Raw genomic sequence first — 288,358 nt, 5'->3', positions numbered from 1 at the left:
AATGTGGGTGGGAGAGGGTGTGCAGGGTGGAGGGGAGTGAAGGGAGGGGAAAATGGAACAATTGTAATAGCATAATCAATAAAACAGATTAAAAAATAAAAGGGAAGAAAACTTAAGTAATTATCTTAAGCTGAAGGAGGGTGTGTTTGCTCTTTTGCTTTAGCTAGGACATCCATCTTTTCCTGCTCTCAGACATCGGAGCTCCTGGTTCTCAGGCCTCCAGTCTCAGATTGGGACTTACACATACCATTGGCTCTCCTGGTGCCCAGGCCTTTGGTTCCCCAGAGTCCCTGGGCCTCCAGCTTACAGACTGTGGGACTTGTCAGCCTCCATGATCACTTGAATCAATCCCTTATAATTTTTTTCCTATATATCTTATTGGTTCTGTTTCTCTGGAGAACCTTGAATAATACAATTGGTATTCTGTGAGATCGTTTATCTCTAAAAGAGCATAACATGGTTCAGGTGTGAATTCCATGCCAGCTACTGAATACCTGGGGCAATTCTTTTGTTTGTTTTCCCTCTGAGCAGTGCATCACTCTGAACTTTGGAAGTCTACTGTTCCCTTCTGACATACCAAGGAGCTATACTTAGAAAGATGTATAGTCTTTCCATTAGAGGTACTCTTCATTGGTACAGGGCATACATTGTGTAGCATCTGACTGTTGCTCAGTCAGAAATGGAGGCTAGTTGCCATATCTCTGGCCACTCTAGAAATGGCAGTGATGACTTTTGAAGGCCATTGTATTGAAAATGTTAATTGCTTGCGTGCATGCACAGAGACAGCGGCAATTTTATAACACTAAGTTCAGAAAAGTTCGATGAGATACCAAAATTCCTAGAAAGAATAGATAAGGCCTTGCTTGTGGTATTTTCCAGAAAAGGCAATGTTTCCAGAATTAGATGTTACATGAATTGCTTCATATTGTTATAAGTGCACAATGAAACTCTATATCATTAGACCATGTTTCCTCTCACTGGTTAATTTGCTTTTTATAAGAGAAGTTTCTGGGAAGGTCATTTGAAGATGCTGGAAAATATCTTTGCTAATCTCTGAAACCCTGAAAACACAGCGGTAGTCTGGCTTTCAGGGATATTTCACAGAGGTCTGAGAGTGTCTCCTCCTTACTTGTACACTCTGATTTAAGAGTGCTATATTTTCTCACATTAGTCTTTTCCATTAAATCAAACAAATGTAATGATATCAAATTTACTCTTTCAGTACCTAAGCTAACAATTTGTTTTTGAGTTTTCTGAAGCATGTGAGAGGTACTTGAGTATCATGCATTGCAAGAAGCTTTAATTAAGATTTGTTAACAATTTACAATAACAAAATTTTACTTTATCCAACACAAAAAAACTCAGAATTAAAATTAAGGTATCATGCTATTTCCTTTTCACTCTGAATTTTGATGTAATAAATTATTTTAATCTCCAAAAAATCTCTGAAAATCAATTTCCAGAGTCTTTCAGTGTTGGGAACTGCCCTGCCTGGTTTCAGAAGCTGTAACCCCTGCCAAAGCTAAGGCTGAGGGAGTGACCTTGGACCGTAAGCCACCAAGGAGACAAAAGCTTATTTCCCTGGCAAGAGCACCGCCTCTGCTCCTTTTACTTCATCTATAACTGGCCCCCAATGCTTGGTCAGTTAGCCAGTGATGGGTAAGATTCCCCAAGGGGGGAATGACCTAAGACAGGCACGGTCACGTGGGAGGCCCCCAAGGAAAGACTTTGGGGGCTACAACAAAAGGGGGTGATGGACCATCACCCCTCGGCTTTGACGTAGCCTGAGTCCTCATTGTCTGCGAGAAAATCTCCTAATCTCCTGGCTGCCTTACTTCCCTTGCTTCACCTAAGCCTGAAACAATGACAGAGGGTGGTGCAGCCCTGTGCTGGAAAGGGCAGGTTCCCCAGGGAATCAGGCCTAAGAAAGAATATGTAAAATCCTGTGAAACCTGCTTTGTTTAGAATGCCCTCAATGAAATGATAAGGGTCCAAACAAGAAGTAAGTTTGTTCCTCAAAGTTTTCCAGCTCTTTAGTTATCTGACCCTGACTCAAAATAGGCCCTCAGAGTTCTTTGTTATCTATTGTTTGATCCTTACTGCCTGGCAATGATTAATGAGCTTTACCTGAATTCTTGTGTAAATGAACCCAATAAAAGCCCATGAGGAAAAGGCTCTTGGCCCTTCTCCTTTGAGAGATCGGCCACCTTTCCTCCCCAAGCAGATCACGTCTTGGTAGGCTTATTTTCATCTGTGGCAGCTGGGGGAGGGGGCCCTGTGGGCAGAGCCCCACCCCCAACATTTCAGAAAGACTTATCTTTTAATAAACTTGAGAACCTAAGAGTTAAAAGTAGGGTATCAAGATTTCTAACCAGTGGTTGGCAGCCTCTGGACACTTAATCATGGAATTCCCCAAGAATTCTTAATTGTCCATGCCAACACCAATGTTTCTCTTTGCAGAATGGCATGTACACTATAACCTGTGTTCTATATGTGCTTCTGTTTAACTACCCAGGGTTGAAGTTTTCTTTGATAAAATGTGTAATCTTATAGACACAGAAACCCACATTAGAAGCCAATCTTTTGACCTGGTGGATGTATCAGAGAACATTAGCAACAGCACTCTTTAAGGCCACTTTTTGCAGAGAGGGACTCAGAGAAGTACCAAGATGTCATCCAAGAGAACCTGGGACATTGACAACCTTAGTGCCAGAGCAGCATGAAGCTGTCAAAACTGGAGGAAATACAGGGTTCTACAAGCCATGCCAGGAACAAATCAAAAAGCCTGAGAGTACAAATGTCAGTTTCCCCTGGCTGGCATAGCTCAGTGGATTGAGCGCGGGCTGAGAACCAAAGTGTCGCAGGTTCGATTCCCAGTCAGGGTACATGCCTGGGTTGCAGGCCATGACCTCCAGCAACCACACATTGATGTTTCTCTCTATCTCTCTATCTCCCTCCCTTCCCTCTCTAAAAATAAATAAATAAAATCTTTTAAAAAAATGTCAGTTTCCACCGTGGGTCATTGTACTGAGGTTACTAGTGTGCCCAAAACACCAGCCTGGAGTAACAGAGAAGTCAGCTGACCTATACCAAATACTGCAGATGGTCTGAAAAGGAGGAGGAGAAAGGGGAAAGGGGAAGGAGAGGAAGGGAGGGGAGGGGAGGGGAGGAAACAGAATAAGAATAGTTTTCCCAGTAGCTAGAATACCTCCATGCTGAAGGATATAAGTATAAGAGGAGCATCTAACCCACATCTTGTTTTTGTAAACAAAGTTTTATTGGAGCCTAGTTGTGCCCATTTGTTTTCATTTTGTCTTTGGCTACAATGGAAGAGTTGAGTGTCTGTGACAGAGACTATACCCACATACCCCCACCCAGCTCCCAGTGCTTAAAAATATACTTTGTAGCCCTTTACAGAAAATGATTGCTGATCTCTGCATCTTGAGATCAGCTCAGGACAGCCTGAAGCCCAGGGAGAAATCTTCAAGGACCTGATTTACTTAACGGAAAATTGCATAATGCTCAGCCACCCCCAACCAGCTCTATCCTTATAGAGATTACAGTATGGCAGGAAAGACAGATAACACATAAGAAGTTACAAGCAAAATGACTAAGGATAAAGGGGAAGTTCATGCATCTCCTAGACCCCTAAGCAGAAGCACTGCCTTTGTCTAGAGAGTTAAGGAAGGCTCTGGAACCAGTGCATTTAGGTGAGACCTTGAAGAGGAAAGGAAGTTAGGCAAGGCAAGAGGAGGAAGAAGAGTTCCAGGCAGGGGAGAGCACATGCAAAGGCCCATACCCAAGAGACAGTTGGTATAAGTACTGAAAAAGATCCAGTGAGTCTGGGGACATGGATGAGGCCACCTTGGAGGATGAGGCTGGTTAATTCCTTGGGACCAGGTAATCCTTAACATTGAGGACTTGGGCCCTTATTCCTAGGGCAATGGGAACTAATAAAGGTTTTCAGGCAAAAGAAGGATATGATCACATTCATATACTTTCTAAAAACACAACACTCTGATAAGGCTTGAGACTTGGAAGCCCGCACCTAGAGAGAGAGACTAGGAAAGTCAGAAATCCCCCCAGATCAAGCAGCAGCTCACCCTTGTTTACCAAGTTCAGGAGCATATGTAATTCAAATCACTGCAGGCAGATGCACCTGAGGTGACAGGGGAACCAAGGGAAACAGACTGTGTGACATGACACAGCCAAGCCTGCAGTGACCTGGCTCTTGTTACTTTAGAAGTCGGCTCCTTGACTCTGTAACGGTTCAGGGTTTTGAATTTTGTGGGCAGGGAGAGATTTATTCAGCTTCCCATTTTATTTTCTCCCAAATACTATTTTTAAACATGGTGGTCTTGCCTAGACTGAATTCAGGAGGAAGAGGCTGAGGTTTCTCCACATCCAGACCAAGATGGTAGGGAGGAGCCCCTTGCAGCCACTGAGGAGCCAGGCTCACGAGTGGGGTGGCCCTTACCCGCACCCCACCTCACATTGTGAACCTTTCCTTTGCTCACTCTTACGCAGTCGTCTCCTCTGTAAAACCTTTTGAGGCTGCCAGCTCCACAAACTCCCCTTCCCTGAGCCGCTGAGAGAGAAAAGCAGAACCGTTCTTGCTCCTCTTGAATCTGGAAGTCATTTTCCAAGCCACCAATTTTTCTAAAAACTCTTAAAATGTCTTACACTGCTGACATTTGGGAATGATCGTAAGGCCCCTTTGTTATCATCAAAGCTAGCAAATGATTTCTCTCTCCCAAGGATCATTAGAGGAGAAAAGAAATATTAACTTCATTGTCCAGGGAAAGGATTAAAAATGGGCCCTTTTAGCCCCAAGGGGAAAGAAATTCACAGGGATCCTCATGGAACATAACAATTATTTTCTCCACAGACTCACAGTTGAGATGAAGGACTAGGGAATAGCTTCTCAAAGAAAGTAGAATTTAACACCAAAGTTACTCCCATCCCTCCTCTCTCTCTCCACGCATAGCTCTTTCATCCTCACAAAGCAACACATAATTCTAACGCTTTATTCCTGGGATGGAACTCAGGCTTTTTTTTTTTAAGCAATTTCAGTGTTTTTTAAAACCAGAGTGGTCAATTTCCCCCTCTAAATTACTTCTAATTCACTCCCAGCATTCATCAGCAAATATTCGTCACCATTACTCTTAGTAGTAGGACACACAAATGACTCAAGGGGCTTATAACCAAGTGCGGGGACGGACGTGTAAACAGTTTCTCTCTGCAGGGAAATGGAGGTCTCAGAGCAGGGCACCAGGTTAACTGAGTCTGGAGCAGTGGGGAGTATGTGGGGTGGGGGTGGGTAGCAGCACACAGGAAGAACCTCTACTAAACAAGAGCCTCAAAATAAGTCAATACTTTAAAAGTTTAATAAGAACCACTATTAGATCCCAGTATTAAGAGTACTAGGTACAATCATTACACTGTGTCTCTAAAAGGCCTAGAAGGCCGTTCCCCCTCAGAACATTTAGAAACACCACACTTTATCCCCAGTCCTGAATGTGTGTGATGTCTGATCTATGCATTCAACTCACCCGCAACATGTGATTCTACCAGCTAAGGAAACCTAAAACCTGAAATTGGATTACAGAAGCCAACTTTTCCCCCTCTAGCCAGGCATCCAGAGCTCGTATTTCCTAGCATCCAGATTATTAAAAACTGGGAGAATGAGGAAATGAACATGAGTCTGGAGAAAAGTAAGTCAGTATAGTTTATGAAAGCAGCACCGGCTTTCCAGGGTAGGATTTGTGGTTATCCGTGCAAACAGAATTATGCTTCATAAAGCCAAGTTAAGAAACTTTACTGGCATTTTTACTTTTGGCAGGTTATTCAATCTGTTCACACATTTGCACAACACATCTCCATGCACCGCAGACTCTCAAAGGCACTGTTGCAGAAAATAGCGCCGCAATGAGTAAGATAGCAACGGAGAGCATCTGCATTGTATATAATATTATGAAATCATTCATGTGTTCTGCATGTTTCTACCCAAGCATTGTTGTATTATTTGTCACATGACAAGAGGCCACCCAGGTAAATCAGAAACACTATGGCCCACAATGTGACCATTAGAGGAAACAGAGGTGCAGAACACAGCCCTCAAATGCTGTAGACAGTATAACTCACTTACCTGTGACAGTGAACTTGAGGAAGCCAGAAGAAACAATGAACTCCACTGCCTTTTCTGACTTTGGTGTTCACCATTATAAAGCACTGAGTGGAATTCAAGCTTTTCTGAGAACATTCTCTATTTGTTTAAGGGTCAATGCCCTGAAGGCCAGCCTAAGCACAGTTCAGTGACATCTGAGAAAAGATTGAACACATTCAAAGTAATGACCCCAAACACAGTGTGCTGCGGAAACCCTCTGAGGGGTCACCAGGCTGTGGAAAGTGCTGATTTGTTGTGGAAAGAGGGGTGAGTCCCAGGCAAGAGGGATTGGGGCAGGAGTATTGTGATTCTGGCTATGTCCTACTCTTCTTTCTACAGGCCCTTATGTTTGAAAAGTTACTTAAAAACATAACAAGGCAGAACAAAACAAACAAAAACCCTTTAAATATCCCCCCTCAGTTTGAAAGCTTACTCTTGGAAAATCCTTACATCACAGGTCCCCAGAGTCCCCTGGAGACAGATAACCCGAAAAAACACCTGAAGCAGCCTTTTGCTCCGAAGGCCCTTGCACCCTAGCCTGGACAGTCAACAACCTCAAGCTCGACTTACCAGACGCAGCCTTGTGTAAGGGCAGAGTAATGATTTTTTTTTTAAGGTTCAAATTAACAGAGATCTTAGCCAACCACATATAGCTTCTCCAGTGGTTTTTGTGTTGGCCATATCTATTCCTCTTCCTTTTTGTTAATCCTTTCACTTTCTCAAAATGTTCTTATTTTTTTTTATTTCGCTCCCTGCCTGGGCTAACCCTGGCCTAAACATGCCTTACGATGGCCCTGTGTGGAGTAACAGCCAACATCGGTCGATCCCTTGTTGGGTGCCTGGCTTGGCCAAAGAGTTTTGTTTGTACTGCCTTATTCGGGTTTCTCAATAACCCTAGAAGTTAGGCACTATCACTTTTAACGAGGAAACCCTAGCAGGAGCCAAGCTCCTCTATGCCAGCCTCCTTCCACCCGTGCTCTGAAATGCAGGCAGGGGCCGGTGTTTCTCAGTTTGCAGAGTAAGGTCAAATTAAACAGTAAGGATGCATGTTCTCAGTTAAAAAACTCTTTTTTAAAATCCAGCATCCACTACTTTTTGTCTCTACTGGAAGCCAGATATAAGATGGTTTATGATTTAGCCCCCAATTCTTTATATTATTACTATATTTATATTTTAAAATCTCAAAACATCAAGGTCAGCAAAAAAAAAGAAACATTTCTAGATGTGCCCCTACCTGACCTGATTCGAGAAGTCCTGGAATGGGATGACTTGTGACGTGACACAAATGTAATAGTATTCTGTTTGACACCAGCTAGGACCCAGAAAAAAAGAACTTTGCTTTACATGAAAGCAAAAAGACAGCACAGCTATGGGGTTGTAGCTCTGGTTGGGAGAAAATTCTCTACAGAATTTTGCTACCTTTGTTGTGGCAAAGTTACTGACAACAGCTGAAGGGAGAAAATGCCAGGGGAGAAAACTGTCACCTCGGGACCAGAGCGGAGCTGCCCACTGGCCCCTGTGTCCTGAGACTTCCCTTTGTGTTCCGTGTGGACTTGGAGGAGGAAAAACACATAGAGTTTTCGAGCTGCAAACACTGCAGATACAGTACATTCTCACTTACCACTGTAGGCAGGTTCTTGAAAACCACAACTCGAAGTGAACCAATGTGTTACGAAACCAATCTTACCTAGACTAACTGATACAAACCAAAATTAAGTTCCTAGGCATATTTCTGGTCACAAAAAACATCACCAAACTTCTAAATAAAGACCCAAAGCATTTCTAATATTAAGCATTGAAATGAATGTGAGCTCCACATATATTTAAGAATGATTAATAAAAAGAGGTAAGATTATTATTTTCCAGCCCACTCATCCGCAGGTCAGTATTGCAGGGGGCTGGAGTCTGTCCCTACAGCTCAGGGCACTGGGCAGGGACTCCCTTGGACAGGATGCTTTTCCCTCACAGGTGCACTCACACACTCACTCAGTTGGGACAACGTGGACACACCCATTCACCTCATATGCACATCTTTGGGATGTGGGAGGAAACCGGAGTCCCCAGAGAGAATGCAGACCTGGAAGAACATGCAAACCCCACATAGACAGTGGCCCAAGCTGGGAATATATATATTTTTTCTCATCAACTTTTGTAATGAAATGACATTGGATGGAATGACATTATTCAAGGACCTGCTGTGTTTCATCTCCAGCCACCTCATGTTGTACGTGAGAGACGTAAGGACAAAGCAGCAACCTGTCCTGAGCCCCTCAGGGGGTTAATGGTGCCTTCCTTTTTCTCTTCAGCCTGCCCCTTGAACAGGCCTGGGCACAGAGAGTATTGAGTCAATCACTTCTAATTTGTTTCAGTAGTGGGCAAGTTTTCTTTATGGTTTGTGGTCTGTGGCTGTCCTCCTGCTGAAACAATTACTTTTGGAGTGCTTACTCTGTGCCCAAACTACTCTAACCTCTGGGATGCAGGAAAGAGCAAACCAGGTGAGAATCCCTGCCCTCAGAAATGTGCAGTTTAGTGGGGCAAGAGGTAAACAATAAGCAGATAAGTAAAACATGTGATATGTCAAATGGTGGTAAATGCTGTGGAGAAAAACATTCCAGCAAAGGGATATGTTAGAGAGTCTGTTTTGGTACAAATGTGTGGGAGTGTGAGTTGCTATTTTAGATCAGGTGGTTAGAGAAGAATTCAGTGAGAAGGTGACATATGAGGAACCACCTGAAGGAGATGAGGGAGCAGGTGCGTGAGAATCTGGGGGACCAGCAATGCAAAGGTCCTGGGTGGAGCCGGGGTATGTTTAAGGAACCACAAGGAGGTCGGTGTCACTGAAATAGAGTAAGACAGCAATAGTAGCAGACAGCATCAGTGCCATAGGAGTGGGACAGTGGCTCCCCAGGTGTGATTAGTAAACCAGCAGCATCAGCTTTACCTGTTAGAAATGTAAACTCTGGGGCCTACCTAGACCTACTGACCCAGAAACTCTAAGGGTGGCACCTAGCATGCTTAAGCTTGAAAACCACTATTGCAGAGCCTTGGAGGTCACTGTAGAGCATTTTGGCCCATGTTTTAAAATCATAGCCAAAAATATGTCCAGGAGGGCCCAACCCATGAAAATAGACTTGAGCCTGCAACTGTGTTTGGAATTGTACTGATGATCATTCCAGGTACTGTGGAAGGGAAAAAAGAGCCACCATTACTTCATTCCCTGCATTATTCAATAGCAAATTATTGAGGATCTTCTATCTGTAAGACACTGTGGCCCCTATTATGCTGGTTGCCAACTGGTACACATTACAACTAGTACCCTTAACAAAGTCTCAATTTTAAAGGGAAAATAAAGCTTAATATACAAAGCAATTAAGAAAAAATAAAACAGAGCAACATCAAATGTTAAAATGTTCAAGGTAGACCTTAGGTATTAAAAAAGTGACAGAGCAGTGTGGGCAAGAATCATCAGCAAAAGATTCTTGGAGGAAGGGGGATTTATGTCCCCAAGCACGAGAAGGACCAGGTGAGAATGACAGTGTGGGCAAGGTCATCAAACACACCCAGGCAGCATTGAGAAGAACCAAATGCCTACTGAGAGGAGAAGCTGAACACAGTATTTTGTTTGCTGGCAAACAGTGGCATCTAAGTTTGTTTAAGTACGTGAAGACAGAAAAGGGAGGGTTTTCAATGCCAGTAGAATGAGTCCCACACAGTCTAAAACTGGAACTTCAGTCCGGGACAGGTCTTGCACAGGTGCACCAATGACAGACTCTTTTGCTTGGTCATTACCACCCTGAAAATCAATATAAGTTGTGAAAAGCCAGATTGACATAGTATAATTGGGTGTGTTTTGTGGCAGAAACAAAATGTCTAAATTCAAGCTCCCTTGGGTAGTTTTGTGTTTTTAAGGCAAGATGTGTGCAAGGATACAATTTCTGTAGTTCAGTTCACTTCAGAGGGAGGTAGAATGGTGCAATGAGAAGAGCCCAAAACCCCATTTGCTCACTATACAGACTTCCCCAGCACTATGCCATGTGTGGCCTTGGCCCCTGGAACTCCGCCAAGCCCCACTTGCTTAGCTGTTTAGAGTAAAACACGTGACACATACAACACTTCACTGCAATCTTCAAAGCGTGCTGTCTTTAAGATGATCTTGGAAACAAAAGTTAAGAGCAGTGAGTTGAGTACCCTCAATGTATATTTTAGATGTTTATACTCCCTCTAGAGAATTGACAACACCAAATAAGGCTATATAATCACACTCTCATCACATTGTAATTTACAATTATCTAAATGAAATACATACATTCATCTTCACAGTTATTTATCTTCTTCAGCACTCAATACTTGGTGGGAATTTCTGGTTTTGTTTACCTCTTTAGTGAGGGAAATTGTCACAAAATACAGGCTTTGCTCATAAGCAAATGTCTTCTCATATTTTTTAATGTAGTAGTTCTTGTCTGTTTCTAAAGGCTCATTCCAGTGCACATATCATGTCAAATACTAAAAATAAATATGACGGAACATCAGTAATTGGAGAAGGGAGAGAAATAAGTGCAATAAATAAAGAAGAACAACAAAATAAAGTTCATTAAGAAGTGGTGGTACCTATAGTGTCAAACAGACACTTGAACTGTCAAATGAACTCATTTCTCACTGAAGAGGGGGCAAGGCTGCCTGAACCTTTGGGTGGATTGGGTTTTCATGTCTCAGCTTCACTCAGGACACCTCCCTTCTTAAAGGGATGCATTAGTCTTGGAAACCATTTTTTTGTTGGGGTGGAAGGGGTGGAAGAGTAAGAAGTGGGTGTTGGTTAACAGTCAAGCATAGGTCATGGTGATCTATGCCAAGTGGTTATACTTATGAGGTGTGAGTGGTACCTATTACTCCCTAGCCTAAAGCAAGACAATTTATTCTTAATACAACAAACTTTTGCAACAAGGAACCAGTTTTACCAAATCAGTCAATCATGTTTTTGAACAACAATTTGATAGGCCCATAAATCCAAAGTCCAGTTCTCTATGTAAGCCTTTCAATCCAGGTGGATGTTGATAAACTCATTTTTAGCTTTGAGGGAAAGAAGGAAGGCAGTCACATTATTTGTATTGCTATGTTGCCAATGGCTGTTCAGAACACTCCACTACAACTCTTGTTGGCTTTGGGTGAGTCCTTACTACATCAGGATACATAGCTTGTGAAACACAACAGCAGTCAGCTATCTAGACCTGACTCACTAATTCATTGCTTCTCAATGACACGTGACTAGGCACACACTTGAGAATGTCACAATTTTTAATAGAAATGATTAAGAGTGATTAACTAGGGTGTCCTAGTCTTGTGTATCAAACCTCAAACTGAGGTAGAGTAAAATAAAAGACCGTCATCCAGGTTCAACTTGCATCTGACTCTGATAAAGATGCCCAGGTGGTTGCCATTACACCAGAGACTCTTTCCCAGGCCAGGCCACACTTACCACACCCAGGATGCGGTCAGGCATCTGCACCCTTGCACCACAGCCCATCTCACATGAGCTGATCTGCCACATACTTATTTCCTTATTGAGTGTGGAAGTTGCCAGCATTCTCAGGAATTCACTCCAGACCTAATTTACAGACATATATACTAGTGATAGCCACTAGTTTTCTGTTTGTTTGTTTTTTTTTAAATTCAGGGCTGTTCTCTATGTCTTTATTTTTAGTAGAAATGAATGTGTGTGGGTGGTGTGTGTGTGTGTGTGCCATGCACAAGCAAATGCACCATGTTCCATATTCTAAGTTATAGTATTTCCCTCTCAGTCAGGATTTAAGGAATTATGTTTGGTGACTATGAGGTGATATACTAATAACCTAAGAGCCACATGCTGAGGACAGCAGGGTAGAGTGACAGAAAGAGCCTCTGGCTTTGATGATATGATTGAGCCACTGAACCAACCCTGAAACTAAGTGCTTCCAGATTTCTGCCCTGGCCAGTGTGGCTCAACTAGTTGGGCATCATTCAGCAAATCACAAGGTCACTGGTTCAATTGCCAATCAGGGCACATGCCTGGGTTGCAGGCCTAGTCAGTCGAGGTGTGTGTGAGAGGCAGCCAATTGATGTTGCTCGCATTGATGTTTCTCTCCCTCTCTTTCTCCCTTCCTTCCCCTCTCTCTAAAAATAAATAATAAATATTTAAATGTTTCCACATTCCATAGAATATGAAATAAGTGCCTTTGTTACTTAAGCCACTTTACCAGGATATTCTTTCATATGCAACTAGATACATGATAACTAGATATCGCTTAAGCTTCCTAAGTAGCTCCAGAAACTAAATTGCATCTTTTCTTTTTGAGGAGGTATAGGAGAATAAATACACATACATGCACACATAATTTTATATGTGTGTGCAATTTTAAAGATAGATAAAGATTTTAAAGATAGTTCATATCTTTAATTATGAAGGTATGATTGTAAAGAATGCAGAAAATAACAGTAAGAAAAATAAAGAGGAAGAAACAGTTTAACTAAGCAATTCTTTAATGATTCATCTCAAATATTTATTGCAATGACTTCTCACGGCCTCTCTGAATGTCCCCCAACTAAGTGGCTATTGAGTTCCCTCTTCTCCCTCATCCCGATTCCTGATGTGTCACTGCCCATTCAAATCTACCATCAAACATGAAGTTTTTCTTTTCTCCACATCTCTACTTCCCAGAACCCTTTCTTATAAAATATCCATAGTTAATTCAGTTGGCCATTCTGAGTAACAACTTTCTTTTTCTTTTTTTAAGATTTTATTTATTTTTAGAGAGGGGGAAAGGACGGAGAAAGAGAGAGAAACATCAATGTGTGGCTGCCTCTCACTCATCCCCTACTGGAGACCTGACCCACATCCCAGGTATGTACCCTGACCAGGAATCGAACAAGCAACCCTTTGGTTTGCAGGCTGGCACTCAATCCATTGAGCCACACCAGCCAGGTGAATAACGAACTTTCCATCCTGAAACCGTGGTCAATCACTGAGAAGGCGCTGGTGTGATAAACATTGTTGTGACTTACTCAAAGCCTGCATTAGCCATATTTTGGCATGACCTTGAGGTTGAGCAGGTTTCTCCAACCCCTGCCGAGATTCTTATAGCTGCTTAAAGCCTGCAAAAAAAATTAATCAAGAGTGCTCAAACCAGTAGCTGCAAACAACTCACAGTTGAGGAAGCTGTGCTGAATGGTTTGGTGGCAACTGAGGTTTGGGTGAGATAATAGACAAGTGTGGCATCATTGGCTGTCATGCTTGAGGACCAGTCTTTAAACCTATTATATTGGCTTATTATGTGAGTGTTCTTGGACCTTGTGTAATCAGACTTGTATCTGAACAAGAGAAGATAATATATAATAAAAAAATACCTGCACTTTCTTCATTCATGAACCCTATTTATTACTTTTTTTAAAAAAGATTTTATTTCTTTTTAGAAAGAGGGGAAGAGAAGGAGAAAGAGAGGGAGAGAAGCATCAATGTGTGGTTACCTCTTGAGCGCCTACTACTGGGGACCTGGCCTACAACCCAGGCATGTGCCCTGACTGGGAACCGATCCAATGACTCTTTGGTTCCCAAGCTAGCACTCAATCCACTGAGCCACACCAGCCAGGGCTATTTATTACTTCTGATATCTTCTACCATATCCTAAACTCCAAAACATTGGCATTTAAATTTTATAATAGGGATAACGCTTACAGCAAATGTTAAGTGTGCATACCCTCATAATTTCCAATATTGCTTCTCAAATGTCACCTTCAAATCTCTAGCCTCAAACTACTTACAACTCCCAGCTCTGAGAAACCACTTCCTCTTTTCTTTATACTTCCACTGGATTCACATTTGTCCTCTTGTGAAGGCATAGCTATAGTTTCTGATACAGCTGTTGGATTTTATTTTAGCTACAATGTCCTTTGCTCTCATTTTTATTTCATTCACATCCTCATAACACTTCTGGTAAATCCCTCTCATAAACCTCTCATGGCCTTTTGAACTTATCAAACAATCCAGTGGGGCTAGCTTCTCTCCTTCTTCTTTGGTAATTCCTGATTCATTGTGAACACAAAGAAGTCTCCTCTCTTTCCCTTGGGTCATCTTGGCTTTCAGTTTCTCCATTCCAGAGAAGTGTTTGAACGAAGCAAACCACATTCCTGACCCATGTAAGGGGGAGAAGAACAAGCAAAAGTAGGGGTTTGTTCTCATTGCTGGAATGTAGGCAGATGCTCAGGAACCATTTCATGCTTGTTACTCCTCAGAAAGAACCAGAATAAAACTGTTTCTGACACCTAATTCACTGCTTTTTTCATTTATTCACTTCATAAATGTTTATTTATCAAGGGCTATTAGCTTGGCATCTTGATAGACACTATGGGTAGAGAAGGTGAGCAAAACAGACAGGGTTTCATGAAGCATATTGTCTGATAGAGAACCAATAAGAAATAAGTAATCATAAAAATAGTCATAAAAATGATGATAAAGATCATAAGGTGTATTAAGGAAAAATTCCAGATGCTATGGGAGAGTTCAGCAGAGAAATTTAACATAGATTGAAGATTTGGAGAAGGCTGGCCCTGAGGAAGGTATGCTGAACGGATCATCCAAGAAAAAGGTTGGAGGAAGAGAACGATAGCTAAGGGAAAACAGGCCATACAAAGCCCTAAAGCAGGAGACCACTCACATCAGAGTACCTAAAAAAGGCCAGCATGGCTGGAGAATGGTGAGCAAGGGAGTGAGCGGTGTGACCTGTCACTGGACAAGATGGGGAAGGCTGGTCGTGCAGGACTGTGAGCCACATTAATGAGCTATGACTCAGTAGACAAATGTTGTGATTTTATTTGCATTTTTAAACATGCATTCTAAGCAAGGGGTGACTTGAGGGAAGTCACCCTTGGAAGTCAATCTTGAAAGCAGAAAAACAGGTAAAAGAGTACTGGAGTGCCACAGTCAAAATATGGTATGGCAGCTTATCTTATGGTGCTGGTAATAGAGTTGCCCAGAACTGGCTAGTTTTAAGAAATATAAGTAAGATTAATTATTATTTCTTAATTATTACAATTATTAGATTTGTGAGTCAGCAGGAATGGAGAGATAGTGATGACTCCAACATTCTTAGGATAAATGATTAGACAAAAGTGTCATTTAGTAAAATGGATAAGAATTGGGAAGAAAAAAAATTACAAGTGTAAGAACTAAGTGTTCAGTTTTTTTTTTATTTTAATCATTGTTCAAGTACAGTTTTCTCCCTTTTACTCCCAATCCAGCCCACCCACCCAACCCTCCCCACTTCCCTCCCAGTTTTTAATATGTTTATTTTGAGATATTGTGAGATAGTAAGGAGAAATATCAAGTAGCAGTTGGGTCTGGAATTCAGCAAGTAACTCTAAACAGGAGATATTAACTTTGGAGTCATTGTAGTTTCTGGTATTTATGATATTAGAAGAATATAAAATCACATAGGAGATTAAAAAATGAAAAGAAAGGCTACGATTGATTCCTAAAGGACTCTATCATTTAGGATTGGGTCAAAGATCTGGGTTTTAAAATTTAGGATTAAAAACCAGAAGAGTTTCTAGTAGTGGATTCTGGAAACTAAGTTTTTCAGATAGTCTATCTTTTCAGCATTTCAGAGAGTCAGGTATTAAGCTGGAAAAAATAATGTTGTCATTATCTTCTATAATCATCAAAAAAAGTATGGTAGGCTATAGAAGTTGTTAGTAGTATTTGGATCAATCTGTTGTCCAACTGGAGATCTACAAAAGGGTTTCAAACATTATTCAAGTTGATTGGTGACATCAGTGAAGATGGCAGAATAGGAACCTCAGGGGGCTTCTTCCTCCTCGGGAACACCCCAAAATATGGCAAAACTGTAAGGATCAACATTATTGGAACTCTTGAAGATAGACAAAGGTTTACAGCAACTAAGTGAATGTTTAACCAAGAGAAAACCCACTGGAACATAGTAAGAACTCTGACATTTTAACCCCATCTCCATCTTCCTCCCCAGCACAATGTAGGTCTTCAGGAGGGCAGCTTGAATCCACAGTATAAACACAAAATACTGGAGGGAGTGGAGAACACCTTGTTTCTAATTCTTTATTATCACATTTGTTTTGACCAGTCCATGGGTTCCCAGAACTAACACAGGCTGCCTTTGTTTCACCTGACTTGAAATTCTCTCATGGTAGACAATGTTCTGTAAGAATACTGACAGCTAAATCAGCAAGTGTCTGCCCGCTGGGGCAAAGATCAACAGTTGAAGCAAACACTAGTCATGACAAAAGCCAGGAAGAAAAAGCTGGGGAATGAGACTCTGGGGAATCAGGGCTTCGAAAATCTCCTGAGTATACCAGGTAATCCAGAAAGCCATCACATGTTCACGGCATCACACCTGCTCAGAAAATAGCACAGAATACTGAAGGTTGATCTATAGGCTCAGCATAAGAAGGAAGTGAAGGCTAATTCAGAGTTGTAAATGACCTGGCTTAGCATTGAGGAGTAGCCCAACATAGAGCCAATCTTCCAAGACCTGGAGACAATTTTCTTCTCCTTTTTTCCTTTTTCTTGGCTCTTGCCATTTAAAAGAATATATCTATCAAACAACTGGCTTACTACAAAGCTAAAGAAATAGAGACTTAGGGGAGCAACAAAAAAATACATTCTCTTAGAAAAGTCATTCAGCAAACAACTACAACCCACAGCAAGGAGCAACAGACTCCAGAAAGAGTAGAATTTGATTTTCAGAGTTTTCAGTGGAGAAGGAATAGTCTTTTCAACAAAGGGTGCTGGAAAAACTGAACATCCACCTAGTTCTTCTACTTAAACTTCTGCTTGATTTTCAGAGCTTCTCCTATGTCTGCTGTCTCTTAAAAATAACCAGCCTATAGTAATCCTATGCCAGAGAGACACATTTTGGGATGGCAAATCCCCCTACACTCACATGCTTGATGGTTTGGTACTAGCAGGTAGCTGTGCCACAGGATTTAGCAACCTAGCCCAGACTATATATGGTGGCAACATTATAGGAGGGCAGGTACCCATGCACTGTTTTCTAGATTTTTTATTTATTAATTTTTTGGGGAGAGGGGAAGGGAGGAAGAAAGAGAGGGAGAGAAACATCAATTGGTTGCCTCTCACATGCCCCTCAACTGGCAACCCGACCCACAATCCAGGCATGGACCTTGACCAGCAATTGAGCTGGTGACCTTTCGGTTTTGTGGGACAACGCACAACTATGGAGCCACACCAGTCAGGGCTGCACTCTTTTTGAAAGCCTGCCCTTGCCTCACTTCTGCTGATGTCCCATTGTCTAAAACAAGCCATGTGGCCAAACCCAGACTCAGGGTGGGCAGTGACCACCCACAAGGGAGCAGTTAGGAAGGAGGCTCACCCATTCCTGAAACAGTCTACCACAAATACCAGCCATGCAAAGGGGCTTAAATAGTATAGATTTTGGGGATTTACTCTACATAAATGATCAGGCATATATGCAAAGATTGTCATTTAAACATATTCTTTGAAATATTACTCATGATAATAAAAAATTAGAAGCAGTCTAAATGATCAATTATTGGAAGTTAGCCAAGCAAACACATATGGAATATAAGGTTTTTTTTAAAAAAATCACTGAGCAAAAGTTTATTTATTAATATCAGAAAATGTTTGTAATAAGTTTATGGTAAACTTTTTAGAAAGCTGCAAGCCAGAAAGTACTCTGGTACATTGTAAGTATAAAGCACAAAGTGCATTTGGGACATTTCCCTAACAAATGTTGGGCTCTGCATTGGACAGCCACTGAGAACTGGGAAGTGAACCTGCATTGGGCCAGATCTACTTCACTATGAGACGTCACCTCTGCCTACAGCCAGCCACTACCAACAGAGTTACAACAACGTGTCCCTTACTTTTGGTAGGTTTCATTAACAACATGGCCTTTCCCAGAGTGTGATGTTTTGTACTCAAATTATTGGGTTGGCAAAAAATTCCTTTTTTTTTTTCATAAAAAGAAAAGACATGTTTTTCATTTTCACCAATAAATTTATTGATGTGGATATTTTGAGTATGTTGGCATCTCCCACATGGTATACCATTGATTGTTTTCATTTAATATCTTCATTTGACCACTATCAACTCCAACTGGTCTGCCTGACCATGGACCATTGTCCAGCAAGAAATCTCCAGCATGAAACTTCACAAACCACTTTTGACATGTTCAATCAGTTACAGCACCTTCTCCATACACTGCACAAATCTTTTTTTGCATTTCAGTTGGGTTTTTACCTTTATTAAAATAATAAAGCATAATATGCCAGAAATGTTGCATATTTTTTTCTATTTTCAACATTAAAATAGCTACACAAAAATTCACCAATTTTGATTTTTCTTTTAATGCATGCTGATATGACAGTTGTGACAATACAATCTAACAGAACTGTTTTGAATGAAGTTCAAGACAACTAAACACCATCTTATGGAAAAACACCAAATGAACTTTTTGGGCAACCCAATGGCTTATAGGCAATTTGCTTTTGAACTAATAATTCACAAGTTACATATAAATAACAAAGTATATTTATATCATGTTTTAAATTTTTTATAATAGAATATTTCTTTTTTAATATATTTTATTGATTATGCTATTACAGTTGTCTCATTTTCCCCCTTCACTCCCCTCCACCCTGTACACCCTCCCCCACCCACATTCCCCCCTTTAGTCATGTCCATATGTCATACTTATAAGTTCTTTAGCTTCTACATTTCCCATACTATTCTTACCCTCCCCCTATCTATTTTCAACCTACAATCTATGCTACTTATTCTCTGTACCTTTTCCCCCTCTCTCCTCTTCCCACTCCCCTGTTGCTAACCCTCCATGTGATCTCCATTTCTGTGGTTCTGTTCCTGTTCTAGTTGTTTGCTTAGTTTCTTTTGGTTTTGCTTTAGGTGTGGTTGTTAATAATTGTGAGTTTGCTGTCCTTTTACTATATATGTTTTTTTTTATCTTCTTTTCTTAGATAAGTCCCTTTAACATTTCATAAAATAAGGGCTTGGTGAAAATGAACTCTTTTAACTTGACCTTATCCGAGAAGCACTTTATCTGCCCTTCCATTCTAAATGATAGCTTTGCTGGATAGAGTAATCTTGGATGCAGGTCCTTGTCTTTCATGACTTGGAATACTTCTTTCCAGCCCCTTCTTGCCTATAAGGTCTTTTTTGAGAAATCAGCTGACAGTCTGATGGGAACTCCTTTGTAGGTAACTGTCCCCTTATCTCTTGCTGCTTCTAGGATTCTCTCCTTCATTTTTACCTTGGCTAATGTAATTATGATGTGCCTTGGTGTGTTTCTTCTTGGGTCCAACTTCTTTGGGGCTCTCGGAGATTCCTGGATTTCCTGGAAGTCTATTTCCTTTGCCAGAATGGGGAAGTTCTCTCTTATTATTTGTTCAAATACGTGCTCAATCTGTTGCTTTTCCTCTTCTCCTTCTGGTACCCCTATAATTTGGATGTTGGAACGTTTAAAGATGTCCTGGAGGTTCCTAAGCTTCTCCTCATTTTTTTTGAATTCTTATTTCTCCATTCTTTCCTGTTTGGTTGTCTTTTTCTTCCTTCTGGTCCACTCCATTGACTTGAGTCCCAGTTTCCTTCCCATCACTATTGGTTCTCCGTGCATCTTCCTTCATCTCTTTTATGGTAACCTGCATTTGTTCATCTAATTTGCGCCCAAAATCAACCAATTCTGTGAGCTTCCTGATCACCAGTGTTTTGAACTGTGCATCTGATAGATTGGCTATCTCTTGGTCGCTCAAAAGGATGAGTCCTGGAGCATTGATCTGTTCTTCTGTTTGAGACATATGTCTCTCTCTCTCTCTTTTTTTTTTTCTTCAGTCTGGTCGCTCCTGTTACGGTGAGGGCGGAGCCTTAGGTGTTCAGCAGGGCTGGGCACCCCAGTCGTTAGATTGTGACGTTGTATGTAGGGGTGGGAGTGAACAATAGCAGTAGCTCCATTTTCCTGGGACCTCAGTCCCTTCTCTGGGATCCTGGGTTGCGCGCTCTGCCCTGGTCCAAAATCGCCACCTCACTGGGTCCGCCAGCTGCCGCTTGCATACTCGGGGTCCACCCACTGCGATCTTGCACACCCCAGATGCCTTATGCACTCCCGGTTGCCTTATGTGCCCAGTTCTCCTTGTTCACGCGCCGCGACCCGCGCCAGGCTGCTCCTCTCCTCCCCTCCTACCGGTCTGGATGAACGGGTCTACTTCAACTTCTTGGCTGTCCAACTTCCATTCAGATAAATACTCTGTCAGTTCTGGGTGTTATTCTGCCTCTAAATTGTTGTTCTAATCTTGGTTGTGCGTGGAGGTACGGTGCATCCACCTATGCCTCCATCTTGCCGGAAGTCCCCTATAATAGAATATTTCAAACATATATAAAAGTAGATTTGTGTCTTGAATTTCATGTACCTTTCACCAGCCCCACCATAAGACCACAACCATTCCCGGCCCAGCCACATCTGCATTTGCTCCTCCCACACCTGCATATTTTAAAACAATTCCCAGCTATCACATTATGTCATACATTAGTATTTCAGTAATTAGTCTAAACAATAAGGACTCTTATAATAATCATAATACTGTCCTCAGATCTGAAAAATAATAACTGATATAATCATCTATCCATTATTTAAATTTCTAATTGTCTCAGAAATTGCAGTATATGAATTAATTGTTATTTTAAAGTATGTTCCTTTGAATCAGGATTCAAATAAGTTTTGTTTATTGAACTTGATTATTATATCTTTTAAGTCTCCTTTAGTCAAATAGATTCCCTCTGAATTTTTTTGTGTGTGATTTGTTTTTATTAAATAAATCAAGTTGTTTGTCCTTAGAATTCCCCTTTGGTTTATTAATTAAACTCCTAGGATATAGGTTAACCTATTTCCTCTATTCTCTGTATTTCCTATAAACTGGTATTGGATGTAAAAAGCCTATTTAAATTCATGATTTTTCTTTGTGAAGTTTCTTAGTGGGGAGAGGGAGGGAGTGGGACTTGTTTCTAGCTGGCATTGTGTTGGATCATCATGTTCAGTGCAGTTTTAAAAAAATATCCATTCTTTTTTCTCTTGTTTCATCCTCTTCTTGTTTTACCTACAGCACCTGTCTATAAGTCCCGTATTAACAATCCAGTGCATAGCCCTCCATATTTTCTCCATGTCCACTTAAATATCATCACACACATGCACACAATGTTGCTCTGCTTTACCAAAATGAGGTCATGGATAGCCTTCCAAGCCAAGTCATAGAGCTCAAATTTGTTTTATTTAATGGCTGCAAAATAATATTCATTTGTACATCTACCACAATTTACTCAGACATCCCACTTCTAAGAGCAATAACTCTGTTCCTGGTTCTTGTTGACACATCTTGTTCATATATACATACACACTGGCTTTTGTCTCTATAAGATGGATTCACAGGGGTAGAATTGCTGGATGAAAAAGTAGTATGTATTTTTTATTTTCATAGATGCTTCCAATAGCTTTCAAAAAAGGCTGTAGAAGTTCACAGTGAAGGATGAGCCATGTTTTCCCACATAATCTAACACAGTCTCAAGGGACAGAAAAAGAGTTACATTGACAATCACATGCTGGAAGCCAGCTAGGAGAGGGAGTTATTCAAGGAGAGGAACAACTCCATGAGGTTCCTTAGTGAGTGATTTCTCAACAGAAATGTCCCTGTCTATTAACCTTTGTACCTCATGAGCCTAACACAGGCCTGGCACAGAACAACAATTCAGAGTACCCACAAACAGGGTCTGAAGACAGTTATTCAAAGTGCTGAGTTATCTCTAACTGCTCTTTATTTTATGGGCCCCAGTGAGTTCTTTTCCTGTGGGGCTGTACTCACATATCACACAAAAGGAGATATCTAGCATCTTCCCTTGATTTCCTTCGATTCTTTATTTTTCTCAGCTAAGAATCATTGGAAAAAGTTGTTTTGGATTAGAAGAAACCAGGAAATTTAGCAAAAGAATCATCCTTAATCCAGAGTAGTTTTTTTTTTTTTAAATGCTGTACATATGATGGCCACATCAAAAAGACTATCCACTTCCTCTTCTCTGTGAGAGTCACATTTTTCTTATTGGGTCTCTAGTCTTATGTCTTGCAAGTCCCCCTGTTGCCAGGAGTCCCTAGTGTTTCTGGCCCTTTACCTCCATTCTTACCCATCTTCCTTCTTGCTCCATTTGCCTTTTCAGGACAGTGCTCCCCAATGTAATATGCCCCACACCACCTTCCAAACTAAGACCTCTTGTTTGAGTAAGCTGAAAGGATATGTGTTCTGCAAATTATAAAACTCTTTTGTCAAAGAATCTTCCAAAGGTTCCCATGACTCAGTCTCTAATGGTATACCCAAGGATCTTACAGTGTAGAGGAACAAAAGATTAGAGCAGCTTCATTTTACACCTGGGAGACTCGGGAAATACCAAATGAGTAACAAAACTCCTAGCTTTGACCAAGCCTAGCTATGCAATCATGGGCATCATTTATAATTAAACTGCTCGAATGTCAAAGGCATTGTTTGTGCCGCAAGGGAGACCTTTATAGTGGAAATGAGAGAATTGTCTGTTGTCAAAGGAAGGAGGTATAAATTACAAATATAGTTTTAAAAACATATAGTCAAATACCACATGATTTCACTTATATGTAGAATCTAAAGAATAATATATATGAAAAAAAAACAGAAAGACTTACAGATACAGAGAACAGAATGATGATTGCCAGAGAGGAGGCAGGGTGGAGGACTGGGTGAAAAAAGTGAAGGGATTGAGAAATGCAGATTGGAAATTACAAAATAGTAGTGGGGATATAAAGTACAGCCTATGAAATACAGTCATTAATATGGTAATAATTATGTGTGGTGCCAGTTGGGTATTGGAACTACCAGGGGACACACTTTGTAAAGCACACGAGTGGCTAGCCACTGCACTGTACAACTGAAACTAACCAAAATAATACTGAATGTAAACTGCAATTTAAAATTTTTTAACTAAAAATATTTTAAAGTGAAATATAAGATAATAAAATATATGGTCACATTACCAATTCATAGTCATTAAGAGAAATGCCCTCCACTTGTTACAGAACCCCAGCCTATGCTGTTCTGGAACAGCTGTGGTGTCCAATTGCCCTCCACCAAGAAGTGCAACTCCCAGCGTAAGACTTTGGTGAAAAGGAAAGGGATTATTTATTTAAAAGTTATACAGATTTAGAATTATGGTGAAATTCTGCCATTAAGTCTCACTCCCTTCAAAAACACCCCAAACCATACAGTCCTTCCATCCTTTGCCAAACCAGGCCAGTTTCAGGATATGCGAGTCAGAGTTACCATCTTTCAGAAGTCTATGGCTTGGCATTCCTGGTCACAGTTCAGCATTCCAGGCATCTCCTGTGAATCTGTGCTGGGTCAGGCAGGTCCCCACAATTCCAGCCTTATCACCTATGCTGCTGGGTTCTCCGGGAAGGTTTCCCAGTGGGTCCACTCTTTTTTACTTCAGTTCTTAATCCAAAATCACGTGGTACCTTCTCACACACCAAACCTCATGGTAGGCTGGTGGTGGCCCTACTATGCCCCTTCAAACCCCATGACCACCCCATCCTGGCTGGTGGCCCTAATTTTAAATGCTGACCCAGGGCTTCCTATGTGACCTCCTAGTTGGCACTATATGTCCTGAAGGTCAGGTAGACCTTCACTCAGGTAAAGGGCAAAGGTGCTTTATGGTTCTTCTGAGCTATCTTTCAGGAAAGCAATCTTCATTCCTTCCCTGGAATGACTGCCATGAACCACACAACAAACCAGGGTACCAGTTTTTTTCTTGTTGTCTTTGCCTAGCTTCAAAAGCTAACCCCAATTCCTCTAGGCTTTCTGGTAACAACCAGAGCCCAGGCATGCCTCCTTTAGGCATAACATTCCAGTCAAAGTCTTGTTTGACAGAACCACCATTAGCAACTGGTCTTATTAGTTTTATGCAAAGAAACCTTATGTCATCACTCACTCCTTCAGAATGCCATTTCCAGAGGGATCAGATAGGGAAAAAAATACAAAGTATGAAGGAAAATCCTTGTTCTTCTAAAGTTCACAAAATTGTGTCTCCATGCCTTATACCTTCTATTACTAAAACCATACAACTTCTTCCCAAAGCTTTCATAAACTTCCAAAACTTTCTATATACCTTATACAAACCTTCTTCATGTCTATGCCTTATCCTTTAAGTTCAAAACTTTCACAGACTTTCCATTTATCTTTACAACTTTCGACAGACCTTCTACAACATTCACAAACTTTCTATATACATTTAGCCCTTCACATTTAACCACGATCCACTTTCAATGCTTATTCTTTTCCACACTAGGAAGGACCATACTCAAACTAGGTATCTGGAAGCTAAAAGTCCCTAGATTTACGAGCACATGAATAAAGTAAAAGAAATATTGTCACCCTGTGTTGGGGTTCACTGTCCTTTTCTGGAAGAGGAATTTCAAATCTTCTTCTGGAGAGCAGGTCCGGCTTTCCTTTTCAGCATCAACTACGGCAGCAGGGTCTGCGTCCTCCTCAGGTGCCCATTTTACCCATGTGTGGTGGATCCAGGGCTTGATTCCCATCAACTTCAAGGAAGAAAGCACGTTGTCAACAGGACATTATAGAGACCAGTCCACTGTTCAGCCAGCTGCTCTTCAGGGTCTTGAGTCTCCAAGACTTGGTGTCTCCAGGTCTCCAGTAAGACTTGGTCCCCTGGCCCAAATGGGTGCAGGAACTCAACAGATGGATAGACAAACCTGCAATGAGCAAATTTGTGCAAAATGTTTAGAGTTTGCCCTAAATATTGTACATATTGCTTAATTCTTGCCTTGTGTCCCAAATCTAGAGGGGGCATTCCTAAACCAGAGATTTGGAGGGGCTTCCCATTAAATATTTCAAAAGGGCTCCATTTAAGCCCACTTCTGGGTGCCACTCTCATTTGGAGCAAAGCAATGGGCAGTGCCTGACCCCGTTTTAAATGTGTTTCCTGGAATATTTTCACCAACATCTTCTTTATCGTGTGATTCATTTTCCTAGTCTTTCTCATAGATTAAGGTCTCCAAAGTGCATGCAATTTTTATAGTATTTGCAGTGCCTTCCCAACCTTCTGAAAGATCTCCAAAGTGAACGATAGTGCATTGTCACTTTGAATGCTTCAAGGAAGTCCAAACCTAAGAACTTTCTTTTTTTCTTAAAATGGTAGTGATTTCTTTTGTCATTTTAAAGATTTTATTTATTTATTCTTAGAGAGGGAAAATGGAGGGAGAAAGAGAGGGAGAGAAACATCACTGTGTGGTTGTCTCTTATGCGCCCCGCATTGAGGACCTGGCCTGCAACTCAGGCATGTGCCCTGACTGGGAATCAAGCCAGCAACCTTTCGCTTCACAGACTGGCATTCAGTCCACTGAGCCACACCAGCCAGGGAAGAATTATTTCTTTAAGTAACATTTTTCCCACCTCAGTTGCCTTTTCAGTTCTAATGGGATATGCCTCTACCCATCCACAAAGACCAACAAAAATTTGAAATTCTCCTTGGTTTTAGATAGTAGTGTGAAGTCCACTTGCCAGTCCTCAAATGGACACAACCCTTTATATTGTATTCCCTTTTCCATTGAGATACACTCACTCTTAGGATTGTTCTTAGCACATATTTTACAGGCTTCAGTAATCCTCTGAACAGTCCTTTGCAAATAAGGGCCTTTCAAACGTGGCCTAATGAAGTCCATTAAAGCATCCCTTCTATAGTGGGTCCCTTCATGTAGGTGTTTGAGGACAGATACACTAGAGCCTCAGGGAGTAAAATCATACCACGGGCATTGATTTTCCACATAGCATTGGGATCAGTGTTAGTGAATCCCCATTTACAGGCTCATTCCTCATTCTGTTCTATGTAATGAGGTTTAAACTCTGACAAATCCAAACAGGGAACTAGATCGCCTAGGTGTGGTGGCTCTCTGGCTGCCTATCTTGCTGCTTTATCACCCGTTTGGTTTCCCTGACTTGTTTGGGAGCCATCCCTCTGGTGATCTGGGCAGTACATTATGGCAACTGGGCCCAGTAGATTCACCACCTCTAGCAATTGTAAAATCTCCTCTGTATGTTTAACATCCTTGTTCCCTGAGGTTAAGAGTCCTCTCTCCCTCCATATTGCTCCATGGTCATTGACCACCATGAAGTCATATTTGGAGTCTGTATATATGTCAACCACCTTTCCTTGGGGCAGCATTAAGGCTCTCCTGAGGGCTATCAGTTCAGCCTTTTGTGCTGAGGTTCCTGGCTTGGGTTTCTATTACCTTGTCTGTGGTAACTACCACATACCCAGCTCATCACTGGTCATCATCCATGAAGCTGCTCCTGTCTGTGTACAGCTCCCAGTCTGGTGCTGCCAGAGGCTGGTCCAGGAGATCTGGCCTGCTAGAATAAACTTGGTCAACAATTTTCAAGCACTTATGCTCAAGGGCCGAGTCCCGCTCCATCTCTGGGAGTAGGGTGGCTGGGTTCAGGGTTGTGGTGGTCTGCAAGGTAACATTTGGGTTGTCCAGCAGAATGGCCTGGTATTTCCCCATAGACCCTGCTGTCAGCCAATACCCTTGTTTTGGTTCTAAAAAAGTCAGGACCTGGTATGGTACCAACACTAGTGGACTGTCCCAAAGTGAACTTCTCAGATTCTGGTAAGATGTCACAGGTGGCTGCTACTGTTTGGAGGTATGGTGGCTATCCATCTGTTGTATGATCCAGCTTCCTTGAGAGATAGGCTATGGGTTGGGGTATATTTCCCAGAACCTGAGTCAGTACACCCAGTCCAATCCCCTGCCTTTCATGAACATACAATTTGAAAGGCCCTGTAAATCAGGCAGTCCTAGTGCAGGAGCCAAAACCATCTTTTCCTTCAAGATATGGAATGCTACCTGACAATCCTCTGTTCATTGGAAGGGTTCAGAGTCCAGTCCTTTTAAGGAATTGAACACTGGTTTTGCTATGAGTCCAAAGTTTGGAATCCAAATTTGACAAAATCCTGTAAGTCCTGAGAACCCATGAAGCTGCCTTCAGTTTTCTGGGATTTTTAACATAGCAGTGGCTTGCTTTCTATCTGCCATGAAGCTCCAGGTACCCTGTTTCAGTTGAAATGCCAGGTACACAACTTCCTGTTTGCAAATTTGAGCCTAATGAGGTGACGTTTTATATCCCCTTTTTGCCGAATGATTTAAGACTGTGATAGTGTTGTACAAACAGTCCTCCCAGTTGTTACTGGCTGTCAATATGTCAACTACATATTGCAAAAGAACTCCCAATTTCAACTGAACATCCCTTAAGTCTTTTGCCAGCACTTCCCCAAATATACCTGGGGAGTTCTTCAATCCTTGTGGCAGCACCGTCCAGCAGTATTGGAGCATGGCTTCAGTTTCCGGGTCCTGCCATTCAAAGACAAAGAGTTGCTGAGCCTGTTGCAGAAAAAGGCATCCTTCAAGACTAGGACTGAAAACCATTTACTATCCCAATGCACTACAGTCAACAGGGTGTAGGGATTGAGCACTATAGGATTAATGTCTTGAACAATGTCATTTATGGCCCTGAGATCCTGTATGAACTGATATTCATTAGCGTGAGGCTTTTTTACTGGCAGAATAGGAGTGTTGTAGAGAGACTGGCATGAATGAATTAATCCTGATTTTAAAAACTTTTGCAACACTAGCTGGACCCCATCTAAAGCCTCCTTGAGGGGGTAATGCTTCTTTCATGGGACCCATGCCTCTTCTTTTAATTTAACCTTTATGGGTTGCACATTAACTGCCGTACCTGGAGTTCCATCAGCCCAAAGAGTTGAAATGACCTGTTCATAGATCTCAGGTGGGAAGGGCTCAGCAGCAGTATTGTCTGAACAGGTCAGGAATGCCTGTGGCTGGAGGGCATGTTCCAGCAGGACTTCCACACATAATGGCCATTTCTCAAGAGAAATAGTTATTGTGCATGCCCTTTACAAAGTAAATCTTGGCCCAGCAATGGACTGGGACAATCTGGCAGATAGAGAGAACTATCTGCCAGATAGTTCTCTCTATCTGCCAGTTCTTCCCATATATCCAAGGAAATCAATTGGCTTGTTCTTCACAGTCAACTGTACCCAGGTCTCCCATGGGGAAATAGGTAATAGGTAATAGGTTGGGAGATGTCCAATGGAGCCCCTGGGTCTTTTCATTCATTATCAGCCTCCCTTCTCCTTTTCAGCACTGCTCAGCGAGGACTCTCATGTCTGTATTCCCATTTGTGTTTTGGGCACTCATCCCTCCAGTGGTCCTCCTCCCTGCAGCAGGCACATTGACTGATGCCTAATAAGCCTCTCCTCCTCTCTTTAGGGTCCTGCCTCTTCCTTTGGCCCCCTAGCCTGTTTCTAAAAACACTGAGGACTGTTTTGTCTTCCCTGCTTCCCGGGCATTACTTTAAATGCTGTGTCCACCAGCTGAGAGGGACTCATTCCTAGTATCCCATCTACATGCTGGAGTTTCCTTCTAATATCCAGGGCACTCTGCCCAATAAAAGTCATGTTCACCATCCACACATTCTCCAGTGGCTGCAGTTCAGCATCAGTGTGCTTTCTACAGGCCTGATAGATCCTCTCTAAGAATTCAGAAGGCTCCTCATTTGGCTTTTGCTGAAGGGCCTGTATCAAATTCAGGCTCTTCTGCCTGGGTACCCCTTTCTAAGCCCTTCTAGTATGCACCTTCTGTAATGTTTCAAGAAGGCTAGGCCCCCACCATTTGGGTTCCAGTTTGGCCCTGTCAGGGGAATTGTCTCAGCTGGGTTGGGGGTCCCATTGGGATCCTCATGGTGAAGGTGCTGGGCCTCTTCATTAGCCCTGTTCATAACCAGCCATTTCTCATCTGCAGTTAGCAATTTATCTAGGGGAGCCTGTGTATCTGCCCAGTTTGGATGATGAGTAGCAAAAACGGAGGTGACGAGATCTGCCATTTTCTGAGGATTGTCCCTACGTAAGGGGTTGGAATTCTCCCAACCCAGTAAGTATGAAGTAGAGAATAGAGTATGGGCCCAGTAGCAGCCAACCTACAGGCAGGCCTTCTTGATTTACTCTGCCTATAAGACTTTGCCTTAAAGGGCATTGGCTTGCTCCAAACTGGGAGGTCCTTTGGCCACATTGGATGCCCTAATGGGTCTTTGTGGAGGAGACCTATTTCTCATCATATAGGGGTGGAGCCATTGGCTTTATGGTCTCTACTTCAGGGGCAGTTTGTGAGAGGGGAGGTGGCACTGAAGCCCCTAACACTTCCCTGCCTCTGTCCCCTGGGTTCAGAGCATTAATGAGATTTATCTTGTTACTTTCCCTTTCTTCCTGTGTCTTACTATCAGGAAGAGGTTTTGAGACCACTTCCCTTCTCTATACCATCAAATAATTCTCTGTCCCTAACAAAACCCTATTATACAACGATGTGAATGCACTGACATAATGGATCTCCTCCCATTTGCTCAACCATTGGCAATACTGTTCCAACTGCTTAATGATACAATAACTCAGGAACCATCCACAGTCCACCTTTCCTCACAATCTAAAACATAGATAGGCCAAACAGTGTCACAGTAGTAAATCAATACCTCCTCAGACATAGGATACAGCAGTACACATTCCAGTCCTCCAAAATTCTACTCAGTGTGCTCCCCCTAGTGGTTAACCCAGAATTGTCCTTATTGTACCAGTAGTACATGCAAAGGCTGCAAGTAGAAAAGTACAGTCAACCTGGAAGCAGCATATAAACAAAACTATTGTCCACAATTCCATTTTCCAAACAGTGTTCACAAATTTTCAGCCAAACAATCTCACTTCCCTGATCGCTTCCCAAACTCATTTCCTTTTACCTTCCAGGTGGGTTTAGGGGACCGATGCCCTCAAGAGGTGTGCAGAGAAGTTCTCAGAGATTAGGAAATTCCACAGTCCCATATGCCCACTCCTGAGGGGGTTGACATGCCACAGGTAATTATTAAGGCGCCACATTGCGCACCAAGGCTGTTGTTACAGAGCCACAGCCTATACTGTTCTGAAACAGCTGTGGGGTCCAATTGCCTGGGGCCAAGAAGCATGACTCCCAATGTAAGAGTTTGGTGAAAAGGAAAGGGATTGTTTATTTAAAAGTTATACAGACTTAGAATAATGGTGGCATCCTGCCGTTTAGTCCCACTCCCTTCCAAAACACACAATCCTGCTTTCCTTTGCCAAACCAGGTCAGCTGAGAAAACACCAGTCAGAGGAACCGTTTCAGAAAAACAGGAGTCCATGACTCAGCATCCCCAGTCACAGTTTAGCCTCCTGGGCATCCCCCATTAATCCATGCTTGGTTGGGCAGGTGCCCACAATTTCTAGTTCTATCAGCTGTGCTGCCTTATTCTCCCAGGCAGGTTTCCCAGCGGGTCTCCTCTTTCTTCCTCTAGCTCTTAATCCAAAACTGTGTAGCGCCTCTTTACACACCAGACCTCATGGGGTGGGGACCCCACTACACCCTTTCAAACCGCATGGCCACCCCATCATGGCTGGCCACCCTAATTTTAAATGCTGACACAGGGCTTCCTCTGTGACCTCATATTTAGTACTCTACGTCCTGAAGGTCACGCAGACCTTTACCTGGGTGGCAGCACTGCTTCCCTTCAGAAAGGACAAGGCTTTTGCCTTGCTATCATTATGAAAAGTATCAAGCCATATCATCCACTTCTCTCCTTCCCTCAACCATGGGCTGTGAGGGACGATGTTCTGTATCAGGGTCCTTTTGCTTTGCACTCCATTTCACACTGAGGGTGACCTTAGAGAGAGGATTATTTTATTATACCAGTAAGAAGGAGGTCAGTATGCACATGCCACAAACAACCTTGCCCATCCCCTTCCCCTGGCCACCCTTGCAAGTGTGACAGCAGCTTGCTCCAGGAGCCGGATCCAGCACTGCCTCCAGTGCTGGAGGTGCTTTCTCCATTTGGCTCCCAGTTCAGGACTGTCTGTGACTTGGCCCACCTCCCACACTGCACAGTTACTAAGAAGACCAATGGATGTCATCTGAGACAGCTGTGAAGCTGTATATTCTTCTTGCGTCTGGAAAAGAGTGGAGAAGCCACCCTCAGGCAGAAATTGGAAGGAAACATGGGAACCTGTGAATTTAGAAGACAAAGGAGAGTCATATGTTTAGCACTTTGTCTGTGGCAGTATCTAGCCTTGCCCCTATATAATTACAGTCTAATTGTCAACATTGCCATTTACATTTGAATGAAATCCACAGTGCAATCTTCTGTCTTTAAAAGGAATTAAAAAAATAGAATGGCAGTTTGGTTCTGGATTTTTTACATCACCTTGGATGACCAGAAGCCTAATGTAAGGAGAGTTCTGAACAGAGTAGCACTTTCACAGGTTGCCTTATTAAGGAATGGAATGAAAGAAAATTTAGCACTTAAGATGTGCATTCGAATGCAGATATGATTCCAGTCTGGATAAAGTGCTGCTGAGAAGCGACGCCATTAACCGAACACCTAAATGGAACTGTTGGACGAGGGGAGCCAGTGTTCCAACCCTGGTGCCAGGGCCACCGAAACTAAACTCTTAACAACCGGGTCCCCTGGAACTGAGAGATCCAGACACTGCAAGAATTCTAGTTCTCAATATATGAATCGGTCAAAACATCTGATTTTTTCAAAAAGTCTACTTAGTGTCAACATAAGAAATGTCCAAGACTGTACAGAATTTTTTTTTAAACCTCATGTGTTTTCATTGCTCTTAGAGAGGAAGGGAAAGAGGAAGAGAGAGAAACCTCATTCTGGAGAGAAGCATTGATTGGTTGCCTCCTATACTCACCCAGACTTGGGACTGAAATTGCAACCTAGGTACATGCCCTGACTAGGAATCAAACACGCAACCTTTTGGTTACAGGACGACTCTCAACCAACTGAACCACACAGGCCAGGGAAAAGCCTAAAGTTTTATGAGTTTATCTGAGGCAATATGATGATAATTTCCAGGAAGCAAAATCTCAATGGATTGAGAAAATGCTCCAGGGAATGGCAGTTTTGCAGCTTATTTTATATGTTAGACTCAAAGGAGGAAGTGTAAAGAGGGTTACATGAAATCCATTGATGGCAGATTTAGGGGGCAGGAGAAACAAAATTGGGGGAAATCTCTGGAATTGCATAAAAAAAAATTAAACAAAGAGACACACACTTCTTTCACATTGGTCAGTAGCAGATAGTTAATTGACCCTTATCAGATGGTGTGCATGGAACAGGGTAACAGTAAGGGGTGCTACAGGCCGGTGTGCCTGTGGGCCAGCTGTGTCCTGAGGGGACTGGAAAAGGCAATTGCTCTGACAAGTCATAGTTGTGTTGTCTTAGATGCAAAAGGATAACAGACAGGCTCACTCAAGGCAGAGATAAGCCTTTGTTAAGCAAGCATTGGGCCTCAGATGTGACTACACACCATGACCTGCCTGTAGCTAAGAATTCTTATGTTCAGGGGATCCTATGGGGTTACTTTTGGTCTCAGAACTTGTAGGGCTCCCCACCGCGCTGACCTGCCCTGAGCTTGTCAGGTTTAGTATGTGGCCCCTTTTTCATCCATATTGGGAAGTGTTTAAACCTGGGCTGCACTAGACAAGAATAATGAATCAACAAAACTTACTAATATTGTGGGCTTTTCTTTGTCCTCTTCCCTTCTCTATTCCATGACCAACCAGGTGCCAGCAACTCTCTCCGCCTCTCAGTAATAATGACTTGCCCACAAAAGGACCCAATATTTATCCTTTATACCTTTCTTCATATGGATTTAAATCAATCTATTATTTCTCTAAGAGGTTTTCTCTTTAAGCTTTACTTTAACTTGTAGGATATTAAAGGGGGAAAAGTATGTCTGGCACATTTTTTGTGCCCTAAATCTTTACCTTAAAAAAATTCACTTTTGTGTTATTCTTTTGAAGTCCCCAGTTATTTTATAGGGTGACAGCATTGTCTGGACTCAGCCAAGACAGACATGTTCATTTATCCACTCACCCCAACAAAACCATAAAACACTGCATTTTTAAAAGAAGGAACACAGAAGAAGCCTGGGAAATCTGAGATGTATAACAATAAATTGGTATGTAAGAAAAGTGAAACTAAACAGTCAGACAGTGGAGTTTGTACCTCTCCATCAGCCTTTGTGCCTAAGGAGATGATAGTTGGGGAGACGGTGACTTTTACCGCCATGTCTTCCCCCTCATCACCATGGCCTCAGGACTTCCCACCACCATCCCAGGATATGCCAGGTCAATTGTGATACAGTCAGAAACAGACCAACTCTTGGAAGGGAGGGTCCATCTTTTCCTATTCTCAGTGATCTCACCTCCAGTAACCACATCAGGAAGATCTTGCCATACCTTAAAACACTTGTAAATTAAGACTCTTAAATAAGTCCAAAACCTTGTTTCATTAAACTGGTTTGATCTTCTTGCTCACCAATGGTTTTTTTAAAAAAGTGGTCAAAAGTATCATCAGAGACTCACTTCCAGTACCGACTCTCTTAGGACTGAAGGAGTACTAAATCAGTAAAGGGATATTAATAGGAAGAAAGAAAAAACAACAACCTAGAGATCATGAAGAGTAATCACAATTTAACCCTGCTGCCAGGCAGTTTACAAAATGCTTCCATGCTCTAGTATTTCACCTGCTGAATTTGGTTAAGAGATTGTACTCACAGTTACAGGAATGTAAAATTGACAATTTTTAAGTCCCTTCTGAATGTTACTGAATTTAATTTACTAAAGATACTGTTTTTTGGAAACATATAACCCACAACTTCTTGGCTTCCTTCATTCAGAAGAAAGATTTAGTCACCGCCCCGTGTCACAATAAGGGTGACTCAGAGTGAGGAGGGAACCTGAGGCTTCCTTATATGTACAGGCACTCAGAGCTTGCGAGGAGCCCATGCACCTGCATCTCAAGAGGATCAGCAAGGTCAGAGAGAGACACAGTGCCTCCTTCCCAGCACAGAGGACAGTTCACAGTCAGCCCAGAAAGTCCACAGCAGTGTCTAGGTCCCAATTCATCTGTAAAAAGATAACAGGTAACTGAGTTTGTCATTTATTTCTATTTTTCTGATTCTCTTTTAATATATTTTATTGATTATGCTATTACAGTTGTCCCATTTTCACCCTTTCATTCCCATCCACCCTATTCACCCTCTCCCACCCACATTCTCCCCCTTTAGTTCATGTCCATGTGTCATACTTGTAAGTTCTTGGCTTCTACATTTCCCATACTATTCTTACCCTATTTTCTACCTACCATCTATGCAACTTATTCTTTGTACCTTTTCCACCTCTCTCCCCCTCCCACTCCCCTGTTGATAACCCTCCATGTGATCTCCATTTCTGTGGTTCTGTTCCTGTTCTAGTTGTTTGCTTAGTTTCTTTTTGTTTTTGTTTTAGGTGTGGTTGTTAATAATTGTGAGTTTGCTGTCACTTTACTGTACATGTTTTTATCTTCTGTTTCTTACATAAGTCCCTTTAACATTTCATATAATAAGGGCTTGGTGATGATGAACTCCTTTAACTTGACCTTATCTGGGAAGCACTTTATCTGCCCTTCCATGCTAAATGAAAGTTTTGCTGGATAGAGCAATCTGGGATCTAGGTCCTTGCCTTTCATGACTTGGAATACTCCTTTCCAGCCCCTTCTTGCCTGTAAGGTCTCTTTTGAGAAATCATCTGACAAAGTCTTCTGGGAACTCCTTTGTAGGTAACTGTCTCCTTTTCTCTTGCTGCTTCTAGGATTCTCTCCTTAATTTTAACCCTGGATAATGTAATTATGATGTGCCTTGGTGTGTTTCTCCTTGGGTCCAACTTCTTTGGGGCTCTCTGAGCTTCCTGGACTTCCTGGAGGTCTATGTCCTTTGCCAGAGTGGGGAAGTTCTCCTTTATTATTTGTTCAAATAAGTTTTCCACTTATTGCTCTTCCTCTTCTCCTTCTGGTACCCCTATAATTCAAATATTGGAACGTTTAAAGATGTCCTGGAGGTTCCTAAGCCTTCCCTTTATTTGAATTCTTGTTTCTTCATTCTTTTCTGTTTGGGTGCTTCTTTCTTCCTTCTGTTCTACTCCATTATTTGAATCTCAGTTTCCCTCCCATCACTATTGGCTCCCTGTGAATTTTCCTTTATTTCATTTAGTGTAGCCTTTATTTTTCATCTAATTTGCAACCAAATTCAACCAATTCTGTGAGCATCCTGATTACCAGTGTTTTGAACTATGCATCCAATAGGTTGGCTATCTCTTCGTTGTTTAGTTGTATTTTTTCTGGAGCTTTGGCCTGTTCTTTCATTTCAGCCTTTTTTTTTTTTTGTCTTGTTGAGCCTGTTATGTATGAAGGGCAGAGCCTTAGGTGTTCAGCAGGGGCAACCCAGTTGCTGGGGTTGTAACTCTATACGCGGTGCAGGGGTTCGAGAGGGAACAGTACAGCTTGCTTCACTGTCTGCCAGATTTCAGTAACTTCCCCTGCTTCCCCCAAGCAAATAGGGCTCTTCTGGTGCTGATTCTTGTGTGGGTGGGTCTGTGTACATTCTAGGACCCTGTGGGTCTCTCCAACGAACTCTCCTATGAGGCTGGGAGTTTCTCCTGGCACCTCAGCCCCCACAGGTGTTTTCAATCGGTGTTTTGAGGCTTTATTTCTCTGAGCTGGGATCCTGGGTTGCGCGGTCTGTCTCACTCCTCAGTTTCGCCTGGTTTATCTGCACGCAAATGTGGGACCTGATGCTCCATGCCCCTCCACAATCTGCCACCTTGCTGGGTCTGCCTGCTGCTGCTTTGTGAGCCCAGGGTCCACCAGCTGCCCTGCCTCAAACTCTCTCTACCCAGCCACCCAACTCCGCCCCTCCTACCAGTCTAGATGAATGTGTCTACTTTAACTCCTTGGTTGTCAGACTTCCATACAGTTCAATTTTCTGTCACTACTGGTTGTTTTTTTGGTTTTAAATTGTTGTCCTTATTTTTGTTGTGTAAGAAGGCACAGTGTGTCCACCTACATCTCCATCTTGCTGGAAGTGTCATTTATTTCTTCATTGCTCTTGTCAGTCTTGTCTTTGATTTTCTTCATTCTTACAGAATTAATCAAGTAGTCTTTCATGCTGTGGTCCACTGTGGCTACTAAAAAAATTGGATGTTAGAAGGTTGTGATGGGCAGAGTCCATCTCCCAATAGAAGTGCTCTCAGAGTAACTGGGGACTTTGCCTTGAGCTGCCCAGGTATTTTTTTGCCCAGCTTGCTTCACTGTCTGCCAGATTTCAGTAACTTCCCCTGCTTCCCCCAAGCAAATAGGGCTCTTCTGGTGCTGATTCTTGTGTGGGTGGGTTTGTGCACATTCTAGGACCCTGTGGGTCTCTCCAACGAACTTTGTGACTATTCAACACCATCTGTGAATCTTATAATTATTGGTCATTGGCAACTGGAGTGAGAGAAGCTCTTAAAAGAGCAGGACTCTCTGCTGGGTTTCTTACTGGAACATCACATTCGCTTCTAACTGCACGGCTGATCTGTGTCCCCCTGCTTTACCAATATTATCAGATGTCGCCTTAGACAGATGCACACCTGCACACTAAACTGGGTGGGAAGGCCTGCTGTGTCAGAAGCACACAAGGACCTTCCTCACAGTGCACATTTGACTTCTGGACTACCAGGATGACAGCAATAAACCTGCTTCAGATTTTACTCTCCATTCTGCGACCCAATGGTTGGCATTTTACCTGCAATACACTGGCTTGAGGTCCCACTCAAAGTCTGTTTTCACTTGGACTTCTTGTAAGGGAGAAAGCCAGTTTGCTGGTTTTGTTGCCACATAATCCTGGCAGCCCTTGTTTCAGACTTTATGATTCAGATGGTGTTGTGATCCCTTCTCTCAATGGGCTGACCTTTAGCAGTTGGGGAGAAAGTTTAAATGAAATGTAATTTTAAATTGAAAATCAATTTAGGTTGTAGAAATAGTTCTGAAATGCCCCGCTACACTATTCGCTCAAGGGTAAGGATTGTCCTTTATTTATCTTAGTATCCTTTGGCACATCTTAGGTGCTTGAAAAATACCCTTGGCTCGATAAGGCATAAAATGATTGAAATGTTGTGTCATCTTTGCACTGTATTTTTGAGATTTGAAAACTGTGTCTAGTGATTAGAACAGCCCTCAGTGTTTAAATAGAAGAAAAAATCATAGCATACATTTCAAATGGGAATTGCTCTTAAAACTCTCATAACAAATTTCACTACCTTAAGGCACCATCTTTAAAAGCTCAGATCTTTTCTTCTGCTCAAAGATAGCTATAATTTTTAAAAAGATGCTGAATATTTGAATATACTTTCTGCATCTATATATAGCATTCTCTCTGTATTCTAAGCTTTCTTTGAAGCCTTGTAACTATAAGCTACAATAAAATACAACATTTAATCTCTTCCAGTTAGCAATTTTTATTTAGTGACCATAAATAAAGTAAATGTGGCTTTGACAATAATTCTTAACCTGCCAATACTGTCAGGAGGCATATGGGCAAAGTAATAAACCCAAGAAGGACTGGGACTAATTAAATAATAATTATGGATGTCATGGTGAATTATAATTTAAAAATTTTCAGAAGAGGCAAAAGAAAATCAGAGACACTTTTATCTTAGGACAAAAATGCCAACCATAACTCTACCAGGTCTCCCCTACACTAAGAGCAGTGGCACACCTCCGCGAGGAGACTGAATGGATCTGCAGAGGAAGCGCACACCTCTCCACACCTCACTTCTGTACACCTCACTGTCCACCTGCACAGAGGGCACTCTGGGCACCTCGAGCCTCCTCTCTCCTGCAGGAAGCAGGGTTCAAGGGAAATGCGCTTGGTGAAGGAGCTTCTCCATCCCATTCAGTGAGGGAGCTTAATGTTCCATGATGATGAGCAGCATTTTAACTCTACCATAAGCAGCATCCTAATTACTATTACTGTTATTTTGATCAGACCCTCAAAGTAGTGTTTGTTGCTTAATGCAAGCATATTCCATGCAGAATCCCTTTGGCTCTATCTTAAAATTTCTTTAGATTTCTGGGTGCCTAACTTAAACTTTTTTTTTTACAAAAGTATAACTCATTAGTCATTATTTAGTTTGTGTCATTAGGCCCAAATGTTTGTTTTTATTAAATAAAAGTACAGCAGAAATCTATGAAAGGTCACTTGGGTTGGAAAAAAAACAGAGTTTCTACCTCAATGAAAAGATCAACATAAAAATGAATTCAGTGTAAGTTAACCAGGTTTCCAATACTGAGATGTTCAAGCAATTTACATGTCTAGAATGCTGTCAGTACTAAGAGAGCTTGTGCAAGAAAAGCTCAAAGAAAGAATAGTTTAGAAAGCTGTTGCTAAATGCACTCTACTTAATGTAGGTAAATAACTTAGTGGTTAGTTCACCTTAGGCCACAATTACTACGAATTAAAAGTAGAAAAAGATTCTACAAATTCCTACCAGTGTTGACTAATTTTAGTATTGCTTTCTAAAACAAAGCCCTTCGTGGAGTTATAAGGGAATAAAATCAAGTGGTATAGAAAGAACTCTATGTTTGCTTTAAAAAAGTATACTTCATCATGACATTGAGATGTTAGTTTTTTATTTTCTTTCCTTTTTTGTGAGACATTATAGTCTTTTTTTAAAACTGTGTCATTTATTTTTATAGGGCAGAGGAAGATGACTAAAAGAAGTGAAATCAAAGTATCTTATTTTAGATTTTTTACTAGGGAAAGAAAACCACAAAGAGAAAGTTAAAAGAAGCAGAAGTTAGTAAGGACAGCAATGTAGTTGCAATATTTTCCTGTAGCTGAAGTCATGTGGTTACTCTTAGGGGCAGAGGAGATACAAAATTAGTTCTCCTTTCCTTGTTTCTTTTGAATCTTTGTGGCATGGCAGAGAATTTTGATAGAGTATTTTTATTCCTCTTACTGAGCGATGTGTCCAGCTCTTTGCAGTTTCCCCTCCTCATTTTACAGTTTGAGAGTTCAGAGACCAAAGTTGTAGTTCTAGCCATTCTCTGACAATGACCTTATGTGTGCTACCTAACCTACTTTGCTCACAGAAGCAGTTTAATCCTTAAATGAGATCAATATTACTTAAACACTTTTCAAAAATTTTTGAAATTGTGTAATTGGAAGTGTGATGATGATGATGATTTTGCCCTGGTATTCGAAAGGGCCCAAAGACTAATTCAATTATCACCCAAAATCTGGGGCCGGAGTGGAAACTTCTCTCTCCTGGGGCAGAGGACTAAAGCAGCATGGTGGAATAGGGTGGTCAAGGCATCATTTCCAGAAGCGGTACTAACTCTACCTTGAGCCACTTACCCTGCATTTCTGAATTTGTTTCCTCATCTATTACATGGAGATAATTATATCATAAGATTTAAAAGAGATAAATATTTACAGATCTGAACAGAGGGCTTAGGACATGATGAGCACTCAATAAATCATAGCCATTACTGTTATTCCTATCTGACTTGGTCACCTGGAAATCCCAAGGACCGTGGGTTTTCTAGGTCATATTCTGAATTTTGTGGAGTCAACAGGCTACCTACCTGCAGGGCACCCTAGAGGAGTCCACAATGGTCCAAACGCAAAAGACACAGCCAGAATTCAGGCCTCTTACAGCAGCAGGATATGAGTAATATTTATAAGTAACAAAATTTTTCTGGTAAGGCCATAAAAAAATAAACTCTCATCAGTATGTCATTTCCAAGGAATTGATGACTGAATTTCCAGAAAAGTAGTTCTGGGGGCTGTGACATCCTAGACCCCCTAGACAAGGAAGTCCTAGACCAGTGGTTCTCAACTGGGGATGATTTTGGCCCCAAGGGACACTTGGCAGTGTCTGGAGACATTTTTGGTTGTCACAGCTGGGGAGAGAGTGATACTGGCATCTCGTGAGTAGAGGCCAAGGGTGCTGCTAAGCACCCTGCCATACACAGGACAGATAATTTCCTGGCCACAGTGTCAAAAGTGCTGAGGTCGAGAAACTGATGCCTAGAGACTGGCAGTGCATCCAGCCCACAGCCCCTCACAAGGTGGAAACCACCGATGCTGCCATCATGATGCAGCTCTTCCTGTGTAGAGGGCATTTAGCCTCTTTATCAGGTGCTCTCCAAGGTAGTTATTTTCTCTTTTACAGATAGGAAACTAGAGGCTAAGAAATAATACGTAATTTGCCCAGTGACATTCTGATGATAGAGGAACTGGGGCTGGGTCTCTGCTGCCTGATTCTGAGGCCTGAGTTCCTAACCCTGCTCTACACTGTGTGTGTGCATGCGTGTGTGTGTGGTCTCAGCCCTTGTGCCAAGATTTTTACTAGCAAATTGGCTAGTGTTTATTCTGGTTTAAGAAAAATTTCTATGGCCAGTTCATCAGAGGCTGTACATTGAGTACTGCACCCGTCCTCCCACACAGCGGCCTTGGGGCTACAGATCTGCTCGCCTATACTTTGTTCTCAGCCCAAGCAACTGAGATCAGTGCCCCGAGTCTCTGAATTGCTGGGATTAGGGAGCCATGTGGAAGTGACCATAGGAACAGAATATGCCCGAGGCAGCCCTCTTAGTTGCTATTACTCATTTACTTGTCAGCGATCAATGAACCAATGGGCTATCATTCGGCTTCTGTGTACATAAGTCGTGTTCCCAATAACTCTGACGAGGGCTCTGATCATAGCTAAAATACTATTAAAGGTCAAAGGTATGTGTTGGTTTGTGGCTGACTTGGTCCAATGACCTAGAGGAAAGTGAACCTTAGGGACTGAGGAAGAACCAGAATTTTCAAACAATATTTGAGGTAAGAACGGGTTTTGCAAAACTGTAGGTCAAGGGTGGCAGTCCCTTGGCTTCAGGCTTCAGGCTGGAACACCTGCATCTGAAATGACTCTTAGTTCAGAGGTAAAACTCATGAAGACAGCACAATTTAATGAGTCCATCCCTAACAACTAAACAGCTCCTCTCTGTTAGCTTGTGAGCAGGTAAAAAATAGGTTTTGCTAGAGGAGTAGATTGACAGGGAGAGGGAAGGGAAGGGAATGGAAGGGGAGGGGAGAGGAGGGGAGGGGAGGGGAGGGAGCATCTGACCGCTTTGGTTTGAGCTTGTGTTTTTGTCCAGTCGTTGTGGAGATGAATTTACCAAAAAGTAGAACGCAGAAAACTTGGTGCCCAAAGTCACTAGATTCTTACCTATTTTGTGCATGGGACTCAAAGCAATCCAATGAAGCTTTTCTTAGGAAAAAGTTTTTATTTTCACTTGCCAAATTTTCAACACTTTGCTTTGAAATCATTTAGAACTTATGGAAAAGTTCAAAGAGTAATACAACCTAGATTTCCTAAATATTACCATTTAACCATATTTCTATTTTCACTATCTTTCATATATATGTGTGTGTTAATATGTTTATTTATTTATATACATATTCATAATATTTTCTGAACAAATTGAGTGTAAGTTAAAGACATGGTGCTACTTAATTTTTGAATATTTCAGTGCGTATTTCTTAAAAAGCAGGACATTTCAACATAATCAGAGTAAATTATCAAACTTGAAAAACTAATATTAGCCCTGGCTGGCATAGCTCAGTAGATTGAGCGCAGGCTGTGAACCAAAGCATCATAGGTTTGATTCCTAGTCAGGGCACATGCCTGGGTTGCAGGCCACGGCCCCCAGCAACAACCGCACATTGATGTTTCTCTCCCTCTCTCTCTCTCTCCCCTCACTTCCCTCTCTAAAATAAATAAATAAATAAAATCTTTTTAAAAATCTTTTAAAAACAACAAAAAAGAAAAACTAATATTAATGCAACATTTTTTTTTGGATCTGAATCAAGTTTCACTAGTTGACCTAATAATGTTCTTTCTGGCAAATGAAAAAAATGATTTTCCGGTCCAAGATCACATATTACATTAGGTTATCACATCTCTTTAGTCTCCATTTATCTGGAATAGTCCTCAGTCCTTCTTTTCCTTCATGACTTTGACATTTTTGAAGACAACAGGCCAGGTGTTGTGTAGAATGGGAAGATGTGTTCCACACACGATTAGCTTCTGCTTGTGCCCAGGAGCTCTCTGCGTCCTCCCCAGTGTGGCACCTGGAAGATCCTCAGTGTTTCTTTTCCTCCATGACCTTCAGATTCATGAAAAGTGTGCCATACCAGGAGCCACGTGACCTTGGTTTGTCCCATAACTACTGGTATTAATTTTCATTCCATATGTAGATATTTTAAAGAAATTTTATATTTATAAATTCTACTCATGCAGTGTTTTGCTCGAGTCTGGCCTTGATAAATAATGATTTTTTTAAATGTTCTTAAAATTGTGTTTTGATGTGTATATGCAAGGCTACTAACATCATCCAAACCACCTAGCAGTGATTAATTAAGAGCTCTCTCAGTGAAAAACAACCTACATTATATTTAATGTAAGACATATTATATATGTCTGTCTTGCCTATCTCCCTTGTACTTTTGTCATCTGTGGTGTTTGGATGCACTTTTTCATTGCTCCAGCACTTTCAATGCATTCTTAAGTTTGATACCCTTTACTCATTGGCTCAATTGACAAAAAACAAACCCTCACTTCCAGTGACACCTCTCTCTGAAGCTCTCTAGTAGAACATAGACTAACTACGGCATGCATCCCCTGTATAGAGTCAGTAGGCTTCATTTCGACTCAAATCCCACGGAAGTTATTTTAAAAAGCCAAATACCCACAGGCTTCAGTGTGTCCTAGAGCAGGGAATGGAAACTTTCTGTGTCGTCCTGTTTTGACAGGGGTGAGCAGGAGGGGTGTGACAGGAAAACACTGGCTTGCCTTTGTGAAGCCTTCACAGGTAAGTTGAATCAGGTGGTTATCTGCTGGATTTCTCCACAGTGAAATTACTGTTGCTTTTTTTTAAGTTAGTATGCCTCTTATGGGGAGATTGTTCGAGATTCTATAATTATTGTTTCTCCTCTGAGTTTCACCCACTAGTATTAGTACCCGTTGATCACTCTTGACTGAAAATATTGATTCTATGTCAGATGCCAAGTGGTGGTTTTCTAATTCCTCATCATTCCTTTTACATTTATTAGTTGGAATATTAGTTTTTCTGTAAAATGAGGCAGATAATGTGCCCTGTCTAATTCACAAGGTCATTGAGAGGATCAAATGTGCCCCAAGATGCATTAAATTCCTTAAGTATTTGCCTTTTTCAAGTAATGTTCATGGGATTTGAATTGCAATGAAGCCTACAGAATCCATTCTGGGAATATATTCAATATATAGTTATTCAGTAATAATTTATCAAGGCCAGGCTTAAGCAAACACTACACTAGTTGAATTTATAAATATAAAATTTCCTTAGAATGTCTACATATGTAATTTTGTAAGTTAGTTACATCCTCCCAAAATTATACATTTTAATGTATTTACATATTTGCGAAGGGGAAATCTTGCTGCAAGGACATTGATTTTCAACAAATCAGTCACCCGCCACAGGAAAGGTCTGGGGAAACTGTACCCAGTTGTGAAGCCAGGAGAGTCTAAAAAGCTTGACTGCTTTAGAAGTAACCCTGGCCATACCACAAGAATCAACTAGTGTGCCCAAACCTACTGTATTCTAGCATTTATCTCTGACTCATTTTTATTAATCAACAAGTCTTTTACTCTTTGTTTCTTTAGCTATAGATCTTTTATCAGGAAAAAAATGAAAGCAGAACCTAAATTTTCCTTGAGAACTAAAGAAATGTATTACATAGAGTTATTTTTCATCTTAAATGACCTATTCTTTATGAAGCAGTTGAAATAAAATTGTGTGTATGTGGACACATGTGTGTATGTGTAATTCTGTCTGTGTGTGCTTATGTTCCTTATTAGGAGAAAAATATTTACATGCACAAGAAAAAAGCTAGAAAAAATTCCTAAAATACTAAGAAACAAATGTGATAATCATTACTTTCTTTTAATTCTTTTCTCTATTTGCTAAATATTTTTTTACCATGAGCACAAGTCACTTTTACAAGCAGGAAAAAAAAAGTGATTTTTATAAATGATGCAAAAGAAAAGCCAGAAAATCATAAAAAAAAAAAAAGAAAGTCCAAACAAAGTTTGTAAAATTTCTTGGCCTTGCAAGTATTTTTTGAACACAGGGTCTGTAAACAGCCACAATTCCAGAAGCATCCATGGGCCTATCTATCCATTGTTCTCTATCTATGAAATACTCAGGGCCTCTCTTGGTTCTAAGTGTGCGTCTAGATCAAGAGTAAAGATTTGTAAACCCAGAACAACGCGAGGAAACTTTCTGAGGTGTGGGGGAAGGAAATGAGGTATTTCCCATACATGTTGTTCTCTGTGGCCTCTCTTCCTTCCACGGGCACAGAAAGCCAACACAGGCCCAGCAGAGGCAGCTGCTCTGTGGGGTGGGCCCTGATAATCTCCCACCCCACCCCCCCAGCTGTCCTGCAGCTGTGACTCAGGGGGCCCGGGCTGCCTTGATGCTCAGACCTGAGGCAGTACACAAATGCCCTACAGTTCTTGCTCACTTCCTCCTGTGGATTAAAATATCTCAAGGTCATCCGCCCTGGTTTATAATTAATGCTTTGATGGTTCTAATTTGAATTTCCTTTCTAATTGTGCACACTCAGGACAACATCTTATTCTATTGTTCGAGAAAGAAGTGACCTTGTCATATACAGGAAAACAATGCTCCTTTGGGTGTTAGCCCTCCTGATCTTCTGTGGTTTCCTATGGAATTATAAAAGACAACTAAAAATTTCAGACATCACTGATAAGTATATTTTCATTACTGGGTGTGACAAGGGCTTTGGAAACTTGGCAGCCAGAACTTTTGATCAAAAAGGATTTCGTGTAATTGCTGCCTGTCTGACTGAATCAGGAGCAACAGCCTTAAAGGCAGAAACCTCCAAGAGGCTTCACACGGTACTTCTGGATGTCACTGACCCGGAGAATGTCAAGCGGACTGCCCAGTGGGTGAAATGCCAAGTTGGGGAAAAAGGTAAAGGACATGGGATGAGGGTAATGGAAGGGGTGTTGTGAAGGAACTAAAGCTAAGTAAAATGCATTCGGGTATTAAATAGCCTTTCAAGAAAATGCCTCTTACTAAATACCAGCTACACACTAGAGAAGACTGGAGAAATCTAAGGATAGTCATGAGTAGTTCTTGGCTGCAAACACTTCATGTGCATGAGAGACACAGCCCAAGTCATCCTCAGTCTCAAGTCCCAGTGGGTGAGTTTAGAAGGCAGGTGGAGGTTTGACTTTTCCTGGTCTTCTCTGATGAAGCACTACTCTGGCCCCACACCCCGCAAAGGAACTCGGGACTAAAATGTACAGGAGAATATGGGAACAATCCCTAAATTGCTATCTGGATACCCAAGACCTCTTTCTCCCTGCAAAATGGTTCTAGAGCTTATACATTTTCAGTGGGAAAGATAGAAAATGGCGTGAGAATTTGAGTATAGGCATCTTAGATAGTCATGATAGGGCAGTGAGCCACTGGACCCCATTCTGCATGAGATTCTGCTAAGATGGCAGCATTCTGGACTACAGGGCTTTTATAAGCCAAGCAAATGATGGGACTTTTTACCAAAAATGAAATGTGAAGTATATTGATGTTACTCTTTGTCCATATAGAACAGTTTGTCAATATTCTTTGGCCTTGCCATCTAGCAATGTAAGAAAAACAGACTAATTTACTTTACATCTGAGATTCAAAAGCAAAAGCAAGAAGTCTCACTGAATTCAGCATTTGACACTCAGAACCAGAAAACAGAATAATTCAATTACTTCAGTTGTACCTCCCATCCTTTCTGCTATCACTTCCCAAAACTGCAGAGTATTTCAATGCAGGAGTATGACTAGGGGAGGAAATGGCACCATTGCATAAAGCTGTATTTACACAAAGGTTAAAAGCTTTGCTCTCTGTCCTAGGTCTCTGGGGTCTGATCAATAATGCTGGCGTCCTCGGTGTGCTGGCTCCCACAGACTGGCTAACAGTGGAGCACTACAGAGAACCGGTAGAAGTGAACCTGTTTGGACTCATCAATGTGACATTAAATATGCTTTCCTTGGTCAAAAAAGCTCGAGGGAGGATTATCAATGTTTCCAGCATCGGGGGTCGCCTTGCATTTGGTGGAGGAGGCTATACCCCATCCAAATATGCAGTAGAAGGCTTCAATGACTGCTTAAGGTAAAGCACACATTGATATATTAGGGTGTAATACCTGCTAACATTTACTGAATATTTACTGTGCACCAAACACTCTATTTAGTGCTTTAAATTATTCCCAATTTATAGATGATCACATCATTTTGCTCTGTGCTATCAGAGAACCTCAGAACTCAAAACAAAGAACCAGTTTAGCAAATAAACACTTTGTCTCAGTGCTCCCAAGCATGGATTTCTTTGGGTTTATAATGTTTCAGGTTTACTGGGCTTCTTGAATCTATATGTTTATGTCTTTTGCCAGATTTGGGGAGTTTTCAGCCATTATTTCTTTAAATTTTATTTTTTGGTATTTTTTTGTTTGTTTTGTTTTGCAATCCATTCTCTTCTCCTTCTGAGATTCTATAACACGAATGTTAGAACTTTTGGGTTTGTCCCACATATCCCTAAGGTTCTTTTTACTTATCTAAGTATTTTTCTCTCCACTGTTCAGATTATATAATTCCTACTGATCTATCTTCAAATGCATTGATTTTCCTTCATTTTATTCACTATGGAGTCCAACCAATGCATATTTTATTTTGAGTATTGTATTTTTCTAGTGGTTCAGTGGTACTTCAAAATAAGGGACTTCTTCCCTACCTTACCTACTAACATCTGCATTGTAGAGTTCTTAAATAGCTGTCCCATGCATTCAGTCCAGGTTCGGTAGCTGTGTTCAATGGGAGAGGCAGGGGAAGGAGGGATGGTTAATCTATCATACTTGGAACCAGAAGATGACACTATCAGTAAAAATCCGCTAAATTGCAACAGGTTATATCAATCAAAATTCTGGTAAGAGATGGTGGCACATTAAAGTTGGGTAAATGGAGTAGAGATCACATAAAGGACTATGGCAAACATGGGAGTCAAGTAGGGCAATCCCAAAGGACAGTGTAATATCTGGGGACAGTGGGGGCATCTCCATCCACAGGACTGAAGGGAGAAGACTGGGCACTTTCCAGAACCTAGATACATAGAGGCTGTCATCCTCAGTTGAGGAATGAAATTCACTAGTGTCAACATTACAGGAGGAATAACTAGTCCAACCCCTCCTATCACTCCCTCCAGGACTCCCAACTGACTATACCCAACAAAAGCCAAAATATAGTTAACATAGGCAGACCTCCCAGGATGGAGGTCAGGCAGAAGGGTAGAGGAAACTAGAAGACCAAATGGAAAGGGTCCAGATGAGTATGCTATGATAGGCAAGAGAAAAGATGAAATTACACATAGTCTTTTCATTAATTCATCCATTTATTTATTCAACTAGTATTTGTTGAAGGTACATACATGTTAGAGTTCTGACTTATACCAGGGATCTAGGTTTAGCTTACTAATAAAAGGTTAGATTATTCTACTGTGATTAATAGAGACAGAGCAAATCCATTTTGCCATTTGATCATGTTGCCAGGTTTGATTCTTCCAGAAAATAAACATGATAATGTCAGAATAATGCTTCTTCAATGTTAACGTGCCTATGAATCACCTTGATCTTTTCAAAACACAGACTGACTCAATGGGCCTGGGGTGGGTCCTGCACTTGTGCATGTATAACAAGCACCCAAGTGCTGCCCATGGTTAAGGGATTACACTTTGAGTTGCAAGATCATGGAGAACTGCCGTTAGTCTCCCAGGTTGCCCTTTGCTTCCACTGTTGCAGCAACAGCATCCTAACAAAAGTTTAGATGTAGGATTGCAGTGCAGCTGTGCCACACCTGAAATTAGCCCGTAGGGAGTGCTTACATATTTCTAAATCACAGAACTAGCATTGGAAATCGTGCTGTGATGCAGGCTGTGGTGCAGTGGCAGCTCCGAGAGGGATGCTGCAGGGTAGTAGTCCTGTTGGGAGAGGGTTTGGGCTCTTTAAAGCTGTATTTGCCCAGCAAGCATACTGGTTTCATCCTGGTTTTACTCAACTGGTAAGATTAGTTGAGTGACTAAAAGCCATTTGTCCATACAGTATGTTATTTTCATGAGTGGGTGGGGGTGGGGGGGAAGCCTATTGCTTTCCAAATCCAAAGGAGATCAGAAGATAGGTGAGTAAAATACAATTAAGTTAAAAAATAACATTTTTTATTTGAATGCAAGCAACATACTTTTCAAAATATTTCAGAGTCAAGCTAATTTGTACTTATGTAAAATATACTACAAACTAAACAATAGGTAAGTTGCTAGAAAGTGGAACCTATGATAAATTAAATCACATTTTAAGGTTACCGGTAGAGTTCTTAAAAGGTCTTATGGTAGAGTCTTCTGTAAAATGAATAATGTCTTCCTTATATATTCCTGGTAGAAATATAAATTAAATATAGGAAATAATTATTCATATAATGGTTTGCCATACACTGGGTTATTTTAAAGAAAGGGAACCATGATTTCTCCAAAACCCTGTTGCCCATAAATGCACAGATGTTTGGTTTTCTGCAGGGACATGATGAAAGAGCCTGCTGACCCACATAGAGAACAAGTTAGTCAAGTCAGGGACTGTCACATTATGTCCCTCAGGATATCCTCATTAGTGCTGTAATCTCCTCACGTTCCTGGAATGGAGGCAAACTTGTCCACCCAGGCCAGTCATCAGCCCTTTTCACCATAGGATACCCTAAGTGCTGAAAAGAAGCCTGTCCTCAGTCCTAATGCTTGTCAATTCAATGAAACGGGGAGCCCTGGGCTGGGGGTGGGTCTACCCAGATCTCTTTCCTGTTCTGTCACTAAGCCAGCCCTCACTTTACCACCCTGACTTTCAGATCTGCAAACCGAGAGGGTAGAACAAAATGCTACTTTCCAATGCACCCAATTCTGTGATTCCCAGAAAAGATTTACAATAGTCAGCAAATGTTCTCCAAATAGACCTCAGCTAAACACCATCAGTGGTTTTTATATTTTTGTTTTTTTCCACAGACGCGACATGAAAGCTTTTGGTGTACATGTCTCTTGCATCGAACCAGGATGGTTCAAAACAGAATTAGCAGATCCAGTCAAGACGGCTGAAAAAAAACTTGCCCTTTGGAAGCATCTGTCTCCAGATGTCAAACGACAATATGGAGAAGGTTACATTGAAAAAAGTGAGTTCTGGGGTAGACCCAGGGTCCTCTGGGATTCATTGTCCTAGGCAGCACAAAGGAGACCCAAAATACAAGTGAAAAAATAAGGTTCCCATAATAACAGGGATCTTAAATGTGGTTCAGCTATTCCTATTAATTCCAGTGTTATCTGTTGCTCCTCCAAGCATTTACTCAGCACCACGTTCTATGCTAAGCACCTTATAAATTACACATATATATCATTTACTCCTAAAAATACACTATAGGAACAGTGAGCAGAGGCTTGGGAAGGTGAAATGCCCTACCCAAGGCAATGCAACTCTTCCTGGTCATGCTGGACTGGAGCCCTTGGTCTTCCCCTCTACACTAAACTCCTCTTTTCTATAAATGCCAACCAATCACTTAGAGTTCACGGAGGTTACAAAATATAAAGCCTCTGACCCTTAACTACCTTATAATCTAGTTGACAACAAAAAATAATCAAGTGAGACTGCAAAACAGTGAGACTGTACAGCATGAAGAAAATTAACCTTTACTTCTTAGACATAACCCGGCAGCCCAGAAGGGTGCTAGATGGTGTGGTCTCTAATTGTCCAAGGAATGCAGACCAGGAAAAAAAGTTACTGGTTAAGAAGCCTTTCTGGGACAGGCCAGGTGTGAACAAAGCCTAAAGGACAGGAAGGAATTATTTGGGTAAATACTTTCTGGGGCAGGAATGCATGGGGGAGTGGAGACGGAAGAAGTAACATAAGTCCAGAGATTGAGTCGGGGATGGAGGAGTAATAATAAAGATTAGACTATGATGACTAATATATAGTGAACATTTACTATGTACCTGTCACCACTATAAGAGCTTTACATGAACTTTCATTTAAAATGCTTAAATAAGAAAATAAATACAATGCCCAAATAAACCCTATGAAGTAGATACCACCTTAGCTTTATAGAAACTTGCCCAAAGTTGCACAGCTGGTAAGGGGAAGCTCCAGATTTGAACCCAGGTAGCCTGACTTCGCCATTTATTCTTGGGCATCCCATTAATGTCAACAGGCATTAAAGAGTCAGTCAGCTTCCTGTATCAGGGCTCCACCTGCACCTCAAACTTCCTGGCCCTGTTCAAGTTGACTTGACATTCCTCAACCATTTACTGAGCTCCTGCTAAGAGCTGAACAGGGCCCCACCTAACTTGTGTCACTCCTTTCCCTCCAAACCCTCACCTTGCCTCTTCATCAGTGGGCTTGGTAAGATAGCCAGTCACCTGTGGCTAAGGTTCAAGGCCAGGAGTTCACAAGGTGGAGCCAAGACCAAGTCAGACCCACCTGGGGAAGTTTTTAGAAGACTGACTCCACCAACCACGCCATCCACTACACACAGAGAAAGACAGAGACAGAGACAAACATGTGCATCAGCTAGAACACCTGGTCTGACACACTTCCCCAGTGCTGATGTGTCACTACAGGTTTACAAACCAGTGCCGTTAAATGCTGCCCCTCACCCACCAACTCTAAAGGTTCCAAGTAGATTCAGGAAACAAAAAGCTCATTTAAAAGAACTTCCTCTGATATCGACATTGATACTTTCTAAATGTCTATAAATTCATCATCAACTTCCATGTCAAAATAAGTTTTGCATTGGCTGCTGATTCAAATGCCCTGTCTCAGATGTACCGTGCCACCTGGCTCTGAGCCCAATTTTACACTGGTTGTTTTTTTTAGAGTTTTCCAAGTCAGGATTTGGAGATCGGCCAGACTCACTGTTCTGAAGCAGACCACAAAGTTAAGCTCATCTTCCCTCGTTTCCCTGGCTAGAGTAATAGGGGTTTAATATAACCACCCAGATTTATTACATAACCTTCTTTAGGCTCTTTGAACAACTTGTGGCTACTGGGGCCTGAAGTTGAAAGGAAAATTTAAAATAATAGATTTCCCTTGAAAAACACTCAGGTGTGTTTTAAGAGTGCAGGAGTAATGCTCCAAGTCATTTCCAATCCCTCAATAACACTCCTGCCTCTTCAAAAGTATCTTAGCTCATTGCTCAAACATTTCATTTACCTGAGAACTAGGATATCTTTAACTTTCTGAGCCAGGGCTTTTTGGTGATGCTTCTCTCTTTCTTCACTGGATTATGGAGGTGCAAGCACAGGTGCACCCCCACATTTCCTATCAACATTGTCCTCCTTCAAAACAGATTTGAAATCAAACCCCTAACTCTCCAGGCTCAGGAGCCTAACAGACTTTATGAAGCATCTTTCCCTCATTGCTTTCAAGCATTTCAAGCAATGCTTCTCAAAGTTTGGTCTCTGGGCTAGTGCCATCAACATTGCCTGGAAACTTGATAGAAATGCAAATTCTTGGGTTCTGCTTTACACCAACTGCAGGAGGGACCCAGCAATCTGGGCTTTAACTAGCCCACTGGGAAATTCCACTGCCCACTCAAGTTTAAGAACCAGCATCGCCCCATCCTTTTCTAAGAAATAGAAACTCATCACAACAGGCCTCAGTTGTAATGGCAGATTCAAAATTCCCACATGTACATCTTCCCCTTTGTACCCCAACCTTCACATACTCCCCTTCCCCTTCTGCCAAAGAGTAAGTATACTTTTTTCTGCTTTTACAGGTCTAGACAAAATGAAGGGTACATCCTTTGAGAACACGGACCTCTCACCTGTGGTGGAGTGCATGGACCACGCCCTCACCAGTCTCTTCCCTAAGACCCGTTATACTGCTGGAAAAGATGCCAAGACTTTCTGGATACCTCTGTCTCATATGCCAGCAGTTTTGCAAGACTTTTTGTTGTTGAAACAGAAAGTAGAGCTGGCTAATCCCATGGCGGTATGACTCAGCTGACCACAACTGTCTGCTGTGGGCTATCCGTGTGGCTGATATCAAGGACATATTTCCTTCTTGATCTCATTCCTTACCTGATCCAACCTGGACTCATTTAGATCATGCTTCTTTTGGTGAAGGAATGGATCCCACCCTCCCTGGCAATATCCCAGGGAAGGGCAGGGATGACATATCACAAAGAAGGGCAGGTGTGGTACCTGCCCCATATTTAGGCTTTGCATGCCTAGCATGATATAAGGGAAATTGAAAGGTTTTCCCTTCCAAAATGACCTTCTCTACAGCTTGTCCCGTGCTTCTACCCATTCCTGAATGTTAAATATTTGTCCCTTATTAAAATGTTCAGAGATGAGTAGAATACTTTCATAAGTGGATTAGACATGCTCTGTTACCTTGTTGAGAACCTGACTCTGAAGGACTGAACTTGGTTCTGTAAGCTTGGATGGGGGCAGGAGAAGGAAAGGTAATGAAGCATTATGCATGGGTGCTGTAAGCTGAGGGACAGCAGAAAAACACTAGGGAGGAGGGAAGAAAAAGCACTAGAGGACTGAAAAAAGGAAATGGGTATAAAAGTGGAGGTAGGGAAGCTCCAAGACAAGCCTGCCTGTCCTAGAGGGAGCGAGGGGGAATGAAGAGCCCATTCAAGGCCACTGGGAACTCTGATGCACACAAGGCCATCTGGTAGAAAAGTGGGAGCGACAGGGTAGCCAACCATTCCAGAAGGGGAAACACGTAGGGACTATTTACATTTATTCTGGTGATTGTAAATATAACAGGACTAAAAATATCTGATACAACTTACACCTGAGATGGTTGAAAATCCTGTGTTTCAGGTGTCTCTGAAGCCCTATGGAGAGATAGAACTCAATAAAAGGCTCTCATTAGCCTATAGCTACAGTGTTTGCAGCTCTGCTCCTTGTTCGTATTCATGGTTCCAAATTGGATTGACCCTGGACCCTCACACACCATCCAAGGGATAGTTCTCTAAAAGGATGCTTCCCCACATCCCAGGAACCAGTATCACTCATAACGTTCTGTTGAATATTTACATGGGGAAGCCCAAACTGTCAGAATTCAACATTTGTTCTGGAATCATATAGGGTTAAAGAGCCAGAGAAATTATCTAGTGCCCATGCACCCCCCCACCCACACACCATGCTTATTGTGAAGAAAATATTTAAATCTGCTGCTTAAAACCATGTCCATTTAAATATAGCAGTAATTCTATCTATTCTCATTCACCTTTATGGAAACATCTGTTTATAAAGGAGTTTCCTCCTTTAAAATGTACAACATATTGATAGCTTTGAAAAATCAAAATACCAATGCTGTCAGTCCACCTGGACTCACATGTCGTGACTTGAGGAAAGATGCACGCATCCTTTCTACATGGAAATGAAGGAAATGGCCGCAAGAGTCAGGTAGAGGAATTCCCAGGCAAAGTTAGCTCAATCATTGTCACCACCTCTATGAAGCCATCCCCAGCTTGGCCCCTGGACCTCCAGACAGTTCATCTGTTCACCTCTGATTTCTTCTGGTTACAATTAACCACCTATGGGTTAGGTGACCCTCCTCAGCTTGTCCTTAGAGCTGAGGTTCATCAACCTTGTTTTCTGGGGCTCCTTCTCAACCTAAATTCCCAGAGCTTGGCTTCATTTTACTGCTTCAAAAATGTCTGGCCTGCTGCTTCCTGACCTTCCAGCCTTCAGAGCTGTTGTAGAGTCTGCAGGAACCTCCTTTGCTGAACTTCAACTGTTCCAATCCTGTTTAGAGGCCTACCTAATAGTGTTATTTCCTCCATTTTGCCTAGACCTGCGTTCTTTGCTCATTTCTCCTAGTAGTTGCAATAGGTAACTTCCTGTTTCATCTAACCAAATAAAAGCTGTATTTAAATGAAAGCTTCCAAATATGGTAGCACCTCAAAAATAAAACCAAATATACTCACCCAGCAACTTTTAAGGCTTCTGAAACTAAATAAAAAGGTGGGGTATTTGGAGTATAAAGGCATAAGTCACAATAAAAGCCCAAGAGCAAGGGCAAGGTGGACAGGACATCAGAAGGTCACTGCACCAGGAGTCTGAGGTGCGAGTTCCTAAACTTTGCTCCATCTTGACATCACTTGTGTTCCTCTTTGTGTTCTTGGGATAATTATTCTTATCTATAATATTTAGGAACACACACATGCTGGGAACTTTGCTAAGTACCGGCCTATAATATGAGCAGAATGAGTATGGTCCCTACTTTCACAGAGCTTAGTATAATCCAAAGACTGAGGCCACTACTCAGGATGCCTAGGGGAGGTTCTGCAGGAATCTGTGAAATTGAGATGTTGTCTTCTCCTGCTTCTAGCTTGGGGGATCCTTCCTCATTTAGTTCAGAAGGACCAAGAGAATCTCCCCGACTTTCCCTCTGATCTCGTCTCAAAATCCAGCTGTGTCCTAAGTAGCCGTATCTGGACATCCATGATAAATTCAGATCTGGAGTTTCTATCTCCCTCGCCCCACATGTCCTTTGCCATCTCAGCACCAGCTACTATTAATCTGGTCTCCTAAGGAGGTCTCACATCCCTCTACTTTTCTTCACCTTCAGTGCAATCATCTGTTCACGCTGCCATCGCCTCCTACCTCAGCTACCACATGTTTACCCCTGTGCCCCTTCAGTGATTTCCCCTCATAGTCAGAATGGCTCTAAATTTAAATCAGATCATTCCACTCCTCTCCCCGCCACCACTTTCTCAAGCCCTTCAGTGTGCTCCTGCTGTACTTTGGATAAAGACTAACATGTGTAACATAGACTACACCACCCCAGCACTCCTCATCAGCCTCATTCTAGTCTTCAATCTTCCTCGTTTTGCCACCTCATGGTCTTTGCCCACCCTGCTCCATGGAAGGTTCCCATTTTACCTGCTGTCTAGTTTCCTCATCCTACAGCTCTCATCCTCTTTTTCTGAAAAGCCCATGCAATTCCAAATTCTGACCACTACCTTTTCATCTCAATTGTTGTAGGTTCCCATCTTATACATTCTTACCATGCCCTGTAATTTATATCAGAACATTTATCACATTCTTTAATTATATATTTGTGTGGTAAGTTAGTTAATATCGGTCTCCCCTACCAGATTTTAAGTTCTATGAAATCAGGAATCATGATGCTTTGCTTATATTTGTATTCCTTTGACTACTGCATTGGCAGCACATAGACCAGTGTTCAATAAATATTTGTTTAATGAACTCAGAAATCAGTGTATATCAACCTTTCTGATCAAGGGGCAACCTATCACTTAAGATCAGGCTTGCAGCATCAGTGTGTCAGTTCATTTCAAATCCTGTGACTTCCTTAAACATGTGGGTGCTTCTACAGGGGCTCCACACCTCCGATTCCACTGTCACCCTCCCTCAGAGACTAGTCAGTGTTGCCATAGTGATTTTTGGTGAACTCATAGTCCAGAAACAGTGAAGGAGCCTCCCTCCACGTGGAGCCATCTTGGGCCCAATGGTCACAGAACAAGACCATCGGGGATCATTTTCTCCACTTCTCTGCCTGTAGATGACATGTCTATGCCATCCAGGCTGAAGAAAACCTCTTCAATTTAAAATCTTTCCAGAAACTCCATAATTTCTGTGGGCAACCAAGTCCATATTTAATGAGGAAAACTTCTAGGAGCTTCTAAGAAAAAGGATTAATTTAGGCTCTTCCCCATACTATGAATCCCAATAATTCTCAAGGACATGAAAGATTATGGTCCCATCAGTGCAGGAAATGGCTAAACATACTCAAAATGAAAAGCTTTTTAATATCTAGAAATTATCTGTGACAACATAACCTCAGCTGCAGCTTATAATGACAATGCTGGTCAACAACATGAATTTTCACATGTTGAAAATAAGATAATTCTGTTGATATTCATAATGTTGACATTATTGCTCAAGTCCATGATTCTTTTTTAAAAAATATGAGTAATTTCCTTTCTAGTATATGAAGCACTAAAATAGCCAGGGCAGTACTACAGATTCTACCTGAGTGGAGCTTCCAAGTCCTTTTAGCACCCAGTACCTGCCCAAGAAAGAACTAGGTCATGGCTCTTGCTGGTAAGTTCCTGGAAGCACACAGCACCCCAGCCTGCAATAGGTTGGGCAAGGCGACATCGCATTCTGTCACAGCCTGCAACCATCAGGCACCCCAAACAGTTCCATTTCAGTGTCTTTTGAGGAACTGAGATGGAAGGGATCCTACTATAGATACATACCATAAACCCTGGATACAAACCACTCAGTGCTTTGCCTAAGTGACATATTTACTCTCTGCCCTCTGGGTCTGTTTTTTCCTTCTAGATATGACAGCTAGAATTGAAAGGATATCACATAAGGAATGGTGGTGCTCAGGTTATGGAACAGTTAATCCAGGCAACCTGGCTTCCCACAGGTATAATAAGAAAAAATAATAATGGTTATTTAATACTTAGTACACATCATATTCATTTGTACATTCCATAAGTGGTTTCACCACCCTAACCATATATCAGGCATTTTAGTTTAGTTTAGTTTGGTTTTGTTTTTTGGTTTGTGGTGTAAACACTTATCATGAGATCCACCCTCTTGAGTTAAGTGTGCATTATAGTATTGTCAGTTAGAGGCATGATGTTGTACAGCAGGTCTCTAAAACTTAATCAGCTTGCGTGAGTGAAATGTTATACGCCATCCTTGGTAACCTTCACTCCACTCTCTGCTTGTATGGGTTTGACTGTTTTACATATTTTATATAAGTGGTTATTCAGTGTTTGTCCTTCTGTGACTGGCTTATTTTACACAGCATAATGTCCTCCAGGTCCATCCATATTATTGCATATGAAAAATCTGCTTTTTTTAAAGTTAAATAATATTCCATTGCATGTGTATACCATACTTTCTTTATGCATTCATCAGTTGATGGACATTTGAATTGCTTCCATATCTATTACATATGATGCTACAGTAAACATGGGAGTGCAAATACTTCTTTGAGATCCTGGTGTCAATTCTTCTGTATATGTACCCAGAAGTGGAGCTGCTGGATCACATGGCACTTCTATTTTTAATTTTCTGAGGAGCCTCAATGATGTTTTTTAAAGCATCTTCACCATTTTACATTCCCACTAACAGTTCATGGGGTTTCTGTTATGAAGAATAGCAATTCTTCATAATTGCTATTATGAAGAATTGACAATAGCAATTCAAATGTCCATCAACTGATGAATGCATAAAGAAAGTGTGGTATACACATGCAATGGAATATTATTTAACTTTTAAAAAAACTAACAATAGCCAGGGCAGTAATACAGATTCTACCTGAGTGGAGCTTCCAAGTCCTTTTAGTACCCAGTACCTGCCTAAGAAAGAACTAGATCATGGCTTTTGCTGGTAAGTTCCTGGAACTTACAATAGCAATAGCAATTCTTGACAATAGCAATTCTAACAGGGGTAGGGTGATAACTCACTGTGGTTTTGATTTGCATGGTTTTATGATTAATAATTAGTGCTGTGAAGGATCTTTTCATATATCCGTTGGCCATTTGTATGTCTTCTTTGAAGAAATGTCTACTCAAGTCCTTTGCCCATTTTTAAATTGAGTTATTTGTGTTTTTTTGTTTTGTTTTGCTATTGAGTTAAAGGAGTTCCTCATATATTTTGGATAATAGGTATGTTTTTTAGAGATGGGGAAATGAAGTCACAGAGAAGTGAACAATTTGTCAAAGCTCATACTGCTAATAAGCATGGGCCAGGGTCCAAACCCAAACAGTCTGAGGTCAGTGTGCTTAGAACGACCGAGTGGTACCATGTGGAAACCGAGTCTCACAGAGCACTTCTCTAAACTGCAACACTGGGTCTGTAAAAACAAGACCTTTATTAAATTCATCTAACATGAACCTTGCCTAGGCAATAATAATTAAGCACTAGGGTGATGTATAATTTTGACCATATATAATTTTCATTGTATTTTTTTGTTTTTCTGTATTCCATTTTTACATTTTTCTCACTTATGATAAAATAACAAAAGCACTTATACAGCCTTCCTCAGGTCCTTGAAGTTTTCTAACTAGATTTCTAGATTTTCCTCCTGTCTTTTTTCTTTTGTTGTTGTTGTTGTTGACTTTATTTATTTGTTGTTAATATGGTTGTTAGTTGTTTCAGGAATTTGTATGTAATTATGTCATGCTAATCTCAGTAAAGGCCATAGATCACCTGTCATGACCCAAGTTCAACTCTTTGAATCTCCTGACTTTCAAGATCGGAGAGAGGAAAAACAACAGAAGACCACAATCCTATAAATGCTGTATCCCCATAGTTGCATCTTTTCCAGTGTAGAGAAATAACGTTGTAAGGACCCCTGGGAGGTCAGGGGGAAGACCATCCCAGTGACTGTGGCCCACTAGCCCTGGCAACACTAACGAGAGAAATGAGGGTGTCTCAGCTGGTCCCAGGTCAGGGCCTCCTGGTGCTAATGTATTGCAGTCGGGGACCATGCTAGTAGATAGCTAGACACTCTGACTTGGCTGGCAGAGCACATGTAGCCCATTATGTCTCACAGAGATGTTTTCCAGTGACAACACTCCCAGTGTGACAAGCTTCTGCTCCAATATCACTGAAGAAGGGGAAGGTCACCACCTTCTAACTGATTAGCTCTAGCTAATAGAATGTTCTTTAATTGTTTTTAAGTCAAAATCTCTCTGTAGCTGAGAAGAAAGGGCAACTGTTTCTGCAAACATCATAATACTAGTTTGTGTTCACTGGACCTTTAAAATGAGCCAGGGTCCACCCAGGGAACAGCTTGTGTGTTTTCCTGTGTCAACATTTGCACAACAGGTACTTTTATTGTCCCATTTACAAATGAGGAGACTCATATGCAAGATTCTTTCATCTCTAATAATCTATGATTCCTAAATTCCTTCTGAATAAAAATGCAGGTTCTAGGAAGAAAGGAAGGAAAAAATTAGACAGTGAGTTTTAAAACCAGAATGTTTTCTTAAAGTTCATTCTGGGATTGTGGGCCCATCCTAAATAAATAAATAAAATTTTTAAAAAAGAAAAAACCCTCTAGAATTCTAAGCATTGAAAGCATAAAACAAGCCTCCAGCCTGTGACCCTGTCCCTTCCCTGTGCCCTTGGGCCCTCAGAGAAGTGACGACAAGGGCATGCAGGCACTTCTCGGTTTCCTGCTCACTTTCTACCCGCTGCTGCTAACAGTCTTCTAAGAAACAGGACTTTTCTTCATGAGCATAAACGCAAACAGGCATCTTCACACTTTACAAATTCCAATGCATGTTCTGAATTAAATAAATAAAGTGTCTGGACAGGAAACTCTCTGAGTGCTCAAGTCTTCCTTGGCACCTCTGCCTCCACCAGCCATTTCTCCTCCAAAGTGGGCTGGAATGGGACCTGAGTTCTGTCCTTGAGAGGAGCCCTTCTATCATTGAGTTAAATGAAGACACAGAGGCAGGTCTGGAAACCCACCAGGGGAACACATGAGAAGACAGAATCTGTGAGTTCTAACCATGGATTAGCAACATGAAATTACACAGGGGAAGACCCAGGGCCTTGCTGTGGTTCCCAGAGAAGCAAGCATGGGACTCAGAGCCACGTAGCAGAAACGACTGAGGATATTGTGCAATAGCCAGTCGAAGGGAGTCAACAGTGTGATGCAATGGTCTGGTGTAACAGCCTACCCCTGACCCTGTCCCTGCTCGGGAAAGAAAAGAAGGTAAATGATTCTTTGATGTTGGTTTAAATCTTAAGCTAACAACATATAGAGCAAGGTTGGAAGTGGTTATGTGTCCTTGTAGCTGCCCAGAGCATGGGTAAAATTTTGCCATCACCACTGGGAACCTCACTCTCACATAGCCACAGACATTTTGCACAGGCTGGCCAGGAGACCAGAGTTATCTGAAGACCATGTTAGCAGGAAGAGAGCTGAAGACTTTGGAGTCATTTTCTTAGAAGAAGAGCCGGATGGGAGACAGGGCAGCCCGCTCGAAGGGGCCTCCCTGTGAAACAGGGATAAACTCATCCAGGTGGCATAGAATGGTTGGGCCAGGGTCATGGGTGGAAGTTACACAGGGTTCGAGTTTAGCACCATTTAAGAGGAGTTCTTTGGCCAGTAAGAACTTTACTCAATCGAGCTGGCAAGCACAGCTGGTGGGTGGGCACAGATAGGACGGCCCTTGGGGTAGAGATGCTGGGAAGGGATTCAAGCAATATGGGGTCAGGATGGCTGGCTTGAGTGACATTTGAAGATTCTCCCAAACCTAAGATTCTATGATTGGGACAAGAGACTTTCCTCAAATATGGCTTGTACCAGTATAGAGATAGCTAAGAATTTCCCATCTCTAAAGCCTGGAAGAGATAAGCCAAATGTCCCTCACCCACTTCTCACAAGGCCTAAAATTTTATTTCCTCAAGTCTTGAAAGCTTACCAGTGCCTATGACAAGGAGAAAGGAGAGATTGAATGGTCAAAGGGTAGCTAGTAGACTTCAAGATGAACTTTAGTTGAACTTCTGTCTGTGCTCAGAGGGAGCCCCAGGGTCAGCACAGGGAAGGAGAAGCTAGTAGGGTTCTTCAAGCTTCTGAGGATCTTGCAACCTGTGTATCTGGCCAATTTAGTTGTATCTGTGCAGTTATTCAAAGCATGTGCTTACTTTTTTTAAAATGGTTATGGTTTAAATAAATAAAACTATGCAAAGTGTTTACAGTGAAAACCTAGTTTTCTTCCAGTCCCTACTGAGGAGGTTTTGTGTGTCCTTCCTGAGGTGTGTAGACAGATGTTGGTGAATAGATATCCTCCTCACATCTGTTTTCATACAAATGGTAGCAGTACTAGACTCTACACGCTTTTCTCCATAACATGAGCAAATTTGGTGAACAAAAGAATAGAAACCTTTAAAACAAATGTTCACAACTGCCTTTGTAAATCTGGCCTAGCCTTAGGCAATAGACGGCTCCGAGTCCATCCTTTTACTTCTTCAGTGCCTGAATGGAACAAACACACAAAGTCATTAAACCACAGTGCTGCTGCTCTTTCATTGAACACAAATCACAGTGTGCCTTCCCCAGGCCCTGGCTCCTCCCTGATGCGGTGCAGCAGGGGTCCTTCCCCTGGATGAAATGACAAAGATGGCTGTACTGGTTGTAAGCAGTTCTTCAGGCTGTAATGCTATTCATCAGTTACAAGTGAATCACCAGAGCATTAATGCATGGTCATGAAAATAAGTTATTCTTCCATGAGAGAAGTTAGTCAACCATTTTTAGGAAATCAGTTAGAAAACACTGCATTCTCTTTTTGGGAATCTAATTCCTGAACAGGGTCTGATTCACTGAGGGTCCATTACATGTCATTACCAGTCAAGGATTTCTGGAAGTTAGACACTGACTAAACCTTCCTTTCCTTTCTTTATTTCTTAAACTGGCTCTTTCTACTTTTGGAGATGAATTCCCAGAGAGCTGCCTACTTGCCATGAGTAGCAAATGAGGCATTAACAAAGTCGCCCTGTTTGATTCCAGAAGCTAACCCTCTTAGACAATTCCCTGTAAGTAAACCACTCCCCCACTGTGGGGAATGGAGTCACCGTGCTGATTGTTACTTTGAAGTGAGAGAAGGGAGCTGTTATGGGATAAAGTGCGTGTTCCCCCACCTCCTGCAAAAGAAGGATGCATTGGATTCCTAACCCTCAGTAACTCAACATGTGATCTTATTTGGGGACAGGGTCTTGACAGAGAAATCAAGTTAAAGTAAGGTCATTAGGGAAGGCCCTAATCCAGTACGACCGGCACCCTCATGGAAATGGAAAGTCGGACACAGACAAATACTCACAGAGGGAAGAGATGTGAATGTGAAGCGAAGGGAGGGGACAACCGTCTATAGGCCAAGGAGGGGAGCCGGGGACCCACCCTCCCCTCACAGCCTTAGGAGGAGCCAACCCTACCGACAGCTTGATTTCTGATTTCTGGCCTCTGACGACACATTGCTGTGTTTAAGCCACCCAGTTTGTGGTACCTCATTACAGAGTTGTGTGCTGGTGCTAATGTGGCATTAATCATGGAGTAAAAGCAAGCCTTAGGAGCGTGTCTAGTCCATCTTCTTACCTCTAAGCATCTTTCCCAGATAACTACCATTTAAATTTTGTGACAAATCTTTCTAGAACTGCCTCAGTGACTGGTTAAGAACAAAGACTCTTGAATCAGACTGCTGGAGTCAAAACCCACCTCTCCCTCCCTTAGCCTTGGCTTCCCCATTGGCAGGTTACTTAATTCCCGTAAATCTTAGTTTCCTCATCGGGGATAAGAGCACCCACCTGAGACAGTTATAAGAACTACATCAATGAGTTCACATCAAATCGTAGCATAGTGCTCAATAAATGTTGCTATTGTTATTTTCATTTTGTTTGCACCTTTTTAAATTACCTTAGGTTCATGGCAGAATGTAGCCATCGATCAGCCCTGGGACTTGGATGGATTGGCCAAGGACAAGAACAAGAGCAAGTTTAGTTCTTATTATTTTGTAAGTTAAGTGTGATAAGAAGCGATTGGACCTACAAGAGAGCACTCAGTGATGAAAAGGAGGACAGCCACACAAAACACCTGCTGGTCACCATTTCCACATTCTCCACTCTGTGGAGGGTCCCACTCAATGTGCTGTCCCTACGCAGGACTGGGTCTGAGGGTGGAGGGCTGGTTTGACAGGCCCTTCAGCCACCTGAAGGGTTTTAGAGTTGGAAGTGTCAGAGCTGCAAGGCCCTTCAGATCTTTGACGCATTTCTCATTTTAAAGAGAAGGAAATAGAGGCCCTGAAAGGTGGGGGAACTTGAACAAGATTATCTGTCAGATTACAACAGAGCAAGGAAATAGGCTTCCTCTGTTGTGAGAAACACATTTGTTATGTAGATGGAAGACTGACCCCAGAGAGGGACTAAATACAAATCTAAGGTCCCAATATTACTATCCTGGAAGAACTGCAGAAAAGATGATGATGACAATGATGACGACAATGATGATGTTGATACTCACGAATACTGAGCCACTGTCACATGTATGGCACTGTGCTCATTGTTTTCTACACATGATTACCTCATTTAATTTTAAATTTGCAACCTTGCAAAGTGGTTACAAAGAAGATTAGAGGAGCAGTAGGGCACTCAGCTTGCCCTGCACCCAGAGCTGGGGGGTAGCAGTGAGGACCAGCAGTGCCTACTGGGGACAGCCTCCTAGAGGTAGCCTCCAGCAACAGAGACTGCCCAGGGCCCTCCTGGCCCTGTGAGTGTTTTAGAACACCTGAGTCTCAGCAATGAGCAGTTATATATGGTATCAGTGAAGCAGATCCACTTGGTCTTCCACACAGAGTCTTAAACTGTGAAAACTATCATTATCAAAAATAACCACCACAACCACCTTGATGTAAGAGCAGGTTCCTCATACAAAATCTTTAGTGACATTTGTGTGCAGTGTTGCTTGCTTTTGTGCCTCCATAAACTTGTGGAAATCTTTACTTTTCACCAAGATAGTGACATAGCAGTATTTATTTCCTCTTGTACTTTTTTTGTATGATGCAATGGAGTGTGGTAGAAACCACAGGAAATATTGTGGTTGGGTGTTGATCTTGAGCCATCCCATGCACTTGAACACTGTGGAATAAATAAAAGGAGTAACATAATTAGAGGCCCTGGTTTTTTGTTAAGTGACAAGGCAGCACCTGGGGATGTTAAGAGAAGCATCACTTGGAGGACCTGACTTATGGCTGTTAGTGCAAATGTCTCCACTTGAACCCACACTAAGAGTAAATGAGGGGGACCCCACATGGGATACCCCTCGGCTCCCAGAAGCAGTGTGCTGGCAGGAGCAGACACAGGAGGACACCTGCATGTCGGAGTGCTGGCGTGTTGCCTGACAGCATCGTATTTGGCTGCAAGTGAGATGACAAGCATTTCCTCAGCACCTTCTGTTTTCAGAGTCAAGCAGAGGGCTGGCCGAGTGCCCTGCTGCAAGATTGCACAAGGTCTCCCTCTGCTCCTCATCCCTAGATGGTTAAAGTAGCAACTGCTCTTCAATTTCAGCAGGAAGTGAAGTAAGACCACCTGTACTTCTGTAAAGTGCAAGGAAGCTTGCAAAAGGTACACTAGGAACCCAAAATAAGTTAACACAGAAAGTGTGAATGAATAACGGTAGCCACTATTTCTTGAATACTTTTAATGTGATGCGTGCCCTCATGCATTATAAAATACAACTTTCTCAACAACTTTATGGTGGATGCTATCATGATGACTCATTTTATAGAAAACTGGGGATTTGGGACAGGTTGAGTGTCACACCCAAAGAAACACATACACACGCACGCACACACACCTGACTGATCTGGAGCTCAGTCCTGGTGCATCGGACACTAGTGGGTGCCCTGCCGCCCCTTCTCCCACACACAAGGCAAGCTCTCTAAGTGATCTATACACATGCTCTAATTTGTTCCCCTTTTCTTTTAAATAGTTAAGGCTATAAAAAGAGAAGTCAGTAAAATATTCCCATGTTTACTTTACCACCGAGGCTACCACTGATTCCACTTTTCTCCCTCTGTACAGTAAAAATGGAAGGCAGGAGAGTACTTTTTAATCAACCTGAACTCTTCTGTGATAGAAAACTCCCCCAAATAAAAATAAGAGAAACATGGAAACTAAAAAGATTTGAAATTTGTTGGCAAAATATGTTATTACATTGACATGGGTCACTAGGAAAAATCCATTCATGATGTTCAATGAAGCCAGAAGCACTATTTCAGCAAGAAGAACGATGTCACGTGTGGGGCGGGGGGTGTGCTCACAACTCCGGGCAGCCCAGCAGTGAGGGTGAGGTGACACTCAACCTGTCCCAAAGCAATGAGGGGTTCACCTCATTTGACCGCAGACAGCGCAGGTTTGAAAGCTCAGCAGTTTCTCATCATTGTCAAAGAGCCAATGGCCATATCTCAGCTGGAAATGGTTGCATGAGCTATTTTCAGGTCAAGCGTAAGAGAGATTTGCTTTTTAAAGTCAATTAAACCAGCAAAAGAAAAATCCCACAAAAATCCACAAAGCTTTCTAGTAATTTTATAAACAGAAACAGCACATCTGTGAAGCCAGCCCATGTAGTTGCGTGTCAAGTGAATTGAATCAAGGAAGCTGTTTCAAATTTGGGAAGAGGGGTAGGCAAGAGCCAAAGGGAGCTAGGATTCACTGAGAGGCACTTCCCTGTGGTATCTCATTGTCATGGTAACCTGGAAATACACCTACTCTGGCCACCGCTGTGAAGGGGCTGCTGTCAAAAAGATTGTTTAGTGCAAGGTCACACTGTCTGTCAGCGCTAGTATTTTTAATTGCCAAATCCAGCCTCTTCACACTGTGTGGACCTGGCCTCCTTGTGGTGACACGCAGTGAGTAAAACAGCCCTGGACACTCCTGGCTTTTACTCCTCGTGGTCTGGGGGCAGACCACTGAGGCTTTCACGGGACTGGACAAGCTGTATCCTGACACCGGCCGCCTCCCTACCTCTATAACTCCCCCAACATCCCTGGCTCCAAGGAACAAATGAAATTAAGGGAGATCTCCCCCACCTCCACACGCGGCTGCTCCTAACTCCTGCACCCCTGTTCTGTTTTGGTCAGAATTAAGGCATGCAAGCCCCCATGCAGCCACTTGGACACAAGGGGGCGCCTGACGATCACAGAATCCCTGGATTCCCGGGAAGGGTCCTGCAGTTCCTGCTTATTTTATTGGGAAGGAACAAAATCAGTCCCTCTACCTCTTAGAAGTATCACTGGATCAAAAGCAACCACGTTTTGCAACGAACTCATTTCTCTGTTTAGTGGCTTTTCCTAACGGAGAATTCTTCCTTTTAGTTTAGCACTAGCTTAGTGCTGTGAGAACACGGTGAAAGAACAGGTCCCTCCGTCTCCTGAAAACCACCGTCTCCCAGCCCCACTACTTCTAGTCCCTAGGATAACCCAGCACAACACAGAACAGAAGCAACCAACGATAAATGCAATTTTTAAAAAAGGTGATCAAAGATACTCCAAGGCATAAAAGAAAAATAACCCCTATCTCCAAAGTCTTGCCCAAATCCTGCACCCACAGCTCACTGTGCTTACAAGTCTTCATGGAGAAAGGAGCGTGGAGGGGTGAAGGCAGCCACTTGGAGAAGCTGTTGTGCATTCTACCCAGGGGAGCCCGGACAGCCGAGGCAAGAGGGGCGTGGCAGGGCGCTCTCATCTCGCTCAGACCCCGCAGAGGGAGCAGGTGCCCCCTACATGCTGGGGACTTTCCACTCGGGGGTCTTGGCAACACCCTTTGAAATAACTGAGTGCTGGCAACACAGATTCAACATGAATATGCAAATGAATGCTCCAGTCTCCCACTTCATGCTTGTGGATCTTTTTAAAAATTCAGCCACTAACCATGACTAACAAAAAATAGAGAAGAAAGAAAAAGTGGTCTGACCTTCACTTAGTTTCTCCCACTGACCTTCTTGTGCTGGAGCCAAGGCCCTTTTCAGAAGGGAGAGAAAGATGGCTGGGGTCTCTACGAGGAGCTGGGCCACGGAGTGCTCAAGGCATTTCCACCTCTCCTCTCTCACAAAAGCTTTGGAGTGGATTAATGGGCACTACTCAGCTCTGTCAATCAAATGCTGCAGCTCTATTTTCATTGCTACTAAGATGCATAAAAGCAAAAGTTTGCTACAAAGCCTCCATCAACGTATTCAGGGAAATCTGGGGGAGGCTTAGTGAGTAATGTCTGTAAACTTGCCAGGCCGCTAATTGTGCGTGTCATTTCCTTACAGTCTCCCCATCCTGTCACCCTGGCCCCCGTAATCAGTGTGGCTTCCATACTGTGTGCTTTGTCGGCCTGCTCCCTGGAGATGGCTTTGGAGGGAGGCACCTCAGGGGCAGGCACGTCTCTATAACAAGATGTGACAATGAGTTAGGGGAATCTGCTGGCTAAACATAATTATAAAAAAGAACTTTGGGTCATTATTCATCGCTTTTCCAAGGCAGGAACCAGGAGTAAGTTTCCCCTGTCCCTACCGTTCTGAGGACAGGGCAGGCACCCAGCAGGCCCTGACTGACTGACCCACCCTGCCCTTGGGGAAAGGGATCAACTTAAATAAAGCTGAGATCAACAGTCAAAACAAACCTAACACAAACATCTGAATGGCAAAGAAACAAAAATCTTGTTTAGAAATGAATTACACCCATATTCAAAATTCCTGGCACCCTTTGAAGGGAATCAGTACTTTGGACATTTCTTTGCCTCACGATATCAGTGAGCAGATTTCAAGCTTTTGCCCCGAGCAAGAGTCGAGCAAGAGCCGGGAAGTGTAGAGTGGGAGGTGGGGCAAAGGCTGCAGGTTCTCTGCCAGAGCAGATCTGGGAAGAGGCGGCCGCACTGTTGGAAGAAGCATGACTATCATACCAACACGGATAAGGTAGAAACCCAAGTCCCGCCTCTACAGGCTACGAGAAAATCACCCCTGTGCCCAACCCACACGCACCCTTCCAGCAACGTTCTCCAGCTCCTGGCACCGAATTCGCCTCCTGCGTCTCACACCTGACCTTGCCTTTGTTATAAAACACAAACAGTATGCACCTGCTGCATCGTAGGCACTACCCTTCCTGAAAACATTCTCTGAGCCTTCATCACCTTTTAATGTTTCTTGGATTTTATCTCCTTATCGAGATCAGGGCTGGTATTAGGAGTCACATTTTTTGGATGAGAAAAGTGAGCCCACAGACCACAAATGATCTTCTCAGGAACACAGGGTCACAGCCACACTGGGGCATTAATGTCTCCTTCTGCCAGCTGGTAGGACACAGTGAACTCCTGATCGAGGGGAGGTTCCCTTGGCTTCGTCCTTTTGTCTCTCCCTGAAGACCCATTGAGTCACCTTGGGGCCTCAGAGCTCCACTGGGCAGTGGACACAAGACATGTCTTTTTTCTGGCGACTCCCCTTGATGGGGTGGGGCCATGCGTGTGGGGGGGGGTAGGAACCACTTGTAAATTTTAGGGTTAGGACCAATCTTTTAACTTCTGCTATGTAGTTTTTCCCTTCAGTGTTTGTTGTTGGGGTTAACTGGGATATGCTGGCATGCTTTTCAAAGATAATTTAAGATTTTGTAATCTGCACAAGGAACTGCAGTTCTAGAGAAACACAAGGTCCACATAGCACGTTGGGAGCTGTGCTGCTTCGGCCAACCCCCAAGGCCCCATTTCTTTTTTCCAATTTGTCAACAATTCCTAGCGTTCTCCCTACAGGCAGGAGGGGGAAGGAGGCAGTGGGAAGTGGATGAAACTCTGTCAAGTTGGTTTGCAGCAGCTGACAAGGGGAGGCAGGGAACCACCTGGTTCCATTAACATTTTCACCGTCTGACTTGTTCTTGGTGTTCTTCCTTTTGCTTCCTCGTGAGAGGGAAGGTGGGAGGAGAACCCAAGCTGAAATCCATGGGTAAATCCCCACATTTCAAAAGTTGTGTATTCCGGAAGTCACTTTGTAAGAGTAGCTCTAGTTCTGACAGGAGCCAAGAAGGTTATATTCAAGTGGAGCAAGGTGAGGCTCGGGGTCATTCCTGCAGCCAGGAGGCTATAAGCACCCCTGGTCCTGCCCACTGCCCCAGGCTCCCCTCCCAGCAGCCCCGTGCCTTCGGGCGACCAGATCAGTGCTGCACTGCTGAGAAATGAGTGGGTCACCATCCCCCCTTCCCAGCCCTGGAGTGGCCCCAGTATCTGCTCTCCCAGGAGAAAGGGCCCCTCCCACCAGCACAGCACATCTCTGCTGGGATACCTAGGAGAGCACTTCCTTCCCTGGGTTTCTTTAACAGACCTACTGCTGCACATCTTTCCTGGGCCTTCCCTGCCTATTCAGTAGATGTCTCCCCCAGGCCCGTGCCAGGGAGCCTGGCTGGGGAGAGAATGTGACCTTTAGACGGCTGCTCTCAAGGAGGTCCTTGCTGCTGAAACTCAGCCGGCCTCCAGACAAGCTGGTGCATCCTCACTCTCTTCAAGCTGAGCTCTCCTCCTGCTGGAGCACGTCTTCGAGTGTGAAGGAGCTGTTGAGTCTTTGGACTCCAGTTTGCACCCCTCCAATTTACAAACAATTCCTGCCCCTGGACGGGCAGTCAGGTCCGCCTGAACTCTCTCTGGGGGCCTGCCAGGTGGTAATTATGCAAACAGAACTCCCCAGTGCCTCCCCCCCCCCCCCGACCCCCACCCCCACACACACAAAAGCTCCGATTTGTCTGGACAAATCCAGGAAAGGGCACAGAATGGGTTGTATTCTGAGACCCATCCCATTAATCATATGTTTGGAATCGAGAATAAATTTCTCATGGAAACAATGTGTCCACTGGTCGTTGGGGTCCCTTTCCAGCTAGCAAGAGCCCATTGGACCAAACGTGGCTCCACTGCACAGCCGAACATAGTAGGCTCTGTTCTGCGATTTGGCTGCAGAAGTCACACAATCAAGAAGGAGGGGAATATAGAAAAAAAGGAAAAGAAGCCATCTTTCTCCTTTCCTGGGTACAGGGGTGGTCCTGAGAAAGTTCCTCAAACAAGCCAAGCACGTTGTTGTCTTTGGCGTCCTGCCATCTGGCTCCCCGAGACCTAGTGGCCCCGCACAAGGATGCCAGGACTCCCGCTGTTCGCAGTCCCACAGCCAGTCACCGGCCTGCTCCCGAGCCGAGCCGGCTCCAGGCGCCAGCACCGGACTTCGCCCCATCCCGCAGACCCTCTGCATAGACCTGCCCTCTCACTGGGTCCTAGAAAGAAGGCAGCAAAAGCAACTCATGACCAGGTGCATGGGCTGACTGTCCTCCCAGGGGTGCGCGAGTGGGCGCTCAGGTGGGCAAGCAACGCTGGCGGAGCGCCAGGCCCTGTGCTGAGTGGTTTACCTACCTCGTTTGTTCCGCGGTATTGGCGCACCGAGAACAATGAGCTCTAGGACTATGGCACAAATGGAAACGTGGCGCTGTCCTCACGGAGCTTACATTCCTGCTCATCGTCTCATTTCATTTTCATCATCACCTAGAAGCCGGCTACTACCACATCCCCATTTTACTCAGTGAAAAACCTGCGGTGCCTAGAGGTTAAATAACACAGCCCAAGAATGTGCTGGTTAAGCAGTGAACCTGGATTCAGCCGGGCTGTCCGTGATGCCTGAGCCCAAGCGCACCACCAGGTCTGGACGTCTGGGAGCCAGAGCCTCCAACTGCCGGGCCCCACTGCAGAGGGGTCCAAAACCTGGTTTCATCCGCCCCAAGCTGTTCTTGCTCTTGTCAGCCTCTTCTCTTTCCTGTCCCTGAACCCCCCGACTCTCAGGAGACCCTACATTTCCCCCAAACTGACAGAAGGTAGAGGAGACAGTCTGGGGGAAAGGCCAGGAGCCAGGGTCATGTGTGAGATGGGGACTGTCTCTGACTGTGGCCTCCCTGGGTCTGAGCAGAGGCTCCGAGAAGCCCCCTTAAAGCCTCGAGAACCAGTCACTGTCAGAAGGGTGAGTCCTTGTGTAGATAGTTCCATCTTGAAATAAAATATTTAGAGTAATAGATTCAGTCAAAAGCTATTACCTGAAAACTGGTTTATTTTACACAAAAAAAATAGAAAATATAAACTCCTTTTGAAACCCTGCGTGAGACATACTCACTCACTAGTCACTGAGTTTGGGAAGCAAGAAGAGACACTTAAAAAGGGACCGAGATAGGAAAGCAGGTGCGCCTAGTCAAGGCCCGCACACGCTCGCCCAGCCCTGGCCTGACTAGAATTGAGCACCTGTTTAGCTCTTTAGCTGTTTAGCTCATTGTTCTTCGGAGACAAAACGAGACAATCAGAGACCTGCTTCCTCCACTAATGTTTGACCTCAGAGAAATGCCCTTCACATCTGCGGGTCAGAATGCCTCCCTCCTATAAAGTGGAACTTCGAGCGGCCCCAGCTCTGCTTCCAGTTCTGTATTCGCAGAAGACTGCTAGCCGCCTGCTCCGTGTAGAATAGCTCTCGCCTGTGTTGTCCTGATCAGAAAAAGTGTTCTGACCCAGAAAGAGGACCCCCACCCCCTACCCCCATCCCTCTCACACCCCATTCCCCCACTGGGAAGTGTGCACATACCCCTTCCCTCCTGGCCCCCTCACCCCCCCCCCAAATGCTTTCAGAGGACAGACCTCCCACGGCTCAGCGGCTGCCTCTGACAGCTTAGCCTCGGAGTAAAACTCACAGGGAAAGGAAGGAGAAGCAGGAAGGGAAAGGGCGACAGACGTTTAAAGGTCAGAAATGGAGCTCTTTGAGTTATTTCCAAGATTTTTAAAAATTGTAACTTTTAAATACAGTTTCTTTGGATAAATGATACTTTTCACAGCATGGGCCCCATGGAATTGATAAAAGGTGATCTTTCTTTATTAAAGAGTTTAAAACACAGATCGTCAGAGCCCTGTTTAAGAAATACAAAAGTAGGTAAGGTGCTGAGATTGCATCGCTCATCTTTGGCCAACCAGGAATTGGACTTCGTGGGTCCTTCTCCCCAGAACAAGGCTCATTCTGTTGCGTTGTTCCTCAGATCACAGAGGTGGCCCGGAAAGCAGTGAGGGTGGGGGCTGGACATGTGGCTCTGGAGGGAAGCCTCCGGCTTCAAAGGCTGGCTCTGCCACTTACAGGCTGTGTAAAGTTGGGCAGACTGTTTTTATCTCCATGCCTCCATGCCTCCTCCATCACATGGGAATGCTGATAACAGTGCCTCCCTCAGCTTGTGTGTGCTCTGAATGGGATGCAGCAGGTCCTCAAACAATGTCCTTCCATTATGACATTGATGAGAAAATGAAGTCAATTCCCATGGCTGTACAGACTGTGTGGAGTTTGCACGTCCTCGTGTGTGCGTGGGTTTTCTCTGGGGATCTGGTTCCCTCCCACATCCCAAAGATGTGCATGTGAGGTGAATCGGCATGTCTACATTGTCCCATCTGAGTGAGTGTGTGTGTGTGTGTGTGTGTGTGTGTGTGAGTGAGTGCACCTGCGATGGAAGGGCGACCAGTCCAGGGTGGGGTCCCAGCTGGCACTCTGAGCAGCAGGAGAGGATCCCACCATTACTTGTGTTTATGAATCTTTCTTAAATATAAATATATATATACACATACACATATATACATATGCACACACACACATTATGGCACACCTTTTAATGTCTAATATTAGAGGTGTATAGAACCTTTACTTAGAAGAAGCCTGATGATGTTTCTGTGATCAAAAATATACCATAGGAACTTAACTGTTCTTTATAGCAATGAGCTGGGGTGTCACTGGTTTTGCTTCAAGTCGCCCTTTCCAAGATCTCCCTGTGATGTTCGGTGAGCACTTCCTGCACGAGGTGCAGACAGCACGTGCTGGCTGCTCGGGAGAGTGGCGCTCCGCAGCCCTGCGCTGGATGTGATCACTGGTGGTACGTCTTAGGGATTAAGTGACACGGGAGGCATGGAGCTTCTCTATCTACACGGGGTGGGCGGGCGGGGGAGGGATGTTCAGCAATGCCTCTTTTCCCCTCAGTAGTCCTTCTGGGATGGCATGATGTTAACTCTTCCAATGTCTTTTAAACAACATTTGACAATTCTACTCAATTAAAAGCCTGTAAGTCCCAGGAACTTAGAAGAAAGAAGTCAAGATATAAATTTCAATGGTACCTTCTAGTGACCCAAATGGCATCACATGCTTTAACTCCTGTGAGCCACTCCGGGAGGTAAGCGGGGTAAATACATGCCTGGGATGTCACTCGTCTTTCCCGGAGGCTCCAGATCCATAGAGAGGATTTCCTCCTTGCCTTGGCCTTTAACTACTTTTCATAGTCATGCACCACTTAATGACGTGGTCCCATAAGATCGTACTAAAGCTGAAAAATTCCTATTGCCTGTTAACAGCATAGCCATCCTAAAGTCGTGGCACAACACAGGACTCACAGGTTTGTTTTGACGCAGGTGTGAACAAGCTGACTGTGCTGTCAGCCTATGAAGTGTAGCATATTCGACCGCAGGCAGTACATAATAGCTGGAGATAATAATAAAAAACTATGTTACCGATTTATGTATTCACCATACTATACTTTTTAGCATTATTTTAGAGTGCACTCTTTCTCTTTACACCACTGTACTCCAGCAGCCACCTCAACCATTCCACTGTGTCTCCTTACTGCATCACTTTCTCCTGTGCTCGATTCTTCCTTGTGTGTGTACAGTAACAGGCTGCACAGGCCTGCAGCCCGGGAGCACCAGCCCGTACCTTCTAGGTTTCGGTAAGTTTGTTTGGTGATGTTTCCACAATGACAGAACTGTCTGCCAGTGAGTTTCTCAGAACACATCTCCACCATTGATTGTTACATGACTGTATTTATTTACTTAGCTGATGTGTATTCGGCATCAATTTAGTGGCAGGTGCAATGTCAGGGGCTATGGATTTAAGGGTGAAAGCTAGCCATTGCCCCCAAGATTCTCACACAGGGTGGGAGAGAGAGCTAAGAAGAAGGGTGATTAATATGTGTGCCAAGACCAGAATGGAGGGGAGCCTAAAAGGCCTGAGAGAGTGCAGAAAGAGGACATGCATCCACTTGGTTAAAGAGAGATCTGCTCAGGAAATGACAAATAACAGTTAGAACAGGTTAGCTAACTGAGCTGTTCGACCCCACCCCCTATGTTGAAGTAGAGCTCAGGAATAATCTTTGGAGCTCCCTTTCACATTTTCTGCCTCTTTTGTTTCCCAGGAACAAGCATCTTGCCTGATCAGACACAGCAGGAGGCATACCACTAATATTCAACCTGTCCTGGCAGATTTATTTTTCCAGAGAACAAACCAAGGCATTGGTTTGTCATATGTTTAAATGTAAAGAACAAGTTACTGCTCGTGGCTAGTCAGGGCTGGCTTGGCCCCTCACAGCTATCAAAGCCAGCACCCAGCTGGGGAAAGAGCAGCCCAAATCCAGTTTAGAACAAGGAGGTCCCTCATGCGACTGAAACCCCCTCTTCCAAGGGCTTCTATTAAATTGCACTAGTGGTAACTGAAGGCGAGACAGTAACGCACTTGGGCCAGAACTGCTTTCTCTGCCCTTAATGGAATACCAGTCACTGAAGGCTTCCTTTGGACAGAAAGTTTTGACAGGAGTTAAGAATGGTTTTAGGCAGCTGTTGGGCAGTAAGAGCAGAACGGGACAGGGATGCTGAGGGAGTCAGGTCTGTGTGGGTTAGGGTGGGGTATTTTCTTGCCTGCCTGTGTTAGAGATCAGAGTGGCAGAAGGACACCCAGGGACCAGACTGACTAAGGCCGGGTCCTGATCCAATACTTAACATCTGTAAGACCCTGTGCAAGTGACTTATCCTTTTACTTCAACGGCCTCATCTATAAATGGGGATGATGATGGTGATGATGATAATCTATTTCACAGGGCTGTTGGGTGGATTCAATGCATTAATACTTAGAAAGTGCTTAGAAGAGGCTGTGGCATATATGAAACATTCAATAAATACCTGCCATTATTATTGTTGTCACTAGGCAGTCTGGGTCACTAGAAATGCAGAAAATTAAAATGAGGAAAGAAAAGTCCTTCCTAGGTAACAATCTCGAGCTATAAAGCATGTTGCATTGTGCTTTGTAATTCACAAAGAATCTTTCCCTTTGTTATCTCTGCTTTCTGATCTGTAAAAAGGTAAAAATGGTACTTCTTGTATGAGGCTTCCAGAAGGATTGAGACACTTCATATAAAGTACTCAGTAAACGTTGGCTGTTACTGTTCAATAGTATTCCCTGGTATCTAGTAGATACTCAGTATTTATTGAGTGAATGAATAAATATTACCTTCATGAGAGCCCTACAGAGATTATTCTCTCCAGTTTTGTTTTTGTTTTTGTTTTTGTTTTTTTGAGGTAAAAAAGAACAAGTTTAGAAAAGCTCAACAGCTTGTGCTAGGTCAGCCAGCTATTTAGGGAAAGAGTCACGGCCCCACCTCTAAGTCACTTTCCAAGATACCAAAGCTGACTCCTAAACCAAGGTTTGGTGGCCGTCCAGATAAGGTAAGGTCACTGGTAGGCTTGAGTCCAGGATCTTTCTAGGACACCCGGAAGGCTTGTGCACCTCCAACGAGCTCCTACAGAGCTGTCTCACCCCTCTCCCCAGGCCTGACTAGCTCTTATTATTATCTTTGAGTCAGCCTGAGATAGTCTCTCTCCAAAATTAAACAATCACGGTTCCATCCCAATTCAGAGAGAAAAAAGAAACAAGTTAATGGATGGAATTCTCAATTGAAAGTTCTCCTCTCACATATTTTCCTTAAACCCATGGTCTTGGCCTCTGTTTCTCTCTGCAACTGAGGGCTGGGGCAATGCAGAGTGGGCGTAGGAGGGAGGGAGGGAGGGAGGGGGAAAAAGATCAATAGGAAACCCTGGAAGCAGGCGGCTGGTGAGACCTGACAGCTTTCTGTGGTCACATCCGCTGTGGCTGTATATTGTGATTGTATATTGTGCTGTACAGTCTGCTAGGGAAAGTGCTCCTGCTTCATATGATGAAGTGATGAGCAACATCAGCCCTTCAATCCCCTGAATAGCCCCTGTCCTCCATGGGCACAGCTGGACAGCTGCTGTGGCCAGAATGAGTGAGGCAGGGGCGCACCCCTCACTGGGAGAACCAAGCAGGAGGGGGATCGTGATTCTCACTCTCCAATATCCAAGTGCCAGAGGATGGGATCACAGCAGCAGGCTTTCTGATTTTTCCCCAGGGAAGACATGAATGTAAGCTAGAAACTCACTCTCATAAAAGAAATTCTCCGGAATAATATCTTAGTGAACTTAAAGTCCCAGACAAATATCAAAGCTGGGAATTGCAAGCATCTTCAAGCACAGGTTCTCCTTGCTCCCTTTTACACTTGGCATTCACAGTTGCTGATACAGCCCTCACATCCCAGAGTTAAGACATCAAAATACACCCACTGAAGCTGAGTCCCAGTTCTGAACAAAGCGACATCCAGCTGTGACCATCTCCATGGTCTCTCAGCGGCGGGTGCCTAATGGTAAGCTCTGGAACACAATTAGGTCCAAAATGGGGAACCTGGCTGGGGCCTAGGGTGTAAGGAAGGAAACGGGGAGCTGGAACTTGGCTTTGAAAGGCAGTCAAGGGAGCTGCTCACACAGAGAGTTCAAGTGGAAATCTAAAGGAAGGCTCTTTTAGATTGGGTTACTCTTCTTTCTGAGATCACCCTGCCAGGGTGATCTGTTAGGACTGAGTGCTCTAGAAATTCCCCCGTTTCTGCCTGAACCCTGGGCACCCTGGTTTCCAGGTTCCCTAGCACTCAAAGCCTCAAGCTATCTGCACAGCAAAATATAAGATTCATGGCCCAGGCTTAAGAAACACACAAAAGAAGTCTGATAAAATACACATTTATTAGAAATTTTTCAGCAGCATCATTTCCATTTGCTTTTCTAATCAAAATACATTTCAAAGTAATTACAATGAGCACTCAAAATGTGAGCAGCAAATAGTTTGAGAACTCAGGAATAAAATAATCAGTAGTACATGTTTCATTCATTCATCCATCCATCCATTCACTCATTGTTTTAAAAATGTGCAATATTAGCACAGAGAGCCAGGAATGCTACTTAGTATGAAAATTGAATATTCCTGCCATTGTTCTGGTTGTAGAGACTTTACCCATATTCCAGAGAAGAGCTGGACTCTACAGTGCATTCTCATATAAATGTATGATTTAGCCAAAGGACCTAAAAATAAAAACCAATAAGAACAGTTTCCCTTTCTATTCATGTCTGTTTGACTTAGGAAATAAATAGTCATTATAATGATATTTCCACACACAGAAACCCAGTTGAGGCTTTGCTTAACCAGTATTTTTTTCACATCCTACTTTATAAAGACATAGATTTGGTTTTAATAACTCGGCTCCTGGGTTCCAGTTTCTGGGGCAGGTGACCACCAGCAGTGCCAGGCAAGGACGGGAACCGCCCTGTGGTCCATCAAGTGAGGCAGGTCATTCGATTAGATACAAACACTTTGCAAACTAACTTGTACTTAATGACATGGGATTTTTTCACAGACATTAGAAAAAAAAATGTTGCCTTGGCAACTAGTGAGATACACATGAAACAGTGTTCTGGTGAGACAATGCAAATATGCAGAAGGGTGAAACTGAATCATTTTTTTCTAACTTCTGCATTGTCTGAGGTGTCGACAGTCAAATCGAGATGCCTGTACAATACACAGTGCCCTCTACTAATATACCTATTAATCAGGTTACCTGTGTATTGAACATTAATGAACTGCTAATATGTAAAAATGGACCCAAGAGTGGGTGGGGCCTGGATTCCCTTCCTGGATAATTCTACAGGGAATAGAAGTGGGGCCCCTTCTTTAGACACAGCCAAGGGCCCCAAGTCAATTCCTTCCTTCATGGGATCATTTCCTGTGATGACCACCAACCAATTCAGCAGGTAGTTTTATTATTAGCAAATTTAATGATGTGATAATCTTTCCCAAATTTACAAATGTACACGGTATTTGTACCATTACCTTTAGATAGCTTCAGCGCAAAGATATACATATAGTACACTGTGATAATTATTTGTAAAAATATGAGATAGCATTAAGTAAAAAAACACACAAGACAGTTTCCACAGGCACTTCCAACTACAGGTGAACAGAGAAAAATATAGCTTTATAATAAAGTACTGAACGTTAACTTTTTTTCATCTGTAAAAAATATCTGTGCAAAAGTGTGTTTCTCATTATTCCCTAAGTAACCGTAGCACTGCTACATCTCAGAGTCTTCTTTAACAAGGTTCGCTGTGTCTTTAAAAGTGTCTTCCGTGGCAGTATAGGCTGGAGCAGGGTTCCTTTTCGGAGGGACTTGAGCAGGCGGGGGAGGTGCCGGGGGTGAGGCCTCAGCAGCGCTCTCCTTCTGCTCGTTCTCCATCTGGGAGCACACGGAAACAGGCGTTAGCCACTCACTCCCCCAACGTGACTGCAGAGGGTTTGTGCAAAGAAGACGAATCTTGGCCAGTTTGCCCAGAATATTCCGACTGTGTGTCCAAGTGAGACTCGCAAGTTACTGCAAGTTACTGCCTGTGCTAAGAAAAAGTGTTAACACTTACCTCTGCATAGACGGGATTTTCAAAGTTGGTAGTTTGTTTGAGTTTTCGTTTGAAGATATTCCATTTTGTTGTCTAAATGAAAAAGGGAAATCAGAGAGCCTTCAGTAATTTTGTATGGGTTTCTTCCCGCACCTAGGTTTTAAAATTTCTTCTTAATAAAGGAATATGCAATTTGGAACCTAGGACCAGATGACCTGGCCCAAGTGGTAAATTATTCGATTTTTCTTTCAAGGGTCCCTGAACAGTAACTGAAACTCTCTGGGCTCTTTTCATTTAATAATTTAAAAATACTACCTTGGTTTGAAATTTATAATTTATAGAATCTATGTCCATAATATCTAGAAGCTGGCTTTTTTTGTGTTTTTTTTTTCTGGGGGGCGGGGAGGAAGGTTCCTTCTTATATGTGCCCTGAGCAGGGACCAAACCTGCAACCCAGGCATGTGCCCTGAGTGGGCATTGAACCCACAACCTTTTGCTTTGCAGGATGATGCCCAACCAACTGTGCCACACTGGCCAGGGCTATCTGGAAGCTTTGACAGAGACAGGCAAGTCTCTTCAGGGGCTGCCTGACATTTTAAGGAAAAAGCCAGATTACAACTCTCATTTCATAAAATGGTATCTTGATCCTTGATCAATTCAAGCACATCCCTTCTCCCCTCATCATTCCCTCCTGGAACCATAGTAACAAGAGCAATAACAAACACAGCTAACATTTATTGAGAGCTTGCTGTGTGTCAAGGACTATTCTAAGAGTTTTGCACCTTTCTGATTAATCTTCCTAATAATTCTGTGAGCCAAGTGCTCTTATTATCTTTATTTTACAGTCAAGAAAATGGAATCACAGCAAGATCAGATAACTAAATTGTAGGTGGGAAAGTGGGCAATGACTACAGAACCCAGGAGCCCATAAATGAAGGGACCCAAAGAGAAATCATCCTAGACTGTGAGGGGTGGCCCATCTTGCTGAAAAGCTGCTGGTGGTGGCAATGCTGGCACAGCTGTGGCTGGAAAATGAAAGGGGACAAGGGAACTGGGACAGGAAACAGACAGCCTTCTGCACTGGGTAGCTCAGGTATCCCATGTTTTATGGGGTGCCTCTGGCACTGTGAAAGCATGGGGCCAATATCTGAAGGAGTGGGGAGCACGTGACGACAGGAGAAGTAGAAGAGACCGGTCCCTTTAACCCATATCTAAGTGTGCACCTTCCTTACACGTGGCCACCACCAAGGGGAAGATGAAGACATTCATAGCAGAGCCCGGCCTCTGGAGGCTTATGCTTAAATGGGAAAGGTCAAAGCTCTTAAAAGTCACTGCTTCAATATGGAATGGCTACTAGGAATTAAGCAATTACTAATCAAAGAAACGGTGGTGATTTTCATTTCTATCTCCTTGGGAAATCCAGTGCATGTCAACGTGACTTTTAGAAAATGACAGAACTGAGTTACAGGATTTCATGTTCTGAACTTTCAGTACTTTGAGAAGATGTACTCAAAGGTGAAAGATACATTTGTGGGGACGTTGGCAAGTTAGTGTCAACCTAACTTGATCCTAACCAGGTGCCCCTAGTACTCTGAGCCACACTGGCTGTTATCTCAGTGCCCAGGAGGCAGCAGACACAGGAAGACCCCCGGACATGCCATGGAGGACAGACCTTAGAACAGGGGGGTCAAGCTCAATTTCATCAGGGGCCATATCAGCCTCGTAGTTGCTTTCAGAGGGCCGAATGTAAGTTTAGGACTGTGTAGATGTAACTAGTCCTTAACAGTGAAGTGAGAGCTCAGCACTGCCACCAGGTAGAAACAAGGTGCCGGCCGGCTAAAACAAGGTGGAGGGCTGAGGGCCCTGTGTTTGCCACCTGTGCTTTAGAGAGTCTCAGAACAGGAACCTAATCAACAAAACAAACAAACAAGCAAAATATAACCAAAGACACTGAAATTGAGAACCAGCTGACAGTGACCAGAGGGGAGAGGGGAGGGAATTTTGGGGGAAAAGGGTGAAGGGTTTGCAGGAACAATTATAAATGACATATGACAATAATGGTGTGGGGGCGGGGGGTGGAAAAGGGAAGGAGGTAGGGAGCACTGGAGGGTTGTGCTGGGGTGGAAAAGGCAGAAAACTGTAATTGAACAACATTAAGAGAGAGAGAGAGAGAGAGAGAGAGGAAGAAGTAATATACTGCAGAGATGGAAATGAGAAAGGAAAGGACTACTCTTGGTGAAGATCCACTACTCTTATTTGAAAGAGTCTCTCCATGTTCATTTGTTTTCGATGACTCATGAGTATGTAGGTTAGAGGTCACAGCACCTGCACCACTCCCCTTCCTGCTCAGGCTGACAGAGGGCTGTCTCGGCAAGTGGCTCTTGCCACTCAAAATAGGCTGAGAGGAAAAATTGCACTGCCTTAGGGTTGAGTCAGACTTGGGGAACCACATGCATGACATGCAAGTATTCTCATGTCCATGGAAAATTAATCTTCAAAATCTACTTTTTAAATGTAGTTTGAAGAAAAAAATTCAGCTCCTTGAAAAATATAAAACTGGAAATTCCTTTCTAAGACAACATCTGTGTGTGTGTGTCAAGAAAAGAAAGAATTAGCAAATACAACCTGAAAAGGTGAACAGAGACCTTTGTTATAAGCTCTTCTCATTAGCGTTGTTTAGTTCAACTTTTATTTTAACCTGAACAAGCAGAACAGGAGCCAATGTCTAAAGTGCCTGAAAATCCAAAATGACCTCCAAGTTAACTTTGCAAATGCCAATTCTGTTTATAGATTACGCAGTTTGAGAAATAAGGATTTTATAAAATGCTAAGATTTCTACCTATCCTTAGACTTGTGTTTCTTTATATTATTTCACAGAAGACATAGCACCTTAAAACTGAGACATCCTAGGTCCTGTGTTCTCGACTGAGATCACAATGCCCTGGGAGACGCCCTATATAGAATGGTTTTGTACCCAAAGAGCCACCCCAACCAATATGCCAATAGTGCCCTCAAGGAGAAACGTTGAGGACTCCAGTGCTCAGGGGCAAAATAGCTTGCCCAGAATCAAACAGCTAGACCTTAGGTAGCATCACCGTGTCCATTAAAACTAGTAATATTACCCATTAGTATAAAATTTTATATAATTTTATTTATTGAATTTCTCTCTATAGACTAAATAATGTAAACCTTTCAAGAGACCTGCAGGAATGGTAGAGAAGCTTTATCTACTGGTTTTTTTTCTTTTAATCTCCACATTGAGGGCAATAATGTTGGTGGAGAGTTAGGCCAATAGACAGATAGATGAAGAAGGTATCGATTAGCGCCATCTAGTGGTGATTATAGGTGACAGCTGTAAAACTAAGAACAGCATACATTATTAAGGGACAAAGATGTACACTGTAGTAAAACTGAATTACACACTAAAAGAAAGGGTCTTCTATATGTATCCTTGATGCAGTGAGCTGTTCATTCATACTAAGTCACTTTCTCAGATTAAACACCTCTGGTCTGAAGAGGCTGGATCCAGATGCCCTTTTCTCTGCATGATCTCCCATGCCACAAGGAACATCATTTCCATCTCAGTGTTGGAATACAGATTTATTTTGTGGGAAGTTTTCAACTTATGATTTTTAAAACTTATCTTTATTAACTGCCTACACATCTTAGGATCTGTGAGCCTATTGGGGTCTCCCTAGTTTGCCCTGGATTAAATAAACCCAGCAAGTCCAAATCCCTCTCCAAATTCTGTACCATGCCAGTGGTGAGTCCATTACCTGAGTTCCATCAGCACTTGGGGAAGTTGGCTTCGTGTCTGGAGCTAGCTCAGACGGGTTTATGGGGCTCCCATAGTTCTTGTTCTCCACATTTTCAGATGCAGGCAACTGTGCAAATATTAGAGGCCATTAACCAGTGCTGACAGAATTTGTGCTGTAAAGTTTCTTAACAAATCTTTGGTTCTGTTTTTCCCACAGACATGGTCAGGCACCGATTTTACTATGAGACTGAGCCCAGGGCCCAGGAATAAGTACCACCCCCATTTCACCACCAACCACTGAGTCATCTATCTCCTGCCTTAATCATGGATGGCAAATGCATCCACCAGTAGTAATAGCAATTTCTATTATTTTCTCTACATCCCCTCACTCCTGCTATTGACAGTATTTTTGGATAATAGTTACTCTGGTTGTACAATGACAGCCAAAATCCCAGGAGAAAAGCATGACTTATTCCCAAACTCATTGGTGAACTGAAAATCTTTATCTTTGGATATTCAGAATAAAATTAATAATTTCAGGGGACTGCTTAGTGGGTTAAATTTTTATATATAACTTTTATATATTTTACTTTTCAATATGATTCTGTATTAGTTTCAGAAGTATAGCATAGTGGTTAGAAAATCCTGTACTTTACAGAGTGGTCTCCCTGATGTGTCAAGTACCCGCCTGCCCCACACATAGTTACTTTGATGCGATTCACCGTATTCCCCGTGCTGTCACTTGTGTCTCTGTGCCTGCCTGTAACTTCCAGAGGCTGAATTTTTTAAATGAGGCATAATGAAATTAACACTCCTCTAGACATTCCCTCTTAAGCTCAAATTACCATGGATATATAATCAATAAATTACAGGATAGAAATGAACTCCTTTTCCTGTATTTTTACACTCACCGCTTCATTTCTTCTCAAACTTGGGTATCTGTTTGTAAACATGGCCTCATTTTATTTCAAGTGAAAATGCCAAATAAGACGTCATATCTGTTTATCATGTGACTAAAGTTTTGCCATCTGGATATTTAAGGATTCAGCAAAATGCTTTCAAGATTCAAATATTTCTGAGCTTAAGAAAGTTATTCATAAAATAAACATTTGTGTCTTGTGTTAAAATGTGCCATTATCTTGTGAACACAAAAGAAGTTTAGGTGTTAACAATAAAACTATATTTCACTGAGGCTGGAGTTGTTTTGACGGAGGAATTCAGGCTAACAGTTGGCCGGCACTGGATGTTGGAGCTATTGATCCCGACCTAATGAAGTTTTCTCCGGCACGCGTGCTCCTGCCTCATCCCCCTGCCTCATCCCCCTGCCCTTCTTAAGGATGAGTAAGTAAGTAGTGGGGATGCACTGGAGGAAATTTAGATATCTGCCTCTCAACTTTGGAGATGTTTGTACTTTTCAGAAAAGTATGAGAAAGGCGGGCAGGGGGAGGTCACCTGAAAATCACACATTTGTGATACCAGTAAGAACACAGAGAGTATAGTCAGCCCTGCATGTCTCTGCATAGTGACCCGGCAATCACCCACTCATTCATTTCACTGACATTTACAGGTTGCCTGTGTGTGTCAGGCACTGTGTTTGCCATGCCTCTCAACAGGCTCAGAACGAGTCCTCTTGGTCTGACCACTCAGAATGAAAAGGTTCTTGGTCAGCACCCCCAGAATGGTCACCAAACCTCAACAACTATGCTGCAAAACGGGCTTCTGATTGTATTCAGGACTCGTGTCCTTGGATCAGTCCTGTTACTACAGACAGTGAAGCTGAGGATTGGGGATAAGGCTGCCCCTAAAAGAGTGTTCATTATTCAATAGAGCAAGATCCAGCAGTAGTAACACCTGAAAGAAAGGACCATGTGACTTCTCACCTGGGTTGGTTGAGCCACTTTAACAGCACTGTCCCCGGTTGCATACATTGGGTTCTCAAATACTATGGGTTGTTTCCCCATCTCCATGGTAAAGTGATCACTCTGATAAAGGGGTAAAAAATCATACCATACTGAGCTGGTTCACACACAGAGGGAGGTGTTCTCCTCATGCCTAGACACATGCTAGATGCTATGCCGAATTTACCCCCCGAAAGTTGCAAAAATTAATAAATACACAGCAGAAGCACAAGACCTCCATACGGGAATTTTCAACCCCTTTCATCTCATGGAACACATAAACTAATTGCTAAAATTTTTTACACACCAAAAAATACATGTTTTTGCTGATCTGACAAAGAAAATAGGTATAATTTTGATTTAGTCACACCATACAGCTATTGTTGTGTTGGCTGTTGTCACTTTTCATTTGACAATCTATGGGAAAAGAGGTCAGTGCCCCAGACTAAGTAGGTATTACATGTTTTAAAAATTCTTTCAGCACACCAGTGGAAAACCACTAATGTAAAGTTAAAAATAGAAACACTCTTCCTATACCTATGGCACCTCAATGCAAACAACTCACTTGGGGATTAGGTTTAGACAACAGAGAAAAGGGTGGGCAGAGGAAGAAGAGCAAAGTGGAAAACAGAAAGGGTGGGGAGAAAAAAGAATGGGTAGTATTGTGCTTTTACGCAGGAGCAAAAATGAAAGCTTTGGGGCAAAGGCAGAATGCTGAAAATAATTTCCCTACACTGATTTTACTGTACCAGTCCACTGATGAAATAATCCATTTGGTCCTCACAGAAGGTATTATTGTATCCATTCAACAGATGGGGCACAGGGGGTCAGCAAGCTCCATGTCTATCATTACATACTTAGAAGGCAGCAGAGTTGTAATTTGAAGCAACCCACTGACTCTAAATCACCATTTATTCCATCATTATATAACAGTGAGAAAATAAGCAACACTGGAAAATGCATATTCCCTACTCCTTTCTCTACTCCTTCCTTCAAAAATACAAAAAGTCATCAAATAAAAAGAGAATATCTTAGTCTGTCTCCTTCACCAAAAATTATAAGACCATTTAAGATTCCAATTAAACTTAATTAAGACTGTTTAGAGGAAATCCAAGATGGCAGAGAAGTAAGTGGAAGCTATACTAACCCCCTCCCAAGACCAAACTGGAATTATCACTAAATTAAAGAAAACTCATCCTGAATAACCAACTGAACACTAGCTGAAGAGAAGGCTTACAGCCAGGGACTTACAGAAGAAACCACTTCACCACAAGACTGGTAGGGAATGTTGGGGTGCAAAGGGCTGGCTGGGCTCCCATGGGCAGCAGCTGAAGTTCTGGAGAGATATTTCAGTGTCTGGGGGGAGGGGTCTCCAAGAAGTGTGGGGTCTAAACCCCAAGCTGGGCTCCCAAGCCTCGAGCACCAGAACCAGAAAAGGAACCCAAATAACATCTGGCTATGAAAAGCAGTGGGGTTTCTGTCTGCAGAGAGCCCCTTAAAGGACCAATGCACAAAAGTTAATTTGCAGCCACTGACCCTGGACTCTGACAGAGCAGACTAGAGACGCACAAGGAGAGTCTTGGGTTGGTGGAGAGAGAGGGCTGCAGGGCCAGCTACCGGGATCCCTGTGCTAAGTTAATTCCCACACTACAGAGGCCACCTTTCTCCAGCAGAGCACTCCCCTCCAAGCCTGAGGGGAAGCAACAGCCCCACCCATAGGAATCCCTCTTGCCACATCCCGTGGAGCTTAAGGCTGGCTGCTCAAGAGTATAGCTGGAGGCTATTTCAGAAACAACCTAACAGAAACCTTCAGGCCAACAAGGATTGCTGGGAGCTCTGAGACTTTAGCTGACCCTCCCGCAGGTATGGCGCTGGTAAAAGCCGGCCTTTGTGCATAGCCAGGTTCTTTCTGCACACCAACAGGACCAGGAGAGAGGGAGCTAAATATTATAGATCTCTGATAGCTCCAAACAGGTTGACCAGGGCCAGTTACAAGCAGTATCTGACAAATGCCTACAACAGACTCTTTGCAGATCCACCTGATACATAGAAACAGATACAAAGAAGCAGCCAAAATGTGAAGACAAAGAAACAGGTCCCAAATGAAAGAACAAGAGAATACTACAGAAGAAGAACTAAATGAAATGAAGGCAAGTAATTTCCCAGATATAGAGTTTAGAGTAATGATTGTAAGGATACTCAACAGCATGGAAAATGGCATAGAAACCATAAAAGAGGACCAAGAAGAAATAATGAATGCAATATATGATATAAATAATACACTGGAAGGAATAAATAGTAGGTTAAATGAAGCAAAGGACAGAACCAGCAATTTGGAGGAGAAGGTAGAAAAAACACCCAAACAGAGCAACAAAAAGAAAAAATAATTTTAAAAAAATGAGAATTTAAGAAACCTTTGGGACAACATGAAGCACAACAACATCCATGTCATGGGAATACCAGAAAAAGAAGAGAGTGAGCAAGGGATCAAGAACCTATTTGAAGAAACAATGACAGAAAACTTCCCTAATCTGGTGAAGGAAAAAGACACACAAGTCCAGGAAGCTCAGAGGGTCCCAAACAAGATGGACCAAAAGAGATCTACACCAAGACACATCATAAATAAAAATGGTAAAGGTTAAAGACAAGGAGGGAATCCTAAAAGCCTCAAAAAAAAAAAAAAAAAGGCAGTTAGTTACCTACAAGGGAGCTCCAATTAATCTGTTACCTGATTTCTCAACAGAAACATTTCAGACCAGAAGAGAGTGGCATTAAATATTTAAGGTGATGAGAAGCAAGGACCTACAATCAAGAGTACTTTACCCAGCAAGGCTATCATTTAAACTGAAGGAGAAATAAACAGCTTCCCAGAGAAGAAAAAGCTAAAGGAGTTTGTTAACACCAAACCAGTACTGCAAAATATGCCAAAGGGCTTACTTTAACAAGAAGAGGAAAAAGAAAAAGAGAGGAATACCATTTAACAATAAAATGGCAATAAATATATATCTGTCAATAATCACCTTAAATGTAAATGGCTTACAGGCTCCAACCAAAAAACATAGGGTAGCTCAATGGATAAGAAAACAACCCATACATACATTGCCTTCAAGCAATCCACTTCAGATCAAAAGAGACTCAGAGACTAAGAGTAAAGGAATGGAAAAAGATACTTCATGCAATTGAAAAGGGGGAAAAAAAGCTGAGGTAACAACACTTATATCTGACAAAATATACTGTAAAACCAAGACTATAGTAAAAGACAAAGAAAGGCACTACATAATGATAAAAGGAACAATCCAACAAGAGGATATAACTTTAGTAAACATTTACTCACCCAACATAGGAGCACCTAAATAGGTAAAGCAAATCTTCATGGGCATCAAGGAGGAGATCAACAGAAATACAGTCATACTAGATTTTAACACCCCACTGACTTCAAAGGATAGGTCTTCCAGATAGAAAGACAAGGAAAAAGTAGCCTTACCACACTAAATCAAATGGATTTAATTGATATCTTCAGAGTATTTCACCCCAAAACAGCAGATTATATATACTTTTAAAATGCACATGGAATGTTTTCTAGGACAGGCCACATATTGAGATACAAAACAAGTCTCAATAAATTAAACAAGACAAAATCATATCAAGCATCTTCTATGACTGCAATGCTATGAAAGTAGAAATCAATCGCAAGAACAATCCTGAAAAACACACAAAGACATGGAAGCTAAATAACACGTTACTAAACAATGAATGGGTCAACAACAAGATCAAGGAAGAAATCAAAAGATACCTTGAAACAAATGAAAATAAGGACACAGCAACCCAAAATCTGTGGGACACAGAGAAAGCAGTCCTAAGAGGGAAATTCATAGTATTACAAGCCTATCTTGAAAAGAGAGAGAGAAAGAGAGAAGAAAGAAAAGAAAAAGCTCAAACAAACAGTCTAACTTTACACTTAAAGAAAATTGAGAAAGAACAACAAAAAAAGCCTACAGTGAGTAGAAGGAAGAAAATAATTAAGGTCAGAGCAGAAATAAACAAAATAGAGTCTAAAAAATGATACAAAAGAGCAATGAATACCAGAGCTGCTTCTTTGAAGAAATAAACAAGATTGACACACCTTTAACCACACTCATCAAGAAAAAAAGAGAGAGGGCCCAAATAAATAATCATAAATGAAAGAGAAATCACAACTGACACCAAAGAAATACAAAGGATTGTAAGAAAACATTATGAACACCTATATGCCAACACATTGTACAACCTGGATGAAATGGATAAATTCCTAAAAACGTACAATCTCCCAAAACTAAATCAGGAAGAATCAAAGAATCTGGATAGACAGATTACACCTAGTGAAATTGAAACAGTAATCAAAAAACTCCCAACAAACAAAAGCCCTGGACCATACGGCTTCACAAGTGAATTTTACCAAACATTCTAAGAAGAACTAACATCTCTCCTTCTCAAACTATTTCAAAATATTTAAGAGTAGAGAAGACTCCCAAGCTCATTTTATAAGGTTAGCATTATGCTAATTGCAAAACCAGATAAAGACACTACAAAAAAAGAAAATTATAGGCCAATATGCCTGATGAACATAGATGCTAAAATCCTCAACAAAATATTAGCAAACCAAATACAGAAATACATCAAAAAGTTCATACACCATAATCAAGTGGGATTCATTCTGGGAATTCAAGGTTGGCACAACATTTGCAAATAAATGTGATTCACCACATAAACAAAATGAAGGATAAAAACACATGATCATATCAATACATGCAGAAAAATCATTTTGTAAAATCCAGCACCCATTATGAGAAAACCTCTCAGCAAAGTGGGAATAGAAACACCATACATAAACATAACAAAGGCCACAAAAACCCACAGCCAATTACCATACTCAATGGACAAAAATTACAAGCATTCCCCTTAAGATTAGGAACAAGACAGGGAAGTCTGCTTTCACCTCTCTTATTTAACACAGTACTAGAAGTCCTAGCCACTGTAATCAGACAAGAAGAAGAAATAAAAGGTATCCAAATTGTAAAGGGAAAAGTAAAACCATCTCTGTTTGCAGATGACATGATACTGTACATGGAGGACCCTAAAGGTTCCACCAAGAAACTATTAGAAATGATAAATGAATTCGGCAAAGTAGCAGGATACAAAATTAATATCCAGAAATCAGCTGCATTTTTATATGCCAATAATGAACTAACAGAAAGGAAAATTAATAAAAACAACCCCATTCACAATTGCTTCAAAAAGAATAAAATACCTAGGAGTAAATCTAACCAAAGATGTAAAAGACCTGTTCTTGGAAAATTATGACACTAAAGAAAGAAACTGAAGAAGGTACAAATAAGTGGAAATACATACACTGTTCATGGATAGTAAGAATTGACATCTCTATAATGTCCATGCTACTCAAAGCAATCCACAGATTCAACTTATCAAGATTCCAGTGGCATATTTCACAGAATTGAAACAAATATTTCAAAAATTTATATGAAACCACAAAAGGCCTCCAGAACAACAGTGATCTTGAGAAAGAAAAACAAATTGGAGGAATCACATTACTTAATATAAAACTATACTATAATACCACATGAATCAAAACAACATGGTTCTGGTAGTGTGCTATGTGTGTTTTTAAATCAAAAACAGACACATAGATTAATGGAACCGAATAGAAAGCCCAGAAATAAACCCACATCTTTATAGTCAATTAATATTTGACAGAGGAAGCAAGCATATGCAATGGGGTAAAGATAGTTTATTAAGTAAATGATGTTGGGAGAATTGGACAGAGAAAAATAAAACTAAACCACCTCCTTACACCACACAGAAGAATAAATCCAAAATGGATTAAAGACTTAAATGTTAGACCTGAAATGATAAAAATCCTGGAAGAAAACATAGGTAGTAAAACCTCAAACGTAGCTCAAAGTTATATTTTATCTGATCTATTTCCTCAGACAAGGGAAACAAGAAAAAATGTAAACAAACAGGACTACATCAAACTAAAATTTTTACACAGCAAAAGAAACCATCAACAAAATAAAGATACAAACCATGGAATGAAAGAACATATTCACCAACATATCTGATAAGGGGTTAATATCCAAAATTTATAAAGAACCTTTAAAACTCAACACTAAAAAACAAACAATCCAATTAAAAATTGGGCAAAGGACCTAAATAGACTCTTATCCAAAGAGGACATACAGATGGCCAACAGACATATGAAAAGATGCTCAACATCACTAATCATCAGAGAAACACAAATTAAAACTACAACGAGATATCACTTCATACCTGTCAGAATGGCTATCATCAATAAACCAGCAAAAAACAAGTGTTGATGAGGATGTGGAGAAAAGGGGACTCTTTTACACTGTTGGGGGAATGCAGACTGATGCAGCGAAAGCGATACAGAGATACCTGAAAAAATTAAAAATGGATCTGCCTTTTGACCCAGTGATCCCAGTTGTGCAAATATATCTGAAGAAATCCAAAACATTAATTTAAAAGAATATAAGCACCACTATGTTGATTGCAGCGTTATTTACAATCGCCAAGATATGGAAGCAGCCCAAGTATCTATCAATAGAAGAGAGGATAAAACAACTATGGGACATTTATATAATGGAATTCTACTCGACCATAAAAAAGAAGAAAATTTTACCCTTTGCAACAGTATGGATGGACCTGGAGAACATTATGCTAAGTGAAATAAGTCAATCAGAGAAAGACAAATACCATATGATTTCACTCATATGTGGAATCTAATGAACAAACTGAACTAACAAGCAAAACAGAGACAGACCCATGGAGAGAGAGCAGATGACAGCTATGGGGGAGAGGGCAGGTTAGGGGGTAAAGTGATCAAGCAAAACCAGAAAAGGACTATGGACATGTACAACAAGGTGGTGATTGCAGGAGGGGAGAGAGTGTAAGGAGGATGAATGGTGATGAAAAAAATATAACAGTGTTTAGAATTCCAATTCAAAATTGGAATTCGTGGCATATAGAACAAGGGTAAGTTTCAGTTTTATTACTGTTTTTGGACACATTTCTGCAAAAAACCTAATGTTTCCTAACTTTGTTGTTAAGGTGAAGAGTTTATTCTGAGAGGCCTCCCATCTTTTTTTTCCGAGGATAACTTCATTCTCTATAAAAAGTGTTTCTGACTTCCAGCCAAGATAGAAGCATAGGTAGGTAGACACACTGTGCCTCCTCGCACAACCAAAATAAGGACGACAAAACTTTAGAAACAAAAAAACAACCAGTACTGACAGAAAATTGAACTGTATGGAAGTCCGACAACCAATGAGTTAAAGAAGAAACATTCATCCAGACCGGTAGGAGGGGCAAAGTCGGGCGGCCAGGCAGAGAGGGCTTGCGGCAAAGCAGTGGCTGGCAGACCCAGTGAGGCAGCGACTGTGGAGGGGTGCAGCGCGTCCAGTCCCACATTCGTGCACAGATAAACCAGGCGAAACTGGGGAGCAAGACAGACCACACAAACCAGGGTTCCAGTGTGGGGAAATAAAGCCTCAAAACACTGATTGAAACCACCTGTGAAACCACCTGTGGGGGGGTTGAGGCGCAGGGAGAGACTCCCAGCCTCACTGGAGAGTTCATCAGAGAGACTCACTCACAGGGTCCTAGAATGCACACATATCCACCCACATGGGAATCAACACCAGAAGGGCCCAGTTTGCTTGGGGAAAGTGGGGGAAGTGACTGAAATCCGGCAGACAGTGGAGCAAGTGCCATTGTTCCCTCTTGGACCCCTCCCCCACATACAGCGTCACAACCCAGCAACTGGGATGCCCCACCCTGGTGAACACCTAAGGCTCCACCCCTGATACAAAACAGGTGTGTCAAGACAAAAAAAAATGACTCAAACAAAAGAACAGATCAATGCTCCAGAGCAAATACAACTAAGTGACAAAGAGATCATCAACCTATCAGATGCACAGTTCAAAGCACTGTGATCAGGATGCTCACAGAACTGGTTGAATTTGGTCACAAATTAGATGGAAAAATGAAGGCTACACTAAGGGAAATAAAAGAAAATGTACAGTGAACTAATAGTGATCAGAAGGAAACTGGTACTCAAGTCAATGGAGTACACCTGAAGGAAGAAAGAAACATCCAAAGAGAAAAGAATGAAGAAACAAGAATTCAAAAAAATGAGGAGACATTTAGGAACCTCCAGGACATCTTTAAACATTCCAACATCCACGAATTATAGGGGTACCAGAAGGAGAAGAGGAAGAGCAACAAGTACAAGAGTTATTTGAACAAATAATGAAGGAGAACTTCCCCAATCTGGCAAGGGAAATAGACTTCCGGGAAGTCTCAGAGAGTCCCAAAGTTGAACCCAAGGAGGAACACATAAAGGTACATCATAATTACATTACTCAAGATTAAAATTAAGGAGAGAATCCTAAAAGCAGCAAGAGATTTAAGGAGACAGTTACCTACAAAGGAGTTCCCATCAGACTGTCAGCTGATTTCTCAAAAGAGATCTTACAGGCAAGAAGGGGCTAGAAAGAAATATTCCAAGTCATGAAAGGCAAGGACCTGCATCCAAGATTATTCTACCCAGCAAAGCCTTCATTTAGAATGGAAGGGCAGATAAAATGCTTCCCAGAAAAGGTCAAGGAGTTCATCATCACCAAGCCATTATTATATGAACTGTTAAAGGGACTTATCTGGACTTCCAGCAAGATGGAGGCATAGGTGGATGCACCGTACCTCCACGCACAACCAAGATTAGAATAACAACAATTTAGAGGCAGAATAACACCCAGAACTGATAGAGAATTTATCTGAATGGAAGTCGGACAGCCAAGAAGTTGAAGTAGACCTGTTCATCCAGACCAGTAGGAGGGGAGGAGAGGAGCAGCCGGGTGCGGGTCGAGGTGCATGGAGAACAGGGAGAACTGGGCACATAAGGCAACGGGGAGCGCATAAGGCATCTGGGGCGCGCAAGATCACAGCGGATGGACCCTGAGTACACAAGCAGCAGCTAGTGGACCCAGTGAGGTGGCGATTGTGGACCAGGGCAGAGCGCGCAACCCAGGATCCCAGAGAAAAGACTGAGATCCCAGGAGAATGGAGCTACCGCCATTGTTCGCCCCCACCCCCACATACAATGTCACAATCTAGCGACTGGGGTGCCCAGCCCTGGTGAACACCTAAGGCTCCACTCTTCAACATAACAGGAGCAACCAGACCAAAAAAAAAAAGAGAGAGAGAGATGGCTCAAACAGAAGAACAAATCAGTGCCCCAGAACTCATCTTTTTAAGTGACCGAAAGATAGCTAACCTATCAGATGCATAGTTCAAAACACTGGTGATCAGGAAGTTCACAGAATTGGTTGATTTTGGGTGCAAATTAGATGAACAAATGCAGGTTACGATTAAAGAAATGAAGGAAAATGCACAGGGAACCAATAGTGATGGGAAGGAAACTGGGACTCAAAACAACAGAGTGGACCAGAAGGAAGAAAGAAACAACCAAACAGGAAGGAATGGAGAAATAAGAATTCAAAAAAATGAGGAGAAGCTTAGGAACCTCCAGGACATCTTTAAACGTTCCAACATCTGAATTATAGGGGTGCCAGAAGGAGAAGAGGAAGAGCAACAAGTGGAAAACTTATTTGAACAAATAATAAAGGAGAACTTCCCCATTCTGGCAAAGGAAACAGACTTCCAGGAAGTCCAGGAAGCTCAGAGAGTCCCAAAGAAGTTGGACCCAAGAAGAAACACACCAAGGCACATCATAATTACATTAGCCAAGGTAAAAATGAAGGAGAGAATCCTAGAAGCAGCAAGAAATAAGGGGTCAGTAACCTACAAAGGAGTTCCCATCAGATTGCCAGCTGATTTCTCAAAAGAGATCTTACAGGCAAGAAGGGGCTGGAAAGAAGTATTCCAAGTCATGAAAGACAAGGACCTCCATCCAATATTGCTCTATCCAGCAAAGCTTTCATTTAGGATGGAAGGGCAGATAAAGTGCTTCTCGGATAAGGTCAAGTTAAAGGAGTTCATCATCACCAAGCCCTTATTTTATGAAATGTTAAAGGGACTTATCTAAGAAAAGAAGATAAAAAAACATGTATAGTAAAAGGACAGCAAACTCACAATTATTAACAACCACACTTAAACAAAAACAATAACAAACTAAGCAAACAACTAGAATAGGACCAGAACCACAGAAATGGAGATCACATGGAGGGTTATCAACAGGGTAGTGGGAGGAGGAGAGAGGGGAAAAGGTACAGAGAATAAGTAGCATAGATGGTGGGTAGAAAATGGACTGGGGGAGGATAAGAATAGTATGGGAAATGTAGAAACTAAAGAACTTATAAGTATGACACATGGACATGAACTAAAGGGGGGAACTGTGAATGGGAGAGGGTATGCAGGGTGGAGGGGAGTGAAGGGGGGAAAATGGTAAAACTGTAATGGCATAATCAATAAACTATATTTATAAAAAATTTTAAGTGTTTCTTTTATAAAATAGTAAAAACGACAACCTTCAAACAGTCATTGTGAAACCCCACTCACCATCACCACCGCTCTGTCAATAGCCGATTCAGGTCCAAACCCAGATATTCCGATATCCATATTAACATCAGCCCCTGATCTGAAGGTCACCCCATTTCCATTTTCAGAGGATTTGACAAGACTGCTTAAACTGAAAAGAAGTCATGAAGACAGTGTTATTGTTTTTTGTAACAATGATTTGTAATAATAATATCCTTTTCTCCATATTGCTAAGTCTCACACAAAGGAAATGCTCAACGTCCACTCTGAATTTACTCATCATACGCTAGTGAGTTCCCTTCGCTCCCTGGAAGTGCTAAGCTTTGGATCTGAGAGGGGGCCAACTTGACCCTTACAAGAATGGAGCCTTTTTTCCAGCCCCACCTGAGAGCCCACCAGCAGACACCACCATTGGACTTTAAAATGTGATTTGCATTCAGGCTTCTAAGAAGCACTTGATCGAGAATTTGTGATTTTCAGTAACTGCTTCGAATTCACTATTTTTTTGTTTCTGAAGAATAGATGAACTGTGTATTTTGCTCTTTTAACTAAAAAAAATTGTTTCCCCATGGTTGCATCTCCCAGGCTTCCAAAATCAATATTCCACATAATGAAACTGACCTTGGCAGTTTGGGCAGAGAGGGCAAAAGGGAGCCCGTTTTCCGATAGTGGAAAAATCCCAGCGTTGCCAGAGCTCCGATTATGATGATCAGGATGATGGTCAACAGCACGGCCGTGGCTGCCATCAAGGAGGGAAGAAGCGAACAAGTTACCACACGAAGGAGAAGAGCCAGTCTTCGCTGAAGAAGCGGGGGACTGGAACCCTCATCCTTCAAAGACCAGGCTAAGCAGGCTGTACACAGCATTCAATTCAGGCTCTGTGCAGTGTTTCCAGATTGCTCTTTTTCTTAAAACTTACTTGTTCCTGGAGAAATGCCTCTCGAAAGCCCTATTTCACAGTAACTTCCCATGTAGCCACTGGGACACCTGAAAGTGAAAGAATTGTTCATAAGATATTGCCTTCTTAGGCGTCTACTGCAATTGTATAAGTGCATCTTGAGGTAGAGCAAGGTTTGATTGAGTAAATTATACACTGAACAGACAATGTGTCCTGCATGACTTTCATTTATTCTGCCTGAGATGAGGAGCAGAGGGAAGAGTAATCTGACATTGGAAATTCACTCTCAGTGTAACAGCTGCGGCATCTACAAGGTCAACCTCATCAGGTAAACTTACTGGTGTCTTCTCTAACCCATGGAATTTTTCCTTATAAGGAAAAAAACAGAAAGCATGATTGTATTTTTCCTTTGCTATGCTTTCATTAAATGCTTTTTAAAGATCTCCACTTCTCTTATTATATGTTAGCGCTTCCTCAATGATTCTCCTCTTCCCAAGTCTTGAGCTGAGTCTCTGCTCACCATGTGTGCCTTGTCCTGAAGCAGCTTTGCTGGCAGCTGCTTTCCCACAGTCCAGTTATAACTGACCATACCCAGTGGGCGGGAAAACGCGGTAGTTGTCATTTCTCTAAATCCTTGCTCTCCCAAAGGGTGGCCCACAATTGTGTGGCACCTCCTGGGAGCTTGTTAGAAATGCTGAATTTCTCTGAATAAGATGGGCATTTGATCCAGGCCCTGAGTGGTTCTTAAGCGAAATACAGTTTGAGAAGCACTGCCTTAGTTCTCTCTGGACTTCCCAAGGGAGGGCAAACTGGTTAAGACGGGACAATTAGTGAACTGCCAAGGCTTCTGTACTTGTTTTTCTGGCTAGTTTAAGGTCTTGAATTCCCCCAGGAGAGGCAAATCCTATAGCTTGGACCTCAACATTCAGACTTACTTGCATTTGGGGAGGTCACTTTCATCAAAATAGCAATGTCCTCCGTGCATACACCTGCATGGGAGGGGCATGATGATGGGATTTTCGATGGCTGCAGAAAGGGAAGGCCATGCACGTGTTAGTGAGCATACTTAGCAGAGCGCCTACACCATGCAAACTGCTTCCAGCCCAGGGTCGAGGGTGGGGATGGGGCGGTTGGGGACAGGGCAGCTAGTGAGTCTCCCTATCAAAAAACATTACCTTCCCCTTAAGTCAGATGAATTTCCTTATCAATAATAAGGTCTTGAAGAGTAACATACATTTGGTAGAAAGAAAAGGGCAATGTATAACATTTCCCTCCCAGAAACAGTGGAAAGATGCCAGACTCTAGGACAGACATTAATAGTTCAAAGAAACTGGTAAAGAAATCTCTTAGGACATTCACCTTCGCATTTGAAGTGTCCATCTCCTCTGTGAACCCCATTAAAATCAAGAGTTCAATTTAGGCATACCTCCAAACTCCAACTAAAGGCTCCAAAGCATCATCGAACCATCCATCAATAGACAGACACACAGATACAGATATGTAGAAGCTTGATAGACAGCTGGTTAGAGATGTCATTTTTTGAGTGTTCCAAAACTGCCCTTACTCTGGGTCCCTGCTCCAGCTCAGGCCCTAAGTATTCCCTGGACATGGCTGATGAGTCACTAGAGTTTGTCTTATACCCAGAAGATACTCAGTAAGTATTGATCAACTGTGTATCTATTTAAGGAGCTCTAATACTCTTCTGGCAAAGTCCCTCATTTTAAATCTCTACTCAAAATCCCTTTTGTCAGAGAGGCTTTCCTGGAGCTTGCTAGACACTCTCGCCCCACCCCATCCCTCTTAGCCTGCTTTAGTTTCCTTCTTTCACTTTTTTCCACCTGACATCATATATTTATTGGGTTATTGTCCTATTAGAATACAAGCTCAACAAGACCAGGATTGTTGTCTGTTTGCACTATCTCTAGCCTTTAGAACAGCACTTAGCACATAGTAGGCACTCAATAAATTCTTTTAAAGGAGAATCATAATATAATCCACTTGGTAAAACATGTAAATGAGCAAAGTAGTAGATCAGGTGACAACCTGGACTACATTTCTCCTTCAGTGTGAGGTTGTAATAAATGTCAGGATGATTCATCTACAGCATAGAACAAAACTCAAAAGCTTTAAATTGTCATTTTGTCAAAATAATGCTAAATATTGTAATCTTACCAGTATTTCCCGTAGCACTGGGATGAGAGTGGGGATGGGGAAGGGAGGTGGGGGTGGGGGTGGGGAAGCAGTTTCTTTCCTGGGTTCATTCTACAAACCTGTCAAACTTTTCAGCCTGGTTGGGACATCAAAAGGCAGTACCCTGTTAGCTGCTCCCTCCCCCTGGTGGTAGAAGGTGGTTAAGCCCCTGTATTCCCCATTAGCTAAAACTGGGGGACGTGAGCCATAAAATGGGACGATAGTGAAATGCAGGATGATTTTTTACACATACTTATCAAGCATTGAATACTAGTTATGGACACTAATTATTCTCCTTAATTTAAAAATTATTGAAAAAATGCCTTGCCACGCACAGATGATCCGAAAGATTTCTCATTCTAGCCTCCATCTCCCAACAGCACCAGGTACATTGTAAAACGTGGTCCTTTTGCACTTGTCAAAGCTTTGGAATGGGCATGTGAGGAACACAGCCGACCTCCTCTAGCCCTCCCCTCCGTACCACACAAGGCCCCCCACGCAGCAACCTGGGCCTCCACCTGAAGGAATCCAGTTATGGCTAAATGGATTTGGGGGTGATAGCCATCCAGTACGGGGTGGAGGAGGGAAAAAAGGGCCTTATAGAAAATTCTGTTTTCAAAATGTCTTTTCAAAATAACACAACTGTAAATTTATGGACACTGAACCTATCTCTGCAGATCTTGGCAAATAATTCTCAGAAACCACCGGAGCACAGTTCGGTTTGGCCCCTCAGGTCCCACACTGTCCATATTTCCCACATCTCTCATCCGGCCTTCTAGCCATCATCGCTCCAGTCTGCAAAGGACTCAGTACACAGAATTCCCCAGGCTCCCGAAGCAGGTGACACACGAATAGAGAGCCTACAGAAGAGGGCAGAGCAGCTCTTTCCCAGGCCCCTGTGGCTGTCCAGGCAGTGCCCCTACCTGCATTACACTCGGTGATGCTGCCCTCTACAAAGGTGGAGCCTTGGGGACAGGCGCAGCTGTATCCTGCGGGTCTCAGGAGGCAGAGATGGCTGCAGACATTTTTACAGCGGTTGGGCACTGGAAAGCAGATGAGAACAGCAGTTAGGTTCTGAGGAGGAAGTGAATCCCCAAGAACATGCCCATCAACTGAGTGGTAGCCCTGACAGGTGACATCCCAGCACCTCCAGGCCACGTGCCACCTGGCTGGTGCTCACCCTCACTACACTATCACCCCTGCCACCCACCAGAGCGGCACAGTCCCGCCCTGTGCCTCCATCCCACTTCTGCACCACTCACATTTCCTCTTGGCGTCAGTATTTCCTCTACTGCCCTGGCAGGTTTGAAAGGCAGGTGTCTGGTCGCTGCACAACCTCAAACACTGGTCAGTGCTAAGCAAGTGGAGATGATTCAAAAGGCCACTAAGACCCCATGATTATATCAAGATTTGTCATTACCCAGATTTGGGCAGGTCATTGTGTGTGGTCCACCCAAAGCACACACTGGTTGTGATTTCCACCCTTACCTTCCAAAAACTTCCTTCTGTGCTTCAGGTTTGGAGGCTTTTTTATTTGTGAGACAAGGGAATTTAGAGCTGTGACTATCAGAATCGACTGGGAGCCATTCACACCGATGGATGTCCATCACAGGAATTCACACTGAAATTGGTCTGGGAAAGGGCTCCATCACTACCGTTAGAAGTCCCTCCAGTAATTACAGAGCCTTCTGAATTCTACCTTAGCATATATTATGACTTGTGCAAGGGTTAGATGATCTCTAAATTCCTTCTCAGGTTAACATTCTGTGATCCTGATTCTCTGTCACCCTAATTGTAACCACAGACAAGGCATGGCAATAAAATAAAAAGGTGTATTCCAAAAGCCTCGCTGAGAATCTATCCCATTACTGTTTCTTCAGCTCTCTAGAGCAGGGCTTTTCACACTTTAGTGTGACACAAAACACCTGGGGAATCTATTCCAAAGGGCTGGGTAGGGCCTGAGAGTCTGCATTTTTAATCAGCTGCCATATGATACCAAAGCTACTGGTCCTCAGCTCACACTTGGAATAGGGCCTGGAGCAGGGATCCTCAAAATGTGGTCCCCAAACCAGCAACAGTAGCATCAGTCACAAACTTTTGAGAAACGCAAAACTCTTAGGCCACCTAAGTCATTTTAAGTCAGAAACCCCACAGGTGAGGCACCACAACGTGTGGAACAAGCCTTCCAGATGGTTCTGATGCATGCCACAATGTGAGAACTATTGGTTCAGAGTGAATCTAATCTAGCACAGCTGGGCGGGGTCTCAGGCTTACACAGGACTGGGCACTTTCCCAGGGGGGCCCAGAGCATCAGCTGACTGCCATGCTTTTCCCTCAGGAGTGGTCTCCAGATTTTCCTCTGCCTGACTTCTAGGCAGCCTTCTCCACAGGGGCCACAGGGGGCTCACCATGTATTATACTGTGCTCTCCCTGTCTGCCTTTAAAACTGCCAAGCATGAGAGCCGCAGGAGCATTTAGGACACAGAGCCAGAGCCGCAGCTATTTGGAGAGGGGCTGGAAAACGGGCAGTCGCAACCGGCAACATAAGGCAGCTTTAGAAAGGGCATTTGCCACCAGTGTCATCTCCTGGGAGGCTCATCTCTGAGTTGCAGTTTGCAAAGGCTGATTCAGAATCTCAGAGTATTGGTGAATTTCAGGGGACCTCGGGCTCCAGCTTTGTTTCACATACAGGGATGGGGAGGGAGGCAGCTTATCAAGGGCCACAGAGCCACAGAATTCACCCTGGATCTCAGCACGCTGGTTACAACTTGAATGGAAAGATGCTGAGGTTTGGGTTCAATGGAAATGAATTTAAAAATGATTTCTGAGTTTAAAAGTCATCAGTCAGTTGTGTCACTTGGGCATAGAGAACAAAACCTCTTTATACAGTTCTGGAGAAGACTCACTGAAGTAACATGTCTGGGTTACCACTGAAGAGAGAATTGGACATTTAGAACTTAAAAGCCTATTTCCTTTCCTCACTTCAAAATTTTCCCTTCCCTTTCAGCTTACTCCTTACAGTGAATTAGAACACAGGTAAACTTATGAAACAGGGCCCAGAATCGTTTCATAATGAAAAAAGGGGAGAGAGTAGAAATGCATCTGACAATTTTAGAAGGAGGCTCAAATAGCTCAGGATGACTTACTAGCCAGGGTGCACGAGTGGGTAAAACTGATGATATTCAGGAAACCCACTGTGTGACCTGCTACCCCAGCTCACACTCAGCAGGGGTGTGGTACCCGCTGGATTCTGCGGCCTGGCAGTACATACTTATAACCCCAAATAGTGAGGACTGAAACATTTTTCCTTGTATCTGCTGGTGGTGTACATAATTTCATTCAACTGCCAATTCACACACACATACACACACACACACACACACCCCTTTCACAAAGCGAGAGATCAGCCCATTATAATCCACCTCCATTTTCCAACAATCTAGTCATTAATCTGAAATAACGAGGAACATTGTCTTCCAAGTTAGTGATTACCTGACTGGTTGTATCGATGCTGATGAAAGATTCGAACTTGAGTAAGCCAAGGGCTCACTGTCATCATTTTCTCTTTCTCGTCTTGCCCAAATTTGTCTTGCGTCCATACTTCTCCCTTATCCTTGGAAACCCAGTACAACTGGTCTTCGAAGATGTCAAGACTATAAGGGCTCATTGCTGCTCACCCACCGGGGAAAACAAAAGAAAACAAGGTTACTGAAAGGAAAACACCCTAACCCCACCTCTATCTCACTCTGCTTGGATCAATCACTAATACAACGCCTTGAACATTCAGGAACATTCAGGCAGACTTTCTGTACACGAGACTGCAAAAGTTTGCTGCTCTGGGAGATCAAGATAAAAAAATTAAACTAGATTCGTGCTCACTAGCAAAAACAAATTATAGGGGACCTTCTCACTTTCAAGTTGCTGATTTTATCTTACTTTTGGAAAATAATTTGTGTGGCAGAGATATTTTTTTTCTTTGAACATACAATACCACTCATCAGGAAGACCTGAATTGTGTTGGATTGCTGCCATTCTGCAGAGTCTGGATAAGAAAACAAAATGCTTGTCTCCTTCCAGATGGTTCCAGTTGTGCATAATAAACAGCCCAGCAGATTGAAAACATGAGTCTAGGAGTGGTTAGACTGGGTTACCACTGATACACAGGAGCACCACCTCTATCAGGGCAATCTAACAGGAAACTCAGTTGTTTCAATATCTGCTGCTGAGAGCATTTTTTAAAATTACATAAAAAGAACAAAAAGGGCATAATTACTGCTAATGAGTTTGTTCACATTTAAAACCGCAGCTGTGAGCTGGACGGAGTGGTAATTAAGAAAATATAAACCATTTCCTAAAATCAGCATTCCTTTCTAAGAAACTGGGCAAAGAGACTGGAAACATATTCATTGATTATTTCACAAATTAAATTCTAATTCATTTCTAACCTGCACTGGCAACGATTCTCCTATCAGTGCCATCGTATTTTATGGTTTCAATAGTTTTCTCTTTGAAGTCACTCCAGTAGATGCGATCATTGTTCAGATAATCAATAGAAAGGCCGGTCGGCCAACCGAGGTCCTCATGAACCAGGACGTTCCGATGCTGCCCATCCATCCAGGCTGACTCGATCTTCGGTTCTGTGCCCCAGTCAGTCCAGTACATAATCCTGTAACAGAAGGTTTCCTCCCTGTAGCATTTTACCTAGTGAGGCTTCTCCGCTGAAGGGAAGCACAGACTTCCCACAGGGGAACCAACCAATTTTCTTAGTGGCAGGGGTGCTAAGTGATGCAGTTTTTATACTTTATAAGACAGAGAGAGGAAAGGGTGAGCTGGTACATCTGTATTTCTCCTTCCTGAAAACTTCACTACCTCAATAGAAACTGGCCAGTCTCACCCAAGGATACACACCCAAACCCTTTAAAATATACCTGTAATTACAAAAGCTGTTCCTTCTTCAGAAAATATTTATTGACTGCCTACTGGGTGAGAGGGGCAGTTCTGTGTTTGGGATGCCTCAGAGATCATAACAAGGATTCCGACTGTCGTGGAGCTTACTTATATTCTAACTCTTTTTAAAGGTATTAGTTTGCATCCAATTAAGACTTAATTATACAAGAACTGAGTAAACCAGGGCTTGCACAACTTCAAATACCTAGAAAGGATCAGTCAGGCCAGGTAAGTGAGGGGCACAGAGCAGCTCTAAATGACAAGGGAAGGGCAGAACTAGGCTCCGTCCACAGGTCCCAGGCAACATGGTGACAAGGAAGGCACACCTCCCTCAGATACTGCTGTTATCAGTTCTTCTCACTTCAAGCCCCAAATACAGATGTTAAAACAAAATTTTTTATGTGATCCACTAAGGAAAAAAGTTTTGTAGCTCTGTTAGTTCAAGTCAAAGATGCCTATGGGCCACATTAGCCCACCAGCCACCACTTTGCAGCCTCCAATCTAAACCAGTGGTCAGGTATAGACCAATACTTAAATTCTACTGAGGAACGTGTGGATTTTAGATACACTGGGCTCTGGGAAAACTGTGGCCAGAGGCCTTCCCCTTATACAGCATCAGTCTGAGGCCTGGTTGTCCTAAATGATCTTTAGGGCCTATCCTAATTCTTGAAAATACTCATAGATGCCACTCCAAAAATGTCCAAAGACCATTTCAGTACAATTAAGAAAATTAATCAAATACATGTAATTTTTTGAGAATTCAAGTAGAAATTATCTAGATCATGAAAGACTCCTCCTTCAAATACTTACCCCAGTTTGGGATTCACCACTACGGCAGCCGGTTGATCCAGCTGGGTGGTAATCAGCCACTTTCTGTACCTTCCATCAAGTTCAGCCACCTCAATTCGTTGAGTCCTGGCATCTGACCAGTAGATGTGCCTGAATGTAGAAGGACACAGTGAAACTACAGAAAGCTCTAGACTGGTCACTTCTGAGGAGCAGGTGTGAAGATGAGAGAAAGCATTTAGTCTGGAAGTTCCAGCTGGCAAGACAGCTACTCAGATACTAGAGACTTAGGCATTGTCTCCCTCCCTGGGGATTGCTGAGGAAGGTTGCAGGGGAAGAAGGTGGGAAGGATGAAAATCCAGCCTGATCGGCCAAAGCAGCTGAATCAGCCAGGATCAGAAAGATGACCGACCTTATGTCTGGCATTATTATGAAACATGTCCTTCCACATAAAAGTCTTAAGCACTTTGGGGCTGTCCCTTTAATTCTGATTGCCTGTAAGTCAGCTTCCTCCTCAGCCCAAGAACCCCACTGGAATCAATAGGAATCTGGCATTAGTTCCAAGGGTGAGTGGAAGCAGCCTTCCAAAATAACTCGGCCAGGCCATCCTGCCCTTCTTCCACCCCTAAGACTACAGGTCTCGGCCTCTCACAAACAGGAAGATTTCCATCCATTTCTTAATTCATTCTTTCCTTAAGTCTGAGAAAGGGGTAAAGCTTCAAACATGAAGATAAATCTGGCATTGCCCACTTGGTTTTTAGGAGGAAGTGTTAAAGTCAAGAGTTTCAAGTTCCAGATTCTCTGAGGCCTTATTTCTTGGCAGAAAATGCTAAAATGAGTCTCTCCTGTTAGCCTGCAGGCACAGTAGGGACCTAATTAACCTTTTCAGAGATGTTCACGTCTTCCAGGAACACCAGACAAGTGTATTTAAAGGTGAAAATTAACTAACACAGCAAGTGACTTTGTATTCTCGCAGAGGGCAGGAAGCCCCTGAGCCTTTCCTATCAAACATTTTTCCACTGTTAGTTCATTTTCAAGGACATAGGGGATTCTGTGAATGCTTGAGCTCTGTTTCTAATGTCGCCACTTTTCCACCAAGGTCACTGCAGTACAAGGCTCTTCAGTGGAGAAGGAGCTTACTGACATTTCCCACATGAGTTTGCAGCCCATGCATCTATCTTATGAGAAGCCTGCTTAGAGGTCTTATGTAGAAACCATCCAAAATGTGTGGCTCTGCTCCCTGGGGATCTTGAAAACCTAAAAGAGGACTGTGGAGCTGACACTTCTACTAAGAAAAAGCCCCAGCGATTAAACAGGGAAGTCAAATTTCCCATCTGTTCAGACAACACAGCCCGCTAAAATCACAAGGTATAGATTGCTCCTCCCCAAAATAATTACCACAGGGGGAAATGGTTCAACTCAGTGGCTTTCCTGGGAGAACTGTGAAGCTGTCCCATTTCTTCACAAAATGAACAGTGCCACTGCACTAAAAGGGAATTTTGGAATCCAGAACTCTGCCGGCAAGAATACTCTCCTAGATATAAATATAGGATCTTGACCATTGTCCTTTGCCAAACTGTTTCATGGCACATATAGAATAAAGAAAACGGGGATATTTATAGGACACACTGGGGAAAGCAAGGTGGTTGCTGGGACTAGAGCAAGCCCAGCCGTAACCCCACTGCACCAGTGGCCGAGTGTGCCCATATCCGGAGTCCAGCCTAACTCATGTGCCCAGGAAAACAGGAAGGGGCTATGGCCAAGTAAGTAGAATAGGCAAGAGGGGAATGTATGCTAGGCTTACCTTCCAACCCAGTCCACTGCTAATCCATCCGGCTGCATTATATATTTCAGGCCTAGGTCAAGCACCTGCACGTGGTTATTGCTACCAGATTCAAAGTTGGGGATGTAGGCACGTTTGATAGCACCGAAATTGGAGCCATGCCCTAGCACAGTGTAATATAGGACGCCTGCAGAGGTGAGACACACATGTCAGTTTCAGGTTAAGAACATCAGGTAAGAGAGAAATGGGGGTGCAACTAGGTGAAGTACTGCTCCTTTATAGACATCTATACCTCCTCATTGTTCCTATAATACTAATAATTCAATTACACCAATATGATCAAAACCTCAAAGCTTCTCATACTTGAAGAGCGATTAGCTACAAATGCTTCAACTGATAACACTGATACATACTTAGTCATCTTTACCTAAAGTTAATTTATTAAAATATATCCCAGCTATTTACTCTCATTAGGATCAAGTTCTAGTTTCCAAAATGGAATATATAGATAAACCATGGGCAGGCTATTAAGAGTTTGACACCCTACTCAGTGACAGAGACAATAAAGGAGCCATGCAGACGAGAAGCCTTATTTTATGTACAGGCTGAACAACAGTGGACAGCAGGCATTATAAAGAGCATGGGAAGATTGTGACTTTTAAGGTGTGTACTTTCCTAGGTATATAGTATTCTTTAAAAGCTTACTGTCTTACACAACTGTGTGAAAACGCAATAACAAATCTCCATTGCATAGTTTTCAATATATTGTTTGCAGAGCATTTTCACATTTATGATCTCATTTGACCTTCAAAACAACTCTCAGAGGTAGAAAGGCAGAACAAAATTTCTTATCTTACAGTTAACAAGTTATCTTATAGATAACAAGTGGCAATCCAGAGAATGGGTACAATTATTCAAGGTCATGAGGCTAGTAGATGAGGGAGACAGGCACAGAAAGTAAGTTTTCTGACTCCTGCCCTGTGGCCACCTCCCACACACTGTACAGAGCCACGAGAGACTTAACAATAAGCATTATTCAAGCTTTTATTCATTAAACTAGATTTTTTGAGCAGCCAGCACATACACTGTCCTGGAGGTTGGGTCAGGTGCTAGGCATGTAGACATGAATTAGATTCAGTCTCTGGCTCCAAAGAGCACATGGTTAAGAGGTTAGGAGAAGAATACGTGGACAAATAACTCTAACTCAGTGCAACGTGTGCTCTAGGAAAAGCATGTATAAAATGCTACAGGCTCATGGCTGAGCAGTCACAGCACTGTGCCGGGAAGAATTACAGAGGATGTCACGGAGAAGGTGACATCTGCACTGGGTCTTTGAAGTTTCTGTAGAAACCTGCCAGGTGTGCAACAATGAGGAAGAACAAGATCTGTGCGAGCAAAGACAAGGAGGCATTAAACAGAAGGACGTGAAGTGGTCCTGAAAGCATAAGCCCCAGGGATGGCAAGAGGTTTGGTAAGAAGCTGGGAAAGGTTGGCTGGGACCCATGACCACGCTAAGGTGTCTGGAGCATGCTGGGTAGAAGGATCGTCCATTTCCACTCATGCAACAAAATTCACTCATTAAAAAATAAATCCCCCAAAGCTCAACACCTTATAAGTCAGTTAATTCAATCAACATCAAAGACAGATGCCAAAGTTCACACTCACTGAGAGCTGTGCCCTCGGGATCCCAGTCATAATCGACAGCCTGAATGTGTTCCTGTTCCTCGAGGTAGTCTGCATACTTCTCGGATGAAAGATTGTATTTCCGAATTCGCACATTTTCAGGAAGTAGCAACAAAGGAGGGTCACCTATAAACAAATAAGGGGTTGCTTTATCTGTTTGATTTCTGCCTGAATTTTTCTAAAGTAGGATATAAAATAGCAGGTATCCTCCCCCCTTTAACAACAACAGCAACAAAAATAAAAGAGAAGAAAAAAAACACATGAGTTTTTATAGGAGTCTGACTATCTCTGCTAACCAAGTTGGACAGAGCTGACCATCCAACTGGAGCTGCAAAATCCAGGATTGTGGACATTCTCATCTCCAGTCCAGGGGGCAGGGGACATTGTCGGTTGCTTAATCTCTGTCCTCAGTGGAAAACAGTTTGCAGGGGTGTTCAACCTGCAGCCCACAGGCTGCATGCAGCCCAAGATGGCTGTGAATGTGGCCCAATACAAAATCATAAATTTACTTAAAACATTATGAGATTTCTTTTTATTATGTGTCACAATGCATTTAATGTGTGGCCCAAGACAACTCTTGTTCTTCCAGGGTGGCGCTGAGATACCAAAAGGTTGAATGCCCCTGGTTTAGAGCAAGACAAGACCAAGACCCCCATCCTCTATTCCACTGATTTTTTCCCTTTATTTGCTGACCATAAAACAGGGAAGATTACTGACATTCAGTCTCAGAAGAAATGCAGTGTGTGTAGCCTCACTAAAAGTTTACCCAGAAGTCCTCATTCCTCACTCTTTACTGACAGATTTTATGATTCCTTTAGCAGGTAATTGGCTCCGTGACCCAATTTAGCTTCCAGCTAATGACTAAAAACAGCTTGCTCTTGATTTTTTTTAAAAACTATTTTTTACCTAAAGCAGATATTTTAATGGTGTCTAATCCTGAGTTGCATTGTCTAAATGTTTTTATTTAACATACTTGCCTAATGGCAATTGAATCTAATTTAAGTAACTTTGAAAGTTTATTTTATAAATTTCCTGTCTTCACTTTATGTTTTATATGAATATTCTAATTTATTTCAGTCATCTTCTTAGTTAAAAGATTTAACCACTTTATAATTTGCTGCTTAATTGCCAGCCCAACTGTTTGAATGCTTTTGCCCTAGTTTTCCTTCAGCATAAAAAATGCTTGGAGGGTAAAATATTTAAGTATGCTAGTCAAATGTATTTGTTAAAAGCCCAATTGGTATGAAAAATTAAATAGCTATTTTACTCTTGGTTTTCAAAATAAAAGGCTATTTTCTTATCAAGTTCCTTAAACATTACAGGGGTGTCCAACCCATGGCCCGAAGGCTGCATGCAGCCCAGGATGGCTGTGAATGTGGCCCAACACAAAATCCTAAGCTTGCTTAAAACATCAGGTGATTTTTTTGTGATTACAGGTCACAATGTATTTAGTGTGTGGCTCGAGATAACTCTTCTTTTTCCGGTGTGGCCCAGAGATGCCGAAAGTCTGGACACCCTGCTAGTCCAAACTTTAAACTCAAATCTGTAAGATCATAAAGTCCTACACCCCTCAGCTATTAATATGCTGATTCAAATCAGACCCCTGGAAATGGGGACTACAACCTCCTGATTTAACAGTCTCACCACTGCTTTTCACAGGCCTGCTTCTCAAACATGGGCGTGAACCTAAACTGCAGAACTAATGTTTGAACTCATGAATGTGCCAGGCTTTCTGGCACATTCTGTCTGTGAACAATAAAAAGGGAAATATTAACAAGGTGTCTTTGATATGTTCCAGTCGAATGTAACTGTTTTTTTTTTTTGTGATCCATCTTAGATTACAGGGCCTCAAACCTTGATCCCAGTGGAGAGCCCCATTAATTTCATTCTACTGAGGAGCATCCTATAAGCAAGCTTCCATTTTTTAATCTTCTGGAGGGTGGCATCTTGTCCACCTTCTGAAGTTTTTGTAAAGGTGGACAAGAGGCTAATTCCAGCATAAAAATAACACCTGACTCCTGTTTGAATTCCTAAATATTTGTTAGGGGACTGTAGTTATTATTTTAATCTGGCAAGGGAGGGAAGAGGAGAAGAGACAGGATGGGTGTTGGACATAACTGATGAATTAAAAATAAGACCTTAAGTCTAAAGTTTATGTTCTGGTACGTCATACTCATCAGCATTTATTTCTCCGAGAGTTAGTTAATCCCAACGTGAACCCGTCATACCATCAGCTTCACACCGATTTCCATAGACACCACTCAAGGACCTGAAGCCTTCGGCACAGTAACACTCATAACTTCCTTTAGTGTTTTGGCAGTTCTGGGGGCACGTGGCAAATTGCTCGCACTCATTGATGTCTGCAGGCAAAGTAAAACCAAATATGAAACATCTGCTCCCGTCCACTCTTTAGAACCCTGCTTCTGCTTAAAGCCATATTCACAAACAGTGAGGACGGAAAAGACTGCAGATGGAAAGAAGCAGATACCAACATTTGTAGAATACTCTGGTGTTTCAGATGCTATTTCACATGCTTTCCATGTTTTTCCTCCTTACTTAATCTTCTAGAAAGACTCTATAAGGTATGGGCTGTATTTAAACCCAAAGTCCCAAAGCTGGTAAGCAATGAAGACAGGGCTTAAACAGAAGCAGGTTGACTCTGTACAATAGCAGAACAAACTCTTCCCTCTCTGGAAGCAGATGTTGTTTGTTACCACCTTCCCTTCTGCTAACCGGCTTTGGGAATGGGAGTAACTGATTTGGTTTTTCAATGGAGTTCTTAAGCTTTAGCTTTCAAAAGAACTCTTCCAATCATCTGAGTATGGCACTTCACGAGTTAGAAACAATAAATTCAAATAGGAAAAGACATTTAAAATCATCCTCATCACTTACCATCTTGAAAAGCTATCTTCCAACTCTACACATTAGAACATTTATGTCTGACAGAAGTAGGTTTTTAATATGTTGTTTGACTCAAGATAAAATATTTGACTTGTGTTTGTTAAAAAAAAATTGATCTCACACAGTGAAACAACGAACAGCTGTCATCACTGAGGCCTTCATAAATCATGTCAGTTTCAGAGCTGTCACTGTGGATGAGCGGCCTGCCCAGCCCCTGCGAGGCACTGGTAAGACAGCACAGAAAAAAAGCACTTGGCATCCCTGGGTTTGGGGCAGGGAGTTGGGGGGTGGTTCAGAGCCCATGGTTTTAATGAAGAAAACAGATCTTGACACTTGTCATCATTGGTTATATATGTCATGAATTTACAACTTACAACCATATTCAGACCCAATCGTCACCCTCTAATAGTCAAGTTATTGGTGCACCCAAGTGTTTTAATGAGATGGAATCATGAGTTTAGCCCCATTAAGAGAATTAAACAGTGGTTTAACAAAAGGGAATGAGTGGAGAACATAAAACGTGCAAGTTTCTCCTGACAGAAATTGTAGGAAATATACTCTACCATCACAGGAGTTTCTGTCCAAAATGCCGGCTTTGAACCCAGGTCTACAGGAGCAGATAAATCCTCCCTCACTTAACTGGGTGCAGTTATGTTCACATACATTCTCAGCACATGATCTTTCTTTTCCTTTATCTGAAAAACAAAATCCCAGCATTGCAAATGGAAGGTATAAATCAGATCATACAACCATGCTTTGCTAAGTAAGTGTTAGCTAGTGCACAACAAAATGCACCTATTAGTCATAAGTCATACAACTGCTGTTAGAACCATAAATTGGTACATATGGAAAGGAATTTTACAATATGTAAATATCAAGGACTTCAAAAATACTCATACTCTTTCATCCAGCTATTTCACACTAACAAATTTTCCCTTAAGAAGGAATAAATGTATGCACTGTAATTTATGTTTAAGGATTATAATGAAAAATTTTTGAGAGCAACTTGAATGTACATTCTGCAACAGGGGCTAAATTAAGGTGTACTGCATTTTATCAAATCTAAGGTACCACTAATGCACCATTGTTGTATTTCACACTAAAATAGGAAAGGTCTGGGACGTACACTGTGGCATGTTATTAAGTTTAAAATATATCCTGGTTTCAGAGATACTAAAAGTGAGAATAAACATGCTCAAGGATATGTTTTTTAATCCTCACTCAAGGATATGTTTATTGATTTAGAGAGAGAGGAAGAGAAGGGAAACATTGATGTAAGAAATAAACATCAATTGGTTGCCTCACATACATGCCCCAAATGGGGATCGAACCCACAAGCTAGGTATGTGGCCTGACTCAGAATTGAACCTGCAACACTTTGGTGTATGGGACGACACTCCAACCAACTGAGTAATCTTGCCAGGGCTAAACATGCATCTTAGAATCAATGTTTATGATTTATGATGATCTACACAATGGACTGCCATGCAATCTTTAAAATTCATGATTCCAAATGACACTTTCACATGGGAAATGGTAAAAATGGAGTAAAAGATTATAACACTATTTAGTATAGAATATCTTTAAAATTGTTTTAAATATCAAAAAATACCAAACTGAGATTAGTTCTCTCTTAATGATAGGATTCAAATGATTTTAACTTTTGATTGTTATTTTCTGGATTTTATAACTTTCATAACAAAAATTTCAACTACTAGTTTATCTTTGTAGGGCCCACGTGGATGACTCCCGTTACCCCTGCTGTTTTGGGGTCCAGACCCTCCAGGACAGCCTTTTAATAGTTCAGACTCCACTTAGAACACTTTGTTACTCAGCATTGCCCCCAGTTCTTTTCTCTGCCAAGTATCTGTTCAAGCTCTCTGCCTTTCACTCCTGTCATTATGATCAGTTTGCTTCTTTTATCCTGAGTCTTCATACACCTCCAGACCCAGGTCTCACAGTTAAGCTGACAAGGATAAACACAGATAGTAAGAGCTAATGGGAGGGAAGGTGGGGTGTGAAAGGGGGTTATCTCCAAAAAGAACCTCAAACCTGTTTAAACCTCTTTAGAAGTCTCTTGGAAACAGGCTTCTAAATTTTTAGTCAAAGAGACTGTGACATCTCCTGGCTCAGTTCTTTCAAATCCAAATAGATTTTTTTCTATCTGTCTTCTACACTAGGCAATAAGGTGAACCTAACAGTTCTTGGAGCCCCTTAGGGTACAGTGACTGTATAAGTATATGTGGTATGAATAAACTAAAAACATTTGAGTTTCAAAGAAAACAAAAAATAACCACTAAATAAAGTACAATGTCATTCAATGGAATGCTGCCCTTGGAGTTCATATGTCAAAGCTATACACATAAAAGCCTTATAATAAAGCCTGAGCTCTTAACAACTACACATTGATGAAGCAAGAATCCTTGACAAGAGCAGAAGCTACACAAGGACCTTCTTATAACTACTTTCATTTGAAAATAGTCACCTTTTAAATCCATATAATAGCAGATTTACCCAAGCCAGACACACACAAAAATTTTAATAAAATTTGCTTTAATTAAATGTCATTTGAGTAAAATCTACTATAGTCCATTTTAAGCCTTTTAATTGGCTCAGGCAACTAGGAGAGAAACCATGTTTGACCCAAGCCCAACTTGGAAAACTCCAAGACCCTGGAACTATTCACATGCCAGTCTTTGGATGCAAACTCAAATCTACCACCCAGTTTTGCAAATTCTGTCATGTCCATACTTTCTAAAAATACTTGAAGTAATCAAGTATTTAATTATGTCAAAAAACCCAAACCCCACTAAGAAATTATATGAGATAAAGGACAAATCAACATGTATGGTATGGCCGGTCATTTATCCCCTTTTGAAACTAACCCAGAAAACGAGTTTCCATGGAATTTTTGGGATGCCTCAGAAAAAACTGTTTAAAGCCCAAGAAGCTGAAAGCATGTGGCGCTAACTGAGGTGACTACGTCACAGGTCCCCAGTATTTGAAGAACTCCCTCCTTCTTCCTATAAAGAAACCGAAGCCTGGAGAAATCAGTAGCTGCCCGGAGAGGCACAGCTAACAGCAGAGGAACTAGAGGGCCACTCTCTTGGCCCAGGGTTACAGGACTGTTCGGGTGCTGCTTCTGCCACTCTGTGTGACTTCAAGCAAGTTACTTAAGCTCTCTGAGCTTCATTATACAGATAGACATAACAGCAGTGGCCCAATGGGACTAACTTGAGTGACAAATTAGATAATATATGTGAAAACCTTTCATAGGAACTAAAAAGGACTACAAAGGTATGAATTACTAACATATCATTCTAACAGTTCCATCACAATACTGGGACAGAACATCCCTTGGTTGTGTTCACCATCTTTTCCCCACACAAACTCCTCTAAAAATAAATGACTCCTCCTGTGTCATTCCCATCTTTCTTTACCAACTACCCTCAGAAGCTTTCCCCCTAAATGCCAAGGATACTGCATTTGAGTTAAAGTGGAAAAATGTGAGGCCTGACAAACAAAATATGTAGCTGAGAGGCACTTAGTGAAATGGGAGGGGGATGCGCCCTGCAGTGAAGTGGATCAGACCCCAACTCCTGACTCAACATCTTACTGAGAGAAAGGCGTGGCCACTTTATTTAACCTGTAAGCTGGTTTGCTCATTTGTGATGGGGGGAGGGTGGAGAGAGAGAGAGAGAGAGAGAGAGAGAGAGAGAGAGAGAGAGAGAGAGAGAGGGAGGGAAACCTCACTCTCCGGACTGCTGAAAGGGTGGAATGAGATAACACATGCGGTGTTTAGCACAATGCCTGGTAGAGAGTAAGTGCTCAACACCAGGCAATGGTGGGCTTGATCGCTCAGCACACAGAGTAAATTAAAGAGAAATACTCGGTATCATTTACTTTACGTTATTGAATGCTTTCATCAGATAGCCCTGACTTATCACAATGAAGTATAGAAACAAGTACTTACTGCAACCCGTTTCATCAGACTGGTCACCACAGTCATTGATATCATCACATACAAGGTGCTGTGAAATGCAATGCTTGTTGCTGCACTTAAATTCATCTTCTGTACAAGGTCTAGGGGTCGGGCCTACACCTATAATGTAAAACAAATTAAAGTCAAAATGTTTTCTTCTGCAAAACAAGATGCTTCCCTCTGTGGCAGGGACAGTTACCACTCACCAAAAACCCTGTGCTTCCCAACATTTCCCAGTCTCCCCGGCAATTATGTGGGGACCATGTGACTAGTTCTGGTTAACAGACTATGAGTTGGAAGTGACGTGTCGCTCCCAGACTGAAGCAGTTAGAAGCTCATGTGCCCCTGTGCAGTGGCAACCTTGAAAGCCAAGTATGTCAGGTGGCCTCATGACAAAAACATCAGCCACTTGACACTGGCCTCACAGTCAGGAGGCAAATCATGAGGACACTGGCACTGGGGGCAGGAGAGATGGAAAGCAGCGTTACATAATGCTAAAGCATTCAGGAAAGCTTCAGAAAAACTGGAAGGCCGACCAGGTGCTTGCTAAAGTCAGTCTGAGGAAAAAGGTTAGAAAACAGAGGGTTAATGATGTACGTTGTTTGCCGTTACCTGAGTTTGGCAAGGTAGCATAACAAAGAAATAAACTCAGGAAAGCACTGATTGACTTACAAGCAGAAATGAAAGAAAGAAGTCCGGAAATCTGCAGGGTGGAAAAAGCTGACTGCATTTAGATCCCAAGCAGTAAGAGTATGAAGCAGAAACGGCTTTGAGACACAAAGGCCCAGTAAAACCTTAGCTGGATGAAATGACTGCCCATCTATTTTCAAGATGGCCTGAATGAAACTGATGAACAGTTGAGGCGAAAGTGCATGAGAAAAACCAGGTAAAGAAATACAAAAGGTTCAAGAACTCTGTCCCATAAGGAACACTGAGGTTATTGACTTTCAGAAATGATTGGAAGCAAACAGATCCAAAGTAAGTGGGGAGAAGCTGCACCTGAGTACTGCCTGTGTATATTCGTGTCTGGTAAACAATTATGTCAGCAGAGATCTGCAGTCTTCGGGCAAACTGAAATCCTAGACGTACATTTTGCAAACCACAATTTGGGGCCCTTAGTTTTTCCTCCTCCCTTTTGACTTTTGCTTACAGTTTTCCGCTTTCTCATCACTTCCATCTCCACAGTCATCTATGTGATTGCACACCTCATGACTATAAATACAGCGATTATTGTCACACCGGAAACGGTATTGCGCCTCACAGGGAACACTCACTAAAACAAAAGATGGGGGAAAAAAAGCACATTTTATGAGTAGAACATAACGTCAATATCTAAAGTGCTCCTATGTCAGCACCAAGCTTGCTTGATTCATCCATTCATTTGCTCATTCAATTAACCAGTCAATGAATACATCTTGAGCACCTGGTATACAGCACAGCACTGGGCTAGACATCAGAGCCAATGGGGAACAAGAAACCCCAGACCTCATCTTTATGGAACATTCATTCTGGCAGAGAAATGGACTTTACCAATTAACCATCCAGCTACCACTGTGGTAAGAGCGAGCCACAAAGTACATGTGCTATGAAAGCATCTACGGTGGGCGTTGGGTAGATCTTGGGTACAGGGGAGGCTGCGTATGGGAAGATTCTGAGTCATGGTAGGTTTCTGGACCTGAATAAAAGGCTCTGTGGCTGGAGCACAGAGGGAGGACAACAATGGGGCCACAAGGCTAGAGGGCCAGCAGGACCATACACGTGTGAGCTCTTATTCTAATAGTCAGGAGGCCATTGTTTGTGTCTCTGACATCATTTGTCATCGAGCCTCCAGAGCATGAAGTCTTCTTAATAGTTTTACACAATGATGGACTCTCTTTCCCAAATTCCTTCATCTGTTACATTTTAAATTGATATCTCAAAATCAAACCCTGACTCATTTTGTTATCCAGAGTTACACCACTAGCTGCTGTGGTGCACCTATGAGGAACCCCAGGGTAGGACCTAGGTCCCTTACTTATTTTGTACAGGAGCATGGTTCTTTGTGGGTACTAGGAATTCGGTGAGCTCAACACTTGTGTGGGTTCTTCTTTTATTACACATGGGGGACTTGGACTGTTTGATTTCCTTCTGTCTTTGTGCTACAACAGGGAGCTAGAGGAGAGACTTGTAGTGATGTCAGTTGGGGGAAAGACTCAGATCTAAGAGCTGGTTCTTGGAAGTATGGCTAACAGAATTATTTGCTATGAAGTGCAAGCGCAACACAATAAAACAGTGTTGTCACTTTTTAATGTGACTGTGTCTCTGCCTCTCCAAAGTTTAATGTTAATAGCTATGGACACTTTACCTTACAGAGGGAAGCAACTTCCTAAGAACTTCTTTGAAAGTTACATATGCTTAAGACATTTTTCAAGATTCATCAAGTTAAAAGCAAAACAAAACATGGTTAGTTTCTAACAGGAAAAGAGGTGGCAAGAAAAATGTTGGGATGCCACTGTGAAAATGTGATGTACACTAATTACAGTTCTCTGAAGGAAAGGAAATATTCTGGTGTATCTTTTTCTAGAGCCAAATCTCATAGTGAAAAAGAATAGTGATGAGTCTAGGAAACCAAATGGAAGGGACCGTGTGAACTCCAGAAGCAAACTGCAGTGGAGCCAGACTAGGAGCTAGTCAAGAGTGCCAGCGAGAATGTTTCTGGGCCGTCTTCTGTTGTGCTAAGGCCTTTTACTTACACAAAATTTTTAACCTTAAGTTTGCATCGTAATTATTTGTGGGGCCTATTAAGTGGGGAGACTGGTGGGCTCCGCTGTCAGAGATTTGGATGGGGTGGGCCCATGAAACTGCATTTCTAATATGTTCCCAAGTGACTCAATGGAGCCTCCTAGCACAGGGGTGGCACTTTGGGGACAACTGCCCTAGAGTCTTTCCAGTGACTCCGGACATGAAGCAAACAGATCAAAACAAATTCTATTTTCATTCACTTTGTTAAAATCAGTAGTTCTCAACCAGGGCACTAAACTAAAAGCTATGGAGCTTTTAAAATAGACATTTGCCCAGGCCCTATCCTTGGAGATTATGGTTCATTGGATCTAAGCCGGGGGTGGGGCCAGGGCATGTGATTTTGAAACATTTCTCCCCGAGTGGTTCTGAAGTGCACCCAAACTGACACTCACTAGTTTAAAAAATATGTATCATACAACAGAAGGGAATTAGATGGCCTTGAATTTCCTAAGTTGTTCTGTGAAGCTCTAGAGCAGGGGTGTCCAGCCTATCAGCGTTTCTGCGCCACACTGGAAGAACAAGAGTTGTCTTGGGCCACACATTAAATACATTGCAACACATAATCACAAAATATCTCAGGATGTTTTAAGCAAATTTATGATTTTGTGCTGGGCTGCATTCACAGCCATCCTGGGCTGCACGCAGCCCACAGGCTGCAGGTTGGACACCCCTGCAGTCTAGAGGCTCGGGAGAGATGTTTTGAAGGGCACCAAAAGTAGGAGGACGCAGGAGAGGTTCAACACCCTCACTCAGACTCCAGCCACCCACATCTGTCTCTGTTTACCCACATTCAGCTTCCAACACAATTTCTTTTGAAGTTATTGTATTCTAAGACCATAAGATGCTTAAAACCATAAAGGTTTGGCCAACTTTCTCATGTCCCAAATAGAGAACTAAGCACGAAGGCTAAGAGAAATCACAGGGAAGCAGATCATGTGTCCAGTACTCAAAAATTGTACAACTGCCACCAGGACCACATTCTCCACATAAAAAACACTGTGGCTTTGCCAGACAACACTGCTCGAGTTCACTCCATCCCTGTCCCTCTTACAGCACAGATGCAGTTCTTCATCAGAACCATCGCCACAGTCGTTATCACCATCACATATCCAAGATGACTGCACACAGACGTGATTTTTACATTCAAACTTGAGAGCTGGGCAGTAGGTACCATTGGGAAAGCGAGTGGCTGTTGGTGGAGAAGACACATGTTCAAATGATTAGAAGTTACTGGTTTTGGAAAGCGAACCTGCTATTTCTCCCTTAGCACTCTCCTTTCCAGCCTGCTCTTTCTTACTCATCCACATGTGTTGTGGCCTTAAACTGTCTGAAATGCTGATGGAATATTTCTTAAGGTCAGTTGTCCCAGTTCACTGTCCAACGACATGAGTCATTCTGTGGATGGTGATGGACTTTTTCTTCAGAGGCGAGGGTAGCTCCTGAGCTGCGTCAGCCCTGGCTTTACCCATGATGCATTTGTATACTTAGTCTCTTTGAAAGTAGACTTAAGATGTGGCAACCTGACCATCAACAATATCTATCATGGATATTCAACAGTTATTATTTATTCAGTGATTTATAAAGAACAAAATATGAATGGTCATATTGACATTATGTTTTTAAATAATTTTTATATACCATCATGCAATTCAGAAACATTTTAATACTGTAAATTCAGTATGGTCTAATACCCAGTCCAAGTTCTCTGTACCATTTATTTATTGCTTGAATATTCTTTTTACCTACAATGTTGTCTTACCCAATTAATTATTTATATAGTAGATGTATATAAATACTTTGATAGCACAGATGCTTAATATATTCTTTATTTAAAGTATTTTTAAATGAAAAACCCTTGGATGACTACTGTGAAATATATGGATATGGTAACTTAGACCCCAGGTGAACCGATAATTATCAATGAGTGCTGCATAGAAAATACCCATGCCCTTTTAATCTAAGAAGTGGTGGCTAATGAAGAGGTGGGTTCTGACTGCCATACCCATACAATTCAAATAAACAGTGCACAGGAGTCTAGGAACTTACGACAAACTGTTTCATCAGAGGCATCGGAACAGTCCATGACTCCATCACATTTCATATCGTCAGGCACGCAGTGTCCACTGTCACACTGGAAGTATTCGGGATTGCAAGTCCTCATCTCTGAAGAGAAAAGACTGTCATTCCCAGAATGCCTTGGGATTCTCAGATGGATATCAGCTCCAGGGGCTGTAGTAACTAACTACTCAGTCACATTCCAATCCACATCCTGTCACTGGCTGACCGCAAACCCACAACTTATGGTTAGACTAAATAATGAATAAACTCCCAAAACTCACACCTTCCCCAAGCAAGGGAGGTAAAGTATCTACCTCTCCTATGTTTAAGCTTTTCCTTATAAATCTGTATTCCTCAGCTTTTAATGTCTGCTGATTTTCCACAGACCCAACCCTTCCCCAGTAAAGAGCTATAAAAATTACTTGGGCTTTATGATTCCTTTTCCAATGCTCTGACCTCTACACTGGAAAGCTACAGTACTATAAAGCCACTTTCTGGGAAGTAATAGGAAGACTAATGGTTTTTATTTGTTAACAAGGCTGATGCAAATTAAATTCTACTCTTAGGAAATATTTAAGTTAAAATGAAATTTTTAAAAAATTTCTTGCTTCGCCCTCTCACATTATTGATTAGACTGCTATAAGTAAAAAGTAAAGCATAGAAAATACAGAGCAGAAGGTACTGTGCAATGCTAAGATTTACATAGCCCCTAGATTTCACAAAAATCATTTACTCTAAAAATCTTACAAACACTCATTTGCAGACTCTACTTTTGTCCAATAAGCTGCCTTTACTACAAGACTCTATGGAAAGCCTCTCAGAGAATTGTGACAGTTACCACAGTCCCGCTCATCTGAGTTGTCTCCACAATCATTGTTAAAGTCACATATCCATCGAGAGGGAATGCATCTCTGATCATCACACCGGAACTCGCTCTCTGTGCAGTCCCGAGGGACTAGAAAGGAAGAACCACGTGGCCATCAGTGGATATCAGGAATCACACACAAGACAGGTTAGTGCCCGAGGCCTTCTGGGGCCCCAAGTCACAGAGGTCTGCTTGGGCAGACTGTCCACCCTCTAAAAACAGACTTTCTACCTCCATTTTAAGTCTGTAAGAGGTAAGTGAATCTTAAGAGAAATTTCAATTTCATGAAACTTTAGGTAGCCTCCTATAGGATTCAATGTGAACTTTTGTATAAATAATAAGATGCCAGTTAGATTGTTTTTTTATATAAGAATAATCAGTATACTGATTTTCTCCATTGACGGTGGCAAATAATGATCACTTCTTACTTCCAAAACATGACTAAAGTTAGAATGTATTTCATATCAATCTGAAATTGACATATACCATGAGTCAGTGGTGTATGTATGGGGAAGGTCCTTATTAACTGTCTTCAAAACACATATAATTATTCTATGTAGTTTGGTGTGATCAGATCTCTGTTTTCCATTCCTTACCCTCCCTGTCCAATCTCTCATAGTCAGCACCTTTCCTGGGAGAGAGGAACTAAAACTTTGACCTGTATTTAGCCATCAGACCTCCTAATACAGCCACTATTCCAGGTGGGACGACAAACCTAAAATGCAAGTTCTCTTTCCTCTACTGTTTAGGCCATTTTAGGGCAAGATCTTAAGAAGTAATATCTTTGGATTAGCACCTTTCCTTCTTGTATTTCTCTTGGTCCTGATTTTTTATTTCTACTCTATTGATCATATTATATTTGTCCTTTATGATGTCACCTCAAGTTCTTTATGGAAAAAAGTTGTGTATAAACAAATAAATTCAACAAACTAAAGGTATACGCAGATAAACATCCTCATCCCAGAGTGTGCTTATGTCCTTAGTTAAAGAAAAAGTAGAAGTGTACCACTTAGCAGAAGGTAAGAGATTAGGTAGTTGTCTTTCTGCCCTTTACGATGAATGGCACAGACAGTTGAATTATGGGCAAAAAGCAGACATCACAGCTCTGGCTGCACCTACAGATGACAGAACCCTGAACTCACCACAGTTTTCCTCATCTGAGTGATCTCCGCAGTCATTGTGCCCATCACATTTCCAGCGAAGAGGGATGCATCGGTGATTATTACAGCGGAAAACCCCCTCAGGTTTGCACGTCATCTCCTCTGCAAAGCACAGTCATTGCAAAGACTTCAAAAGCCAGTCATTAAGAAATGCCAGAGGAGCCATGGCTTTCTTGTGAGAATCTGAAAATTTGCTACCGTATTCCCAAAGCTCCCAGAGAAGGGAATGTCAGCAGCACTCACTGTCAGTGACCCTCTTTGGCTAACCTGAACCTGTCCTACTACATGAAACTAGATCCAGTCTCATTTGTAGAAACTGTTCAGACAATGAATTGGTATCTGGTTTGCAATTTGCGACAATGGCCTGGAAAGGAAGAATAAGTGATACCACCAGCAAATAGAACATTTCCATTACATTGTCTTTAATTCATTAGATTCCATTTTATTAAAACAACCCATCCTTCCAACTAATCCTAACACATACATCCATAGTCATTTTGGTTTCAAGTTAGAATATATGCCTAATCTCAACAAATCCCATGAATTCACTTGACCTTTCATCCATAGTTATTTCCATGTTGCCAGAGTGAGTACAGCTGACAGACAGATGATATGGGAAGTAGGAGAGACATTCAGAATACAAAAATCTTCAAATAAGAAATACTGACTTTGAAATATACTTTTCCATAATAGACATCAAATTTTTTCCTCTAGCCTCCTTAATTTCAGTAATTCTATAAGAGTAGACAATTTAAACTTACTGAGTGTAAAAAAGGATTCTATACTTAGCAAAAATTTTACAAGTTCCTAATATCTTAATAATGTTTTCCCCAATTTCATCTAAGATGCTAGAAATTAACCCTGTAAAATGCTACAAAAATGTAGCATGCTAGTAGAAGAATCAATAGATAGTCTTTTTTTTCAGGGGTAAACCAAGGAAAGATGATGAGGGAAATCCACCCTCATCTCCTAATGGCAGCCCTGGACTCTCAAATGTCCTTGCCCCTCCCGACCGCACGGCAGCCCCTACCACAGCCTTGCTCGTCACTGTTGTCCCGGCAGTCATCGGCACCGTTGCACACCGCCCATTTGGGGATACAGCGGTAGTTCGTTTTACAGCTGAATTCCGTGTGGTTGTCACAGCGATAGGCTGGGCCCACTGGGAAGAGAAAGTAACAAAGTCAGGTCTGAAGTCTCAGTCCGGCCAGGAACTGACACCAAAGGACACCTGCCATTGTCACATTTAGGAAATGCTGCTGACAAGTAACAATTACCACATCACCAACTAAACTGACTCCAGCAACACATGTCTGTCTCAGGTGTGATCTGAGTTCTGTTCTTGGTGTGTTCACCAAGAAGAGAAAGGAAGTTTTCTCATTATCTTAGTAGCACTCATTTTTGCTGCAGTATAACTTAGTGGGAAGAAAAAGGGCTGGGTTTGAAATTTAAAAACCAGGGTTGACCTGTCAGCTCTGCCACTAAAGACAAAGATGACCATCCACTGAATGTGAACCTCAGTTTCCTCATCTGTAAAATGGGAATTGGTAGCACCCCCTTTCCTAACCTCATCTGTTTCTCTGAGGCTCAAAGGAGAAAGTGCTAGACGTACAAAATGTAAGTTCTCATTATCACATTCTGGATAGGTAGACACCCAGTGTATCAAGAGGAGACATCCTCCATTTCAGAGGAGTCTGGCTGAAGCTGCAGCCATATGGCTAGCTATACTTTGTTTTGCAGTGCCAGGAATAGGCCAGAAATCTGCGATGGGTGTCCCAGCAGGATGCAACAGGGGACTCCACATCTTCTCTCACTCCATACACAGGTTCTCCTCACTCTGTGCTCCTGGTCAGGCCACGCCCCTCCCATGGGAACTTACTGCATTCCTGGACAGGCTCATCTGAGTAGTCTCCACAGTCATTGTCTACGTCACACTTCCAGGACTGAGGGATGCAGTGACCATTGGCACACTTAAAATAGCCAGGCCGGCAGACCCTGCTGGCACAGTGCGAACTGTCCTCATCTGAGCCATCCCCGCAGTCATCGATCGAGTCACACTGCCAGGCTTCTGGGATGCACTGCTTGTTGGCACACTGCCACTCATTAGACTCACACCGGTGGTGCTCTACAAGCAAGGGAACTTGGTTATCGGCTTGGAAGGCATGAGGAACAGAAGCTACTAATTCACACTGATAGAGCCTAGAGAACTCAATCACACTCTGTCTAGAAAAATTATATCCTAATATACTTATTGCCAACCAGTACCACTATGGGCAGTTATTTCTTTGACTATTACTATCTCCTAAATTTTAAAATTGTTTTTTGGCATGCAGAATTAGGAGATAAGGACTGAGTCACTGATGCCCTACCAACTTCACCTTTTCTGATCCCTGTAACCCTAATGGACAATGTTTTTTACACTTTGTGTTTAAAAAAATGCTTTGTGTTTGTTGCCATTGTTAACATGTTGTTTGTAGGTTGGAAGATTTTTGGGTTTTTTTAGAGGGTTTTTTTTGTCTTTTTATAAAATGGAAACAAATAAACACTACAACAGAGAGTCTGTGATTAATATTGGGGTGGGAAACCCTCGTTTCATCCTCAATGTTAACTCTCAAGGAGGATTCTATGCATAGCACATGATAAAGAACCACCAATAGCCAGCTTACTACCTATCTTAACCATTTGCCTTGCAGAGACCTTAGGAATTCTAAAAAATTTTATAAAAATAGATATAGGATAGGGTTTTTTCCTAGGACTTTGGACCAGGTCTTGGTTTATGACATTCAGAAAATCCCCACAGAATCAGAATGGTAAAAAAATCAACTATGGAAATGGGCAAAGAAGGCATAAAGCAATTCAACACACCACAAAGAGTAAGGTCTTCATCGGACCCATCAGGGCAATCGTGGTGAGTGTCGCACAGGAAGTGTGGGCTGGTGCAGTTGCCATCCTTGCACTGGAACTGTCCCAACCGGCAGTAGCGCTGCGGGCAGATGAGGGGCTCATCGGAACCATCCAAGCAGTCTTTCTGCCCATCACATTTCCACCAGATAGGAATACACCTGCATGGAGACAACACACCACTTCTCTCAGCAAAGCACCAGGGGGTGGGGGGAGAGTAGGGGAATGGGTGATGCTTCTTTGGAGAGAAGAAGGCAAAATGAATTCCAGGTGATGACACACATGAGTTCTCTCAGAGCCTGAGAAGAGGACAATTAACTCTGGTTACCATAGTGTATTTTTTGAGAAAACATAACTAGATAAAATAGACTGTTCTAGTCTATTTAGTTAAGACTCAAGATACATGATGAAAAAGTGCTTGGAGCAAGATGATTAAATTTCTGCCACAATCAATAGTGCAGTGCATGTGTGGAGCTGTGGGTCTGGTAGCAGAGATCATCTGGGATTGTCTGACAGGGAGATATAAAAGGCATTGGGATGTTGGCTGGAAAGCTGGAGGGAGTTAAGATTTGTCAAGAGGTTATGTGTATGCTAGATTCTTTTTTGTTGAGATTTCTTGATTGTTAGAGAGAGGGGAAGGGAGGGAGAAAGAGAGGGAGAATAACATTGATGTGCTAGAGAAACATCAGTTGGTTGCCTCTCACATGCCCCCAACCAGGACCTGGCCCACAACCCAGGCATGTGCCCTGACCAGGAATCGAAACAGTCACCTTCCAGTTTGCAGGATGATACCCAACTGACTGAGTTATACCAGTCCAGGTTGTGTGCTAGATTCTTAATATAAGATTTCTGATTTAATCATCAAAATGACCTGCCATCAGACCCTATGATTTGCTTTAAACCTCCCCTCACTCCACTCTCTGACTCAGTCCCCCCCAGTCACCCATGGCCTGTGGCCATTGTTAGGAAAGTAATCTGTGGCCCTGTTTCACAGAAAACTGAAAGGGTCAAAAAATGACATAGTTAACTAGGAAGCTAGGCCAGTACACATATAAAAAGGTAAAGAAATTCTATCACTCTTGAGAGCTATACTTCAGTGTACACATATAAGGGGGGACGCAAAAAAACCTAAAACTTATAAAGTTTATAAATTTATTTACAAAAAATTGTGTATTTTTTCTTATATGTTTAAACTTCAGTCACCTTCAAAGTATTCTCCATTTGACGCAATACACCTACTGAGACTTTTTTCCACTGCTCAAAACAGTTTTTGAACTTGTGAATTTTGACGCCTTTTATGCTTCTACCATTTTTTGTTTCATCTCTTCCACATTGGCAAAACATTTCCCTTTGAGGACTTTTCCAACCCAGGAAACAAAAAACAGTAGCTCAGGATGAGATCAGGTGAATAGGGAGGGTGGGACACCCGGGTCATGCTGTTTTTTGGTCAAAAACTCCTGAACACTCAGTGTGATGTGGGCAGGTGTGCTCATAAATCACCCATCATGAAGTGGGCAAACACGTTGAGTCTTCCAAAAATAATTTTGCTGAGGCTGAATTCAGCCTCTCACAACAATACCAGTTGGTATACTGATACAAGTGGGCTCCTAGAACACTCAGTGGGGGAGGCCTATACTACAAGGGGCCCACCCTCCAGAAGATAATTCTGTTATTTTTGGGTCCCCTTCTTGTTTATACAGAAGTTGGAAAAAGTAAGTTTATAGTTGTCTGTGTAGAAAATACAATGATTAGTAAATAAATAATAATAAAAGACTAAAATTGTTTGTATACTCATGACTATAACCTACTTTTGCCAACCCCTGTACACTCTGGCCCTGACACTTAGGACAATTTATTAGAAATAAAAAACATAGTTTGCTTCCTCTCTACAGATATAAAATTTGTATACACAGGCACAACCATTTATGAATAAGTTCGTTTCTTCCATAGAAGAAATTATCTGAAGTTGGAGAATGCAAGTCTTAGTGCACCTAAATGAACCACATTAATTAGCCAATCTTAATTCATTTGAAAACCCCCATCCCCTGGAGACTTGAGTTCAATGTGCATCTAAGAAATGGAGAGGCAGTGGGGAGAGCAGAGAAGAGAGCCTTACTTTTCATGGTTAGCACACAGGAATTGGGTGCTGGAGCACATGGGCAAGCAGTGGGTACTGTCCCCCAGCTGGATGGTTTTGAAGTCGTCTGGACACTCGCAGGTGAAGCCTTTTCCTCCTGCTGCGATGAGGCAGAGATGAGAACAGCCACCATTGTTGGTACCACAGGGATTATTCACTAGTGAAAGAAGAAAGAAAACATATGTTCATGCACTTAAAGAGAATACCAAGCACAGATGAGATGATTCCCCACCTCATCAAACTCATCATCTCTTAGTAAGAAAAATTATTGGCCTAGTATCATGCTTTTTCCAGAGGTTTGTAAGTAGGACAGATGAGAGAGCTGCATAAGCAAGTAATCCTGTTTGGAGAAACTGATTTTTGTACTATCGGAAGTGAGACATACCCACTGGTGTTTTGGGCTAGAAAAGATGTATTTCTCAAAGGGGAGGAGGTGGGAAACTTAGCTTCCATTCATGTGTCTAGAGCTGAAGTTAAAGTTGTATCTTCCAGCAGATGCTGTGTTCTCTCATTCTAAGGACACCAGTAACAGAAGTACGGCCAAGGGCAAGGCAGGTGGATAAACTGAGCAGCATCTGCACTAATTTTCTGGGCTGCCATTGGAAATAAAGATGACTTTGAACTTCTGCTAAAGTAATATGAAGAATATTAACTTACAAAAAATATTTAGTATCTTTATTTTGCCAATTCTCATTTTTCTCATGTCTAACTTTATATGTTTTAGCAAGACACCACAACAGAGCAGGTCCATAAAATCCATTATTTTATGCCCGCCAAAATATACTCCACACATTTGCTAGACTATCTCTAAATTATGAAATGCTTTAATTGCATGAAGAGGAATATAAATTCACAAATAAATATTCCTAACTTATGATAAACTGAAATGCGTTGCTCTCAATATCTTTGTCTTACGGAAGACAACAAAAACATATTCAATACACGGTACAATGTCATATGCAAGTGGAAATTTAATAAATGATGTTTTATACTTATAATTCTATTCTAAGCATTTCTTTTAGGTCAGTCATTTCAATAGATTGATCTTAATATTAAGGAAAAATTGTTATAACTGCATCTACATGATTGTAATATATCTCTTAGGTATTAGGATTTATTGTGGTTATGTAGGAAATGTCCTAAGTTTTCCAAAGTGTTTTCTTAAGTATTTAACACTGAAATGTAATACCTTTACACCAGTACTCCAACCAAAGTAAATATAGCAACATAAAAACTGTTAATTCTTACCAAAAGACAAAAAAACAAGATTGATTTTTAAGAATAGAGTCAGTGTTAAGAAAATGTTATAAGCAGCCTTCCAAGAGGGGAATAAACTCTACAGGTATTTCTACACCCTCAACTTTCAGCACATGTTTCATAGAAAATACTGACAGATAACACCATTGCCTTTACATGAACATCAGGATGTTCATGATGAAAGAAACAAGGATGCCCTGCACATGAACCTGAAGCAACTAGTCAAACTTCTGGGTCACCTGCTCACCAATTGGCTGCCTGTATGGATGATACACGTGGATGTCGTATGGTTTATGTGTCGTGTTCACCAGCATCATCCTGTTTGATCCATCGTATTTGTTTCCCTTTTCAACTGTCCTTGTATTCCAATCTGTCCAATAAATAGTGTCTTCAAAAATGGTAATAGCAAAAGGGTGAGACAGTATCCCGTCATAAACTATGTGTCGATGGTGGCCTTCCAAGTCAGAGTACCTGGGGAAGGAAAAAGAGTCACTCAGTGAAGAAAAATGCTCTCCTGCAATGCCTTTAAGGATAGAGGGATTAACAAATCAATTAATAATTCCAACTTCCAGAGGTGACTGAAGTTGAGATCCTCCCTAAAACACCTCATCTTTAATTAAAACAAAAAATAAAATTACAGGATATTTTGACTGAACAAAAGGTATAAAAGTTGAAAAATTGATGCCTTAAAAATAGGAATAGCCAGAGGAGTTTAAATAATCACAAATTCCTAACCACAGCTGCTTTCCTGCAGATGCAGCTGCTTCCGCTGTCATACATTTACAATCTCTTACACTGATGTTCTCCATTAAGCATCCTTTGATATCCTGGGACGAATACCCTTCTTGTGTCCTAAGTCATCAGAAGAAATCAGAGGATAGCAACACAAAGCTGGAATTTGGCCTTCTCATGAACATTTCAGGGGACAAGCTGTACTAGGAGACAGCTGGATTCTCAGTATAACCTGAGTGGCATATACTAGCTGGACTAAATTATAGACCAGGGTTGACTTTGCATGTACTGGCAGCCCATTTATTATTAATCATGCCCCAGGCACTACTAATTAGTACTTTTCCAGGACCTTCCAGAGGAGGTTCTCTGATTTCAAGATGTCACAGAGCATCCACAACCAAATATCTAGGTCCTCTAGTTTTGTCTCATTCATTTCTATGAGTCTGTAAGAATACTGATATTTCAAGTATTTTTTAATTTTGAGGCAGACCCTGAAAGTCAAACAGGAGATTGAATGAGCTATCAACTAAGAAACCTGATGATGTTAGCCAGGTGATGTTAGAAGTATTCTCCAAAACATCATAATTGATGGTCTTGTAGAAAACGTGAAGACCTTGGCCTCTGTTGATAAGACTGCAGATAAGTGCCCAGAACTTAATCACTATTGGTTTCTTTTTTAAAAAAAAATCATTGACCAGAAAGTAGTCTTGAGACCTTTCTTTTCAGTTCTTGCCTGATCTCTGTATGAAGACCTCAGACTCCTTTATGAGTATTTTTTGTCACATGTACAACCACAAGCACAGCAAGAAGGATGTGACAGCACATCCCAACAGGTACGAGAAATGCACATGATCTATAAAAATGTACTTTCTTACGTAGTCCATGCAATGTATATCTGACACAGGCACTGCTACCCCTCTGGGAACTGACCGAGTCTACATGGCTACGTGAATATTGAAGGTTCATTCATTCCCAGATCACAGTGCCTGATCTTAAAATTTGACTTTTCGGCAGCAACCTGTTGCCTGAATTTTAGAATCCAAGTACACAGGTTTTACCAAAAAGCGAACAGAATATTAAATAGCTAGAAAATCCCTTTTTGTGTCTAATGCTCCTTAAAATACTATCTATGTATACAGTCAATTTCAGTTAAACCTACAAAGCTTTTAAGACCAAGAATAGTCTACAAGTCCTAAAGAATAGTATGAATCCAACAGCAAAGTTGCTGAAGCTTCTTTGAACGCCTTGATGCTTCTACTAATTCAAAATGAGATTTTATGAAGTGCCAACCTCTGTGATATTTCTTCAAAAAGAGAATACATACATTGTGGGAAGAGCCAAGGGTGTCACCGTCTGCACATTACATTGAAATGGTATAAATAAATATAAATAAACTAAAATTAATATTCTACTTATTATGATAAAAGTTGAATTCCACCTAACAGTGAGTTAGTATCTGTTATGGTAAATTCTGCAAGGAGAATGTTAAGATTGCCTTAGTATAAAGACAAGAAAGTATCCCTAACACATCACATGTCAAAACCCTTATAACCTTCAATTTTCTAAGTCTCCTTTTCTAGTGACCCTAAACATATTTTAAAACTAAGATCATTAAGGTAATTTCAAGGGCTCTGGCTAGTTTGACTCAGTGGGTTGAGAGCCAGCCTGCAAACCGAAGGGTCAACAGTTTGATTCCTGGTCAGGGCACCTGCCTGGGTTGCACTCTGGGTCCCTAGTAGAAGGAGTGTGGGAGGCAACCAGACACTGATGTTTCTCTCCCTCTCTTTCTCCTTCCTTTCTCTAAAAAGAAACTTTAAAAATCTTTTTTAAAAAGGTAATTTCAAGGGACTGAGCTCAAAACAAGTATTAGGGAGCAGCAGAGGGTAGTGGCATAGCCTATCAAAACAACCCAGTGTTCCAGGACAGGGGTGGCAAAGAGCCTTTGTCCCATGTGTCAACTGGGGAAAACTGTAGAGAAATGTCCCAATTCAACAAAAGAGAATTCTGGGATTGATTAACTTTGTCTGCCCTGAGCACTAGAGGGAACAGTAGAATGTGTGTCGGGTTCCTTCCTTCTCAGTGGCATGTCCCTAACAGAATGTGGAATTAGAGAACTTTAAAAATTTCCACACTGACTTTGGCAGCAAAATAAATTTAACAGAATGACAGAATTTAGAAGGCCTTTAAAATAACCCTAATGAGTTAATGCAATCCCATACTTTTGAATGTAACAGGCTGCATATCTGGGTACCTGTTCATAAATGCTTACCCAAAAGACATTACTACAATCCAACCAGAACACAATTAGCAATGCCCCAAATAAACATGTACTGGTTGGTCAAGAAAGTATATTATTTTTCTTACAATGAGAATTTTTCATTGACAGTATAACATTTTAACATAGTTTTTAAAAATTATCATTTTACAAGAATGATTTGAAAGCATTATCATATTGAGTAAACCACTACATAAAACATATCATTGTACTTGTCAATAAATGTACTGCAAAAGTGTTTTAGGGGAAATCTTTTTTTACACTCTTGCTCTTTTTCTTTCTTTAGATACTAAAATTTATTAATCATGTATTTGGGAGGGAAGAGCAAAATAAAGGGATAAGAAATTAAGACAGGTTGAGCACTAAGCTAACTACCATCAGGGTGAGCACTAAGCTGACTACCATAGGGAAGAGATTATTAGCTCTATTTTTTTAAATGAAAAAAATAAATAAGAAATGAAAACACGAGGACAAGAACCCAATCTGTATGACTTCAAGGTTCACTCCCTTTCTATTGGATCATACCTGAGCTCAGTAAATGACTAATAGGCAGTTTAGAGAAAAGTGACCTCAAAGACCAATGAGAAGCTTCCTGGCAACACAAGCCTGGTGTTTGGAATAAACAGTTACTCCGTGGGCTTTACTTTTTTCTGTATACGTACTCAATGTAACCCAGGTGAGCATCTGCCCAGTAGAGTAGATCATTGGTGTAATCTATAGTGATGCCATTGGGCCACTCTAACTTGGTAGAGATAATCACAGACTTATTGGTCCCGTCCATGCCTACTCGCCCAATGTAGGCCTTGTGAGTCCAGTCTGCCCAGTAGACATATCTGTTGGAGGAAACACAAAGGGTCAGCTCCTGAAGCCAAAAGAAGTCAGTAGCCACAAGACATGGCTTTTATCTAATTAGATAAATAAAGTTTACATTCTAAAGAGCCTCTTAGAAAGGAAAGAAAACTAATAGAATATCAGCTAAAAGGGGATGGTATACAGAGAATGCTCAAGAGTAAATGCAATTAACTGGGAACTTCAATGGATTTGGCAGGAAAAGTCCAGCAGAGGTGGGTTATTTTTTTTACCATAATTTGTTCTTGCATGCAGCCAAAATATGTGACTTAAAAAGTGAAATGGTGTCATGGCAAAGAAAACAGAATAGTTCATGAATATCATTTGAATAAGCCATGCTTTTACCCATTACACTAAACCATTTACCAGGTAGAAAAAGCAGAAGACAAATCCCAGCAAGACACTGGCCTTGAGATAACAGAGGCAGAATAAGGGCATGAAAGAAGAGCCCAAGATTACAGGAAGACAATACCCATATTGAGGGTGAAGGACAATTCCTCTAGGACTATCAACGCAGAAGGTGTTGTTGGCATCCACACAGTGCTCCACCAGCTTGCGGCGGTATCGACCTTCAAGGTCAGAGACAGAGAGGCAATTCAGGTGGGCATCCACCCAATAAAGCTTTCTGAAACGGAGAGCCAAGAGTTACTGACATAAAAATCTTGTTTGTGAAACAGCGCATATTTAACCACCCAACTTCCTATCCAAGCTACCTTGGAATCACACATACAACTGTTAAAAAGGGCACCTTTCCCCCTCACCCAGTAAACAAGGGTAAGGGGGGAAGCTGACCTTCCTGCAATGGGACAAATGGAAGATGCAAGAACATATGCCACAATGCCCACTTTAAGATGATGTCACATGGGGAACTCTGGGTCCACACTTCAAACAAGGATTCTGACTTGACTTTCTTCAATATTCAATTCTGTTCCTGCAAGTCATTAATTGCTATGCTTTTTGACATCTAGTAGGGCCATAAAATACTCATATTCACATAATTGATATTTTATTCATTATTCGTCAGGCACTTATTGAGCACCTACAGCAGGTCAGCTACTATTCATGTAGAACTAGGGAGCAAACGCCCCAGCCCCCATTTTAGGATCTTCACCCTAAGATGGTCAAACAGCAAGGAAGCAGAAGGGTCCTCTGTGAGTCTGGGCTGACAGCAGCACTGTTAGCAGCATCCCCTCCTGCAGCTACATTTCTGTTAACCACAAACCAACTACTATATGCTGCCAAGTTCCTGACAGGTTCAATATTCAACAGAGGTGTTTAGAAGTATGGATGATTTGATAAGGTTTAATTATCCCTTGCCTGCGTTAAAGACCCTCAGTTTCTAAAAGGACCCAGAACAGAAGTTGCAGGTTAGCCTTTCTCTATTTCATAACCAGCGCGGGCTGGGAATGACTAGAGTTGTAAGCAAGCCATGAACTCAGGAAAGCAGGAGCTGCTCCAGAGCCCTAGTACCTGGCACAGAGTCTGAAACGACGCAGTTTCAAATGACTGAAATTACCGGTGAACGCATGAGTCATCCCTCACCCGCATCTCCAGGGAACTGAATGGCCAGAAATAGCAGAGGTCTTTTCTCCTTTGTGGTGTCCCTCCCCCAAAAATAACAGCACAACTTCTTAAAAATCACTAGAGTTTAGGCTCTGTGGTATCCCATTTGAGTATCAGGTATACAACAGAGAGGGAAAAAAGTCATGCAGGTGCATTAAACGTATCCACAATATTAACCAAGTTGAAAAAGACCAATTCCCTTAAGATGAAAACGGGTTTAATTTTTTTAAAGTAACTTTTATATAGCTTCTCAGTGTTTTCTTACCTGGTAACCCAGTCTACAGCCAGACTTTCTGCAGCTGGTAGTTTGTGCTTCAGGACTGTCTCCCTGCCTGTCTTATTTAGAAACATTCTCTCGATGACTTTTCTCTCTATATCAATCCAGTATAGTCTCCTTTCCACTCGGTCAAAATCCAGTGCCACAGCATTGCCCAGTCCTTGCAAAATGAGGGAGTAAAAGGAGCCATCTACAGTTAGATTTCTCAAATAGTAACGGTTGCTGAAAATGAGATAGGGCTCGATGTTGCTGTTCTGCCGGCAGCTCTTCCCGTCGGGCTCTCGGATGTAGCCCGGGGCACACTTACAGATGTAAGAGCCCATTATGTTCTCACACTTCTGGCTGCAGACAAAGGGCGTCTCCTTGCATTCATCAATATCACTGCAAGTCCGCTTGTCAGACATAAGCTTGTAACCAGGATGACAAGAGCAATAGAAACTGGTTAAGGTGTCTGTGCAGTTTTGGTCACAGCCACTGAGGGAAGGATCATTGCATTCGTTAATGCCTGTAGGTAAAAGAAAGTTATTAGACCTAAAATATCAACAATGGATCCACCATGATGATCCAAAGTCAACATTTCCACGGTAAAGCGCCAATTCTCAATGAATCATGCTAAAAGTAGACAGACAATAGGGATCTCTCAAGGCTCTCGATTATTCAAAAGTCATTGTTTTTCCAGCTTCCTCCCCAACTTAATCCCTCACCAGTGGTTTTAACAATACAACTAACAAGCTTAAGTTTCCCTTCAAAACCTATACCTGCCAAACTTCTTTTAATCAATACTTTTTAAAGTAAAACGGCAGGGGAGAGGAGAAAGACAAACAGAAGAGACCTGGCCAGCGTGGTGCTGGTAGAACAGGCCTCCTGGGTGGGGAGGGAGCACCCTGGTACACAGCATCTTCGACTTCAGCAGTGTGACTGCTCACATCGCGGCAGAGTTCAGGGTGCCAGTGCGGCATCACTGACACTGGCTCAAGTGTCCAGTGCATCTGGGAAGAGATGCACACGTGTGGCTGTCCCGTGATGGGATGAGATGCCCACACTCCACTGAGTGCACCTTTGGCCCGTTCTGTGACACGTGGCTAAACTCACACAAAAACTATCTACACTGGGAGGAGAGCATATTCTTATTAATTTTAAATTTTATAAGTTTTATAAGGTGGTTTCTTGTGGGAGGTGGGGTGAGGGGGAAGATAAAAGTCTCCCCTTCGGTCACCCGAGGATGAAAGCGAAAAATAGGCTAAGAAATCCTTACAGAGGGGCGGTTCAGGCAACAAGTCATTCCAAGGGTTCGAAGAGAATGAATGTTGTCTGCTTTGTGTAATGATGCTGTTAGGTACTGATGGTCTGACTTTGCTCATTTTCTCTTCTCTGTAATTAATGAGCTGCCTAACTGATGGGCAAGTCCCTATATACCAAGTAATCTTTGCCTTTGATAAACAAGAAATAATTTTCTACCTAGAGGACAGACAGGAGATTCCTGATAAGTCATAAAGGGTTAACCATTCTGTTTCCCCATTTCCTTTTCCCAAATCTTCTGTGGTACTCACCACATCCTTTCTCATCACTGTTGTCAAAACAGTCATCTAGGTGGTTGCAGACCTTGACCATTTCAATGCAGTTCCCGTTATCACACCTGAACTGGTGAGGGGGGCACGTGGGCTCCGGGGTGTGGCACATATGCGCCAGCTCATCAGAGTCATCTCCACAGTCGTTTTCCCCATCGCAGGTGTAGCCCTTATAAATGCAGAACCCATTCTGACAGGTGAACTGATTCTCACTGCAGGTGGAGTATAAGCAGTCCCGCTCATCACTGTAGTCACCGCAGTCGTTGTGCCGGTCACACCTGTGTTATGAGACCCAGTACAACTCTTAGAGAGGTTGACAAGTCTCAAGTATCTCCTCCACCGAAATGATAAGTCAGCCACCTCAATAATAAGATCACCAATGTCATTAGTGTCTACTCCCCCAGCACCTTCACTCACCCCACCAATCTCCAGCAATAGAATAGAATATTAAGCATTCTACCCAACTTCCCCAGGTGCTGGTTGCTACCGTTGGAAATGTGGGTTAAGAGCTATTTAAACAATTGCATTCATTTTTCCCCAGCGGACAAAGTAACTAACTACAACTTTTGTAATTCTTGTGTTCATCAGATCCATTCATCAGATAATGAGACAGCTTATGGGCACAAGATATATCCTGTGTAGCAATATGCTAGAAATGCCCATACTCAAGTAGATACTCATAAGATGTGTGCTATATATTATAAATGATGAGGTTATTAGGTGTGGTCTATAAGAACATTTATTTTCCAATTGAAGTAACATTTTGCATTAGCAGCCCTGTTACTTCCATTTTTCATTGTCATACTCCTGCCACCTACCATGAGATATGAATGATAATGACAATGGAGAGGAGGAAGACTAGTAGGCTAGCATAGACTACTGCAAAGGAAAAAGGCACTCCATAGTTCTAGAAGCTACCTTGGAACCTAACATTCCCAGGCTCGGTGAAGACAATGTAGTTTCCCTCAATCCTGTGAGCCAGACTGTTCTTTTTTCTCTGCATTGTTGCAAGATCCTATGAAAGTCATAATTACTTAAGGGAGTCTTGCTAACAGTAACAAAACTCATCTTAAGTCTAAAAGAATCTTCAGTAAAGGTGGGCAAAACTAATGGTTGACAATTCATAAAATAATTTACTATGGAGCCATAGGAGTTAGAGGCAGAGCATTAAAAGACATTAAGGCATCAAAGCCAAATGTGGTCAATTTTACAACTCATCTATGGTCAGGCTTTCTAATTAGCATTCCCATCCACAAACCTAGGACACTGTCGTTGTGATTTATACCAAAATGTGTGTGTGTAACTGTAAAGAAAGCTGTGATCAATGTGAGTTAGCTCAACTCCATTTGGTGTCCTGGGAGCTATTTAACTCATTTCCAAATGATTTAAGATGCCAATGCTTTCTTTACTCTTGTTTAAATGCAACCCAGGAGGGGAAAAAATAAGTCATTTAGGTAAGCAAATTACCGTGTTTTTAGACACAATTGCATGTATTCCAGCAAGCTGCTCACAACACAATCTTATCCAGCTTCTTCAGCAGCATCAGGAATGAGCCAAGGGGGAAAAAAGTCAGTAGGAAATATGATCCCTTGTACCACCATACAGAACAGGGAGGTCCACACTCTGCCAAGCAAGCAAGATGTTCACAGTGTGCTTTAGTGGAGGCTGCTGGCACACAAGGCACAGAATTTGGAGTGTTTTCGACCCTATAGCTCAGGTTTCCAGACAAATGTTCCTTTTTCTCTTCTGCCCTAGCCCTTGTGAAAAGCAATTCAGAAAGCTCAGTGAGGAAAAAAAAGAGAGGGAGAGAGGAGAAAAGGAAGAAAAGATGAATGAAATCAATAAAAGTTTTGTGGAGCAGGTAAGTCAACTGCTAGATCATAGTAATAAAGAAGGCAGAGCTCAGAAAGCTCAGAGCTCAGAAAGCTCAGAAATAACCTAGATCAAATTTCAGACCTGATATAGTAATTCTACTCCCTAGATCCTATGCCTAGGTTGTCAGAATATATCCAAGAATAAGGATATTAAATATTTACTGGGCTCAGGAGAACCAAACATCAGTACAACATAACTCTTGAGCAAGTAGGGAGAAAATATAAAGATTTATTCACTTCCTCATACAAAGACTAAAAACCTGTAGATCGCATCCATATCAGTTAAATGTAGACAAACCACACTCAAATGCAAGTTCACTGAAAAAAATAAATAAAAGGGAGGGGAGACAGCTCCTAAATGTCTTCACATTGCCAGCATTCCAACTGCCACCTGGCAGCAATGCTGGTGTGGGCTTCTTTGGGGGAGGAGTCATAGCACAAGAGCGCATTTTCTAGACAACATTTATCTACCAATTTAATCTCTACCATTTGTAGTCGTAGTGTCAAGTCCCTGCTCCTCCCACATCCTTCACAGAAGATAACCTTGCCCAGCTTCCTCGGGACCACCACCAAGAGCACATGGTTCTGCCCCCTGCTCTATCCCAGCACTGCCTCAGGGCCTGTGGAGGGGCTGCTGCCTGTGGCCCCAGAAGCCCCACCGCTCTGATCTTGTGCCAGCTTCGTAGGCGCTTTTCTTCTCCATCCCTAGCAGGACGGAAGCCAATGAATGTCCTTGTTCCCTCATTATGCATATCCGACCTTGGCACATGCAATATCTCTTCTTGGCTCCAGTTCCATGTGTCTGAGTGCCTAGTGCATACTTTCACCTGGAAAGTACTACTACATCAAACTCACCTTCCACCTTGAGCAAAGTCCCTGTGGACTCCCCTACTTTTGTTAATGCTCTTATTATTATTCTGCCAGTCCCTCAGGATTGAAACCTACACATCATTTTCTTCTTTATTTTCCTCTATATGTAAAAAGTTGCTAAGAGGGGATAGTGAGAGATTTTACTGAGGCACTAAAAAAATAGAAACTTTTACAATGGCCCATTTTGAATACAACTATGAGAAATCAAACACCAAATATTACAGGAGAGGTCCCCAAGACTGGCAGACTGTGACCTCAATCTGTTTGACTGACACAGTGTTAGAAGTTTAAAATTTGTTTCCAGCTTGTAAAAACCAAAATACTTCATATGAAAATCCAGATTTCCAACTTCTTCCAAACCAAAGAGCAAGGGGGGGTCTGGCCCTCCTAGTCTGCTGCGTGACGCTGGGTGCTGGAGCCGCGCCCTCGGTTCACCCCCCCCCCCCCCCCCCCCCCCCCCCCCCCCCCGTCATCTCGCTGGCTCTGAGCCTACGTGCCAAGCTGCGGTCAGCATCACTCTTACAGTGTCATTTTTCTCAGAGCACAGAGAAAGAAGTGAAGCATTTCTTATCACCAAGCCTCTCTTCCAAATCAAAAACCAAGAAGGTCATCTGCGTCTAGCAAAAACTGTGCTTTTACCACGCCCTCTTCATTCATCTCCCCGGGGCCACTGCGGAAGGTCACAGCAGGTCTTTCGTGAGCCCCAGGCACTCTCCTCTTCACGAGCCCTTTCCTTCATAAAAGTATCTGAAGTCATATTTAATGACAACACTGATATAAAGGCAGACACATCTACTATTATTACCTGTTAAAATACTTTCTTTGACTTAAAGTTTCTCTTTTTTTTCCTTGTGATTTTAAAAAAATCTCATGTCATAGCGCACTGAAAGGACCCTGAGCCAATGGCACTGATGCCACCACGCCCACCAGATACGTCCGCTTGGCCCCAGTGGACGGTTCAGGTTTACAGGGAAGGTCTTAGTTCCCACTCACCTGTAGGAGCTGGGGATACACTGTCCATTACTACAGGTGAAATCGTTTTCAGAGCACGATCCCCGGGTGCAGTTCTGCCGCTCGTCGTAGCCATCGGCGCAGTCCATGTCGCCATCGCAGACCCAGGACCGGGGGATGCACCTCCTGGAGGGAGGCACGTTGTTCACGCAGAGAAACTCAGAGCTCGAGCAGTTGTGTTTCTCTGAAACAAAGCACGTGAAAATCACAAACCACACAAGAGCACATTCTAGCCCTCTGATTCTTTCTAACCCATTATTTCTCTTGTTTTGCATTACTTAATAGTCTAAGAGGGGAGAGGAAATGAGAAAACAAGTTAAAAATCAATTATGGTAATGATAGGTCATGATAAAAATACCTCCAAAAGTCCCATTGTAATTGCTTTGGACGTTGGATTTTTTTTTTCAGAAGAAATAAACAGTAAAAACCTCACTTGGTTTTCCATAAAAATAAGATCCTATTTTTCCCTTAGGGCTTCAGAAAAATACTCCTGATTTTGTTCATTGGATACCAAAAAGTGTCTCACATTTGGTAACATTTTTTAGCTTACACAGTGTCACCACACAAACACACGTGGGATAGGTACTTGTATGTGAATTCCACAGATAAGAAACTGAAACTCAAAATGATTAACTGGATGGCTCACAGTCACAGAACTTTCTAAAGAGCCAGGGCTTCAAACCTAGGTCTGTTTCCCCCGCCCAAAAATTTCATACTTTTTTTAAACTACATTAAACTACCATCCTAAGTAAAAATAAGGTATATAGGAGGAAACACATCCCAACAAGGGTTATCAGAACCCGTGGCACTGTTAAGAAAGAGATGAGGTATAATTTTATAAGCACTGATGCCCCAGAATAAAAGAAGAGCTATTTTGCTTAATCTCATGGTGGGTGAATAGGAGACAGAGGAAAGGGGGTCCTGGTGAAGGGAGGTGGGAGAAAAGTATGTGTTGGAGTTGCCCGTTTGTGTAGCTGCCAACCACTGTCTCAGGGGAGGAGCATCTGTGGAGCTGAGGACCACGAAAGTCGCTGACACAGGAGGTTACGATCAAATACGAACAGCAGGGAGTCACTGTTTTCATGGTTCTACCACAGAAGGATGACTTTTCTGAGACACTGTAGCTAAGAGTCGGTAATGCTCTGTTGGTAATGGAAAATGGTGTTCCTCAGTCTGTTTGGTAACCCTTCTCCAAACAACAGCTCTAAGGTAATAGGTAAAACTAGAGGCATAATTAATTGCTCCACTGTTAAAGCTGCTATTAATGTTAAGTGTGGCCAACTAAGCTCTCTTTACCTGCTCTAGAAATGTGGGACATTGTTTCTCTCAGCTAAATGGAGGAGAAAAAAAACAAAATTTAAAATCATTTTTCATCACTTCAAGATATTTAAGTATATGAGAGCAAACAATTCCACAGTGGGAAAATGAAGATAGCTTTCTATTGGTGTGCATTTGCTTAAAGAGGAACTGCCTGACAATCATATGCTCCAAAGACAGGAAAATGAATCTAGTGAATTCCCCTGGAATGTGACTTGGCGGAGGAATGAACTGGTGTCGCCTACCGCAATGGTGTCTTTCATCCTCATCGCTCATGTCCCCACAGTCATTATCGCCATCACAGATCCAGTCTGCTTGGATGCACCTCCCGGTGTCACACTTGAACTCGTCACTTAGGCATGTTGACTCGCTGTACACTGAAAAAAATAAATAAAAAGTACTCTTGCTGCAGCAATCATGCACAGCCCAAAAATCATGGGAGAAGCCTGCTCTAGCATGGGTTGTCTAGAACACTGATGCAAATTCTTTAATCACATCCCCGTATGTTCCTACTAACCAGGGACCCACAAACCAGGGACCCCACAAAATGAGCCAAAGGCAAAAGAAAAATTAATTTTATCAAAAATACAGCACAAGGATAATAGTAAGAAGAAACAGGACGTTTAATAAGTTGGTAAAAAGAAATACAGGTAGATAGAGGCTTTGGAGGAGACACTTTTTTTGCAACAGCAATACCACTTCTAGAAATCTAGCCCACAAAAATCTTGCCACATCATATGCACAACGAGGCTTCTAAAAGGATGCTGAAGGGTTCCAAACAGGCCTCTGTAAGCTGTGCTTCTTTGACATGTGAGTTATTTTGAGCTGAAGGCAATCAAAATTCTAAGGGCTCAAGGGAAACTTTTCCCTCTTCCTTAAACAATTTAAGTTGGGCAGGGGGGTCTTGCCCATAATGAGGGTATTCACCAGAAATAACATTTTGTGACCTATCAGTGAGACAGAGTAAAACTTCTAATTCCCAAATATCTGCTCTTCTTATCATCCTGCAAATGACCTTCCCCCTGTCTCAGTCCCCAAGAAAGTTTACCTCTCATCCTTAGCTCAGAATGCCTTATATACCTCAGTTCAACTTTCTGTCTCTGAACCTCTCACACGTGTGGAGCATCTGACTCTTTCCTGCATATGGGATGCCCATGTGTATGTATATAATTAACTCTGATTATATTTGGTTAATAACTTGTAGCATGTACATTTGATCATTACACCAGCCAAAAGAACCTGTAAAAATAGAGGAAATTTTCTTCCTCTCCCACAATGTTCATTCCAGCATTATTTTTCAAAGTGAAAAAAACAAAATTACCTAAATGTCCATCAGTGAGGAAATGGATAAAAACACACGGAGCATCCCTACTGTAGAGTAATACTCAGCAGGGCAAAGAAATGAGGCGGATCTGTATTTGCTAACATGCTGACAAGATGTTGTTCAGCTAAAAAAAAAATGGGGGGCAAATGGCAGAAAACATATATATAGTAAGATCTCACTTGTGTTTTAAAACCTACCTATCAGGATGTGTAGATAAATGCAAGAAGACACTCACCCGTAGTTGTGATTATCTCTGGGGAGTGAGAGTATTGAAAAAGGGTGAAGAGATGGAAATTTTACTCTTCTGTATACATCTTATTATATCTTTAAAATAATATCACTGTCTATTGTAAGAATGTATTGATATGTAGATTTTGTGTTTATCTTCATACAGCTATTACTGTGACTTTGGTTCCCATAGATATGAAAACTACTTATCCTTCACATATTTTAAACAGTAGTTCACATATTTAAACCAATTTGTAAGACTATTCTACTCATATTATTTCATTTATGGATCCTCAAAACCCTATGTGCTCTTTGTTCTCTACAAAACTTTCAGTGTTGGGGGTGGGGTGGAAATCTTGGCAAAAGCTTCAAATAATTGCTCTCCAACTATTAATCATGGCATTTAGACCTGAGAGAAAAGAGGAATAGAAAATCCTCTGAATTCAAATTATGCAAATGGTCCTAAGAAAACCACCACAAAATAAAAAGATTTATATATGATGGCATTGCTACAGTGATATTTATAATAAAGGAAACATATAAGCAATGTAAATGCTTAAAATAGAGGCAATCATCTCCATGAGAATCAGTGGAATATCATGGGGCTATTAAAAGGGGGTATAAAGACACTGTAACAAGGGTCATCTCTTAATCAGCTCATAAATGTTTCAGGCTTATAGGTCACATGTTCATTGTCTCACCCACTTGACATTGCCATTGTAGTACCTAAGCTATTATAGACAAAATAACTGAGTGTGTGACCACATTCTATAATAATAAAGCTTTTTTATAAAGACAGGAAGTTGGCCCATCACCACAGTTTGCTGAGTACTATAAAGCAATATGATTTGACAGATAAAATATCAAAATCAATGTAAAATATTTTATCTCTGTATTTTTATAATTATGTAAAAAAATGTGCATGGATATAGATTAGAATTTGCAAATGTAAATAGCAGCCCCCAAATATACAAGTAAGCACAAACATCTCCAGGAACACAAAAGCATCCCCAGAACTTCTTGGAAAGCTCAGACGTCATGAGACCTTACCAAAAACTGGCAAACAGACAGAAGAGGAAGAGGATATGTGCACATTACATGCCCCTGGCTCATGCCTGTGATGATCCTAATGACTTCTGTATCCTCCCACAGTCTTATGGGTCAGAACTCAGCCAAGTCAAAGTCAATCATAATTAATCAAGTTCTACAAGCCAGGCACCATATTAGGTGCATCACTAAAATAATCTCATTTCACCAGCATTAGTCAGCAACCTCCATATCCCGATAGCAACCCACACCCTGCCCTGCACTAACATGTTCTTAGAGACTATCTGCTGAGTGGTTGCAGCACCACAGCCGAGAGCAGCAGCAGGGGGTGCAAACCTCCAGCAGCCATGACTGTCCTCTGTGTCTGGAGGAGCCGGAACAGTTTCTCTAGCTGCACTGTAATGCTTTCCATGCTTGCTCACTCTCTTACCACAAGTAGCAGGTTCATCAGAGCCATCCAGACAATCTCTTTCTTGATCACAGTACCAATGGCTAGGAATACAGGGTCCAGAGGTGCAGTGGAACTCATTGCTGCTGCACGTGTGAACGGCTGTGGGAGGAGGGAAAGAAGACAAAACCTGTGAGCAAAACTCCCACTCGTTCCCACCAGTCTTCCCAATCTGCCTGTATCTCTGAACTGAATAAACAGTTGCCAAGAAAGGAAGACCAAAGCCAGGTCTTTTGTAAAACTGGAATTTTGTATATTCCCTTTCCATAAAAAGGAAGGAATATGAGGGAGAGAGAAGGCCAACAATACTGCCCCAACTTTCCAAGATATTTTGCCCAGATTCCATAAATTCCAAAATAAATTATGTGTGTTAGAAATACCAAAGAACTGTTCTTTTGATACATAGAAGACTTGCTTCTATGTTATAACATAAAATTAAATAAATTCTATTGAAATAATAATTAAAAGCAAAAACAGCAATATGACCATATCTGAGCTCACCCCACACACAACCTTCAGTCATGTTAGACCATGATTCCAAAGGGTTAGCAAAGTTCTGCTCTTATTCATCCTTGTTATATGTGGCCTTTTTTGAGTAAAATGATTCTGCCTATGTTTAAATACTGGTCCTTTTCTCGAGTAACCTTCGGTAGCTCTGGTCAAATGTATTTTCTAAATTGTTATGTGGTTACAAGCCAGAATCAAGCCTTACCATTCTTCTGGTCTATAAGACTTCCTAGCTTTGGCCCATGATATCTGATAATTTGCCAGGGATAAAAACACTGCTAAGGAAGCAGAAGTTCCTAAACTGTCAGCAGTAGCTCCAATCTGTGTGTCTCTAGCTGATGGCTGCATCTGAATTCTGCTTCTTCTTGTTGCTGTTACTACAACTGACTCTTGCTCTTGAACTGTAGTCTGGTCTGGTGACAAACAAACTCTTAAATCATGTATCTATTTACACTAATAGTCTATAAGTTATCAAGCTTAATGAAGGCCTTTGAATTTGAACTACAAATATAAGAAATTGTTTGATTAAACCAAATTGCTAAATATGAAATGATGGTTTCTGAAATGAAACATATTTAAAATTAGAAAAAAAATTTCAGTTACTAATGGTTGCTATATTCATATTAAGAGTAAATGTAAGGGTTTAATGTGCAAGTTTTGCCTGGAGTTCCTGAAGACAAAAGGGCTTCAACTCTGGGAGAAGCAGCTCTGCCACTGAGGGAGGTTACACACCAGAGCAGGTCTCTAGAGGAAATACTTGGAGTCGGGCCTCCAGCCAGGGAACAGAGAGAAGGAGCTTCATATGCCCCTTCAATCACATCCTAAAGTAACTGCCTACTGCATCTACTTACAATGTTGATCAGAATGACAAATTACAGTTTGATCAAACTCCCAGGCCATATATCTTTGTATTAGCTGAAGATGTGCATCCCTGGAACCACAGAAAGAGAAGCAGGCTTATATTACCGCAAAAAGTGGGGTTTTCATCACTCATATCTCCACAGTCATTGTCTCCATCACACAAGTAAGAACGAAGAATACAGATATTTGTAGAGTGACACTTTGTGAATCCGGACTGGCAAGTGCGATCAGCTTGAAAAAGACAACCAGACACACATTTGGAACATATCCACCACACATAAACCATCAAGAAAGCCCACATGGATGGATTCTAGCAGAATTCGAACCACCAGAGGGGAGTCATTTTCAAAGCTATTACAGAGGCACGATCCATTACACTTAAGTTACACCACAGATTCCGGGGTAAAAAGAGGTGTTTCCAGCTGAAATTGCATGGAGAGGTGGGAGGCGTTCTTTGTAGTTTAAATCATTTTCATTACTTAACAGCATCAACAAGAGGCCCAACTCTTGGGACTCTTTCATAAGTAGAGTTACATAAAACTCTAAATAATTAAGAGTTACATAAAGACTCCCAACTCTAAATAAACTATGACATATCCACACAATGGAGTAATATGTAGCTATAAAAAGGAATAAAGAAGATCTCTCTCTACATGTGAGGAATGATGGTTTGATCTCTAGGACTTATTAACAGGAAGAAAGCACAATTCAAAACAGTAGACTACCTTTTGTGTAAGAAAAACAATGGTGTGTGTGTGTGTGTGTGTGTGTGTGTAAAGACGGAGAGACAGATATGCTTATAATTAACAACAATAAAAAAATAATGAAAAGTGTCTCCCCGATGGATCGATACAGTATGGACAGGACAGAACACAGAGAACTAGGATGTAAGTCTTCTGTTACTGTACCTTGTCAAATAATTTTGACTTTAAAACCACGTATATCGCAGTGAATAAATAAAAACAAAATAAAAATGGAAAAGAGAAAAGCAATTCCTAATTTGGAAATAGTTAACAAAGTTAATGGTGAATCAAGTAGACAGCCAAACCACACAGAGAAAAAAAATTCAAATGTCTTTGAAACCAGGATTTTGGTCTGGTTTCAAAATCCAAGGACATAATCCAGGGATTATATATACCCCTAGAGGGATATAATCTGAGAATATGTAGGACCTCAAGTTTTAAATTACACTTAGGAGATTTATTGGTGTAGTTTGTGTGGGCATTTTGAAATTATTTTAGAATAAAACAACTAAGCCCTTATGCTAATACATTAGAAATCAAGATTTTTAGCTTAGAGAAGGAAGAGTGTGATTATAAAATCTAAGTAAAACACCTATAATCTTAAATTAAAAGGGAAAATACTGATATAAATTTACTTTTTCCCTAAAAAAAGTACTTCCTATCTCTGTCCACTGAAAAGGCCTAGAAGCAATGAAAGCCAAATAGGAATAGGGTACTCCAAGACCATGGTCATTTTATGTACCACAGAGGAACTAAGCCTCCTTGCTTAAGTGGTCACTTCCAGGTCTGAGGCAGGCAGGTACCAGGCTCAGCTATGGAGGACTGACTAGGCCATGTTAAAATAACAGAGCAGCTGGCTTAGCAGGGCTCCTGCTGGCCTGAGATAGGAAAATTGAACACTGAAAAGAATAGATTACTTCAGAGCATTAAAACTCATAAATAATATAAAAATCAATGAGTTTAATATAACACTAAAAACAAAAAAACTTTGTGCCTGTGGCTCACCGACTCAGTTCACTGGGAATTGACAGGCACAGGGCAACAACCCAGCATCCACCCTGCAGACTTGTATGTTGGGGTGACAAAGTAGTTGACAAGGGAGTTTCTTCTTCATGGACTTCCAGCTAATAAGTGTGCAAGGAATAATAGAATTTTAAAATGCCTATTTTGTAATGATGGGTTTATGGAACAACCATCCATTGATGTCTAAACCACTGGGTAAATGGTCGATGCAAACTTCCTAAGGGAAGATTCAGGCTGACTTCTAAATCCATTAACTAATTTTATCATCACATAAAGCAGAACAACCAAGCATTATGTGCCTCATGATGAGGCGCAAGAGGAAATATTCAGTTTCATCTGTGTAGTATTCTACCTGAAGGATTGAACCTAATGTATTCAAATCTCTAGGTCTGAATTCCAGTTAGCAAGAAATAAGAGAGATAAAATGAAAAATTAAATAACTCAATTATGCAATTAGTGAAATCCAGAATATGGGACATTCCACAAGACAAATCAATGGCTTTTTTTTAAGTGGGAACCATTGTGGCATAAAAAATAAAGATTTATAACAATCAATATCAATGTGTAGACCTTGTTGGAGTCTTATTTTGAATAGAGCAACTGTAAAAAGACATTTTGGACGAGTGAGAAAATTTTAATATGGACTCAGTACTGGTGTATATTAACTACTGTTGATTTTGCTAGGCATTATAATGGCATGGTAGCTGTTTTTCAAAATGTCTTTATCAATAATATGCATGTCTGGGAGTTACCCTCAAACACTCAGAAAAAGGTTGCAGGAGATAGAGACAGATTGGCCATTTGTTGATAAATGTGGAAGCTGGGTGATGGGTATATGATGCTATTCTTTCTGCTTTAGTGTATATTTAAAATTTCCCATAGGAAAAGTTATTTTTTAAAATAATTTTGAAAGCAATTTCTCTTTTTCTTTTAATATTTTATTTATTTATTTTTTAGAGAGGGAAGGGAGGGAGAAAGAGAGAGAGAGAGAGAGAGAGAAACATCAATGTGTGGTTGCTGGGGGCTGTGGCCTGCAACCCAGGCATGTACCCTGACTGGGAATTGAACCTGCGATGCTTTGGTTCACAGCCTGAGCTCAATCCACTGAGCTATGCCAGCAAGGGCTGAAAAGTTATTTTTAAAGCACATTCAAATAATATTTTATGTAACTCTACTTACAAAAGCAGCAGAGCATGCAGATATATCTAAAATGAAAATATATTTGGACTTACACTCTGCTCTTTTGTTTTCACAAGATGCTAAAGTGCAAATTCCAGATATCTTAGAAAAATCAATATATTATAAAACAATTTACCAGAAAAACTAAAAAGACAAGTCATTTTCATTAACACCACACTATACAGCTTTTTACACAAAAAAACATTAACCACAACAAATTTATGCAATAATTTTTTGTCAGTAACTATTAAAGCTTTAAAACAATCGGGAATTTTGCCAAGCAAACTTTTAATCTGGCAGATATATAAACCAAAGGTAAAATATTTAAAGTTAAAATAGTCAATGGTTTTATGGGTCCATAAATTTAGGCAAGTCATTCAAATGTTAAGTAGAGTTGCTTTTAAAAATCAGTTAGTAAAATACACTAAACAAAATTTATGTTTTGGATGAATACTTAGTTCTTTGTTTCTAAGAAAGCCCACAATCCAAGAGACATCAGACCCCAAAGCAATGACAAGTACTTAGGATGAACTTACGGCAATTTCTCTCATCTGAAGTGTTGTTATCATGGCAGTTGTTTACACCATTGCAGACAAAGTCAAGAGGTATGCACCTTTTATTATTGCAAGTAAATTCCGTGGTGGCATCACACTCACTGAACTGGCACCCTTCCTCATCACTGTTGTCACCACAGTCATTCTGGTGATCACAGCGATAGCGATATGGGACACATCGCCCATTGTTGCAGGTGAAGGCTGTCGAATGGCAGGTGTGAAATGCTAAGGAGGAAAGAAACATCAAAGAAACCTCTTGATTTAAGCATCATCCCAATTTGTCAAAAGATACAATCAAATAGAACAGACACTTAGAGTTTACCTTCCAAGGCAAAAATGGCTGCAAAATGGACTGCATGCAAATTGAGATAACACTTTAAATTAGTTAGATTAAGCAAAATATGATGCATGCTTTTTTTTTAGCAATTGAAGTATTTTAAGCAAATGGTGAAGTCACTCTGTTTCCCTATCATCTCAATCACAGGAAAGCATGTAAATACAGTTTCTTTGCAGAGTCTACTACAAAAAGGTAACTAACTTCAGAACTTCCTAAGACAATCTCTTGTGTTTTACTTACTCCATTCAGACGCAAGCTGAATCCTGGGAGTGATTTCAATAAAATTACTGAATTAATTACCTTTCTGCTACTTAAATTAATAAAATGATAACAAACACCTATTGGAGTCCTTAGTTCCATGTTAAATCATGTTTAACATGCATCAAGGCTTCTGCTGCATTTTCTATATTGTTTCTCTTATGCCTCACAAGAATCCTAGTAATGGCTCCATTTTACAGATGAGATGTCTGAGGCTCCGAGAGGTTAAGTAATTTTCCCAGGGCTGTGTAGATTGTGTAAATGGCATAGCCAGGATTTTAATTCAGCACTTTTGCTTTTAACCACTACAGAGGGGCTTCCTAATGAAGCTATTCCATGGCATATATATCAGCTTATACGTAGTTTAGCACAAACACAGTCTGGCTTCTCGGAGTACATGCTTTTCAGTTCTAACAGGATGCTTTGGCACAGACTGAATACCTATTCCCACACAGCAGAATTCTGACCCAAACACTTGCATAAAGGCAACCTTAGTGCCAGCAAAAACGCCAAGAATCCAACTCACCACAAACACTTTCCAGCTCATCACTGTTGTCACCACAGTCATTTCTGTTGTCACATTTCCACTGCTCCGAGATGCAGCGCCCATTGAGGCAGGTGAAATTGGAACCAACGCACCGTATACCATTGTCCACAATGCAGTGCTTTTTGTTGTTGGCCAGGTACCAGCGGCCCTCCTGTGGGCACTGGCACTCGGCACCATTGGGACCTGAAGAAAGGTAAGGCCCAGAAAAAGCCAAAGATCTGTGTAGCAAACAGTCATATTTTCTCCCCCAGAACAGCACTTGGCGACAGTCTCTATATTAAATGTGCTACAGAACAAGCCGTGGAAACTGCTCCCATCAACCTTTCAATGATGCTCTGAGTCATTTTCCCATCAAGAAGAACTACCACCAATTAGCAAATGTGGCTAATTCACCCCAATCTTTAAACTACTCCTCAGTCTAGACTGAAACAATTACAATGAATCTGCCTTCTCAGCAAAATCTGCAAAGCAATGGTATTAAAAGGCACATCTTCCTATGAATCTGTTGTTCTCAATAAAGCCCTAGAAGCACATATCATATGTCACATCATCAGAAATATTTCCAACTATAGATAATACCTCCTAAGTGGAAGAATTAAATCTCAAGTCCCCATCTTTCTACCTCCATCAAGTTTGAATTAAAAATGCCTTCATAAGAAATCTTCATATCAAACAGAAAAAAAAATATTGAAGACTTCCTCTCAACATAGAAAGTCCCAAATCTACTTTTTCCCACATCAGGCAGGTAATGTGTCAAAGCCATAACAAGGCTTGGGGGAGGCACATCTCACACGAGAGCGTGAACACCCAGTCATCACACTTGTGAACTACAAAAGGATCTCCCAAACCTATTTTCTAAATTACCCTCAAATCAAGAATTTGAATATTATTCTCCCATTAGGGCTGAATATTCCTCCAGCCATCCCTCAGTTGTCATCATTATTATGACTCTCCATGATTCTGTCTTCACGGGCAATGCCTTACCTGGTGCGCAGATGTGGCTGCAGCCCCCGTTAAACTGGTCGCAAGGATTGCTGCACTGCTGTGGGTGGTCCCTCACGACAACACGGATGCTCATTAGCCGGAATGGAAAACTCGTGGTCATGGCAGTCTGACCTGACCCATCATATTTGTTGGCTCGGTAAATTTTTTTTGTGAACCACTCAGTCCAGTAAATGTACTGGCCATTGACGGTCAGGCCAAAAGGACGAAAGATTGTGCTGACGATGACCTCACGCTGCATGCCCCTCAGAGTGCTGCGTTCAATTTTGCGCCTAAAGCAAAGTTAAAAAAAATGCTGGAATCAAGAAGGAATAGTTCCTCAAAGGGCAGCATGATGCCTGGGCCTAACCATTGCTTTGTACAAGCCCTCAACTTTCTTTTCAAGGGGAGCAAGCACCGATGAGGTGTGTTTCTGCTGGTAATAAGAGGTCTTAATTTGCTTACCAAACAATGGCCTATACAAATCGTTGATTTCCAAATATTAATATAACCTACAAGTAACCCTATAAAAAGGATCAGGCCTGCATTAGTAACCTGAGAATATTATGAAACATTACAAGAAAATGTTAATTATCTTTCCCTTCCAACTCCCTTAATGAATTTTTCAATTTGTCATTTACCTTGAGGTGTTCTGTTTTATATGAGAAAATGAAGAAAAGATCAGGTTGTTATATACTCAGTGTTGCAGGTCCAAAAACATGAAATAATCAAGAAAAATTAAGATTTCTGATATGTAGATAACAGCTGTAATAAACAAAATTATCTTATCTCTTCAATTAATCCATTAGGATGATGGAAATGTAATTTCAGGGGTACTTGGAGAAGTTACATATAAAATTAGCATTGACCAAAGTAGCTAAGAAAAACATTATGAAATTGTCTGAGAAAAAGCTGCTTCAAGAAGGATCTGTTTGAGAAGGTAACCACAGTCAAGACTAAAGGAAAACATTTCTATAAGACACTAAACACTAAAGTCCAGAGAAAACTTAGTATTGGTGTATATTTAAAAGCCATTTGTATTCTATGGTAGTTACATGGGTCCTGTAGATCAGGGGCCCCCAGTCCCCGGCCTGTCAGAAACCAGGCAGCAGAGCAGGAGGCGAGCAGTGGGTGAGTGAGCTCCACCTCCTGTTCCCCAACTCCCTGCCCCTGTGGAAAAACTATCTCCCTTGAAAGCAATCCATGGTACCAAAAAGGTTGGGGCACCACTGCTGCAGATTATAGATTGAGTGATTACATTTGTAATTATAGCTGAAGTTTAATGAATCCAGTAATGCATCTTTAGATGCCTTTTAGTTTATAATTATTCAATCTCGTAACATACGTCAACTTTCACAGGTACATCCACCAAGCTCAGATATAGTTCCTAAACCTGTGATTCTACATTTTATCTATTGGGCATTTTATTTTTTCATTCCAGTATGCAAATCTCTCTTCTTTGTAAAAGGAAAGAACTCTTCTTATCTGCACCCACACAACTGACCAAAGACACATACAAACTAGCATCTGCCCAGTAGAGAAGGTCTTCCTCATGGTCCACGGTGAGCCCAGAGGGCCAGACCAGGCTGCTGTTCACAACAGGTTCCTGGAAGTTTCCTCCCATGGTGGCTCTCTCGATTTTGGCATTAGTGCCCCAGGAACTCCAGTAGATGTACCTAGTCATTCAAGAGGAGTCATCATTACTTCATCACAAGGAACCTCACCATCTTTCCCTAAAAAAGAGTGACTCCCACCCACACAACGTGCCCAAAGGGGACTTACTGAGCCAGAGCACCGACTCCCTAGTATGATACCAACATTTCTAGGGTCAACATGAGTTCCCTCCCAAGGCAAGTCACTCTTTCAGTCTTGAATCAACAGTACAGTGTTACAAGTCCATAAAGTACTGGTCCTCTGTGAATATAAAATAACTTCAGGCCCCTCTCCGTGCAGCAATAAGTAAACAGAAATATAACCAAGATGATGGCATACCCTCCACAAGGATCTAAGACGATTGCTCTTGGCTTTGTAACATGGGCTATCAGAACACGCCTAGACCCATCCTCAGCCATGGAGTTAATCGTCTGGTTGGTGTAGTCACTGTAATAAATTCTTCTATTGATCCAGTCAAAAGCAATGCCATCAGTAGTCCCTATGTCTGGATATAACCAACAAACACACACACATGTTAGAGGCTCATATGCATTTTAGAATCACCTGGCCATCCACATGTTGATCCCACTGTGTCCAAAGTAAGCCATACCTGGAGTGCACTTACCTGAAACAATGACAGTGGGAGAACTGATCCTTGCATCCAGGTTGACATAGGAAATTTGGCCGTGTCTAGCTTCTAAATTGTGTGTGAAGTAAATCCGGTTATTTATGCTGTCATAGTCCAGGGCCATGACATGTCCTCCCACATTTATCGCTTGGAAAGGTAGGCTATGGTCTTCAGGATCCAAGTGTAGGCTTCCCAAGGAGTTCTCCAAGGCAAAGATGAGGAAATTTTGTTTTGTAATGGTACAGCTCTTGCCGTCACGGTCCAGGGTCCCAAAAACACAGCTACAGTTTGGGGTGAGCAATCCAGGCAGAGCAAAGCAGAGATGGGAGCACCCACCATTATTTTCCAAGCAAGGGTTGTTGTTGACTTCAGCTGGTGACCGGGGCTGGACACTCTGGTCAAAGACAGTCACGTCTCTTAGCCAATTGATATTGTCCCTGATCACTGCTGGTGGTTCTGTGTTCTCTGGTTCCTTGCTAGCTTGAAAGATTTTTTTTAGATTTCTATCTACCCATATGATAGAATTTCCAAAAACAGTGATGGCATAAGGAGTTGGGTAGCGACTGCCATAACGAATCACTTTCCATTCCTTTCCTTCAATATCAATCCTTGAAATGACATCTAAAGTATCATCAACCCAATAAACATAGCCATTTCCATGGTCCACGGCCAAGCCCCGTGGTGTGACGATGCCCTCAGACACAAGCACAGTCCGATTGGTGCAGTCAAGAAAAGCACGTTCAATCTTTGGGTTTTGCCCATAGTCAGACCAGAAGAGGTATCTATGCTTGGGGTCTACAACAATATCCCTGGGCATGTCCACTATGACTCTAAGGAGAACACGACGATAAGTGGTATTGATACGCAGAACTTCTATCAGTGTTTCAGACTCAAAAGCATTGATGAAATAAAGATTGTCTGCAAGAAAAAATGAAAGAGCATGCTCACAAATGGAAAAGCAAGAAGGAAAAAGAGGATATTCAGAACAAAATGTGTAAGGTTGAGGTTTGACTCAGTATGTATTTTCTTTTCCAAGGTAATGAATGCCTGTTTATACTTATAAAAATAAATATTTACTCAGGATCTAAAGAGATTGTTTCTTCAAATTTAAACAGAATGTGCCTATCCTCAGCTTCTAAACCACATTAGAATTTCAGCAAATGTCAGAACCCACTTTTAACTCAAAAGTTTTTTTCCAAGGATGTCCATCCTTTTCTACCTGAATGTTGAACACCTGCATCTTCAAAGACTCTAAATAATCATCATCGTGGTATGACTTCTACTCCAACATGGAAAAAAGGAGCAAAGATCAGGTCATTGATCAAGGTTTGTGCTAACACTAACATGAGGTCTTGTTCTAGTCTTCCTAACCAGTATAGATGTAGTCATTCCACGAACCTTCTAAAGCCACCAAATCAAAACTGTGTTTGCCTTTGAGCATTATAAAACAATGCAAGGGGAAAAAAGAGTATGTTGTGAAGACCGTATAACGAAGAGTGATCCCACATTGATTCCACGTAGTTGAAAGTCTGTTGTTAAACCAGCTACCAAAACACACCTTTGTTTCTATATCTGACTCAAACCTGCTCTAGAGAAATTATGCTGGTATACAATGTTACTAATCTATTCTTTTCATTATCTATTTCTAATTGGACTATAAGTGTATTCCAATCCTTCAGTCCAGGGTTGGCAAACTTCTTCTAAAAAGGTTTGTTCATCGTAAATATTTTGGGCTTTGCAGAGCATGAGGTTTCTTTCACAAGTATTCATCTCTGCCACCATAACATAAGAGCAGCCATAGGCAGTACCTAAACACGTGGCCATAGCTGTGTTCCAATGAAACTCAACTTAAATGCAATAGGCAGTGTGCTGCCTTTGGTCCACAGGACACAGACTACTGACCCTGCTGTAACTCTACTCTCAGTAATAACATAGTAAATTCATAATCAGGGATGAGATTTAGGAACCCAATTAAAGTCTTTTCTAACCATACTACCATATTTACTATTTGCAATAAACTCTTACTATAGTACTGGGGTTTTTATAATACATTTTAATATTTCTATGTGATGTCTACTCACCAAGCTGTATAAAACTCAGTGATACCTATTTTTGTAGAATGGTATTATATTCTAAAAATTATAATGCATTTGATTCTCAGTGCATCATTAAAAATGAGTGTTATTTCAAAATTAAGTACATGAAGCAATACAACTCAATTAATGCAACATTGAGTCAGGCATTTTAATAGACTACAATAGAGGAAATGCCTAATTAAAAGGGCTTTATGAATTAACAAGAGGAAGCAATTAATAGTTGGGCAACTAAAGTGGTTGGACTTTAAAATAAACACTTGCCATTTCATGGTTTCATCATATTTTAGGATCAGAAATACAGATCTGTAGCATATACAATGTTAGACTAAATTTTCTAGCATAAAATAAGATTAAAGAGATACAAACACACAAGAAAAAATGACATCGTTATGCAGCTTACCTACCTGCTACCCAGTCCACTGCAATACCCCGCACTCCATTTTCTCCTATCCCATGTGTGACGATATTTGTAAAACCAGACCCATCTGGTTTGATTCTACGGATTGCATTATAAGATTTCTCAGAGATGCTAAAATCACACCAGTAAATAAAGCCAGAAGATACATCGACATCCACATGCAGTGCATTTCGTCCTGGAGTGTTTAAGAAAAGATTATTAAACAAGGCACTAGCTAGAACTAGAATTTTTAAGTGTCTGCCCTCCTTTCCAACCCGTGCTCTGACTATGCCCCATTGCAAAACAAAACTATTTGTTTCCCAGTTGCAAAGAGCACACCTACCACGCAGATCTTGGTTTCCCACCTTTCCCACAATAAGACGCACTGGCTCCTAAGAGACATGGATGATTAGAATTTGGGGGTGGAAAGGTATGAGGTGAACCTAGAACATCTTACTACACCAACAAGCAAGGAAGCACTCAAACACTGATGGGGTCATGTCAGAAGAACACAGGCAGTCACTTCAAGAGGTTCTCCCTGGCCAAGATGGATCAGCTGGAGCACTGGAAGAGTAATTATGTTAAATGATTTATAACACACTGAGTTAAAAAGTGAAATTTTGAGTCCACAGTGATAATTTTTTTTAAGTTTCACTGGGTAAATAGGACAGCGCTCCTAGAAGAATATTATCTAATAAATGTAGAAGAAATGATAGAATAAGAAAATCACTATTTTCAATCCTAATTAAATAATCATTTCAGACAAGGATCATCAGTGGCTGCGAAACCCAATTGGTAAAAGGCACTAGGGAAACAAGATATTCACTGGATGCCACAGTGTGACCTCAAAATTTTCTTACAAATTACAAAGGGAAAAATATACCTTTAAAAAGCAGGGATTTTGTGGTGACCACCTTAACCAAATGATAGAGTTTAAATATCACTAAAAGGGGAAGAAGCTGACATCATGTTCTTCTTAACAAGACTATGTATCAAGTGCATGGCATCACCTATGAGGCATTCTTGCCAAATGTGTTCAATTTCAATCTAATCCAACAATTAGATCTAACTTTCATTTCATGGGAAATGCAAGGTATAAATTGAATAACATGTTAAATGGCACGAGGAGAAAATAATCAGATAAATCCTCAATGTGAGATTCTAAAAAACAATTAGTCTGTCTTTAAAAAAAAAATCAACTTATTTTTTTTATCAATCAATGCCATGACAACAACTAACGAAACAAAAAACCAAGCCAACTACTGCAGATCAAAAGAAACTGAAGAGACATTCCAAATATAATGCATGAGTCTTGATTAGATCTTGGCTGGAACACAACAATAGCTATAAAAAATTTTCTGAGTCAAAATAGAAAAATATAAATATAAATATTAGATGATAATTCCCTTAGAAGATGCATGTTAAAGTTTGTAGAGATGAAGTATCATGGTATCTGCAAGTATTTTCAAAAAGTTCAATAAAGATGTATGGATATGTACCAGGTGGAGCAAAAGTAGGTTTACAGTTGTGAGTATGTGAAACACAAACTTCATTCTTATATTATTTATTAATTATTGTATTGTTTTCATACAAACAACTGTAAACCTACTTTTGCCTCACTCTGTATGTATACACACACACAACCATATACAAATTGGGACCTCAAATGTGGCAAGATGTTAACAATTAGATGTGCTTCACCTTCTCATGCAACCACAGAGAGAATTACAGCTAAACCTCAAAACAAATAACACCCAGAACTATCAGAAAATTGAACTGCATGGAAGTCCAACAACCAAAGATTTAAAGAAGCCACATTCATCCAGAAGGGGCGGAGGGGAGGAGGGGAGGAGACGTGATGTGGTGCAGAGAAGGGGCGACCAGTGTGGACGATAAAAATCAGGAGGGACACCTGGGGAGTGAGTGATCTTAGCCCCAGGCCAAACCACATAGTTTTCTAGGCCAGACTACACAGCCCAGAGTTCTTGCGCAGGGAAAAGAAATCCCCATAACTTCTGGCCATAAAAACCAGTGGGGGTTGGAGTGACAGAAGAAACTGCTGAATTTGTAGGAAACTCCACTTAAAGGACCCTCACAATCTTAGAACGCATGCAAACCCACCCACTCTGGGTTTCAGCACCAGGGCAACAGCTGGAAGGATGCCAGTTGCATACGGGGAGTGGGTGAAGTGACTGGAAATGGGGCAAATGCCAGGCAAACCTCCAGAAGCCAGGCAGCAGCACTGTCTCTTCTCTGAGCCCTCCCCCAACACAGAGCCTCCAAGTGGTGATGTGGGTTGCCCCACCCTGATGATTACTTAAGTCTTTGCCCTATACAATTTACAGGCACCTCTTCTACAATAGGCCATGCAACTAAGACAGGGAGTCAAAACTAACCTATCAGATGCAGAGTTCAAAACACTGGTGATCAGGATACTCAGAGAACTCATTGAGTATGACAACAACATAAAGGAAGAAATAAAGGAGGCCAGGCTTCAAATCAACAATTTGAAACATAAGGAATAAATAAGCATTCAGCCAGAACAGTGAGAAGAAACAAGAATTCAAAAAAATGAGAAGAGGCTTAGGAACTTCTGGGACAATTTTAAACATACCAACATCCAAATCATAGGGGTGTCAGAAGGAGAAGAAGAAGAGCAAGAAATTTAACACTTACTTGAAAAAATAATGAAAGAAAGCTTCTCAATTTGGCAAAGTAAATAGACATACAAGTCCAGGAAGCACAGAGAGTCCCAACAAGTTGGGCCCAAAGAGGAATATACTGAGACACATCATAATTAAAATACCAAAGGTTAAAGATAAAGAGAGAATCTTAAAAGCAGCAAGAAAAATACAAAGGAGTTCCCATGAGACTGTCAGCTGATTTCTCAAGAGAAACTTTGCAGGCTAGAAGGGACTGGCAAGACGTATTCAAAGTGATAAAAAGCAAGGACCTACAACCTACATAACTCTATCCAGGAAAGCTATCATTTAGAATTGAAGAGCAGATGAAATGCTTCCCAGACAAGGTAAAACTAAAGGATTTCACTATCCCCAAACTATCAACAACTGGATCCAAAAAAAACAAATTAAGCAAACAACCAGAACAGGAACAGAATCATAAATATGGAGATCATTTGGAGAGTTATCAGCTGGAAGGGGTAAGGGGGAGAATGGGAAAAATGGTGCAGGGATTAAGAAGCATATTGGTAGCTACAAATAGACAGGGGAAGGTTAAGAATAGTATAGGAAATGGAGAAGCCAAAGAATTTATATGTACAACCCATGGACATTAAGTAAGGGGGTGACTGCTGGATGGAAGGGGGGTACTGGGCAGAGGGGGGCAAAGGGGAAAAAATTGGGACAACTATAATACCATAATCAATAAAACATATTTTTTAAAAGTTGGGTGGAAAAAATTATGAATTTTACAATATCTTTACAAGATGGTAATTTAGATGCATGCCTTTTTAGATATGAAAAAACAACACTATGTCACAAGTATATGTGAACATGGTCATCAAGCAGGAGCCTGTGTGGTGCCAGAACACGGACACCTCTCACTGTATGCTTTTCTGTCTTTTCTGACCATGTCTCCCAACCCTTCCTTCCCTTCATCCGTTTTTCTTCCCTTCCTGCTTTTTATCTCTGTCATTAGTCTGTGGCACACTCCTCCTGAGGCTACTGAAAACTTATTAAGGAGAGACTAATAATGTGAGTTCATTTATTTTGACTCATCAAATATATATTAATAAATCAGATTGGAGACTATTTCATTACTGTCCTAAATAGTAGTAGACTCTCTACCCTAAAATTTCCATTAATACTCAGAAATAAGGAACGGTTCTTCTGACCACCAACTCTAATAATTTCTTGCGATCTCATTCTATGTTGCTATAGGCCTGTCCTCCTCACTGTAGTATGTAGACCAGCAACGTCAGCATGCCCTGGGAACTTGTTAGGAATGCTGATTCTCTAGCCCCGCCCCAGACTACTAAATCAGAAAATCTGCAGATAGGACTCAGATCTGTGTTTTAAAAGCCCTCCAATTCTGATGCACACTAAAGTCTGAGAACCACTTGAGGCTGAATCAGTTCATTTAAAGAGAAAGGCAAGCTTCACTGTATGCTGAATTCAAACACGGAGAAAGGCTTTATAGCACCAAGGACTGCAACTTGGCACCAGATGGGGTCAAATCTTACTTAGAGTGGAGTAGCGTACCTTGGCCTGCCACTGGCACCATGGCTTCCGAATGATCCGACAATTCCAGGCTAAAGCCTCTGATTGCAGAGAGCATCGAAACCACAATGAAAGAGCTATATGGAGAGCAGGTCCGATTATCAGGATTGAGCTTAAATCCAGTGGCACAGGCGCACGAGAACAGTCCTCCTGGTACAGGCAGGCAAATCTGCTGACAGGCATTCACATTGTTGCTGCAGCCATTTGAGGATTCGGCAGAGGCTAAATGAAATCAAAATCATTTTGTAACTTTTGACCCTACCTACTTGCTTCTCCATCCCAACCTTTATAATTGGGTCAGCAAATAATTCATTATAAAATTAATAACAAAATACAGTATGTGAGTCAACAACCTAAAAACAGTACTTGAAAGACTAAAGCTTATACAACTAACATCTAAAGGTATAAAAACAGAACCACAGCTATTGTACAATAGAGAATGGAGCACCAATGTGGTGGTATGGTGGTGGAGCAACAATGTGGAAGTATTTCTTCCACAAATCATGTAAAAATTAGGGAAGTCAGTATAAAAATTCTAATTTTTTTTCCTCTTGGCCTATGTACTGGCATTTAAAATTATATCAGTTTAAAGACATGATCAACAATATGATAGGTGTTTGTTAGAAAATGTATTAAATAAGAGCATTTAAAAGCTTTCTATTTGCATGCAATAGAAATAAATACCAGTGACAGCTGAGGTTATAGAACAGCAAACAAATTGTTTGATAATCTTTGACTAGAGATTAAAAGCTATAAGCTAGGTCAGAACTATAAAAATAATCTCTAGATCACAATGCTAATTTAAAGGGGGCATAACAAAAAGATTATTTCTGAAAAACATGTTGAAATAGGCAACAGCTAATAATATTCCTTTTAACATTAAAAATTCCAGAAATAAGCCAGGCAGTAAAAGACAAATACCACATGATCTCTCCTTTAACAGGAACCTAATCAACAAAACAAACAAGCAAAATATAACCAAAGACACTGGAATTGAGAACAGGCTGACAGTGACCAGAGGGGAGAGGGGAGGGAGTTTCAGGGGAAAAGGGTGAAGGGTTTACAGGAACAGGTATAAAGGACACAGGGACAATAACCGGGGAGGGGCTGTGGAAACGGAAGGGAGGGGGGAGGGCGGGGGTGTTGGGCTGGTGGGGGGAAAAGGCAGAAAACTGTACTTGAACAACAATTTTAAAAAAGATTAAAATTTCTATCCTGATACATTTTCCCAGCAGTCATCCAATTAATATTTACTGAGCAAGGTGCCAGAACCATTGTAGTTACTGGGTAGAGAGCAAAAAACAAGACAGACAAAATGACCAGCTAATTAGAAAATCCAGGCAATAGACCACTAGGTATGTCAGAGAGTGCTGTGAAGCAAAGCAAAGTGAAGAGTTTAAGGTGAAGAGAGAAGAACGGGAATAAGCTCACTCTGAATTCAATCTGGCCTTTCAGATGCCAGATTAGTCTCAGACACTTAGCTATGCTTAAGACATGGCTATCATTTTAAAACAGTTTGAGTCCTTTCAGTTTGCATGCATGTGTATGTACATAGGTCTGTGTGTGAGCATGTGTTTATATCTAAGTGTGTAGATGTGAATACACATTGTACATCCATGACAGTGTATGTTTCAGTGACAAATACTTACTGTGTTTATGGTAAACTCGGAGTCCCCTTAGATTTGGAGTATTATCTCGCAAGACTACTTTGTTGGCCCCAGTGGCCTTGTCAACTCTTTCAATGACCTCGTAATGCTCATCAGTATAATAGAGGAAGGAACCGTAGACAGCAATTCCCCAGGGGTGGGAAAGATAGTTTACCAGGACCATTCGACTTGTGCCATCCACGTTTCCTCTTTCAATCTAAAAGACCAGAATTTTGTTATTGACTGATTCATAGTGAAATGAGAGAAACATTTAAAACGATAGACTTGACATTAATACAGCCCTCTATCCTTCACAGCAATTTTTCGTATCTATTTTTTTATTTGATAGTCACAACTACACTGAGCAGTAGGTCAGGCAATGTCATTGTTCCCATTTCATTGATAATGAAGCTGAAGTTCAGGTAAGTCAATCAACTTTCTCAGGTGGCACGGTGAAGAAATGGGGACTAACCCTATTTCATCTCTGCATGTGATATTCTAGTCAAAGATACACAATTAATGTCTCCTTAAATATGTTCAACTGTGGGCCATTACACACGAGTGACTGACCCTGCATTTAATATCATCAAGAGTTTCTGCAGTGGGGATCGGGAACATGCTCTGTATAATCACAGGAGACAGCAAGACTGGTGGGGCAAAGGGCAGCACTGGTATAGCAGAACAGGTGACAAGCCTTAGTCAGAATGACTTGGTGAACTTGAAAGGAACACACAAGAATGAAGCTACTATTGGGAAATGGTGAGTGGCCTGCTTCTGGAAGAAAAACGAAATGTAGATAGCTGGTCTGATTTCATTCCAAAACTCTTCTCAAGTACCTCCTCTGTGCCAGGATCTGAGCTGAGCATTGGCAAGAGAGACAAACGGGGTCGGGCCCCCTGCCTCAAAGGGCAAGGGAACCCAGCAGCTGCAAGCACAGGCTGTGCCTTAGAAACTGACAGAAGTTCCAGAAGATAAGGTTGCCCCGAGGGCAGCTGCTGAGGGAGTTCCCTACAGCAGATTACAGCTGACCTAGCTCAGCTGAAATGTGTGGAGCTACTCCTCTAGGCCAGGGTTCTAGGCTGAGCAGCAATCAAACCTATAGGTTGTAGGTTTCATGAAGACAACATATCTCCATCACGAAAGCAGGTACAGTAATGAGGGCCATGTTCTAGTCAAGGCTAGAGAGAAGTGGCTCAGAAAGGTGGAAGTGGCAGAAAAAGGCTGGACCTGAGGAAAGAGAACAAGGATTGTGTGATGATTAAGTAAGGACATGGTTATCAGAGTCAAGGAGAAACAGGAGGCTTCTAGCCTAGGAGAAAAGATGGAGAGTTACACCTCTAACAAGCTCACAGACCCAGGAGGGCAGAGCAGAAGCAGAAAGAGGAAGGGAGGGAGAGGGCGAGTACTGTGTGGGTCATGCTGAGTTGTATACAGAAATCACAGCATGTGACAAGAGCTTTCTCATCACCGCACACATCCCAGACAACTGGGAACAATCCAATGGGCCACGCAGGCTCAGCAATGAAGACCAACAGACTGAAAGGGTGCTCATACCACTCCCCTGCTGGTGACCGCCCAGTAGAGCTTCTGATCCTCGATATCAAGAGTGAGAAACTCCAGGTGTTCAAGGTCTCCAGTGAAGAGGGTCTTCAGAGATGTGCCATCCATGTTAGCACTCGCAATCTTGGCAGGAACCCCACTGTCAGTTCCCTGGTCCGACCAGTACAGTTTCCTGCGAACATGAAAACCACTAACAGTCAATGAAACCGAAGGTGGATTAGGGTAAATGGCATCCTTTATTTAAATATTTAAATGATCATGTGTATTCCTTGTCCTCAAGACACACACACAATTCAATGGAGAAAGTCTGATTCATCAATATTTTTAAAGTACAATGTTGAGTATTTAACTAGTATCAATGTCTATATATTTCCCAGTTATTATTGGGGTAGAGGTCATTTTCAATGGTATCTAAACCAGCAGGGTATCACCTATCATTGGTGGGTGATCCTTTAGCTTGGTCAAGCAGGTGGAAAGCTTGTGACTAAGAAGGAACTTACATCAACAGTCAATGCCTTTCAAAAGATCTCATTCTGTCCGGTACACTGGGAAGGACAAGGCTAATGAAAATGTTGTCAGGCACCTGCCTGCTCACCTCCCAGGCCTCTTCCTTAGTTATACAAATCATCATCTCCCACAAGACCAGCTACTTTCTTATTTAATCCGATTTCTTTGATGAAAAATGCAACAAAATAGGAGAAAAAATGAATAACATTTTTCTGACAATGGAGTTCCATTGGCATGCTGACATCGGGATGTAAAACTTTCCATTTCACAATGAACTAGATTCAATCACCACAGAGAACTGCCAAGTCCACAATAGATGAAAGTTTTCATCAACGTAGATGAAGGGTTGCTTTCCTTTTCCACTGAGGACATAACTTCCAGACTTGAATCCAGGTTTTAATTTCTTTCTATCTCCTCTCCTGCTATAGCCACAATAAACAATTCTCTTATACTCTTTCCTCACAAGTCTTCAGACTCCTTGATTCCAATTACCTTTATTGCATACCTCTTCCAACCACCAATCCAATATACCAATCCCATGAACCTCATCTGCAAGTCCTTCTAACTTCTCAGACTCTGAAATTCTCTGCCTCCATGAAATCTCCCATCTCATCCCTGTTCTTATTTTATTTCTCCTGTTGAAGCTTCTTTGCCCTTAAAACTTGCAGAGCTCCCAAACCTCCAGTCCTTCTACGCCTGGACCTCATATGCAACCACTTTAACGATACTCTTACTTGTTCTCTTGATCTCCCAGCATGCCTACCTCCCTAATTACTAACCCTGTATTCCTATCATTAGTTGCTTTCTCTCCCCCATTCCAAGCTACCAAAAGTTTGCTCAACAAAGTCACAGAAGTCTTGTGAACTCTGAGTTGACTAAAAATTTAAGCCACCCAAACCTTAGCTGAGAACAATCACCCCTAGATGACCATGTCATATTTCCCCTTCTCGGGTCTTTCAAAGTTGTCCCTACTGATCCCAGCCCATAATTTTCACTCTCAATCAGTGAGTCCATCACTGATCTTTCATCTGCTCTTAAAAATATGCTCAGGTTTCCCTATTCTAAAATTTTTTCCTGTTATACTTTGGTCTATACACATCTATCTTTTTCTATTTTCTCAATACCAAACTCTTAAAAAAAGTAGTCACACTTCTTCACCTTCCTTTCACTCTTTAACTCTTTTATGTCCTCAATGAACATCCTCTCTCTGATGTGACCAGCGACTCAACCCTTTATTTGTGACACCCACAGGAATGTTTTCCTGTAGCAACTGATTCCGTAACATTGACCATAATTTTCTCAAGACTTTCTCTTCACTGAGCATCCAAAACATTATATCCATGAGTCTCTATCATGTTTCCTTTGAAAAATCAATACCTCCCAATTCAATTGGGCTGCTCTTAGTTACCTGAACATTTCCTCTCTCTTTGCTCCTGCACTTGACTTTGCTTCCTTCAGAGAGTGGATGATATCCTCAAAGCCAGGTCTGCGTAGTGAAATTCTATGTATCTTTTAAGATCCAGTCCAAACAGCATCACCTCCATTAAGCTGAAAATTTCTCTCTATAGCACTCTCATCCCAATTTTTTAATCTTCTTTCATGGCTCTTAATCATATGCACACCTGGGTTATTGGTATTTATGCATGGGACTTATCAAATATACTAACCTATAAATTCCTGAGGTTACAAAAATTATAGATTATGCTTTTAATAATCTTTGTATCAGCCCATATACCCCCAACCTTGGCAGAGAATGCTTTCAATTGCCAAAATCAATGTCTTCCTCTTCTTTTTTTGGTAAAAAAAAACTGGTCTACATGTCCTGGCTTCCTTGTAGTTAGCTGTAGCCACGTGACTGCATTCTAGTCAAAGGAAGGTGAGCAGAAGTAGTATGCACGGCCTGCAGGCCTGGTCCATAAAAACTACCCAGTGCATTCCTGAATGCTTCTCCCTCTACTGCTCAAATGGTGTCAACACCCAGGATAACTTTCAAAGTCTCCTACTGAAGACCCCGTCAGCCTGGGCCCCTGAATGACTGTGCAGAATAGAGCTTGTCCCAGCTTATGCCCAAACTCCACTGCCCAAATGAAAGACAAATAAACTTCTATTTTCTTTGAGCCATTATACATTTTGGATTTTGCATTAACAGTTTGCAGATTCTAATAGACCATCCAATAATAGCAGAATAAATAAATGTTTGATGAAAGGAAAATGAATAATGCATGAACTTGAATTTCAAAAGTGGAACTTTAAATCTAAGACTGTCCTTCTGGAAAAAATAACTAAAAATTAGGACAAGCCAGCAATCATGGAATAAAATTTTTGCTTTTGGTACCCTTTATGAATTGAGATTGATTTGTGCATTGCCCGTACTTGAAGCAGAGAGCTGACACTTCCTCCCCTCCCACACCTGAGCATCTGCTGACTGTCAAACAGAAAGTCAAAATGCACTTGGTACAAGATAACTATTCTCTTAAAAAGTCAATGCTCACACTTTATAATTTATTGTTCTAGGTTATAATACAGTATAAAATGAAGTAACTGATCAAACAGACCAGAGGACTCTAGTCTATGTCATGAATTTCGTTTTCTCCTCTTCTCCCTGCCCTTGCCTTCTTCCACGCCGGTCCTGACCAGTCTTTTCTAAAATACAGATTTGGTTCCATCACACTCTTCCTCCAAATTCCCTGCTGGCTTTTTATTTCTCTAAAGAATCAAGTACAATTCCTCAGCATGACATCAAAGCTCCCCACAATTTGTTCCAAATGATCTTCCTCATCTGCTGTATCTCCCATCTGGCCAACTGACCCCTACGCTAAGCCACTGGTTCCGGAGCGTGCACCACCATGCCTCTGAACCTTTGGCGCTCAGCTGGCCTCATGTACCATTCCCCAATCGCAACCCATCCTCCACCTACTAGAAGCATTTTCATCCCTCAAGATGTATTTCAAATGTTATCTACCCCCTTAAAGTTTTCCATGTTCACTCAAAGTCAGAATGTATTGCTCATTCTTATGGTTCTATTTTTAAATTCCTAAAATTCTTGCTTGTTTGGAATTGATTTTCAGTTCAATGTTATTAATTTGAAGAACACAGAACAACATACATATCATATCCTTCACATTAAACAAACCACAGAGCTATTTCTCTTCCTCACTGAGATCTGTATTTTTCAAATGTTGGCATATGAAATCAGAAAATGTCCTAGGTTTGAAACCTCCTATTTTCATCAGACCATAACATGTACAAGAATGGTGCTGTATGGAAGGCATGAGTCACTGCTTAACACTCACCCGTTAACAGGATCAACAGTTATGCCAACTGGAAAACCAACTCCAAGAGCTGTCCCATCATTGGTAATCAGTGTTTTTCTGTATCTGACCTCACCCCGGAGTGTCAAAACCTAGAGCATAAAATCATTTATTAGGGGAAAACAAAGAAAGCTGACGTGAAGGAGAACGTAGAACACACAACAAATTCCAAAGCAAGACTAGGGATGAATGGGAAGTTTTGCATGAGGTTCAGATAATTCTTAATTGTATTTCCTGGAAATTAGCTCAGTAGAAAATGAGAGTGAGTCCTGACTGGTGTGGCTCAGTGGATTGAGTGCTGGCCTACAAACCAAAGCGTTGCTTGTTTGATTCCCAGTCAGGGCACATGCCTGGGTTGTGGACCAGGTCCCCAGTAGGGGGCACTCCAGAGGCAAACACACAGTGATGTTTCTGTTTCTATCTCTCTCCCTCCCTTCCCCTCTCTCTAAAAATAAATAAATAAAATCATTTAAAAAAAGAAAGAAAATGAGAGTAAGAAAAGAAAAAAATCACATCTCAAATGCCTATTTTCATTTCACTGAAAGTTCAGGAGAAGAAATGTATATGAATAAAAGAAGGATTCAAATGAGGAAACACAGAGAATCACTGCTACTGAGAAACTACAAAAACCTTCAAAAAGATAAAAGAAAACTCTGGAAGACAGATGGGAACCTCACAGCCCCCCTGCCTCCCAGTGACTGGGCCACAGCACCCAGTGACCCATCACTGCACACACAGCTAATCAAACAGTGTGAATTCACTCAGAGTTAAAGTGAATTCTCTTCCAAGTTAACAGAATTAAAACACATGAGTTCAAATCTCTGCCCTTCCAGGTCTGACTGCGTGACCTAAGGCAAATAAATTCAACTCTTGGAACTCAGTTTCTTCATCATTAAAATGTGGATGACAATGGCACCTCCTGCATAGAGCTCACAAGACAATGAAATAACATGGATAACTGGCACAAGTGTGTTTAATAAATGTTTCCTATATTTTATTGGCTCATTTATTGGACACTAGTAGGTACCAGGCATTATACTAAGCATTATTGGATAACCCTGTGAGATAGATACCATTATTATGCCTGTATTACAGATGAGGAAAGAGGCCTAAAAAGATTTAATTTAATGTCTTTCCCAATACCATCTATTTTTAATTGTATTGCTATTATGTTATAATCACAATACTAACAGAGCCTTGCAACATCACAGAGAAATATGGATTACTGGACTAGAAGCAGTTGTTTTTAGGAACAAGTCTATTTTAATATGCATCTGAGAGGGCAGGGGTGGGGAATGTTTGTTGATTTGCGCAAAGCTTTTTATAACATTGTTTTCCAATGCCAATAGTTATTTGTGCATCTGTGTTTATATGCCTCTCTCTCTCTCTCTCTGTCTCTCTCTCTCTCACACACACACACACACCCACACACCTTTCTTCCTGACTGTTCTTTTCTCTAAAATTTTCTCCTCTGGTACCTTTCTTTCTCTCCTACTTGAACTAAGACAATTTTTCTCTTTTCAATTTGCCTCTTTCTTCTATAATTTCTCTCTTTTCCAAAGCCTTGGGTTCTCTTTAGTTCAAAGGAAAGTTCCTTCCTCATTCTATGGAATGTATCAAGCTCTCTTTCTCACACAACCATTCTGTAGGTTTCCCTTTTCAGCGACAAAATTGCTCTCAGGGAATGGCAACACAGCTACCCCTAGTGGAACACAATCTCTTAAACATTTCTCTTTTATCCTGAAGTTGGAATTAAATGTGAATTACCTTTATGCTGGAACAGATATTGTATAGGTAAGCTGTAAATGAACTTTATTCTTGTTTTCTTAAGTAGCCTAACATTTTCCTGGAAAAGTCACAATTGATATCACCAAAGGAGAAAACCAATAAAAACACTAAAAGGGCAGTTTACCTTTGAATCATTATTCTCGGAGATCCTTCATAGATATTCTAAATATGCTAATGATTTGAGGGAAATAGGGCACTGCATTCACTGGCCACCTTGGTGTCCTGAAGCACTTTTACTTATTGAGCTATTAACCCCGTTTTACAGGGAAGGAAAGAGAGGTTCAGAGAAGTTAAGTAATTTTTCCAAGGTCAGACAGTCTGTGAGTAGAATACAGTGCTCTCCCCACTAACAAGATGTATCTTTATATTTCAGAGTCTTGAATAAAGTGTTTTTCTCTACCTTGTACACCTCTTCCCTACTTCTTCATTTGACAGAAACAAATATTGGTCATCCTTCAAGCACAGCTCACCAATAACCACTTATGAAAAGCCTGCCATTCTTCCTCCCACACTTTTACCTCTGCCCTCAACCTCACAGCTCTTTATAGTCACTGCTCATACCATACTTATTGCACCAGAGCAAATGTATGTGTTTATATGTCTAGCTCTCAGATGTGTGAACTACTCAAAAGCAGGGCAGGGCAGGGGGTGGGGGTGTTTCTTTTATCTTTGAGTGCCCAGGACTAACCATGGGACTGATCCATAGAAAGCATTTCCTAGTGTTTGTTGAATGACTGAATGAATGAGCAAACAAACCAGCTCAAAGCCAGGTCTTTGGATGCCAAAGCAAATTATTTTTCCTCTGTACCTCACTGCATTGGGGCACAAGTACAAACTTTAGGTTTAGGTGGGTAAAGCAGCCTTACCGATGCATACACATGCACAGGCACTACACTTGGCTATTTTTCAACTTGTATCTTTTCATTCCACCTAACACTGATGGAGGAGACATGTTCCCTGCTTTTGGAAAGCTATCAGTCAAAAAGGGAAGACCCCCATTTGCAAAGCAAGAGACCACAAGATGGTACAGGAGCATATTAACTGTCATTTGGAATTAAGGCAGCTTTGTACTGAGTGGAGTCTAGAGAGATGTGAGTTCCACATTAAGGATCTTAGGCTGCAAATTTTGCCCATGTTTTGATGAGAGGGTGGTATTTTTAGCTGACATGATGAAAAATATCTTCTCTCACTGACAAAGAGGAGTCAAATCAGGCCAGATTGCTAGAGTTGTAATTTCTAACAAGGCAAAGTTAGGACACCGCCCAGGAATTGGGCAGTGAAGCTGACTGTTAATGCCAATTCTTAACTTCTATGGACTTCAGTTTCTTATTTAAAAGACAAAGGCTTGAACCAGATGAGCCTTCAAGTGTTTCCTTAATGTTAACAGTTGATGATTCTACCCAGTTTGGCATATTCCAGGGGGTTAGCATTTGTGCATACTGCAAATGTCCCTCTCCCTGTGAGTGGTTACTACAGTTGCCTACCCTTGGGAATGCTGTGAAGCTCGAATGAAATGGTACTGCTGGAAGACCTCTGTAAACTGTAGAGCACTGTCCGATGTGAGTTTGGACAGAGCTCTACATTGGCTGTAAATTAGCCACTTGACTGCTGTGTGCCCCAAAGAGCAGCGAACTTCCTAGCCAGTGCCTAACCCAGAGCAGTGCAATGTCACTCTACACAGCCCTGCTAATTGTCCCTCTCACAAGACCCTCTCTTCGCTTTAGAAATGCCCACTTTCAAAATTATGGATCAATAATCCCTTACATGTTTTAACCTTGTCCCAGAGTGGAGAAAACCAATACTAGTCAAGTTACTTCTGATTTACTTCATGTGATTTCATACCTGCACCCCATCTAGAATTTCTTCTGGGAATTAGAGTAAAAAAGAACAGTTATCGCAAAGAGGAGAGTATCAAAGTAATTAGAATCAAGTTTCTACTTTCTGTTTTACTGTTTGAAAAACTGTATTGGCGCCATAGAAAGATTTCCATCTTACAACAGAAGTGACCTATAAATTAGGTTTAGGACTAAATAGCATTAAAGATTTGATGAGAAAAGATAGCGAAAATTCCCTGACTACTATAATCTCTCCTTTATGATGAATTCCTTACATAATTTTTATTTATCCTTTTATATATTTTTATCAAATATCTTAAATCCTTCTATAGGAACAACTTAGTATTGATATTTAGGAGGAAACCAAAGAGAACAATAAAAAATTCCAGTAACTTATTTTTAAGTTGGTTTTCCTCCTTAGCTTTAGAGACTTGGATAGCTAATACTAACATCTCTTTGCTTTTCTTTCTGCTTAAAAATAATTTCAAAACCCATGAGAACATTTCCTAAGAATAGATTTTACATGAATCAGAAACCAGTGTTTGTTGACCTGGCCGGTGTGGCTCAGTTAGTTGGGCATCATCCTGCAGACCAAGAGGTCATGGGTTCAGTTCCCCATCAGGGCACATGCCTGGGTTGCAGGTTCAGTCCCCAGCCAATCAATATTTCTCTCTCACATCCATGTTTCTCTTCCCCTCTTTCTCCCTTCCTCCCCCTCTCTCTGGAATCAATAAAAGAAACCAATGTTGTGTACATAGTATTAGGTAATATTATGGTAGTATTATGGAATCATTACTTCAATTGACTGAGTCCCAGGATTGGTGTAATAAAGGTTTCTTGATATCCAATCTAAGGCCAGGCTCATAGAAGAGCCCATACTGGAGAGAGGAACTAACACTGTCCTGTTGGTACCGTCTGTCTTCACTCTGTGAATTTCACCCTGGAAAAAACAAGAAGTGAGTTGTTTCAAGGCCACAGTTTCTCCAGGAAAACACTGCTTTCACTATGGCGACTGCCAGCTACAATGTTCAACACTTGCAACTTGGAGAAAAGGCAAAGGTTCAGAACTATTGGGTGGCCTCACTGTGTATAATGCTAATGCAGCAACGCTTTGAAAACACTGATTTTTAGGTATGTCACAGGAACACACAAGGCTTATCATTCAAACTACCTCTAATATTGGCTATAGAGATTTATTTCTTAATTACCAAAGGCCAGAGTCATAAAAACAACTCAAGTCACAGGAGGCCAGGAGTATATTTTGCACCATGGCATCAAGTGTCAAACACAGAGCTCTCTCCTCTTTTCTTCATTTGTATTCCCTTTGCCCCTTCCCTATCCTCACAGATTTCTTTCCTAAAGGGTGAGGAAGGGACCCAGTGGGGAACAATTGGAGAAGTGTTCTTTTTATTCTCGGGGTTTGCAAAGGTTCTGAATAAAGGCCCCAGCAGTCACATCAAATGCTTTCCTGGAGTTCCCTGAGGGAACTATGGCTTTTAGTCTTGAGTTATGATCATTTTTATGTTAGTCTAATATCTTCTACAAGCGTAAAGCTCCTTAAGAACAACCTTTGTGACTTCTGCTTCCAGGCATATATTCTGCACTTGGAACCAACTAGTTCAGTGCAGAGCAAATAGTAAGCACTTAAAAAGTACTTGCTGAATGAATAAAAAATACCCAATAGCTTAAGTGTGCTTATTATTCTAAACTAAAGAGTGTTCTGATCTTTGCTCCAGGCCAACCTCCCATTTACATCCTTCATTGAATACAAAAAAAATTAGCAGTAAGTTCATTTATTTCTGGATCATTTCCCTTTTATTCACCCAGCAAACAATTGACTATAAAAAGGCATTGGTGCAGGTGCTTTGCAAGTTATATACTTTGAATGTTATTCAAAACTTACTGGGTTCAGAGGGGAAAGGGGAGGGAATTTCGGGGGAAAGGGGAAGGGTTTACAGGAACAAGTATAAAGGACACATGGACAAAAACTAGGGGTGGGTGGAAATGGGAGGAAGGTGGGGAGGGCTGGGTAGGTGGGCTGGGATAGGAGTAAAAGATAGAAAATTGTACTTCAACAACAATTAAAATAAAATTTAAAAAAAAAACTTACTGGGTTCTCAACCCAATAGATGAATTCCTCTGAGTCATCAAATTCCACATCGTAACCGTTCTGTATCCCTGACACGGGGACCATGGCGTCATTGCTCTTCACCTCGGGACTAAGAGAGATCCCGAAAATGACGCTGCGTCTGACCGTTATTAGGAAAGGTTGATCATCTGTGAAAACAGCAGAATATCAGTCACCATTATGCCCCACTATTCCCAGACATTTAGAGTAACGGAGGGCAGTGGATTGCTACCATCCTATGGAATAAAATGTCATCCATCGCAGCATTGCGGCAATAAATGCAGTGCACGGAAGACAGTCCCTCCGACAGCCCAGGGCCTCCCATTGGGTTTCAGTGTGTTGCTGAGTCCCCAGACCTCCAGGCCCGCACACAGCGCTTCTGGGTTGTCCCGAGGCAGGTTTACGCCACCTTCCATTAATTCCTTACTTACCCCGTCACGGTCGGGAAGTTCTTTCATTTCTACCAAGACAAAAAGCTTACTAATGCTGAATAATTTAGGAAGAGTTGGATTTTGAAAAAATATGTGAAGGGAATCATAAAATATTTTTGGTGAATGGCAGTTTATTATTTTTAAGTATGTTCAGAATATAAAGTAACTCTACAAAGTGTTGCTTAGTATTTATTAGAGATTTTAATTGCTAAATAAATCAAGTTTATAATCCTACCAATTGTTGACTAATGTCTGTCTTCCGCACTAGGTTCTAATTCCCAAACAGCAGTGATTTTGTCTGATTTACTCACTATTATGTCCCCAAAGCCTGGCATATAATAGTTGCCTAATAAATATTTGCTAACTAAATGAATGACCACATAAATGAATAAGCGGATAGGTGCATAAGTGAATAAGTAAATAGTGTCTTCTAAAGTTCTCAGAAGTGTCTGTAGATTGCAACTTATCCTCATATCTTAAACTATCAGTTCACTTAGCCTCCCTAATACAATGAGGTCCTTTTTCAAAGATAATCTTTATCATAGCTATGCAGTCCCATTATCAAAAATATATATAAATTGATGAAATTCAAGACTGGGGTTTTACTTTGTAATTCCTCCTTAAGAAAAGGAAAAGTTTGGCCCCGGCTGGCATAGCTCAGTGGATTGATCTCAGGCTGCGAACCAAAGTGCCGCAGGTTCGATTCCCAGCCAGGGTACATTCCTGGGTTGCAGGCTATAACCCCCAGCAACTGTACATTGATGTTTTTCTCTCTCTCTATGTTTCTCTCTCTATCTCCCTCCCTTCCCTCTCTACAAATAAAAATAAAATAAAATAATAAAATCTTTAAAAAAAAAGGAAAACTTTGGAAGGTGACTTTTGTGTTATCAAGGCATATATCTCACATATTAAGACAAAATATAAAATGATTAATCATTGTATAATTTTCATGGGCTAAAATGTTTCATTATTTTGATAATCTGAGAAGTTTTACAACTTCAGCAGGATTATTTGACACTTTTTACTTATTTTCACATCTCATTAGCTTTTTCTTGTTCCTGGCATTTTTAGTATTGATAAATAGCTCAGCATTTTTTAACCTAGTACAAATTCAAAGTAAATTTTGTAACTATTAATGCTTTCTGATTTGCAAAGTTCTACAATATATAGCATTTAATCTTTCACAACAAGCCTGCAGAGTTGTTTTCAGCTGAGGCCAACGAGGCTTGCAAGGGCCCTGGGACCTCTGCCAGAAACAGTGCGGTAAAGGGCTCCCTCATAGGCCCGCCTCTCTCAGCGCTGCACGCTACCCCTCCCCTGAACAACTGCAGTGGCCATAATAATCGCCCCCATTTATTGAGAATCTGCGCCACACAATATACACCAGGCAAATATTATTTACTTAACTATCTCCCTGAAGCCTCATAACCCTGTTTGTTAACAAGTTACCACTACCCACCACACACCCACGCACACACACCTTTCAAATGAGGTGTGAAGAAATAAAGCAATTCAACCAGGGTCTCACAGCCAGGGAGGGCTCCTGCACTCCCACACCTTTGTGCTTAATCGCTGCTCTGCAAGAAGTGCAGGCCTGGTGCCACAGATGGCTCTCAATTACCACTCAACCCATTTTATTTAATTGTAATAATAATTTTTAAAAAGCTATGAGTTTCAGACATACTTGGAAATGATATTGAGATATTTAATTATTTATTGGCTACATGCTATAATTGCTCATTGGTTCAGTAAAAACAAGAACTATTTCCCAGTTTCACAGAGGACATTTTAAATTTTATTCACTCAAAACCTGATAGTTCCCTTTTTAACAAGTCATTTTCCTATTGCTTAACTGGAGGAATTCTCACCAAAGGCTGTTTAGGACCTTACAAACTTTGCATTTCTTATCCATCAATCACAGGCCTTTCTGGTTCCTCTGAGGAGCTCTTCCCTCAAGCACTACTCAGCTATTCTCCTTCTCTGGCCACTACTCCTTCCTGGGGATGTGCCTTGGGTCCTTCATCTGATCGCTGGTGCATTTGAAAGCATGGACCACCCACAAACATTTGTGGGCAATGGACCAGAGGGCAGAGTATCATTTAACACTGCACTGACAGCAGGTGAGAGAGCCAAGGTGGAGGATGCTGGCAGAGAAGCACTAGAAAAGAAGTGACTGCTGAGACCGTTGGCCTGGAAGGATGTGTGAGAAGCGCTCTGTGGAATAGAGAAAAGGGGTGATTTTATGACACCGTACACCTCTCAAGGAGCCAATGGGTGAAACACACAGGACTGGAGAAGGAGAAAAAATTTTAAAAAGCTTGTCGTTCACTCAGCATTCACTGAGTGCCATTGTGTGCCCCAGACAATAAACACACATCAACGAAGCAGGTGGAGGCTTTGAGCTTCGAATCCAGAGGGCAAGACAAAGTATTAATTAAATGGGCCCCTGCTCACAGAAAGGACAGGGTACAGGAGAACTTAGGGTTGGGTGAAAAGTTCAGGAGAAGGTGATATTTAAGCTGTCCAAGGTCAGTATGTCTCAGTCTTTTGAAATGAAAGATCATTTATTTTTAGTGTTCATGTCATGATTTCATTAAGATTAGTGTTAGCAAAGCATAGAAGTGAAAAGACAACCCTCAGGAGCGGGAAATTGATGTCCTAATTAAAGCGTGACATTTACAACTCTCCGACCTGGGTCCCACTCAACTCGGACCCTGCACAGACTCACCAGCACGGCAACTTTCCAGGGCACAGGCAAGGAGCGGTTTGTTTTGTTTGTTTGTTTGTTTGTTTTTGTCTTTTGCACAGAATCACTGAAGCAATTGCTTTGTGTCCCTCAGACTAAGTCAGAAACTTATTTTGGATTTGAGATTATTTTACAGGGTGTTGGGGAGATGGTCAGATTTGAGTTTTGTTTATTTGTTTTTGGCATTGTGGGAACATATTTTCTAAAGAATAAAAAAACTATTTCATGCAAAGAAAGCGCTCACTTTAAAATTTTATAACATAAAATTAGGAAAAAATAGACACATCCCATAATCCCCTACCCCACTGTGACCACAACCGGCACATGTGTGGGTGGTCTTCCAGGCTTTTTACCGCAAGTTTACCTAGGGCTAAACTGGACAGCACCTGCTTTTTCAACTAATCTCACCACCTTGGCATTTCCAAAGACATACCAGACACTCAGCAAACACTGTTTTAAAGGTTATTGAACATGTAACTGAAGTAAAATGTTTTCATCTACCAGTGTTAACAAGTCTGCTAAGCTTCTTGTTAAAAAAACTGTGTAACTGTTAACATACATTGACACTGACTTACCCAACTGGGACTGAGAAACCAGTTGGGAAACAGTGGAAAATGTTCCACCTCAGTAAAGTCAGCCCATAGGAAAACCACTAGTGGAATTATTTGTGAAACGACAAAAGGTACTATTTAGAATTAATATTTATCAATCACCATCAGGTGGTAATACTGATTATGCCAACCCAAATGCACAGTTCAATAATCTTGGTGTGGTGAAAGGATGCTTTGTCTACAAAATGTCTGTAGCCCAGTTTAATCTTCTGCTGAAAGACTCTGAGGACACACGAAATTAATGTCAACAAGGATTAGTTGCATAATAAGTCTCTGAAGAAAAATGGCAAATGCCAATCCCTTTGTAAGCATTACCAATAATTACAATCTTTCATCGGGAAAGTAACCTGGCAAAATACTACATGTTGATGGAATAAGCCTACATCTGCATAATCTGTAAACACCATAAATTTTCTGGATTCAGCATATAATTTCCATTTGAAAAATAAGTTTTCCTCTAGAATAGGACTCTATTTTCTCCTAATTTACAAAATTTTATCATTAAACATTTAATTTGAAAAAAATTAATTTGAACTTATCTACAGCCATTATGAATATCAAAACACATTCACTTCTCTTCAATGAGAAATGAAAGAAACTTGAGTTTAGAATAACTCTTTCAATCTTTAAGCAAAGGCAAATGATTTTGAGAAGAGTTTATTACAGATCAAGTACACACTCCAGAGGAAATCTCTTTTGTGGATTGACTACATCTTTTCCTTCCATTCTTACTCCCTTCACATACTCTTCAATTAACCCAACACAATAACTAGGATGCAATAAAAATTAAATGCCCAAATAATCACTGAAAATATTTCATACAGCAGAAACTTACATTTTAAAAATATCAAATAATAGTAATGGTATTGAAACCTAGCCTACAACATTCATCATTGACTATTGGTTATACGAATAAAAATGAAATAAGAAGCCTGAAAAATGAAGCTGTACACTATGTCAAGAATTTTAACCTAAGTGCAGAATTTGGAACTTTCCATTACCATCCGTAGTCTAAATGTAACCAGGTAAGAGAAAATGTGAAGTTAAGGACTGTTGAATCACATGCACACACAATATTAGCTCCATAAACAGAAACTATGCAACAACTGAGGTATTCGTCCAAGCACCCCATATAGTACACACCCCAAAGATGCCTGCTGAACCAAAAGGAACACAGCACACTCTCCATCAGCAAGTGGGTTAGAGCTTGCACAGCTTTGCTCAAACCATGGCAAGCTCCACCAGCAGGGCACACTTAAGGGGCATACTCTACCTCTCAGGCAAGTCACAGAATCATGAGAGAGGCTCCATCCAGAGGGACAAGCACAGGCGTAACGCTGTGACCTCTGTGAGGAAAGCAGGCACAGATGGCTGCAGGGGGCAGAGGCACATGAATTTATACCTGCAATAGAAAGAGAAGTAAACGCTGTGAACAGAAAATCCCCCACATTAAAGTACACAGGATGAATGGGCAGAGAAAATGTGACATATGTTTATAAATATACACATACAATGAAATATTACTCAGCCATAAAAAAGGAACTCCTGCCATGTGCAACAACATGATAAACCTTGAGGGTATTATGCTAAGTGAAATAAATCAGACAGAGAAAGACAAATACCATGTGATTTCACTTATACATTAAAAAACAAAACCAAAGTCATAGAGAACAGATTGGCAGTAGCCAGAGTCAGAGGGTGGGGGTGAGTGAAACGGTAAAGGTGGTCAAAAGGGAGTGACTTCCAGTGATAAGACCCATCAGCTCTGGGATGTAATGGACAGCATGATGACTGTAGTTAACAATACTGTATTAAATAATCAAATATTTGAAAGTTGCTGAGACAGTAGATCTAAAAGTTTTGTGACAAAGAAAGAAAATGCTCTGTAACTATATGTGGTGATGGGCGCTCACCAAACTCACTGTGGTGACCATTTCACAACATATAGAGACATCCAACCACATTGTGCACTGAGCTGCACCAGTCCTCCCAGAGGCCCCCAGGATTCAGAGACAGAAGTCCACTATGTTACCTCTGTTGGTCTTGTTTTTTTCCTAAACTACATTTTTACCCTTCCCTAACACCATGCTTTCAACAGAACATTCATAAGAGGCATGAGAGGGAGGAACAGCTTGCCCACAGTTACAGATCACTCCTGTCTATAACCAGATTATGGGCAAACAGCCACTGAGTAATCCTGAGCTTAGTGTGGAAATATGATGCTCAAAATTATGTGTCTTTTTTCCTGACTCAAAAGACATCAGTAAATGAAACCGAGGTGTGTGTTCCCTATGCAACCTTTACAATTATCCACTGTTGACTAAGTTTCGTTTAGATAATAACATTTTATTTTTCTAATGATGCCACCTTTGTATGTCTCTGCTCCTTGTCAAAAGAGATCCAGTGTGCATCCCAAGCTCACAGGTGTTCTCTGAGTCTTATATATTCCTATTACACACCTTGTCAGATTCATCAATCCATTCATTCACTCCAAAATGTTAAGCCTTCAGCATGTACCAAACAGTATTCCAAGCACTGGGAATACTGTAAACACGGGGCAGATAGTCTAACAAAGGGAGACAGAACTAAACTCATATATTGTGAGATTTCAGGAGACAGAAGAGGGTAAAGCAGGGATAAGTGGTGATGGAAGCAGACAACCTGGGGTGGTGAACACACAATGTAGTATACAGATGATGCTTTATAAAATTGTACACCTGAAACCCAATAAATTCATTGTAAATAAATAAAGTATGTTTCAGAATGAGAGGGTAAAGAGCAAATAATTATGAGAGAGGGAGGCTATTTTAGAAAGGATGATCAAGAGCCAGCATGGGGAGATGTTCCAGGCAGAAGGAAGAGCTCGTGCAAAAGTGCAGATGTGGGAAGTTGCCTGGCATGCTTCAGGGCCAAAATGAAATCCGCTAAAGTCCAATGTGGCAAGGTAAGTGGGAGAAGAGACCAAGGAGATAACAGGGGCTGGGTTCTGAAGTGTGATGAGAAACCACTGGAGAGTCATGAGGAAACAAGACTAAGTGACTTATTCCCTCCTCACACTTCAAGGAACACTACCTAAGCCAAAATCTTAAAACACCTAGCCACCCACACCATGCACTGTAGGATGACAGGGTGGCCACAGAAGAGCACCCACAGGGCAATGATGCCAAGATAAGTAAGTCCTAAAAATAAGTGGAAGTGATAAAAGGATCTAAGGGACTATGTATCCGGTCTATGCTGTATTTGTCAGCTGAGGACATTGAGACTCAGAGAAAAGTCCCAAAGGCAGTGGCCAATTCCTAAATAAAATGACACAATTTAGATCTGCTGCTGTTACATACAAGATATGACTCTTCCATGGTCAATACCAGTAATGGAAATGTTAGGAAAGAGGGAAGGATAATTCATTGCTCAAAAAAATGGGTCTGCAACATTGTTCATTTTACATTTCCAGAGTAAGTGTTTTCCAAGCTACTCCCAGGCAGGATATCTCTCTGTCTCTTTCAATTGTTTCTCATTATTTACCATTTGGCTGTTTCGAAGGATGAACCGCAACAATCCCAAGGGGCTGGTGCACATTATAAATCACAACTGACTGGTTCCCTCCGTGCCACTTGTTGGCTTGAGTAACCTGTTGAGTGGCACGGTCAGTCCAGTACACGGAGTCTTCAAAGAGGGTTAGGGCATAGGGATGCCGCAGAATCTGTGAAGCAGAAGAGAATGATGAGATCTCACCCAGAAATAAAAACCAAGGTGAACAAACTAGAAAAGGATGCCCAAGAGATGGTTCACTTTATTATTTAAATGTTTAATAAAAACATAGGGAAGTTATTGTTCAAGGGGCAGATGAAATATATACTGCTTGACCTATGTCCCACTATACCACTCAAAATCCTCTCACATACATGTATTGTTTAGCCTTCATTTTTACCCTGGTAGTTACTCTGGGCACCCATCTTACAAATGAAAGCAAAACTGAAGTGCATAAAGTAAGGCGACTGTCTGGATCCCTTCCTCCCAAGGCCTCACCACCACCCCATTATCACCACTCCTTCTGCAGTGCTACTTCTGCCGTCTTGCTCTGCCACTCGCAGACGCACATGAACCTGACACAGCTGAGATGCCTGTTTCCCGCGGTAGGGAGGCCCTCCCAGCGTCTCTCCAACTCACAGAACTATAAACAATGACAACCTTAAATAGAAATTATTAACAGTTCTGCATTTTCCCATAACTTGTGGAAATAAATTCCACAGAATTCCTGAATAAAAATGCAAAACATATGACAGGCTATGATTACATGACAATGTAAATATAATTAAATTATTAATATTTGCTTAACCTTTTTTAAAAGTACAGAAGCAACAGATTAGCATCTACAGAGCAATGAAATCACAGGGGCAATCTGACCATGAACTAGAATAATTTTTTTTTGTTAGTAATAAAAGATGAATTGGCCCTTATTCCTGTTGAAATTTCCTGGATTTACCCTGTAATACCTGTAACGCAAAAATTAAATTCTTCATTTTCTTGTTTCTCTTTTTGCTTGTGGTGTCCACTAGGACACTAATGCAGTTTCAGTTCAGTTTTCCTCACTATCGACTTACCAAATCACTGGCTATCACCTGCCTCCGATGTTGTCCATTGTAGTCACAAAAATCTAAGTAGTCGAGATAGGCATCCAAGAAGTAGAGTAGTCTGTTGGGGTAGTCAATAGTTAGGCCATTGGGCCATAAAATCTTGTCCTGGACAATGACAGTGCGCAAACCGCCATCCATGCTGGCTCTCTCAATCCGCGGGTGGTGGCCCCAGTCAGACCAGAACATCAGATGGTCACTGTGAAAAGATGCTGGTTACCAACTGGAGGGGGCATATTTCAATGCACAAAGTAACTGTCATCTTAAGTAATAGACATCATGTTTACACTCTATTTAAAATAAATCATCTCCAATTCAGAGTACATGCACAGAGCTTATTTCCTCCGAGTGTTACAAAGTCAAACTGTGATCATAATGCAATCACAAGCCACCTCAGGGTTTTTTATACTGTCCATAAAACATGCAGGACATGATGACCCTGAAGTGTCTCGGTGCCAACTCATGTTTCTGTGCAAACCACAAATATTTAATCGAGAAAAATCCATATGTCCTTAACTGTCTACCTTGTCATGTTTAACAAAAGAGTCTATTTAACATTACAATTAAACATAATTTGCCTAACTCGTCATCCTGCAGACAAGAATGTAAGTTAGGGAATCGGTAAATTCAAGAAAGGAGGCCCTCAGTGTTTCTAAACACATGGGAGAATTTCTCCTTCTTCCCTTTGGGACCAACAGGCAAAAATAATCTTTCCTATATGGTGTAAAAGGGAGCTCTAGTAAACAACATGAAACCAAAGCAGAAAAATCTGGCTTTTTTTTTTTTTAAGAAACCATGAGGTATCAAAGTTATAGCAAACTGGCCCTGGCTGGGTAGTTCAGTGAAGCACTGTCCCGAAACACCAAGGCTGCAGGTTTGATCCCCAGTCATGGCACATACAAGAAGCAGTCGATGAATGAATGCATAAATAAGTAGAACAACAAAAGTGATGTCTCTCTTTCTCTCTCTCCCCACCCCTTCCTCTCTTTCTCTCTAAAAATCAATTTAAAAATTGTTTTTAAAATGTTACAGCAAACTGGCCTATGGAATAGGCAATGTGCATTCATTAGAAACAATTATATATGTCTACAAAAATCATTTCAATACTTATATTGCCAAGCTAATAAATTAATGTGGTCTTAAGTAACCAATTGTTCTTGCGTACTTTATGAAGAAGACTATTCAGATAAAGAAAAGATAGCAACAACCAGTTGATACCAACCGCTTCTACAGAGATGCTTAAACAATGAATTATTTTAAATTTTATGATATGTATACTAGTCACATGCTCCTGTTTTTTCCCCCTCATTATTAACCACATTAAGGCCACATCACTGAAAAAAAAAAAAAAAGCCTTACCTAACTCTAGGATCTAACGCTAGTCCCCTGGGCATTGTTACGTTGTGACTAATCAGCACGGTCCTGTGGCTCCCATCAAGCTTCGAGACTTCAATTGTTTGCAGAACATAGTCTGTCCAGTAAAGATTGTGGCCCACCCAATCTACCACAATACTTTCAGTCATGGTGACACCACTGTCAAGTACCTAAAGACAAAAGCGAATAGAGAGTGAAGTCTAAAAGGAATGAATGGTTGATAACATGGAAATTATATGAAAACCTGGAAAAAGGCATCTAACTCATCCTATGTTTGCTTGTGACCATTAAAAAATGCTGTCCTCCTATGTAAATAACCACCTAGTCAACACTAAGCTTTTATAGGAAAAACATACATGATTTTATAGAATGGAACACTCTAGGATAACTCTATGGTTAGATTAGTGTGTAGTTTCATTTTGGTTTCAAAGTGTTTTCAGTTAACAAAAGCTCTATCCATTCACTAAATTGGCAACCCTAAGAAACTTTATAATGTCCAGATGCCAAAAGTAACACTTTTATTAAATGTCCATGATTACAAAGTAAAGTTCTAATGGGCAGAGGAAACATACCACAAAGGTCAAGAAACCAAACTCGAGAGATGGATTGAGAAACACAACTACTTGAAAACTACAAAAAGCATCCCCTTAACTACCCTGTGTGTTCCTCTGCTCCCATGCACTAGGAAAAAAACTGCAAAAGGAACCTTATACGTTTTGTGAAGTCTCTGGGTCATGAGATCTGGTATTCAGAATAATGGATCTGCCTGCAGAGGCCACATTTTCATCTAAAACACCCACAAATTCAGAGTTATAAATGTCCAACCCTCTTGGGTACAATGTGGCCCAAAAGGGAAGTCACCCAGGATGCAGCAGGGCCTCTCTCACTGGGGAGTAACATCAAATAGACCCAAGGCAGGGGGGGAATTAGTCAGGCCGAAGGTCAGTAGAAATGTACTTACTACTTTTCTGTCTGTTCCATTTTGAAATGCACTCCAGATTTTACCCTGAGTTCCATCAGACCAAAAGACACGACCACTGATTGAATCAAAATCAACAGCTACAATGTGAGAACCATCTGCAATAAGCGCATAGATATTATGGGCCTGGGAGGTGACATTGTCAGCAATGATTTGGTTCTGACTTGCCACAAGTAACAGAAGATTTTCAGATGCTGTCCAAGAAGAAAATGCAAAAATGTCAATGATTCTGGGGGGAAAGCAATACTAAAGCTTCTCAAATATTTCATGTAATACTTTTGGTAACATATAATTCCAAACTATAGTAATAAAAAAACTCTATAAAAATTATTTTTAATCATTTCATTCCTTGCCTAAATAGTTAGGGGATTTTCATATTTAAAATAAGCTTTTTCTGAAATATTTTTCTTTCTTGAATTATACTTTTTAACATTTGCCCAAGTATCTACTTGCATTCTTCCTGTTACTATAGTTACTTTTGTACTTTGCTTATCTTCGTTCTTAGATTGTGTAGGCTTCTTCATAGCAGGAATCATGTCTTAAATATTTCTATTTTTCACAAGGCGTTCAGTTGTGGCAGAGACTCTAATTATCTCCCAGTATCCCCTCTATTTTGTTTTAGTCTCCTTTTCCTTTAAAGCAGCTGAATTAATATCCTAATACGTAATATAATCACTTTCACATAGTAGAAATTGAATTAATATTGGGTGAATTGAATTCATTAAGTCCATTATATAAATATACTTAAATATAGAAAATACAGAAATCATTTTTAAATAATGTAAAACACATTTAGATATTATCCTAAATAATTAAAAAATCATCTTCTACCTGTATATTTTTTAACCTCTATTTTTCAAAGTATATCAAGGTCTTTATGCATTATAACTCATTTAATCCGCATGAGAAACTGAGGTTTAAAGAGATTATATAACCTATCCTTTTGGCTCATAATCAACATTGCTAAATGTCTACATGAAATATTTGATCTTAAGCTCTGGGGTATGCCATTAACTGGCTGGGATTAGTTCACTTTCAAGTTCAGTCATTACCTGTAACTTTGCAAGTCTTCCCATCAGTGTCTAACATGTATTCTTTATCACACCAGCACCGGAAAGAACCTCTTGTATTGTAACAGTGCTGGCTACAAAAGCCTGGAATATCACATTCATCTGTGTCTTCACAGGTCTTGGAATCATTGGCAAGCAGGTATCCCGAAGGACATAAACACTGAGCCCCAAAGGGGCCTTGAACACACTGGTGAGTACAACCAGCATTTAAATTTAAGCAGCTCTCTTGATCTAGAATAAAGAGAGAATCAGAAAGGGGAAAAGTGAGGTACCTTTGCTCCTTTGGTTCACTCTGCTGTAAATATTTGTCATGTAGTCTCGGGTCCCCTTCAGCATAATACCCAGCTAAGAGCTAAGTGCAGCATTCACTAGGATGAACTCCATAGACTGGTCACTGTCTGCTCTGATGAGCCTGAGGGATTTACTATTCTGCACATCCCCTGGGCTTGGACCATTTTCTTCGCTACAGCCCACTATTATAATTCCATATAGTGCAGTGAGAGAAACTTGGGAAAACATTGTTGACAACAAGAAACACAGCTGTCATTGATGAAGCATGCAAAGAAACCTAAATTACTTCTCATTTGCTTCCTGTTATTTTTTTACCCAAACAGAAGTGGAAGACAAGACTTTGACAATACGAGCAAGGGCTGGATGGAAGGTCTGTGAAAGTGAATACATGGAAGAGAAAAGTCAAGAACATTGGAAGACACAGATCCACTAACATGCCATCATTCTTTACTCTCAGGGCCCAAACGGCAATGCCTGAAGCCACCCAAAGACAGCTCATACACCTGGGGATGCAAATGCTCTCTATTTCCATGTAACTTATAAGGGTCATGGTACAAATCATGCACTAGAAGGGGGAGTAAGTCAAACGGATTAGGACATTTCAGTACAAACACAACACATACAAAATCATAAAAAATCTAAAATATTTGGCAATCATACCTGGCTGGGGTTCATCTGAGAGTGAGCATTGATTAAAGAGGAAAGAAAGAAAGGACAGTAATTAGGATTACATGCTAATCACAGAATTTTAATCACAGCAAACACAAATCCCCGATCTCATTTGTTTTGTGGCAAGTTCTGATTAAAATGAGAAAATATTAAAGTTAGAAAAACTTACGAGCACATTACCAAAAGAACCAAATTTAATTTGACAATCTAATGGCCTCATTTAGTCTTTTTTTTAGTAATTACAAAAAAAGAAGTAAAAACACAGAGCCAAGTGCAAAGGATTTAATGAGAAATATTATCCAGTGATGATTTATTTGAATCATGATGGTTTTCCCTACAGTGAACTCAGAGAGGAACTGAAATCCCTTCCTCAAAAGCTACGTGGTGGTTATGACAATGGTGATGTACAAGGGGTCACTGGTCAGAATGAATTTATGGCCAGTAAACTGTGGTCAGGAAACTTACTGCAAAGTGGGGACTCATCTGTCCCATTGGGGCAGTCAGGGATGCCATTACATACTGCACTGAGATTCACACAGATGCTATGGCCAGGGCACTGCCATTGCCCATTGGGACAGATAAAGGCTGGAGTAGGGCAGTCCTTCTCATCACTCATGTCCCTGCAGTCATTGTCTCCGTCACAGAGCCACTCTCTGTGGATACAGTGTCCATTGTCACAATGGAACTGAGATGGGGAACAGGTCTTGGGCACGCAGCCATGGTGCTCATCAGATCCATGGACACAGTCTGGATGCCCATCACACTCCCAGTTCCCCGGGATGCAGAGACCATCTGATTGGCACTGAAACTCATCTGGGTGGCACATGCCCGGAGGCCTGGTTTCTAAGAGAAAAGCATAGGAAAAATAGGCTTGTGAATGCAATTTATAATCCCTTTTATATAATCCTTATAGGAAATGATTTTGAATCAATGGTAGGTTTATAAGAATGACTATGGCAAAATAAATATTGAAATATAAAATAATACATGTAGTATCTTCTCCAACACTGTGGTAAATAGAAATCTTTATATGTGTCTGATGAGTTGATTTGACAACAAAGAACCTGATGCACAACCCTTGAACAGAAGATAAATCTCTGAGTCAAAAGAACATTTCTTACGCTGATTCAATTACAGAATAAATAATAAAATGTATCTGTCTCTTTATTAAAGAATCTCCAGAGCATTTCAACAGAGCTTAATTAGCTATTGTTACTTTGAATTTCATGTGTTTAATACCATACATTTGGATGTTATCATTGTTCCTCAACTGAGCTATATGCAATGAATCCAGCACATATTGGGTAAATAAAAGGGGACAGTAAGTCCTTAATTCTTTGCAAACTTCCCACTGTTCATCAAGTAATCCCTGAGAGAGAGATAGGAAGTGTCTCCCTATTCCACCTAGGTAAGCCCTAACTCCCCCCCAAGGACCTCGTGGGGCAACAGCAAGACACTGGCACCTGAAAGTTTAACTTCATTTTATCATAGAACTCTACAGTTTCAATGTGAAACAGGAAAATTAGTGATTATGAATTTCTTGGTGTGGTACACACCTATAAAGTACGTGAGCATTGTATTTAACTTCGCTTATTATCCATAGGTTTAAGCACTACTTTTTTGATTGGGGAGAATTGATAGAAACCCACTTTTTATGGTCTAAAATATCATTATTCAAACAAATGACCACTTCATTGACAATTTTTTTAGAAGCTTAAAATCCATGTAACACAAAATGTAGGCAATAACAAATCCAATTCATTGTAGGTTTCCAGGCTTTGGACATTATAGGTCCATCAGATTTATATTCCACAAAGTTCTCCTTGAATCCTCTGAGTAGAAGGAATTTCTTTTCTCTGAGCCTCCATAGAATTTTATCTGTATTCATTGTTAAGGCTCTTGTAACTGCCCACCTTGCTTTAATCACCTCTTAACTTTCTATAATTTCTCTTATCAGACTTTAAGAACAAACACTGTATATAATATCTTAGCAGATGTTCAATCAATAACAGCTGAAAGAATGAATTCATTAGACTCAATATCTAATTCTGCTCATACCATATGCATACCATGATTTGACCTCCATATTGACATTTAAAAAAAAAAAAACATTAAAATGCCCTTTTACATGCTATGTCTCAAAAATTTGAAACATGCTAATTTGGAGTATCCTAGGAAAAATATAATAGTAAAAACAAAAATATTTAGCCTACCTAAGAAACTATTTGAAAGTGCCCATTTACACAACTACTTGATTCACAAGTTATAAATCATTATTTGGCAATGCCTTGGCAACTTTATTGTATGTTTAATACTTTGATAATGCTTTGTGATTCCTTTGATAATACTTTTTAATTCAGACTGTCTTCCCTCCAGTTTGTCTGACTTAGAGAAAACCTGTGGCAGTATCAGTGTTGTTAAAATGAAATGATCCTTCATCTGAAGCATGCTGGGTTTATAGTACTTACGGCAGTCTTTCTCATCAGAGTGGTCACTGCAGTCAAAAACACCATCACAATGATATATGTTGCTAATGCACTTATTCTCACTGGCACATTTGAATTGAGAAGCAGTGCAATTAATTACTAAGAATGAAAGAGAAAAGCGTTAGAAACCAGCTCAATGAGAAAATGACTAAACATTGAAATTTTTCTAAACAGCATGAATAAAGAGAAAGCCATCCACTTACCACAACCATTCTCATCAGATCCATCAACACAGTCCTTGTCCCCATCACAGACGTAAAATAGGTCAATACACCGATGGTCAGTGCAGTGAAACTGACTAGGTAGGCATGTCGCTGTGAAATCTACCATCATCCCAAAACAAGATCAAATAGTTTATTTTTTGTTTAATGTGTATCAGAGCCAAAATTAAAAATGTTAAAGAGATAGTTAAGTTATCTCAATTGTACATGTGTTCAAAATTCCTTCAAATCAGCCACATTGCCAAAGTCAGGCCAGCAAGAGCACTCAAAATTAGCAGAGTTTTTAGAAAAGCAATAAAAAGATCATGGGCAAAGTCAAAAACAGTGATTACACTGTGAAAAACAAACCACACGTAGAAAGTGAGCATTATGGGCTTGGACTAGACTACACTTCAGGAATACTAGCAAGTCCAGGACTACCCCAAGGCTAGGCAATGGAGCCCAACAAGGCAGCATGGTCAGCGTGACCTATGTGCCGAGTAGCAGTAGTGTATAAGCTGATCATGATAACTGGTTTAATCCCAAGTCTAAGCAGAACAATACTAAAAACTGGTGTCCTACTTTGCTGAAGAGACACAGCCTTAGAACCAGATGTGCTGGCTGCCCCTCTGCAGGTGGGGCAATACAGATTCATGCAATGTGAAAGCTAGAAGGGATCTTAAAGCTCATCATCTCCAGAAGGAAAGGGACTTGCTTGGTCCAAAACTAGAACTTAGCCCAGGGAACTTTACTCTGCCTTAAACTATTATTGCAGACATGAAAACAAACAACAACCAGAAGAAAATTAGAACTCACAAGATAAAAAGCAGGTGGGTAAGATTAATGGTAATTTAAATGTTCTATGAGTCTTTATTCTATTGCCTTTTTGCCTGTATCAAATGAAAAGAAAAACAAGAGCCAAATGTCTGGATATGTTTATATGATTTAGAAAAAACAATTTTTAAAAATATCTAAATGGTTAGTTGAGAGATTATTTTCAGTTTCTATCTGAATGTTAGACATCAAAGACAGTCTTTATTTTGCTTCCAAAAAGCTCGATATCTAGGAGGGATCTAAGCTTCCCAGGTCTTTGCACTTATAGCTTATTGATAAAAGGATCAACAGATGGAATAAAAGTGGCTAAGACACAATGAAAATTTTGAGAGCCTTAGAGGAACGTGTACAAGGCTACTGATTGTTCAAATCTATTTACTAGGATGATCAACCAAAAGAAGTTCATTCCAAACTTACTGCAGTTCCTTTCATCAGATCCATCCCCACAATCATTGTCTGTGTCACAGAGCCAGTTCCTTGAGATACAGAGGTTGTTGTCACAGGTGAAGAAAGATGCAGGGCAGGAAATGGGTTCATGGGTGGGGCAGTTCTGCTCATCACTGCCGTCCATGCAGTCCTTCTGCTTGTCACAGCGCCACTGTGTAGGGATGCACTCTCCTCCATGGACACAGGTAAATGCTGAAGATGCACAGGAATTGTCTGCAACAAAAACAAAAGTCATCACAAAGATATTTGTTTTTATAGTCTTTTAAAGAGTCCTTACCTTGTAGAGGCCCAATTCTTCTCCTTTTTCAATAGGAGCATCATACAAAATAGGGAGAAATGTGCAAGCATTCCAAATCCTTCCCCTCCTCCTCATCATCATCATTGTGGTATTTATTTAGCAGTTATCATATCCTCACACTGTGAGGTACATATAATTATCTACATTTTACAGATGAGGAAGCTGAGGCTTTGGGGACTCTGCCCAGGACTGAAGTCATCGCTGGTGTCATCCTTTACTTTTAAGCTTCCTTCCTCCCATAACAATTTCAAATCTGGTCTACAGAAACCTTGAGAGTATGTCATTTGAAAAATGCAAATTAATAAAATACTTGGGTAAAAATTGGTACTTACAGAAAGAGGAAAATAATACACAAAAGGAAGAAAAAGGAAGAAATTTCAGAAAAATGTATAAGTGGGCACTTTTATTTTCAAATATGTAACTTTTCTTTTTCTCTAAGACAGGCTATTATTATTATTAATCTCAATGTGATAGATATTTCTGACATTTCAACTGTCTTCTATCTTTTTTTTAATGGAATAGTTTGTGTTCTGCAGTAGCATTTATTAGGGTCCAAAATTTATAAGCCAGATTATCATTAAAAAAAAACAATACAAAGATGAAGACCACCATTTCAGCCCTAATTCATTTTACAGCAATGGTGGGGCAGGTGGGGCGGGTGGGGAGGGGGGAATACAGCCCATGAGATTTTCAAAGCCATTATTGCAAGTACTTATTCTGTGATACTGTCCTCTTGGATACTAAAGGTTATGTCTAGTGTATTTTGATTTGACTTTTTGAAAAGCTTGACAAGATGTAACGACTCTGCATTGGTCCAAACAGCCGATGTCAAAAAGACATTTTATTGAAGGTAGTCCAAATCAATGCAAGTAATCATTTGTGATGTTATCCATGAATGATATTTATTATCTGCCTTCCTAAAATCTGAAATTTTAAAAGAAACTTTTTCCCATAGAGCTAACCTAAGCTTGTTTTTATTTTAAAGCCTACCTTTCTCCATTCTTCACATAAGGTATCTCCCATGTATGTGCTACTTACTAGATGTGCCACATAGATGCTCATCGCTGTTATCATGACAGTCGTCAATCCCATCACAGCGGTAGTAACTGGGCACACATCTGCCATTGTTACACGGGAAGGAAAAGGAGCCACACTGGTCCAAGGGTGGTTCACGGGACGGGTCGTCCAGGCACGTCAAGTGATTGGAGGTCAGGCTCATTCCATAGGGGCAACCACACACCCGCTGGAAATTTGGCACTGGGAAGCAGAAGTGGCTGCAGTCGCCATTCGGATGGGTGGGTCGATTACAATAGTTAGAACCTGAAAAAGCAACATACTGAGACAGTGAGTTAATCCCATTGCCCTTAGGTTGATCACAAGTATTGTTTGTGAAGAACAACAAATGGGAAAGAAAACTTGTCAGACCAATGCTAAAAAGTAGCTCACTCTTGAAAATCAACATGCCAAATATAACATTCAACGTATTTTGTTCCAGTAACACTTTAAACATTTTTTAATCCTCACCTGAAGATATGTTTCTATTGATTTTTAGAGAGACAGGAAGGGAGAGGGGCAGGGAGGGAGAGGAGTATCTTCCATACACGCCCCAACAGGGAGGGGATCAAATCAGCAGCCTAGGTATGCACCCTGACCGGGGATAGACCCGCAAACTCTTGGTGTGCGGGATGATGCTCCAACCAACTGGGCACCAGGCCAGGGCTCCAGCAACACTTTCTGAGTTAGCAGAGTTGAACAGAGATTTTTAAATCTTACAGTATTAAATATCTGGGTGACAGGAATATGAAACTCTCAGGATCTATATTCAATAACAAGTACTTCAAGAAAAAACGCGCTGCCATATTAAACAGATACACCCACATAAAAGAGCTCAGCAGTCCCACTCACCAATCTGGATGTTGTCATCATATGACTTCACGTGCATTATATTACTGATGCCGCGTCGGATAACCGTCATTTCTCCACCGTCTGTTTTCCTGACTCGAACGATAGCACCCAGTCTCCAGTCAGTAAAATATACATAGTCTAAAAAGAAACACCGGTGATTAGTAGTTTTGTCACAGCTCATTTATAAATCACTTGAAAATACACAGTAGTTTTGTGATGTTTCTTGCAAATGCGAGAAGCTTCTCCCATAAAGATCTGTAATACGTTTCTGTAGTCATTTTCCATGACTTGTCACTCTCTAAAATGACTCTGACAGAGGCTATATTTTCAGTAATATTAGGGTTCATATTCAAGCAAATGCATATGGAGTATTGTGACTGCATTTGATAGCAATGACATTTAGACTTCCAGGGGTGAAAAAAATTAAAAGGCATCAGGATTCTTTTAGAGAACACTAGAGGGTGCCCCCTGAGTCTGCGTTCCTCTCCCAGCCAACACACTAACCTGATCAGTGCTGGCCGGCAAATACTTAACCTTGTGAAGTCTCATTTACCTAGAAAAATAAAGGCAATCCTCAAAAGTGTCTCTAAGCTCCCTTCCAGGTCAAAAATTTCATATTCCCAGTCTTAATGGGAATATTTTTAAAATTTTTACACTCAGTTTTAATGAAAAGCTGTTGAAAAAAAGAAAAGGATAGATCTAGTCCAAAAAGAAGCTTTCAGTATGTTTGGGGACTAATAAAATTATCCGCTGAAGTGTGCCTGCACCGACCACCACATGAACGCTCCATGGAGCTCAAAATAGTAAAAGTCATGTAAGATTCTTAACATCAAAAATTTAATCATTTTCACTTTACACAAGCTACTGAAGCAGAGAAGTTTATAAGGGAAAGAATTAAGTCAGAGTGGATTTTTCTCTTTTAACTAACTAAAAATTCCAGATAACCAGACAATGACTGAGATGTCACAAATGTTATCATTGGACCAGTTTTCCTTATCTATGGTCCAATCAATGAATCATCAGTCCCTGGACTCACTAAATAGTATCTGGACTGATGGCGATCTCAGTCTCACCACTCACGAAAGTATTTTACTTCACTTAAATAGACAAGGAATCCAATCACCGTTTAGTCCTGTGGGGCATGACAGTCAGTCAAGCAAACCTAGCCACGGTGAGAAAGATGCATGGTTTCCATGGTGTTGAGCAATAAAAGACATTTTCATGAGACATTCACAATGAAAGGTGGTGTGGGAAGCTACTACTACTACTACTACTACTATTATTATTATTATTTTGAGAATCTTGTGCCTCATGGTTTTGCACTCAAATTTTTTTCATATTGATGAAACCAAAAGACACTGAAACTACATTTTTATTTAATCCCAGAACATTCCAGCAAAGAGCAGATAAAATTTAACATTTTTATAATGTTCCTGTGTGACAGCACATAGCATGTGATTGATGTCACTACTGAAAAGGGAGTGAATGCACGGGGGGATGAATATGACTGACACATCAAAAGTCTCAGAAAAGCATTTCTTAAATACTTTTAAATGCCTTGCACTCCTCCGCAGATAAACAGACAGCAGGATGAAATATGTCATGTATTTACTAGCTATTTATTCCACACTATATGTGCATGAGAAAGTCTTTGATTTATTGTCAGTGTCTAGTTTTGTTTTGTTTAAGCACTGTGCTAATTATTCAGAGTAGGAAGTCTCAACCACAGACACTACTAACACTATTGGTAAGGCCTTTGGTGGTTCACATCAGGGCGTGTCCTCTAACTGGACTAACTATGGTTTGTCGAACAAAACCAGAGTAGATTTTAGTCTCTCCTCTCCCTCTTGGCCTAGTGCTAGAAACCATACACACTCATTCATGGAAACCCCTGTCTTCAAGACTGAACAAACTACCTGCTTTATGGGGCAAAGCTACATTCTTATTCCCAACGACTCTAATCAAGCAGCATGCTTACACTCAAGAAGAGGGCTGGGAGAAGGAGAGCTGATACATCGGTGTGATCACTGGTGTGGTAGGTTTCCAGAATTCCATGCTTCCAACAATCTTTACTAGTAGCATTCAATTATTTAGGGGAAAAAAAAACTATATCTTGCTATATTCTTCATAAGCCATATCTTAACATTTCTATATAACAAAGATGATGTGACTAAAAAGCTTCAGGCATTCAGTGAGCATACAGCTGATGAGTACATACAATAGTTTTTCCACAAAAAATTCTGAAGAGGATCTTGCAAACATCAGAGAATAATGAAATTCTACAAGAGTTACTATGAACAGGGCTTGCTGTTTTATTTTTTAAAACAATTTAGACCATAATTTACTATCCCTTTGTTTAATATTTCTGTAACAGAGTACTTGGTGTGTTAGACTGTATAACATGTATTCTACAAAGTGCCATACCCTACAAGGTGTGCACATTATTATCTGAAAGTATCTAAAAGAAAAATATACTCTAAAAGTGAAATATTCAATCAACAAGGCAAGTATTTTGCCTATACATAATAGTACCATTTTCATTTTTGTATTCTAAAGTAAGATTTACCAGAAATGTGAGATTATCAAATGAGGATGAGTCTACTACTACAACTGGCAAAGTATAAAAACAGCACACACTTTTATTGCTTCAAAACATACCTTGAAAGACAGTAAGTCCAAATGGATGTGTCATCTGCTGTATATGGCCCAGGGCTCTTCTATCTAAACCATCAAAGGTGCTGTGCTCAATTTTATCAAATAAGGCATCTACCCAGTACAATCGTAAAGCACTAAAATAACAAAATATTTAGTTAATTGTTATCCAGAAACTAACAAAGTATCCTTTATAATGAGGGCATTCAAAAATAGTATGTTCAGTTGACACATTTATTAAACAGAGTTTTAGCCCTGGCTGGCATAGCTCAGTGGATTGAGTGCGGGCTGGGAACCAAAGTGTCCCAGGTTCGATTCTCAGCCAGGGTACATTCCTGGGTTGCAGGCCATAACCCCCAGCAACCACACATTGATGTTTCCCTCTCTCTCTCTCTCTCTCTCTCTCTCTCTCTCTCCCTCCCCCTCCCTCCCTTCCCTCTCTAAAAATAAATAAATAAAATCTTTAAAAAAAAACGGAGTTTTTAAAACTTAAATATACTCATCAAAAACTTAATAGTTTTATGCCCCCAAGAAAGATACAGCTACTTTTATGAATTTTCAATTAAATATTTTAGAAAACTTGAAATATTATCTTCAAGTTAGGACTTTTGTTTTTCTCCTTGTTAAATAAACAAGAAAAACATTAGTAGCTAATCTATGTTTGAAAGGTTAAATATATTTCTTCCTTTTTTTCCTTCTATAAACTACTATTGGCATTTCATATCCATGAGCTTATTTACTCTGTTACTTTTCCTATATTTCTAAATTGAGCATCAATTTTTTGAGAACTATATCTTATACTCCAAAAACCCTCTGAGAATGAACATAGAAAACTACGAGATCTGTCCAGAAAAAGTCCAGCCATTGCTAACACAATGAGAACAGTTTGTGCAACATCAATATAACCTGGCAGCCAAGGAGGGTGGACTGTAATGTGCATGTGTGAACAATGACGACTTCACTGTACTAGTCAGTGGGGGTGGTAGACCCCATTGAGTGAGCATGTGTACTATGTGCCAGTGGCATTAAAATGACTGAGGGAGTAGAGCAATGAATCTGCATAAAATTTTGCATTAAGCTTGGATATTCATCCATGAAAACTATTCAGATTATTCAGAAGGCCCTGGCTGTGGACAACTGGTGATTGGCAGCTTCATCACAACAACATGCCCACTCATGTAGTTTTTTGGTGAAACATCAAATCACTCAGGTGACTCAGCACCCTACAGCCCAGATTTGGTGCCCTGTGACTTCTGGCTTTCTCCAAAACTAAATCACCTTTGAAAGGAAAGAGATTTCAGACCATCAATGAGATTCAAGAAAATACGATGGGGCAGGTGATGGCATTTGGCGGAACTCTGTGAGGTGGCCCAGTGCCTACTTTAAAGGGGACTGAGGCATCATTGTCCTGTGTACAATGTTTCTTGTATCTTCTTCAATAAATATCTCTATTTTTTCATAGGACATAGCTGGATACCTTCTGGACAGATCTCACATACATTTGATTAATTGACAGAAAAGATTTCCTAACTTCAAGATGCTCCCTCTAACAATTACACATGACCTTTCCACTTCATCAAATCCCTCTTCTATGTCTAATGGGGTCTGAGCATTGTCCCCTCCATATTGACCTTCTTCAAGGTCATATCATTCCACTTCCTTTAGCAATTTCATCAGAACATTCGAGAATGCATTAGTTTTTGTTCCAGCAGAAACTGGCTGTGTTTGTGTTTTTATGTTCTTACAGCATTCCACAACGTTCCCCCATTGCCCATCAATGATGGAAAAATACCTAAACACCTGAGGGCAAGCAGTACCAGTTTCCTCACTCCATCGTATTTTCACATATTGCCTCATATGGGTCCCTCAGGAAGTGGGAATGCAATAATTCAGGATGATTTCTACTCACCCCCAATCAATGGCCAATCCATTGGGCCATCCAAGAGTAGTATTTACAATAGGCAAAAGGTTAGATCCATCACCCCACGCTCTCAGAATTTTAGCAGGACGAAACCAATCGGTGAAGAATATGTACCTAGAAAAAGAGGTAAAAAAACAAAGGTGTTAACACTGGAATATACTACATAAATTAGAGAGATTTAGCACAAACTCAGATTCTCCAAATAATTTCATTTTCTTTATATGCTATTGGGCTTGCATGTGGGAAAAGGGGGGAAAATCTGATTAACTAATTCTTAATTAAAGGTTCACTTTCCAACATAGAACTAAATCCGCAAATGCAAATGGCATTAGATGGACATTCAGAGCAGAGAGCAACTGTGCCAAGTAGATTCTTCAAAAACATTTCACGTTACATTTTAAATAGTTCATGTTGTTCGAGGGAAATAATAAAATATGAACAAGAAAACAAATCTTAATGTCCCCTTTCTCCCTGGATTAAACATCCTTGATCCACTACATCGCTCTTTGGCAATCTTCCACAAGAAACTGGTAAATCTGTAGGGGAGCATCTGATCCCTGGTGACGAAAGCAGCCAAGTCAACAGTGTAACTCTTAAGAATTGTCTTACCCAAGGCATCTCTTTTATTCTGAGTGGCAAAAAGATAAGTCAGCAGGGAGAAGGGTGCTTTTAACTGAAATTAGTCTTTTCTGAAATGTGACTTCATATTATTTTAAATGAAGGAGTCATTAAGAAAGGAATTTAGCCCTGGCTGGCGTAGCTCAGTGGATTGAGCACGGGCTGGGAACCAAAGTGTCCCAGGTTCGATTCCCAGCCAGGGTACATTCCTGGGTTGCAGGCCATAACCCCCAGCAACCGCACATTGATGTTTCTCTCTCTCTCTCTCTCTCTTTCTCTCTCTTTCTCTCTCTCCCTCCCTTCCCTCCCTAAAAATAAATAAATAAAATATTTAAAAATTTTTTGAAAAAAAAAAAAGGAATTTAATGGCTTTTCAAAACCAAACACCAAAGATTTAGTTTAACATAAATTCATGAGAAAAATCAACAGTTTAATTCTCTATAGTGTAATCAAATTCCCTATTAATATCAGTTTCAAAATGTTTCATATATTTATTTCATAAGGAGAAAATTAAAATATAAAATAAATTCTCTAGAGATAGCCTACAGAGTTGTTAGACACGCAGGCTTGCTAGTCAACAGATCTGGATTTTGAATACTAACCATTGCTCTAAAAGTGTGTGGGTCCTTGGGCAAACCACTTCACCTCTCTGAGCCCCGGATTCATTATCTCTAAAACAGGTATTATATGTACCCCACTTACAAACTGGCTTTTGGATTAGACAAGATTATATACGTACAGTGCTTACTGTACGCCCTCAGTGAACCAGGTTTTAGTGAATTATCAGTCATTTTTTTAATTGTTCCATTCAAATACAAGTACTACTTATATCCAACTTGTTCTAAACAAACACATTAACTATTAAACATATTTAAATAAGAAAGATAAGAATCTAAAGGGAAAAGTGCGAACTGTTCAGTATTCTCCAGTCTGACACAACCAATTCTGAAATGGTTAAACATGAAACTCAGTCTGTTGCCTGAGACATTTTATTCTGAAAACTACTGATGATCAAGCAAGTTTTACGAAGCTTTCTATCAATATATTACAGCAGAGGGGAAAATCGAGCCTTTTGTGATCATTCTGCTACATATTCATTCCTACCCCAGTGAGTCTGTATCGCCTTGTTTGGTCCTCTGCGATTGTGGAAACACACACACATACTTCTGTGAAAATTGGGAAAGCCGAAACTAAGAAGAAAGTTTTTTAAAGGAGATGAAGTGATTACTTAAACCTATGCTAAAAGGATAAAATTTAACCCGATATCAATTTGTGTAGTCAATCTTATATTTGCTGGACTTGCCAAATCCCTATGGCATCACTTTTCAGTAACTTACACACAGTTTCAAGCTCTCAGGAGAACTTGCTCACACTTACCCAGCAATAGGATGAACTACGATGGATCGCGGGTTGTTTAAATTCCGGATTATTTCCCGCCTCGATTTATCAGCCAGCCTCATGACACTGACACTCCTGTAAGAGAGGTCTGTCCAATAGAGATTCTTTGAAATCCAATCAAAAGTCAGACTTTCAACACTTTCCACCCTGTTAGCTGTGAGAATTTCTCTTCCTGTAAGTTAAAATACAGACATGGTTTAAACTAAGCATGTTTTATAGTAAAACATACATTTTCCTACTACTGCATGTTTAAATTTTGGGTCAGAATTAGAGCACATTTCAGTATCATTCGAAATTCTTTTTTTAAAAAACTGTAAACTGCTGAGCAACAACATGAGGAGAACCTAGAATCTATCCATTCCCAAAAGTTTAGATCTCCGAAAATAGATATGATTTTGATAAAAACAGAGCCATAGTGGTCTGGCCTAGATTTACTCCCTTGTTCAAGGAAAAAATAATTCTCATTGCAGCACACGTGAAGAGGAGATACCTGAGTTCACACATGCACACACACCACCCACAGACCGCGCCGGTGAACTGGCGCTGCCAGGTACGACCGGGGGATATCTCTGAGCTACGGCCGCCCAGCGCTCTCATCCACCGTGTTTCACAGCCACTAAGTTGCCAAGTATGGGAAAGACCAGCAAAGATATCAGAAGGGAGCTCAGAACTAGATGCAGGAGAAAAAAAGATCACTTTTCTCTTTGTGAAATTTTTATGCCTTTTCCCTTCTTTTCCTTTCCTCACCAAAGAAAATCTGAATCAGTGTAAGCAATCACACCTTTTTCTTTCAAAATAGGGAAAGCAATCCTTGTGCTTTTTCCAGTCATTTATTCAGAAAATTGCACAAAGAAAATTCCACCAGAGTAGATATTTAGAAAAATGTTAATAGTATTACTAATAATAGCTTATATCGAGCACTTAATCTGAGCCAGGAACTGGCCCACATACTATTTTACAGATGAGAAAACTGAGACATAGAGAAGTGAGGCATCTTGAAAGAAGTGTGGGCACTGCCTTCAAGGTGTTTATAATGAAGCGGGAGAGAAGGAGAGACAATTAATCCAAGAAGCAAAAATAAAACAGTAATGGGTGCTGTGACAGAGATACGCACAGGATGCTGTGAGAGCAGTCTCCGAATGGAGCTTATGGCAAGGTGGAAGTGTGGAGAAGTTTCCCCAAGGATGTGGTGAATCGGGGGCTGATAGAGAGCAAATACTTGGAGCAGGGGAGAGGGGAGAGAGAAAGAGATTGATTGACAACTTCACATGTTTCAGAACATAGCTGGAGGTTAATGAGTTAATGAGAGAGTCTAGAAGAGGGGGAGGAATGGGAGGAGTATTCCCATCCACCCATCATGGAATAAAGGGCCCAACAGTAAACTGTGACTAAATGTAATTTATATTTCAGAGATGATTATGAAGGTTATAACAGAATTCCAATCAATTAAAAAGTTAGAGTAAATCCACATTTATATATAATTCATGTCTTTTAAAAAATTATTATTATTCCAAGCCCAGCATTTAGGGAGCCCTGCATCCCTAAAGAGGAGCAGTCCCAATGAATCAATCTGGCTGCTTGCATGTGAGGAACAGCCTCTAGTTAACGAACCCATTAACAGCTTTCATACACTTGATGCTCCTTTATGGGGTGTCAGCTTCGTTTATGATCATACTTGTCATTGTTAAAATGCACCATCAGGCCCCGGCTAGTGTAGTTCAGTGGATTGAGCGCGACCCTGTGAACCAAAGGGTCGACAGTCCGAATCCCATTCAGGGCACATGCCTTGGTTGCGGGCCAGGTCCCCAGTAGGGGGCACTCCAGAGGCAACCACACACTGATGCTTCACTCCCTCTTTCTCCTTCCCTTCCCCTCTCTCTAAAAATAAAATAAAATCTTTTTAAAAAGCACCATCATTTGTAATTGTGAAAATAAAAGTATTCATTTAAACTTAATTCATAAGAAAAGCAATAGATTTCTTTTCCTGAACTAAAAGTATTTAGTAAAACATCCTGCTTAAGAATTGAATGCAAAGTTTTACTAAGCAAACTATATATATTAGCATTATCATTCAAAACCAACAAAACACAAAAATTTTTAAAGCCTTTTCTCACCTGTGCCATCGATCTTTTGTTTATAAATCATGTCTACTGATGTATCTGAAAAAAAGAGGGTTTTCTCCCGGGCGTCAAAATCAATTCCAACAAAGAAAGAAGGATTTCCCGTCACTGGAACTATGACATCTTCCTGGGTGGAGATGGTGAGTGGGATCCCGCGAACAGCCACTTCCGATGAAAAGATCAGGAACTGCTGTACAGCTACAGGAAGGACACGGTGCAGTCAGCCACAGCATGGTTCTTGCCCTCTCTAAAGTCCAAGTACTTACACATCCATAAAACTTTTTATAATTCTAAAATAAATGTAAAAATTAATCTGTAGAGAACATAGATGGAAATAATGGGAGGGAAGAAAAAAGATAAGCGGCAATAAAGGCAATACGAGTATTACAATCTTCCCCCTGAGAAGTTTATCATTGATTTATTTGTATAAAAGATGGTATGCATGTTTAATTTCTAAAGCAGTATTGACTGAACTCATAGTAATTTCATCAAAATTCTAGAGCAAGATTGATTTTTGTATAGAGAATCCTACCTTACTTTTTGATGTATTAAGACCAGTAAAAGAGGAGAATTGACAGCAACAAGGGAAATTACTTAGAAAGAAATAAAGGAGGGAAAGAAGGGAAGGGAGGGGATAAATGTAGAAAATACGAAAGAAGGAGTGGTGTTTCAAATCAAAGGAGACAGTGACAGTATGTCAGGAAATCAGAAAGAAAAAAATGAAGGATATATATCTGAGACATAGGAAAAATTACAGAAGCAGCTTAAAAACAAGATTATTAGACAATAATAGTTAGAAGCATGTGGTTTTTTAATTGAAGGTGATTTTTATCTGAATCTGGGATTATCTACAAAGTTAACAAATTTGTCTGAATTAGAATAAGAGAACTTACATACTAAGCCAGAAGCAGCACCATCTGGGGAGTAAGAATTTATCAAAAGCATAACAAGGAGGGTTGTCAAAGTGAAAATAAAAGAAATAAATGTTGTCAGAATATATCTCATCAGCTGAGAGAGACAATGGCCCAATTATGAGGAGATGCGTAGGTAACCAAAGAGGAAAAAGGAAGTCTTTAAGGTAAGAATGTGACCCATGGTACAGAAGCAGATATAAAGAGAAAATTGTAACTGACATGAGAAAAACTAGATGAGGAACTGAGCCACCCCAATAAAGCCAGGTGGGACCAAGATGTGACTACCTGATTCAAAGTGGCACAAGTGGCAGCCTGGGAGAGAGGGATAAAAGTGATGGGAGTGCTCTCCATGGAAATTAAGGCTAACATTTCAAGTGAAAAAGGCATACATAGTAGAAAAACACTCGAAATGAAATCCTATGAAATTTCAATGGCCCATTTTAAAAGGCAGACAAAGATTTCAGGGAGGAGCCCAAGGGGAAAGGGAGCCCAGAAAACCCCAGCTGTGGACTTAAAGGCAAGTCCCCAGAGACAGAAATTGCCTTCTTTAAACACAGCTCTGTGTACAGGGGAGTGGGGCCTACTGAGGAAGATGCCCTGTGGGCTACAGAAAAGTGAAAAAGTATGACTGGGAGCTGGCACAGTCCAAGAGCAGCATATACCTCTATGCCACCTTGCAGAAAGACAATCCAAAACCAATTTCTTACCAACACAGTGGCGGCCATCCACATCTAGGTTGAAGCCAAATGTGCACTTGCAGCGGTAACCCAAGCCACCATTATCCGTCCTGTGGCTGAGGACGCAGACCTGTGCACAGCCCCCGTTGTTTTCTCCACATGGATTCCTAGCTGCAGGAGAAGATGCACAGGGGGAAACCTCGGTTAGAAATGTGTAATTATCCCAGACTGGTGAAGCCACTTTTGAGCCCTGTAGGTGAAATAGAACAATGTGTGTAAAATTCAGAGACACCACTGCAGGTTGCTACTATATATATTCACTCCTAGGGATACTCTGGCCCTCTCAATTTCATCACTTCTCTCCCACTGACTCTCCAACTGGTGGTGGCAAAAAAAAAAAACCATGATTCCTGCAAATGGATAATTTGGGGGGTTCTTTTTTTCCAGTAATTGTGTCTGCTAGCCTCAGTGATTAGAAAATAACTGCCCTCCAAAAAACCCTTACATGCTATTTTACCATTCATAAAATATAATTATAACTCACTGGATGCTTACTCTGTTAGTAAACCAACTTAAAATCAATGACTCTAAGAGATTAGTAGTACCCCAATCCTACAGCGAGGAAGCCAAGTCTCTAAAAGTAAAACAACTTGCCCAAGGTTCCTTGGTGTCCAACCAGCTATACTAAATTCAGATCTGACTCAAAACCCTGCAAGACTGCAACAAAATTCATTTGTACTTCCAAAAACCACTCTCAAAATGCAGTGACCTCTGGAAGTTCACTGAACACAATGCTGCCACAACTAAAAAATGTTATATGTGCTTTTGAAATTCTCTTCTTGGCCTTTGACTTAATCTTTAAAATAGTCTATTTACTGTCTCAGGTGAATTGACTTGGAGAAACAACAGCCAGATATCATTCTGAGACAAATAATAGATATAATTTGGATGATAAAATTGGGTAATTTTTTGATGAAGGGCTCATAAATTGACTATTTCAAATAGAGATTTCCAAAATGTCTTCAGATACACTATATTTTTTCATCTAAAATATGTATTTTCCCAGGATGACTACATTAAAGGATATTCATCTGAATGTTTTAGTTATAGTGAATGGTTTCTTAAAAAAAATCAGCCTAATTATAGTTTTTCTCCATCAGCCAGGTGGAATCAAAATGTGATTATCTGACTCAACATGGCAAGAATGGTGGATTAGGAAAAGATCAGAGACCCATCACTTCACACAAGGGTTTTAAAGTGAAATCTGTTGTTTGCTAAATGACTATTCACTAATATTAAGCTTTCTACCATCATAGGTTAGTTTTTTGTATTTCTTTTCCTTGATGCACAAAGCAAATACAGAAAAGAGCTGTATATAACCCAGACAGTTACATCAATTTAAAACCATAAAACACAAACAAAACTTACTATCAAATAAAACTAAGCAGTGTCACAATAAAAATATTTCTTTTTCTAATAAGTAACCAGCCAGAGCCACCAAACCCAATTTGCTTATGACAGACCCACTGCAAACCAAAGAACGGGTGTCTTAGATGCACAGCAGAGAAAAAGGAAACAATGGCTCTGAAAGTAGCTAAAATGAGCACATAGGCATGTCATTATCTTCCTCTGGGCCTCAGTTTCCTCAACTGTACTATCAGAGGATTGAATTGCAAGATTTCCTTCTGTAGAGTGAAGATAGATATTTTGGTTTGGTTTGTTTCCTGCTCTATCTCCAGTACCTAGACAGGATTGGGCACATAGCAGGTGACGATAAATATCTGTTAAATTAATCTCTAAGTCCCCTATAGATTTAACTCTGAAATATGTCAGTTTCTCCAGAATGTTCATGATTTTCAGAGCCAATTTCAAAAGATTTAACTCTCTAGACAACCCTTCATGTATTTGAGAACATCCCCAAATCTCATGAGATCCTTCATCATTCACTTGCACAGCTTTGAGAAAACCTTTCTACCAAGGCCAGCACCAGACATGGGTTCCACTGCTGAGGGGCTCACCATAGGGCTGCCTGAGGGGATGGTAAACAGTCACTCCGAAGGGCCTCAGGGAAGACTGGTAGTACACTTGGGGGCTGGTCTCTGTGAACTTGTTTGCCCTCATGACAGCCATCTTGGTCCAGTCAGTAAAGAACACACTGTCTTCAAACAAGCTCACACCAAAGGGATGAGGAATGAGGGAGCCTCCGTGAAGCACTGTCTTCCTGTTACAAAAGATACATAGCATACAATTTTTGTTTGCTTTGCTTAATTTTGATTAAAGATGGAATTAGTTCCAGTAAATGCATAAAAAGCTAAAGAATTTCTTGTTACAAATATAGAATTTATAGATAAAATACATTGAAAAACACATATATTTCCACATACATTTGATAAAAGGATTTTCATGTCTTTTGGAAAAGACCGTTGAAACTTAAATTCCAGTTCCAATCCTAGCTTGTTTTAGATTTTTAAAAGAAATTACCATTTTCTTAGCTGCTCTTCCTTCTTTTAAGGTTGCCTCATATAGAAAAAGGCTAAGATATGACATGCCATTTTGAAATCCATAGGTGAAAGAGTGTGACCAGGGATTGGATGTCTGGTAAAGGATGCCTTCAACATGAACTTCACCCTGGACCCATTTCTCAGCAATTAGGGTGCAGGACAGTGAGTGGCAGGGGTCAACCCACGGCAAACACACAGACCTGTTCCCAATGTCACCCCAGTGAGAGCAAGAAGCAGTTCTGTGCCCGTTTGTGGCTCTGCTTGATGAAACTCACAGCTGATCTACTTGTAGTAGAGGCACAGCATGCCCAGAGCTGCTTAAGCAAAACAAAAGTGAGAGGTGCCACACAAGGGCAAGAAATCAGTGCCACCGTGACTACATCCATGTAAGTGATAACTCAGGCCATATCTTTAAAGTGAGGTGGAAAATGACTCATGAGGGAAAACTCATTCTCTTTTTTCTTTTGGTATAATAGGAAGTTTTTTAAGGAAAATCTTAGCATCCCAGAAAACTGAAAAGCACTCAGTAGGCTCTAATAAAAGACGAAGATACCAATGCTGGAAACACTATAGGAGAAAAAAGAAAACTAAGAAACCTAAGGTGACAAGTTGGCACACACTTTGAAACATTTGATAATGACATGGCACTTTAAGATTGGAGAATGGCTTTCTTTTTCAGTTAGCAAATTCCAGAACCCTGAATGCCACCTGCTGGCAAAGCAAGAGGCAATGACTTTATGATTTTAGCTGTACTCACGAGATTTATTATCCTTTGACGCTTCCTCACAGCCAGCAAACCACTCAGACCTTTCTGAAAATCTATTAGTTTTTATCTTTTATGTTTTAGTTTAACCTTAGCATAAAAATATTTGAACTATATAATATAATCCCTATGAAAAAGAAAAATTCAGATATTTTTCATTCTTTTTATATGACTTATCAAGTTAACTTTTTTTCATTAAATTAACTCATATTCTCACTACAGGAACCAGCTTCAGTGATAAGAAGTCATAGCCTTACCACTTCATTTAACCATGGAAGGACTGTGCTAAGAATATAAATCCCAGTGGCAAACTCTGATACTCTCCTCACAAAAGGGATAAAGGAAAAAACAATAAAATCAAGTCATTTGCAAAATGTACCTGGCTGATTTATTTGCTGAATGCACAGAGTAAATTATTCTTGGTCAATATTTTGAGACCATTTTTGAAAATATCAAAAAGAAAGACCTAAAATAGTTAACAATTTAAATAATTTATAGTTAGCTCTAATGAGACTAAAAAGATGATGGAAAAATTGTGCCATATTCCACATTCAACTATTCTGTTGAACTATCTTTGAAGTGTATCAGGTAAAAATATGAGTCAGAAATTCTCTTTGAAATTTGAAATATATATAAGGACAGGGTAAAATCTAATTAATTCCCACCAGAAAAAATGTTAAATAAATAATAAAGCATTTATTTATTGAGGGAAAGTTAAAAAGCGAAAAGACAAGGTTATTTTTAGAAGCAAACCGTAAGCGACCCAGAGTATAATGAGCCTAGGCAGAGATGGACTCTGGGATCAGTGAAAATAATTGCATTCTCTGAGAGTGAAAGAGGGGTTGGGAAGAGAAGTCAAAAAACAAATGTTCTAGGGAATATTTGATGACTGTTATTATGGAACACAGGAAACGTTAACAAAACTCAGGGCAGGTCACCATGCAAAGGTCAACAAAAAGGTCATTCAAGCTAATAATCTCAACCAAAAAAAAAACAGTATTTTAATTCTGATCCTTTGGTATCCTTCTCCATAAATTTCATGTACTTTCCCCAAATTCATTATGTTATTGAAAAAAATTCTTCTTACCTTTGAGTTCCATCATAAGTTACAGTCTCAATGTAATCAAACCGGGAGTCAACCCAGTAAACACGCTTGGATACGATATCCAGAGTTATCCCACCAGGCCATCCCAGCTTGGTCTTTACCAAATCTTTACGGTTAGTACCATCCATGAAAGCCCTTTCCACTGTCGGTCCCCCAGAAAGGCTCTCCAGATCTGAGAAAAATAAGTAACTATAAAAAAAAAGAAAGAAAAGATGAAAAAGTCAGTTATTTTACAAGTTTATCTGGAAATATTTGTTTTAATTTTGTCTGGATCAATGGAAATTTCCTCCACCTGATTAGAGAGCTATGGGGGTATAAAATAACAGAGAAGTTAAAAAATATTAAAAATCAAAGACTGCCCTGGCTGGCGTAGCTCAGCGGATTGAGCGCGGCTGGGAACCAAAGTGTCCCAGGTTCGATTCCCAGTCAGGGTACATTCCTGGGTTGCAGGCCATAACCCCCAGCAACTGCACATTGATATCACATTGATATCTCTCTCTCTCTCTCCCTCCCTTCCCTCTCTAAAAATAAATAAATAAAATCTTTAAAAAAAAATCAAAGACTAAGAAGGCCCATCAGGAGAGGCAACAACACCAAACAGCAACTATTAAAATGCACTAATATGTCAGCTTAAAAATTTATATCCACCCCCATGCCTGCTCCCTGGCTCTTTCACGTCTCTTTTTCACATTTAAAAATAGCTATCCCGGCTTTCAAGCCATTTTCCTCCTTAATTCCCCATTCTAAGGCATAGTTGAGAGGCCATATCCATGTTCAAGGAGGACAGCTGATATCATGAAGTAGAAATGAATAATCACCATTCACCAACGCTTTAGTAGCCTAATGTTCATTCAAGGGTCCTAAGACTCAACTGGGAAAACCTAAAAGAAAGCTAAGTTTTCAATAACTGTTTTCAAATGTGGAGATCAGGAAAATCTGAATTTACACCAGGAGAAAAGTAAGCATTATCAATCTTGCTGGGCTGGTTCACAATGAACAACTGACAATGTGGTATTAACATTGACATCTCAATCTTAGTCTGTAACAAGAAAACACTGAAAGGGATAGTTCCTGCTAATTCCTGCTAGAGTGATCATCTTAATAATAGCAAAACAAATGTAATGTTTGTTGTAGCAATATTATTACGTTGAGTCAGAACACAGGGTCCAATCTCTCAGCCAGGCAAAAATGCAAACACTAAGAAAAAAACTATACCCCAAAACATCACATATTTTTAGTATATCAGTAAGTGTGTTTGAATTACATATCTTCAAGTGAGAGTATATTTAGCCAACTCCTTTAAAGCTTCTATGAACACAAACATGGGGTCTAGAGCACGGAGCCTAAAAAAAATCAGAATTAACCTTTAAATAGTCCGACAGATGTTTTATGTGTGGGGAAAAAGATAAAACACCAAAAATACTGGATTCAGTATGTTTTCACATCACTTACCCAACAGATGGGTCCAGGGCAATCCCTCTAGGATGCCCCAAGTCTTCGGTTATAAGGACGACACGGTGGCTTCCATCCAAATTGGCCATATCTATGCGGTTGACCTTGGTCTCAACCACATAAAGTTTGTTATTAACCCAGTCCACAGCCAGATTCTCTGGATCATCAATAGAAATATTGAGAACTTCTTGAATATCTAAACCATTAACACCAACTGAAAAAACCTGAAAGAAAACCCCAAAATATTATACTTCTTAAAATTTTTGTGCAATTTAATTGAATTAGAATTTTATTAATGGTACAAGGAAAATTAAGAGGGAGAAATAAAACTCAATAATTCTTTTGGAGTCTCTAAAATTTATGTTTTAAAAATCACCACTGCATTACTCAAAGTTGAAGTTAAAACGATCACGCATTCCAAACAAGACAGTATAATGAAAATTTGGCTGTTAGACAAAATAATGTCAATATTTGTTACTCAATCCTCAATTATGATTCCATTTAGAAGATGCAGGTAAAATCTGATTTTTATCATACGGGAAAGCAGAGTATTTTTTACATTTTAAATGATCAAGTTTCAAAAATTACTACCAAATATCTGTCCAGTTTTGAAAGAATGTCTACTATTTCTTTTAATTAGGCTTTTGGACTCCATTTCGAATAAAATTAAAAGTTGCTCAAGGCTAATCCATATAATAGACTGCTTTGTTTAATGGGTCCCATGTAATAGTATAGCATGGAAAAGGTGCTGATTAACATAAAATATCTCAAGGGCCTTTTTTGTTAGAAAACAAAGGAACTTTCCCCTTTACTCCCCCCAAAGTGAAAAGCTATCAACACTTTGTGCTTGGGGTTCTATCAGCTCCCAAGCTACCCTCCTGAAATTTCTATTTACCTTATCTAGCACGGTGTCAGTCCAAAAGACTCTTTGTAGGTGATAGTGAAAATCCACACCCACAGCCACTCCACGATTTTGAGACTCTACCAGGACCTTAAAGGATCTTCCATGAATATCACCCATTAGCAAATCTCGACCATCAGAGAAGATAACAGAGGCCTCACCGGCTAAGTGTGAAAAAGGAAGGCATTATTACTCCTTCAAATGAGCAAAGATGATGAAATAACTTACAACTGATGTTTTTCTGCTTTTTCAAATACATTCTTCTATGCTTTCTTATTTTATTTTAAAAGAAACTTGAGTCAGATATACAGGTGTCATTATACCCATTTTAGAGATGGGCAAGCTGAGGCACAAAGCTGCTTAATGAAGTGTCCAAAGTCACTGTAAATTAAGAACAGAGTCTGCCAAGAATTCAAGTGTTCTGACTGCTACTAGTCCAATGCACTTTCCATGACACTGAGGGGAATACATCAGATATTTTTCAAGAATCCTTGATAAAAATGAGCACTGTACCCCAGGTGCAACTTTAGATTGTGTAAAACACAGAACTCATTTTAAAGACTCCTGGGAAATCACTCTGTGAAAAATATGGCAATGGTGGATCCAAATCTGCTGTACCCGCTACACCTACAAGCACGCAAAGTGAATAAGGTTATCCATGGCAGTCCGGTTTGCAACAGCAACGGAAAACAAGTGACAGACACGGACAACAGTATGGTGGTTACCAGAGAGAAGGTGGGGGCAGTTAGTAAAGGTTAAAGGGGGTAAATATGTGGTGACAGAAGATTACTTGAGTTTGGGTGATGGGCACATAATATAATATGCAGACCATGTAACCTAGAAATGTATACTTAAAACCTATATAATTTTATTAATCAGTGTCACCCCAGTAAATTTTATTTTAAAGAGCTTTTAGTTTTAAAAAATACTTTCTGCTTTTTTTTTTAAAGATTTTATTTATTTATTTTTAGAGAGGGAAGGGAGGGAGGGAGAGAGAGAGAGAGAGAGAGAGAGAAACATCAATGTGCGGTTGCTGGGGGTTATGGCCTGCAACCCAGGAATGTACCCTGGCTGGGAATCGAACCTGGGACACTACTTTCTGCTTTAAAAAGTGATATAAAAGTCCATCAGTAAGGGACTAGTTAAATAAATTATGTACCTCAAAAAAATGGATTACATCACTAGCATGCCACTACTAGGATGAGGAAGAGCTCTCTGCATTGACATGAAAGCTCTTAAAAATGTATTATGCACATTAGCAAGATGCAGAGCTGTGTACATAGCTTCTGCTACATATGTAAAAATAGAGTTAAATATCAATATCTGTATATTCTTATTTATGCACTTAACAATCTCTAGAATTAAAATAAACAGTGACATGGGAGAATGGAAGTGGAAACTGGGCAAAAGGGAACAAATGGAGAAGATATTTTATTATTTACTTCAATTACTTCTTCTAATTTAAAATTTTTGAATATGTGAATATATTACCTATTCAAAAATAAATTTAATTCTTAAAAAGCAGCTGTACCTAAAAGTTCATAAACAATAAAAACAAGTATCTCTAAACAAAATCAACTAGAAAACGGGCTGTTCCTCCATCATGTGAGCAGATAAGTAAGCTTCAGAAGGCCACAAGAGGCACTTCAAAATCAACTAGGGAAAAAATAACTGAAGAAAGGGGTGAAGTTGAAATCTTCTTACACAGAAATCCATGTTGACAAAAATGCTTTGAGGTAGCCATCTTTTCTTCTTTAACAGATTTTCCCCATAACTTTTCTCTACTACAACACTCTAGATTGATTCTAATAAAACACTCAGGAAGAAGGCATTCTCACAAACTTTAATCCAAATTTACCAAGTCCATTCTGAACCACCCCTAAATTTTGCATAAACAATACCAAAATTATTTCAATAGATACTCATCACCTACACTGTGGGAGATAAACTAATTAAGGATAAATGCTCAAGTAGGTCAACTGTAGACATAAAATTTATTCCATGATTAAGTGTGGTAGATGACATAATAGCCCAAGCCCAAAGTGAACAAGCAACCAATAAAAAAAATATTAATAATAATCATCATTATTCACACATTAGTCCCTAATCAAAGTGTGGAATTCATGTTGACCCCTTCTTCCAGCAGCAGGGACCACTCCTGATCTGTGATGATTAATCCTGCATCTGCATAGATGCTGGTATTTCTCTCATGATTTGCTATGAAAGGAAGATGTTAGGCATAAGTTTACTGCCTAGAAATCCAGGTGTCCTCAGTTTACTCACAGGAGGTGTTGGCTTTGCAATGCTTCCCGTGCTCCAAGATGTACCCTTCTGCACAGTGGCACTGGTGATGGCCAATTCGGTCTTCACACATCTGGTCACAAACTCCCCATATCTGGCAATCATCAAAATCTGCCACATGGAAAATAAACATTTGCAATCAGGCTTACCCACATTTCTAGATTACCCTCTGAAAAAAAGTCTTAGACAAGCTATACAAGAATATGGTGATAACCCTGTCTAAATAAACATCCTCTGAAGGTAGCACAGATTCTAGGCATACGATAAAAAATAGGAATTTAAAACCAACATCTTCCTAGTAGGGAAAACCTAAAAGCACGTAAACATGTTTTTAAAAGTCCACATGAAAGATAACTTTATAGAAGACGCACAATGCTGCTCAGATTCATAGCTGTGTGGTATTGCATTTCATTGCTTAATGTTGGTTTATAAAATACCTGGATTTTTATATAAATGCTTCCCTTTAAAACTGCTTTACAATATGGTAGCCACCAGTCCTCTGTGGCTTCTTAGGTTTATATTTAGATTAGCTAAAATGAATTAAAAGTAATAATTCAATTTCTTAGTCACCCCTGCAACATTTCAAGTGCTCAGGGGCCATAGATGATTAGTGTTACCATACTGGAGAGCACAGATACAGAACATTTCCATCTTTGCAGAAAGTTCTATTGGCCAGTCCTACTTCAGAATAAAATAATACCTGCTTTATATCCAGTGCCTCAATAAAACACAAATGTGTGACTGCAATAAACCATTTGGAAAAGTCTATTTACCCAGCTGCCTTTCTTCTGACTTCAAAAAAATTATAACCAAAATTAAATTAAAATGAAAAACAACTTCTCTTCTGCTCATTAACTTATTACTCATTTCTTTAATAAGTGTTTATTGCATGCCCATACATGATAAAGCTCTACTCAATGCCATAAGTTCCAGAGTTTTACTGTGTAAAAAAGCAATTCAATATAATTAGCCAATAAACAATACAATATGGAGGTGTGGAACAACACAAGAGATAAAGAGTCTTTCTTAAAAACAGTGGATTTTAAGGGGTACAGAAATTGTGCTCTCCTTGGTAGACCAATGTCAAATTAACATTTCATCTGACCCTCCAAGTACACATCCATTCTTCACGCTCCCTCATCCTGCTCTCTTCCCTGGAAGGATGACCTCCTCAACCCATACATACCAACAGGGTTCCCATGCATGCCCTGGGCTTCAGAAAATCCTCCAGCAATTAGAATCCCTGAAATCGCTGTACCCTCAGGTCTAGGATCCTCCAGATTTCTAGAATCTAATTATACTTGCAGCAAATGTCAGAGTTGTGAATTGGATTCCACCACACCTGCTGGAGGGCCCGTCATCTGGTGACTCCTCAACAAGAAAGCTCAAGTCATGGGAATAAACTAATGGTTCTAGTTTTCCCGAATACAATAACATGGGCCCGCATAATTTTCTTTCCAAGGATTGTAAATTTAAAAAAAAAAAATGATCCAATTTGGACAAGATAAAAGGGCGCAGTCCTCTGTGAGTCTAAATAAAAAGCCCAGGTTGATCTGTCTTTTCTGTGCCCTCACCTCAGCCCTAGGAAAACAGTGTGCCTAAGGCTTCGCTTCAGTGGGAACAAAGTACAGGACATTCGCCCTCAAACTTCCAGAATGCCCTGACCTCATTTTTAATACAAAACCAAATAGACTGTGCTTAAGGGTCTGGAGGCACCTGGGAGGAGGCAAACAGAAGAAAACCATAGGTAGAAAAGGCATAACTAGAAATCTGGTGGAGCCAATGCCCCTCCTATCACCTGGGCTTCCAGTACTTTAAAGGTAAGAATAAGTGTACAAAAATCATGTCACTTTTAGTGACTGAATATATTAAACTATATTCTCCATTTGGAGAGAAATAAAGGCTACTTAATATCCACAGGTAATTAAACTGAAGAAAGTAGATGAGTATTTTCATGAGCACACGCAAGGTAGTAGAAACTAAATACATAAAACACTGCTTTACAATACCTACCTCCCACCCTGTTACTTTTCTTTCCTTTTTATTCTTGGTTCCCTCCAACTAACAAATGCTGCTTTGAAAATAATTCAGAAATCTCTTTCTAGCTTAGACTCTCTTGGGCGTGCTCTGATCCACCTGGCTATGTGAAATCCCACCATGCTGAATGACCTTCCTGCCCTAACTCTGCACCACGATGTTCTTCCGTCCACAAACAGCGCGTCCTGTCAATCAGAGACAGTAAGTTTGTACACTGCTTCAGCACGCCACCAGGCCGAGACTACCAGCAGCAGATAAATGGTAGAAAGACACAAGATTATTCAATTTTATTGTTAATTATCTTTGAGGCATTCACTGGTGGGCCATGTCTAAGGTGACAAATGTTGCATAGGTTTCTAACACCTGATGCCTCTGCACTGAGTCAGCCATGTGGATGGTGACAGACACACAAAGGGTATTTGTTGAACTGAAATGCTTGAAAGGACAAACCAAAGCAATTCTCATAAAAGCTCAGCTGAAATAAGTGTAACTGGCTTCATAATGTCATGCATTGAAACTAATGAGTTCTCTTTACAAAGGGAACACAATAGAATCTTCTTAGGAAATAAATGTGAAATAAATGTTAACCCAGCTTCAAAACTCAGGGGCAACAAATATGTTCTGGAAGGACAAGGAAGGTCACAGAAAAGACCTCTGCAGGTGATGGCTTCTCACATTCACAGAAGCCCTCCAATGTAGACTTCTGAGCTAACCTTCAAACGAGGTTATCTGCAGTAAAGTCCCAGGCACATACTGAACAAATTGAAAGGTGTTCACCATGGAACTTGAAACCAGTGTCCCAGCATCAGACCTCACTACTTCCAGTGGGCTATGAACTAAAGGTTTTCTGTAAAATCCTGAAATTATCTTGTGTACAATATTGCAAATTTTTGTATTACATTCATTAATAGGTTCAATGTAAAAACTGTCATGATACTTTTTCATTTCTTAATAGCTGCAAAAACAATTGAAGTGGCCTAGACCTCTAGCATACAAGAAGCCCGAGACACTTGGAAATATAACCTAAAGCTCTTCACAGACTTAGATATCAGGGAAAGATGTTGGAAAATGTGCTCTCTGAACTCCAGGGTAAGGAAAATAAAAAAAGACCAAACAGGCTGTGGGGATCACAAGACTGAAGTAAGGATTCTGAAAGAATAAATCACTTTTAACGAATACACACAAGGCCTATCAAGCTCCAACTGCAAGGCAATCCAGCCCCAACTCCTCTTTAGGGGTTGAAAAAGGAAAACTAGAGAAAAGCTGATGTAATACCAAGAATGTGGCTTCTGGTATTTCTATTGGAATTCCTTTTCTACTAAGAGAAAGGGGCAATGCCTGGACAACTAAAAGACTGGAAATAGGATTGGCAGCTGGGTGGTAGTAGAGGGGGGTGGGGAAGCCTGACATTTGCCAAAGACAAAGGAGCAGCCTCACACCCACAGATGAGCTGCACTCCCAGCAATGCCAGGGAGCACAGACAGGACTTCCAAAGTCAGTAAGCCTCCCAGCACAGGAGGACATGTGTGTGAAAAATATTTTTAAATTTCTTAAATGCATCCCCAGTGTAATTATGGTAATGATAAAACACAAAGAGGGTTCTGCAATCTTATTTAATGCCAGCTGCGGATCATAATGATTTATTTATAAAATGTTTTGAAATTATTAGAAACTTGGGGGCTTCCTTAAATAATTCAGAGTTCTCTAAGTCTTCAGGATCTCCCATGCTGACTTACAAAAAACACAAGAACTAAAAATGTCTTGTTGAATACAGTTTAAAAAAATAATCAGATCATGAGCAACCTTTGGGACATGGTTCCAGATATTAGAAACCTAAAATTATCCACTTTGAATACCATGAACACAAGCTCAATTGGATTCTTTTACTGGATGAAAAATCCCGTGTTTCTTGGCATATGACAGGTAAGTCAGCCCCACTGTCACAGTTCTCGTTAACCCTGAGGAATACTTTCTCAAGAATTCCAAGTTTAATGTCTTAAACCAGAGTTTATTTCTGGCACTAAAAGTTTTCCTGGCTATGAGTAGTTATTAAGATCAACCATAATGATGAAAGTATAATTAAGTTGGAAGCCATGAGCTGAGACTAAAGATAATAACTTCATTGGGTTTACCCAAATTCACTCTTTTTGGATAAATTATATTAACATTTTAGAAGTTATTTCAGAAAAGACACTTTTATAAAAGCATTTCTTATGTATACCACGTTTGTTTTAATCCAGAAAGCCCTGAAGAAGCTCAAATTTCTAACAAATATCAAAAGAACACAAGTGTCCTAGGAAAATTAATGTTAATGAATCATTTCCATTGCCTTCCAGATGCCTTTTCCCAACACCAGCAAAAATAAACTTTTTCATCAAACCTCTATGGTCACTACTTTTTGATATGTGAACAACTACATTTGTTGTTCACATATCAAAAATTAGAAAAAAGGGGGAAAACCAGGGCATTATAAATTCATGTCTAAATCCTAAAAACTGAAAATCAATGCTACTTAGCCATGTCTAATTGGCCCATCATAAGGCCCAATCTTAATCACAGTGGGATGCAATGCTGGCTCACATCAGATTAAAAAGCTTCCTTGTGGAAGAAAGTGTTCTTGTGGTTCAGATAGGACAGGTGCGGACAACACTTGGTGCACTGGTGCCTTGTTCAACACCAGCCATCAGCTGGCAGGAACATGATAGAGTTTGTTCTTGTAGAATGTTAGCTTCCAGCAGAGGTAAAAATCAAGGGGATTAACAACCAGCAGAGCATGGGCCAGAGTGGTCAGTGGAGCAGTGCCCTAGTGATCTGCTGTGTACCACTCTTTAGTTGCTGGATCTGGGGGAGGCCTGAGAACACTGTAGAGAGGCCAGGGGAGCAGGGTAGGGTACGTTACAGAGTTGAAGGCAGCAGCTGTATACCAACTGCATGGAAGTATTTCAGTATTTAATAACCTATAGGCTGTTCCAACCTGTGTCCAAATACTTAAAAAGAAAACACAGCAAAACTATCTCCATCATCAGGTAGTAAACAGGCATCCATGTAGCAAGTCAGCTCATCACAGGACCACTCTTTTGCCTTGTGCACCTCGCAAAAACTTCTCAGAGTTAAAACTTCATAATGTCCAGGTTTTCTGTGAGGACTGTTGCTCTTTGTTATACAGACCATCACTCCTATCCACAAGCACAGACTCCTTTTTGTCAAAGATTGTAGAACCCATCAGTGTGGCAAGCACTGTGATGAAAGACCAGGCGCTCCCACCTGTCACTTACCAACACATTTTCGGGTGTTATTTTGGTCAGCAACGTAACCTGGGGGACAATAGCATGCTCCTCCAAATGGGGCCACGTGGCATTGATACTCACAGCCAAAGAAAGGACACAAACTCACATCTGAACAGAGAAAAACATTTTGTTGAATGAATGGTCACTTCTGAACAAGACCCACTTACCTATGAATAAATGAGCATGCAGTCAAAACACAGTGTCTGTCACATTCAAGCCTTACAGCAAGATTACGGTACAGAAGTTCAATTCATATTTTAAAAAGTCCTTATTAAAGTTATAACTATAGCCCTGCCTGGTATGGCTCAGTGGATGGAGTGCAGGCTGAGAACCAAACAGTCGCCACTTTGATTCCCAGTCAGGGCACGTGCCTGGGTTGCCAGCCAGGTCCCCAGTAGGGATCATACATGACAGGCAACCACACATTGATACTTCTCTCCCTCTCTTTCTCCCTCCCTTCTCCTATCTCTAAAAATAAATAAATAAAAACTTTTTTAAAAGTTATAACTATGTACAAGTATAAGTCATCATAAAAAGCTGTTTATGAAAAAATCAGGTCATAAGTCTTTGTGTCTACGTAAGAGAAGGGGCCGAAAATTCCCAACTGACAGAATTGACAATAACATCGAAACATTAACTGTGGCTAGTTTCAAATGGTGGGATTTCAGGTGACTATACATATTTTTCCTGTTAATTTTATTTTTTATTTTGTATTTTATTTTGTACTATTTTTATTTTGCACTATGACTATATATTTCTTGTTAATTTTTAAAGCTCTTTAAAAAGAGCTCCTAAATAAAATGGGGGCAGGGGAAGAATGCCATGTAAGTCTCTGCATATTTAAATATTACAAGTTTTTTCAAGGGGAAAAAAAGAGGCCTTAGGGTTACAGGTACATAGTTACTTAAAGGCAAGTACTAGATAATTTAGAGTGTACCACTGATGAAATCAAGGTCAAAAATTGTTATTCTCTTTCAGGACAGTGAGATGTCCACAGAATTCATGGGTTGATGGTGGGGTGAATATTTTACAGCCCCAGAAAAAAAAGAAGAAAAAAGTTAACTCAAAGTGTATATCCCAAAAACAGAAACTCCTTTTTTTAGTATGGTCAGATTAAGACTTTTTCCATAATTATAAGCAAGGGAATAAAATTTCCCTTAAAGTCATTAAAATTGCCATTAAAACTATTCTGCCCACCCTAGCCAGTGTAGCACAGTTGGTTGGAGCATCATCCCATAATCAGAAGGTTGTGGGTTCAATTCTCGATCAGGACACATGCCTAGGTTGTGGGTTCACTCCCTGGTCCAGGTGCATACAATCCAGTCCAGGTGCAACCAATAAATATTTCTTTCGTATTTATGTTTCTCTCCCTCATCTCTCCCTTCCTCTCTCTCTAAAACCTTTGAAAAAAAAAATGTCCTCAGGTGAGGATTAAGAAAAATATTCTGCCTGGGTAGTAGAAAAATAAAGGCACTAATATTTGAAGCACCTCCCATCAAGAGATGGAGTCCGTTTCTTTAATTCATTGAATCTGTACTTGGCCAAGTGGCTTGCTTTGGCCAATAGACATTTAGCAAACATGATATAAGCAAAGGCTTAAAGAACTTGTGCGCTAAGGTTTGCCCTTTCTACCACCAAGCCTGGACTAGCCAAAACTTTTATCACCACATCCTGACAAGGGAATGAGCTGGTCTAGGTCAGAAGAACTACCCAGCCAGACAACAGAACTGTGAGAAATAATAAATGTTTGCTGGTTTAAGCGACTAAGTCTTGGGATAGTTGGTTAGGCAAACACCAACTGACAGTCTCTATATTTGGGATTCTGTTATAGAAAAACAGAGGCATGTTTATCTGAAAGATACCCAGACAAATTTCCATCCTCACCACAACGTCGTTGTGCAGTTTCATTGGCTTCATCTTCTCCTGAGGGACAATCAAAAGTTCCATCACAAACTTTTGCAATTGGGATGCATTTTCCAGACTTTGGACAAGCCCATTCACCTGGGTAACATTTATGAAAATGATGAGGACTGCTTTCTGTGGAGGGAAAAAAAAAAACAAACAAGAAAGTTATGGGCCACATGAGAAGGGGAGCCAGCTCTTTTTTAATCCATGGTTAAGAGGGGACATAGATCAGGCAGAAGTCTACAAATGACCTATGTTTTAAAATAAACTTGAACCCTCTAACTCTATCAATAGACTTTTACTGAGTTTCTAAGGAGTGGCAAAATGGAATTAAGTTTCATTCTTTCTGGGGGGAAGGCAGCCCCCAGCCAGGTTATAAAAGTAAGATGCAGATATGGATCTGAATTATCAACAAACCAGACGAACAATGCCTAGAAGAGGATTCAGTTATTTAAATCATGAATTATAGAACTAGGTCTATTAAAGTAACACCAGGTTTCCTGCATTTTTATTTTGTTCTTGTTTTTGTCTTTTTTGGTTGTTTGCTTTGTTTCCTTAGTGAAACGTCAACAGTGCAAGAAAAACTATAACTCAAATGTGGGAAGACTACTTGTTGGAACACAGAAATGTGAAACCAGTGGACGTGCCCAGAACAAGCATCATTCTTCCATCTGGGGCTGCAACAGTACAAGTGACTTGCTTTATGGTGTGGGTGTCAGTGACTTTCTGAACCAGAAGAGGTACTGCCGAGTGAAGAAGGTGACTATCATTGGCAATTTCCTTCTCATAGAACCTTTAAAGGTGTCCCTGGATAGCAGCCCCTCCTGCAAATACCAATCCCTAACTCCAACTCTCGAGTTACCCCTGTGGCCTCTCTTCCACCACTGGATGTCAGTCACCCATTATTTGGAAATCAAAATTTGAAAACAAAAGAAAACTGAATTTAACTTTTACCAAAGTTCAAAGTCATTTTTAAAGGTTTGAGGACAAATCGCATTTTTCCCTCTTTTCACCCTTCCCCATCATACTTCTTTGCTATAGATAAGTCTAGTTAAATAAGCAGTCTTAAAAAGAAACAGTAAGCTATTGAAGGCAGGGGAAGTGCCCTACCTATTTTGCCCTAATAACAGAGGGAGGAAATTATCATTTATGTTATATTTGCATTCTGAGTCTTTTTAGGAAAAGCTAGTGGAGTCACCTTCTTCCCACCCACTAAGTCCCTTAAATCCCAGACAATCCTGAGACTTGCTTGTCACACAGATAATTTCTAACAATGAAAAGGGAAAAACAAGTTCTGGAAAACAGTTTAAGAAAATGCTTTTCTATCAGAATCTCTTACCACATCCATCTTCATCTCCATTATCCGTGCAGTCATCGTCTCCATCGCAAACCCAGTTTTGATTAATGCAGTGGCCATTGGGGCAAGTGAACTGATTGCCTTTGCAGGTCCCGTAGTCTGGAAAAAAACAACAGCTGACCTCCAAAGACACAAATCACTTGGAAAAACTCAAAGTGCTCATATCATTGCCTTAATAGAGCTTTTAGAAACTGATTTTTCTGCATCAACTTAGTTCCCTAAGTATCTTGACAAAAATGTAAAAAAGAAAGAAAGGAAGGAAGGAAGGAAGGAAGGAAGGAAGGAAGGAAGGAAGGAAGGAAGGAAGGAAGGAAGGAAGAAAGAAAGAAGAATAAAAGAAAGAAAGAAATAAAAGAAAGAAAGAAAAGAAAGAAAATAGAAAGAAAAGAATTGAAAGAAAGAAAGGAAAGAAAGAAAAGAAAGAGAGAAAAAGAAAATAGGAGGATACTGCTACAAGAGTAACATACTCCCTTTTGTCCAGGACTGAACCCCCGTGCTTAGTCTATGCTTCCCAAGATTCAAAATAAGATAGTATGGCCCTGGCTGGTGTGGCTCAGTTGGTTGGAGCATCGTCCCATACACAAAAACGTTGGGGATTTAATTCCTGGTCAGGGCACATACCTAGGTTGCAAGTTCAATCCCTGGTCAGGGCACCTTTGGGAAGCAACCAATTGATGCTTCTCTCTCACATCAATGTTTCTCTCTTTCTTTCTCCCTCCCTTCCTCCCTTTAAAATCAATACACATATTTTTTTAATTAAAAAAATAAGACAGAATGCTATAGGTAGGCACTGAACAGAGAAGGCAGACTGATAAAGATGCTACAGATACACCAATGGCTAATATTCTCCTACTGTACCACAACCAAAGGACTCTCAGTCACCCATCTCATGACATCACCTTCTCTTTAATACAGTCTCTAAAATAAACCTAGGTGCCAGAAAAGAAATCAGGCATGGCTCATAGAAAATCAGGATAATATTGAAAATATGGAACAACACAGAAGGTATAGGTACCAAGCCATCAAAATGGGTGTGGAGAAAAAAAATCACATATTCCAATAAATAAATGACCACAAAAAGCTGGCAACTTATAGAAATTAGCAAGACACTCTCACAGAGATTCCAAGTCATATATTCCAAAAAAATGAGTGCACAGGTAGCAACAATAAGAGATGGTTTGCACTGCAGGCAACAGCATAAAAGAAAAAGTAGAGTTAGAGTGGAAAGTGGAAGCAACAGCAGCCACCTGAATTACAATGAAACTTTTCCGACCCTCCAATTTCAATGTGGTAAGAATTTCAAAGTAAAGGGGAAAGTTAGGGTCATTGCTTTTAGGGACCTTCCTCTCCCTTCTCTCACTCTACTATCGAGGTTATCAGACCCATTCCTGAGGCAGGGGTAATTTGAGAGTCCAGTGATTCAATACACCCTGTACCCTTGTAGCATAAGGAAAGAATGCAAACTGTCCATCAGCAACCCTTCAACTCTACACAGATTCGTGGAAGATAAAGAAGCCCAGGTTCAGTAACATTGCTGAGGCTCATGCCATGGGCCCTAAATGAACTTCTGGCTCCCTCTGCCATCAGACATAGTGACCCTTTTGTTTGAGAAGAGTAACACATTGGTAGAGGGGATAACCACTCTTAACAACAGAACCCAACACAAAGAAATCACCGTACTGCAAGAATGTTCATCACTGCCGTCTTCACAGTCTGGGAATCGGTCACAGACGTAGTTATGAGAGAGGCACTCCCCACTGCCACACTGAAACTGGTTGTGGGAACATACTTCAGCTGGGATGCAAAGTTAAGAAGGGGAAAAAAGGAGAAAATTTTAATTCCACCGTGACCATTTAATCTCATAGGAAGGTTCGGTCTCAAGTTTAAGAAGAGATTCTTATGGAGCAGGAGTAAGTTGGTAAATGTCTAACAACCAGTTCTTCGGGGACAAAAAGACCCTGACTTATAGTGTCTCCAAGTTTCCATGGTGTAAATACTCCCACCACGGCTGATTTCAAGCTACCAACATGAACTCATTGAACATAAACTTGTGAAGAGACATGCATAACTGGCCAATAGAAACCAGCTTCAGAACATCCCGTGCACGTTACTTACAGCAGTTGTGTTCATCAGACAAGTCTCTGCAATCAATTTTCTGATCACATCTCTGACTGATGTTATAGCATGCTCCATTGGCACAAGTCAGCTGCTCACATGCTGGGTACCCTAAAGGAACGGAAACAGAACACAAACCTTAAGTTAAGACATTCCTATAACAAACACTTCCTGAGTGACTAGTATGTGCCAGACATTAAACGCTGAGCCTGTATTGGTAAAGAAAAGAAACATGAGACAATAGTTGGATAGGGGAGAGACACTGATCAAGTCATGACACAAAGAGCAAATGACAAACTGGGTTAAGTGCTACTGGGGGAGTGCGCAGTGCTGTGGGAGTGCATAGCAGGGGGTCTGGGAGCCCAGGGAAGTCTCCCCTGAAGAACTGACTTACTTGTGAGCTCAGAGGTGAAGAATGAGAATGAATATAACTTACTTGAAAATGGAGATTTCTCTTACTTAATACAAATAACATCCCAGGGAACCACTGTACCACCGCACATGCTTTGGGAAATGAAGGGCCATTTCTTTCGCTGGAGGGCCAAAGAAAGAAAGCAGTCCTACAAGTCAGCAGACCTGGGACTTGGAGTGCCACTCAGTAGTTACATACTCTTACTCAAAGCTGCTCATGCTCTCTGCGTCATCACTTCCTTAGCCACACATCTGGGTAATTTACTTCATAGGATAAAGGACCTCGAAAGACAGTATCTAGTAAAGCACTTTGAAAAGAGTAATGGGCTCTACAAGCACAAAAAAAATGGTTAATACATTATGCACATAAGGCCACCTCACTGCTATCAACTAGATGCTTAATCCTGGTTTTCTAGAGCACGACGGAAAAAAATCAGGGTATCTCTCACAGAGATAGATAACACGCTGTCAGTCTCCTCCCTGCGCATCCCCAGATCTGGCATTTACTTCCAAGTATTTCTGATGATCCCTAACTATAGGCTTCATTCTGTTGGTTCGTTATCTATTTCCCCTATGACACAAAACCTCTGAGAACATGGACCCTTTCTACTCACTTTAAAATCCCCAACACAGGGACTGGGTCCTTACTTTGTATGCTCAAGAAATGATCAACATTGCTATTGAGTTACTACAGGGGAACTTTTTAGTTAAAAAGTTTTTAAAATATTTTTAAATTCAGCCTTTTAAGATCTTTTCATCCCCTCCTCACAAATATGATGTATTTCTTCATTTGACTATTTTTTTCATTAAAGATTATTTGCATAATGCCTCTGGTTGTCTTCAAATTTCTTTTTAACTTAGGAAAAGATATGTCATAGGATCTCAAAGACAAGACAGCAGAGTCCCACTATGAGGACCAACTTTGCCTGAAGGAGCCAATTGGGAGGTTTCATAGACAGAAACAGATACATCAGGTAACCCCTCGAACAGCCCCAAAGTCTCCTTCCAGCAGGAGCAGTGTGTAGGATTCTGTGCTGAAACTGTAGTAAACCCATCCCATGTTAGCAAGCCGCACTTTTAAAAAGATAAACTCACAAGTAACTTTTTTCCATTCTTTGTATAGTGAAGGAATAAACCCAAATATTCTCACCTCTAGAAGCTCAAAAGTAGTCCACTGTCTTTAAATAGCTAAATTCCCAAAGTTGCATGTAGTCAATCATATATTAAAATGGAAGGTATTTTAAAATGGGTGATTAAAATTTTAAATTTTTTCTAAACTTTATTTCTTAATAGTCCAGGAATCAGCTAGTGGTTAGGATTACTGCCATCTTTTTATCATTGCCATGGTATGCACTGCAAGGGTGCCTTCAAAGAGTCACACCACTTTGTTTATTAATTCTCCCTTCGAGAGATGCAAAAGGCCAGTTGAGTCAAGCAAGCAATTCCCTTCCGCCTGTGTGCTGGATGGCGCTTCCAGTTAGCATGTTATCTAACCTTTAAGAGCAGCTGAAAGCAGGAGAGGAATCTCAGAAAATTCAGCTCTTTGCAAAAGATAAGATATCTCGGGGGGGGGGGGGGGGGGGGTTATTTGGACTTGGACTGTGACTACCTCATTTAAAGTGCTTATCATAGATATGAAGGATCTGGGACAAATGTGCTGGGCAGATATCTCGTTCTCCCTGTCCTGCTTTTTAGGAACCACTGCCATAAAACTAAAGAGGGAAGAACTGAACCAGTATCCATTGACATGACTAACAGTTTGCTGACATGGCTCACCCCCCACAACAAACAACAGGCCAGCTTGATGTCATCTGGAGTGCGGTGATGGTCAGAGGTCAGTGGTCCAACACTTGGAATGAGGAACAAACAGCTTTCTTTTCTCCATCCATGCTGATAACAAATCTCTCTCAGTCAGCTTGGGACCTGCCTCAACCCCTGCACACCTCTGGTCTCTTCTGTGTGTAGTTAACCAAAGGTACATGCCCATAGGAAAGACTACACAGGGCTACCTGACTCCATTAATCACTGAAAATATTTGGAAGTCTCTTTCCAAAGTTATTTCACTTTGGAGACCCACACAGAGGGCACAGGACAGCTTCTACTCACCTCAAAGATTTCTATTGCTACAGATGTTATAATGAGTTTCAACCTACCCAAGGAAACAAGAAGTCACACTACTTGGGATTGGGAGAACATCTAAAAATCTTATCTTTTGCTGTATTTGCTTGGCAAGTCTGAGTCTAGATAGGCTTGTAAACTTTTTTCTATGGAGCAAAGCCATCATGCATCTTAAATGTCCTGCAGGATTTTAAGGGAAAGTACAATAAGAAAGGAGTTAATATACAAAAACACCAGAGAAACTCATCATAAGTCTTGTCTTAATGTAAAGATTGACAAGTAACAGTTAACTAAGCCCCAGGCCTCTGAAGTTTACCTGACACAAATATGTGAGAACACCCTTGCACACCCTTGGTCTCACCACGTCTTCTCTCTGCCTTCCTTATTTTCTCCAAATTCCAAATGAAATATGTAGTTTGTTCCCCCCAAACTGGGAGCTGTCCCAAAATATATATATAAGATTTGCACTTGAAGATTTTTTAAATTTTTCTCTGCTAATGATTTGGTTTGTAGCACGCAAGTTCCATGCTATAGTTCTACTCAGGGGTGTCCAATCTTTTGGCACCTCTGGGCCACATGGGAAGAAGAAGAGTTGTCTCAGGCTACATATGAAATACATTGTGACACATAATCACAAAAATATCTCATAACGTTTTAAGTAAATTACGATTTTGTGTGGGGCCACATTCACAGCCATCCTGGGCCACATGTGGCCCACAGGCTGCGGGTTGGACACCCCTGGTTGTCCAGAACCAAGGTGGAAGGTGTGGCTTGAGGAGCTCACAGGCCTCCCGGATGCAAACTGTTCACAGCTGAGTAAGATACAAACATTGGGCACCACTCTTTATTATCTTAACAAGAAGCCTGTAAATATATATTCTATTCTCAGAATTTGACAAAATGGCCAAAAAACACGTAGCAAAGACAATAAATTGATTATAAAGAAAGAGAAGGCATCTTAAAGGTAGATTGTGAAACTTAAGCCAAAATTTAAGAAAAAGAAAAAGTTACTGATGCAAGTTCTGCCCAGCACCTGGGGCTTTTTCAAGATCCTAGAGTCATCCTTTATAAGTTACTGTACCATACTCTGGTTCCAAGGCAGGCTAATCCAAAGTAACTATTTGCCAGAAAAAAAAGTTTACTAATTTAGCCACCAGCACTTAGTTGCAAGTACTACTCACAAAGTTAAATAAGCACTAACAATAACAATAACTAATTACATATACTGAAAACTGTGTGACAGAAACTAAGAAGTACTCAATGTGTATAAACTCATTTCAGCCTTATAACAACCCAGTGAGGCAGATACTATTATTACTCTCATTTATAGATTTATATTTTATGCATTTTACATATGTGCCTCTCTGAGGCACAGAGCAGTTATATAATTTGAAAAAGGTCGTACAGCTGGTGACCTGGAGACCCGGAACCCAATCCAGAGGCAGTCTGGCTCCACGATGCCTGCTCCTAACCACTACAGCAGATACTGCTACTGCTCCTAAGCTTCAAAGTGACAGAAAGAAGCAAAACATTACAGAAGAATGAAATCAAATCAAAGTAAATAGAACATCTTAAAAAGATAACATGAAAAGAAAGAGAGTAAGCCAAGGGGAAAAAGTTTTTCTTTCTTCCCTTCAGTATTCCATTCTACCTTGGGAAATCTGGAGAAGTGAGAGCAATTCTAAATTTCAACAAGTTAGAGCATTTTCTACTAAAGACTTCAATCTCTTATAATTTAGGAATTCCAGGAAACCCTATGCTAAGGAATACAGTTTTCCTGAAGCATCAAGACAAAAAAAAAAGACTACAAAGTAGCTAGAGACCCACATCCTCTCCCCACCCTCCCATCCACGCCCCAGGACAATTCAAGCCCCGGAAGTAACTGCCACCAGGGACTGGCACTGAGTCCGTGCAGTAATATGCAAGAAAACAACAGAGAGGCATTTCTTGCTTCTTCCAAAAATAATGGAAGAAGCTGCTTTCAATAAAAAGCATATATATAACAGGATTTACAAAATGGAAATACCCATTCAGCACCTTGGAAAGGGAAAGCAAATATAGTCTTCCCAGGGCTGGTAGAACTGGACTGACATCAAGTTTAGTCTGAGCAGCTTTCAGGAAACTGAAGTAAAAAATGCAAACACATTAAGTTATCTAGTTTTCCTGACCCTGCTCGCTTTGAACTAGTGAGTCTTTACTTTCGAGTCTCTATCCATGCTGACTGATCTTAGACCTAAATCAGAAATGTGACTGAGAGGCTTGCTCCAAAGATTTTGGATCTACAGCACCTCTTTCCTCCCAAACACATCACCAAAATCTGCATAGAAGGTAAAGACTGACATGGTTCTATTAGTAAAAAAATAATAATAAAAATCTCACATGAGCTCTACTACAGGAGTTATTGACCAACAAGATAGCAAATTGTGCATCAAATGCTCCAAGGAATAGTGTGAAGAAGTAAGATGGCTTTTCATGGGTTGTCAAATACTTATAATGCACACCAGTTTCATGGTATTGGCTCCATACAGGAGTGATAGGGCTCTGTTTTCATTCAGGGTCACCCAGCACCTTAGTCCCACTCCTGTCTCTTCCTGACATTTACCCCCAGTGACTTATGTGGGAAAAACAAACAGGTAACATCTATCCAAAGAGACCAGAAAACTAGCTATATACCCCAGAATTTTGAGAATGGCCACTTTCAAACCACAACTCAGAAATGGTGTAGCTCAGTTTCCCTGCTGGGAATTCGACCTCAGATAATTGAGTGCTCATCATTGCCGGGTGAGCATCAGTACGCTAGCCACCAGTTATCCCATAGTTAGGATTTAATTCTATCCAACATATTGTTGAAATCCACTTTTCTAGATACTGTGCTAAGAATTGAATAAAGAAAGAAACAAAATTACAGGTAAAACACAAAGTCTCAGAGCTTTTTAAAAAAAATATTTCATTCGGCCCAGGCCGGCATGGCTCAGTGGATTGAGTACTGGCCTGCAAACCAGAGTCACCGGATGGATTCCCAATCAGGAAACCTGCCTGGGTTGCAGGCCAGGTCCCCAGTAGAGGACACATGAAAGGCAACCCACACTGATGTTTCTCTCTCTCCCTTTCTCCCTCCCTTCCCCTCTATCTAACAATAAATAAATAAAAATTTTTAAAAAGATATTTCACTCAACAAATAATTACTGCAGACCTACAGGAGTACTAGGTACTAGGGAGAAAAGGGTGGACTTCATAAAGCCCTTACTCTCATAGAATTTAGAATTTATTTGGAAGGACAGAAAGAAATTAAAACAAATCTCATATAGAAAAATGTTATGGCAATATAGCAGGGCAGAATGATAAAGAGGGACAGTTCGGAGTAGTTCTCTGATAAGGAGATATCTGGACAAGAACCATAAGGTTTCACAAAGTGGAGGTGGGTGGTAGCAATTTTCCAGAGACTGCCGGAGGTGGAGGTGAAGGACTGATTTTTCAGTGAGTTCAAGAAGGAAAGGAAGAGAGGAAATGGAGACTGATTGAAGACAATCCTATGTAACTTTGTTGTAGACGGGAGCAGAGAAACTGGGCAACAGCTGAGGGGGATACATAATGTGCTTGAATGATGGAGACTCAGTAAGAAATATTTCTCTTTTTTCAAGGTTTTGGGGCTGTGAGAATGTTAAACAGGCCCATCTGTGAGGTGATGTGTGAGATGAGGCCAGTCTCTGCTTCTGCTCTCTCACCTCGAGTAGAGAGGGGACAACAAGAGCAAGACTTGTTGGGCAGCTTACATGTGCTGTGCAGCTGAGTCTGAAGAACAAACATATTTTTCACGAGCCATCATAGTCCGCAGAGCAATTCTGACCGTTCTCTCTATTCCCCTCCAACTCTTCCCCCAGGTAGAGTTTCAGCAGTTAGGTATATAAAGGAAAATGTTTAAATTTCGAAGAACAGAAAGTCAGTAGAAATAAAGCTTCAGGGACAAAGCAGCCCCCGTTGCAGGCAGACCAAATACTGCTGATTACCAGCAAGAAAGCCTTCATTGTAACAGGGATTTTACCCTTTCTTTGGCATTCCTAAGTAACAAAAGAGACGTGCTACAAACTACTGACAATTAGCAATAGTTTACTCACACCAAAATCATTCTAATATGGTACTTAATAAAAACAAAATAATCTGTTGACTTAACGGGAGAAAAATGTACTATTTTTGAGCAACCAAAAGTCACCACAATATATTAATTGAATGAACCATAATTGCTGCATTGTTCTGATGTTTATCTTAGACTCTGCATGAGTGGTTTTCCTGGATGCTAATCCCATTAGAAGTAAAAATGGACTACAGTTTGAATCTCTGTTCCCTGAAAAAAAAAAAATTTAATTGAGAATTTGTTTAATAGCAGGTACCATTTTACAGATGGCCAGATTGAAGAGTAAAATAATTTAGGGGAAAAGAAGCTATCACTTGTGGTACAGATTTTTGTATGTATTATTCAGAAATAGTTTTCTAACAGTCAAATAACCAAAAACTCCTTATGCAGAGGGGAGCACAGCAGACAAAAAGACCAAACACAATAAGAAACCTCTATACTACACCAAATTTATGTCAAGGGTAACCTTTTTAATGGGAGTTTAATACCCTTGCCTTCCTCACCATCTCACCCACTCTCTTGCCTCCCCTCTCCCTGCCCCCCTGAGAGGACTCTGACACTCCATGCTTTGTTCTGTGCAAGGAATGCCTGGAATGGACACAAGGTGCCCTGTCTTGGAACTCCCTGTCCTGATCTTATAAGCTTGAGAGGGTGGTACTATGACCTAGGGGTCTGATCTGACAGTCAAGACTATGCACTAAGAGGCAAGCTTCCTGATCCTTTCAAATATTAGGGGAAAAGAATTAGTCCTTTTTTTGGAGCTTTTCTAATACCCATTACGATATTTAAGTGGTTTCTAGGTGTTTAATGCATTAAGATCTATTCCTATAGAAAACCTACTTCTGAGAAATAGAAAATAAAAGTCATAGTCATAAGCTGATTCTCAGTTTGTACTCAAGTATTGATCCCTATACCCCCTAAGTGCAGAAACAACAGAATAAAGTGTTGTATCTCACAAAATGATTTGTAGCCAAGTCAAGCTTAATCCCTGATCATGCAGGGACATTCTACTTTCAAACTTCTGATAAACAGCTCCTATATAGCTGAAGGGACATTTAACATAGCTACTTGCCTCTAAGACGAATGGCTGCTAACATCACGTTATGCACCTGCTCTTGGAAATATACACCTTATATACAAAGTATGTTGCTCACACACACATGAAATAAATCCTTGCATCATCTATGCAAGCCTCTACAATAGGGATATTCTGAACTAGAGCAGGGAAAGGGAGGACATCTGTCTCTTAGAGGAGAGACACAGAAACTAACTCTAAAAGATACATTTTATTTGGATTTTGATTTAATTACACTCTACATATCTGGTTCTCTTTCCTTAACAAATCCTTGTTTCACCGGTTACTTGTATTTTTTTTTTAAAAATGCAAGCAAAAACTTGATTAAAAACTCCTGCCCAGATAGTTTATAAAACTCACTTTCTTTCCTTCATTCCTTTCTATAACAGCTGCTTGCATGCTCATACTATGCCAGCTTTTTTTCCGGAAGGTCCTTTGTCAGGCAGTTAGTTGTACTAGTGACTTTAGACTTGGCTACAGGCTTTTCACATGGAATAAATCCAAACAGTCTGTTTTAGCTGCCTTTTATTTTGCCTGAAGTAGCATTTCCTTCAGTCCTATTGCACTTGCAATAAAGCACTCATTTTTATCCACTTGTAAATAAGGAATAAAGACACAGACTATTGGCTGGTAGCACAGGCCGGGCTGCTGGTTCTCTCCCAGACTTGCACAAGGTAGAACTTTCTCCTTCTGTAAATGAAGTCCTTCATGAAGAAAAATCACCAGACTGGGAATCAGAAGATGGGTTGAGCACTAACTCTGCCACACATCATACAGCCTTGAACAGGACACTCTACACCTTGCAGTTTTAGATTCCTTATGTACAAGAGAGTATAGTAACACCTGCCCTATCATCTTCATTGAGAAATAACAATCATAACTAGAATTCATATAATGCTGTGAAGTTTACAAAATACTGCAGAATATGAGTAAACTACAGTCATGTGCCATATAATGATGTTGGGTCAACAATGGGCTGCATGTAAGATGGTGGTCTTGTAAGATTATAATGGAGCTGAAAAATTCCGATCACCTACGACATCGTAGCCATCCTGAAGTTACAGCACATCACATTACTCATGTGTTTGTGGTGATGCTGGTGAAAACAAACCTACTACACTGCCGATCATATAAAAGTACAGTGTGTGCAGTTATGGACAGTACATAATACTTGATAATAATAATCAATGACTATGTTACTGGTTTATATAGCTTCTATACTATACTTTTTCTTGTTATTTTAAAGTATGCTCTTTCTACTTAAAAAAATGTTTGCTGTAAGACAGTAGGTTGTATTACACCAGCAGCCCCTTCATACATCTCATGCCTCTTGATTGCATCATTCTCTTGTGCTTCAATTAATCTCATGCTAGTAACATGCTGTGCAAGCTTGTAGCCTAGGAGCAATAGGCTCTACCATACAGCCTATGTGTATATTAGGCTATACCCTCTAGGTTTGTATAAGTACATTCTATGATGTTCACCTAATAACACATTTCTCATAACATATCCTCATAATTAAGTGACACATAACTGTATATGACTTACCACTATCATTAATCAAAATATTTTTTTCACTTGCCTCAATAAAGGTCCTATTGTTTGCTTAAAAAAAAAAAAGAAAGAAAGTCCTTGACTCATGGACTTGCTCTTTTATGACTGCCAGACACACCCTATCATTTCTAAAATTGCCAGTACAGAGTCTAGGTTCTCTGAAAAATATCTAAAGCCAAGGGAGACACAAATGAGGGGCAACATAATTTCTTCAAAAGAAAACATTTAATAAGAAATTATACAACAGCAGAACTATACCAAGAACTCTACTAGGAAACAGAGATACAAAGATGAATAGCACAGACTCCTCTCAAGAAAAAATAACATACAAGGAAGAAAGCATTGAAGGCAGAGTGTTTTGCCTTTTTTTAATGTAGCATGATATGGTGGTGTGGATGCAGTGTGGCTCCGGGCCTGTCTGGGCCCCAGTCTCTCCTTTCATATATGTAAGTATTTCTTCCATCAAAATTCTCAAACAATTCAGGAGATGTCACACAAGAACAGACTAAAATTTAAATCTTCAGATGGAGACATGATAACTAAGAAGTTTATGATTAAGGTTTCTAGTGTACACAAAACCTGTCTACTGATTATTGGGATATTGACTATTAAAATAACTCTTTTATGCTTAAAACAATAAAGAGCAAAAAAAAAGGAAGTACCTTAGTAAGAAAAAAAAATAGAAGCACACAGTAAACTTCTAAATTGCAATACACCAAAAGGAGAAATGTATAAAAGGTGTCAGGAGGAAATGTATAACGAGAAAAGGAAGTTCTGGATAAGTTTACATATGATAGATTTATAAGGGCTTTTAAGGGAAATTGGTCCATCTGAGACTAAACATGGAGTCCAATGAACCATAGGGCTGACACAGTAGAATTCCTGTATTCTTGTATTCTAACAGCTCTATATAAACCTCAAAAGAGGCAGATTACTGTTTATAAGTAGTACATTGAGCATCATGATTGCACTCTCTTATTTGAGTTATGGTAACATTTAAACATTATACACAGAATACTGTGATTTATATGGCTGATTTTGCAAACTGATATAGTATGCTGCCAGTACAGAGAAAGCCATTTTCAAAATGTAACACTTTTCCAAAAGCAATCTGGAAGAAAATGAGTCCATACCAGCACAAAACTAATGAGACATTTGACCTGGAAATTTACCATAGTAATGAAATAAAACTTAAAAGTGACAAAACTGGACTTTATACTCAATCTATTCAATGATATTTCAGGATTCTCTGTTAATGTTGAAAGTGTCTTAATTTTAAAAATACAGAAAATTAATACGCTAAGGCAGGACATACTTGGAATGTCTTTGTAAAAACAGAATCCTATCAGAGCATCACCTCTAATCCACAAAGGAATCTGCCAAGAGATTTTAATAACAAGAGGCATATTGTAGGCATTTCTGTCCATCAACAAATCTAACAAATTTATTAAGATGCCAAAGGGACAAATGTGAAACCAAATACAATGCAAAGATTGAAAGGGACTCACGGCAGTCCTTCTCGTCAGTTCCATCTGAGCAGTCCCTGACGTGGTCGCACCTGTATTCAGCTGGGACGCACTCACCACTGGCACATGTCATCTGATGGCTCGCGCATGTCGTCCCAGCTGTGAAGGGGGAAAAATATTACTTTATAACTACTGCCAAACACAGACCAGCCCACTGACATTTACCAAATATGAACAAGGATACTTGAAAGCAAAGGCAAGTAGAGTGAACATGGAACATAAAGTTCACAAGGTCACAAGGTCAAGCACCTAGCATTGCAAGGAAGAGGGCTTACAATGCAAGAGCGAAGGAATTTTTATCAGGATGCTGGCAAGCATATCAACGCTTAACCTTGTTAGTGTGCAGACAATTATGTTATCAATATGTGTTGAGAACACAATATAGATTGAAAACCTATATATGGTAAAGAGGATAAATAATAAAAGAATTTTGCAATTATAGGTATTAATCGTAGATCGGTAAGGACACTTTCACTGAAATCCTGTGTAAACCAGCAGGAAATATCCCAAAGGGCTAACAGGAGTTATTCCTGAACAGTAGGAATATGGGTGATTTTATTGAGTTTTCTCTATCATATAAATTTTCTACATTGAACATGTGTCAGTTTTATAAAGAGAAGGACAAAAATTTAAGCTATTTTAATTTTACCCTATGTTGATTAGGGTAGGTGAGGGCAGGATATCATGTTATCAAATTTGCTTTCAGGTAAAACCAAGCGCATTGATGCCTCAGGTATCATGTGAAAGCTATTCTGTAAGCCTCAGTAATTATCATGAGATTTTTTAATTGTCCACATTAAAAAAGTATTGGGGGAAATGTGATCGGCTAAAAAATAATAATACAATCAAATGAGGAAAATATTTTCCTCTGAATTTTTAGTTTCCTATGCTTCTGTAAAGATATTTCATTTCAGCAAAATTTGATTTTTCAATAAAATTATATATCTGTGAAGGGATATGCCATCAAAACTTACCAAAAAATTTTTCTAAAAAACAAATGAACAATGACAGCTTTAGAGCAAGTACTTGAAAATTCGGGCACATAAAGTTTACCATGTGATAAATGATGTAAAAAGGCTAATAAAAATTACTATCTTTAATCAATCGTATCTTTGTCTTGCTCATTCTTTCTGTTTAGTAAAATTGCTTCATTATGAATGTGTCATAATTATTGAATAGCACACAAAATTTTTCCATTCAGTCTATTTCTGACACATTCTTGACAGTATGATTTCATATCTTCTCCTGTTACCTTATATCTGTGGGTTAAATATTACTTCTATTAATAGAGGTAGAATAAATCAAATTTTCTAAAAGTCACTTAAATGTCTGAATTCTGCCCATGAAAGAGACACAATTTCATGTGAATAAGATTAAAAAGAATAATACTTCCTGAGTGGCAGTATTTATTAAATTCCCATATAATTTATTTAAGTATATATTGCCAATTGCCACATAAAATTAAAGTGCTTTCTTTTTTCCCTGAAAAAGCAAGTGCTACGTGGCCTTAAACAAAATATTTTTTTAAAAAAAGACTAAATCAAGTGACAATATTATTTTAATTATCTTGGCTTTCTTCTTAAACTCAGGCCCCAATCAGTCTATATTTTGTGCTTAAGATTTCAATGGGTTTACAAGAAAGCAGTTAAAAGTTCATTCAAATGTAAAGAAATAAATTAAAATTATACAATTCCATCAACCAATCTACTGCTGTGATTCACTTATTATTCATCATTACCCAAACATATATTAGGGCTTATTATATGCCACAAAAGATATACCAACAATAAGAACATCAAGATGAATAAGGTACAATCCCTACCCTCAAGGAGCTCAAGGTTTCTGGGGGAGACTTTAAGAAGTAATTAGAAAACAATGATGAAAGTGGATTATAGGTATGTGAAGAATTACAAAAGCATGTGGAGGGGGCATGCCTAATTCATTCTAGGTTAGGAAGCGGACAGGACAGCTTCCTGGAGGAGGAACACCCGCCCAGGTCTTTAGGAGAAGCCACAGTTAGCTAGGCCAAAAGGAAGGAAGGACCTCGTAGGAATGAGCATTCAGGCAGCATGCACGTAGGTAAGAGGCCAGGACTCTGCATGCCATGCCCAAGGGAACTACAAGTGCCGCTGTGGCCCCAAATGGGCATTTCAAAGCAGGAATGCCAAGTGACACACATGGAAAAATAAGCACAGGCCACATCTTAGAGGCCACTGTAAACCTTGTTAAGGAGTTGGAGCCTATTCTTTTGAGGTGGTGGAGAGCTACCAGAGAGTTTTAGTTCGATCCTCCCAGCGTCGGTGTCAGCAAGACCTGGGGAAGCACGGGACTGGAGACAGGGAGGTCAGTGCAGAGGCTGCTGTAGTCAGCCACATAAGAGACATTGGCAGAGATGGCATAAGTGAGAAAGAGATAACTTTAGAGATGTTTATAAAGCAAATTATGCAAGAATGATCAATGCAGATAGGGAAGGAAAGGAAAGAATTAAGAATAACGCCCAAGTTTCTAGCTTGGGTGCCTAGGGGATTGTGACATCCTCTTCATGCTAATTGCTTACATGCTTAATGTCACCTACAACCATCTTCCTTTTTTATCTAATAAAATGCTTTCATTACGAAACATGTTTCATAAAGTTCTAGACTAAAAAGGAAAGCAGCTTCAGTTTCTCTATTTCTGATAGCTTGAGACTGACTGATTTGTTATTTTCTGTTAGTACCTTATAGTGGATTAATTTTATTTCTAGAACAAAGATAACACATGTATACCAGCAAACATATAAGGGAAAACAAGGGAGGAAGATGATCAATTCTAGCTGAGACAACTTGAAGCATGCTGGAGCTGTCCAACAGGCAGTTGAATATACAAGATTGAAGTGAGCAAGAGACCTGGGTCCAAAGCATAGATCTGGATAGGATCAGCACTTATAGGGTTATAGAAATCATGAGAATGGTTTAAATTATCCTGGGAGAGCAGATAGCATGAGAAAAGCTGTTAAGGCCAGCTCTGAGCAACATCAGTACTCACGGGCTGAGTAGAAGAGGAAAACAAAATAGAATGATCAAAGCAGTTAAGAACAGGCCAGGACAGTAGAGCATCATGGCAGCCAAGCTGTAGTGTCAGAAAGGAAAGAGTGATCACCAGAGTCAAGTGCAACAGAAAAGTCCACCCAGTGTGATAAGGAAATGTGCCTACTCTATTTGACAAGCAGGAGTTCTCTGGTGACCTTAGCGAGCATAGTGTTGGCATAATCTGTCTATAGTTAAAGGATGTCCATTAGAGACTTTTACATCATTAGAAAATGCAAGAATTACCTTATGAAATCCACACTCATTTAAACTATGTCACTTTGCTCATACATTACTGCTATAAAGTTACCTCCAGTCTTTTTCCCCAAGCAGTTGACCTTTTAGCTCTCATCCCTCTGTAAAGTATTTTTACTAGCAAGCAGTCCTCTGCCACACATTGTATAGCAATCTACAGCTCAGTTTTCCTCCCACTATGTGTGGGGAGCAAGGGAAAATGGAACCAAAATAGCATACCCAGCCAAAAGATAAATTTGGTATCCATTTATCAAGAACTTACTCTGTGCCAGGCAGAATGCTGGGCCTTAGGGATGAGGCTGAGTAAAACAGGGTCACCACTCTCCAGAGATTCACAGTCTAGCCCTATCCTAGTCCCACCAAGTACCTGCTGTCTGCAGGTCCCCCCATCTTTACCCTGGGATCTTTGAGAAGCTACTAGCTACAGAACATCACAGCCCAAACAGATTTCCTAGAAATAAAGATTTCTTCCTGTTCCATACTATGCCTTGCACTTCTCCTTCCTTCCTTTAGTACTTCTGAACTACTAGCCCCCATCCCCTTGCTCTGGTCCCCTTTTGCCACTCCACCTCAAACCCTGACATATGACTTAACCTGATCTGGATATGTCCTTGGTTAGCCTTGACTGGTTCCTGTCATGCCTTCCTCAAGACTGCCATTTGTCACCATCAACAACCTTCACAGCCTTGCACTGTTTGCTGGTTTGCCCTTAACCACTCTGTCCCAAAGACCAGCATCCCTTTGTTACTGGCAGACCCTATGACCAAGACAGACAAGCCCTAACTGCCTGTTTCATTACACAGTCTTCCTCTTAGGATGAAAACAAAGTCGAACTCATGGGTATTTTGAAAATTTCTATTCTCTTCCTCAAAAGACCCTTGGAACCTAGTGGCCTGACTGAAAGAGTTCACACTCAATGCTGGACTCAGAAGTCATAGGCTAACTTCCAACATTTTATAAATGCATCCAGGACCCACTGAAGGCCATGGAGTCTCCACTGTTAGTCACCTAACATCTAAACAAGCTCCCATGTAATGCGGCCATCAAAAACATTTGTTTCTTCTTTGATCTTTGAAGACAATGACTTTGAAAATGCTGACAGGATCTTAGCTGACTTATTAAAACAGTCCCAGTGAGATGATAAGTGTCCACAGTTTGTTAAATGTGCATTTAATGAAGCAGAATGTGGTAAGGCTCAAAGGTGAATGTCATACAATGGTCAGAACTGGATTCTTCCAGAGGACAGTTGGGTTCAAGAGCCAGAGGTGGGGGAAAAATGTTAATATTCTCTCCTCAAGATGTTGAAAGTGAATTAGGGGGATGTAAGCTTTGGGACTTGCCACCTCCGTATAATCACAGAAAGCCTATAAGTTTAAGATGGCAGAGAAAAAAGTGGGAATAAATTAGATAATATTATTGAGCTAAGAATTAATCAACCCTGAAACAACCCTTATTATATGAGATAATCCATTCCCTTTTTGCTTAACCTTTTTCAAGCTATATTTTACTCTTTTTTTGTAGCCAAAAACATGCCCATTGATATAAGAATAATTTTTTAAGATTGTATTTATTTATTTTTACAGAAAGAGAGAGAGAAACATTGATGTGAGAGGAAAAAAGCATCAATTGGTCACTTTCTGTACATGCCCCAGCTGGGTACCGAACCTGAAATCCAGGCAACTGCTCTGACTGGGAATCAAACCAGCAACCTTTCACTTTGTGGGAAAATGCCCACCAACTGAGCCACAAAGGTCAGGGCAAGAATAATTTTAAATTATACCAATATCCTTAATAAAGCAAAGAAATGCTAGACATACTTCTCACATATTGCCATCTTATATTTACTCAAGATTACTCTCTCACCCAAAATTATTTTTAAGCTCATTAAAATTATCTTTTCCAGTTTGATCCCCCAAAATTAGAATTTAACAGTTTCTTCCAGATTACTGCCCTGAACCACCTCAATGTGAGGTGCACATTGTTGCAGAAATGCAACAGTTGCTAAGGTCTTTCTCATTGCTATTATTTTCTTTCTTATTGTAGCTTATTCTATGGTGGCTTTGTCAGCAGTCACTGAAGCAACCACCATTAGCGCCTCCAACAGACCTACCTATTTGCTCCACTTAATTAAAATAAAGAGAGTTTAATACTGAGGTGGAAGGTTTGGACACAGTGTGCTGCAGGACCAAAAGGACCCATCCAAACACCAACTACACAAATGAATGCCCTACCTATATATACCAATAAATGTTTGGTTTCTTTTTTGGGCACAATATAATCCAAATTAAAGACTGGGGACCTCTCTAGCCATTTCCAAATCACTCGGGTATATTTATAATTCTTCAGCACATTCATACTTTCAATATCAACTAACCTGAGTGAGAATTGTGGCATAGGTTCCATTGTGGTATAAAGCCCAACTCAGTATTTGCAAAGAATTATCCCATTCTGCTTTGTACTGGTAACAGCTTAGGTTTTAGGTGTCTCAAGGACCAAAACGAGATTCCTCCGGAAACACTTACGGCAATGCTGATGTTCATCAGAGCCATCCTCACAGTCCTGCTCATTGTCACACACCCAGGAGGTAGGGATGCACAGCTCTTTACTCTGACACTGGAAATAGCCTGGCTGGCAAGAAGCAGGGGCTAAAACAAACCAGAAAAAGACTCATTATGTAAAACAACCACCCTATTACACCAACAAGCAATGCTTATTTCAAGAGAATGAGTGATTGATTCCTGCTGAATATGTATGGTGGCCCCAATAATAAACAACCCTATACTAGAGTGTGTGGACTCCGATCAGAGTTCACTGCCAGATAATCTCAGCAACAGCATCATGATAAACTGATGACCCAAAGCAATATAAAAATACAGAAAATAAAACAAAAAGCCCAAACACACACACAAGGATATGACAAAAATATTAAACTACATTTTAAGTCAAAGTTAACCATAAGTTATTATTAAATTAATTGAATGTTTCATAAGAATTAATAGTAAAGCATCATAATAAATAGGAAAATTCATAAGATTTGGAAAAGAAGACACAAAGTCAAATAACTATTATTTCCACAATTTATATGCTTTAGGATCTTTGGTCCATTCTCTGAGCCTCAATGCAATGTACCTAAAATGAAGACTACACTTATCTCATGGTTTTCTGCTAAAAAAGTAGGTTAAATAATTTATGTCAGTTGCTATCACTATTGTCACTGGTGGTGTTGTTATTATCATTGTCATAGGACACTAAAATATAACAGCAATCTCTGAAGAGTTGTTGGTATAACAGTTCATCTATTCCTTTATCCCAGAATACACTGTTCTTGCCTTTTTGTTCCTCGTGTTTTACGTAAAATGAACTCAGTGAGCCCAGAGAAGACAAACACATGGCACATGATCACATCTCAACAAAGAGAACTACTCCCTCGCTCAGAGTGTGGTTCACGGGGAGCAGCATCAGCGTGCCCTGGGAGTCTCTAGACATACGGGCTCTCAGGTCCCACCTCAAACATGTGGCATCCAGGTGGATCCATCTGTGCAGGACAGTGTGAGAAGCGTCGTGTAGGCCCTATCCTTTCTCCCATATTCAAGCACACGGTCATCCAAACATTATACCAAAGTTGGCCTGTTCTGTTGGGCCACAGTATCGCCAAAAATTAAAAACAAAACTACTTCTTCATCTGCTTTCCCAGTTTTGGGATAGTAAACCTTGTTTGTTCACCTATCGAAATGAATTAAATTGCAAGCTAGCTGGGCAAGCAATGGATGTAAGGGTTGGGTGGGTGCATCAACTGGGGCACCTTTAAGAAAGGACTTAACTTCCCTAAGCTGCGCTCTCCTAATCTGAACCCTACCTCGGAATATTGCTGAGAGAACTAAATCAACAAACATGTGAAAGTGGTGTTATAAGTACATAGTTTAGGGGTTTACAATATTCTCATATTTTTAAATAAATTTTTTAAAATAAAATCATAGCACCACTTCTGTGATCTTGTTATGGTAATTCACAGAAGTTATACTACATCCTTGACACTGGAACAGACTCCTAGAGCTACAAATCACAGTTGTTCAGACAATATTTTTTGTTTGCTTGTTCTTAGTGGACACAAAATTTCCAGAGTAAATAATCTGAAATAGTCACTCACTGGCTTCAGAAAACCACTCCCAAATTGTTTTCCTATCAAGGTCATGTGATAAAGGGTAAAATAGAAAGTGATGTGCACTGATGTGAGTGAGACAGTTATTAATATCATCAATTCTCTTTTCAACCATGCATATCTCAAGAAAATTGCACCAAGTCCTGAATAAATCATTAAAGACACCCTTTGGTTACAGCTGAAGCACTCGTGTTACTCAAAACAGAGCTTAGCCTGGCTACTCCCCACTTACGGCAGCCAATCTCATCTGAGTCATCCAGGCAGTCTTTGGTCCCATCGCACCTCCAGGATGCCTCGATACAGTGACCATCTGCACAGCGAAACTGTTCACTGCCACATCCTGCAATCCCGCAAACAACAGAAAACCAGTTTAAAAAACAAAACAAAACTACGCCACACAGTTCTTACACAGAAAAAATACAAATTTTCAATAAAAATAAAAAATGATTCACTAATTAGCAATCAAAGGAATGTATCTTATCATATAAAATTAGGGAAACACTTTAATAATGACTATGTTCTCTGTTTCAGGGTCTGCAGAAAGCACACTTTATACACAGCTGACAGCTGGAGTGTGTACCTTGATGTAACCAATCTGGAAAGATATTTGACGACATATATCTTGTGTTTTTAAAGTGCTTATTCTGTGACTTAGTACTTTTACTTCTAGGTATTTTTTCTAAGGCACTAGAGATTTTTATCACTTTATTATTTATAATAAAGGAAATTGAAAACCTCTTAGATGTCCAATGATAGGAAAATAAGTAAGTTTTTTTATATCTACATATTGATATATTAGGAACTCATTAAAATGGTTATGAAGAACTGCTAAATAATTAGGAGAAATATTTAAATAAAAATATTTTAAAATATTTAAATAAAAACATTTTAAAATATTTAAAATAAAGGACAAGGATGCAAAATTTTACCAATAACAGAGTCACATATGGAGGGAAGAAAAAAGCATTTAAAAAAGACCAGAATGTTTAACAGTGGTTATCTCTGATTGATAAACCTCATGGGTAATTTTTCATTTCCTTGACTGTGCTTTTTTCAGTTCCCCACCCCATATTTTTTAATTGCCTTTTAATTACTATATCACATGTAGCAATTTATGGTCCCTCGTTCTTAGACTCAGACCAATATTTTGGCTTTTTGCTTTTTAACAAAATTGTAGGATGCCAGGTCTGTTTTCTCATCTCTGCAAACAAATATTTAAAGTTATATTTAACACACAAAAAAACAATTTTTCTTCAGCCAACCAGAGTACACAAACTTAACACCAAAAGTTGCCACTTTCCCAAGTGGCAGTGGCATGGTGATACCAGGAAGAGATCATAACTTTAAAACATTTATTTCATTTAACCAATTATGTCCTGCAATTTTCCAGGGTCTCTCCAGGGGACTAATTTGGCAGTCGAAAATCCTCTGTGCTTCCCCAAATATCTGAAAAGTAACCTCCTCGTGCATTATGTGCCAAGTAGAAAAATTTTCAAAGAGAGCAGCCAACACCAGCCCAACTTGGAGAAGACTCAAAACAATTCTTTTACAACCCCAAGGTGGGAGAGAAGTAATTTAGGGGTTGGAAGAATAATTGCATTTTCCCCATGTACTTAAGCAATCATGCTAAATTACTCATTTCAATTTTTGGCTAATGAACCCAAAATTAGGTAAATATACAGATCAATCACCTACTCCTAAAATAAATAAACAATGTGCTATCCTGACTTGTGTAAATGCAGGCATATCAACAGCATGACATAAACATAGTTAAGTGATCTATGAGAACTAGGGGATATAGGCTACTTTGTTCATGGAATGTTCAAATCTGATTGTCTGTTAGTGACATCCTGATTTATAATGCATGCTGCAAATGGTCAGAAGCTTCCCTTGGCTAAATGGTGGTACTGAGTGGTACAGGAATACGTACACCCAAATACCTTCTATAGACTAATGCATGATGGTGGTTGGTGGTGCAGGTCTGGGGTTGGTGGTGCAGGTCTCTTATCAACTACCTTTAAAACACAACAACCTCCCTTGCAAAAATGCCCCTAAGGAATGTACAAATTCACTCTGGAATCTCAGAACTTCTCACTGGATTTTATTCTACAAAGCAATATTTCCATGGGAGATTAGGGGCTTTGGATGTTTAGCTATTAACACAACATATATTAAATCACTTTTATCAATTAGGTGTATTGTTAGTAATCCAGCATATTACATTTGAAATTCAGTACATTTGTCTCTCTTAGTATCTAATAACTTCTAGTTGAAAAATTATAACAAGCTAAAGGTCAGTCCACTTACAAAGAGCTTACGTAATATTGATATGGGTAAAAAAAAAAAAGCATAAACTTATAAAGTAAGTATATAGAAGAAAATTGAGGGCAATATATTTCCTGTCTTGAAAACATATATTTAGAACTATTTATTTTTTTAACAAATTCAAGTTTATTTTTAGAAATGTTAAGTATGCTTGTATAATCAGATAGCTTTTGCTATGCGAAAAATCATCCCAAGGATTTAATGGCTTAAAACAGCATACACTGCTTTAGCTCTTGATCCTGCTATTTAGCAGTGCTATTTCTTCAGCAACTTTTATTGCAAGTCAAATTTTGAGGTTTGTTGTTTTTGCTAAAATACAAAATTAAACACATTATGAGAAAAACACAAAATAAACACCCAAAAGTTATTTTTAAAGCACTTTAAAGCCAGTCATTTAAAATCACTCACATAAACCCAACAGAAGAAACTTATTAAGTAATTCTTATGAGTGCCTTTTACATTTGATCTCCCAAATAGTTATCTAAAGTAATATATCAAACCAAATTTATTCAATTTATCAAAATATACATATTTCATTTGTCAAATTAACTTTTTCAATAATAACTACCATGCCCATTATAGCTCCCAAATGACCATCATTTGTAAATATCTGTCCAGAAAAACAAACTAATACTTTATCATTGCTGGGTGGCCTCTTAGTAATCAATCAAATTGCTGCACTAGTGTCAGAAGCCTGTCATTCATTCTATTATAAAGGGAATATGTGATGTTTTAAAACAAACTGCTGTTTAGACACAAACAACAGGACGGTCACTACCAGAGGGAAAGGGGGTGGGAGGAGGGAGAAGAGGGTACAGGAGGAGACTTGGGGTATGGACATACAATACAACATACAGATGATGTAGTAAAGAATTGTACACCTGAAACTCATATAGTTTTATTAACCAATGTCATCCCAATGAATTCAGTAAAAATTTAACAACTGCTGGTTAAAAGATCTAGATCTGGTCTGCTAACAATTACAGGTGCCACTGATTTCAAGTATGCACTTTATTTTCTGAGTGTTTTATTTTAAATAAGTAGCCTTTACTCACAACCCCAAAAGTTACTAGATATTATCTATGCTTTATTGTTTAATAACTTGTCCCCAAAAATGGGAGGGGGATGAATTTCATACACTAATTTCATAGAATTTATGGGAGAAAAATTCCAAATAGAACAAAATTTAAAACTTTTTTCAACAAATGGTTTCTAAACATCCACTTTCAACCAATCCAGTTTTCAGAAAAAGTTGTTTTGCAAGCAATAACTTGAATTACTTTTCCTCTAATAAAAACCAAGGAAGAAAATATAACACATGATGATATTTTTTTTAAAAAAAAAAAAAACTTTTGTTAAGAACTAGGCGGCTATTGACGAAGATCCATTAGAACCAAATAGACATCCTACCACCCCAGCATTAACCCTTCCTGAGGATAAAAATAGATGGTATGAAGGTGATAAAAAATTCACATGTGGTACTTAAATGGCAAGCATTGTTCTAAGCAGTTGACCAACTTGAAGTCATTTGATCTCATAAAAACCCTACAAGATAAATACCATTATTATAAACATTTTACAAATATAGAAATTCTGGCATAGAACAGTTCAGTAACTTCCCCAAGACCGAATAGAAAATGTGTGTGAAGCGAGAATTTGGATCTGACAGTTCTGGATCCAGCATCTGTGCTATATTAACCACTGTTCTGTATTCCCTTTCCAGAAAAAGAAAAAAAAACTACCAAACTCAAGAATAATTGTAAAAATTTGACGTTTTTCCCAAAGTTGCTATCAACATGAACTGAACTCACTAACTGAGCTGGTGTGGAATCCATAGCGTATGCTAACACAATTCTACTGGAGACTAATCATCTACTTGGCAGCTAACATTGCTGGTAAAAACTTTTGGGTTTTGGAAAATTTGCAACAATCAAAAGCAGTGCAGGGAAATCAAAACAAAAACAAAAAAAAGACTTTCTATCTCTTCGAACAAAATTATATTAGTTGTCGGGACAAACTTATTTTTCAAACTTTGTAGAACCCCAAGCTGGAGAATAAAACAAAAGTAATCCTCTCTTTATGAATAGCCATATCCCAAGCTTTCTGATCTAAGCCTTGGACTAAGGATTGTGTTAAGATTAGACATTAGAGTAACAGGTAATGCGTACAGGAAGGAATAAGTCACTTGTTTTTCCAGGATGGGGCACAACACTGGATTGAGAACACTTAACTTCGGTACCTTTTACAACCTCTAGCACTGCTCTGGGTACACACAGGATAGTTAACACATATTCATCAGGTAACAGAGATTCCCCTTTGTAAAACTCTTGCGATGGTTATATATCACAAGTATATAAAACCATCAGGGTAAATAATGAGACTTGAAATTGGAATTTACTATTTTAAATCCATATTAAAAAATGAAATAAGGAATAATTTAAAATAAAAGGAATACCCAGCAGTTTAAAAAAAGAAAGAGAAAATGTTGAGTCATATTAATAACAGTCTCGTTATTTTATCCTTTCCTTGTAAGTTTCTTTTCTCCCTCATGAATTTTCCTCCTAGAAGAGAAAGGCAAGTCATTGTCAAGGGAACATTGTCAAAAGCTAACAGAGTAATGTAATTTCTATGGCAAATCCTATAGCCATAGGATCCTCTTAACACATGCTGGTCCTTGCAGACACTTGGTCTACCTGAGGAGGTGCACGTGCTCATTTTAAACACATGCAAAAACACTTCGCATTTTAACAGTACTACTTCACTAAACTCAAAAAGAAAAAACACATTTAAGAAGCAATTCCTTAATTCATCCATAATTTTACTTCACTTTTTTTGTACTTTATTTTTATTCTCTTGGTATTGATAGACATACTTCTGTTTATAAGTTGGGTGATGGTTCATTATAATTCTCACACCTTCTGCACACTAGCAAGGCCAGTCCTCTTTTGAAGCTTTAGTTGTTTGCTTATTTCCAAAACTTTACATTGCAGCCATGACAGCCAAGGGTAACAAATTGTATGGAAGACCCTGTTCTGCCTAATGTCAACAGGTAGGACAGTCAGGGATTCGAGTGATGGAACTGAAACAAGACATGCTGAGCAAACCAACCTACTACTCTTTCTGCACAGTATTTTTGCTTCCTGATTTTATAACAGATAACCAAATAGGTGGCCAGAAGTCTTTTTTTTAACACAGTTAACAAACCACTGAGTTGGCTGCTTTTTCCTAATTATTGTTTCAGAGCCCTGATATTTTTATAGAGCAAAACAATAGTAAGAGGACACTTCAAGAAGTCAAAAACTTTAAAGTAAAACCCACAAAGCCAGTTGACGAAGTGATCGTGTACACTCATTACTTAAGTGCAATTAAAAAATAAAAAGGACCAAGTCAAGCTCACTAAAGCCACAAAAAATATTTATATCTACTATGTGCAAAAAATTGCTCTAGAGTTTGTGGAAGAAATAAAGAAAGCTAAGATATGGTCCTTTTTCATTGAGTTTACAAATTTATTCATACATTATATTGAGCACCCACTATGTGTCAGGTAGCATACAAAGCTTCATACACATCCATTGGACCCTCTTAGAAATTTTATAAAGTGGGATTTGTACTTAATTAACAGAAGGGGAAATTAAACCTCAGGGACATTAATAAACTTCCCCCATGGTCATAGAGGTAGAAACGGTCAGAGTCTGATTTAGACCCAGGACTTGTGTGATTGCTCCATGAAAAAGTCTATGCTCTTTTGCATGCCACTTCCCACAAACCCCTTCATTTACCCTGAATTTACTATGTGCCAGAAGTATGTTAAGCATTTTCCATAGATTATTTCGTTTGCCCTCACAACAACCCTGTGAGATAATATGATAGCCCCATCTAATAGATGAGGAAACTGAGGTTCGACCAAATCTCATGGCTAGTAGACAGTGGATCAGGAATTCACATCTAGGCAGTCTGACTCCAAAGCTACACCAAATGACATTAGACACTTTGGTTCCACATAAGCAGCAGAGACAAGAACCAACTGGTCTCAGGGAGAAAAAAAAATCAACATTACAGTTTGCAGTGATCAGAGGAGGCTGCCTGAAGGACAGTAACACTGCAGTGGGGCCTTTGCTGATGAGCAGGAGGGACCAGGCATTGTGTAAGGCCCGAACAACTTGAGGGAAGCCTAGTATGGATGAAGATCTAATGAGCAGGCCTCCATGGACCAAGGGCAGAGAACCCCTTGTAGGGTGGTAGTCAACAAGGCTAAGGAGATGGAAAATGCAGGGTCTTGAATACTAAGCAAAAGAATGACATGATCAAAATGATTGCGAGTGAGAAAACATATAGATCACTAGTGCCAGTAACTATGTTAAAACTAATGGTCGCTCTGGGTGGATGCAAGCCTGGACGAGGATGCAGACCGTGGCCATGAGAAGAGTTTGGGGCTCCACTTTATTCCCCAGAACCTTGCCCAGAACACAAGCTCGGCGAGCAGGCTGGTCAGGAGCTCACCAGCAGGCTGCTAGCAGAGATGCATTTCTTCTCCAGCCCCTGCAGCTGTCCCAGTCCTAACCCAAAGCAGCTCCAGTTGCACAGCAAACGGCCAACAAACAGTGTCTGCAGGTGACACCGAAACTATCCTAGTGCCCTTGCCCCGCCGTCCTCTCCAAGCTGATGTGTCTCAGCATTTAGCCTATATAAATAGTCAATCCTCAGAATAGTTGATCTCAAAGATTATTTAAATAATTGCTTAATAAATTTTAAAGTGTCTTCTCAATGGTCAAAGCCAGCAAAATAGCATGATACACTATCAAAGTAGCCCCTCAATTCTGAGAAGTGGGAAATTGAGTCCACTTTTTCTAATTAACGTACTCTTCTCCATTTTTATCTAAATACTAGCTTTCTCCCCTCCCCCATAGTCTCCTATATCCCACTTTTTATCACTGAATACCTCCTACCCCTACAACCAGCATCAATCAACACTGCAGAGCATTATATATAAACCCGTACCTCCCAGGAGTTCTTGAGAGGATGTGATTGGCATTTAGGGTGAAACAATTATTCAGCTGCCCTGAACAGTGCCCCTAGCCTCCACATGTGGAATGCCAGTAGTACCCGTCCTCTAGTCACTGTGACAACAAGTAATGCCCCGGTATATGTCCAAACACCCCTAGAGAGTGGCAGTACCACCCCATTTGAGAACAATTTAGAACTACTTAGTAGCTTGAACAATCAGGGCTCAAAACATCTTAACCCACATGAAAGAGATCATCTAAGAAAACCCCTATAATAAATTCTTCCCTTCTAAAGATAATAAAATTTCTTAACCAGCAATCCCACTCCCTCCCGCCCATCAATAAGAGGGCCTGGGATTGGGCAATATCAGCCTGCAGCTGCTAGTACCAGCAACTTGAAATGAACTCCCCTGGGAGTGTGATAAAGAATCTAAGTTCCAGGGAGGCCTGCTTCACCCTGGAATGCTCCACGGTCCGTCCCCAGGCTTCCCCACTGGGGAGGGGGGCGCTTGGGGAGCCACACCAGAAAAAAAAAAGAGTCGAAAATCTAAAATCCTCAAGCAGTTCTTCATTAATGTAAAAGATCACTGCCACAAAAAACAAAGTCCTAAACACCTGTTCTGTGGTGCAGCCTTTTCCCATACGTATGATCACCAGAACAAAAAATAATTTCTTCAAACGTGCTCTCCCCACCCCTGCCACATACACTCACAAAATATCTACACATAAATTGGCAATCCTGTAAGTGCCTAAAGCATTCAAAAGAATCTCCAAGTTTTTACCAAGAATGCTCAGCAATGAAAACTCCCTGCCAGCCAATACCCAAACACTGAAATGCACTAGTCTTCGCAGGAGTCCCCCCAATAACTCAGCGCTTTCTCTATCAAATCTACTGAGGTTCCTATAAGTAAACTCCTCCATGTGGGAGAAAAACAAGACCTTTGTCCCAACTCCCCATGAGGGTTTAACTGGTTATTTCTTTAATGGCCAAAGAGCAAGACTTACATAGGATGTTGAAAAGAACACTATCCAAACAGAAGAAAATTTAAGGTTGTCCGCCTGCTCAGTAAATAAGGACCCAATGAATCAGACTACTTAAGAAAAGAGTAAAATACCCTTCAGCACTTAATGATTTAATGCCCCTTGTACGAAAACTATAAATCACCTCCACTTGAAGAGCTTATTGCCAGTCCCAAATGCCCAAAGTATTTCTGTATTCTCAATCAGTAATATAAATTACTGGAAAATGGTTAGATGGAATCAAACACTAAAGAAAAAAAAAAGAGAGAGACACTTTAAAGAAATAAGCAGCTATACACATCTGCAGGCAAGCAGCTTTCCTGCTTAGGGATTGTAACGGTGTGATAGACGCACTGTTAGCCCAAACACAGCATTTACAGACAGCATCACACCAGGGTTGTTCTAATTAATTAGACCCAAGCATTGAACCATAAATCAAGTTAATACAGATGTGTTAAAGCTGCAAGCATCACTACTATTTTGGTCATTTTAAAAAGCAGATTAAGAGCAGGTTATCAAATAAACAATGGCTTGATACTTGAAATTACAACAAGAGTAGCAAAAGGAGAAGAAATTGACGCCTAGCTGGTGGGTTTGGTGATTCTCTAGTCATAGGCTGAATCATCTGTAACCAGGTCTTGCCTGAATCATACAAGCACCTCGCTACATTCCTTCTCTCTCACTCCATGCTATTTAGTTCCTGACTATCACAGCGGTTACACCACATACACAGGACTCAACCTTGATATTTAGCTTTGAGCTTACATGGTCTCTGCCAACAAAAAAATTCTGAAATTCTTAAGAAATATTGTACAGCAAGAATGTGAAAAGATTTCTACCAATAAGTTTAAAAGCCTGTTCTTGGACAATAATTACTGATAATTAATCATCTGATAAATGGAAGTCCAGATCTTTAACAAAAATATATTGCCATTGCCTTTTTTAAAAAAAAACTGGTTTAAAAAAAAAACTGGTTTTGCTGATGTTTTACACAGTATTTTTGTATTTTTTCCTTCTAGTGACAGATTATATTTCAGAAAGGATTTTATGAGCAGAAACTCCAAATTCTCCTACCATGACGTAATATATGAAATAGAGAGAGAACAGAAGAAGCAGATGCAATTTAAATGACCAGGAGAAGAGTGATAGCAAAGTGGCAGTAATTTATTATGATTCTACCATGAACAGAATGCTACTCTAAACCTAAGGCTCCCAAGGGCAGAAATAAATACCTCTGTAATCCCAGTGCCTAGCATGGTACCTCCTATACCCAGATGACCCTCAATAAATGAGCAATATATGGTGCATTAGAATGTATGGTGAAGCCAAGATGCTGTTCCAAAGACAAAGCCTAGAAATCTTGTGGATTCATGGACTTTTATAAAGGACCCTGCTGTTTAGAGTCTAATGAACAATTCAACAATTCAACAGCCAGCATCCATGCTGGCCTGCATAAGGAGCCATAAAGACTATAAGCAGTCAGCCCCAAACCCCTGGGAGCCTATTTATATGTTTGGGTCATTCTCTGCTAATTTACTAAAGAATGGGACTGTCTCCCATATTATATAAAACTTTACATTTATATCCAGCGTTACTCTGAAGTGGAGAGTACTGAGTACTCAGCATGCTACAAAATAGGCTACATCTGATTCTACAAATCAAAATTTCTAGTCTTCATTATAAGCAATTTGCTAACAGTAACATAATCATGATATTAGTTTCGCTCTATGAAATTGAAGGTAAAGCTGATTTTGTTAACTAGGGTATCTGTAAAATAGGAACTATTATATTTGCAAAGACTTTCAGAGCAGAAATTTCTTGTGTCTCCTCTACTACACTGATTTTAACAGACTGGCCCAAAAAGGACTTCAGAACATGCCTCACCAGCAGGTTATCAGTCACACCAGGAGGCCTTTGCCCTGGTTTGTTCTGCCTGGGCTCGAACAGTGTTTATAGGTCTCCAAATCACTTCCAGGCTCTATAAATGTCATCACTTCTTGTTATGATGTGACTGTGATTACTCGAAACAACTCAATAGTTTGCTGACACAGAATCACCAACATTATATTGTCACCAGCTGATATCTATGTGTAATGAAATGGTGTTTGAGTGTTTAAGCTTCTAACTATATGTATATGGGGAATTTATAATGTCCCAATATTAAGAGCAGTTTAAATAGAATTATGAATTCATCTACAGTGATTGTCAGAAGCAAGAAGAAAAAAAGAGGAGTATGTTTCCTAAGATATTACCTAATCTGTATTTTCAGTAATGACAGTAAGAATATACTGTCACTATTACAAATTTTGAAACCATCCATTAACATAGAATCTTAGAAGTTTAATGCTGGAAAAAAGTAATGATTTCAGTAATACACTAATAGAAAGTACATACAATAAAATCCCTACTAAATAAATATACACAAAAATTAAACCACTGCTTACTAAAATTTTATCTGTATTACAGCTTTTTAAAAGGCAATCAAGAAAATACACTGATATTAAGAATCTGGTCAAAAATAGAGTTTTCAGTGGCTGTCTCAATTCTGAAAACCGGGTGACAGTCCTGAATTAAACAATGAACAAATGAGAGAGTCCCTAAGTATTGTAACAATTAAATAAAATCTTAATTAAATTCAGTAAGAAATTCAGACTTTTTTTAAACCTAATTTTCAGATTCTGGGTTTTTTTTTAAGATTTTATTTATTTATTTTCAGAGAGGGAAGGGAGGGAGAGAGAAAGAGAAACATCAATGTGCAGTTGCTGGGGGTCATGGCCTATAACCCAGGCATGTACCCTGACTGGGAATCGAACCTGCGACACTTTGGTTTGAAGCCCACACTCAGTCCACTAAGCTACACCAGCCAGGGATGAAATTCAGACTTTTTTATAAGAGCTCAAATAAAATACTGATGGAGAAAATACTAGATCAAGAGCCAAGGGACAATTTGGCTTTAACCCTCGCAAGAGCACTGACTGTCCCCAAATAAATCTAAACTCCAAGTTCCTTGAGGGCAGGAACTGTTTCTCTTCCTCACCAAGGAATCTTCACTCAACAAAAGTTTGTTGCTCAGCTGACTTAGCTTGATGAATCTCAATTTAAACTCTCTGATACGCAGTTTTCTTACCTGCAGAATTTCTAACCTGCAGAATCAGGTTGTGGTGGCGATGAAAGTGGTATGTGTAGAGCAATCAGCACAGCTCCTGCATTCAGCAGCCCCTCCACAGAGGGAGGGTCCCTGCTGGGCACACCCACCCCTCACCTGACTCTAGCATTCCAATCGTCTAGGGCAAAAAATACTCCAGGATCAAATGCTTTCACCAGATAAGATCTGTTTATTCCCCTAATACCTAATTTAGAGAAATTTTGAAAACCTTGCTCCCAGGAGGCTCAGTACTGAAAACACGAATGGATGGGCGTTGTGTTGCCTCCTGCCCATGAACAAGTATTCACCAGCCTGGTCTGGGGTCAAGGGCAAGACTGAAAATCAAGGTTTATACCAAGAAACAGAGGTCAAGGTAGAGCCAAAACCAAGACTGCCATTGGTTTCCTTTATCTTCTTTATGTATTTTTCCATTTTCCTACAGTCATTTTTCATATTTTTGTCTATTTTAAATCACTCTATCTAAGGTGATCCTCTGGAGTTTGTATTGGAATTCTGTAAGTACATAATTTCAACACCAAAAATAATTAAAGATAAATATAAAGGCTTTCCAGAGTAGACCTTAAATCAGTGTACTGTACATTAAACTTGGGCACGGTTACTTTTTATAGTCATAAAAGGATCCCTATTGACCTCAGCTGATGCCTCAACATATGGCAGAGAACTGGGAACAGGAACGAATTCTAGATTTTAATCCATTGAAACTAAGCTTGAAAAGCTTTCCATTTAGCAAGTTCAAAAGTTTCTCCAATTCCTAGTTTTCAAAGAATGAAATTTCAAATTCTCCCTAAATGTCATAAGATATTCATTATTCCTGCTCTCTAAAATTTCTCTTATATAAAGAAAAATGCTACAAATGCAACCATATTCTTGGACTAGAATCATTTATGATAATGCCTTTACGATACATCCAAAAGAAATCTTTATCATTTCAAATTGTTACTTTCTTCCTGATTGAATGAGAATGGATTTACATAAATCTAGACATCCAACAGCTCCAAAAGGAAAAATAAAACGTCCTGTTGCCATAACCCCAGCCCTAGGCTCCCTACGAAATGGAGACCCTACGACCCTCCTCACAATTCTCCACCTGACAGAGCAGAGGCTCCAAACTCAATTCAATCCAACAAACACACGTGGAAGCTTATCTGCGTGCTCTTAAGGAGGAAGAATAACAACCTCCAGGACACTACTGTAAAGAGAGAAAGCCACAGCAATTTGGCTCTCCCCAAGCAAACCAATATAACCAACCCATTTCCTGCCAGAAACTAAGTGAGTCCAGTTCTTCTCCAAGAAGGGTTATGTTCACTGTTTACTGAGGCCACTCAACACTTCATGAGATTTTGTGGGTAAAGTTACAAAGAAGGAAAAGCAACTTAAAAGGCTCTTCTGATAGTCCAGGAATGAGGCGATTAGGGCCTTATCTACTTCAATGGTCCCACCTCTGCTTTATTTCCCCGCCCTTGTCTAAAAAATCCTTTCCTTCTCTCTCCCTGGAGTCCCCATATTCTGGCTGGAGTTTTCATGGCTCTCAACCTGCCCTGAATTAGACAATGAGGGACCTCCAAAATCTGCTCCCTGGTGAACTTCTTCACAGCAACTTGTAAGCGATTTGCAAAGCCCTCCCATGGGTATCTGCACTTTCAGCAGAAAACAGGAATCCCTCGAAGGAATGAATTTTCTAATTGTGGCATGTTAGGCATTCTCTAGTGCCCAAATACCTTCCTCACCAGCTTGATGGGGCAGATTTTAGGTGGATAGAGTGTCTTATCAGGGCTCCTGATAGCATACCACACAGGTTGCGGGACGTGCACGAGGCCATCTTTGCTGATAACCAGAAACCTCTTCAGCAGCATTTTTCCATACAAGCACAGACCAGTTAAGGGCTTCCCAGGAGAATCTGGAGACATCTCTGGATCAGTGTAATTTGTCTTAGAGTAATCCAGGCTCAAGAAAAAGGCCCTAAGGAAATATGGCTAAAGCAACAATTTTGGAGGCCTAGAAAAACAAGTAACAAATAAATATGACTCATTGAAACATGGTAGTTTGGTTCTTTACTAAAATAATACCCCTCTCTCTACTATTTATAACAAAGAACTGCTTCCACGAGAAACACAAGATTCACCAGTCCCACCCACTGTGCGTGGGCGTACTTGGTGCACTTCAGGAATGCATGTCAAGTCTAGGAGTCTATTATTTCCCTTCTTCCATTCAGCCCAGCATTTCTAAGAGCCAACAGCTTGTCCACAGTAAGTTCAGGAACAAAGCCTGACTAACCAGGTGGCTATATGCTTGACACACTACTCTAAAACAGGGGAGGAGGTGGGGTGGAGAGAAAGGGAAGACTGCTTAGAAGCCAAAAAACTTTCCAGAGGTAAGCCCCTGGAGTCACACAGCCCGGGTTCAAACCCCAACTCCCCCGCTTACTAATACTATGGCAGGCATGTTATTTGATTTCCATGCCTCAGTTTCCTCATCTAAATATGAGAGTAATAAGATAATAAGGGCTGCTCACAGGAGTAGCTAATGTGAAGACAGAATAAGGACTGTGGGCCTGGCACATAAGTAAGTGTGCATCCATCCAGTGTGAGCTACTGTTACTATTGTTATCCAAGTGTTCTCTGAGCCTTTAAACTTTATAGGTTGTCTTCCTTTGAATTTTTCAGTTTTTTCCTGTTTCATAGATATTTGCTTATACTCTAACACTTCTATATTCATAATCTGCAATCAGTTTTAGAACTGATTTTTATTTTAAGATTTTATTTATTTTTACAGTGAGGGGAAGGGATGGAGAAAGAGAGGGAAAGAAACATCAATGTGCATGAGATACAGCAATCAGTTGCCTGTTGCATGCCCCCAACTAGGGAGCTGGCCTATAACCCAGGCATGTGCCCTGACTGGGAATCGAATCAGTGACCTTTTGACTCATAGACCAGCACTCAATCCACTGATCCACACCAGCCAGGGTAAGAATATTTTTAAATTAACCTAATTAGAATGATAGCTGATTCCCCCTTTTTAAAAAGTTGATCCAATACAGAAATTTTGTATTATCTTATTACTACATCATACTTTTATTGTGAATTATACTCTCTCCTTAAAATATTTTTTATATCCCAGGTTCACAAGAGAAAAACATATCTCTATTATTCAAAATGAAAATGAACTCAAAAAATAGAACTTAATTCACAAGGATAGGCAAGTTTTTTTTAAGATTTTATTTATTTATTTTTAGAGAGGGAAGGAAGGAAGAAAGAGAGAGAGAAAGAAACATCAATATGCAGTTGCTGGGGGCCGTGGCCTGCAACCCAGGCATGTGCCCTGACTGGGAATCAAGAATGGGCAAGTTTTTATGCCCTTTCAAAAATACATCATTACTTGGTGAAATAAATTAACTCTTTGCTAGTTTATTTCTCTGGTTGATGACACCTCTGTTTTGGCGTGTCTGTCTGTGTTCTTATCATCACAGACTGCAAAGGGAATGTACTGAAGTCCTAAGATTGTAGGGCACATTCACATGTAGAGAATAAGACGGAAATCCTCCTTAATCAAAAACCCTCTACTAGTACATCTTCTGTGCCACTGACATCACCTGAGAACTTGTTAGGAAAGCTGATTACCAGCCTCTCCCAGATCTGCTAACAGGAATATGTATTTTAACAAGATTCCAGGTGATTTGCAGGCACATCAAAGTTTGAGAAGCACCAATGCCTGCCCTGCTGGCATTTCATTCTGATTTTTTTAATTGAATTTATTGGGATGACATTGGTTAACAGGAGCATATAGGTTTCAAGTGAACATTTCTATGATACTAGATCTAATACCTCTGTTTTTAAGACATATTAAACAGTTACATTTCAGGAGTGTTTAAAGTGTTTAATAATAATAACAAGAATTCATATTTCACTTAATAAAATTAACCAGTTGCCTAAACACAGATTTTAGTCCAAAGAAGTTGATGGTGACGACACTTACTGAATTACTGAGTTGAACAATATGGAATTCCTAAACTCTGATATTAGTATCTAAGGATTCTCCTCACTTGGCTGTAAGTGCGGAAACTGTTTCTGACTTAGCCTTTTAGGGAGGCTAAGCATGAAGGATACAGGGACCACATCCCACAAAAGGGAAAGTCTTGAACTTCTCAAAATGTAAACTGCTAACAGTATCACCACCATAGCAACCACTATGGTTGCTCGCAGATATATGTATATGGTATACATCTCTACTATATAAGGTCTTTAGAGACCTTAAAGTCTAATTCCAGCATTCCTTTGGTGTATGTTTTGTGCCTACAATTTCTTTCTTATCCTTAGAATCATTAAAATAGGCTTTATCATTCTTCCATGGAACGGTCCTTCAAACATTGAAGAGAGGGCTAGTCACAGTTCCTCTGATTCACCTCCAAAAAAAAAAAAAAAAAAAGAAAGAAAAATCCCCAGTCTTTCCATCATTCCTCCCATAACATGGTTTCCAGTTCTCTCATCATCCTTGTATCTCCCCCCTGTATTTAGTTCAAATTGTTTATGTCTCTCCCAAAAAGTGCTTCTCGGATGCCCAGGGTCACCTGTGCACCTCTGGTCAAGACCACGGCAGCCTGCCTCAGTACTCGGTCCCTCTCCTCTTCAGAAACAGAATCCCAGCTTCATCGGGTGAACGATGTGTTCAGCTAAGAGGCTACATTTCCCAGATTTCAGTTAAGTGTGGTCATCAATGCAATGAATTGCAAGCAGTAGTATTAAGTAGGACTTTCAGAAACTCTTTTTGAAAGAGAGAAGGCGCACCCTTCTTTTCCCCCCTCCATTCCTATTACCTAGCCTGAAGCAGAGATGGTTACAACTATAAAAGCTGTGTTGGACAATGAGGTGAAGTTAGGGATGGAAGCCACCAGCAGAGAATGGCAGAGCAGGAAATTAAGTGCCTGGTTACTGATGATACCATGGAAGTACCAAACCAGCCTTCTGCTGCTGATTATATAAGAAACAAATGTCTATCTTGTTCAAACCAAACAATATCCTCTCCACAACACCAGTCCAGAATTAGTGTGCCTGTCACTTCCCCTAGGAGATGGAGTTGCTTTACGACAATTTGCGTAGTTTTTTTTAACTTTCCGCTAACCAAAGATTTGAGCTCCACTTTATTCATGGCTCTGTGCCAGACACAGGATTCCAGAAGAGGCAGGCATAACTCTTAGAATCAATGGTCTTATTCTAGAGGAAGAGATAAAATACAGACATAAATAATTATAATTCATGGCATGATGAGAAGTGCTGGGAGAAAGGTTCAGATAACACTCAGCGCAGATGAGGAAAAGCCCTGTGCAGGGAGGTGCGTGCATGCTCCAACATGTGGGTCTGCAGGGAGGGTGCGCCTGACACAGGCACAAACCTGAACTGGCACAGAAGCAGGAAAGTGTGAGGCATGCCCAAGGAAGAGCCACATTCTTCATCCGGTGTCACTAACACATGCCTGCAATTTACGAAGACCATGCCTGAGGCAGATTCCCTTTTATGAGAAGTACAAAAACAAATCTGCAAGACCATGGCACCCTGTAGAGCCACCAAGTGCCTCCAGGGAGTTGACTCACTTCGCCAGACACTGACAGAGCACCGGCTATCCAGGGAGAGCTTCTCCCAGTGCAAGAGGATACAGGAGGTAAATGACAATAAAAAAGAGCTTCTCACAATCCATAAAGCCTCTCTAATTTTAAACAAATGTCATCAAACATTTTCCATATTTTAAAAAACACCTGGAGGAAGTACTTCACCAATATTCTATTAAACTGGAAGAAATGTTTCCAAGAGGTATATTTTGAAATTTAATAAAGTACACAATGCAAATGTATTTCTCCTTTTCCTCTTATAATTGATCAATTTTTTTTATTAAATTGAGTAAGTGTTCAATAAAGGTTCCATAATCAAGAGAGTAAAGCATGTGGAAATAATAGAACACTAGAGTTCGGCGTGCAAAATCCAGAGCCAAAACTCCTACCCTGCCTCAGTTTACTCATTTGTAAAACAGAGATAGCAATGGTATTTACCTTCTTGGACTGTCACAAGCATTAAACTCTACAGTTATGGTGATTATATCAAGAGGCTGTAGTAAGTTTTAGGAAAATGTCAGCTCTTAGCACCAGTATTACTCCTCCCTGCGTCTTTATTCACTCCCTATCAGCCAAGATGGGCTCTCAATGAGAAACTTTCCACATGTGAGACTGGACAGTTCCTTGTAGTGTGGAAGTGCACTGTGTCTTGCAGTTGGTTTACCATCCTTGTCCTCTGCCTTCTAAATGCCAGGAGTGATACTCAGGCATCGTAATAACAACAACAGAAAAAAAATGCCACTACCCGTTTCCAGATGCTCTCTAAGGGCTCTCTACCAGCTAGGAATCAATGAACCAAACCAAAGAAAACATCACATGCCATGCCCACACGGTCAATTAGCTACAAGTTTCAGACAAGAGGATTCAAGAAAATACCATTAAGTATTTATAAATGTAAATAACGTGTACATTGAAAAGATACTTCTAATGCTCCCACAAATAAAGGATAACTAATAAAACAAATAATAGAATATTAAAAAGTGCAACAAATAAAAAGATTTTTCTACATTCCATGGTGACTCTCTCGACTTCTGGTTACCTTGAGGTCCAAAAGTTTAGTTCTACCCTCATCACCTGTCACTCAGATAATTAGAGTAATTTCCTAATATACGGGTTGATCTGCTTTTCCTCATTGCAGCAAGCATTACCTTTATTAAATGGAAGTCTGATCATTTCACTTTCCAGCTCATATTTCTTCAAAGGCACCAAACTTCTTAGCTTGACATACGAAATCCTCCACAGTCTGACCAGAGTCCCCTCTCCCAACTCCACCTCCTGCTCACACGCCCTCCCTCAGAACGAAGTGCAAACGCCAAACCTGCGCAGTGTTTCTTGGCTCTTGGCTCCCTCAGGCCTACATGACTTCATGCTCTTTCCCAAACTTCATTCATAACAATGCTCACTTCGCAGCACAATGCTTCCATACATGTCTTATTCATCTCTGAGCCCCCAGTCCTCCCATCATCCTAGGCTCTCAGTAGATGTTTGTAGATAAATACATCAGTGAGAAGATGTACTGTAATTTTTAGCAAAACCTAGCTTGACAGCTTTCTTTCCTGTTGAACTCCTCACTGCCCTTTCCACAACTTCATGAAATAAGGAACAAAAAAAAGGGTGTGCCTTCTCTCTTTCAAAAAGACTTCCTGTAAGTCCTACATAACACACCTGCTTGTATTTCATCTTTTTGCCAGGCACATTTAACTGAATACATAGCCTTTTAACTTCTTTCATGAAATAAGAGGGGGAAAAAACCATCGTGGACTGTGATTCTTACATGCTCTGCCTAAAACTTCTCACAAAGCCAAGTATTCATCTTAAATGTACTCTTCCTTCCAGCCATCCTTCCCCTTGCCCAGAGGACACACCCAAGTCCCACTTAAACCGATTCACCCATCATTCTTGTTCCCAGACTTACAGAGACATCCTCAGTAACCCTGCATAGGACCAAGTATGCAGGGAGCATGTGCAGGGCACATGAAACAGAAACACGAAGTTCATGAAGAAGTTTGAGATTTTCTGTAACATGACATTTGGGATCTGTGCTTTCAAGACCTGAGAGGGGCAGGATGTATAAAGGCAGATGTTAAGGCCTGTCTTCTAATGCTCCCTTGTCTAATAATTTCATCTCCTAAAAAAAAAAACAAAACTGTGTTTCTCCCCCCAGCAAATTCTATGGATAGAGAATTTCACAAGTGGTTCCTGTATTTCAAAAGACCACAGCAGAGTGGCTGCCCTGCCGCCCTGACCTAACCAAGAGCTGGTCAACTATTAATGATTTAACACCAGGTTCCCTGTGGGTCCAAATGTGTACTGTATGTTCACAATGTCCTTTAAATATTCCCAGAAACCCATAAATTACTAATGCCCATTGTACAATCCAGGAAACTGAAGCTCAGAGGGGCAAGTGGCTCAATGGTACACATCTGAAAAGTGTCAGGCTACATCTTAAGCTCCAATACCAGGGAGTGCCCCAGCACCAAAAAGGTTCACCCATAGGCTAACTGTGTCAGGGTAGGTAGATCCTTGAGGCTGAGGTTCCTTGGGCAGGTGAAGAAGGAGAAGGCGCAGTGGGGGCATGGCCAGGGTTTCTGTAATAGTAGGAAGAGCCCAAAGTTAGGCTTGGCAGGCAGAGATTTATATCACTGGCTTTAGCTCATTCCCACAATTTAAACTACCTTCTATACCTTCAAGAAAACTAAGAAGTTTCTCTTTATATAATGTGAATAATTTTAGCACAGCATTTTTGCAAATTTTCAATATATGAACACTTCAAAGGTTATTAAAGATGCCAAATATTCCCAATATCAACCTTCCTATAATACCAATCTCCTGAGTATCCTGCGTCCTTCAGAATATTCAATGGCAGGTGTGAGGGCATGGGAGATCATTGTATAATGTTCCTGCTCACTTGCTTCACTGGGGACCAAGACATAATAAAATCATGGATGCAGAGAATTTTCAATTACAGGGATTCTAAAAAGTAACAATATTTTAGCTGTATATTTTTATGGTATTTTAAAACTGCAATCAGGCTTTACAGGCTAATGCAATCAATATACCCCATAATTTTTATAAGTTCCCTCTAGAGTACTCAAAGTATCCTTTCAATCTACTTCTAGCTAAAAGCCAAATTGTTTCATTTTTTTATTATACCTTCATTCAGTTTGAGCTTAGAAAAAATAAAACATTTCAAAACGTAAAAGCTTATCCTAGAGTGAGTTTCATCATTATTGCCCCCCCCCATCTACCTTAATGTCACTGTGTACACACTTACTTACTGTGCCGTTTACCTAGATCATTCTTTCCAACGGGCTGCCCTCCCCCAACCTACAACTAGCTTAGGAGTTCTCATTTGTAAGAGTGAAGGTGGCAGGGAGGGAATGAGATGAGCAGGAGAAAATCTCTAAGTTGTCATCAATAAGGTAAGGAAATAGCCTTTAATCTAAGAGTAGAATTTACTGATTTAGTCATTTATTTACAAAATTGATGAAAATTGTTAACAAGGAGTTAATTGATTTCAGTCACCTGATTACCACAGTTAATTAAACACACTGACTTAACCTTCTTTGAAAACATCAACTAATCATTTCCCAGATGTCAAGGGGTAAATCATCAAATAGAAAATAAACCTCTGTCCTCCTCTTTAAGGGAGATTTCTTGAGTGTGTTTTCTTTGCAGATTCCACTCCAGCAATGAGCCGAGTTTGGAGAAACTTTTTTCTTATAAGGCCACACATAAAGAGCTTCCAGAGTTTTTACCTCCATTATAATAAAACAAAAATTAAGCTTTGCAAAGCTTACCATCCATGTCATTTGAATTTCTTCAAAAAATAAGCTAGGAACACTTCTTGAATGAAAATGAACAGCCTGACTGGCATGGCTCAGTGGGTTGAGCATCATTCCACAAAGCCAAGGGTCACTGGTTCAATTCCCAGGTAGAAAACATGCCTGGATTGTGGGCCAGGTCCCCAGTTGGGGCGTGCAAGAGGCAAGAGGCAACCAATCAAGGTTTTTCTCACATATCGATGTTCCTCTCCCTCTCTTACTCCTTCCCTTCTTCTCTCTCTATAATAAATAATAAAAATAAATTTAAATGAACAGACAAAGGTAATTGAGACTTTCATATGAGAAGTGAGTTTTAAGAAAAAGAACTTAAAACCTACTATTGATAGGGTATGACTACAAATGGATAGTATAAATGAATTTGAGGGAGGTTGTTGAACTGGTGATGGTCATAGACATATATACAGGTATTAAATTTTCTAGAACTACACACATATAGAGTCAATTTTAGTCTATATTATTAATTTTAAAATAAAAATAAAACATAGAATGCCCACCCCTATGAGAACTATAAATCTTATTCCCTTTTTCACAGATAGGAAAAATAAGGCCAACCACTTGCCCCCACCTCAAAAGGGGGAAGATTGTCCTAAGAAAACCAGCCCTGTTACAGAAAATTGGAAAGAATACATCCTATGTGTGTTGTGTAGATCCAGTTCTCAATTAGTGTTAAGCTAATGAAAAAGTTCATTTGTTTTTTTCCCACACAATGGCTCTAGTAGTGCTTAGTTGTCTTTAACTTCATTCAAAACAATTGTTAGATTGTATTGTGTCAGCTGTCACATTAGCACGCATTTTTTTAAAAAGAAACTTACAAAATTGGTGAATTTTTGTGTAGCCATTTTAATATTGAAGATGGAAAAAATAACGCAACATTTTCAGTGTATTATGCTTTATTATTTCAAGAAGGGTAAAAACACAAATGAAGCCCTGGCTGGTGTAGCTCAGTGGATTGAGCATGGGCTGTGAACCAAAGTGTCACAGGTTCGATTCCCAGTCAAGGTACATGCCTGGGTTGCAGGGCATGACCCCCAGCAACCGCACATTGATGTTTCTCTCTCTCTTTCTCTCTCTCTCTCCCCTCCCTCCCTCCCTTCCCTCTCTAAAAATAAATAAATAAAATCTTAAGGAAAAAAGCTCTATAAAAAAACACAAATGAAATGGAAAGAAAAGATTTGTGCGGTGTATGGAGAATGCTCTGACTGATCAAATGTATCAAAAGTGGCTTGCAAAGTTTCTTGGTACTATTGACATTTTGGCCAAATAATCCTTTGCTGTGGGGCTTTCCTACTCATTGGAAGATGTTTAGCAGCACCCTGACCTTTAACCACTAGAAGCCAATAGGTGAAAATAGCCAACATACTCAAAACATCCAAATCAATAAAGTTATTGGTGAAAATGAAAACTGTGTCTTTTATTTCATGGGAAAAAACTAAATGTACTTTTTGGCCAACCCAATAGATCCAATGTTTCTCTGCAAGAAAAATAGAGCCAATTGTCTTTGATCTACTAATGAACCCATCATGCACCCAGTCTCTGGAGGGAACCAAAGTCCCAGGTCACTGTGACAAATCACTCTTAGAACTCCTAAAGGGAAAGAGTACAAGGGCCTTAATAAAATGCCTTTCCTCTTCCCTTCCTTTTCTCACTCCTTCAATCAAAGCAAAATGCTTGAAAAATAAATCTGGATTACAGTGGGATTTTGTTGCTCATATTCACAATCAGCAACAACTGTTAAAGACTTCTTTGATTTCCCTCGAAGGGAAGTGAAAGTGTTAAATGCAGTATGCATCCTTCTTAGCTCAAGTCCTACTTAGCTCAAGTCCCATGTTTTCGCCTGTCTGCGATGCTGGGTTTAATTATTTACAACAAGAGGCAACTAGCTTTTGCTGTCTTCCAGTTAGTAGGTTCAATTTTTAAACTGTGCATTTTGTCTTTCACTAGAATCTCAGCTTCCAATGATTACTTAGCAAATTCTTTCAACACCTCACTGCACCAAATATTAAGGAAGAAGTAAATTTTTATGTCAGAAGTGAACTGGAAAAAATATCAGAGTTTTAGTACATAAAAATTAACTGTTTAGCAATTGACTTGGGACATGTGTGTTTTACTTTGTTCGTTTGCAAATTATTTTTTTGTTGACACTAACCAAGGAAAAAATAGGATTTCTATTAATAGTCATCAGTACACTCTGGAAAAGTTATATCTTCCATGTACATTAAATCTAAAAGCCTCCTCTCAATCTTTCCTGGCACTAATGAATCCCTAAGGAATAACCAAATCTTGCAACTTCATGGATTTTAGTGTCAACCTCTCCTTTTGTTCAAACAATCCTATTTCAGCTGAGCTAACTAGAGAGAGGAGACCCATACTAGAAGGAAAGAAGTTCTATCTGTGAGGTCTGTATGACAGATTCACAATAGAAACCCTCCAAAAGGCCATCCTAAGAAAAACACAAGAAATAATACCTTTTCCCGCCTTACCCCCTCCCCAGAAAAGGTGACTTAGGCCAAACAATTAAAAGATGAAGCTGACTCCCTTTCAAGGTTACCTCTCACCTTCTGGTAGCTTCTTCACTTCTTTCATCTCTCATGAAAACATACCAGTTTTGGCCCTGGCCAGCGTGGCCCAGTTGGCTGAAGCACCATCCCATTCCCGTACACCAAAATGTTGTGGGTTCGATTCCAGGTCAGGGCACATACCTAGGTGGCAGGTTCCATACCCAGTTGGGGCATGTACAAAAGGGAACAAATCATTGTTTCTCTCTCTATCTTCCTTCCTCCCTCTCTCCCCTCTCTCCCTCCCCTTCTTCTTCCCTCCTTTCCTCCCTTCCTCTCTCTCTAAGAGCAATGAAGAAAACTAAATAGTGATGGGGAAAAAATACAATAAAGATTCAATTAAAAAAAATCAAAATAAAAGCAATGAAAAAATGTTCTTGGTTGAAATTAAAAAAGAATTGGGGGATCTCATTCTTTCTGAACCTCACTCTGGCAAGTTTCTACCAGGGTAAACACTTCTGCACTTTAATCAGAGTGTTGGGGGAAACAAACTTTAGAGTAATGTCTTACTCTAAAGTACTGGCTCAAATGGTGGCAGAGCAGACATCTTTGGTGAGGGTGAGAGATGCTTGGAGCCCAGGAGACCTTTTAGCACATCCAGCCCATAGGTAAATGCCTTCCCCATCTCTACAAGAGCAGCCTCCTCAGACATGAAGAGATTCAGTTCTCACTTGGTTGTTGATTACTCTCTCCTAGGACTTTGAATGGGAGAACTTAATGGAAAAAATGGAATTTTTTCCATTAATACTAAACAACAACCTTTAAAAATCATTGCCATCCCTAATGGGAAGTTAGGGTAGAACTCTGACTGGGTAAGGGATCTTTTGAACTAAAAGATGTAATTACAGAGAAGACATTACCACATAAGGAACGGTAACATAAGAGAAAGCCAGCAGACAGGAATAGGTCAGCACCTGAAGAGTGTAGAGGCAAAACCCAGTTAAAATAGAAATGTCTCTCCTAAACAATAAGCTGTTTTGGACAGGCCTGTGTCACAGGAACCTCTCTATCCTTTGTTGCACCTAGCTGCATCACGTCTGGAGCATGAGAGGTCTCCATCAATAGGTATTGAATGAATGAATGAATGAATGAATGAATGCCAAAAGTAGCACAAAACATCCAAAAGTTGGGTTGCAAAGGTACCAATCTCTAAAATGAGGTCACCTTATGGCAATATGAGCCTCACTAAATGGGGCTCTGTTTGCACACAGAGGAACTATCTTCCACTTTCTCCTGCCTATTATCCACAGTGATAACACAGAATAAGGGTTCTGGGTTCAAATCTTGATTCACCACTTAATAACTGTATGGCTTTGGGCAAATTACCTCACCTGTCTTTACCTTGGTCCTTTATCTACAGTATTTGGACTGTTAATAAAGAAGCAGGTAAACTAATACCTGTAAAACACTTAGGACAGTGTCAGGCACATAGAAAGCACTTGAAAAAATTTTGCCAGAATTATCCTAACTCATTCCATCCACTTCTCAACCTATACATGCATGTAAATGAGTTATTCATCTGCCTCTAGGCTATCTGCTTGTGGTTGCAGATGGAGTCCTTGAAAGAATAGGATCTAAAATGGGAAGGATTGTGCCCAGTAGCCATGGGCGTTTTTCAACAGTTTCGGGCCCTCTTTGGTTAGGCCCTTTTTCCTTCATTCATCAGGAACAAGATCCATGAATGTTCTGATGTGACATGTAATGTTCTTCCCATCGCAGTCCGTGCTACCTCCCTGAATGGGAAAACCACTCCCCTCCTCAAACAGGGCTTTTTGTCTGAACAAGGCTGTTTTCACTGAGCTGTGGTCTCAGACAGCTTTCCTTTGTGTTCTGTTTAAACACAGAATGACAGTCCACTAACATAACTTCTGAAAACTGGTTTATCTTTTTGTAAAAGCGATGGCATCAAATCTGTGCCAAAAATAGCAAAATGACCCATTCTATATGTACAGGGGATTCTCAGAGGGTAACCAGGTGCCTGGGATGGAAGTGAAAAAGACTGCAGAATCAGCCACTCTCAGATGCATTTAGAATCAGCAGTAGTTGGGTGACAGCGAGGCCGAGGGTAGGGGAGAGTCAAATGAAGAGAAGCAGCGTTGCTAAGCCACTTGTTTTGATAGAGACTGCAATGTTCCTTTTTCTCCATCAGATCTTGATGGGGCCTCCAGGAGCCTGGGGGGATGAAGGGCTGGCAATACAAAGGACAGGGTGATAAGCTGAGAAAGCACCTTCTTAGCCTTAGCATCCCTGGTGGCATCTGTCTACGCATTCTGCTTACATGTACCAGGGTGAGCAAAAGTAGATTTACAGTTATTCACATGGAAAAAGACATGCAGGTTATGATCATTACAATAGCTTTTTTAATACAAAATAATGTCACAATGGCACAGTGCACTTGCTTTTGTCCACCCCTGAAATTATTTAGCCTCATTCTGGATACTGGGGATAAAGCAATGGGAAAAAAGGATAAAAATTGCTTCCATGTTGAAATTTTCATCACAGGGATGGAAAGACAAAGTTAATAAATAAACAAAATGGAATGGAGAATGTAAATCAGTAAAGAATCAGAGAAGGACACACTGAGAAGATGACCTGTAGAAGCCAAGGAGCAAGTAATGCACAATCTGAGACAGGAAGAAAGAAAGTTAGTACAAAGGCATTGAAGGTTTCACTGCATTGGGGGAAAGGCAAGGATATCACCGAGCCTACAGCATTGTGAGTGGAGGAAGGAAAGAGGTAAGGGAGGTGATATGGAGGTCAGTTGGTTACAGTCCTGTGGACCATTGTAAGGACCTGGACTCTGAGCCTTTTTAAGATGGGAAGCCAGCGTAGACCCACCCAGTGTCTTCTTCAGGGACTGTCTACTTGCACTCAGCCCCTTTGAAGTGCACCCAAGTATAGAAAGGCACCTTCTCAAGACAGGCCACACCTAGCAACTAAGGAAGGCCTGACACAGAACACTCTCATAGCCAACTCTTGCTCCAGAGACCCTCACTAGGTCAACTGAGGCTTTGCCATAGGTCAATTTCTTCCACCCATCTCTGCTTTCTCCCTTTCCTTCATGAACGTTAATCTTAATTAATATCTTGCACTCCAAAATCCATCTCAATGTCTATTGCTGGACAACCCAACTTGTATGTGACAGAAACCAATTGAGTTTTTGAGCAGAGGAGTGACATGATATGACTGATGTTCTAAAAGGGTACTGAAGGTCAATAGAAGGGCCCTCCCTGACTGGTGTGGTGCAGTTGGTCGGGCATCATTCCACGAAGCAAGAAGTCACGAGTTTGATTCCATCAGGGTACATGCCTGGTTCGAAAATTCAGTCCTGGGTTGGGGTGTGTATGACAGGCAACTGATTGGTGTTTCATTCTCACATCAATATTTCTCCCTTTCTCTTTCTCCCTCCTTTCTCCTCTCTCTAAAAATAAATAAATAAAATCTGGAAGGAAGGAAGGATTAGTTCATTAGTTACTTAGTTGCAGGGTAATCAATCACTATTGGACAGCCAGGAGGATATGTCAAATAAGCAGCTGCATATTGGACCTGCATTTCAGGGTAGTGGTATGGATTATACTTATAAATTTGGAAGGTGTCAGTATATAGATGGTATTTAAAGCCATGAGTGGATGAGGCTACCAAAGAAGTAGTATAGATAGAGATGAAAAGTAGTCTAGGAGATGGATAGGAATGAGTATCAGCTGCCAAAGAGAAACCAGTAAGGAAGGAAGGCAACCAGGAGAATGTGCTTTCCAAGAAGCCAAAATAAGTGTTTAATGGGAGAAGGTGGAACACATCATGTCCTATGCTGCTGAACAGTTAAATAAGTCAAAAACTGAGAAAAGATCTCATTGGGTTTAACAACATAGAGGTCATCAGTGATCATGGCAAAAGAAATATCTGTCAAGGGGTTATGGACTTGAATGGCATGATTTGAGAAAAATTGATAGAGAGAAATCACAGTGGATATAGATAAAAATGCCAAGGAATTTTGCTAGAAAGAAGAACAGAGAAACTAGCGTAATAACCAGAGGGAATGTGGGGTCAAGAGATGATTTTGTAAGACAGGAGACAATTAGTATAGGCCAACATGCAAGTGATGATGTCTGAGTTATGGGTGTTTGTAGAGTTCTCTTCTGATTGCTTCTATTTTCACATTTGTAAGGACCACTGTCACCTAAGCAGGTGGTATTGGAGGTTTGGAGAAAAAAGATGATGTAAGAAAGTAGGACAGTGGCCCCGCTGGGCAACAGGTCTTAAAGTTTAGTTTCAGGAATTTAAGGTGAAATGAGTCAGCATAATCTTGTCTTTTTCCCCTGCCATCCCATGTTTAGCTACAGCGATGCACATGTGGATAATTCATGTAGATTCAACCATCACTAGGCTTTTGCAGAGCACAACAGAGCAAGGTCAAGGGCCAGAATGCTGAGGGCATAGGCAAGGAAGTGATGCTAATGGTGGGCCATAAAATATAAGCTGGGAAGAGGTGGTAGGATCAACAGACTGTAAGTCTCAGGGGAGTCATTGAAGAGTTGGGTTTAGAATATAAAGGAAATGAGCTACAAGGTTTTCCAGTGCACACACTGCAGCCATGGAATACACAGGCTGCTTGAGATGCAGATGACCTCTGTTGGGGATGCTCTGAGACGAATCCCTGACTTGGACGAAAAAGGATTAGAAGAACAATAGTTGTTCAGCTCAAAGAATCTAAGGTTCTTCCATGGGAGGAAGGGTCCAGGGAAAGAGCAAAAAACACAATTAAGACACAAACAGTGGCTAAAGAAAAGGACTGTCATCTTGGCCAGGAAAGGAGATGGTCAGGAGTGTGGCCAATACTTCATATCACCCTCAGATGGAAAAGAGTAGTTTTCCTTGTCATTGCAACTACCTTGTAATTTCCCCATTCAAAAGAAAGAACAGATTGAACAAAGTATACTTGACTGCCACTGGAAGGAATCTTCCATGGCAAGTTCATCTCTGAGTTTCATCTTACCAAAGTAAAGATGGTCTGGCTGTGTGGTTCAGTGGATTGAGTACCAGCCTGTGAACCAAGAGATTACCAGTTTCATTCCCTGTCAGGGCACATGCCTGAGCTGCAGGCCAGGTCCTCAGTTGGGGGTGTACAAGAGGCAACTAATCAATGTTTCTCTCACACATCCATGTTTCTCTCCCTCTTCCTTCCTCCCTCCTTCTCTCTCTAAAAGTAAATAAAATGTATTAAAAAATAAAATATAAATATAAAAATGATAGGTTACCTATATCAATTGTTCCCAAATTGTGTGACCCCCCAGAATTCCCTGGAAACTCTCTTTTGAAAAGTCCCATACTCCTTCCCTGGCTGGTGTGGCTCAGTGAATTGAGTGCTGGCCTGCGAACAGAAGGTTGCTGGTTTGATTCCTCATCAGATCACATGCCTGTGCTGTGGGCCAGGTCCCCAGTGCAGGCCATGCGAGAGGCAACCTCGAGAGAGAGAGAGTTGTTTCTCTCTCTCTCTCTCTCTCTCTTTCTCCTTCCCTTCCCTTTCTCTCTAAAACTAAGTAAATAAAATATTTTTTAAAAAATCCCATACTCTTGATTTTGTAAGTGTAGGTTTTGGCCTAAGAATCTATATATACTATTTACAGCTAACCAGGTAATTTTGATGATATGCCAAGTTTGGGGAGCTAGCTGGCTTCTATCTAGGGTCCTTAGCGATTATAATATTCTATACATTTTGATGATAGAATGTTTTTGAGAACATAACTGAAGTCTTGTCAAAGTTGAATTGGCCCTAACTTAAAAAAAAAAAAAGTAGCCCCATTTTTCCTGGCAGCTATATGACAATATGGAAAGCCAGACTGAAAACAAAACTGAAACCTAGAGGGCAGTAGAGTCAAGAAAAACACAAAGAAAGAGAACTGGAGCCCTGACTGCACCTCACCTGAACCCTTCCTGCCTCAGAAGTTTTTACTTACATGAGCCAATAAATACCCTTTATTGTTTAAGCCAGTTTGCAGTGGGTTTTCTATTTCATGTTTCTTTCAACAAAAAGTACCCTCTCCACCCTTTCCCACATCAAAATTAAATCAGTGTGGAAGTACACATAGGACTTTCTCTTTTTCAGTAAGATTAAAATGTAGGTAAGATTGACATATTTCAGATAAAAGACTTTTATTCTTAAAGCTAACTTTATCTGAGGATTTACCTATGAAATAAATATTTTTTTAGCCTTTACTTGGAAAAGCTTCTTCTTCTTGTTAATGAGATTAAAAACCAAAGAATTGGGCCCAAAATGACAAGCAAACATCTGACACTATAAGACAGGATGTTTTTATAAAAGAATCCAAGAAAGTCTAGGATAACATAACTCAAAATTGTAGCTACTGTCTCACTCTACTTTTTCAGGTTTCCTCAAAACCCACCGGACCCTCAAAAGTACACATGCTGATACTTAATGTGAATGAGTAAGTAGATCAGTGTGCAAAGGCTTATTTTCGAAGTTACTGAGAATCTTCATGAGTTACTGGCTGACAGCACGTAAACTTAAAGAAACCTCTGGTGTTGCTTACAAACTTGGGTCTCAAAATCTGGACAATAAACAAGCCATTGTATCCATGGTAACAGTGGCTTAACTTTTCAATGAACAGAATGGTAATTGCATTTCCTCCTTTCATTTCTCACTGTTTCCAATAATCTTGGGGGTCAGGCATGACCTGAGGGTTAATGACCAAAAGCTTAGGAATTTCAACATGAAACTTCACATTGTCTAACCTGTCATTTTCTTGGGGAGTCTTAGAGTTCCTTGCATTATGCTTTAGCACTGTCCTAAGTCAAAAGTACTCTAATATACATTATTCTTTTGAAATGATAGTGTTTCTAGTTTCTCAGCACATGCTATTAGAAATAGACTTTAATAAATTAACACAAAATAACCATTGACATAGAGTATATATAGTTGGCTTTTCTAAATTAAACCGTGTATGTGCAAAAGATACCTATCCTACCATATTTGGGGTAAAGTCTCTAGGGTAAATGCTAGGGACTCTTGGATTTTCACCAAGATGTATTCTACCTTCTAGTCTCCAAACCCTTCTCTCTTCTTTCTCTCTACCCCATTTCTTAGCTAAAGTCTAGTGCATGGAAAAGGGACAAAGTTTTAGGGCTATAAACAAGGAAATGGAATAAGTTGGAAAAGGAGAAAAGGCCTTTCTCAGCTGATTTTCTAGAATTTTCTTGTCCATCACAAAGGCCTGCTTCAAATAAGAATCCTTTATGCTACAAATAAACCCTCTACAATTCCTTCTTTTTCCCATTCTCCTTCTCAACTTAAAGCTGTAACCTGATCACATGAACACCATATCTTTTGCCTTAATGTTTCCAATATTTTTCCCCTTCAATTTATTGAGTTATCCCAGGGCTGCCTAATCTTGAGAAATTCCTATAGTTTTTCTTTTTTCAAAATAAAGGCTTTATTTATTTATTTATTTTTAGAGAAAGGGGAAGGGAGAAAGAAGGGGAGAGAAGCATCAATGCACCAGAGAAACACCGGCAGGTTGACCGATTAGCTCTCAAATACCCTCACCTGGGGAACTGGCCCACAACCCAGGCACGTGCCCTGACAGGGAATCAACCCAACAACCTTTGGGACGATGCTCAGCCCACAGAGCCACACCAGTCAGGGCTCCTATATCCTTTCAGGTCTGTCTTCATAAAGCAATGAAATAACATCAGTTTGTTTTATCTGATAAGGTGTTCTAGACACTTGTTTTTGCAGACCAACATCTATTTACCACTCTTTTGGTAAATTTACCTGTTTTCTTCTGGAGTCCATCCTCAGTCCATGACTTCAAGGACCAAGCACATGACCAGATCTAAGCCACGGGCACACTCCATGCCCCTGGATAGAGTGATTGCTTCTCCAGTGACCCAAGCAGAACCCCTAAGATTCAACTAAGAATTTTGCTGGGGACGATTAAGACAAAAACTCTTGCTCTTTCCCAATGAACATGCCATGAAAGGCTGTGGCTCCAAGAGCTATGGACAGTCATCTTATGACACCAAAGGGTACACATCTGAAAACAGAGTGATCTCAGAGCCAGGAGACAGAAAGTGACACCAGATCAGCATAACATAGGCTGGGCCCTGATTTTACAACAGATTGAGCCATATGAAATTGCCAATATTTGACTATTTATAACCTAGAATCACAGCAATCCCATCAGTTTCCACCTAATAGCTCTATCTTTTCAATTATGTGTTCCAATACTCTTCCATTTAGGTTTCAGCTACTTAACTTAAGTTTCTGTCATTTACGGACATGAGTCCAGACTATACACATAAAGTTGTTTTAGCCATTAAACCAGCATGTAAACATACATGAGTGAATCACTGAAAAAACTACTTGTAAAAAATTAAAATTCCATATATATGAAATACATGAAAATATATGAAAAATATATATGAATCCCATATATACATATGTATGTGTGTGTGTGTGTGTGTGTGTATGTGTGTGAAACTGAATTTCCAAAGTAGTAAGTGGCAAAGTCAGGATTCAAACCCAGACCTAACCCCAAATTCTTTCTCCTCCCACTTCATCACACAATGCTGAGATTGTTAAGAAATTGCTTAGGAAACATTTGCACAGGCCCCTCTGGAACATATGAAGCATAAAAGAAATGTCTCATTTCAAAACAACTACCAATTTGATCATTAAGTGCAGCTGAAATGTGTCAAACCTTTTTTGTATTGAATTTATTGGGATGACATTGGTTAATAAGATTATATAGGGTTCAGGTGTGCAATTCTACATGTCAAATCTTTTTAATGTTGGTGAATCCTGACCAGGATTATTAGAAACTAGTGAATGACTATCTGAGACTCTTAAACACAAAGTTTCAATCCCATATAATTGTGAAATCTAGACCCCTCTTTTCATTTCTTATCCTCCTTAAGGAGGATGTAGTATTGATACTACCTACACCCTATTAAGTATCTACATACTGGAGACACTTAGTAAATGTTGGGGAATGCCACAGTGGTGACAATTTTTTTTAACTCATCAAGATGACACAGTTAATATGGTATGATAACCATTTGAGTTATACCAACAAAGGCTCCATCAGACTCATTTTCCCCACTAGAACAGAGCTTCACAATTAGTACCTTTTTAGTTGTCCTGTATCAAGCAGTCATCCATGAAAATCCTTTTCTTCCAATTCAATAAACTTCTGAAAGCACCCTCTACTTTATACGTACCTTGTTCTAGCTACAAGGACTTAACAGAAACTCCAAAGCCAACATTATAATGTGCTTCTATTCACACAGGAAATACATCTAGGTTCTTGATATCATTATTTTAAATGAAGATAAAATTTTTAAGATTTTATTTCCTTATTTTTAGAGAGGGGTTCTGAGGGGAGGGAGATAAAGAAGGAGCAACATTGGTTGCCTCTCTCACAACCCCCTACTGGGGATCTGGCCTGCACAACCCAGGAATCAAACTGGCAGGGTGATGCCCAACCAACGGAGCCACACTGATCAGGGCGATGACAAAAAATTTTAATTAAACATTTTTTGAAACCTGAGTGCTCTCAGAATGCCTGCCTAGAGAACATGGACAGCTATTAACCATGACCTAATAATGATTATCTTGAATAGGCCTAAAAACCTAATCATGTAGCAGCTTGAACTACAAAACCCAGAGATCTTCATAAACTGGCTTCGATGGCCTGAGATTTTGAAAAGCAGACCTGAGGTATGGTACTTGGGAGTCGGAGCATGGTCACAGCACAAGTTCTGGACCCAGCTGAAAGCACCAGGTGGATGGTTGCCTTAATCTACTCTCGTTTTTTCTCTTAGCCCTAGGACAGGTGACTCAGCAAATTTTTGGAGAAGACTTACCAAGGTTATCTTGTCAGCATATTTTGTCTGATCTGATAAGTCAGGACCAACAGAAAAGGAATCTAGAGAATTTCTCAACCACCCAGGCTGGGGATATTCAAAGGACAGGTATATAAACATTATTAAGTGGAAAAACAAAATGAGGAGCAGAGAGTTCAGATTTTAGCTCTACAGGAAGTTATCAGCCCTTAGGCAAGACGCTTAACCTGCCTTTGTTTTTATCCCTTCCAGGCCTCTCCCTTCCCTCCAGCATTTACCTACTTCTAAAATAATGTAAGTAGACCAGTTAAAATCTAAGGTTGGCTCCAGCTGTAATAGTGTAAGTGTCTATGAAAACAGAACAGGCACAAGACTAAAGGGAGTTTAAGCAGATGCCCAATAAAGACAGGAAAAGAAGAATTTCAAGCAGCCAAAGAGAAACCAACTGTTGTGAAATAAAAGTAGCAGCAAGGTATCAGAGATGTGATAAAACTAAAATGTTGCAGGTTTGTTACTGGCCCCACAATATTTTAAACATATAAATGTCACTGGAAGATGGAATTGTCAAAAAGCTGATACTAACTATAAAAAATAAACTAAATCTTTATTGGATGAAAGAATTTAACTTTGTTAAAAATCAATACCATTGTGTCCTAGATGGGTAGCTCAATCCCAGGTCATGATACAGTAAGAATCAGAGGAAGGACAAATCAATGTCTCTCTCTCTCTCTTCCCCTATCTCTCCAAAATCAATAAATAAAATGTATTTAAAAAAAAAATAGATCAATAACACTGTTTCAAAAAATTCAAATCCCATCCTTGGTCCCAGTCTGCGTGGCTCAGTTGGTTGAGCGTCCTCCCACAAAACTTGAGGTCACCTTCGACTTCCCCCACCACGGCACATGCTTGGGCTGCAGGTTTGACCCTGGTCAGGTCTGCCTAGAAAAAGCAACAATCAGTGTTTCTCTCTCTCTCCCTCCCTTTAAATCAATCCTTGGATCCAGGAATTCCTCAAAGAAATGTTAGTGAAAAATAGTTAAAGACTCTCCTATGTTCATTTGGAAACTGGAGATCTGAATAGTAAACAAAAGAATATGTTATTTTAAGTGTTGGCCAATATAATAAGTTGTTGGTCAATATAATTGCTAGTTTATGATCAATGCCTACATGCTAAGCACTTTTATCTGTTTATGTTGATAAAATGTCAAAGAATTAGGTTATCTTATTATCACATCAATTTTGCAGATAAGCAATGTGAGCCATGCAAAATGAAGTGACTTCCCCAGAGTCAAACAGCTAGAATGGCAAAGCCATTTCTGGGCAACTTAACCCTAGAGTACAGGCTTTCCCAAATTTTTTCTTAAAAAGCATTATACAAAAAGAGAAAAATGGAAATAATTTTCAGCTATAGATATACTATAATTTTTAACGACTAAGCATAAAATACTCAGAGTTCTTTTCCAATTTCTCATGATGCAAAGTTTGCAGTAAGATCTTATCTAAAATGTGATGCTAAAATAAGAGCATTTACAATGTAATCATACTTTACTTTGTAAGTCAGAATTGACATAATAAGAATCTAAAAATCTCCTTAACCTTCCACACTGAGGACATTCAGAGAATAAGTATGTAAAAATGATTAATCAGTAAGACTAAGAGTGAAGATACTTAGATTCAGGTCATATTAACCTTGAAAGGACTCCTGGGGAAAAAATACCCACAGTTACAGAACAGCAGGTAGATTATACCTTATGTGGCAAAGACTTGCAAAATGCCCCTCAGCCTCTTTAGTAACCTCACACGTAGATAGTAACTTAGAGAGCATAGCATTTTCAATACAAAAGAAATGAAACAGAGAAACCCAAAGAGAGCCACACTGTGGCAGTTAAATTATAGCCTCTGGAGTCAGAATCTCTTGGATTTGCCTCAGCACCCTGCCATTTTCTAGCAGCGTGACCTTGGGCAAGTTACTTAACTGCTCTGTGCCTTCATGCCTCCTCTCCAAAACAGGGAGAGCAAGAGTACTCACTTCAAAGGGGTATCATGAAGATTAAATGAGTCAGTAAGTGTAAAATGCTTAGAACAAGGCCTGCCACATAGACAAGTTACTGTTTCCATACATATTATATATCTATATATACTTAGAGAAAGGGAGATGGATGGATCTAAACCACCGAGAAGAATAAGTACAGGTGTTTGGTGACTGAGCCACTGATCCGGGAGTGAGAACCTCTGCTCTGGTGATATGGGGGCAACCCAAATGTATCCCAGATGAGTCCGGAGGAGATTTCCTTTTGCCAGGCACTGATGGGAACATACAGTTAACCCAATGGCTACATTTAAGACATGGGGCAGAACCCTGAGGTAGGGGGTGCACACCCTCTGCAATAATAATAAATCCTCTCTCTGTGTTACTGACACTGGGAAAAGGTGTTCAAAGTAAGAATTATTAATGGTCTCCCCCTGCCTTTCCTCCCTTTCCAAAGATTTTTACAAGAGCAGTGGGATTTGTTGGCGTTTCCAAACGTCTTCCCAAGAAGTCTGAAACGGTACTGCTAGGAGTTGCTGTATAATTACTTAGTTGATTCCCTCTAAGGAGCTTACGCTGAGAATTGAGGAAAGCAGATTAACCATTTGAATACATGTCACAGCCCATCCACAAGCCCTCCCCTCTCTCCTCCATAAATGGGGGCTTCTGTATTCCCCACTTGTCAACCCCAATATGTGATCTAGGAAAATCAATTTATTGCTTTGGCTAATCCTACAACAATAGGAGTTTCATTTTCATTGTAGGGCAATTAAGTTGTCCAACGAGAAGGAACAGGAGGGAGCGAGGGGAGCGAATGGATTCTCCTATGTCCACACACACATTAGTCCCCAAGGAGGCAGCAGCGTCCGCTGTCTGTCTGGGGGTCGGTCACGCGGCTGCCTAGCAACGCAAAGCCAAGGGAGAGCTCGCGGGGTTCCCCTGCCTCCTCGTCGCCTGCCCAGCATCCCTGGAGTGTCCGTAGGGCTTGCGATATCCTACCTGCGACGACGCTTCTACCACCTCCCCACTCGCTCTCTCTCTCTCTCTTCTCTCCCTCTCTCTCTCTCTCTCTCTCTCCCTCTCTCTCTCTCTCTCTCTCTCTCTCTCTGTCTCTCTCTCTGTCTCTCTCTCTCCCCCCCTCCCCCTCTCTCTCAATCGTCCCCTCTCTCTCTGTCCTCCTTCTCTCCATTATCTTTCCTACTTGCATGTCTTCTCTCGCCTCTTCCCCTCTTACTGTTTTTATTCTCTCCACTTCTTCCTCCCTTTCTCCTAGTGCTTCTGTAAAAAAAAAAAAAAAAAAAAAAAACCATAAACTGTCCGATAACTTGAGAAAAGTTTAAGACGCTCAAACCAGAAGCTTTCTCCATTCGAGCCCTCAAAACTCTGGCCGCGGAGAGACGCCCCATTCATCAACACAAAAGCCCCCACCACCCGTTTGGAAAGGAAAACCCTTCAAGAAAATGCTCCAGTATTATCAGCCGAACTCTCAGCCAATCCCACCTCCCGGCCTTATCTTGGCTTGTAAATAACCTATATCAAGATGCGGTCTCTTGGGGGTCACTGCGGGACCAAGTTTCGCTGGTGAAACCCGGGCGGGGGTGCTCTAGCCCGCAGCCTGGGCGCGCGAACGGATCTCCCGGGCGGGACGCTGCAGGTGGAAAGCCGCACGCAGCGGCGCCAAGAACCGCTCCGCCCGGAATGGAATAAATCCGTGGCGAGAGCAAGCCGCGCACTCGTGAGGGCCGGGGACCTCCACCCTCTGGGGTCCAACCGCAAAGTCCTTTCCATAAGGGCCAGGACAAATTCCCACAGGAACAAAGACGGGGTCCCCGTGGGGTGCACTGTCACCAAAACCGGCAGGGCTGCTTTCTCAAGTTTGTATTGCTCAGTTCCAAGGCAGGCAAAGGAGGGGCGCTCCCACTCGCCCCTCACTGGGCAACCTGAGCGCCCCACGGGGAACCGCTGCGGCGCCGCCGCGGGGTCCTCGCTCCTGCCCGGCCTCGCTCCCCTCCTCCCGCCTGCCACGGCCAGGGAAGTCCGGCTCTCCGAGCCGAGCTCCACCCGGCTGGTGCTTACCTTGGCCACTGGCAGGCACTAGGCGGGCCGCGAAAGCCAACAGCAGCGTGCACGCCACTGTCGCCGCCCCGCGCTCCATCCCGCCGACGGCCCTGGGCCACTGCCTCGCCGTTCCTTCCCCGGGAGGTGGGCGCGCGTCTCACACCGCAGGAGCAGCAGCAGCAGAAGCGGAAGCAGCAGCAGAAGCAGCGCCTCCGTTCGCTAGCGCTCGGTTAGACCCGCACCTCGGCGGGCTCCTGGGGCAGAAAGCTGGCCCGCCCAAGGCGTCCCGTTTTTGTACCGGCGCCAGTCCCCACCCTCCAGACCGAGCATAAAGCCCTTTAGACCCCACGGCCCCGGAACTAGCATGCGGGAATCCAGCAGAGCAGGCCCCCTGCCGCCCGGCCCGCCCCTTACACTTTGCAGCGTTGGAAGAAGTGGGGACTCGAACACACGCTCACACAATCACACACGTACTCATACAGTCTGACACTCACACAGTCGCGCACACTCCTCACTGTCAAAAAGTCTCACACGCTCGTCCTTGCGCGCGCACAGGCACGCACATTTCATACCTACACACTCCCATTCATACGCGCACAGGCACTTGCGAAGACTCACTCGGACACACTTACATGGGGGACTCGCGCCTCTCCGGAAGATTTGCCTCCGCACAGAAGTCGGCTAACTATCTGCCAAAGAATGTGGCACGGACACGGTCTTAGAAAAGGAAGAGAAGGGAAGGGGTCAAGAGCCGGCTGGAAAGATTTGCGGCCATTCTCTAGCCTGCAATCCCTAGGTCCTCTCGGACACCCTGGTTTTCCCCCAGAGAGCCGAGGCGCTGAGATGCAATGCTCTGTGTTTTTTACTACTTATGGAGGGGGTTGGATCAGCATCGGGGAAGAGGTTGGACCCTTGCTTAGCTTTTCGTAAGTACCACATCTACAGGTGCCAAAGCTAGAAAGCGCTTCGTACAAGTCTGTTCAATTTGAAGCAAAATTGAACAGAATTAACGTCTTCTCGATTGTGCTAGTGCCCCTGGTATATAGAGGAGACACATAAGGATTCAGAGAAACCCGCGACTCCCTTCCTTGAGGAAGCATTAGACTGGCTCCCGGGGGAGGAGGGGACCCTCCAGGGTGCTACAAATGAACCTTACATTCGCACTCAGACCATCATCCTCAGCCGGTAAGTGACACCAGAGCCGACAGAAAAAAAGGAGGGTTGGCGCAACCTACGTAGTTCCTGGCTCTGGGAGCCCTGCGTGAGGAGCGGATTTTCCGGGGCCTAGAATCGCCCCAGAATCGCCCCCAGAATCTCCAGCCCCGGTCCCTGGGACAACAGTCGCTGGCTCCTGGTCCAAAGAGCCAGGAGCCCTATCGCCCTATCTCTCGTCCAGAGGGGCTGTGACCGTGGCGGCAACCCTGTTTCCACGAAATCCCGGGATAGGGTCACTCCTCGCCTCCCCAGGGGCAAGATTCAGCCAGTTAATGTCACCCTTTCCCTCCAGAGCACTGGTCATCTGGGGCCCTGGTGACCCCCCACAGTTCGTATCGGGTACCTTTCGTGAGCTTTAGTGACTGGCAAAACTTTGAGGAGCTGGGGGAGGGGGTCGAGGGAGACGATAGGTGTTACTATGAAAGACACAAAAAGAGGGGAAAATGGACTCAGGAAGAGAAAAACTAAGGCTCAAAAAGAGTAGGGTGTGAGAAAGGGCGGGAGAGCAATCCTGACTTTCTTTTCGAGATTTCTGAATTTGGAAATCCAGAGTTCTCTGTTCAAAATCAATAGAACGTTACTTGCCTCGGAGCACAGCTTTGCGTCGTGCGGCTCCGCGGAGGAGGAAGGTTTGGGGACCACAGGGGTACTGGGGGCCTGGATGTGAGGGGGATGAGTCGGGCAGGAGGAGGCAGGCTGCGAGGGGACGAGAAGCTGCGCGTTAGCCTCGGCGGGTGATTTATGCCGGTTCCGGGCGGACAGGCGATGGTACGAGACCGCGCCGGGGTCAAGCCAATCCGACGCCCGCCGGGGCCGCTGCATAGTCAATGAGCATCCCCGCACCAGCGAGCTACAAAGACCGGAGAACGGCTCTAGGGAGGCACGCCCGGCGCCACGGGGCGGCAGGGGGGCCGCGCGCTCGCTCGGGACGGCGGTGCCGGAGCTTCGGGTCGCTGCCCTTACTCGCGGGTGGGTGCAAGAGCGAGAGCGCGGGCACGGACGCAAATGAGCGCGCTCGCGCGCGGTTGTCCTTTCACTGTAGCAGCCGGGCCCCCAAACATTCCTTTCTGCACTGAAAGGTTTTCCTCATTGTTGTTGTCTTTGTGTTCCTGTGTTGCCAACTTACTGGAATTCCTGACGTGGTTGCACAGCAGGGCTCAGGCTGACTGTAGGAGCCAGCTGCGTTTGTGTACCGGGCCGACCCCGCCGTTAATCCCAGAATAACGCCGGGCAGGGGGAAAGAATGGAGGAGAATGGGAGGGAGGGGAGCAAATAAAGGTTGGGGATAAGAGAAGACTAACAGCACGGCCCATCATTTCCAACGCTGTGCATGTAAACTCACACTCTTTTCTACGAGAAAAAGAATTTTTCCCCTCAAACTCGTGTCACTTGAAAACAGGTATCTTTGCAGCCCGAACCCATGTGCGTGTTCACCGCGGGTCTCTATACCTGGGAATTCGCGTTGCTTTATTTGCAGGACTAAATCCAAGGGTCAGCATCTGAGAAAGCCCAGGACAACGCATTTGTGTGATTTAAACCAGCATTGTTTCTATGTAAGGCAAAAGTGTAATTTCTTTATTTTCCACATTTCTCTCTACATATGTCTATATAAGACTACACAGAGTAGTTTACCAAAAAAGAAAGTTCTGAAAGTGAAATGCATTGTGGTAAATTCATGTTAATTGACTTCCTTGATATGTTTTTTACTTATCTGTATTATTTTTTATGCATCTCAACACCAAATCACTGGAAATATTTTCTTATCCTGAACCAATTTTCTTATCCTAAACCATATTTTCTTATCCTGAACCAATTTTCTTATCCTGAACCATTGTTTCTTATCCTGAACCAATTTCTGCATTCTGCGATGGTGATGAAGTTGTAAAATCTCCTTGAGTAACATCCAACTTCAGTGTGCTATTAATTCTACCCAGATTTACTTCCTGATTGCCATAGAGTGAACTGCCTATTGAATGGCTCCAACCCAATGTGCCTAAAACCATAAACCATGATGGAGTCTGAACCATAAACCTTCAGTGTTGCTTATTTCAGTAAGGGGCATCATCATCCACACCAGATGTGAGGCCTTAACTATCATTCTTGACTCCTCCTTCTTTTCCCCACTCCCATCTGCAATCAATCATGAAATCCTATTAATTCAAATTCCTGATCCACTCTCTCTCAAACCCACCCACTTCTCTCGACCTCACTACCAGGAGCCTCCAACCTCTCTCATCTGAGTTCTGCCAAGAGTCTTGTAATGGGCTGCAAATGGGTCCATTTGGCCCCACTCCCATCTATCTTTCTATTTTCCATTCTGCAAGTAAATGATCCAGTGATATTTCCATCAACTAGTGCTTTCAAACAAAGGTAATTACCCATTGGAGGGTGGTGAATTCAATTTAGTAGTTCAGACAGAATTATTTTCAAATGAAATGGAATAGAAACTAAAACAACTTTCATATGAAAAGGATGTGTATTGTTTCACCAGGTTCTTATTTCAGATCTATGTACATATGACTGTGTCACCATGTAAAGTATACTATTATCCATCTCAGTCAAAAAAAAAGTTTGAAGTATCATCCCACAAATTACTTATTAATTTTAAAAACGGAAACTGCTCTTTGCAGCCAGCACCAAGTCATGGGCATCTCTCAGGACAACTGGCACAAGAGCCCCAAGATGGGGCAAAAGAAAGTCCTACCATAAGAAGCAAAATATAAGCAAGGACACCCTGCTGCCAACACTAAGATTGGCCCCCCTCACCACACACACACACAGGCCACATGTGGGGGGGCGGGGCGGGCAACAAGAAGTATGGAGCCTTGAGCTGGATGTGAGCAACTTCTCCAGGGCTCCAAGTGGTGTACGTGTAAGACAAGGGTTACTGATGTTATCTACAACACATCCAACAACAGACTGGTCCACGCCAAGGCCCTCATAAAGAGCTGAAGAGCTGCACTGTGTTCATTGACAGCACACTGTATGGAGGTTGGTATAAATCCCACTATGTACTTGCCCTTGGGCCACAAGAAGGGGGCCAAGATGACTCCTAAGGAGAAGGAGATTTTAAACAAAAAATGATCAAAAGGGGCAAGCTTCTTGCATGCATCCTTCCAGGCCAGGCCACTGTGGCTGTGCAGGTGGCCTGTGCTGCAAGGCAAGGAGCTGGAGTTCTAGCTGAGGACAATCAAGGCCCAGATAGGCAAAGACTCCTCCTCCCTCCTATCTTAGCTTGTGTCATAAAAGTGTCTATTGTTCTAAAAAATAAAATAATAAATAGAAACTGGCAGGTGTTTTAATAGGTTTAATTGTTATTTAGGTATGGTAAGATCAACATATCAGGAGACAACTGCCATTAAAAAGATAGTTTATTACATTCACCAACCTCAAGAGAGGGAATGTAGGTCACACTTTTAGGAGACACACAGTGACCCACTGAAGTCTTCACTCAGCAAAGGGGAGGGGGGAACTGTGGACAAGCACCCCTACTGTGGTTTTGAAAGGAAGGAATAGGCAGGAAGGGTAGGCAGGTTTGGGACTGGCTAGTTTGTATTGGAAAATCACTCCCCGGAGAGAACTCCCAAGGGGAGACAAGGAGGGAGGCAGGTCAAGGCGAGGGGACTCAGGCAGATTGTCAGGTTGCCTGGAACAAGGTGTGTCCGGCATATGCATGCAGGCAGGTGTTAAAGCATCAACATTTCAGGAATGTGGTAAACACAACAGGTACCACATGGTATTACTGACAAAAATGCACAACCTGAATCTTATCATGAGAAAGCATTAGACAAGCAGAAACTGAGGGTCATTCTAAAAATAACCAACCTGTATTCTTCAAAAATGGCAAGATCGTGAAAGACAAGAAGGCTGAGAAACTTTTTGGACAAAAGACAACTAAATGTAACCCATGGTCTTGGATTGGACTTGGACTGGGGGAAAGAAGACCTCTAAAGACATTTTTGGGAAAATCAATGGCATTTCAATATAGATTACAGAGTGGATAACAGTACCATGATATTAAATTATCTGATATTGGTTATAAAATAGAATGTTCCTGTTCCTAGGAAATGTACCCTTAAGTATTTAGGGGTTCAGGAACATGAGTTTTGAAACTTATTCTCAAATAATTCAGGGAGGAAAGTGTGTGTGTCTGTGTGTGTGCGTGCTAGGGAGAGAGAAAGCAAATGGGCAGAGTATGTGGGAGTTTCTTGCAACTTTTCTGTGAGCTTGAAATTATATCAAAATAAAAGTATTTAAGCTTGTGGAACTTTGTGTTAAATCATAAATCCCATAAGGACAGTTCCTCTCTTGTCTCCCAGTGTTTGCTCGTATTATTCCCACTGTACAGAACATTCTCCCCTCCTAAAATTTCCCTTCATCTGGGAAACTCCTGTTCAACTTTCCAGTCCCATCTAAAATATCTCTTCTTCCAGAATCCTTCCCTAACTCCCCATACTGACTTAGGAGGCCCTCCTGCTTTTAGTGTCAATGCAGTGTTCTATTTGCTACAAATCTACTGGTGAAAAAAAACTATTATTTCTATTATACAGCATTCACAGAGAAATGGTTCCTCTCTCTCTCTCTTCTTCTCTCTTACCCACGAGGACATATATATTCTGTTTCACTATGTTCTGAATATAACTAATATTTTCCCAGGTCCAAGTAAGTATTCAAAAATTATTTGAATAATTAATTCAGCTGGTGCGGCTCAGTGGATTGAGTGCCAGCCTGTGAACCAAAGGGTTGCCAGTTCAATTCCCAGTCAGGGTGTATGCCTGGGTTGTAGGCTGGGTCCCCAGCTTGGTGATCCACAAAGATGAGTGTGATACAGAAAGATACACCAATATACCAATCAGTGTATCTCTCACACATTTATGTTTCTCTCCCTCTCCTCCCCTCCTTCCTTTCTCTCTAAAAATAAATCAAATCTTTTTTTTAAAAAATCACATCATTACAGTGAATTACATAATATGTTCCTAAAAGCAAAAAGCAGAAAAGATGATAGTACATGCTAACCTAAAATCAAGTGAAATGTGACGGTGGCCCATATTTCAGTACCTGAGGACCATGTCCCCACAGAGTTCTCAGAGTGAGCCCCAGGGTCTGCCATAATACTCCAGCGCTTTATTCATTTCTTCTTTCTATTTGTACATGAACCGAAGATTCTCAAGATTTCTATGTCTAATTCATTTCTCCAAAGCTTCTTTAAAGTCTATTTCCCCCAAAAAAGATATTTTATCCTTTAAAAATGATGCTTCTTCTATTTTCACTGCTTTTAAATAATGGATCATTGCATTGACTTCAGATTTCCTTTGAAATTCCTGAAGTTGGCCATCACAGAAATATATCTCTTGTGGTTTTTCTTACTCGAGTGATTTTATGCATGACACTTTTTATAAGCACCTCCAACTTTTCTGCGTTTGCCTGCCCCTATGTCCATTATCTGCCAGCGGTACGTAAGCAGTGTCAAAGGTGGGCTTCCGGGTCAATCTCTGCTCAGAGTTGGCCTGCTCCCATGTTCTGTGGAGTGTACTATCATTAGTAAATCTGCTCTCTCTCTCTCTCTCTTTATGCTATTAAAAAAAAAAAAAAGTGGGCTTCTGTTCCAGAGCAAATTCAAAGTGAGATAAGGCTAATCTTATCATTCTGTCTGCCTTTTCTCTATCCTGTCCTCTAGACTGACAGTTTGTAGCTTTCCGTATCTGAAAGACTTGTGTTCTAGAGCAAAGTCTTGTCTCTGGGCAGAGAAGGGTGCTGCCTGCCAGGCCACTTTTATAAACTGAAGAACCTTATCCAGAGAGTATTTTCTTTGGTAAACTTGGCCGCGTATTGAAAGACAAGGTCTGTAAAGACTTATTGTTCAGTACTTCTTGAACGTGCTTTTCTCCTTCTGCTTCTTGCCCTATATCCTGAAGCTTCAGGGTGAGGACAGCTTATATATATCTTCTTGGTTTAGAGAAAACGTCACACTAATCTGTGACACCTTGTTAAAGCTGCCCAGGCCATAGGTGATAACTGCCTGTTCAATGCTGAATTCAGGGTTTTCAGGATCTACTTCTAGAGCCCTGACCTGTTCATAATTCTTTCCTCTACATTTCAGCAAGGCCCATTCTTCCTCCTAGCCTACCTCAAGACACTACTTTCTACAGCAGGAGGAACTGGCAAACTTCCTGCACATGCTCTCCACTTTGTCCAGGTAAATCTGGGCTTCTGCCAATCTGCACAGATGGTAACACAGCCAGGAGTAGTTGCCCCAGGTAACCAGCTTTCTCACATCTGGTTGGTTAGCATGTTCTTGCATTAAGTCTTCAGCTTCCTTCAAGCTCTCCACAGCTTCCTCATCCTGGCCTTTCAGGTGTTCCACGTGGGCCAGTAGGTTTGTGTTCCCCACATTGCATTTTGTACCCAGAAACTCAGTCTCACTAAAGACGCTGTTTTCTAATTCAGGCATCTCAGTGTCATCAATGAGCAAAATGTGAAGTAATATCTCAACTGCTCCAGGCTGTCTTTGACTTGATCTTCATCAGCATTCATATTCCAGGTTGCTAGGAATTAGGCAGCTAGGAGTTCTGCAGTGTTTTCTTTAGCTGGAGGGGCTCCTCCGAGAAGGCCAGCCAGGAGACCTTTGTGCAAGCCCCCATTGTTCTCTTCATTTCCCTCAGCCCAACTCTTCTCACACTTGTCTTCTCAGGGCCTCCACAAAGCACCTCCCAGTGCAGCCAGAATAATCTGGTGGAGTCAAGCTGACCATATCAGTCACTTGGTTGTAACACTCTAATAGTTTTCCCATTATTCCTAGAATAAAATTCAAAAGTTTTAGCATGGTCTATGAATGCTTGCATAGACCATCTGGCCCCTGGCCACCTTTGGATCTCATGCACTGTCTAGCACTCTGTCCCCCCTTAGTTCCTCAAACATACTACTTTCCCAGCTTTGAAGGAAAAATTAGGAGAGAGAAAGGCAGATTCCCGGAGCTGCCTAAATTCCTGTCCATGCTCTGGGTCTAGTTTCTAACCTAGTGTATCCTACCAAGAATCCTCCTTCTACTTGAACAAGCTTGTGTGGGTCTCTGCCCTTTGCAAAACTGAGCCAAACTGAAGCCACTAAAAAGTGCCTAAAGGCATCAAGGTACCTCACCAACCAGACAGCCCCGCTATGCTTCTGATGTAATAACTGCAGTCCACAGGGGAAAAACCTTGCATTTATGACTCACTTCCCTGACCTTTTTTTTTTTTTTTACAACTTTTGACTTTCCAGCCTCATGCCCAGGGATGCCCTAAGCCACAAGCAAGCTGCCTGTCCCTGGCGCATAGCCAGGACCAAGACCTAAAGGGCTAATCAGTGGAGTTTTCCCAACCAAAAATGGAGACATCAGGTGTATATGACAAGGGAATCCTCCTGATGTGTAAATATAGTCATATGCAAAGTTTTGGCTGAGGTTTAAAAAAAGAAGAGGGAGCCCTGGCTGGTGGCACTCAGTGGATTGAGTGCTGGCCTACAAACCAAAGGGTCATGGGTTCAATTCCCAGTCAGAGCACATGCCTGAGGTGCAGGCCAGGTCCCCAGAGTGGGGGGTGGGGAGGGTGAGAGTCAACTACACACTGATGTTTCTCTCCCTCTCTTTCTCCCTCCCCCTCTCTAAAAATAAATAAATAAAATCTTTTTTTAAAAAGAGGGAATCTAACAGGTCTAACTGATTGAAAACATGCTCTATAAAATTAGAACTTGTCTGAAGTTTTTAGGACTTAAAGACCTGAACATAGGAATCCCTGGGAGTCAGGTGAGCCTAAAGCAAGCATAAACTCTGCATTTGGTTTCTGGCATTTCACCCAAATCAGACCTTACAAGATGCAACTTACCGTATTCTGAGGGACAAATACCACTGATCTCACCTTTAACTGGAACATAATCAACAAATGAAAAAAGCAAACAAAATATAACCAGAGTCATCGAAATTAAGAACAATCTAACAATAGCCAGAGGGGAAGGGACAGGGGACAGTGGGGAGAAAGGTTTACAGGAACTACTATAAAGGACACATGGACAAAATCAAGGGGGAGGGTGGAAGCAAGGGAGGGAGGTGGGTTTGGAGGGGATGAGGGGGATGGGTGGGGAGAAATACAGATAACTGTAATTGAACAATAAAATGATTTATATTAAAAAAAAGATGCAACGTATCCTGTTCTGAGATCTTGAGATCTTGTATACTATGGAAAACATCCTCAAGGTATTTTAAAGTTTTTTAAAACTTTCCCTCAGCAGTATTTGCCCTTAGGACCTACAATTAACTTTGTAGTCTGAGTTTCTAAAAGATCCATATTTCTCTGTTCCATGGGGTCATTTGGCAATATTTGGAGACCATTTTGGCTTGCAAAGGGGTGAGGGGTACTACCGTCATCCAGGAGGGAGAGACCAGGGCTGCTGCTAAACATCCTACAATGAACAAGACAACACCAACACCACCAACACCACCACCACCACCACCGAGAATTACCTGCCATCAAATTTCACCAGTTTGAGGTCAAGAAACCCTAATCCAGTGCAATCAAATGTTCTGTAACAACAAAATGTTCACCTATGATTTCAGACCTTTTGATCAAGAACAGAGTCGTAAAATCCAATCAAAAATCACTTCTACTAATTTCATTTTCTAATAACCAGACAATCCAGTGGGCCAAGGACTAAAACCCCATAGATCAGAGCCCAGTCCGGAGGAAGAGACTTTAGGATGGGGCAGGCTGGGAAGCATTTCAAAATGGGGAAGACGCACGTCAGTTCTCACACTTCAGTGGCTTTAAGCAAATGCAAACTGAACACGAAGAGTTCTTCTTTCCCCTCTTCTCTCTGGTTGATCAACTGCTATTTTTAACTCAAGCCTCAGATCATGTGTTTTCTCCTTTGTGGTAAAATCTCCTCCACCTTTCCCAGAGGCCTCTTTCTTTTCTGTAATCCCATCCCACCAAACACTAACCTTCTTTACAACATTCACCACTCGTTGTAAACTCTTTGATTATACTCATATCTCCTCCGATAAGCTTTGTACTGTTCAAAGTCTTTCTTAAACTAGCTTTTTAATTATAGGATAGCATTGCGTAAAATTTGCAAAGATAGTACAAAGAGCTCCCACATATCCCACATGCATTTTAGCATATTATTAACAGCTGACATTAGTATGGTACATTTGTAACAATTAATTAGTCATTATGGATACATTGTTATGAACAAAAGTCCACACTTTATTCAGATTTCCTGAGTTTTACCTAATGTCCTTTTTCTCTTCCCAGACCCCATCCAGAATACCACATCACACGTAGTTATCTTGTCTCCTTAGTCTCCTCTTGGCTGTCACAGTTTCTCAAACATTGTTTTTGTGTTTTGGTGACTTTGACTGCTTTGAGAGGTACCGGTCAGGTATTTTATATAATGCCCCTCAACTGGGTTTGTCGGATGTTTTTTGCATGATTCGACTGGGGTTTGGGCCTTGGGGGCAAGACCACAAAGGTAAAGGGACATTCTTCTCACATTACATCAAGAGTGCTTACTATCAACACGACCTATCCCGTCGATGTTAATCTTTTTTTTTTTTTTTTTTTTTTTGAGAGAGAGAAAGAGAGGAAGGGAGGGGGAGGGAGAGAAATATCAATCGGTTGCCTTCCAAATGCTCCCCGACCAGGGACCCAACCGGCAACCCAAGCATGTGCCCTGACCAGGAACTGAACCGGAGACCTTTTGCTTCACTGGATGACACCCAGCTGAGCCACACTGGTCAGGGCTGATGTTGATCTTGATCACCTGGTTGAAGTAGTGTTTGTCAGGGTTCTCCACAGCAATCATTCCTTTCCCCCTTTTCATTTAGTACTCTTTATAAGGAAGTCATTATGCACAGCCCACACTAAGAAATAGGAAGTATTATTCTCCACCTCCTGAGGGTGAAGTGAAGAAACACTTTTGCAACCCTGATTATTTACTTATTCAATAATTTATTTATATCAATGTGCAATTTTGGGTATTTATTTTATAGTTTGGGTGATAATTCAATACTACTCAGTTTATTGCTCAAGCGGTTCTAGCTCTGGTCTTTGGGAGCTCGTTCGGTCGGTTCTCACGGCCCTTTGGCATACACTCATCATTGTAGGGTTTGGGGTTTTGTTTCTGTTTTGAGCACTTCCTTACTTAGTGGCACGACAAGGTGTTCCAGGCTCATCTGGCATATTTCTACTGCAGGTGAAGCCCTTCACCATTTTATCTCAATGGAAAACATGAGTGTTTTCTTCCTTTCATTTTTTATTGTATTTTTTCCATTACCATATAGTCCCCTTATATCTCACCTTCCCCCCTGGAGTGTTTTCCAGGTCCATTCCTCCTCCTTGGAGGCCCAAACTCACCAGCACCAAAGGCTATGACTAATCTTTTACTTCATCTTAGAAATCTCAGTTCAGTAAATTGGAAATGTCTTAAGGAGAAACGTAGCAGAGAATTTTGGGCTCACCTCAATGTTTTCGCTTTCTTTCTTGGATCTTGGTCTACCAGCTGCTAGTTGTCTTGTTGTTCTCCAATGTCTTTAAACAGTTTGTTTTATATTTTTAAAAAAATTTTGTTTAATTGTGACTATTCTCCAGTCAATAATGTTGTAATAACTATATATGGCACCAGGTGAGTACTAGACTTACCAGGGGATCACTGTGTAAATTACGTAAATATCTAAGCACTACACTGTAAACCTGAAACTCTTATAATACTGAATGTCAACTGCAATTAATAAATAAGTAACAAAAATTCAAACAACAGGAGAAAAAGAAATGGAACCAACAACAGTGAGCCAGCTTCAGCCTACTTTCTTGTCACAGAGAATCTCCTTGGCTGTCAACAGAGACGGAAACGTTCCTTCTGATCTCCTCACGTTTTTGTCCTTCTTCAGGGCTTCAGAATTTCTTGCTCTTTTTCTGAACACTGATAAAACCCCTACTCACCCAATTTTCAAAAGCGAATGTGTAATTGAAAACATTTATATTTCAGATGAGCTCAGGAGTGTGTGTGTGTGTGTGTGTGTGTGTGTAAGCCTGTGAGCAAAGGTGTTGCTGCACTAACCGTTAGGCCCTCTCGTGATGACAACAGTGTCTCCATGGGCTGACTCACTTAGGTCTGGTTGTACAACCAAATTCACCCTTTCTTCTCC

General features: G+C 40.8%; 2 protein-coding genes and 1 non-coding gene across 4 annotated transcripts; 1 reads left to right on the top strand and 2 right to left on the bottom strand.

Moving 5' to 3' along the window:
• Positions 1–34,230: 34,230 nt before the first annotated feature.
• DHRS9 (dehydrogenase/reductase 9) lies at positions 34,231–53,260 on the top strand. 2 transcript variants are annotated; one of them, XM_036023344.1, is made up of 5 exons: positions 34,231–34,316; positions 44,901–45,271; positions 46,207–46,465; positions 49,385–49,548; positions 52,144–53,260. In XM_036023344.1, the coding sequence occupies exons 2-5, from the start codon at positions 44,959–44,961 to the stop codon at positions 52,362–52,364; spliced, it is 957 nt and encodes a 318-aa protein (XP_035879237.1). In that variant the 5' UTR covers positions 34,231–34,316; positions 44,901–44,958; the 3' UTR covers positions 52,365–53,260. The 2 variants fall into 2 exon arrangements, with proteins under 2 accessions (XP_035879237.1, XP_028366344.1); XM_028510543.2 differs by lacking the exon at positions 34,231–34,316 and adding an exon at positions 41,093–41,256.
• Positions 53,261–76,782: 23,522 nt separating this feature from the next.
• Positions 76,783–276,252, bottom strand: LRP2 (LDL receptor related protein 2). The gene is made up of 79 exons (XM_036023343.1): positions 275,986–276,252; positions 238,739–238,846; positions 236,870–236,992; positions 231,010–231,126; positions 220,212–220,322; positions 219,777–219,890; positions 218,079–218,195; positions 216,719–216,871; positions 214,823–214,942; positions 209,493–209,621; positions 207,204–207,373; positions 206,309–206,532; positions 204,839–205,045; positions 202,506–202,708; positions 200,518–200,658; positions 198,891–199,094; positions 196,756–196,948; positions 194,749–194,874; positions 192,846–192,976; positions 190,188–190,325; positions 189,321–189,602; positions 187,955–188,197; positions 186,707–186,826; positions 186,486–186,602; positions 184,483–184,860; positions 183,040–183,288; positions 181,970–182,181; positions 180,994–181,178; positions 179,605–179,833; positions 178,526–178,703; positions 176,277–176,405; positions 171,198–171,364; positions 169,884–170,027; positions 165,447–165,556; positions 161,641–161,818; positions 160,090–160,303; positions 158,423–158,662; positions 154,210–154,398; positions 151,707–152,627; positions 151,421–151,586; positions 150,946–151,104; positions 149,432–149,721; positions 148,427–148,630; positions 147,288–147,530; positions 143,912–144,037; positions 142,421–142,540; positions 139,637–139,768; positions 138,057–138,258; positions 134,302–134,597; positions 132,740–133,256; positions 131,384–131,536; positions 130,725–130,895; positions 127,303–127,526; positions 125,778–125,955; positions 123,626–123,822; positions 122,640–122,885; positions 121,794–121,922; positions 120,746–120,865; positions 119,577–119,693; positions 118,727–118,843; positions 117,732–117,869; positions 115,050–115,172; positions 113,891–114,019; positions 110,481–110,612; positions 109,245–109,376; positions 106,999–107,142; positions 105,355–105,520; positions 103,575–103,703; positions 102,263–102,483; positions 101,310–101,486; positions 98,741–98,860; positions 96,563–96,653; positions 95,649–95,716; positions 95,351–95,468; positions 94,751–94,880; positions 84,136–84,241; positions 82,279–82,382; positions 78,524–78,595; positions 76,783–78,345 (listed from the first exon to the last, which is right to left on the bottom strand). Exons 1-79 carry the CDS (start codon positions 276,062–276,064, stop codon positions 78,184–78,186), a joined length of 13,962 nt encoding a protein of 4,653 aa, XP_035879236.1. The 5' UTR covers positions 276,065–276,252; the 3' UTR covers positions 76,783–78,183.
• On the bottom strand, positions 149,183–149,286 carry LOC114495900. The gene has a single exon (XR_003684559.1). It is a non-coding gene; the product is annotated as a small nucleolar RNA U13 (small nucleolar RNA).
• Positions 276,253–288,358: the final 12,106 nt, after the last annotated feature.

Source organism: Phyllostomus discolor, chromosome 4, assembly GCF_004126475.2.
Source record: "Phyllostomus discolor isolate MPI-MPIP mPhyDis1 chromosome 4, mPhyDis1.pri.v3, whole genome shotgun sequence".
Classification (NCBI taxonomy): Eukaryota; Metazoa; Chordata; class Mammalia; order Chiroptera; family Phyllostomidae; genus Phyllostomus; species Phyllostomus discolor.
Note: the sequence above shows the minus strand (reverse complement) of the source record. Positions and strands in the feature narration are given on the sequence as shown.

Coding starts and splice junctions, on each gene's coding strand:
- LRP2 (XM_036023343.1), bottom strand. CDS start 276,064: ATGGAGCGCGGGGCGGCGACAGTGGCGTGCACGCTGCTGTTGGCTTTC. Junction 142,541..143,911: donor TGAAAACCCCACTTTTTGCG/GTAATATAAGCC, acceptor CTCCTCCCACAG/CCGTTCACACGTGCAGCAGC. Junction 138,259..139,636: donor GGATGAAAGACACCATTGCG/GTAGGCGACACC, acceptor GCTTTGTTTCAG/AGAAACACAACTGCTCGAGC.
- DHRS9 (XM_036023344.1), top strand. CDS start 44,959: ATGCTCCTTTGGGTGTTAGCCCTCCTGATCTTCTGTGGTTTCCTATGG. Junction 45,272..46,206: donor ATGCCAAGTTGGGGAAAAAG/GTAAAGGACATG, acceptor TCTCTGTCCTAG/GTCTCTGGGGTCTGATCAAT. Junction 49,549..52,143: donor AGAAGGTTACATTGAAAAAA/GTGAGTTCTGGG, acceptor CTGCTTTTACAG/GTCTAGACAAAATGAAGGGT.